At 42.9% G+C, this 288,358-nt stretch overlaps 1 protein-coding gene across 6 annotated transcripts; it reads left to right on the plus strand.

Annotated features, from left to right (window-relative positions):
* The first annotated feature begins 15,013 nt into the window (after positions 1-15,013).
* On the plus strand, positions 15,014-206,847 carry EBF2 (EBF transcription factor 2). Of its 6 annotated transcripts, none has more exons than XM_065879344.1 (16): positions 15,014-15,480; positions 17,934-18,090; positions 19,150-19,213; positions 19,492-19,547; positions 20,068-20,141; positions 26,240-26,308; positions 151,512-151,593; positions 166,599-166,716; positions 168,229-168,359; positions 169,275-169,401; positions 188,218-188,306; positions 189,865-189,930; positions 190,014-190,191; positions 192,474-192,659; positions 200,573-200,740; positions 206,247-206,847. In XM_065879344.1, exons 1-16 carry the CDS (start codon positions 15,350-15,352, stop codon positions 206,276-206,278), a joined length of 1,728 nt encoding a protein of 575 aa, XP_065735416.1. In that variant the 5' UTR covers positions 15,014-15,349; the 3' UTR covers positions 206,279-206,847. The 6 variants fall into 6 exon arrangements, with proteins under 6 accessions (XP_065735416.1, XP_065735414.1, XP_065735417.1 ...); XM_065879342.1 differs by having other exon boundaries at positions 15,350-15,480; positions 166,599-166,720; positions 168,215-168,359; positions 206,247-206,278; XM_065879345.1 differs by having other exon boundaries at positions 15,350-15,480; positions 200,639-200,740; positions 206,247-206,278.
* The last annotated feature ends 81,511 nt before the right edge of the window (positions 206,848-288,358 follow it).

Consider the following 288,358-nt stretch of genomic DNA (forward strand, 5'->3'; position numbering starts at 1 on the left):
AAACTAAAAGCTGGTTCTTTGAGAAGATGAACAAAATTGATAAACCCTTAGCCACACTCATCAAGAAAAAAAGGCAAAGGATGCAAATCAATAAAATTAGAAATGAAAAAGGAGAAATCACAACTGACACCGCAGAAATACAAATGATTAAAAGAGACTACTACAAACAACTATATGCCAATAAAATGGACAACCACAAAGAAATGAACAAATTCTCGGAAAGGTACAATTTTCCAAGACTGAACCAGGAAGAATTAGAAAATATAAACAGACCTATCACAAGTAATGAAATTGAAACTATACTTAAAAATCTTCCAATAAACGGAAGTCCAGGACAAGACGGCTTCACAGGCGAATTCTATCAAACATTTAGAGAATAGCCAACATCGATCTTTCTCAAACTCTTCCAAAAAATTGCAGAGGGAGAAACACTCCCAAATTCATTCTATGAAGTGACCATTACCCTGATACCAAAACTAGAAAAAGATATCACAAAAAAAGAAAATTATAGACCAATATCACTGATTAACAAAGATGCAAAAATCCTCAACAAAATACTAGCAAACAGAATCCAACAACACATTAAAAGGATCATACACCATGATCAAGTAGGATCTATCCCAGGGATGCAAGAATTCTTCAATATATGCAAATCAATCAATGTGATACACCACATTAACCAATTAAGAAATAAAAATCATATGATCATTTCAATAGATGCAGAAAAAGCTTTTGACAAAATTCAACACCCATTTATGATAAAAACTCTCCAGAAAATGGGCATAGAGGGAACCTACCTCAACATAATAAAGGCCATATATGACAAACCTACAGCAAACATCATACTCAATGGTGAAAAACTGAAAGCATTTCCACTAAGATCAGGAACAAGACAAGGATGTCTACTCTCACCACTCTTATTCAACATAGTTTTGGAAATCCTAGCCACAGCAATCAGAGAAGAAAAAGAAATACAAATTGGAAAAGAAGAAGTAAAACTGTCACTGTTTGAAGATGACATGATACTATACATAGAAAATCCTAAAGATGCCAGAAAACTACTAGAACTAATCAATGAATTTGGTAAGTTTACAGGATACAAAATTAATGCACAGAAGTCTCTGGCATTCGTATACAGCAACAACAAACTATCAGAAAGAGAAATTAAGGAAACAACCCCATTTACCATTGCAACAAAAAGAATAAGATACCTAGGAATAAACCTGCCTAAGGAGGCAAAATACTTGTGCTCAGAAAACTATAAAACACTGATGAAAGAAATCAAAGATGACATAAACAGATGGAGAAATATATCATGTTCTCGGATTGGAAGAATCAATATTGTGAAAATGACTACCCCAAAGCAATCTACAGATTCAATGCAATCCCTATCAAAGTACCAATGGCATTCTTCACAGAATTAGAACAAAAATTTTTACAATTTGTATGGAAACACAAAAGACCCCAAATAGCCACAGCAATCTTGAGAAAGAAAAACGGAGTTGGAGGAATCATGCTCTCCAACTTTAAACTACACCACAAAGCTACAGTAATCAAGACAATATGGTACTGGCACAAAAACATAAATATAGATCAATGGTACAGGAGAGAATGTCTAGAGATAAACCCAGGCACATATGGTCACTAATTTACAACAAAGGATGAAAGAACATACAATGGAGAAAAGACAGCCTCTTCAATAAGTGGTGCTGGGAAAACTGGACAGCTACATGTAAAAGAATGAAATTAGAACACTACTTAACACCATACACAAAATAAACTCCAAATGGATTAAAGACCTAAATGTAAAACCAGACACTATAAAACTCTTAGAGGAAAACATAGGAAAAACACTCTTAGACATAAACCACAGCAAGATCTTTTTTGACCCACCTCCTAGAGTAATGGAAATAAAAACAAAAATAAACAAATGGGACTTAAAAGCTTTTGCACAGCAAAGGAAACCATAAATAAGGCACAAAGACAGCCTTCAGAATGGGAGAAAATATTTGCAAATGAAACAACAGAGAAAGGATTAATCTCCAAAATATACAAACAGCTCTTGGAGCTCAATATAAACAAAAAACAAACGATCCAGTTAAAAAATGGGTGAAGACCTAAATAGACATTTAACCAAGGAAGACATACAGATGGCCAAGAGGCACATGAAAAGGTGCTCAACATCACTCATTATTAGAGAAATTCCAATCAAAACTACAATGAGGTATCACCTCACACCAGTTAGAATGGGCATCATCAGAAAATCTACAAACAACAAATGCTGGAGAGGGTGTGGAGAAAAGGGAACCCTCTTGCACTGTTGGTGGGAACGTAAATTGATACAGCCCCTATGGAGAACAGTATGGAGGTTCCTTAAAAAACTAAAAATAGAACTACCATATGACCCAGCAATCCCACTACTGGGCATATAACCTGAGAAAAGCATAATTCAAAAAGAGGCATGTACCACATTGTTCATGGCAGCATTATTTACAATAGCCAAGACTTGGAACCAACCTAAATGTCCATTGACAGATGAATGGATAAAGAAGGTGTGGCATATATATACAATGGAATCTTACTCAGCCATAAAAAGAAACGAAATTGACTTATCTGTAGTGAGGTGGATGGACCTAGAGATTGCCAGACAGAGTGAAGTAAGTCAGAAAGAGAAAAACAAATATCGTATACTAACGCATGTATATGGAATCTAAAAAGAAAAAAAGGTACTGATGAACCTAGTGGCAGGGCAGGAATAAAGATGTAGGCATAGAGAATGGACTTGAGGACACGGGGTGGGAGGGGGAAGCTGGGGTGAAGTGAGAGTAGCATCAACATATATACACTACTGAATGTAAAACAGTTAGCTAGTGGGAAGCAGCAGCATAGCACAGGGAGATCAGCTTGGTGCTTTGCGATGACCTAGAGGGATGGGATAGGGAGAATGGGAGGGAGGCTCAAAAGGGAGGGGATATGGGGACATATGTATGCATATGGCTGATTCACTTTGGTGTACAACAGAAACTAACACAGTATTGTGAAGCAATCATACTCCAATAAAGATCTATTAAAAAAAAAAGATAATGCATACAAAAAAACATTGTGCAATAATAAAAGATTTGTTAAAGGCACAGAGCAAAACAATATGTATATTATAAGCTCATTATTTTAAAGTAAACTATTATGTTTACATACAAAAAGGTATGGAGAACAAACTATTATGTATATAATACATGTTTTATTTTTTTTTAAAAAGAGAGATTAAAACACATGAATAGGAAAGCTAAAACTCTAATCAAAAGTGTAGTGGTATTTCTTTGTGATCTCAAGGTACAGAAAGACCTTAAATAAGACCCCAAAGCACAAAATGGATAGATTTGACTCTATAAAAATGAAGCATTTCTATTCAAAAAAGGACAATAGTGACAATAAGGACAAATGACAGATTCCGAGATAACATTTGTAACATCTAAAACTGATGATGGATTAACATCTCAACAAACAAGGTACTCCTGTAAATCATCAACACTAACAGTAGCAGCAGCAAGAAGTATTAGCAACAACAATCACCAAGGCTGAGAACCCAGTGGGAAAATGAGCAACTGGAGGGGGCCCAGATGGTTGAAAGGTATCTGAGGAGATGCTCACCACCACCAGCAATCAAAGAAATGCATATTAAAACAACAGTGAGATGTAACTTTATGTCCATCAGATTGGCCAAAATTAGAAAATCAGATAATACCAAGTTTTTGGTGTGCTGTTGACGTAAGCTGGGATAGTCATGAGGAATAAAAACAAACCAGAATACAAAATTCAAATATGCAAGTGGAAATGAGAAAAAAAATTATTTCAGATATAGAAAATGAAAATGATCAGAAAACTAGGTACAGCTCTATGGTTATACATTTTAAAATACAAATGATTTTTTATTTTCTATGAAAATTAAAATTACTCAAATATATTAACTGAGAGATAGAAACTTGAATAAATTAATAACCATCAAATAAATTATGTAACTTATCAAAAGCTCCATGCCTTATGGGCAAGTACTGTTAGTTTAGAAATATATAGATTCTATGCTATTTAAACTAATACTGAACATAAGAAAGAACAGAGATTATTTTTACATAGCTGGGTTTCACAAAACCTGACGTGCAAGAACTTTAAACTGTTCCAAACATCATAAGCAGAAGGGGACTTAATACAGGACATTTTGGAGCTTGCAAAATCACTGGAAGATTTGGAGAGGCAGACTCTAAGCAGGGCCTTAAGAATGTCTCACAGAACCCCAAAGCAGTTAACCTCCAGGACAGGAAGGCATAGGAAGTGGGAATAAATGATGGGTGTCAAGCAATCAAATACATCACACACAATTTTAAAGATAAAATTAACAAGGAAAAAAATTGCAGATCAACTGCTATCTTCCCTATTGGAATATAAATTCCACAAGGGTGTGGACTTGGCATTCCTTACCATGGTGTCTCCAGCAAGGCGAGTGTTTGATAAATTTGTAATGAATGAATAAATGATTGACCCTGTTGGGTTTATTATAGAAATACAAGGACAAGCCAACATTAGTAAATGTATTAATATAAGTAGTCACAATAATAAAAAGAAGAGAAAAGCTTTATGATAGTCCTACAAAGTGCTAAAAAGGTATTTGATATAGTTCAACATATATTTGTGATTGAAACTCTTAGTAACCTAAAAGAAAGACTTATTTTATAGTATCTGACACAATACTTAATTTAATAATGACATATTACAAAAATACCTGTAATAGTCAGGTACAAGACAAGGTTTCTCTCCAATACTTCTACCATTTGCCATTGTATTTGAGGACCTAGCCAATGCAACAAGACAAGTAAAATAAATCAGGTATATTTACCAGAAGGAAAGAGACCATGAATAGGTGATATAATTGTCTATTTGGAAAGTCTACTGAATCAGTTAAAAAACTAAACAACTTATAAGGAGTAAGTAAGATGACTGATTGCATAATAAATAAACAACTTCCTTAGATTTCAACACTAATCAGTTAGGAATTACAAATATATAAATATTTGTATTCAAAGATTACCTAGGAATAATTTGAACAATTTTTTTCCTAGACCTATATGAAGAATACTATAAAGTTGCACTGTAGGACGTAAAGGAAAACAATAAACTGAGGAGCATGTGATTTTCCTAGTTTCTAAATATATCATACATTTCCAGTTTCAGTTTAAAAATCTCAATGTTTATTAAAAAATATAGTGACATTTCACATTTTAGGGGAAATGATAGATTATGTAATAAGTGCTATTGGTACAGCTAACAATTTGGTGACAGAATTTTGATTTCCACCTCATAACATAACCAAAATAAATTCCAGATGGCATGTAGTTGATACATAAATAGCAAAGATGTTTTGAATAAAATAATGAGTGAATTAAATATTTAAATGTATCTATAACTAACCTTCTATTTAAATTAGTCTTCTAAGACTTTGGTGCTTACTGTTGAAAGTGGAACCAAGACCACAACAAACAAATCTACTTAGTGAGGGAAAAAATTTTAATGGAGAAAGAAATCATAAGAAAATATGTTAATATTTAAGTTATTTTAGAATGGGGAAGGATTACCTGAGAATGACACAAAAGGAGGATGTTACAATGGAAAAGATGGGTGGATTTAACTACATATGATTTAAAGACACTTTTTTATGGTGGGCTCTATTGATTGCCTAATCCCACTGCCATTTTCAATCCCCAGCTCTGAGGCCTATCACATAGGGGATGGAAAAGTGGGTACTTGCTTTCTCAGCTACCTATCTGACTATGGATATCCATTAACTTAATTATAGCAAAGGAGACATAAGGGATGTTTCAGGAAAAGCTTTTACTTAGTTATACAAAGGGACAGAATCTTCTGGTACCTCTGTTCCTGTTGCTTCCTGCCTTGAATTTGTGCTATGGTGTCTGCAGCTACATCAACAATCTCACCACCATGAGACACTGATGAACCTAGAGGCAGGGCAGGAATAGAGATGCAGATGTAGAGAATGGCCTTGTGGACATAGAGGGGGATGGGGAGGGTGGGACAAATTGAGAGAGTAGCGTTGACATATATACACTACCATGTGTAAAATAGATAGCTAGTGGGAAGCTGCTGTATAACACAGGGAGATCAGCTCAGTGCTTTGTGACCACCTAGAGGGGTGGGAAGGGGAGGGTGAGAGGGAGGCTCAGGAGGGAGGGGATATAGGTATACCTACAGTGGATTCACTTTGTTGTATGGCAGAAACTAACACAACATTGTAAAGCAATTATAATCCAATCAAGATGTAAAAAAACAAAAAACTCAGCATGCAAAGGACAAAGGGATGAAGAGCAAAAGAACCAGGTAGTTAATGGCATTAGTGAGTGGTACCCCTAACTTGGGGCCATCTACCCCCAGACTTCTTGTTATGTCAGATAATTAAGTGTCTTTATCATTTAAACCACTGTTATTTTGTTACTTAGAGATTAAAAAATTTTAAATACATCTATATCTGCCACCAAAAAATTACCATAAATAAAATGAAGGGCAAACAAAGATTGGGGAAATATTTGTAACATATATGATAACTTAAAATGTAATATCCTAATAAAATAAGAACTTGCAACTCCCCCAAAATGTACAATGGCCAAAAAAAAAGAAGAAGAAGAATGAAAAACAATTTCTCCTTACTGGAAATTCATAAACTACAAATAAATTTCAAATAAAAATATCAGGCCCTCCCTGGTGGCGCAGTGGTTACGAATCAGCCTGCCAATGCAGTGGACAACAGTTCAAGCGCTGGTCTGGGAAGATCCCACATGCTGCGGAGCAACTAAACCCAGGCGCCACAACTATTAAGGCTGAGCTCTAGAGCCTGCAAGCCAAAACTACTGAGCTCACACGTCACAACTACTGAAGCCTGTGTGCCTAGAGCCTGTGCTCTGCAACAAGAGAAGTCACCGCAATGAGAATCGTGCACACCTCAGTGAAGAGTAGGCCCTGCTCGCCGCAACTAGAGAAAGCCCGCGTGCAGCAACGAAGACCCAACACAGCCAAAAATAAATTAATTAACTAATTAAAAAAAATTTTTAAATATCAAAAGACATTTCCAATCCAACAAATTGACAAAATTTTAAAACAAGAAAATAACTGCCAAGATTGAGGAAAATTGAGGGTGGGGGCAGGGAGAGAGTAAATATTGTCTTTCCAGAGGACAATTTATCAATCTGTAACAAGGCTTAAGAAAAATGCATAGCCCTTGATTTTGCAAGTTTACTTCTAAGACTTTATCTCAAGGAAGGAATTATAGTATGTAAAAAGCAACAACTACAAAGATGTTCGTCACAGTGTTATTTATAGTGGTGAAAAATTAGAAATAACTTATTCAACAATAGCAATTGGTTAAACAATTTATAATGTCTCTTTTCTGGATAATGAAATAGAATGCCAATATTAAACGTTACTGTAGGAAAATATTCAGTGGTATGGAAAAATATGCTATGTTAAGTGAACAGAAAAGTTACAAATCAGCATATAGAAATAAGCAAGAAGGGTTGAGAGAAAACCCACTCAAATATTAACAACCGTCTTTTGTTAGTGTCATTAGGGGTGGTTATGTCTTCTGTTATTGTTTTGTTTGTTTCCATACATATTTTTCTGCACTGAACATGCAGTGCTTTTGCCTAAAAGTTGCAATTAAAAAGGAGCTTCTAGGAGGCTTTAGTCCTATGGAATATAAAATTTTGGAACCTCTCTCTTCCCCCGGGCCCCCAGCCTCCTTTTCTGCCACCTCCAGGCTCACTGCGTCTGGTTTCTTTCGCCCCTTGGTTTCCCTGCCCAGCTTTGCTGAACGCCGATTCTGGAAAGCGCTGCTCCGGGAGTTCAGCTCTGCGGACACGGAGATCGCACGCAGTGCCTGGAGAGCCGCGTGCCCCGTGGAGGGCGCAGCGCGGGGAGGAGCTCCCGGTTCCCCTGTGACCCACCAATCAACTGGTGTTTGCCGCATCAACGGGAGGACCTTTCCAGAACGCCTCGCGAGTTTCTTCAATTCTCTGGGGGTTTCCGCGATCCCAGCACGCCTGCCCACCTGCAGCGGCCCCAGAGCCAACCGCGCTCGCATTCTGGGTGCGATCAGTCCACTGCGGCGGGAAAAGGCAGCGCTGGGCCCCCATCGCAGACTCTTAGGAAGTCCCAGACCCTCCCCGGGAAAGCACCTCCATCGGGTGCCTTCCATGCCCTCTGTGGGCACCAAATAGGTTCCAAAGCACTTGCCTAGAGAAATTCCATGTTAAAAAAAAAAAAATACTGAGCTCACACTTAGGGAACCAGCCCTTGCAGGCCAAGGAGCTAAGACAAGCAAGTCAGAATTCTTGCTCAAGGAGCTCACAGGCGGGGTGGCGTGGGGTGGGGTGGTGGGAGGAAACCATCCCCATAGTGGACTCACAGGACCTAGAGACGTACAATAAGCCAACATCATCCTGCTCATTTTACAGAAGCAGATGGTGAAGGGAAACCGGCGTTTATTGTACACCTACTACGTGCCGGATATTTTCACCGAAGCTGTCTTCTTGTCCATAAGGCAAGTGAAGCCTTATGGACAAGAAGTTTCCAATCAGGAAACTGTGGCTCAAAGGAATAACACCCCCATTTTACCCATTAGGAAACTGAGGCTCCGACAAGTCAGATCAAATGCCCAAGACCTCATCAGTAAATGAGTGGCTCTAACCTGGGTCTGAGGACACCAAAGCCGGAAGGGTTTCTCCTTCACGCTGCCTCGCCCTGTAGGAACCACGGGTGCGCTCCAACTTGCCCCGCGTCAGAGCTGCAGAAAGTGCGGCAGTTGTGAGTGTTTTACGGCCTTTAGTCCAGCGCCCCCTGTAGGGCGCGACCGGCATTGCCCAAAATACTGCTCGAAGCGCTTCCGGGCCCTCGAGACTGTTCCCGTGCGGGACACCTCAAGCACCGCGACCCCTGCCTGGTCTCCTCCGAGAAGCCAGAGTAAGTGGAATTTCTGTCGCCCCTTCGAGTGTGGGACGGAGCCACACAGCCCGGCGAGCTAGCTGTTTTCCCAGCCGGTTCTGAGGTTTCCTGACCCTGGACCCTCCCACCCTGAAAAGCTTGTCCGGCTCCCTGGAGGTGCGGAGGTGGGTTCCCATCAGCCAGAAATGGAATTTCTAGGCCTTGGGCCGTGTTTGAGGAGATCCCAGAGCTAGAAGTCCAGTTTACACCGTTAAGGACAACGTGAAAGCATGCCTTTTACTCAAGTGCCTTTTCCCGATTTTCCCTCTTGTCGCCAAGGTGTGTGGTGTGCGTCGAGGTGACGGTGGAGTCTGTGTGCTGGAGGAGGAGGTAGCCAGGTGCCCAATGGAATGATATTCTAGCTGGTGCCATATCTGTAGCTGTACCCACTCCCGCCTCCCCCCACATAATCCAGGAGGGGGAGTTGGGAAGGCAAGTGTATTATGGAGAAGAAAGTTGGATCTGGAAGCCAAGACTGTGTTTCTGGGGCTTGGAGGGAGAGGCAACCTGTGCAAGGGAGGGTGGGACCCTATTGTCACCCCTCCCCTAGCCAAGGAGGGTGTCCTTGGGGTGGGGGGCACGATGCCCCTGCGCTCAGAGCGCGGGGCCGCGGAGCGCGCGTGTACGTGCGTGTACGTACGAAATGTGGCGCCGCCGGCCGCGGCGGAGTGTACGCTCGGCAAAAATGCGAATAATCAACACATCGTTCACACCTCCGCAGCGAGCGGGGAGGGAGCTGGCGGGTCTCGAGGGCTTTCCCTTGACGGCTGGCCGGGCGGGGACCACTAGGAAAAGAGGGGGGCACTTCGGAGGAGCTCGTCAGTTATCTTCCCCTCAACTGAGCTGAGAAACCGAAAAACGGCGGGGAGGAGTCACATTGAACTTTTTCTGTTTAAAGGCCTTAAATTGCTCGCTATTGTGTTGCCTTGGAAGTGGGACACCGGCAGGGGTCTTTGTTCCCTACTTATCAACTGAGATGCTACTTGTCATCTCCCATCCTCATTTCATTCAACTGTAAAATGGGGGCAAATAGGTCCCAGTTCAAGTGTGGCTGTCAAGTTTAAGGGTGAGAAAGTGCGTGGCACTGCCTGGACCCCAGGCAGTGTTGGGTAAACGTCCTGCCTCCGTTCGTTTGTGCCTTCCTCTCAGCCCTATTCTGCGTGGACACTTGCTCGATTGGGCCTCTTAGTGAGGGTCAATTCGCCCCTGGATCGCTGTGCCTTAACACCGCGGTGACGGAGATGCCACCGCCTTGGTGTGCAGCTTCCTGGAAGGAACTGCCACCGGCCGGTTTACCCCAGCACAGCCCAAACCCGGGGCTTGACGAGCACGCCGCCCAACGCACCCAGGAAATCAGGTCCCCAGGTGCGCGGGGAGGCCGCACCAACACTGCTCTCCCTACGGATCACCAGTCCCCCAACACACACACACACACACACACACCGAGGGCTCTGCTGCGATGTCCACGCTCCAAACGCCCAAACGCGGCCGCCGCTCCAAACATTTGTTCTCTTGACCTTCCCGCATCTCTGCCTCGGCTCCCTCGCTCGCTCGGTATTCCCGGAACAAGGAAATGGGAGGGGTGGATATTTCTGAGGGGGGAGAGGGAGTGGGAGAGAAAAGAAGAGGAAGAAAAAGAGGAGAGAGAGGAGGAAGAGATTTTCTGGAGTTGTCGGTTGTTAGGATAGAACCAACTCTGGCTCCCTCAGTCCATTTTGACCGGCCTGGGTGGCACATCGTGGGTCTAGAAAGTTTTTCGACGCCTCCGTATTTCTGTAGCTCTTCAGTATGTCAAATCCCCTTCAGTATGTAAAAGCAAATCAGGAAGAGAATCTAAATTCTTACTAAGTTGTCCTAAAAGGGCTCTGTTCGGTATGGATGGTGGAGTCCTCGTGAAATATTTGTAGTACATTTGTGAATACCGTAGTTTCTCCGCCCCCCCTCCACCGTCCCCGGAAATTCTCATTTATGGAGCATTCAAGTCCAATTTCAGTAAGACATTTGGAATGGAGTTAGTGGATTTGGATATTTCACTGATGTAAAGTTGAAATTTGAAGTGGGAGGGAGGAGAGTTGGATATTTAAAAAAATTGTTTCACGAAGCACTGAGCTAAATATTCGTCAGGGTTCTGAGATGGTGACAAAACTATTTCTACTCGGACAAATAAAAATCAAAGGTGCCAACTAAAACAAACAAATTTGAAAATTCACGTCCGAAGAGACTGCTACTTATTTCATTTATCAAACCCAGACCGACTGTCCCTGTGGATCTCATTCCCTGAGTACTAGTCAGGCTCTGTCCGTCGGGTTGCTTAGACCCAGGCGCCGCGTGTGTGGCTGGGGCTGGGGGTGCAGGTCGGGCTGTGGGAGGGAAGCGTTCTCACACCTCCGATTTCACCTCAGGGCCGTGCTGGACGAGAACTAGGCCCAAAGAGCAATTTTCTAAGAAAAAGCTCGAACCTCTGACCCGGAGGAGAGACGCGGCGCCCAGGAGACTGGACCGAGAGACTGGGGAAATGGGCCTTACAGCCAATCGGGAGGAAATTGAACATAGCGCACCGAGATGCAGATGTGAAACATGAACGGGGGAAAATACCCGGGGGTTCATTGGGAAGAGCGAACAAAGGAGGGGACAGGGTAAAAGACGGAATAACACCACCCCCGCCTCGGTTTTATGTAACTAGATGGTCAGGAAGCATTTTAATAATGTTCATCTCGGATTTTCTCGACCCCGGCCAGGGGCGGAACGAAGCTGGCGGGCCAGAGCCCGGGAGGCGCGCGCGGGCGCCTCACCCCCGCCGGGCCGGGCTTTCCCCGGGCCGCAGCTGCGCCTATCGGGCCCCCGTGCGGCTCAGGGCGGGTTTTGTGTGGCGTGTTCGAAAAGGTTTGTTCGGGGGTCGCCGGAGGCGAGAGAGAGGCGAGAGACTCTCCAGGCGCGAGACTCTCCAGGCGCAGCCACCGCCGCTCACTCCGTCACTAAACCGCGTTCCTCCAAGGCGCGCGTGGCCGACTGTGCGCCCACCCCTCCCGAATACCCACACGAAGCTAATTAAACCCAACTCGGGGGGCAGAGACGCTCCCTGCTCTGCCAAGGCCGAAGCGCCGCCTTGCGGGGCCCAAGGCTGCTCCCCCATTCCTGGCTCCCTCTACCCCCCTCCCGGCGCTAGCCAGGGAACTCCGTCCCAGCCTGGAGGGAACTTCGGCGTCCGCGGCTCGAAGCCCACAGGGCCCGCGGCATCTTGGCGGCCGTTCGCCCCGATCAACCAGTGCGGTAGTCGAGCCCGCGAGGAGCAGTGCGGCTCCCCGCTACACCCAGGTCATAGTTAATGGGCCACGGTGTTTTAAACTGCCACCCGGCAGAGCACCACGGCCTCTGAACTCCTCTCTGGGAGGTGGGGTGCGGTGGGTCTGGTCTGGGGCGGGCAGCAGGGACCCGGGAGAAAGAACCCATTCATTCGCTTCCTGAGGGGCATAAGTTTGGGTAGCAGCTGTTGCGGGAGAGGAGAGCCAGTGTCCTCGACCCCGGGTCTGCCCTTTAACCCCAGCCAACACGGGCCCGAGGGGAAGACGGTCCGGGCCAGGCCCGGGCCCACGGCTGCCTCGCGGCCCCTCGGGGCTGCGCCCCGTACCTCTCCTGGTACGAGATGCTGCAGGTCAGAGGCCCCCTGAAAAACAAAAATCGCCGGGCTCTTCGACACGTCTTGAGGGGTTCACGGGCTGTTCAACACTCTCCGCCAAGGAGCCCATTGGCTCCGCCGGGCACAGCCCGAGGATGAGGATGGGGGTAGGTGGTTACTTGAGGTTCAGAGAGATTTACAAAGAGAGTGGGGCCGGGGTAGAAGGCTCCGGGCGGTTAGTTTTTGCAGGGACTGAAATTACCGGTAAAATCTGCATACAATAGAGAATTGCCTAGCTGAAACAAGGTAGTAAGTTTTATCCTACCAATTTTTCTCCCACCCTCCTTCTTCCTTCTTTGGACAACTATCTTACTTGGCTTTTACAACAGTCCCGTTCCATATTCTTATGCCCGGTTGCCCTTATGGCTCCCTCTGCCCCTCTTGTCCAATAAGGCCAATCCAGAGCCCTGGAGTCGGGGTGCCACAGTCTACACAACCCAGAGGCGGGGACTTCACGGTCTCTACGCCCTCTACCCCCACCATCAACCTCCCCAATCCCAGGATCCGGGTTTGTGTAAAGAGGGTCAGGGCACCCTCTCCTCCTCCCCATCGGTTTTCAAGAGAATCTCCGCAGTAAAGACATGAGCTTCCTGAGCGCTATCCGTCCCCCGCAGTCAGGTCGCGGTTTGCCCCAGGGGTAGAGTGGAGGCGCGGATCCGTCCCTTTCTCAGGAGAGCGGCATTTCTGAAAGTGCGAGCTTCCTGTCTGCCCAGGCAAACGAGTTGCAAGGCGCTGTGTCCTCTAGCGGCAAACTCTCGCAGTTCATTTGTGAGCGCTCACCTACCCACCTATGGGATCTGGTCGGGAGTCAATTCACACTCAAATTTGAGTCCTAAGTGGGGGGGAAAGTCTCCTCAATGAAATCCAGGCTTTCGCCAAGGCCCTCTCGGTAATGAGGCCGGGAGGCTCGGGCACAGTCGCTCGAACTGCGGAACAGCTGATTTGTCTCCTCCACGGCAGATGGTCTTTGAGCACAGATTTGCATTCATTGTCTTCAAATCTGTTTTCGCGCTGGTGTTCTAGATTTCAGTAGCAGATCTATGCGCAGATCAGAATACAAAAGGAGAAGCAAGAAAATAACACCCAGCCAGGAGGAGTTTTAATAGGCACTGCGAGCTGCCCGGCGTAGTTAAAAAGCCGCCTAGAGTTTCAGCTGTTTAGCGGAGCTGCAGCCGTCTCCCGGCCATCATCAGCCCGCGGCCAGCACCGCGGCGACCGCGCGCCTTGGGCAAAGTTTCCGCGACTCCCCCGCTGCCTCCCAGCAGCTCCTCTGCTGGCTCCCCCGGGTTTCGGGAACTGGGCGGGGGGTAGGGGTACTGGGGACAGGAGGGGGCTCCCGGGACAAGGCAGGGCAGCTCTAGCACTCAGCCTGCCACGATCTGTCAGCAACCTCTCATCTGCATGGGTGCAACTCCCGCTCGCGTCCGCCCGGGCGTATTTTCCTTAGCTCTTTGACCGTTTCCCCCGACACTCTGTTTATTTGAATAGCACTTGAGCCTTGTTCGTCCCCACCCCCGCCTTCATTCATATATCCTTGTCTCTCAACTTGTAAACCGCACACAAAACCTGAGTGTCACCAAGTAACTCCAGGAGACTTGGGAGAGCCGTCCAGGGAAACTGGGCTGCTCTCGGGAACGTTTGCACCAAACATAAGTACATGCGGTCACACTCCGCTTCTTCACAAACCTGCACACAGAACCCAAGCCCCGGGAATGAATACGCCTCCCGCAGGCTACAAAAATCTGCATTTAGAGGCAGGATCCATGGAAGCCTCCCGCTCCCGCGACCAGACTGAGCCGGCGCGTACCAGCCGGCAGGGCCGGGCTACCCCGCTTCAGTGCAGGATTTGCGGGCCCTCATCTCACGCACGCACATGGGGTTCGGGCTAGGACCCAGGGCCCGCAGCTTTCTGTCCCCTTTCACCTCCCGGACTCCAGGCAACGCCGAGCGGGGCGCGCGCCGCCAGAGGACGTCGGCCGGGCCTGCCCAGCGCCGGCCAATCCCGAGCGTCCATGCAAATGAGGCTCCTTATCGGGCCGCGGCTCCGCCTTCCGCGGCCCGGGCCGTAGTAACCCATTCATGGGGCAGGCGAGCGGCTGTAGCCCGGCTCCGCAGCGCTCGCAGCCACCGCCTCCTCTCGGCTCCGGGTCTTCCCCTTCCTTTCACAACTGATCCTGTTGGGGATTTTTTTTTTTTTTTTTTTTTTCTAAATTGGAGCGGTGGGGAGGAGCGGGGGGGGGGGTGGGGGACCAGGAGGAAGGGGAGAGATTAGGCAGCCATCAATCTCCTCCTGTTTCTCCCAGAACAGGTGATGCTTCAAAATTGTGATCACTTTCTTGAGGCAGCGCTGCCACTGGAAGGATGCGAGAGACCTAGGGCGGAGGGCCTGAGGCGGCAGATCTGAACTTGAGGAGGATATAACCCAAACTTTAACTACATCAGTCCGCACCTCACGCGTGGAAGCAAAGGACGGGTTATCTTTTTAAATTTTTTTTTCACCAGAGAGACTCAAACTTCGGCACTTGATCCCTTTTCCTGGATTGCTTTGGAGGAGACGGTTTGGTGACAACGTTGGGAACAGTGAGGACAGCGTTGTAACTCATTTTTAAAGCGACAGTAGATCAGACTTTTTAAATGTTTGGGATCCAAGATACTTTAGGAAGAGGACCAGCTCTGAAAGAGAAATCGCTGGGCGCCGAGATGGATTCGGTCAGGTCCTGGGTCCGGAATGTCGGCGTGGTGGACGCCAATGTCGCTGCGCAGAGGTAACGAGACGGCTGCACAATGATTATGCTCGCAATCTCTCGCTTGTTGGCTCCCTCTCTCTCACTGTCTTTCTCTCTCTGTGTGTGTGTCACCCCCCTCGCTGCTCGCGCTCGCGCTCGCTCTCTCTCCCCCGCATCTGTCGCCCTGGCCTCGCGCGCTAGGGCTCGCCCTCCGGCAGGCAGATCGCTGCAGTTAGGGGAACACTTATCCCGCAGCCAACACTCGAGTTTCTGAACTGCCTGTATGCCCCACTCCTTCCCCACAGACTACTCTTTGGGCGGAAAAATAACAAAGTAGTATCTGATGCCTCTTAGCTCAGCCCCTAGTTCTGCGAGGCGGGCCCAGCCAGGAGCAGAGCGTGAGGACCGGAGCCGGCAGCGGCGGCCGCTGGAGGAGAGCCGGCTTCCCGGCGACTCCCGGGTTTCGCCCAGCTGCTTACGAGCGCCTCTCCTCCCGCATCTTGCCGGCCGATTCTTGGTGGCCGAGAGCCCAAGGCCAGATGGTTGGCTAGAGGAGCAGGAGAGGCCGGAGTGCCTGCCTGGGAAGGCAGAGCGGCCGGGTGCCCTGGGAGGGGGGCAGGCTGGAGGGTACGGGTGCAGAGAGAAAACAGTGGACTAGATGCACAGAGGCGGGGGTGAGGGTAGAGAAGAGACTAAAGAGAAAAGACGAAGGAGTAACAGTAGAAAGAGTCACGGAAGAAAGGAGACGCACCGCAAACGCAGGGATCACAAGCCTCTAGTTTTGCTGGTCCCTGAAGTTGACTTTGTTTGTCAGCATTCTCCTGCTGACGTAATAAACGCCTTGTCTAGGCTGCCACCCCATGAAGACATTCTGCTTCCCCTCCCTCACCACCACTATTGAGCTGAGGTTTGTGATCTCCACGACCTTGTCTGCGAGAGACAGCCCCCTTACCCCCAAGACTTCTACCCAGCACTATGCCTCTCTATCCACTCTCCTGGCCATGCCCCTCGCAGTCCCGACATCACGCAGAGAAATTACTCCTTTCCAGGCCAGGACTCTAGGTGTCCCGGGTAGAGCGAACCGGGCCGCCACCCTTGGAGGAGAGGAAGCAAAAGTCGCATCGCTCAGGAGACCGGGGCAGGCGGCGGCTCCCTCCCTCCTGCCCGAGCCCGGGGGGGGCGCCAGTGTCCTTCAGCAGATGGCACGCCGTGGCGGCGGCTTTCCGCGGCCGTCTGGGGGACTCGCTGGGCTGCAGGCTGAGGGAAACCAGGCAGCGCCGCAGACCGGTCTCCACGGCGCAGTTCCCTAGCCGAGCTCCTGAAAGACACCTCCCCTACTTTCCTCCTTTCCCAGATCAAGTAATTGTTAAAGTTGGAACAGGCTGTCCGTTGGGGGAGTCTAGTCAAAATTTTACACCCTTCAAAAGAGGGAGAGTGTTCGCGTCCTGGGGCAGGACGCCCCGCGACCCCAGCGTCCCGGAGCAACTCCGTCCGTCTGCTTGCTCGCCTGGACCCCGAGTCTCCCGTTAAATGTGATCTGGCGGCCAGTTTGTTCCCGGCCGCGACAGGTCGGCAGGAAGGTGTGTGCACATACTCAACACGCTTCAGGGCGCCTGTCGGGTCCTCCAACACGGCTTTCGCGGTCAGCGCGTTTGTCCGGCGCCGCCCAGAGATGCGGCTAGAGCGGGGAGACTCTCGGCCCCAGGCGAGGACGCGCTCTGCCTCAACTTTTCGGCTTCTAGGGGAGGGGTCCTCAGTATTATGTCGCCCGCGGTGGTCCTCGATCGCTAGTACTGGTCGAAGGGGATTCTGCCCTGCCACTGTCCCAGGCGCAACTTTTCGGAAGAGCGAGGGAAGCAGGAGGTGAGGCCTCTCCCTGTAGGACCGAGACTTGGCCTCTGGGCTTCCCATCCGCCCCCAGGGGGTTCTCTCCCACCGCCTCTCCGAGATAGCTTGGGGGGTGGTGCGTTGTGGGCAGCAGTGCCAGGACAGGTCACTCCAATGAAGATGAAGGAAAAGGGTCACTTGTTCAAAAATAACGAGGCGCTTAGTCCCCTACCCCTCGGGCCCAGCTCCGAATCCTGACCCGGTCGGCGGCGGGAAGAGGAAGAAGATTGGGGCAGCACAACGACAAGACCTGGACCGCCGTCTCGGGGGGGACCCTCCGGGCTTCGGCCTGTAGTCGCGATTCCTTGGTCTCCACTAAAGGCCGGACATTGAGCTACTGGGCATGAGATGCCCGGAGGCTGGAACGGCTGGCGGTGGCAAAGTCCAGAGTCGTGGGCCCTGCTACCCGACCCCCGTGGCCACTGTGACTCCTCTAAGGAGTCCCCGCTTCTTAATCCTAATAGAAAAAAGCACCCGAGGGGTTCAGAAGCCTGGACCGGGACATGGACCCTTGACCCTCTGAGATGTTGCGTGGGCGCGTTGGTGACTTCGTGTCTTTCTCTCCTTCCCCGTGTCTGGTGTCCCCCGTGTCTCTTCGTACGCAGCGGAGTAGCCCTGTCCCGGGCCCACTTTGAGAAGCAGCCTCCTTCCAACTTGAGGAAATCCAACTTCTTTCACTTCGTCCTGGCGCTCTACGACAGGCAGGGACAGCCGGTGGAGATAGAGCGCACCGCCTTCGTAGACTTTGTGGAGAACGACAAAGTAAGCGGAGGTCCCCCTCTTCCCCTCGCGGCCTAATAACTACCTCCTTGCAAAGCACTAAAGATCCCATCTGTCACTCCCGACACTTTTCCGCTCACATCAGCAGGGATGATAAATCGAGGCTTCTCACCCCTAGCCCTTAAATCAGTCGATTTCCCCGCAGCTTCTCCCGCCGGCAACTCTCCGCCCACACCTCCCGCTGCAGCGGTGCTTGTGGCTCTGCGCACCCGGCTTCCGGATCATTAGCAGAGCCTGGGCATGGACTGACGGCGGAGCAAAGTCCTTCCAACTAGAGCATAGTTTAAACGTATACTCAAAGCCGCCACTGCCCTTCTCCGGGTTATTTATTATTAATTATTATTATTTTGCACCTGCCAGCGCGGCAGGGTGGGTTACATAGGTACAAGGTTGAAACCCATAGCCCAGCCTTGCCCCTCCACCCCCAGCCTTCTCTTCCACTCTGGTTCCCAAGGCAGTGCCTGCCCCTGCCCAGGCCCCGGTACGGGCGCTGGATTTTATCTCAAACGAAGGTGATGTGGGAGGAAAGGAAAGTCTCTTGCTCTCTGGGCCTCCGTCTCTTCAGCTGCACCGTTCAAGCTTTGGAGCCGGCTCTTCCCAAGGTTCTTCTTGAACCCGGACCTGGGTCCCTGAGCTAGTGGCTCCAAGGCTGCGGTCCTGGTGGGACAGGGCCAAATGCTGCTCTTCCAAGTGACAGGTCCCTTCACCTTTCTGCAGGACAGGCAGAACCCGACAGGTTGGGTGGGGCCTGTTTAAAGGCAGCCTGGACATAGTGTCCGGTGGCCCCAGCTCCGGAGTCGCGCTTCTGAGGGCATTTTGAAGGGGGAGGGACAGACGGTTGGAGAGGGTCAAGTGACCGCCAGCCTTGGAAAGTTTTGGAGCTTGGACAGCGGCAGATGCTCCTGCCCTTTGACCCGGACCTGGGCAGGGGTCTGTTCAAAGCTGCCCGGTGACTGGGAGAAAGGCAGTGGGAAGTGGGTTAGGGAAGCCCCCTCTCTCTCCTTTTCGGGGTCTGGAAAGCAAGGGACTCTGTCTTTTCAGGAACAAGGCAACGAGAAGACCAACAATGGCACCCACTACAAGTTACAGCTCCTCTACAGCAATGGTGAGCGCCCTGAGTGCCCGCGGCGCCCGCTTGTTCCTCTTTTCAAGGAAGGCAGTTGACCTTGTCGCGGTCACCGGCAGGCGGGCTCCAGGCCTGGGGAGAGCAGGGCTGCGGGAGGCTCGCTCAGGGCCGGGGGCGGGGGCGGGGGCGGGCGGGTGGTGTTTGCCCCCAGGACGGCTCCGCCTGCGCTTGGGCCCGGGCCCCACGGCGGGACAGGTTTGGGATGCCCGGGCGGGGCTCCGCGGCCCTCACCTCGTGCCCTCCTGCCTCCCCGGCAGGTGTCCGCACGGAGCAGGACCTGTACGTAAGGCTCATCGACTCGGTCACCAAGCAGGTGAGCCCGGCTGTCCCCTCCTCTCGCGGGGGTGGGGGGTGGGGCCCTCCGTCCTGCCCCCTCCCCCCTCTGGCCTGTCTCTGACCTCCCCCTACCCTCCGCGATTTCCTGGGTCAGTCTTCACAGCCCCTCCACAGAAACCCACACTTTGTCTGCTCTGGAAAAATTAATGTTCCCTCTCACTCCCCAATTGTCCTGTCTTTCTGGCTGGGGAGACTCTGGAGATGGGAGTAGGTGAGCAAAGGGATGAAGAGGGGAAACAATTATTGGGAGATTCACTCCCCCCCCCCCCCAAATATTCCCTTTTGCAAGAAATATGTCCTCACCAGGGCAAACTTTTCTCTTACTATTTCGCTCGAGTTAACCAGGCCACAGCTCAGGTTCTGTGCTGCCAGCGGGCGCTCCCGAGGAAGAAGCGGGCAGAGAGAGGAAACCTGATTTTGTGCTCGCTCTTAAGTCCCCTTTTCTTTGTCCCTCCACTCCCTCGTATCTCCCCACCCTGCCCCCGCCTCCTTCGCAGCCCATAGCTTACGAGGGACAAAATAAGAATCCGGAAATGTGCCGAGTTCTCCTGACACACGAAGTGATGTGCAGGTAAGAGCCGTGTTTTCCTGCAGGCTTTGCCGGAGCGCGGGGCAGGTGAGCTGCGCCCGGCGCGCTGGCTCGCGTGCGTCTCGGGCGCTGACCTTCGCGAGCGCTGGCGCGCGGAGCGGGCGGCCTCGCTCGGGCTTGCCTCCTTAAAAGACAGATTCTAAGAGCAAATCGGTTGGGAGTCGAACAGGAAACCCAGAACCACTCAGGATTCCACCCCCAGGCGTCTCAGGAGTTTCCTGTGCTCCGTGGAAGGTCCGCTGTCCAGCGGTCGGCGGCAGTGCTGGGAGGGGCTGGGCAGCCGCGGGTCAAGTTTGGGATCGGAGGCTTTCCCTGAGTCGGTCGCGGTCCTAGGCCCGCCGGTCCGACCCGTTAGGGGTAGATGCACAGGAGGGGCCACTTGTGGAGTTACCGAGTCAAGGTCCTGGAACGACTGGCAGTCTGGGCGGGCGACCACCGCAGGGGATGGAACGGCCCGCTTTGGGGGCGCTACCCTTTGCCCCCTAGCTGAGGCACCTGTCTGTGCCGCAGAAGCGTTTTGTTCCTCCAGGGAAGTTGCTTTCCCTAGATTTCCCGAGCCACGGGAGTTTCTTAGGTCAGGAGGAACTACCGGCTAGAAAGACCAGTCGGGTTCACCACCTGTGGATGGGAGGAAGTGGGGGAGAGGACCCCAACCGGGGAGGTACGAGGTCTGGAGCAACAGCTGGATTCTGAGGGCCAAGTTGTGAAAGGTGCAGTCTAAGTCGAATTCCTACACCTTTTCCCATCTTCTCTTCTGAGACCAATCCATTTCGAGTCCTTTCTTCTGCTGGAGCAGAAGAAAATTAAAAAAAAAATTAACCCGTACATTTATTCATTCTTTCAATAAATGTTTATTGAGTGTCTGATATGTGCTGGTTATGGGGGAATCCCACAGCAAAGGAGAAAAGCTATAGAAAGGAAACTCTGGGAAGAGGTGGTTATTTTATTATAAAAATTTAAATGCTATTCTATGCACATTTTTCTTCCTCCAAAATCTCTGATTGGAGAGAAAGCCTCAATTCTTCCTAACTCCACTGTTGCTTCAGTGAATGTCTTCCAACTCCAGACTTTGGGTAATTGCAGGCAGTCTGATTTAGTTTGGACTGTTTTATGGGCAGCTCCCGGCAGCCCCGTCTCCCTCCTCATGGAGTCAGGAAGAAACCATAACAATCAGACATGTTTGTTTTGATTTTGACCAAGTATTAGAAAAACAAACTTTGCCAACTGCAAAGTTCAACTCTGCCAGTGGCCTCAGCTGAGGGGACTCGAGGCTTCCTCTCCTGAGTGCTGGGTGAGGTGTGGGACAATGGGGTAAGCAAATGGCTACTCCGTTATCCCAGGGCCCCTTGATAGGTACATTCAGAAAGAAAATACAATTCCAAGATGAACTTGCATGTAGTACCTAGGTTAAATAGAACACTTTTATTTGGTTGGCTAAGTGAAAGGCAGGTGGTTTTTTTTTTTTAATTCTTCTTTCTACTTTTAAATGTCTTTGTTTGGAGAGATTATCTTCTTAAAAGAAAAGAAAACAAAACCTAAATCTGGCCCATTGTCTGATGAATTATACCTATCACTTTAAATAATACTTGCATGCCCTATCCAGCTGTAGTTAAGGCTGACATTTTTATTTTTTAAGCCCAATCAAATCCTCCTCATTTTATGCTGTTTAAGTAGCAGCATCAATTTTTAAAGCCTCTAGTTTAGTCTGCATTAGTAATACAATATAAAAATTTAACGTACTGTAACTTTTCTGCATTTGAGACGTGGGAAGACGCTCTATTTTCTTCCCAAACTAGAATTTAAAACAAATATTAACTGTGGGTAAATAAATGATCCATGGGTTGGGTACTGTGTCTGTAGTGTGTGTGTGTGTGTGTGTGTGTGTGTGTGTGTGTGTTTTGGGGGATGAGCTGGGGTGATGGCAAGCATTGGATGCATCTAAAAGGGAAGTTCCCATTCAATCTGTCAGTCAGAGCTGGTTGACTTTTTTCAGGGAAAAAAGTTCCTTCTCTCACATTTTAAGAGTCAGTTATCACAGTCAGTGATTAAGGGATGAATCAGATGCTCTGTTTCTCAGTGGGTACTGCACACACTTAGTTTCATTTGCAAGGTGTTCTTGGGCATACCTGGGAATTTTCCTGAATGGTTTTGTGTTCTGTAATCTTTAGTAAAAAAAAAAAAAAAAAAAGCTCATAAACTGGTGTTTAGCTTTTAGGCGGCAACAAAATAAATCTCTTTTAGGTATAACTTTTCTCTCCCTTCCCCAATGGTCTCCTCTCCCCTCTTCCCTGCTTTAGTTCATTTTGCCATTTATTAGCAAGGAGACGTCTAGTTGTTATGTCGCTGCCAGCCACCCCTGTGCCCTCAATGCTCAGAGGGTTAAAAGATATTATAATTTGAACAGAAGTCGTCTCAAGGCCTACAGCTGGCTAATAACAGAGTTGTATTGAGCACAAGCAAACCCCACAGCTGTGACTTTTCGCCACAAGGCGCAGGCTAGACGGGGCCCTAATCAGATGGGCCAGCCGGGCAGTGAGGCCAGTGTCTTTATCGGCCAGATGGTGTGAATTTAGACACTTTTGTTATGCAATCGCAGGGAGGAGTTGGGGAGAAGAAAACAAAACAAAAGCCACCATGCTGTGCGCTTATTTGAGTTTGAAATTAGAGACAGATTTTTGAAAGTTGAGGGTTGAATTTTAAAAACGATTTTGGAGGGGAAAGGGCACACTGGCTTGTCTCGAGCAGGAGTTTGGCTGACTGGACACCCTGTGTCCAGGGCTGGGGCTTTTTTCCTTTGCATATCCCCCATCTTGATCCCTTTCTGAAAAGTGCAGGTAAGATTCAGGATTGGGAGAAAATTTCTCATATTTCCCACCTCCCATCCCCAACTGGCTAGCTTTTTTTCTCTTTCCCTCTCCAAAGACCACCACGAGGAGACAGGGAGGGTGGAAGAGGCCTGTAAGCAAACCGAGAGTATTTCAGGTAAAAGGCTCTCCAAATAAGGACCAGAATAAAATATGTCAAACTAAGCCAAACGAGGAACAGAGGAAGAGCTTTCATTTTCATTCATTAGGAAAAAAAAAAGAGTACTTCTGAGCCTCCCCGAGGTAGTTAGGGACACAACCTTAACCTAGTGCCAAATTCAGTTGCCTCTTCTCTTTGTTTGTTTCCCATCTTTTCCTATTTTTTCGTCTTGTTCAGTTTTTAAAAATACTTTCAGACTTGGAGAATGACTTGATAGAAAATAACCCTAAAAAGCCTTTTCATGAAAGTAGCTGAACCTGAAGTTGGTCACTCAGGCTTTGTCTCTATAGCAAAGGAAGGGAGATTTGAGCTTATTAACTGAGTAATTCAGGGACCCTGTTCTTCATGTCAACTCCCCACATCCTGATCCCAGAGCGACTGTTTGGGGAGTGTGGGTTCATGAATGTCTTCTACTCTCCATTTCCCTTTGCTTATGTTACTATTGCTGGCTTGAGGACGGAACGTCATTTAAGAAATGAAATAAAGAATAACTAGGACATCTTGATGAGACCTTTCTTTTTAAAATAGAAAGAAAGAAAGAAAAAAAGAATTAGCTTTGGCTAACCAAGAGAAATTTTACGAAGAGCTCAGATGGGGTGAATACAGTCCACTCCTATAATTTTTATTCCTTCACTATTATAGTCCGACAGCCAAGTGTCTGCTACATCTTTTCTGGGTGTTAAAGTTAGAGATTATACTTAAATATGTTACTGTTGGAAAATGGAAGATTGGGTCCTAAAGTTTCTCTGCATTTTTCTTGGAGTATCATTTCCTTCCCTGAGTTGATTCCCCACATTGTATTACACTGGCACCAGGCTTACATTTTTATCTGTTTTTCTTTTCCTCCAGAGAAAGTCCCCATGGAAAGCAGCTGAATTCAGCTGAGCAATTTTGCAAACTTACTCGGCCTCCTTAGAATCATTCCTTCTCAAGCTAAATAGATTGCCACATCCTGAGAGTGTTCTCTTGTAATTAAATTGTACTTAGAATCGCACACAGATTTGGGTTAGGTTGACAGGCTGGTGATGTCAAAGAGGAGTCTAGTTAGAAGGTGTTCAGATAACTAGCATGTATAGGGCTTTTTGAAATTGTCTTGCTAAGAAAAAAGGTTTGCCTGAGTTGCAAAGGTATTATTCTGCTGACTTAAGCAATAGAAACAGGAGAGCGGGGAGACAGGGATGGTGGCAGCAGGAGCAACGGGTGGGGTAGGGAGTTGGGAAGAGAGACAAAGGTTCTGGGAGAGCAGCCGGTCAGAATTTTTATTGGTGTTAATCTTGAGATGGAAATTTTAAAAGTTAAGACCTAATATAATTTCAAAGGCAAACTATTATTTCCGCGTCCCAGTGGCGAACTCTGGTATTTAAAAAACTTGAGACAATTTTTCTTTTACTTCTTACTAATTTGATTAAATGTCTTACAACCTCATCGTGCCCATTGGCTGAAAGGTTTTTTAAGCATCTCTCAAGGATTTTTAACTTTTTGAGAATGGTAGAATCGTTCACTGAATAATCCACACATCCCTGCATGAGAGAGATGGACTTAAAATTTTTTTAAAATATCTGTCTGTTTGTTGGTAATTCTGTAGAAGATCAGAGAGGGCAAGTGCACTGCGCAGAACCAGAAAGCAAATCTAAGACTGGGATGGTGTTAGGCCTTTGGGTCCCTGCTGCCACAGTGACTTTGTCTTTTCCCTAATCTGTCACCACTTTCGAATCGAAGGATGCTCAGGGAATCTCATAGCCTGTGCCCTTCTCAAACCTAAAAGAGACTCTGGAGATCATCTAGTCCAACACTTTAATTTTATAGATAAGCAAGGCAAATCCCAGCGGGGCGAAAGAGATTTGACTAAATCCATGCAACTGGTTAGTGACAAAGTTGGGTTAGACGCCAGAGCCCCGATTCCCACTTTACCGGTCCTTCTATCGTGCTGCATCGATCTTAAACTATACAGAAACTATCACGGGAAGGGTAACACTTACATAAATTTGGTTATTGCTAACATTTATGACACATATTCTCCAACTGGTGTGGATGATAATGCTTTTCTTATAAGCCATGTCAAGGCTACATCCTTCACCAGCTCCTATTCATGGTGGACCACATGCTTGGATGAGCCGAGAGGTATTTAGAAGTCTTGTGGTCCTGACAAGCAGCAGACAGGCAACACAGGGATGTGATTTTCCAGTGCTTCCAGCCACCCAGCCTCCCTTGCCCTTTTCGTATTTGTTCTCTTTAGGTCCTACGGAGTCCTTCCCATTCGTTGTATTTGCTCTAGGGCCCCTTCTTTCTCTCTTCCTCTCAGATGATTCCGTAAGCATTTCGCGGGTATCTACCTGAAACCCAGCACTTTGCCAGTGGAAGTCTTGGGACGCAGAGTTTGCAGGATGGGGCTTCCGTGCCGAGTCCCATTTCTGTTCTGGACTTGTTGAAAATTATTGGAGATATCACTTTACAGCTCCCTGCCTCATTTTTCCCCCTATTTGACAAGGCACACCATAGTTCCTGTCTTCTTTCTTCATCTTTAGAAAATAATGGAAATGAATGAATGAATAAATGGTTACAAAGTACACCGAGTTCTCTGAAGAAAGATGTTATATAACTAAGGTTTATAGTAATCCAGGCAGCTACTTGGGGCCTTTTGCATACATTTTCCTCTCCCCTCTTCCTTCAAGTATTTGTTAAGACACAAAGATCTAAAAATATATGATAATAAATACAATAATAAAATCATTCATCCCGGAGCTGGAGGTGACGTTCTGGATCTTAAAATCCAATTGTCCATCATTCGAATTATAAATATAGCTCTCAGAAAAGTTGTGATTTGCTGAGAATGACCCAGTTTATAAGTCGTAGAGGGAGAATTTGAACGAAGAGTCTGGGTTTCAAGTTTAGCGTTGCTGTTGAACATGGCCATACATTCATGCTCAAGCAACTGATAGTTGAGCAGTTCCCTAGGACGTACCCGTTTTTGTGAATGTTCTTACATTGTGTGCTCATTGTGTTTTCTTGATTTTAACGCATTTCTCTTACTCTTTTGGCCCCTCCCCAATCTACAGTCGATGTTGCGAAAAGAAAAGTTGTGGCAACCGAAATGAGACTCCTTCAGACCCTGTCATCATCGACAGGTAGGGGGAAAAAGTGATTTAAAAAAAAACTGTTTCTGGTTTCTTTCCTTTAGAATCTCAACTCTGAGTGTGGATCACTGGGCTTTGCCGTAAGGTTGGTTTCATTTTATCTTCAAGGCTTGGAGCTGGTCCAACATGTGTTTTCTTGTTTTGGTTGGCCTTTCTTGGAAGAAGTCAGAACCTTCCTTTTTGAACATATGTCTCTAAATCTATGATGGGATTATTTTCCAGGTGCACTGACTTCAGCCTAATAAGGCGTGTGTGGATGGTAAAAGATGGTAAAGGATGACATCTCTCCCATCTGGCAGGATAGGGTCTCAATCAGTTTCCTAGAAGAGGCAGTATATCCCAAGTTACGCAGTAACTTTCTTATCATTCTCCGTGATTGTGCTGTTGGGCTTGAAGGCTGTCAAATTAGATTATGGTTTAGAGGATGATGACAAGCTCTCTGTTGCACTGAGGGAGATTCCTTTCTACCATAGAGGGTTGCATTCTGGGTTCTATGTTTTGTTCAGAGTGGGAAAGATTCTTTGGGACAAGATGCTAATTCATTGAAATGTGATTTCGGCATCCTCAGCTGTATGTTTTTGTGATTGGAAACAGAACTTACAAACCAATGAAGGAATACCAATTTAACTTCCAGCAATCATGTAATTTTTAAGAAATCCCATATTCCCACCCCTAATTTTTTTCTCTTTCGTTAAAAAACGGAATAATTCCCTCTTGCTTCTTTCTCTGGGTTTTTGTGTTTCTAGACAGGTCCTGAAATGGATTGGAGAGACCACAGTCTCCAAAGTTGTTATTCCAATATTCCAATGAATTCTCAGTTGGGAGAATGGAACCTCTGGCATTCTTCCCAGAAAGCCAGCTTGCTTTCTTCGTGGAAAGTATAGCATAACCCTAGGAATGAAGAGGCTGGAATTCTGATCCTGTCCTAGCTTCTGACCTTGGACAAAGCACTCAACATCTCTGTTCAATAGTATCGTGAAGGGTATACCTGGAGGGTATGGCCTGTTGCTGTAGGTTTCAGAAGGTAGCTAAAATATCCATGACAGTTTTGCAGTATTCTCGGAGATCCTTGGAGGAGGATGATAGACAAATAGAGAATGTTTGCTGGATGTATATGCTGCCGGTCTTAGGGGGTTCAGGTGACATCAATTTAGGGAGCTCTGGAAATTTTTTAGTTTTTCTGAAAGCGCACAGAAGCTTAAAATTAATGAGTTGTAAGAACTCTTGGGGGCCAGCTGTCTTTCTCATTTGATTGGCGAAAAGACTGAACTCGGGAACGGTGACACGACTTGCCCGTCGTTGCACAGCTGGTTGGAGCAGAGCTGGCCCTAGAACACAGCTGTCCTTACTTCTGGCCTGTGATCCTCTCACTGCCACAAACTTTTCCTCCCAGCACTCTCTGTCCCAATTTATGTGATCACGCTTGACATGATTTCCCAACTTCCTAGGATGCACTTGGATCCTCTGGGGAATATGGAGCCCATGAGGGCAGCCTAGACACGGCTGCCGTCCTTTCCAGCGTGTCTACTGAGCTCACTAATCTTCATCTAGTCTTTTTTTTTTTTTTTTTTTTTTTAACTAACTTTAGCTCCTCTTTCAAGAGGGTACTCTAACCTCATGGTTGTTACATCTTTTCTTGTAATAAACAACCCATAAACCAGCTTTAGAAATGTTTACAAACCTGTAAATGCTAACCCGCACCTTATATCTCATAAGCACACATCCTAAAGGCTCTGCACCTAGTAGCAGTTCTTTCTCTCAGGAACTATGTAGAACCTGAACTCGGGGAGAGAGCCGAACATGCTATACATAATACACATGTTAATGTACGTAGGTTTTTGGCATCTATGGAGAGGAAAGATTTTCAGGTTGTGTGCCTTCATTGTTTGTGCTAGAATGCTTTAAATTCTTCTGGGAAGGTGGAAATTGTATTTTAGCTGCGTCTGAAGGAGCTTTATGTGACTGTGGCGTTTAGTTTTACTAGCCTGTGCACAATAAAACAGCCCAGCGATGTCTCTGCATCACTTGAAATATGTGTTACTTCCGAAATGTTGTGCATCTACACATGGAAACATACATACCAAAGGGTGCTGTAAATTGACCCGGATGAGATTTTTAGAGAACTCATCTTATTATAAACAGATGCGTTGGTTCGGCTTCCTCGTTGTAGGGATTTTGTTTGAAGACACTGCTTGTTTCTTCACCGGAATCTTGCTTCTTGCTCCTGTCTTTTGGGCATTCCTTTGCCTTCTTCCCTTCATTTGTGGAAAGGAAAGGGGATTGAAGGCAGGGTTCCATTTGCCGGAGGTGGGATGGGTGTCTTGTGTCATCCAGGGCTTGAGCGGTGTCTCTGGGTTCAACACCTGCCGGCTTAGAGATGTTGAGATGACCCATGAGCACCAAACGGGTGCTAAGTAGTCTGTTTTGGATTTCCTCTGAGTAAATATGTAACTCTCTTCTTTGCCCTTGTTCCTATAACGCCAACTAATTATCTCCTCCCCCTACTCGCTCCATCTAACCAGATGCAGTTAATTTACACTGTCTCTCTTTGAGTTTTCTCACGCAATAGGCATGTTCCACTCTGGCTCCAGGGAAGCCTGTTTATTCCCTTGGAATTGTGTATGTCCGGGGGAGGGGAAGGGGCGGATCAAAAGTGGTTCCCAAATATTCACCGCCAGGGATCCCTCTTATTTTTTCCTTTGGTGAGCCAGGTTCTGCAAGATTTTGCCTGCCAAGCTGCAATTAACAAGTAATAATCCAGCTGTAATTTCATTTTTATTAACTGAAGACATACAACAGAATGGGAAGGAAAAAAATCTCATTCCAGAAATGCCCTTGATCTCAGGACTTCCCTGGCGGTCAGGATGGTTAAGGCTCTGCGCTTCCACTGCAGGGGGCAGGGGTTCGATCCCTGGTCGGGGAACTGAACTAAGATCCCGCACGCCACACGCCGCAGCCAAAAAAGAGAGAAATAATTGAAAATTAAAAAAAAGAAATGCCCTTGACCTCATCAATGACCAGTCAGAGTTTCTGATCTGGGCCAGAACCACCAGTGTTACCACACTCACTTGATAGGCTGCCAGCTCAAACACGAAACAACTTGACTTTTCATTTAGCCCACGTGGCCATGTCTTGGGCAGACATTCCATCGCCAATAGGCTGTTTGAAATATGAAAAATAGCTTTCACAACCTCGTGGACCCTTAATTGAAAATCACTGGATTGTACAATAGGGCGTCCCATCAGAGACTGAGTTCTCCATTTCCTAAGACTTAGCCCCGGACTGGGAATATTTTTTCCCCGTCTAAATGACTCCCTGCCTTAATCTGTCTAGAAACATAAATTTAATTTTTATTTTCAATTGTCTTTTCGGCATGCTTTTGTGAATTCTTGGGCAGCCACACCCCTCTCCAAAAAGCCAGGCCAACACACAGCCCAGCAGGACTTGCTGCTGAACCAGGGGCCTCCAGCAGGGCCTTCCTTCTGTGTAGAAATGCGCGCCCAGGGCGGCAGTAGGGTTTATTCATTTTGAGTGTAAAAATTCAAAGTTCCTACCTGAAGAAAACTCAACAAAACAGAACAGAACAAAACCAACAATGAAAACATAATCCATACCGAGGTCTTCAGCCTACACCTTGTCCATAAAGACCTCTGTGTGGTAAATAAAAATAAAAGGGCTCAAACGGATTTACGTTTGTGGTTTCAGAAGGAAGCACTAATTCAGCCTTGTTTTTCATGGGCTGTGCTTTCTTTAGACTCTCTTTTCTCTCTGAAACTTCTTCTGAACAGCTACCGCATCTCTGGGCTCAGGAGACTTTGGTGGTCCGTGGGAAGAGGATTTTAGGGACAATCTCGCAGACTTGGGAGAAGGAAAACGAGTCTTCACCGTTCCTGTTCTTGCAGCCCCATGAAAAGTCAGATGGGAGGAGGGGACAAGAGTTCTTTCTGAATCTTTGTAGGCTGTCCCTGCCCATGTGCACACGAGTATGATATTTTCTGTCAAAGGGCAGCTTCCAACCTGTTTCTCACATGCAAAATATCCCAGACTTTTGTCTTCGGATCCTGGACTCCTATATTTATGAGCTCAGCTTCCAGAAGGACTGTTTTAAGTTTCTGTAATTTTTATTTTATTTTTCAAGAAGCCAAACAAGCATCAGAATGATCTTCATTCAGAAGGTTTACACAGAAATACCTGGTATTTATTTGCCCATGTGGCGTTTTCCTGATATTATCTCCCTTTTAAAAACAAATTTTTTTTCAATTGTGGTAATATATATATAATATAAATTGACTGTCTTAAACATTTTTAAGCGTACAGTTTAGAGGTATTAAGTACATTCACCTTGCTGTGCAACCATCACCAGCATCCGTTTACAGAACTCCTTTCATCCTCCCATATGGAAGCTCTCTCCCCCTCCCCCCAGTTCCTGGCAACCACCATGCTATTGATACTTTCTCTATGAATTTGACTCCTGTAGGTACCTCATATGATACTGTATTTGTCCTTCTTTGGTTTATTTCACAGCATGATATCCTTACGTTTCCTTAATGTTGCAATATGTGTCAAGATTGCCTTCATTTTTAAGGCAGAATAATATTCCATTGTCTGGTTGTACTACATTTTGTTCTGTTTGTCCGTCAATGGACACGTGGGTTGCTTCAACCTTTTGGCTACTGTGAAAAATATTGCTATGAATATGGATGTACAAATATCTCTGCCAGTCTCTGTTTTTCATTCTTTTGGGTACACACCCAGAAGTGGAACTGCTGGATCACATGGTAGTTCAGAGAACCATCATGCCACGTCCGTAGCAGTTACGCCATTTTACACTCCCACCAGCAGTGCGCAAAGGTTCCATTTTCGCCACATCCCAAATTACTTGTTATTTTCTTGCTTAGTTTAGTGGGTTGTTTTTTTTTTTTATAGTTGTCATCCTAATGAGTATGAGTTTTTTCTTTTTTTAGTGAAGCTTTCTCCTGCTACCATCTTGGAAGGCATCCTCACCTGCTCCTTTCCCCCCACTCTGGTCCAGGCTTCTCGTTTGCCCTCCCCCTGCCATCTGGCACATCCTCTTCCTGCTTCTCTCTGCCTCACCAGCTACCTTGTTCTACCAGAGAAGTGTTTGGTTCCTCTTTCGTCTGGACCACACTTCCTATTCCTCTCTCCGTGTATCGCTTAACTCCAGAAAGTGTTATTGGTGGAATGGGAGCTTTCAGAGAATAACCGTGGGTAGTGAAGGCCTTATGGACCTTCTGTGCATGCTAGAGGGTGTGACATTAATCCTGAACACCGGAGTTTTTCTTTTGCTTAATTTATCAGATGAACTCCGTATTGATCTCTTCTTGATTTGTGGTGTAGATTCTGCTTTTAACCCCACTGTCCCTTTCAGCACAGAAAAGGTATTTGGATAGTAGTGAACTGTAGGTCAGATTTATGTCCACAAAGCCCAGTGGATTCTTACCATCCTAGGCCACTCAGGCTGGTTTTCGGTCTGTGACCACTCCCTCCCTAGAAATGGACAAATCAGATATATCAGTAGTGATTCCTCCTGAACGAAGAATTCTGTCTCTGAGAAGGATGGATAAGAACAGTACTCCACATTTATCTAACATTTAACTGGCGCTTACGGTGTGCTGGCCACAGTGCTGAGCAATTTGTGCTCACTAATCTTCAACAGTTGAGGAAAGTCTTAATTTTACAGAGGAAGAAATGAGTCTTAAGGAGGTAGTTCACAAAGCCAGCTTCCGTGGTGAAATTGGAGTGTCGTCAGCGGGTGGAAGTTATGGAGAGAAAGGGTTTGGTGTAATAGAAGGAGAAGCTTCCCAGAATTTAGAGCTGTTGAGGAACAGGAAAACCTGGTGAGCATGGTTTGAAGACCTCCTGATGGGAACAATAGAGAGAGGATCGGTTCTCTGGGAAGTGGTGGGCATCGCTGGCCTCTGAAGTATCATTTAACTCTGAGATTTTGGAAGTCACGTGCAACGGTGTGACAGGTTTGACGGAATATCGGTCCCCAGAGAGACAACGTCATGTAGCGGGTATCAGGACACCTGCTTCTGACCCCAGATCGTTCACTAACTAGCTGTCTAATGTCATGGAGGTCATGAGCCGCCTCTCTGAGCCTCAGTTTCCCTATCTGTAAAATGAAGTGCTTTGGATTAATGGGTGAGCTTTACATTACCTTCCAGCTCTAAATTCTCTGCTTGTAGCAGAGGCCCAGGTTTGGGTGTCAGGCATGCTAATTCATCATCCTTGCTCACCAATAATTTACAGGAGCTATTCACATGTGCCTTCTCTGCACAGACTACTGGGCATAGGGGAGCCCAGTGCTGGGAAGAGTCTACAAAATCCTGGCCTTGGGCTTTTTTTTTTTTTTTTTTTTAGTGAAAATTCCATTCCCTCGGAGAGGTTTAGATGTTCTCACTAAAAAACTCAGATTATTTAACCAAAGTGAAAACATCGTTCTTTCATGTTCTCCTTCCTTCGTTTTCTAGTAAAACCTTTGCTTGCTTCTTGGCCATGTGGGGGGGGATACAGGTAGGAGAAGGGACTCTTCTAATTTCTGGTGCAGAAGAATGTCCCTTTGGGTTGAGACTCTTCATTGGATGACAACCTGAGGCAAGTGGGAAACAAGAAACAAAATTCCCTTTGAGAAAATCATTCTCCTCCTCCTAATTAAAGAACTGAAAAGTTGTGATCTTCATTTCTGTAATTGGTTTAATTTTTAAGAGTTATACTGTCTCCACTAGACTGACCAATCTTCCTAGACTTCAGAACTTTAGCATTTGACACAAGCTAGCCTAGTTGTCTATACATCGATTCACTCCGTCATTCATTCATTGAGTAATTTTTTCTGTTGTTCAGTTATTAAGCTAATATTCGTGAATCCCTGGCACTGAGAGGCCATCAGGGAATACCACAGGCATGGTTCTGCGCTCATGGAGCTGACAGTTTAAATAATCACACAGAGAAAAATACATTTGCAAACTGTGAAAGTGCTTTGAAGACTAGGTGAGTGAATGGTAGACAGGTTTCAACTTTCTAGTCCCATCATTTCTTTCTCTAAGAATCAACATGGAATCAAAATGTTTGTCCCATCAAACAGACCTCGAATATGCCCCCCGTCTCCCTCTGCACACATCAGTCCAGCCTGGAATCCCCACCGCCAACTCTCTGCCAATATAAATCTGATCCCCTTTTCAAGACCTTGTTTAGATTCTACCATTTGAAAGAAATCAATTCTTGTAGCCAAAGTCTTTTCATTGACACTGTCACATATACTCGCTCTCGTTAGGATGTATGGGTATTGTTATCTTTTTCCCTATGTGGGCTTGCCTTACATTTCCAACTATATTGTAATTCTTGGATGTCAGACAACATATGTCACTTAAGTCTTGACTCTAATATCATTGGCTCTGTGATGGTGTTAATAGTACTACCTCTTCCATTGAGTTGTTGGGTTAAATCATTACGTGTGTATGGTGCCCATACAGTGCATGACAGAATAGATGCTTTTAAAAAAGTCATAGCAATTATTCGCCTGTGTCTCTCAGTGTCTAACCAGTGGCTTGGATACCACAGACACTCAGTAAATATTAGTTGGCAGATTAATCTCTGACTGCCAAGCATCAGAGAGTTTGGATGACGGAGTCTTTTGCCAGTTTATACAGGACCTTTCTTGTAAGTACCTGTATTTGACAACTGCCTAGCAATCTTACCCCCCAGGGGCAGAATGGTACAAAACAACGCCAAGAAGAGAGAGCTAGGGTTGTAAGGCAGAATGAATCATTCAGGAAATATTTATCTAGGGCCTGTCGTGTCATGGACGTTGCAAGGTGCTCTTAGGGATAATAAGATTGAGTAGACACAAAGCTTTCCCATCAGAAGCTTACAGTTCAAATGGAAAAAACAAAAGATGTGCAGAAATAACTGTGATGGAATGTAGAATGTGAAAAGTGCCACAAAAGATGTAGAGATAAAAACTCTGGAAGAACTGAAAGTGGGAAGATGAATTTCATCTAGGCAGCGGTGTATGTGGTGAGAGCTGTAACGTGGACATAGGCAGGTGAGGTCAAAGGGCATTCTAGGAGAAGGAAAGCATGCAGGAAAAGGCATGTGGAAGGGAAAGAATTCCTTAAATCTGCTCATTATTTTAGAGGTGCACGTATATGTGTAAAGGGGGACAGTAGGAGAGGTTGGAAAGATTCTTTGGGCCCAGATTTCCGAAGACTTTATATGCCTTTACAAAAGTGTGTTGACATTGTTGTGTTGGCAGTGGGAAGATATCAAAGGATTCTGAGTAGTACAATTAGAAAATGGAGAACGAATGTAGGGTAACCTATTCGGAAGACGTTACGATAGTTCACAAATGCGTCTCTTTTCGTGGCTCTTTGGGAATATATGGGTTTACCTGCCAAAGCTTGGGCATTATTTCCATCACCCTATACCATCAGGGATTGGGAAGACGGGCACAGGCTTCAAATTTTGTGAAATAAAATGTCTCAGTTTCTGATTTTGTTTTCTTTCAACTTCTTCTGGACATGTGTGCCTTCTTCCACCAGAAGCATCTGGGAATCAGTTTTTTCCTTGCCAGATACCAGTCACGGAGGTGAAAGGCCCATTTTCTCACCTCTCCACACCCCACTTCCCCTCCCCCAGTACCCACCACTCCAAAGCTTTTGCTGGTGTTGCCACTCGTCCCCATGAGTATGCGTCCTTTGTTCACCGGAAAGCTCAGATCCTTTGCAAAGAACTGCTGTTGCACCATCTGGCAATCTGTGAATTTTTTAGTAGCCTGGATGTTTGTGAGAAAGCAGAAACTCGGAGGCCAGACCTGAACCATTTATAAGTAATTCTTTAGACAAGAGGGAGAAAGAACCAAAACCAGTTCACCTTTACTAGCATCCTCTCATTCAAAGTACTTGTGCAGGGCTTCCCTGGTGGCGCAGTGGTTGAGAGTCCGCCTGCCGAGGCAGGGGACACGGGTTCGTGCCCCGGTCTGGGAAGATCCCACATGCCGCGGAGCGGCTGGGCCCGTGAGCCCTGGCCGCTGAGCCTGCGCGTCCGGAGCCTGTGCTCCGCAACGGGAGAGGCCACAACAGTGAGAGGCCCGCATACCGCAAAAAAACAAACAAACAAAGTACTTGTGCAGGTCCCCTGGATCAATGCCCATTGAAACTCAGAGGGCCAGCTGGATGTAGGGGATTGTTCAGAACAGATAATGGTCCACTTCAACTTCCAGCTTCTTCCTCATAAAATTGTGTGATGTTGATTAAATGGCAGATTTGCCAGGAAGTAGGTGAGTCCAGAAGTGGAAGAAAAGTACTCTGAAATGGTGCTGTGGTAGAAATAAGAAATAGATATTTGTCTATAAGAAAGGTATCTGTTTCCAAAGTTGTCTGTCTGGCTTTCAGGGGAACAAAGGCCCCGGAACCTAGGAAAGATTGATAAGACTACATGCTCACCCAGAGAGAACTTTCTAGAACTTCCAGTTATTTTCTCTCCCTTTCTGTTTGAGCAAACAGGGCTGGATAAGTTCTTCTGGGTCTACTTTTGACCCAGCCAAGAGGCTACCAGACCAAATGGCTGGAAAATAGGACACATATCCCAAGGAGATGACAAGGTCGTTATCCGCAGATGATTTGCAGATTTAGGATTCTACCCACTAGGACTTGACTACATTATTTGTTGATTGAAATCTTGTAAAAGTTGTTCCTTTTGTGGCTCTGTTCTGTGCTGTACAGTGACCTAGAGTTGCATTGGAGGAGGTATTTGATCAGAGAGGAAAGTTGTTGAGTGACAAGATGCCCAAAGCATGTTAGGGAGCCAAGACCCAAGTCTATAGGGAGTCAGCATCTCATCAGTCTGGACCAGGTAATTAATTAAATGATTGTCCTCCAGAAAAGATCTGCTCTAATCTTAACCTTTCAGCCCCCTCAAGACCACCAAGGAGCCAGAGCTGGTGAGAAACACTGCAGCTGCTCCCGTGTAACAGGAGCTTTCGAGAAGGAAGTAAGGGAGAAATTCCTAGTCCCACTGAAATAATGGCAGGAATGGAAGACTTTGGAGGGGTGGAACCATTGGATTCAGGCCAACACTTTGGGGTTAACACCTCCATTTTTTTTAAGACCCATAAGATGCTGGGACTTTTAAAAAAGAGAACTTGCAAAATGGTGGAACGCTTAGGGTCACTGCCCCTCTGAATGCTGTTATACATAGCCCCTTCAATAAGACCTCTGAGGTGGGTCGCCATGGAGACCAAGAATGAGCCTATTTTTTTTGTTGTTGGCTTTGGGTCCAATTTGCACAATTGCACAGGATATTTTCATGATTGATTTAAAGCTAAGCACATGACTCATTATGGCTAGGTACTGGCTCTGTCATCCCATTTCAGATGAGAAAACCCACTTGAAGAGCAACTACTCCAGGGGCTGTGTAACAAGCAGGTCAAAGACTCAATTGGGATTAGAGACAGGATCTCTAGCTCCCAAGACAAAGCTGGGATGGTCTATGAAAGCTGAGGGAGCAGGCAGGAAAAGCTATGGCATTCACGTCGATACACTGCTGCTGTCCTGCAAAGCTTCTAACCAGACTGAGTTTCGGAGGACTCATCACCTTCCAAGCCAGGGGTGAGACTGATGGCATTTTAGTTGACTATAGTAGTCAGTTTGTATGTAGCCAGTTTCTTCTGTGCAAAAGGCTTTTTCTTACTCCAGAAGAGGTGAGGTTGTACGGAGGACATAGATTTATGACCCGTGGGTCGAGTGCCTGAAGTGACTATTATTCCTGTTGTATGATAATGACTGTAGAATAATCTCAGATCTGGGTTTGACTACCCTTTGGCCATTCATGCATTCACCCATTCACTCATTCCTCCCTCTCACTGAACCTGGAGTTGCCAGATTTAGCGCATAAAAATATAAAATGCCCAGTTAAATTTAAATAGCAGATAAACACGAATGAGTTTTCTTTTTAGTATAAATAAGTCCCAGTTAAATTTGAATCTCAGAAGAACAACAAATACTGAAAAGTATGAGCCTTTCTCATGCAATATACTTACACTGAAAAAGTATTTGTTGTTTGTCTGAAATTCAAAATCACTTGGGCATCCTGTATCTTATCCGGCAACGCTACCTGAATCCCAGTTTCTTATCTGAAGAATAGGGAAGGCAGGGCTGCCTTACGGTGCTGGGAAGGGGAGAGAGATGCGTGAAGGCGCTCGGAGCCCCAACTGGCCCCAGGGCCAACGAGCACGTGTACGGTCCCTCCTGGTAGTGTGTTTTCTGTCTCCACCTGGGGCTTATCACCTTTGCCCCACATGTCCGTGTGGAAGTTGATTCACACTTAGGAGATTCAGTTTGGAGGCTGAGAGGTGAGCAGGAAGCTTTACTGGGAACCAGCAGCATTTTGGGGGCCCCTCGTCTTTGCCAGTTTCTTCCCCGCAGCCCCGTGTTCTGTCTCTTCTCTCTCTTTTGTCACCTCTCGGTGCCTTGGGCTCATGTCCCGTCTAGTCCCTGTTTTATGGACTTGTCGCCTCCCCGGCATTGCTTTTGCTTCGAGTCCACCGTCCACCGTCTCCTGTTCATTCTCTGCCTTTCCTGAAAGCCTTTGTTTGGTCTTTCCCCGAGTCTCTGTCTTCAATGCTTCACACATGTGGGATTGTTTAGGCTCAAGTGATAAATTGCATGAAGTTAAAGGTAAAAGGGAAGCTCCTCTCTCCCGACTTGGTCTGGGCTGACGTTTGAACAAGAGCCAGACTTTCCTTCGGTTTAACGCGAGCGGTCCACTTGGTGCTTGCCCAAGTCAGCGTAGACTGGCTCATGCATTTTATCATCCAGATGTTGAGTCACAAGATGAAGTATAACCATCATGTAGACATCTATCTGGGTAATTTAGTGAACTTAAAAAAAAAATCTAACTTTGAGAATTTGATGTCATGTCAAGTCAGCCTGTGTAGAAAAAGGGGCAGCAGATTTAAAAATTCCTCTTCTGCTTCTCTCGTGCCCCACCCTTGTCCCCGTCTACCTCTTTCACCTTTGTTCACGTTCTTTTTCCTTTCTGCCTTCACCTGTAGGGTCTCCCTTGCTTTCTCCCTGCCTGCCTTGCGCTTTTTTGCGCCGCTTGTGGGATCTTATTTCCCCAACCAGGGATCAAACCCGAGCCCTCAGCAGTGAAAGCGTGGAGTCCTAACCACTGGACCGCCAGGGAAGTCCCTGCGTTGCTTTCTAGTGGTGGGTCTGAACTTGATTCCAGCGCTGGTGGTCAGAACTATTGCCGTGAGCAACTTGTCCCTAATGCCTTTCTTTCTCATCCTTCCTTCCCCCTTTTCCTTCCCTGATGAAGAGTAAAATGCTGGTTTTACTGTAGGTGTTCCGTTTATAACTGTGGCTTGGTGGTTTTCACTTCGAGTGGAGTCCACTGAGCTTGTAAATTGTGTTGGATCAGTGAGCCCATAATGAGACCTCCAAACCCAAACCACGCCAGTCTGCTGGGATTTTATTGTTCGTAAAGCTCCTTCCCTGGGGAGGGATAGAGTCATTAGGTGTGCACTGTGTTTAATATTTGGTCACGACAGGAAGCAATAATTTTCTATTTTTACGGTGGCTTTTGAGTTTTTAAAGCAATTGTCTAATTCCCATCACTGCGACTGGAAGCAAATAAACCAGACATTGACATAAGCCTATCCTGTGTATGGTTTGGGTTGAGGCCCATCTCCTTTAGCATCTTTCTCCTCCCTCTGCCTGAACTTCTGACCCCTGATGGCCGCCACCACCTACACATGGGCGTGACTCACGTGGAGCCCACCCCCTCCCCCCCCCACCCAGCTCTTCCTTGTCAGGTAGAAACATTCTTTCGCTAAAGAGGAAGTGGAGCTGTGGGCTTCTCTTTGAGAAGCCCTGCCCTGTCCTTTAAAACACTCCCCTCTTTAGATGAGAAAAGTGCTTGAAATTTTTCAAAACTGGCTCTTTGCTGAAAACGTTCTCCTCCTTTCTTAACCCCGATCAGGCAGGTGGTTTGAGTGTGACGCCTATTCTGAGAATTTCCAACCTAATGCAGCACCAAGGAAGCCCCAAGTCAAGGTGTAAGGTCTCCTTGCTTCGTGAGCATGGGGTGCTTTGGCTTAGGAACTTCTACCACAGAGCCCAGGTTCTGCAGTAAACCTAAGTACTGGCAGACTAGAGCAGAGAGAGCAAGTTGGTGAGTTTGCATGATTTCTATCCCTTGGGACAGTCCGACCTGTGATACTGGACTACTAGGTGGGAATTTCCAAGGGCATGGCCTCAGCTGCTCCCCAGCTGCTCTATAGTTAAGGCATCCACAGAGGCCTTAACTAGTAGTTACCCCATAGGTCATGGGGCCAATGGTCCACTGACTTTTGGATGGTAGCCTACCCTGACAGCAGGATTCTGTGATGTCAAGGGTTGAGCAGAAGGCCAGTTGTTTTGAGACCCATTCCGTCTGTAGACTATCTTGATCTCTTCAGCATTTTTTTTTTCCCCTAGTAGGAAACTAAAAATGAGGCGTCAGTGACATGCTTCTTGGGGAAGTCACAGCCTACCATTTTTTCGAGTTTTACAGAGCTTAGCGGGAACCAGCTGGGCGAAACTGTGTCAGAAAAAAAAAATTGTCATGTTGGATCTGACCTGCAAAACTGTGGAACTAGCTCTCAGCTGTTACTCAGATGTGATGACCTTGAGAAAAACTTCTGAAAGCTCCCTGGCATCTGAAGCCTAAACTTGTTGCACGTTAGAGAGTTCCAGGCGAGGTTTGGAAACCTTGGCCTAAAGGCAGACAACCCGACCCAGGGAGTAAATGAAAGAATCTCCTTTCCAAACTGAAAATTTTGCCCACCTCTCCTCTGAACTATTATGCCTGCAAAGGGGGAGGATGCCTAATACCTTCCCAGAATTTTGGAGTTCTAAACTGGGCCCCCCTCCGCCACTTTGTTTTTTAACCATGGATCCCATTGATGGTCCAGGGAATCCTATGGGTCTATAATACTGTTGGGGCTTATTGTCTACATTTAAAATGGAAGGAACTGCTAAATTTAGGTTGGGGGCAGTGAAAATAAAGATCTAATGTTTACCCATCCAAGTTCATGGACCTCTTCCACCTCTAGACACGTGGGAAGTGCCGCCAATGGCACAGTCCTTTCTTTTATCTCATCTCCACCCTCTCTGTTCCCTGTCTTGCCTCTTCACTTTCACCTCACCCTTGTTCTTTCCTCATTTTCTCTGTTTCCTCTCCTCTCATTTTGTGTCTGTCTTTTTTCTGTCCCTCCTTCCTCTCCTCTCCTGTATCCCTCCCTAAGTTACCGAGGACTTCGGCGGGAGCTGGCTGCCAGCGTGTTTGTCGGTAACTTCGTCTTAGCCGGTCTGTTGCTCTCAATGGCCCATTTGTTTGCTCCTGTGAAGAAGAAGAAAAAAATAACAAAAAACTTTTACAACCTATAAGTTCCGTTGTCTCCCTAGGGATCCTTCTTTGAATCTTTGCTGTAAGATTTTTTTTTTCCCCCTATGAAGTACCAAAGAAATAATTGCCTTATCGTTAACAAACAGAACCTGGCTCTTATCACCCCATACCCCAGAGCCTTTGGTGCAAAAGTTGGGCCGTGCCAAGTGCATGCATTAACCTGATACGCGAAACCCCTTTTCAAAGCTAGTCCTTGGAGGACGCTCATTGAGGGCGTTTTTGTCGGGAGGTGGCACGGTGAAAGCACTTCTTACAGTACTGGGTGCCAAAAGAGATTGGCTGGCGTTTACACCTCTGTTACAACAGAAAAGAGTGTATTTTTCTGGGAGGAACATTTTCAGATTGTTCTAATTGTCACTGGCAACGGGCAATCCTTGGAACTTGCGTCTTGCGGGGGGCCTCACTGGAGTTTTAAAGCATCCCTTGGCACAGAGACTTTTTGGTTCTGTGGTTGAGCTTGTAGCCTGTAAAACGCAAACGGATCATAAAAGCCCTAGGCCTGGCTGCCCACTTCGCCCTGTGAGAGGATGTGGCATAACCTAGAACCCCGGCTGCACTGACAGTGTGGATTCCGAGTTTGTTTTTGGAGCCGTGGAGATCTCCCATGAGAGCTCATTTGCATCTCCTAACAGTCTCTTAGCTTCGACCTGTTCATGCTCTGTGTTTTATAAAGAGTGGAGATCTTCCTTTGGAATCTGGATAAATGGTGGTATCTTCTTCTCCCTTAAATCCATGGTATCATTTTCAGAAAAGCTGAATGTGAAGCTGGCCTCTTTCTGTTCCAATCCAGCATGGGAGCGATATAACTTCGAGTGTCTTTTGGATCTTTAGACAAGGCAGAAGCGCAAGGGACCTGGGGAAATGCTCACTTTGGGGTCAACTCGAATTGCCATCCTTTAAAAGAAAAGTTTTCTCTATTGTGTCTTCTTTGTTCAAATAAAATAAAAAAATAATAAAACTGCACAACAAAACACCAAAAAGATATACAATGTTGCGTCGACATCAGATACTGACAGCAAGTCTCAAAAGATCCTTGGGGAAGCTTTTGTTTGGGGTGGGAGAAATCTTTCTCTTAAGCGTTTCCCAGCATTCTTTCAAGACATCTGGTTCTCTCATTTACTCTGCCTTCTGTGCTTTTTTTTTTTTTTAAGATAACTCTACTACTGTCATTATTTTTATTATTTTTACCCATTTAACTAAATGTGCTGAATGGTGATCCCACATGACAGCTTGTCTCAAACTTGTTTGACCTTCGGAAGTGATGACCTTAACCAATTTTTACTGGCAACTGTCGTGACTTTATTACTCAGGAGACAGTTTATTTTTGTTCCTTAAAGAGAGAGTGAACAAGAGAGAGTGAGCTTTTCCTAAGATCAAAGACAAGGAAAGAGTGAGGAGGTTATACCCACCCATCTCTGTGCTGGAGCAAAATTTTTCTCTTTCCTATCCTGTTTTATTATTATTCTCAGTGTCCTTATAAAAGCATAAATAAACAAGGTGGAATCTCACCCATGCCTCCTGCACCCACATTTCCTTCTTAAAGCATGTGGGAATCTCCTCTGTTTGCATTTGGAAATTGGGTTGCTGACGTTGAAGCATTGTCTGATGTAACCATCATATGATTTTCTTTTGACCAATATAAGTAGAGGCCAAATCGATTAAATACAAGGAAAAATAAAATGAAACAAAATGAAACAAAATAAAAGGAAGCAAACTGGGTTGATCAGTTCTCTGCTCGGGCTTGAGTAGACATAGGTCTGAGTGAGAAGAGTTAACTTTGCTGCCACCCGTCCCCCGCTGCCCTTAGCCTATATCACCAAAACCAAATCTATGTGGGCAGAATGGTAAAGAAGTCCCCAAGTGGAATGAGCACAGTAAATGAATTGCTCTTATCCTGGGGACAGGGTAGCGTGAGAAATACCAGAATAGAGCAGGACCGGCTGCTTCACCCGCCCAGCACCAAAGAGCGTATGTAGGTTTCTGGCATCATAAATCTCAAAGGCCTGCAAACCACTGTGAGAAAAGAACATTTACGCCATAGCATCCTACCTGGAAATGGAACAATTCCCTTCTAGGTTATTTATGGCAGTCGATTGGGGAAAATATTAGGGCTTTGAAGTAGAGCATTCCTTCTGGTGGGAAGAAAAAGGCTTCTTGAGGTAGTAGAGCCATAGAGGCCATTGTGATGTTGGGAAGGGGTCTTATCAAGTCCCCTATAGCTTAGGAGCAGCTGTCTGGTATCACCAGCATCCACCTATAGTCACTGCCCCCAGGGGTTCCTCTTTCTCGAAGGACTCAGCATGCAGGTGCCATTGGTCCAGCCTTTGCCACACATCAGGAAATTTCAGGACGGTTGTCCAAGGGCTCGACCAAAGCACCAGGAGTTTGTGAAGAAACCTCCATTGACACACTGGGCTAGGGTGGAAATCTCCTTTATAGATGTAGTTTAAAATTTGGATTACTAGAGCATCAGTAAGTACCACTGGTAATAAGAATGAGCGGCTTCGGGAATTCCCTGGCGGTCCAGTGCTTAGGACTTGGCGCTTTCACTGCCGAGGGCCTGGGTTCCATCCCTGATCGGGGAAGTAAGATCCCACAGGCTGTGCTGTACAGCCAAAAAAAAAAAAAGTTTGTTAAGAGGGTAGATCTCAGGTTAAGTGTTTCTTACCACAGTAGAAAAACTAAAAAAAAAAAAAAGAATGAGTAGCTTCTAGCAGTTGGGGCCTCTGATGTGTTCTCCATGTTGTTACCCCACCCCACTGCCATGGCTCTCATCCTGTCTCAACTTAAGGAAGTCAAGCAAGCCATGCTGTTGACTCAGCTGGCTAATCAAGCACTTGGTCAGCCCACAAACGTGGAGTGAGTCCTTAGTAGCACTCAGCACTGTGGTTATGCCATGGGGAAATAGGAGGACTTCTGGTTCAAGGTGGAAGGGCACGGGCTTGTAGCTGGGGAAAGGTGAGCATTTATACACTCCTGATTCTCTCAGCTTATGCATGCACCAAAGAACTCCTAAAATACGCTGGGTAGCTCCAGGGCTCAAACTTAGCAGTGGGCTCTAGAAGTCATGTTGATATTGTTGCTATATTATTATTATTTTTTCTTCTGTGGTCACTCTTATCTTCTCGGTCTGCCCATCACGGGACAGAGGTCACAGCCCCGTGACCTTTTCCTAGCGGAATGGACCTCTGAAGAAATCACATGGCCAAGTTTGTATCGGGGTCCACATTTGTTTCCTCCACTCTTTTAATCAGAATGCTCATTTAATTCTATTCCAGCACCTGTTCAGCAATCAACACCCTACGATTGGCATCTTACCCTGACATTTGCTATCTTTCCAATTAGTTTTTATATCAGTATAATTAGGCAGGGTTATTACAACGCATCAAGCAGGGTCATGGTTATTCCCAAGCCTTTAAGCGCTTTCCCAGATTTGTTTAGGGAAGCCACTAAGGGCAAATGGTTGATTAGGATCACTGTTTTTCTTCTTCATTCAGATCAGGAGAAAACTGTTTCCCCATGTGGCTCATGAAAGATCAGGGAAATATGTCAACCTATAAGAATTAGTATTATGTAGTTCATGACTTTTGGGTGAATTTACAGAGGATTATAAGTAAGGTACATAAGGTGGATGTATTGTGGCCGTTTTCTGTGCGGGGGCCAAGGCAAGACCGTCACTTTACTTGCTTTGGCTTATCAGTGGCAGGTACAAAGGGAAAGTTAAGGGAAACTGAAACCTTCAAAGTCAGCTTTTTAGTCTGGTGGGGGTCTGGCGAAGAGAGGGGAGGGGGACTGTTTTCTTCCTAATGGCACAAGGGGATAAAGAAAAGCAGTTTCGAAGTTCAGCCAGTATCTATACTAAACTTAAGCTTGGTGTTGTAATTTTTAACCCACGTTGGGAGTATCTGATGAACCAAAACCCCCAAATTTCTACTGAAAAAAAAGGCGAGGCTTTGCTGGATCCATTAGCGTATCTATCTATTGTATCCTTGACACTTGGAACATTGCCTAGATACTGTCTACAGGTGATCTATAAGTTATCCATAATATGGGTTGGAGGGAATTATTACCTGTCATTAAATGGAGTGTCCAGAATAGGAACTAATCTGTGATAAGTTAAGATTTAAAGTATATGCCATCTAATAATATATGATCATATTCTATATTATTATATTATAATGTATATATAGCACTTCTTCACATATGCCTAGGTCAGATTCAGAGAGTGTTCTCATAAGTGTATATATATAGGTCATACATTAATGTTTAGGTCAAATTCCATTACACCCAATACTAAGGTCCTGGAATTTGGAGAGTTGATCATGGCTGGAAACCGATGAGGACTTTGAAATCTCCTGAAAGAGTTTAGATTTTGGTGGGCCTGGACTTATTTGTAATGGTATCTGACTTCCCTGCTGAATTGGTAGGATGACGTGGCAATATCCAGATGCCGAGTCTGATACAGTTGTTGGAGAAACAATACCATGATTGATGGGGGATGTAATAATGCCAGGTTCCTCTGGGAGAGAATTTTACACTGTCTGATTTCATATCGACAAGGTTTTCTTTTACCTGTGATACAGAATTGTACGGAGTCATCTTGTTGTGGCTTGCCTTGATTTTTTAATAGCGGGTAGAAATGCGATTTAAAGTCCTGCGTATCAGAAAACCAGGGAATCTGAATTGTTGTAACCAGAGCACATCTATTTATAATTTGGGGGGGGGGCGTCTAGAATTTAAAAATTCCAAGTACCGAATGGAGATCCCTGAATTTTTTTGCCTTAAGAAGGAAAAAGGAGCAAGTAGCATGGGTGGGGAGCTGGCGGAGTGGGTAGATGATGATTACTCTCGGGGAGAGAGTCGTGTGTGACATGATAGACGCCGCCTCTCGCCATCTTGATATTTCTTCCTCAAAATGTTGACACAGAGTAGGCGCTCAGCAAATATTACTTAAAGGAATGAGGGAGCCTACTGTTAGGACAGCAGGAACCAAATGGTGCAAGTTCAGTGGGAAAAGCAGAGTGTGGGAAATCGCAATCTGGCCTCTGGAAGAAAAATAGGGAGGAATACAGCTGTTTTACCATTGGCTGTGATTGGAATGAAAAAAACGGATGGAGAAATTGCTGTCATCAGTTAATTCACATCTACTTTTTAACTGGAACTGTAGGTTTCAGTGTGAAGTTTTTGCTCAGCTGTCCTTTGGGTCGTGGCTTAAATGTCATCTCAGTGGACACTTCCTTCCCAATCCTGCAGTTCCTGGCCCTCTCTCCTGTTTGATTTTTCTCACTGCACTTTTTACCAATTAACATATTATATATTTTGCTCGTTTGTTTGTCAGTTGTCCATATTGCCCTCCCTGACTCCCACTACTAAGTCAGAAAGGCCAGAGGTTTTTGTCTTTCTGTTTAGTGGTTTATCCCTAACATCTGGAATAATGCCTAACACACAGTTGGTATCATGACTATTTGTTTCAGGAGTAATCAACAGAAGACCTGCATCTTGGAAAACTTTGCTTAATCTTTCACAGAGAAGGTCAGAGGTATTGGGGTCGCTTTGAGTATATACACCACATACTAAGCAAGAGACAGGGCCACTTCCTTTTACCTGGGTGCCTCACCTGTTTGAAATCTGCAAATACTACAAGTAGGGAAAATGTCTCAAAGGCAGAATATATGTATCCAGGTCCAGAATAAAAACTGTCACTATGTCCATTAGTGGAAAAGTTCAGAACCTCATCTCCCATGTGGGTTCACACTTCATCTTTGTCTGAATTGATTTCATCTCAGAAGGCAAACACAGAAATGAAAGGGCCTGTTGAATATACTGGATACATACTTCACACTCCTGGAAGAGAACAAGAGGGAGAATGAGAGCAAGGGCGCAAACTTAGTATGTATCAGGAATCGCTTAGATGCTTCTCAATTTGGGATTAAGGCACATTTCTCAGTCTGTTGCAAGTTATTTATTTTTTATTGCATTTCTCTTTGTGTAGTGTTCCTACAGACCATTATTTTTATATGAATAGAAATACACTTATCCTAATGTTTCCTATACTAGTAAGTAGGATATGAATTTACATACATGCCCTTACGTAAAACTGGCAGAGGCCACCTTCCCTAGAGAGTCCCTTTGACACATCTTCCCTGTGGCTTCCTTCCCTCCTTCCCCTGTGCCCCACCCTACACGCACACCCCCTTTGACTTTAAAAACAAAAATAAAATCTCGTTCCTTTAACCAAGACCTACGACGCAAGAACTCTAGGAAAATGATATGCCTGCAAAGAAGTGGGAGAAGTAGAAAAATAAACAGGGCATCATTTTTTCTTCTCTGTCTTGGAATGGGAGCAGACGGATTTGGCTCCCCGAGGTGATGAGGTTTCTTTCTTCGCTTCAGTTTTCTGAGCCTTTACTTCTTTCAAGGCTCCCTTTGTAAGTTACCACAGTGAGGTGGGAAAAGGTTACCTGCTCTGGAGAAGGAGCTCCGAGAGGGGGCGCTTGCCTAGGTATCAGTTTTCTATTGACATTATGCCCCTTTTGGCTACGCAAGCGTCCCAGAAATTTGATAACACGTTGGTTAAAAAAAAAAAAAGTCCAAATAAATGTTATACTCCCCTGAGAATACTGACAGAATGGCAAAACACACCTGGGAGGGTGCTGCAGAGTAGTAGCTATTTGTGGACTTGACTCTGCAAAGATGCAGTGAGGGTTCTTGGGCAGAGTCCTTTCTGTTGATGGTGCCATCCCATGGTCACTTCTGCGTCGTTGATTAAAGACCTTCTGGGATGTGGATTGCTGTTTGGACTGATGTGTGTCTGCCTTTGGCATCGTGCATGGGGACAAAATCAGACTGAGAGAGTATCTGGTCATTATTATTTATCCATCGGCAAACTTTAAGAGTTGAGGTGGGCAGAAAGAGAAGTGACCTGAAGACCTGGGTCTATTGGGAATACAGTGGGTGAGGACAGCATTTAGAGCCATTCAAAATGGAATTTAAAATGAGAAAACAAGGAGCTTGCTCGCAGCACAGAAAATAAGCAAGGAAAATATTTCTTCTACCGTTCCTCCTCCTTCTCTCTCTCTTCTCCTCCTCTTACCAGAACAAGTTGGTTGTTTCAGAAACACAGCCTAAAGAGAAGACACTGTAGCGTGTGTGAGAGCGAGATTAGCAAAATAATCAATATAAACAATATCACCAACGGTATGCAATTTCCTTGGGAACAACCCCTGGTTACCAGGATGCAATTTCAGTTGCTTTAATAAATGTAGTTTGCCTTTATCCCTAAATAGCTCCGCTGAGCAACTGCTGAGTACTTGTTTAGGGTGGGCAGCGGTGGGGAGAGGGTTAGTAACTTTTGCTACAAATTTGAAGGTGAAGCCTACCTTGGAGACATATATGTGTGTGTGTGTATATATATTTTATATTTTATATACACACATGCACATATATATATGTACATAAATACATGCACACACAGATGCATGAAACAAAGTCAACGTGCTTCTTTTATGCAGGTAGTACAGTGTTACGGACTTGCTGAGTGTGGGCAGGTAAGTGTCTACACATCAGTGCCTCTGAGCTCTGCATCCTGGGAAGGCGTGTTGAGGAGGGACCGTGAGAAACAGCACCCTCAGAGTCTGATGCCTCAGGGAATATTCTCCCGGGCGTCTCGCCCTTCCTGCGAGCAGGCATTCCGAGATGTCATAAATAAATAAATAACATTTGCCGTTGTTTAGAAATCAATTAATTTGTAAGTTGAAAGGTCAGGCAAAATATTTCGCGATTTCCGAGGCAGCTCTCAAGCTGCAGCGGGCGCCCGAGCAGTAGCTGTCAGGATGGGGCGCCCAGTTCAGCGCTCAGCTGCTCCGCGCCCAGAATTTTCTGCTGGGGGGACGGGTGACCGCTTGATTAGTCGCTACTGGGTTTTGTTCAAGGGAGAGCTCTGCATGGTTGCATTTTAACACCTTCTCCACGAAGCAGGAGGCCAGCACAGGGTGCTAAATTCCTGTCTGTGGCTGTCTGTGAAATAAATCTGTGTGTTGTGCCGTTCCAAGCTGTCAGCAGTGGTTCACCCTGATGGGCCCCTGAAAGGAGTTTCCTTTCTGTCTGTGGAACAGTGAGCAGCCACTAGGGAGCTGTCTTTAGCTCAGATTTCAGAGTTAGCTCATTAGACCAATAACAGCAGACACTCTCTTCAACATATTCACAAAGTTATATTATGAGAAGGGGAAAAATCGCCTGGGCCACCAGACAATGCTAATATTCGGTTTCCCCTGCCTCCTGGACCAGGCGAGATGGGAGATGGAAGGGCTCCATCACCTTGGGCACCCGCTCCCCACCGCCACGGCCGTGCAGGTTCCCCCCTCTGCCGCCCCCCCTCCCCCCGCGCCGCGCCACCTTTCCTTTCTGATGTGTGGCCTATCTCCGTGACAAGTTTATTTATCAAAGTTTCTTCCCTTCCTGGCTGGGTAGCATCTCTCATCCATTTTCTTGTTCCTTCTTAACAGGAGTCTCAGTCATTGGTATCTGAAGTGGAGGACGGCCAGGGAAATGATTATTCCATGTTCTGGCTTCTCTGGCTCGTTCTTTCAGTGCATGTTTTTCCTCTTGGCTCTAGGATGTCAGCAATCTCCTCAGATATTTATGTGAGATTCATGACACGAAGCCAGGAACGACATTTCTGAGTGGGGTGTTTCCCTGCAAAACAGTTTTGGCCCTATCCTCTCCTGAGCTGTTCAACTCTTCTCCAATAAACATTCCAGGATCGCTATACCTCTGTGCCTCGCCTGTTATTGGCACACAATTGCGAGGCTCTGCGAGATACCACACGGAGGCCGTTTGCAAAGACTCTCGGAAGCCTTTAATTTGGGGGCAGTATTTCTTAGAGAGTCACAGCTGGAGGACCCGAAACCTAGTCAACATCCAGCTGCCAGGCTTTTGCCGTGTTTGTGTTTCAGTAAACGATCTCCTCCTTGTGGATGATTATTTCTGTGTTAAGCGCTTTAAAATAATTGGAAAAGTAGAATTCTTTTTTGGATGATGGATGCTGAGTCCATGCTTGCTTTACTACTCCTGCAGTTATTTATCATTATGATGTGCGATCTGATTTGTGTCTGGTAATGCTCGTTTTACGGTTACACGTAGATCTGCCTTCAGAATTCCCTGGTGCCGCGCTCGTGTAGAACACGCTGAATATGTTCATACTTGGCTTTAGCACAAAGGCGATTCTCTTCTTTTCGAAAAATAAAAATCTTGGGTGAAGTATGTTCAGCCATTGTCAAGTAACTCAAGGGAAGGGAAAGAAGGAACAAAATAACTTTTTTCTTCTTTGAGGACAAATTCAAACTCCCACTTCATGTGCTGTTGTGTTTTTTTTTTTCTCCCCCTTTTCACTCATGGATAACTTAAAAATGGCTCAACTTGAAATTTTCCATGTGTCCAGGAAAGCTCCTGGGAGTTCTGAGGATATGTAGGCAGGAAACACTTCAGAATATATAAGCAATCCAAAATTTGTTTTTAGTTTGAGCATGCTGAATAGAATATCACAAACTCTGCAGCTTAACTACCTTTGCCTGCAATTTTACACACACACTGTGTGTTGTTTTTATTTTTGTTTTAGTTTAGTTTTGTCTTTGAGAGGTTGATAAACGGGCTTGAGAGTAGTTTGTTTATTCTGGGATGGACAGTTAACTATGTATTTCTATATAGAGTAGCTTTTTTTTTTTTTTTTCCTGTTTAGTTTCTAAGGGAACAGATGCCTGGGATATGAAAAGCAAAGGTGATAAAATGCTGCTAATTTAATTTCAGCATTAGAATTTCAGGCAAAAGGAAAAAATAAAACGTGAAGTGTAATTCTTATCCTAACTGCACTTTTTTTCTCTTTTAGTTTTTCTTTTTCTTTTTTCTTTTTTTTTCTTTTTTTTTTTTGGCTGAACCGCGTGGCTTGTGGGATCTTAGTTCCCCGACCGGGGATCGAACCCACACCCTCGGCAATGAAAACACCGATTCCTAACCACTGGACCGCCAGGAAATATCCCTCACTGCACTTTTCAATAGAGGCTTCCCTTCCCCCCCCAACTCTCCATTAATTACAGTTATCTCAGTGAGTATTGGGGTGGTTAACTGAGTAGACTGACGCACTGCATATCTTGGGCAGCACCCCAGTCTGTCTCTCTGTGGCACCAGCAGGGTGCCTTTTTGGTCTTGAACAGTGGCTTAAACATCAATTTAATGGGCCTGGAATATGACCCCACTGGGTCCTCCTCAACCAAGGCTTCTCAGGGTGATAAAGGCAGAGCGTGTTTTGCTGTGTTATTGGTCAGATGCAGAATAGGAAGCGTGTGGAGGGAAGTGCGGTAAACGAAGGAGAAAAGGTGTGAATACAGCCGTCGTGCACATTGTGGTTTTCCGTATTCTTCCTGAGGACAGGGCCTTAGAAGAGCGTCCCTGCCTCTACCCGTATGCTGTAAACACCGCTTTATAAAAATAGACCCACACCCATGTTTTACTCAAGTCCATCTTGTACGCAATTTGTGAAAACGAATATTGACCTCGAAGATGTCCCAGGCCCTGCTGGTCATGATGATTGCATTGGAATTGGGGACACGGTCTCCCAAGTGGATTCAAATATTAGCCCAAATGTAGGACATTTAAAACTATTTCACTTGGAAACTATGCAGCAATATCTTTCTTTTTTCAGGGAAAAACACTGAGATATCTGGTAAAATTATTTTTAAGGGAAACCTGTATGTGATACTTTTCAAGTTATACCAGGCTGGGCTGAGGTGTGGTATTGGGAGCTCCTTCTCCGTGGTGTGTGTGTGTGTGTGTGTGTGTGTGTGTGTGCATGCAAAAAGTTGCAATCATGTGGGAAAGTGATGGTTCTTTAGTGGGTCAAGATCTGAGTCTGATCCAAGAATCCAGGACAATCCCAGTCTTGCAGCCCAGCCTCTGCTCTATGGTTTGGAGGCCCAGTGCGAGCCTGGGACCTCCATGCTGGGATTTAAAAAGTCTCAATGTCTTCTCCATACTCTCAGCATGAGCCTTCCTGGCAGCCTCCACTTGTGCTTTTGTTTTCTAAAAGGGACTAATTTGGTATTTACTTCTTTGCATATCTGTTTTGTTGTTTGTTTTTACAAATTGACCCTGGATTAGATGATCTTCGATAAACAGCTCAAGTGAAGTACAGGAGAACAAATAGTAAATGACAATATTGGCAGGAAAACATGATGGGGCAAATTGCATCTCGAGTTTCCCAAAGGGAACTGATACTGAAGTACCAACCTCTCTCCCTGTTCACCCAGTCATTTAAAACATGGTAATGTGAAATGATCTGATCAGTGAAATGATCAGATCACAATGAAGCCATCTTCATTGAAGAAACGTGGTTCAAGAGAGCAAGGATAAACCACAGTTCTCTAAATTATACTTCATGTCTCATGGAGAATATTTCTTAAGGCTTCTGTATGTTAACTCGATCAATTTCTTTGCTTCTACTATGGCTTCCTTGAAAGACCTGCTCCTTCAGTAACAGAAAAAAATTTATTTAGCCTTTCTGCTGAGAAAGACTACGCTCTCATCTTGGACCACATGAAGGTGACAACATGAAGATGGTCAGAGGAGTGCTTTCTGATGGTAATTACATCAGATTGTGGGCTGCAAATTATGTGCTGAGTGGGTACTGCTGTGTTCATATTGCTGAGTCCCACGACCTCTAAAGGGAAAAAGAAATTACTCTGGTTCTGAAGAGACACAACTCAGAAGTTAAAATACTATTTCCAGTCTCTTAGAAGCAGAGGGACGAGGCCTTGGCGGGATGCCATGTCCTATTAAAGCCAACATCAGCCTTGCTTGGGGCTTCTGAGTTTTGTTCTGAGAACACCCGTCCTGGGCACTGGCAAAGAGATGGTGTCAAGAAAAGGTAAGTAACCGGGCAATGTAGTTTTCTCACCAGGAAGTATATTCAAGATTGTTGATTTAAAAATAGAATCATTGGGGATCACATAACAGAAAGAAAAACCCTCTATCCACGAAGATGTTCACCACATCATTTATTATCTAGAATTGCAAGGACCTGGGCAACCTAACTTGTTTCACAAAGAGGGGAATGACTAAGCAGAGGATAGCACAGCAGTTTGATGCACCAGTATATAGCCGTTACAAAGAATTATCTGTCTAGCCATGTGGGAAAATGTTCAGTGAAAAATATAGAATGTATATTGCAGGTACCCTGGTGCTCTGTAAAATGTGCCTGCAGAAATCAAGGAAAGTAAAAGAGTCAGTGGTTAAGGTGGTGTGATGATGGCTCTGGATCTGTTTTTTATGTTCTGCTTTGATTCTCCTTCCTGATGTAATTAAAACATTCCTAAGAAGGGTCGCCTAGACCAGCCCTTTGAAGACTTGACTCAGAGTATGTTTTAACTTTTTGTTCCCGCTCGGGATTCATCTAGGTTCAAGGATGCTTAGCTGTTTGTAAAAATGGGTTTTTATCCTGCAGGAAGGACTTTTTTCCCTTGTGCTGAGGAGGAATCAGGATGCCAATGGAGACACGCTACATGGAGGCCCTGACCATTTTAAAGTGGCCAGTTAAGTTGTGGCTACTTTGGGGAAGACTCGTACTTTGATGTCACTGCTTATCCAATGGTCCTGTTCCTAGTAACTTTTAAACTCTTCCCGTTAAAAACACACGTAGGATGCTCTCTCTCATAATAGAGTTGTTGCTGTAGACATCAATATAGAAAACACCTCTTACAAAAAATAGCCCAGCTGTTGTCTAAGTAACTCCTTAGCAACAGTCTGTAGGCTTTTCATGACCTGGTAGAAAACATGATAGATAAGGAAACCCTGCACTTCAATTTGATTTTTGCCATTAAGGTTGTGTTTCTGGGCAGATGGGTCTTCCTCTCTGTGCCTCAGTTATTTTCCTCGTGCCTCTTGTCTGCCTTGCAAGAATACCAGCAGCCCCATGGGATGGTTGTGTATGATCCCGTTGTTCTATAGGTAAATGAGGAAATTAAAGACAATTTCGTTTTCCTCTCTATAACCGGGCTCTGTATTCTGGTTGAGGTGGGCTCAGTTTGAGCTCTGACAGCTCTCAGCCCTGGTTATGAAGATCCCATTTGGAAAGTTGAGGGGCTCAAGTGCCTTTTAGGGGACAGTTGTGCTTAAAAAAATGATGGTTTTTATTTTGGTGGAGTAGTTTTTATAGCTAGCATTATATAAGGGACCACTTTGATTTTAGCTCTAAAGAGTTGAAGTAATTTGCACTTGGAGTACAATTTGAAAGTTAGGTATCGATACAAATCATGAAAAAAAATTCTACCTTATTCATTTTTCTTGCAAGAATTTTACCAAATGTATGCTGGTTTAGAGACACTGGAGTTAAAAAAAAAAAGCCATGTGTAAAGGATTTATAAATATCAAAGCCAATAGTAACAACAAACTCCACATGTTGGTTTTTTTAATCTTGAGTAGTTTTAATCCCCCTTCCCCCCCCCCCACATGTCCCTATTGTCCTAATGCCTTTGAACATGGAGAAAGTATTAATTCAACAATTAAATGCCACCTAGAAGCAAAAGTCCTCTGCACAGTGGAAGGAAAACGCCTAATGAGATGGAAAACAAAGAGGAGGGAGTTGCAGAGACAAAGAGCTCCAATACAAACTGGCCCTGGTCCCCTGAGAGTTCAAACTCTTGCTGGCAAGAGAGAACACTTTGGTTAATCCCTAATTGTTCTCTTGGTGCTTTGCCAGAGAGATGATTTTTTCAGGAGAAGATATAAGGGTTCAGATCAGAGGTTTCAAGAATTTGGTGGTGGGAGGGCCAATGTTTGCCTTCTCAGGACAGGGCTGGAAGCAAGCTGTCCATCACCTTCTCCTAGGGGGTCATGTCTGGGGTAGAGGCCAGGGAATCACTCACGCACCTGTACTGATGGCCCAGGGCCCTAAGACTTGCTTGTTATCCACCTGCAGGCTTCTCGCAGTGAGAGTTACCTCTCTGAACACCACCTATTGTTGCTTCTAAGAGGGCTTCAGATTTCAGCCTGAGCTTGCCCAGGGTCCGGAAGAGGTCCCCAATGCCCCTGCCTGCACCACTGTGCACCTCATAGAAATGACCCCAGCAGGCTTTACCCTCCTGAGGCTGGATCTGATTCTGGAAGTTCAAGTGCAGGAGATTGACCTCCCTGCTGCTTTAACCACATACAGTTGGCCCTCCAGGCCCTCCATATCTGCAGGTTCCACATCCTCAGGTTCCACCAAACACAGAGCAAAACTCTCCAAAGAAAAAAATTCTAGAAAGTTCCAAAAAGCCAAACTTGAATTTGTGGCACACCAGCAGCTATTTACACAGCGTTCACATTGTATTTACAACGATTTACATAGCATTTACATTGTATTAGGTATTACAGGTAATCTAGAGGTGCGCTGTAGGTTGTATGCAAATACTACACCATTTTATAGAAGGCACTTGAGCCTATGGGGATTTTGGTATCTGTGGCGGTCCTGGAAGCAATCCCCCTTGGATACTGGGGGATGACCGTACAAGTACTAATTGTAAATGACATTCATCGCCCTCTTTGGGGGAAAGGATTGGGAGTAGAGGGAAAAGACAGAGCTATCAGGGAAATTGCGAAAATTCTCACCCACAGAAAACCCACCGGCAGCAGTGATTGAATAGGGGTGGGGAAGAAGAGGTAGCAGGACTTTCAGCGCCTTTCTAAAAGAGCCTGGAAGTTTCTGGCCACTTCTGAGCACGTTTGCCCACAGGCTCAGTGCCCGAGGATAAGCCATACCACTTATGTATCGATTGCTCAGCACTCCAAACCTCCCAGCTCCATTTTTCTTCAAAGTTCTGAGAGACTCCCAGAGTGGGTGTAAAGGAAAAACCCAGAAGAGTCTTTTTTTTTTTTTTTTTTTTTTTTTTGCAGCACGTGGGCCTCTCACTGTTGCGGCCTCTCCCGTTGCGGAACACAGGCTCCGGACGCGCAGGCTCAGCGGCCATGGCTCACGGGCCCAGCCGCTCCGCAGCATGTGGGATCTTCCCGGACCGGGGCATGAACCCGTGACCCCTGCATCGGCAGGCGGACTCCCAACCACTGTGCCACTAGGGAAGCCCCGGGAGTCTTATGCATACAGACTAGGATCAGATTCCTACCTCCCCCCAAAACAATCGGGCATTTCTTTTGTTCTCTGGGCAAAATGAGGCCGGACCCAGGAAGAGACCCTCCCCAGATGAAAGCTGTCTGGGGAACTGTCCCGGGCAGGGCTTCTTCTAACCACCTGCTCTCCTGCCCAAGGCTGGCCCTCCTGTCGGCTTCAAGATGGAATCCAGAACCACAAGCAGCCACCCTCCAACTTTAGAAGACTCCACACCCAGGGGGAGAGGTGGAGCCAGGAAGAATTGGGCCCATTATTACCCTCATAATTTATTTCTCACTCAGCGCTCCAAAGTCTGCAAGGGAAAGAAGTATAATTCCCTCTGCATTTCAATCCTGCAATATTTACTCCAAGCTGGAGCCTCTGCCCGTTAATGTGCCCTCTGAGGAGCCCCACTGGCTTTGAGGCAAGTGCCGTGGGGAAATAGAGCACAGAAGGGAGAAGGAGGCAGAGGAGGGCTCAGACCCGGGCCTTCGCCAGAGAACTCGGGCTGTTATAATTTACACACCTTGCCTAATGCACAGCACATGTCTCGGCTACAAAAGGCGTTGGGTAGACGGGCCCTGTCTGCCTCGCAGTGGGCCTGCTGGGAGCGTGTCAGCAATACTCTTAACGATGACAAAGTAGTTCATCAATAATTTTTTCCCTAACACCCTTATCCAAGAACCAAACAACAAAATAAAATCCATCTCCCATCAAGCCCACCCCCCGCCCCCAGCAGACTTCTTGACGTGGCCTCAGGCAAGGAGGCCATAGGCTTGGAAGTGGGGTCCCAGCCAGCTTTCACGCAAGGAGGACCTGAATCCCTAATTTCCTTTTCCTGATCACCTCTCTCACCTCATCTGTGCTAAAGTTGGGTGGTACCGAGGTTCTTCTGGCTATTAATCCTTGGGAAGGGAAGCTCTCTTCTTTTTCATAGTCATGTAGTGAGTTCAGTTTATTTCAGGTCACTTTTATCTGTCATCCTTCCTATTTCTGGGGCCCTTATGTGAACAGCATCGTTAGGATCTGGAGGCTGCGTGGGGGACAGGGATGGGGGAGGGAAAACAGGTAGAGATGTTCTTTTTAAAAATGTAAACAAGTTTACTGTCTTTTGTACACATTTCCACGTGTAATGGAGAAAGATTATTTGAAAGTACAGATACTGTAAGAGAAAAAAAAGTCCACAGGTGAGGACTGACCACTAATAAACTTGGGTAAATATGCTTTCAGATATCTAGTCAGATCTCTTTCCATCAACCTGTTTTCCTTCTTCCCTCCTTCCTCCCTCTTTTCTTCTCAGTATATGAACATTTGTTGAAAGGTAGGAGCCAGTGTTAGAAGACCCCGACCTATGTCTCCCTTCCCTTCCCTTCCGGTCTTGGGTGAACAGCTTGGCAGGATTTCCCTGTGAGAGGCAACAAGCCACTGTCAGGCACAGTGCCTGGCACTCTGTATGCACTTAGGGCTCATTGAGTTGCATTTCATTACAATTTTTTAGGTACCCAAATTGCCATACGGTTGCTTTGCATGCCAGAAATCATATGCTAAAGAAAGCATTAAATCTGAAATTTATGTTAGCGGTCAGGGGCCCTCCCGGAGGTGGGTCTCACTTTGACTCCCGCCTGCCCGCTCTTATTTGAATTCACTGCTCACTTCGCACGGCGGCATGAGCATTGGCGGCCTATCCGTAATACGTGGATTTTTCTTTATTTATTGGATTAGCTCCTCCGCTGGCATTTTTATGGTATGTTGCGCCTGTTGATTGTTGTTGGCTAAAGAACAAACGCCTGGCTGATGTCCACGGGGACGAACAATTTGCACATTTATTTTATCCTTTTGTTGATATTTCAGTTCCAAAAGCTCAGGGTTAGTTTGCTTAACGAATGCGTTGTCCCCTGATCCCAGGTGTTTCCATATGACAGTGTTGTCTGAGCTTGACTCCCTGGTGTGACATTCAAGCCTGCTAGAATGTACACATCCTGATGAAATACTAACAATTCCACTTATTAGGGATTACGGAACCAAGGTACAGCCAGTTGATTCAAGGAACACGTGAATAGTGCATTTATTTATGTGTCAACAGAGGCTAGTTATTGAATTGGACTGTCTGATTTTTCTCATGCGATATGGCCTCAGCACTGGTGAGCATTGCTGGTGGTGCCGGTTTGCAGGCTGGAACTGCTGACACAGTAGCGACCACGACTCTCCATCTTCCCCAAGGCTTGGCACTCGATGCAAAATATGTCTGTGCTTCATAAATGCTACTTGATATCGATGACGGTGGCACAGGTAGCATTTATGTTGCTTTGTCAACGGGGCGAGCCAAAAATGTGAAGCCTGGTGGCAAATTATACACACCACCCCTTGTTTCTTTCCCTTGATGGCATAAAGCCGAACAGAAGACTGGGCCCATATCAACGCCTCAGTGGTAGCGTGATGGAGGGTAAGGACTCAAAAAAATGCTAGGTTCTCACTTGGCTGTAATTTAGGAGGCTCCAGGACTCCAAAAATATACTGGGACAATACCATTGTGATTTCTGCAATCTTCATGGTTCTGGTTATGAGTTTCTGGCTACTCAGGAGTTTTTGGCCAGGGTGGACAGACCCTCGGCTATTGCTGAAAGTTTTGAGGTCAAGAGCACAGGGGGAATGTCCGCTTCGAAGACTTTGTTTAGATGTCTTTGCCCAAATAGAGAAGGGTTTGAGCTGCAAAGTGGGGGATGGAGAAATTTGGTGGGAGGTGGGAAGTGACAAAAAAGGTGAAAGAACTGAGAATTGCTGAAGAATGGGATGGTCCATAAACTAGACAGAGAAGAACTGGGTGAAAAGACTGAACATGACAAGTAGGAGGAGGGGAGAGAGAGCAGGAACTCTCACGGAAGAGAAAATGCAAGCTCACGGGAGAAGGTTTGGGAAATGAGAGGCAAAGAACCAAAAAGGAGAGATGAACTCTAGAGTGAGAACACGAGAGAAAGCAGAAGATGCGGGGAGAAATGAAAGAGGAAATTAAAAACCCAGTTGGAGAGAGACCAAGACTGCAGAGGGAAGAGGAAGAAAGGGATGGAAAATGAATCTAGAAAAAAAAAAATTGGGAGTCCTCTTTGAGGGAGATAAATAGGGCATTAGTCAGATGAGACTAATGCATTTCTTAGCCGACTCCAGAAAGAAAGGGCTGAGAAATACAAATACATCTCTAATGAGTTTTTTAAAAAATAATTTTATTTATTTTGGGCTGCATTGGGTCTTTGTTGCTGCACACAGGCTTTCTCTACTTGAGGTGAGCAGGGTCTACTCTTCGTTGCAGTGCACGGGCTTCTCATTGTGGTGGCTTCTCTTGTTGCGGAGCACAGACTCTAGGTGCACGGGCTTCAGTAGTTGTGGCACATGGACTCAGTAATTGTGGCTTGCGGGCTCTAGAGCGCAGGCTCAGTAGCTGTGGCGCACGGGCTTAGTTGCTCCGCCGCATGTGAGATCTTCCAGGACCAGGGCTTGAACTCGTGTCCCCTGCATTGGCAGGCGGACTCCTAACCACTGCGCCACCAGGAAAACCCTCTAATGAATTTTTAAACCTATTATTTATTTGTATTTTTACTGGCACCAGAACCAGGGGAATGCAGATACCAAGTCATCATGGAAAGGTGTTTTGGGCAGAAGAAGAGAGACAAAAGTGATGGTTGGAATAGATTGTTTTTCATTTTCCATTTCAGAGACAATTTAATAACGATTTGGCTTTGACGCTTTATTTGTTTTGCTTTCTCTTCTCAAGGGCCTATTGGACCCCTGTCTATTTTGCTTGCTCGTTAGCATCGTTTGTTTACATCTAAGAGGGAACCTAATCTTTGACTTGAGTAACATCAACCTCATTTTCTCCAGGAGACCAAGTTTCTTTCTTTCTTCTCCAGCTCTTCTACAAGAAATTGGCTGCATATCAATCTTTCCTTTTCTTGAAAAGTGTTTTCTTCCCCTTCTGGTTACTCAGTGGTGCTGAGCGGACCCTCTATTTGTTTATGCAAAGAGATGGTGGTGACGAGTGTATTTCCTGTATTGTGAAATCGGAACTCATCTGTACTCTTGTAAAGAGATATCAATCTTTTGTGTAATGCCAGGTACTGCGCTTAATTGCCCTCTTGTAATGCGTTATCCCTGAGATGATAATTTGAGTTATTTCTTTGTTAACCTTTACACAGCCAATAACAAATTAAACATCATTATCTGAGTTTAAAATAGGCTGTAAATCTCGAAGCCCTGGTAATACTCAGACACTTACAACCAGGGAGTCATAAAATGACATTAAATGACACTCTGAAACACAACCCAGAAAGTACTATGAATAAATGGGAAGAAAGCAGAACGTCACCAAGAGGAGTTTATGTGGGATGATCCCTCTGTATTAGGATGCAGAAATTCTTCAAATTATGGCAATTATGCTCTGACATGACCGCTTAAAATATACTTCCTTTTTTTTTTTTTTTTTTTTTTGCGGTACGCGGGCCTCTCACTGTTGTGGCCTCTCCCGTTGCGGAGCACAGGCTCCGGACGCGCAGGCTCAGCGGCCATGGCTCACGGGCCCAGCTGCTCCGCGGCATGTGGGATCTTCCCAGACCGGGATACGAACCCGTGTCTCCTGCATTGGCAGGCGGACTCCCGACCACTGCGCCACCGGGGAAGCCCAAAATATACTTTCTTCATCTTTCTTCATGTTGCCTATGTCTCCTTCAAGACTGGACAATTCCTTCTTCGTGTATTGCTTGAAACAGTGCAAGGAAGCTTGAGTTCTGCTTCTGCTGTGGACTCAGCCTCACTCACTTCCCTGAACCTCCCATTTGGTCCCTGAATCCTCTCTTTTTTCTGCTACTGTTTGACATTGGCAGTCGTATCTCCCTCATGACACTGTGAGGCTCTGGCAAGTAGAATTAGGTCTCGCCCGATTTTGCATGGTAGGTGTCCTGTGGTCTTCCAGATGGAAGTTTCTAGCTTATGTCCAGTATTGCCAGTGATGGTGATGGCGGATGAGGAAGGTGAGGAAGGGATGGGGAAGACAGTATAAATACGTGTGCCCAGGGAGCTGCTTTTGGAACTGGTATTGCTGTTCTTCCTTTTAGATTTGTTTGTAAACTAGATCCATGGAATCACAGCACATTCAAACCGAAGCTTATGTGTCAGCTGAAGGCCAGAGAGAGAGAAGCAGTCTTCTCCAAAATAGTTTCAAAACTGTGGTTAGTGGTAAAGTAGGAGTGGACCTCAGGCTTCTGTCCCCCAGTTTGAATGCTCTTTCTACTATGCTCTAGGTTTCATGGAGATGGTTACAATTGGTCTGTTAAATTAAAATAATTTTTTAAAAAGTTTATTGAGGGGCTTCCCTGGTGGTGCAGTGGTTGAGAGTCTGCCTGCCGATGCAGGGGATGCGGGTTCGTGCCCCGGTCTGGGAAGATCCCACATGCCACGGAGCGGCTGGGCCCGTGAGCCATGGCCGCTGAGCCTGCGCGTCCGGAGCCTGTGCTCCGCGACGGGAGAGGCCACAACAGTGAGAGGGCCGCGTACCGCAAAACAACAACAAAAAGTTTATTGAAGTATAGTTGATTTACAATGTTAACTTCTGCTGTACAGCAAAGTGACTCTGTTATACATATATATTCTTTTTCATATTCTTTTCCATTATGGTTTATTGCAGGATATTGAATATAGTTCCCAATGCTATATGGTAGGACTTTGTTGTTTATCCATCTTATATATACTAGTTTGCATCTGCTTATCCCAAACTCCCAATCCTTCCCTCCTGCACCCTCCTTCCCTCTTGGTAACCACAAGTCTGTTCTCGATATCTGTGAGTCTGTTTCTGTTTCGTAGATAAGTTTGTGTCATAGTTTAGATTTCACATATAAGTGATATCATATGGTATTTATCTTTCTCTTTCTGGCTTACTTTGCTTAGTATCATAATCTCTAGGTCCATCCATGTTGCTGCAAATGGCATTATTTCATTTTTTAAAAAATGTCTGAGTAGTATTCCATTTATTTGTAAACAATACTATTCTTTAAAAAAATTTTATTTATTTATTTTTTGGCTATGTTGGGTCTTAGTTGTGGCACACGGGATCTTTCGTTGTGGTGCGTGGGCTTCTCTCTAGTTGTGGTGCACAGGCTCAGTAGTTGTGGCACGTGGGCTCGGTAGTTGCAGCATGCGGGCTTAGTTGCCTCTCAGCATGTAGGATCTTAGTTCCCCAACCAGGGATCAAACCCTTGTCCCCTGCATTGGAAGGCAGATTCTTAATCACTGGACCACCAGGGAAGTCCCCTCCAGTTTAATATATGTACCACATCTTCTTTAGCCTTCATCTGTCGTTGGACATTTAGGTTGTTTCCATGTCTTGGCTATTGTAAATAGTGCTGCTATGAACATAGGGGTGCATGTATCTTTTCGAATTATAGTTTTGCCTACATATATGCCCAGGAGTGGGATTGCTGGGTCATATGGCAACTCTATTTTTAGTTTTTTGAGGAACCTCCATATTGTTTTCCATAATTGCTGCACCAATTTACATTCCCACCAACAGCATAAGAGGGTTCCCATTTTTCCACACCCCCTCCAACATTTATTATTTGTAGACTTTTTAATGATGGCCATTCTGACCGGTGTGAGGTGATGCCTCATTGTAGTTTGATTTGCATTTCTCTAATCACTAGCTGTTGAGCATCTTTTCATGTGCCTCTTGGCCATCTGTATGTCTTCTTTGGAGAAGTGTCTATTTCGGTCTTCTGCCCATTTTTCGATTGGGTTGTTTGTTTGTTCATTTTTGGCCGCATCGGGTCTTCGTTGCTGTGCGCGGGCTTTCTCTACTTGGAGTGAGCGGGGGCTACTCTTCGTTGCAGTGCACGGGCTTCTCATTGTAGTGGCTTCTCTTGTTGTGGAGCACAGGCTCTAGGAGCGTGGGCTTCAGGAGTTGCAGCACGTGGGCTCAGTAGTTGTGGATCGTGGGATCTAGAGCACAGGCTCAGTAGTTGTGGCGCACGGGCTTAGTTGCTCTGTGACATGAGGGATCTTCCTGGACTAGGGATTGAACCCGTGTCCCCTGCACTGGCAGGCGGATTCTTAACCACTGTGCCAGCAGGGAAGTCCCTGTTTTTTTTGTTATTGAGTTGTATGAGCTCTTTTTATATTTTGGAAATTAACTCTTTTTTTTTTTTTTGGGGGGGTGGTACGTGGGCCTCTCACTGTTGTGGCCTCTCCCGTTGCGGAGCGCAGGCTCAGCAACCATGGCTCACGGGCCCAGACGCTCCGTGGCATGTGGGATCCTCCCGGACCGGGGCACGAACCCGTGACCCCTGCATCGGCAGGCGGACTCTCAACCACTGCGCCACCAGGGAAGCCCAATTAAGCCCTTTTTGGTCACATCATTTGCAAATATTTTCTCCTAGTCCATTAAATAATTTCTTAAACCACATGAAAAATGGTGATAATCAGAGAGAATGTAGCTGTGAGACCTGCTGATCTCAGAGGAATGAAACCACAGCATGAAATGGGACGTATTTTAGCATGGGATGGACAGGAGGGAGTGAGCTGTAGGTGCCCTCTCCAGGATCTCACGGAGACCCACCTCCACCCCCTCCATTGTGAACACAAAATCCTTGCTTACGTGATGCCTTTTGAAAACAGTTTTATAACAATCATTGGTCAGTGTACCTTTTCGACTTCTTCTTGAAGAAGTTTTATCCTGAAATTCAGCATTTTCCTACAACTCGTGGATTTAGTCAACATTTTTCGTACTCATTAACAAGTAGTTCTCATAGTATTCTACAGTTTTAAAAATCTCCACTTCATCTGTGGTTAAGTCCCTGATGTTCCTTGTTTCTGATGAAGTAGTGCATTTATGTCTCTTTGCCTCTCACTCCCTCACCCTCTCTTCCTATTCTTCTTGGCAGAAGTTCGTCTAAGTTATACTTAGATTATTTATTTAAATGTATTTGTCAGTTCTACTTGATTGGGTCTGCTTTTATCTCTGGTAAGTCCATCTTTTTCCTTTGTGGGGTTATTTAACTTTCAAGTTTCCTTGATTGAAATTTTAGCTTATTTATTTTTAGTTTTTCTTTTCTTTTTCACCAAAAAAAAAAAGCATTTGGGGCCATGCATTTTTCTCTATGTACAGTTTTGGATGTGAGCTGCCATACTTTTTTTTTTTTTCCCCTGTCATTCATTTATAAGTACTCAAACTGCATTTTTGATTTCTAAGTGAATTATTTTTGTTAACATCAAAGAGATTACCTTGAATTATTGCATTTTGATTAGAGAATGTGCTTTGGACCATTTCTACTTCTAGGGACCTAAAAAAAAACTTTATTAATGTTATTCACATCTTCTCCAACCTTGTTTATTTTTTAGTCTATTTTATCTGCCGAAGAGTAAAAGGGCTATGTTAAAATCGCTAGCTATAATGATCTTTCTGCAAAGTTATTCTTGGCATTCTAATATTTAAAGATTTATATATTTTGATGTAGTGCATTTACATTCATGATTACTATGTATTACTATCATATAAATGTTAACTTTTTATTATTATAAACTTATATATTTTTATTCAGTTTAGAACGTTTTGCTTTTAACTTTACTTTGTCTACTGTTAATTTTGTGACCTCTCCCTTGTTTTTGCTTACCTTTGCCTCATAATCCTTTGCAAGTCCTTTTATTTCTCATCTTTGAGTGTTCTTTTTTCTTAAACAGTTTTATTGAAGTAGAGTTGACATACTATAAAATTCTTCCATTTTCAGTGTTTAATTTATCATTTTAATAATGGAACATCAGAACATCCTTTTAAATAGCATGCAGCTGGATATATTTTTCATTCAATGTGAATATCTCATTCAGTCCCTTAAAAAATTTTTTTTAAGTTGAAGTATGTTTGATGTACAATATTATATAAGTTACAGGTGTACAACATAGTCATTCACAATTTTTAAATGTTATACTCCATTTATAGTTATTATAAAATATTGGCTATATTCCCTGTGTTATACAATATATCCTTGTAGCTTATTTTATACATAGTTTGTACCTCTTAATTACCTACCCCTATATTGCCCCTCCCTCCTTCCCTCTCCCCAGTGGTAACCACTAGTTTGTTCTCTGTATCTGTGAGTTTGTTTCTTTTTTTTATGTTCACTACTTTATTGTATTTGTAGATTCCACATATAAGTGATATATACAGTATTTGTCTTTCTCTATCTGGCTTATTTCACTTAGCATAGTAATACCCTCCAAGTCCATCCATGTTGTTGCAAATGGCAAAACTTCATTCTTTTTTTTAATGGCTGAGTAGTATTCCATTGTGTGTGTGTGTGTGTGTGTGTGTGTGTGTGTGTGTGTGTATATAAAATACCACATCTTCTTTATCCATTCATCTGGATGAAGCCTTAGGTTGCTTCCATGTCTTGGCAATTGTAAATAATGCTGCCATGAACATTGGGGTGCATATATCTTTTCATTATTCAATATCCCTTTAATAGGAGAGTTTAAGTTATTTACATTTATTTTTTTAATTAAAAATTTTTAAAATTTTATATTGGCGTATAGTTGATTAACAATGTTGTGTTAGTTTCAGGTGTAGCAAAGTGATTCAGTTACTGTTATAGCTGATAATTTTGGCCATAATCTGTCATCTTGTTCCTTTTCTATTTCCTTGCTCTTTCCTTTGTCTGTTCTCTTTTTGTACATAGAACTTGTTTTCTTTGCTTTTAATCTTGAATATTTCTGAATAAATGTATCTTTTAAAATTTTACTATTGGTTAAATTCTTTTCAAAAACCTTCTTAGCCTATATTTTTCTTACTATCAGCCATGAGTGAAATGCATCTTTCTATTTAATACAAGTAATTTAGCACAATTTTGCCTTTACATCATCCCTTTCATCCTCTTTCTCTTTATGCTATTTCTTAGTCTTTTAAAATGATAAATTTGGCTTTTATAACCAGATTAATGTAATTATATAAAAAGTTAAAATTACATAGCTTCCCTTTGAATAACTATTTTTAGCACTTATATTTAAGTTTTGTAGCAATATTTGTATTGATTATTAGGCTCACCTCTATTTTAATTGATCTCAGCGTTTCCACTAATTCCTTCATATTATAATATCTACACTTTTGAACTTTTAATTTTGCTTCAGTTTTCAGAAGTTGGATTACGTCCTCAATAATCTTCCCATGAAGGGTGCACAGGTGCTATATGTTTTGACACTTTGCATATCTAAGAGTCTTTTTCTGAGGTCTTCACTTTTAAAATATTGGCTGTAAAACTCTTGGGTCATACCCTTTTCCACTTAAAACTACTTAGACATTGCTTAGTGATTCTAGCATTTAATGTTGAAATGGGAAAGTCGGGTAATGCCTTGATTTTCATTGATTATTCCTGGAACACATAATGAGCTTTCAAAATCTACATACATTTCTTCAACTCAGAAAAAACATTCCTCTATTATGTTTTTTAATGCTTCGTCCATTGCATTTCTTTGTCCTTTCCCTCTGTTTTCTGGGAGAGCACCTCAAGCTTGTGGTCCACATCGTGGTTTAGTTTTCTCCTTGGCTGCTGTATGCAGAATGGACTGGAAGGTAGTTGGGGATGGAAGCAGTTGGGAGATCAATTAATGTGGCTCTTCTGACTCATCACGGAGGCGGCAGTAGAGTTAGAAAGAAGCAAATGAATTTGAGATACATTTTAGAAGGAAATGTCCATGTTGTTGTCAGCTTTCTTTCGTTTCGTTGTCTCTCTGGCTCTTGTAGTAAGAAGATAGCAGAGATGACATAGGGATCTGTTAGCTGGAGGCCATTTGGAACCAGAGGTTGGCTCACAGACTCTTGATGTGCCTATGTGGCATATTTATAGGGAAGAGGAGTCCTAATTGTTGAGCATCTATGAAAGCCTTTAAAATTTATATAGTAATGCCTTAATTGAGCCTCTTACCCTAGAGTGGTTGACAGTGCAGATGGAGACAATAAAACTAAGACGCTGGGTCATTCAATGACTTGCTTGAAGTCACCACTTTGAGATCGAATCATGACCTCATGTTCTGTTTTTTAATGCCATGGACTTTCTACTTAGCTAGTAACTATTCATGGCCTTGGGGATCTGAAGAGAATCTGGAATTGTCACTGGGGTGGGGTGAGGGGCAGTGAGAGGTAGTGGGTCAACTCAGCACCCAGGACCTGGCCCCCATGCTGCCACAATGACCAGAGCATCACCCCTTTTGCCTATCATATTCTTGTAATTTATAAGCATGAAATTGTTATCTAAAGAAATTCTGTTGCTAAACAATCGAGTTTGGAAAGCATTTCAGGATACCATGTCGCCTCTAGTCTTTGGGCTTGATGGGTCAGTGGCTTTAATACAAAAGATGCTCAAATCCTCTCCACACTCTTTTTTTTTTTTTAAAATATTGTGTGTGTGTGTGTTTTTTTTTTAATATATTTCTATTGTTGGCACACTATATATATTTAATTATTTATTTATTTATGGCTGTGTTGGGTCTTCATTTCTGTGCAAGGGCTTTCTCTAGTTGTGGCAAGCGGGGACCACTCTTCATTGCGGTGTGCGGGCCTCTCACTGTCACGGCCTCTCTTGTTGCGGAGCACAGGCTCCAGACGCACAGGCTCAGTAATTGTCGCTCACGGGCCCAGTTGCTCCGCAGCATGTGGGATCTTCCCAGACCAGGGTTCGAACCCGTGTCCCCTGCATTGGCAGGCAGATTCTCAACCACTGCGCCACCAGGGAAGCCCCTGTCCACACTCTTAATCTAGATTCTGTCCAAGTGTATCCCCACATGGCAGTGGCACGGCAGCTATGAGACCAGTTGTACAAGTCACAGTTCAGCTTCATTGAGCTGGGTGGTTTGGAAAAGACCTGGGCTTCGTTTACCACCAGTCTATACGCTGTCTTTCTCCATTCTTGCCTGTTTCTTTCACCTCATCTGCCCTTTGTTTCTTACTACATACGTGGCCCCCTTTCTTCTTATTTTTTCTTCCCTTTCTTGTATATTTTCCTCCCATGATTTCTGTTGGTATTTTCTGGCATCCTCCAACTTGACTTCCTTCCACTTTTCCTTTCCCAGACTTCTCTTCATAACCTTCCTCTCCCATCCTTTTCTTTTCCAAGCCTTTCCTTCACTTTCCTTCCTAGTCTGTCTTTTCTCCCTGTCCTGCTATTTTCCATTTTATTATAAAAATATTAAAATACATTGAAAGAATGTTACACTGATACCTCTATACTCACCATCCAGAGTTCATTATTATTATCATTTTTTTTTTTTTTTTTTTTGCGGTACGCGGGCCTCTCACTGTGGTGGCCTCTCCCATTGCGGAGCACAAGCTTCAGACACGCAGGCTCAGTGGCCATGGCTCACGGGCCCAGCCGCTCCGCGGCATGTGGGATCCTCCCGGACCGGGGCACGAACCCGTGTTCCCTGCATCGGCAGGCGGACTCTCAACCACTGCGCCACCAGGGAAGTCCCAGAGTTCATTATTAAACATTTTGTAAAACTTGCCTTATCACATATTTGTTTATCTCTCTATCCATCCAGCAATCTGTATATTTTTGGATGATCTCAAAGTAAATTTGAGGTTATCAGTCAACAGTAGATTCTCTCCAAGTACTTCAATAAGCCTATCCCTAACTAGAATTCAATATTTTTTTACTGTTCCTATTTTTCTCTTAAGGGAAAATGTACACAAAATAAACTCCACAGATCTTAAGTGTACTATTGGATGAGTTTTGACAGATAAGTACCCCTGGGTAATCCAAAGCCCTCTCAAGACAGAGAACCTTCCAATTACCTCAGACAGTTCCTTGGTGTCCCTTCTCAGTCAATTCTTGTCCCCACTCCTCCCTTGAGAGTCAACTTCTGGTGCGATAATTTACCACTATGGATGAGCCTATTCTAGAACTTCATACAAAAATGTACTGATTTCTGGAAGGCTTCTCTCACTCAGCAAAATATTTCTAAGATTTGTCCAGCTATCAATAGTTGTTCCTTCTTTATTGCCAAGTAGTATTCCATTGTACAAAGACACCACTAGCCTGTTTTGCCCTTTTCCTCCTGATGGTCGGTGCTCACCGTCATGAATAAAGCTGTTATGAATCCTCCCTTTTGTTTTTGCTGCCTTCCCGCCCGGTTACCTCCTCCCCCCTTTTGGGTTCCAGAGTACATTCAGGATGTGTGGGCACAAAGGAGAGAATAATTCCTGTCTCATGGGGTTATGGGAGGACAAAGTGAGATAATGTATAAAAATCTCTGAAATCTGTCCCAGGCACACTGTAGGCACTCAGTAAGTGCTAGTTATGATTATACAGGGTAGTCACAAAGGCTTCTCTTTACTTTTTTTTTTTTTTTTTTTTTTGCGGTACCCGGGCCTCTCACTGTTGTGGCCTCTCCCGCTGCAGAGCACAGGCTCCGGACGCGCAGGCCCAACGGCCATGACTCACGGGCCCAGCCGCTCCGCGGCACGCGGGATCCTCCCGGACCGGGGCACGAACCCGCGTCCCGCGCATCGGCAGGCGGACTCTCAACCACAGCGCCACCAGGGAAGCCCCAAAGGCTTCTCTTTGAAAGACTTTTTACGATTCGATTTCTACATCATTTTCTAGCTCTACTACTTTGCCAACTTATGTCACCTCTATCTGCTTTCATTTATCTCTCTAACATCTTTCCCTTTCCCCATGAGTTACCTAAGGATAAAAATATAAACCTTCCCAGTATTATAGAAAGGGGATGATGAAGAAAAATGATGGCAAAAGAGTTTGCAGGAGAAATAGCGTCTACTTTTTTTTTTTTTTTTTTCTTCACACTACTCGAGTTTTGTAAGAAATTGCTCCGAGATCCTTGGATGAGGAAACCTTATTCAAAAGCCAAGAGCTACAGTTTGAGGGATATCCTTTTCCCAGACCCATTAGCTGCCATTCAGCTAGGACTTAGTTTCCACTGGAGCATAAAGAAGTTTATTTTACCGTTTTAATTTGGTGCGGCTTTATTTACCCTGTTTGTGCTAACCCAAATTTGGCAGCCACGCTGTACTCCAAGTGCTAATTTAAGTGACATATTTCCGTTCTGCCTGGGAAGAGTACGCAGAAGAACTGAAAGACGTGTGTTTATAATTATAAGATACCCAGTCGGCTCAAACAACATCTCATAGCATATGGGAACTATGTGGGCTAGTTAGCAGAAGTCTATGCTGAAGCCTGATGCTGTTTGGCTGAGTTTTGTAAACTCAGAGTTGTTAAGCTGTGTCTAATAAAACATGGGTTGAGTCAATTTAATATTTCCAGGCGAGTCTACTGATGTGGTAAAGACAGCCCTTTCCCTTTTCTTTGCTTAAAAATGCAGAATATTTGACTTCAGTTCTGGGGATGGCAGATCTTGTTGAGGTAAGAAGGACTGGCTATTTTTTTCTAAGAACCTGGACAGGGAGGGCTTGGCCCCGAGCTGACTGAATTGAGCTTTTTCTTTTTCATTACAGGTTGACATGGAGGAGGGTTCTCAGATTACTCTCAACGTTGTATACCTTAAGCTTTCTGTTTAAAACTGTATACGATCTTGTAAAGTTTCTACTTACAGACCTTTTTGTTATTAATCTCATAATGCATATTTATTTCATCTTTCCCTTGATTGTATTATTTTTTTTTCCTTACTTAAAAGAAAATTGCAGTATAGCTGATTTACAATGTAGTGTTAGTTTCTGGTGTACAGCAAAGTGATTCAATGCATATTTAAACAGGATCTTTTTTTTTTTTTGCGGTACGCGGGCCTCTCACTGTTGTGGCCTCTCCCGTTGCGGAGCACAGGCTCCGGACGCGCAGGCTCAGCGGCCATGGCTCACGGGCCCAGCCGCTCCGCCGCACGTGGGATCTTCCCAGACCGGGGCACGAACCCGCGTCCCCTGCATCGGCTGGCGGACTCTCAACTACTGCGCCACCAGGGAAGCCCTAGACAGAATCTTTTAACCTCAGAGTAAAGATGTGCTGTTGTAGGAATGGGTCTAATGATTATACATGTATAGATGTGTGTGTGTGTGTGTGTGTGTGTGTGAGAGTGTGAGTGTGTGGACACCCGGAGCGCTGTGCTCTATGTGCGCATGTGTATTTACATACTGATTATGTAAAACTGGTTTGGGTGAGATGTTATGTATCCCTACTGTGTGCAGAGGAATGGAGATCTTGCTTCTTGACCTTCTGCTTCCTTTTCTATCTGCATTGGGGGCTGGGAAGAGGAGATGACAGGAGAGAGTCCTCAGGGGCTAAATTCCCAGGCTAATCCTAATGCAGCTTCAGGTTCTAGCAGTTGACCCCTAGGCCAAGTGAACTGGCAGAGAGGGAAACCATTAACCCTCAGTGGAAGGCTTCCTGGAAAGTGCGCCCCAGCTCATCACGTGGACTTACTGGTAAGCACAGGAACTGGGCAACCCACGCACCCTTTTATCCTGAAGCCAAGTCAACCGAGCTTGTGGAAAGGAGCCTCTCAGGCCCTTCTTCTCGTTATTTATACGGAACACACCTGGTCTTTCTGTTGCAGACTGGACCAGAAATACAGGGAGAGTTCTCTGCAAACACCTGCATTGTCATATGTCGGAATCACTTTTACTTCCAAGTGCCTCAGAGATGCGGGGCTGAGTGGCATAGTGCCTGTGCTCTCTGAAACCCCCTGGTCAGATGGATATTTCTTTAAAGAATCAGTTTTGTATGCCAAATAATGTGCTTTGCAAATCGTGTTGTTTGTTCATCTTCCTGAGTGGATCAGATGAGGTCTCGCTCTTCCACGAACTTGCTACAACATCGATCTTTAGAACCCAGATTTGAATGTGCTGGGAGCCAAACGGGGCTGCTCGTGTCACTTGGGAGGCAGTGAAATGTGCTTGAAGGTGGCACTGGCCCAGGCGTGTTTTTAAAATTAATTTTTATTAGAGTATAGTTGCTTTACAGTGTTGTGTTACTTTCTGCCGTGTGGCAAAGTGAATCGGGTATACGTATATCCCCTCTTTTGTAGATTTCCTTCCCGTTTAGGTCACCACAGAGCACTGAGTCGAGTTCCCTGTGCTATACAGTAGGTTCTCATTAGTTATCTATTTTATACATAGTAGTGTATATACATCAGTCCCAACCTCCCAGTTCATCCCACCCCCCTTCCCCCTTTGGTACCCATAAGTTTGTTCTCTACGTCTGTGTCTCTATTTCGGCTCTGCGAATAAGTTCATCTCTACCATTTTTCTAGATTTCATAGGCATCGTTTTCTCTGCCGACATTCCCAGCTGAGGGCAGCCCCTTCCTGCCACGCCACCACCCATACCTAACAAGTCACACTCCTTTGTTCCTATTCTGTCTGTAGAGCACCTTCACAGACATTATTTCTCTTACACCCGACACCAGCCCCCTGGGGTGGCTGCCGTTATCACCATTCTGTAGAAAACTGAGGCTCGAATTGCCTAAGGGATTTGCTCCCTTTGCGTGATGTCATCAGAGATTCCCCAGCAAGTGACAGAGCATGGTTGTCTGCATCTAAGTCCAGTGTTACTTTCTCTTCATCCCACCTGTCCCTCATAGTCAGGTCTCACCCGTTAATTTAATATAATTGGATCATATGATACTGTTATTTTAGTTTTCCTGGATTGGTCTTGCTTTGCAGAACCAGCGTGGTTTCTTGGAAAGAGCTGTGGATTTGGAGTTTGAAAAACTGAGTTGAAGTTCTTGCTTTTTCGCTCTTTAGTTATGCGATTTGGGACAAATCAATTTTGAGTCTCCATTTCCTCATCTGCAAAATGGGGATGGTAGTAGATGTCGTGTGAAGCATGGGGGATGATGTTTGAGAAAGAGTTCTGTAACACAGGGGCTATTTTGCAAAATACAAAATGTTATTATTCTAATTCTCTCTCCAACTAGATTGTACATTCCTTGCTGGACTATGTCACATTACTTTTCTATTTCTAGAACTTAGCATAGTGCCAGCTACATAGAAGTTACTCAGTATATATAAGCGGATTGATTCATTGATTGATTGAAAACTGAGATCATGCTTTCCATTCTTTTGTTTCTTTTCCCCACTGCGTTATATGTCTCCATTCAAATGGCGACACCCAAGAGATAATTTTTGCCAGATTGAAAAATGTTTCTTAATACATATATATGTCAACATTCATGTGTGTGTACAGGGGCTTTTAAAATTCATTTACATGTGTGCATGTGTGATCATGTAGAATATTTCTGCACATGTGTGGGGAGTTCACCATTAGTGGCGGGGGAGCGGGGAGGTGGTCACTAACAGCTGATGCACAGAGGCTAATGGAGCTTTTGCAAGATCGAAGCTTGTCTGCTGGTCTCTGGTTGTTGAGGCTCTGAGGGCACCTCTTTGATGTGTCCAGGGCTCTCGGAGTGTGGCAAAGGCCCCAGGGTGGCAGTGTGTGTCCCCACCCCCTATTTTCCCACCTACCCACACTCCCAACCTTCCATCCGATGGCTGACGAAATGGACCTACAGACAAGAAGTGCCAGGCTGGGAGGGGCAGGCAGTGCTGAGGTAGTAGGAACAACCCTCGAACACGACTGAGTTGTTCATGGAATGTACCTGTGAAAGAAGTCAGTGAAGTGTAAGATTCCCTGTAAAGTGAAAACCCTAGTAAGTTGGTGTCCTCAAGAGATTTTTTTTTAATTATTATTTTTTGTGTATTACTATAAAGTATATTTAAGAGGTTGATGATGTGTCTGTAGACACCCAGCTACTACCTGGATCCCAAGTTAGTGCTTGGAACCCCCTGGGAGGAGGGGCTTCTAGGAGTGTAGCAGAAGCTTTCTGGAGGGCCATTAAATGGGTGTGGGATTCTTGTGAAGTTTGGTTTAGGGAAGAGTCGTCTGCTGTAGAAGCACTGAACTTAGGGGTCAGGAGATCTGGGCTTTGGTTTGGCTGTGTTATCTGGATAGAATTGAACCTTTGTGAGACTCAGTTGGCTCAGCTGAAGAACTGAAGCAATGATCCTCATACACGATAGTTGAATGGCTCAGACGGGACACCAGGCATCAAAGTTCTTAGAAAACTCTGAAGTGTAGTGCAAATAAAAGGTGGTTTGATTGTTGGTTTTTGAAGGCTTGAATGACCTGTGGAGACAGCTGTGGCGGAGTGATTAAGAGAAGGACTCTTGGGACTTAAAGTGGGATGAACTCCCAGCTTTACTAACTGCCGACTGTATGACCTTGGGCAAGCTACTGAACCTCTCTGTGCCTCAGTTTCCTCATCTGTAAAGTGGGGGCAAATAATACACACAGTTGAATACACAATTAAGGTCTCAATCAATGTTTTATTTAATATAAAGCACTTATATATGATGTACATATCATATCTTATATAATTTAGATTATTATCCAGTGAATGTGACATCATTGATTTCTCTCTCCTTGCCCCCTTCCCACCTCTTTAGCCTTCTCCTCTTCTACTTTAATGAGAAAGATGAAAATTATTATGGATTTTAAAAAATTTGGGGGTAAAGTCCAGAGCCCGGGTTTTTGGGTTGAGGGTCCAAGAGAAGTGCCACAGAGCTGGTGGGGGTGAGGACAGGATGGCCAGGCAAGGGCCTGGGCTCCCCATTTTGGCTTTGGCAGAGCTTTTATCCACACTGGGCTTCTCTGTAAAATTTTATTTGACAGAAGAGTTCAGCTGCTTTAAATAGTTTGAGACCCACTGGCTTAGAGTCAACACAGATTCAGCTCCCGTCTCAGGAACTTTCTCCATCCGTGTCTATTACAGATCACGGAGCAGTGTTGGTGATCCTGATGAACCACAAAGTAACGTGCCTGCCAAAAACCAAAAACGCTAGTTTTTAAAAAATTTGTTTTTATTGATGTGCCCCCTTAAGAAAGCAGACTACTAATCCTACTTAAAAGGATTAAACAGTAAAGGTTGAAATAAAAATTAACTCTCAGATAACCAGAAGACCACCCCCTTAATTGGGATTTTCACACAGGTAAGCATCAATCAAAGAATAGGTATTGAGAAACTACTAAGTTTGGCACCATGGGGGATGTGACAAAAAGGGAGGCACTGTCCCTGTCTTTGGGGAGTTTATAATCTAGTTAGGGTAATCACTTTGGGGCACTTAACACTGATTCACGAGTGATATGATTTCACATTCAACCGTGCTCGTTTAAGTACTGTAGCCCAGAGAAGAGCGAGGTCAGCGTAGACTGCAGTAATAGAGGAAGGCTTCACGAAGGAACTGGGAGTTGAAATACATGTGAGATTTAAATAGGTGGAGGGCATTGCCGGTGGGGGGCTGCAGCACGACCAAGGCAAAGGAGCTGGACCCAGCCGGGTACGTATAAGCTGGTACGTACCAAGAGGATGCTTGAAAGCTTCAGAGACAACTGCCACGCTGCAACGTAAGCTTCAGGAGGGCAAGAATCATGGTGTTTTACACTCCAGTCTGTGTACCCAGCAGCCAGTAGTTGCTTAGCAAATACGTGTTGTATAAATGAATGCATATCTTAGGACTAGGCAACATTACTGTTAAGCTCATGAAACTTTGCCAACACCTCACTTTGTTTTTCAATAGCGAGAGTCCCATGACTTCCTTTCCCCCTTAACTGCTCTCCTGCTGGACCAAGAATAGCCTTTCCGTGAATGTCAGGGACTTGAGAATGACCTTTAGTGTATACCTTTACAGAGGAGGAAACCAAAACCCAGAGAGGTTAAGTGACTTACCCAGGGTCACACAGCTAGTCAGTGGTAGCACTACAGCGTCATCTTCTGTTCAGAAATCTGGCTTCTCCAGTGAGTGCCTGGCTTTCTCATTAGGGCCACGTTGACTCAGGAAACTTTTCCAGTCCCCTGGACCATGTATCCTGCCTTGCTCTCCAGGGGCCTACCTCCTGGGTTTACTGAGAGAGTAGGCTGAAATTTTATGTGTATATCATGCATCAAGAAATCTGCGGTGGCACCATATATTTTATATGCAGCCACTGGGTATTTCAGAGAAGATGGCGGCTAAATTCCCAGCCAATTTAAATGGTACGTCTCATACAGTGTTGGCAGAAAAGAGGGGGCCTGCCACGTGGAGCCCCGGGGCATGCTGAGAACTCATTGGCGGCCTGAATTGTATTGGTGAATTCCCATCTTGGTAACTTTCCTTTCCATGGCAGCCCATGCTTTGCTCAGTTCTGTTTTATCGCTTTTCAAATATCAAACAGTTCTCCCACTTAAGAGCAGAATCTACTGTCCCTGAGATCTGAAGGCAGAAGAAAGATACCTTGTCCTTTGCTTATTGTAGAGGCGTGGGGTTTTTTTGTTTTGTTTTGTCTTGGCAGAAGTCTCTTTTTTTGAGATGTTTCTCAGTTTCAGGGAGTGGGTGGATAATCTTTGAGAACACCCAGGACGGGTAGCTACAGATCTGAGCTTTGCAGATCTCATTCTGTAAAAATCTGACGGCCTCTACCCAAAGAAAGAACCCTGGGCTGTTCCCAAAATCTAGGCATCAAGGAACATTGGGCAAATGTCATTGCCTGGAAACTGGGCATGTGGGGTGCTGGGTATTCTGAGGTGCTAGCAGGCTTGATGGAGCTCATTGAGTTTTCCCAGGCTCTGTGCCTTGCTTGCTTGTAAATGTAAGCAAACCTGGATTTTGGAGTCGATTTACATACGCTTTTAATTATATGGCTAATGCAACTGTGTGTGAATCTGACACTCAAATTTAGTCGGCCAAGACTGTTCCAGCAAAACAGACTTTTTTTTTTTTTTTTTGCGCTGCTCTGTGAAATGCTTTAGCTGTTACAGTCTTCATAAATTTGAAGACCTAGCTCCTCCTCGATTTCACATTCCAGAAATATTTTTTGGGGGGATTCCAGTATACATCCAAGTACCTACATAAACCCACAAAGTAAACCCACACCTTTTGGTTAGCCCCACACCTCTCCTTGACCCTGGTACCCATTACCACGAGCTCTCAGAGGAGAGAACCCAGCATACGGCAGCGTGGCAAACGTGGAGGGGAAAAAAAATCCACCATTGAAAAAAGTGCTTCAATTTTACTCTGTATTTTTAAAGCAATCATTGAGCAGTTATCCTAAGGTATCTTTTAAACAACACCCCACCGACGTGGAAGGATAAAGTTCACAAAGCAAAGTTTTTGGTTTTTAAATTGACATTGATACCAAGGGGGGAAATCCTTTGTTATGTCTCCAGCCCTCGGGTCTCAGCTGATCCATATGCACCAGTGGGCACACCCAGAGAGCTTTCATAATTCATAAGCCCAGAGGCCCCTGATGAACAGGGACTACACACAGCCAAGAGCCGAGCACAGAGCCGGGAAGCTGGGGCTGAGGGGGTGACCTTGGAGACTGGAACTTGGGAGTCCTGATGTTTCCTTGCTTCCAGCTACTTAGGTAGTGCTGGGAACCCAAAGCCCAGTCCCCGAAAGGGGTGCCAGTGAGCGGCCAGGGGAGTGAAAGACATCTTCCCATTGGGGGCAGCACTGAGCTTGGATCTGGGGACATGTGTTTGATCAGTTTTCTTTTCAGTTATAAAATGAAATAGCAAAGCAAAATAAAAGTCTGGAAAATAGAAGGAAAAAAAAATCACTCTAAGTCCCCGCACTTGAGCATAATGATTTTCACTTCCGTGTGTTCCCTTCAGTCTTCTTTATGGGTGTATTTTTATGCCTGTTAGAGTGCAAGTGATTTTGTATTCTGTTATTTCAACTTTCGCATTGCGTGAAAAGCATTTTCCAGGCTCTGATATATTCTTTGTGCTTTTTCTAATGAGTAGATACTCTTCCACTGAGCAGAGGGACGTGACATAATATACTTAACCATTTCAGTGTGATTTTTGAGATCTAGAAGTTCTAAATTTTTTACTTCCAAAAATGCTGGGATGAACATTCGTGCCTGTAGAGAAGACGAGGGTGTGAGTCTTTGTTCTGCTACGTATTAGCTGGGTGATTTGTAGAGAGCCGTTGAACTACTTTGAGTCTCATTTTTTCACCATAGAATCAAGATTATTAGACCTATCTTACCTGTAAATATAAACCTTATAAATAGAAATGTATAAATGTAACATATTAATAATATATAAATATAATATATGGATATATACCAATACATTTATATACAATGTTTATATACATTATAATAACATGGTATAATATAAACACAAAAAATTTGGTGCACATGTCACCCTTGTATGTTTCTGTTGAATTTAAGGACCTGTTCCATATTCTGAAAACTGAAATAAGTTAAACCAATGTTGACTAAAAAAAAAAAGGAACAGGGGCTTCCCTGGTGGCGCAGTGGTTGAGAATCTGCCTGCCAGTGCAGGGGACACGGGTTCGAGCCCTGGTTTGGGAGGATCCCACATGCCGCGGAGCAGCTGGGCCCGTGAGCCACAACTGCTGAGTCTGTGCATCTGGAGCCTGCGCTCCGCAACAAGAGAGGCCGCGATAGTGAGAGGCCCACGCACCGCGATGAAGAGTGGCCCCCACTTGCTGCAACTAGAGAAAGCCCTCACACAGAAACGAAGACCCAACACAGTCAAAAATAAATATAAATAAATAAATACATTTAAAAACAAAACAAAACAAATCTAGAATTTGTAATTGGGCAACCTTCCCTTAAAAAAAAAAAAAAAGGAACAGAACACTTTTTCCCTCCATAGAGGTGGAGGTGAAAGGAGAGTGGCTGGTGAAATCTGACAGCACTAAGAGGTTACCATTCTCAAAAGGTTAGGAGCCACCGAACGGGCCTCTTGATGGTCTTGGAGGGCAGTGTAAACACAGATCAGAGAAATCCACACACAATCCCCCAGCCTCCTTTTAGGTGGTAGTTTCAGGCTCCTCCCCCACGGAGCCTGGCACTAAAACTCTTCTCCTGGCACTGATCTGAGTTTCACCTTGTACTTCTCATACCTACTTTTTGGTGGAGGGTCAGAGGTACTGCGGAAGGGGCCAGGAGTGAGAAGGATGGAGAGGATAAGGGTGAAGTTGTGGAGTCACCAGCTAACTGGGCGGGGGCTTTTGCTGTGGAGTCCAGCTGAAGAGGGCTCAGGCTCGCGGCCGCCCAGCCCTTGTTCTGGGAACGGGGAGAAAGTACAGCTCAGTGTGGGTGTTCTGGGCAGTTTTCTCGCCACTTACCATTTAGCAGATGTCTGAAGGACTAGCTCATGGAGTTGGCAGTAGAGTTCAGAGAGTGTAGAGGATGAAGAAGGACTTTAACTGTTTTTGAAGCATAAACGGGAACTTCAGCCCAGGTCTCTGAGAGCAGGAGCTAAAAATGCCCATTCGAATCCCAACTCTAATTGGGTCAGCTTGATATATTAATATGAGGGGCTGGAACTCCTGGGACCTCCCTCTGGGACCAGTGCAGCCAAGTGCTTTTTATTTATTTATTTTCCAAGCTTAGTCCAGGAGCACCGTGAGACTACCTGAAAGTGTTCTGGTCCATAGAAAACTGTATGAACCAATTGTGAGACTCCTAACTTGCATTTAGTTGCGAGATGATTTTGAAAATCTAGATCCTTTGATTTAAGGAAGGGAGTACTGGGTACCTATTCTGTATACTGTTTATTGAATGGATAACTATGCACATTTTTAAACCGGGAAGATGCAGATAGGTGCTCTCTGGTCACACTTAGTTTTGTTTTTCTCCCCACTTCCGTTGCCCTGTACATTTCATTTTGGAACCCAGACTCTTCGTTTTGCTTTGCAACAATCGACATGGATGACAGAGCATCGACTGGGCATCCGTGACGGTGTGAGGTGTGGGAGGGTGGCATGGAGGCTGGGAGCTCCCGCTGGCTAGGACATAGAAATAGGGAGATGGCCAAGTGCATGTGCAGAGGGAGTGGGGCAGGACAGCCGAGCACTGAGGCCACATGTGTGGCTGCTCACAGGACGGTGGCAGCCGGAAGTGAGGGTCAGCAGCGGGTATGAGGCAGAAGACTTGGGGGCATCACAGGGAGAGGGGAGGGCTCTGCCATGGGCAAGAGATGGAATGAGCAAGAAATGCTCTTGGAGTTTCAGGCAGAAGATGAGCCATTCCGGGGGCTGGGAGCCCCAAATAGTTGATATATAAATGAAGTTCTCCACTCTGGGACATTCTACCACTCAGCTGGACAAATCCTCCCAAGGACAAATCGCAGTTAACAAGGGGGTCCACAGATCGTCCCCCATGCAATGCTGTGGTTGCAGTTTTCTTGTGGTCCCCAAGGCACCCTTCCTCCCACGTCTTTCCTCCAAGACATTTGGCATCTTTCTCTCTCTCTTTTTTTTAGTGGTGGCCTCCCAGTGTCATTAAGCAGGTCAAAGGTCATTGGTCTAGAAATTGACCCACTTGACCCATTTCCTTTCTGCGCTGGACCTTGAGTCTGGACCCTGCTCCCCCAGGGACCATGTGGAGGGCTTGAAGCCGCGTCTTCAGTCCTTTCTTCCCATGAGGTGTATAATTCGATATTTATTACCTCTCTCCCCAACAAGGTCTATGGTGCCACTGGGATCCATTCGGTAAAGAATGCTGATCCCCTTTATGAATTTTTGATGGTGGAGGAGGAGTGTTTGAGGCCACTAGGGGACCTTGTGAAATGGAAATGTTTTTTCTTTTTGATCTCTCTCTCTCACTCTCTCTCTCACTCTCTCTCTCACTCTCTTTCTTTTCTTAATTTAAAGACGCATATACCAGTGTGGCAATGCCCGAACTTCCCTGAATGTAAGTGTGTAGTATCTTTGTAAGAAAGCAGAATCACAGCTCTTTAAAGCCAAAACCCCAAACACCCCCTTACATATCTATCTAACTGTTCATAAGAACCGTGGAAACTTGATTCAGGAAAAGAGATGTGCAGGCCAGAAAAACAAAAATTAAAAATAAAACAAAGCAACAAACAAGATACACTCTGGAGTGGGAGAGGATAAATGATGTCCCACCCACCACCCCACCCCTGGCCCCGTTGTTCCTTTTTTGGTGGTCTGAAGGGGTAGGACTCCAGGGACGGGGAGAGTCAGGATCTGTATTTCATTGCTGAGAATTTGACAGCTACAGTGCAAAGCAATACCGTCCTGCTTTTTATTAGCCTGTGTGAGTCCAGCACAGAATGAAGGGTTTTTTTTCCCCCTTTTCATTTTTCAGAGGTAGAAGTTTTTGCCAAACTATGAGATGATTTAACCACAATTTCCTTCCTGAATTTTTTTTTTTCCAGAGGGGGAGGGGTTGCTTGGGTGGGTGTTATTGTTTAATAAGATTTAAACAGGGTCTCTATTTTGTGGCCGGAACAGCCTTTCATGCCCTTTATCTGTACTGGGATTTCAGCTGGGTTTTTATTTTGGTGACATATGGCCCATCGTATAATAAAAAGAGACGAACCATTCAGATTTAATTTAAGCAGCTAAGGACGTCAGAAGGGCTGCGAGGGGAGCCTCTACCTGAGCTTTCATTTGTTTAAAAAAAAAAAATTGTGCAGAGAAGTTGAGAAGGTGACTTTTGGAATTAGTTTGGTTTGGAGGCATTAAGTCCCAGATCAAGAGAGAAGGTCAATTTGAAAGTTTGGGATATATGCCAGCTTTGCTCGCTCTTTTATTGGAGAATTGCCTGTGGGGCCTTTCAAAGTATCTGCCCTTCAGGGGTTCTGCTTTCCACCTGCTTCCCCCTTGAACAGGGAAATGGGCTTTTAAAAATATTACGCAGCATGCCACAGCCGTCTCCGGATCCAAATGCTGTGTGGCATGACACAAAGTGACTCGGGGGCCGGGGGCAGGGCTTGGGTCTGCAGCTGGCACATGGAGCCTGTCCGGCGCAGGGACTGCTCCTTAGCCGAGCACGCATTTCCCTCCGAGGACACAGCCCACCTGGCCTCCAAACGCCCCTGGCAGCTTTCCCCAAATCATTTACTCTCATTTCACTCCACTGTCATGGAGGAGACGCCTTCTGCATCTGTGGGATAGACAGCAAGTCACTGGTCATGGTTCTGTGGGATACGGGTGTGAAAATGACAGAGTGAGCGGAGAATTGTGCCATGCCACGGGAAACTCACCATGGCTCTCTCGGTGGATCCTTCATGGGTGTGTGTGTGTGTGTGTGTGTGTGTACAATCCCACAAAGACAGGTTCAGGACTGATATTCTGAGAACCCTCCACGGCACAAGAAGATCAAATGTGCCACAAGGTTTGAGCAGCCTGTTTTCCAGCCAGAAGCCACCGCAAGTTGTAGAGTGAAATCCCCCCCTGGCATCAGACCTGTTATTTGCACTCAGTGTCTAACAAGCGTCCTCGGCATCATCTTCTAAAAGCTTTCATTACTACATGAATTGTGCCCACCGTGCACCGAATCGCCCCTTTGTGCTGCTTCTAATTAACTGTAATGACAGCATTCGATGCCACTCCACGTGCAGAAGGGAGGTGCCTTGGTTGTGTATCTTTGGGCAAAACACGGCCAAGGGGCAGGGGGAGTTCAAGTTCATAGGTGCCTTCCGGTTCTGAACCTGCAGTATACCTTTCCCTTTGACCCATTTGGGCCTCAGGGGGCTGCTGCTCTCTTTCCTTCAGCTGCAAGTTACAGCTCGGCTCGGACCATTGCTGTGATGCCCTTTACCGCCATCATGGAATGACCCGAATGACCATCCAGGCCACTCTCCACGACAGCTGCCAATAGCATTTTTGATTTATTTGCAGCAACTTGGAGATCCCTGCTAACAGCCATCTTGATGGGAAACAGCACTGTTATTGCTTAGGGAGAAAGGCAGGCGTTTAGCAGTCATAAAAGGAAAGTTGCCTTCCACCAGACCAAACGCCGCCGCTCCCCTTGCATGTGGCCGTCTCGTTTTCCTCATGCAAGCCCCCCAAGGCGGGTCGGGGGCTACCCTGATTTCTTAAATCCTCTCCCTTCTGAACCTGGGGGTTTGAGGGATTCTTTTCCACTCCTCCTGGGGGAGGCTGAGTGTGTGGGGTGGCAGTTACAGTATTCAATGCATGTTTTCTGGAGCTTCCAGTGTGACGAGAGTCCAGTGACAGGAGCTCCTGACGGGCTCTGGGGCTGCCCAGCAGCCTGTGACCACAGTTGATCAGCTGGGGGCTCCTGATGCTTTCTCTCTACCTCTTCAAAGTGACAACGGGGTAAGACAAAACAGGACAGGAAAGCCCAAACCAAACCCAAAACCTAGCTGGAGGGGAAAATTAAAAAAAAAAAAAAAAAAAAAAAAATCCTAATTTTTTTCCCTAACTCGGGCATCACAGAGGTAGCATCCTCCCCACATGGCCTCCATTATCTTTAATCTCTATCCACGGTCTTCGTCTCACCTAATATTTCTGTAACCTGAAAAATGTCTTTGACGTGTGTCATGGAAGAAACTGTCAGCCAATAGCGTTTGTACTTCTGCACTTTGGGTAAAGAAGTAAAAACAGACTCAGATCGAAGTACCCTGTTCGTGCCAGAGGTCAGGAAGGACGGTCACTCCTTTGCGTGGGAACAAAGGCACAAGCAGCTTGGTGGAATTAGGTGCTCTCTCTATGCCCCTGACCTCCTTTCTGTTTCCTTCTCTTCCCTCGCCCTTCTACTTTCCTTCTTCTGTCGTGGTCCGAACATAGCTGGGGGCTAGAGAGAGAATTGAAGGCTTGTGGACCTGGCAAATCAATCATCACTCATGCTGCATTGATTGAGTGCCCTTCCTCATGCTCGGGTGCTGTACCAGACAATGTACAAAATCACACGCCCTGCCCCTTTCAACTGGGGGAGGAAGCTTGTGTTGGATTGCGGAATTAGCCAGGCTGAGATGCCAGGGCTCCATCCAGGAGTCAGTGAGATAGCCTCGTGGAAGGCCTTGGCATAGGTGATGTGTATAAGAATGATAGATCTGAGCCCGCACCCTCCCCTTTGCTGTCACCTCCGAGTGCCTCTCCCTCGCGCTGAGATGCCTGATGGTCAGAGATCGGTGCCAGGGAGTCAGGGCAGGCTCTGGGTTTGGAAATGCCTCTTTGCTGTATTCCCTAATCAGATCTCAGGCAGATAACAGCTCAGACCTGGGAACATGAGATTTTAATGTGAAATGAATAAGTACCCTGAGACTGAAGCTTGTCACTGCAGAGCATCTGGAATCACTTACAGCTGGGTAAATTCACTGGGAGCTGCAACTCAAGTGAACATGGGGTTTAAAAGGAGGCACACAGCGCGTTCCTTTTAATGTCTAAACAATCTGATGTTGACAAGCCTTTCACATTAACCCCAAAGTGGCAAAGTTTAAACCCTTTATTATCTGGTTCGGCCTGGCAAATCATTTAGAGGCTTACCGAGTCCGTATTTACAGGGAAAGGCCAACCTTCCTTTCCTTTTTTCTCTTTTTGTTTTTTTCAAAGCAAGCACCACTAATATATGCACAGTTATGTTTACTTGGAAGGCTTAAGAGACCTTCAGCATGAGACTCAAGCTAGGGAAAGTAAGTTGATTTTTTCATCTTTTTCAGGAAGCCCCTAATCTCTTTTTAGAATACAAAAGGCATGAACATTCCAAACCCTGGAAACTATATCAGGTTAACAAATAAGTAGAGAAGAAATACAGGAAATCATTTCCAAATATTATTAGTCTTCAGTAGAAATATATTGTATCTTGGCAGCTAACTCTAACTCTGTGTCATTTTCCTAAGGTTTTGCCCAGAACATTACGAATTATTCTAAAGATGGCGAATGGTAGTTTGCGTTCTGAAGGGGACTACAAAATATTATGAAAGTTAGAAAGCTTAACAGTTGAGCATTGCTTAATAACCATCTATGGGACCTGTTGCCAAATTGGCAAAATTTTAGGGATCTCCATTGTAACATGTGGAAAAACATGGAAAAAAAGCTGCAAGTGGTTTTTGAGAACTAGATTTAATAATAATTTAATAATTTTAACCACATGCTTTAAAAGCAATGAAGACATTTTAATTCATCTTTATAAAAAAGCATGATGCAACAGAGTTGCATTTTTAATTTTCATCTGAGGAGAGTTTTAATGTAATCAAATTTACTATTATTTTATTTGCAAGAAGACCCAAACCTTAGAACATGGTAACTCTGACTCATTCTGTGGAAGGAATCTCTGGATAATTTTGGCATTGGTTTGAATCCTATCGAAGAAGTTCATAAAGATTAACGTTGCAGCATAATTTTGACCACAGCTGTTCATCCTTTAGATGTAATTTTAACTTTCCTTTGGCAGCTGTGCAAAGTCAGATCTGAAATCACCAGTCATCAGCTCTCCCTAAACAGAATTTTCAGATTCTGTGATGACTTTCCACCTATTAATCCTCTTCAGTAATTGTGTACACAATGCCAGTTTTCACAACTCAGGATAAGTTTGAGTTACTGTAGAAGTGAAAAGAAAACTTTTTTTTTTTTTTTCTTTAAATGATGCTTGGAAATGTAAACACTCATTTAACCTAATCCTGCAGTTTGGGGTTAGGCAAGAAAAAGATGAAAGCATCTTAGAATCTTGTTTATATAAGAACTATATATAACACACACAAAATATATGTCTCGTTTACATAAAAATATAGAGCACAATTTATAAAATGAAATAAAAAGCAGACCGTGTATTTCAGATATTTCGTTTAATTAAGTCAGTGTGTATGATCTTATTAGTAATCTGAAGAGCATATTACTTAACTTATGAATGCTTGGATGTCTACTATAGCCCTGTCCCATTATTTAACCAGTAAAACATTTGCATCTGAATTTTATCATAACGAAGCAGTGGGAAAGGTATCTGATATTGCTTCCATGTTTGCCTCCATTACATTATGTGCCTGTGGCCTGTTTTCCTGGGACCTCACTGATTCTGTACCGACTCTACTTCAGCGAGAATGAAACCTCTAAGGCCCTTTCAGCTTTGCATGATGTAAACTGCTGTAAGTTTTGAAACATGTATCATTTCTTTCATTTTCCCCTGTAGCCCCCACTCTCAGAGTTGAGCAGAAGATGTGAATTTCAGTTCAGTGGTAATAGAAGCTTCTGAGACCATGACGTGAAGTTTCATTTTATTTTTTCTAACCTGGGCACATGGCGTTTAAGGAACAGGACTTAGAGCTGAGTCTGGGACTGCTGTCCCTGCGGCATGTCTCTGATTCATCTTTTTGCCTTGTGTGTCTGGTAGAAAACAACAACAGAAAGGTAACGCTTCCTTGAGAAATGGATGTCAGCTAGTAACGAGAGGGGCGGAGCGCCCAGTAGCGTGATTGTTCTGGATGAACTCTCAGGGATCTTTGGGGAATACTGGTGCCTTGACCCTGCTGGCCCTCAAAGTGCTGAGTGTGGAAAATGGGAAGTCTCCCTGGACCTCAAACGGCACAAGATGTCAGAAAAATGCAGTTCTTGGAAAACTGTATTTTTTGGCTGGGGTGGGAGCAGAGAGTGGAGGGGCGGAGAGGGAGAGTGGGAGCTCATAATATTTTACACTTCAAGTCCTACTTACTTTACTGTTAATATATTTGTGTACTGTCAGATACATATTTTTAAAATATTAATGAAACTGCATATTTAAAGATGCTCAGTTGAATAGCAAATTTTTAACTCAGTTGTTTGTTTAGTTCCCACGACATTCAAAGTTCAAACTAAGATCTTACTCAGTTTCTGGCTCTCGTCACTAGTTATTCTCCAAATCAGAGACCTTCCCAAACCGGCATAAGGGTGGAGGTTTTCACTTTGATAACTAGGATATTTCTCCAGCAATGTTCTCAGCTCGTATTAAGTATAATCAGATGCACTAGGCTTTGATCAAATTTCTTATGTACTTTTGTTTTCTGGTGATCGTCAGGCCTGCAGAATGAAGTCACCGGTTGCTCAAACCACGAGTCGGGTGCTAGACAGTCAGTGGGAGGTGATGGCCAGAGCACTTGGCGAGGAGTCCAGGGACCGGGTCCTGGCCTCGGTCCTACCCACTCCGTCTGGGAACTGTGCCAGTTTACCTGGGTGTTCAGTGAGCTCACCCGTAAAATCAGGGCCGGAAAACATGATCTCACCTGCCTCTCCCCGCTGTTAAGTTCTTATCTTTAGCAAGAATTTAGAATCTCTCAAATAGTGTCCATTTGGAAACTGTAATCAATAGACAGAGGTATGGCGCTCAGACCTCGCCCTCTTTGGAAAGGAACAGATTCCTGTGCATTTCCTAATGCAGCTGAGAAACTTCGACAAGCTTCAAGGGGGTAAAACGATCTAACTGTGAGGACAGATGTGAGGATGAAAATGGAGGGATTTGAGAGTTGTTGTTGTTGTTGTTTTTTTTAAAAAGTCTGCTTGAGGGCTTCCCTGGTGGCGCAGTGGTTGAGAGTCCGCCTGCCGATGCAGTGGACACGGGTTCGTGCCCCGGTCCGGGAAGATCCCACATGCCGCGGAGCGGCTGGGCCCGTGAGCCATGGCCACTGAGCCTGCGCGTCCGGAGCCTGTGCTCCTCAACGGGAGAGGCCACAACAGTGAGAGGCCCGCCTACAGCAAAAAAAAAAAAAAAAAAAAAAAAGTCTGCTTGAACGGAAATAGAGCTCCATTTTTTTTTTTTTTAAAGTTAAACTGGTTTCATCAATGATTTTACACACTGTTGGAAATACCACCTTCTCCTAAGTAAATTTTCAAAGGGAGGTCAAAACACTGCTTGACAGAAACGGGTTGCTGTGCAGTCAAGCCAGTCAAATGTGGTAAAAAAAACGAGGTTCAGCCCGTAAATATGGTCTGAATTAGAACAGCGTCAGAAGCACTGAAATCGCATAAATTATATTCTGTTTAGAGGACTGAAGTGGGGCAGGGGAAAGAAAGGTACTTAACGAAAGAGAATGGAATCAGCATTTAAAACTCCCTAAATACCTCTTTTAATGTTTACCTTTTTTTTTTTTTTTCTTTCGAGTCTGCCCAAGTTCATATTTACCTGAGAGACCCATTGGCACCGAAGGACGGCCTGGGTCTCACAGGTAAATAACAGACACTCTGCAGACCGCCTACTTGTGTTCCACGCTCTGGAAACGGCAGGCCTCTGGGTAAATGGTGTGCTTTGGAAACTCAAAGAAAAAAGGAACGTGAAGACGTGTCTTCGAGTTAGAGCACAGGGCGGAGCCCAGCAGAGGAGAGGAAAGCAGAAGCTCCCACCCTTGGAGCTGGGGGTCGGGGGGCAGATTTTGAAGCACAAGCCAAGCTCAGACATGATTTATGAAAAAGGTGATTTAACAAACAACACCCAAACGGCATTCTATTGCATATGGGATCCGTTTATTTAATTTATTTATTTATTTTTGCGGTACGCGGGCCTCTCACTGCTGTGGCCTCTCCCGTTGCGGAGCACAGGCTCCGGACGCGCAGGCTCAGCGGCCATGGCTCACGGGCCCAGCCGCTCCGCGGCATGTGGGATCTTCCCGGACCGGGGCACGAACCCGTGTTCCCTGCATCGGCAGGCGGACTCTCAACCACTGCGCCACCAGGGAAGCCCTGGATCCGTTTATTTTTATGGGAACATCTCTCCCAGTCGTTGTTTAAAACTCGCACACCTTATAGATCCTGTGATTCTGCATATCCCCGGCACGCTCGGAGCCCTGCCACACCACGCATCCTGCTGGTGGCCGCCCAGGTGGTGCAGCAGAAGGCTGGCCCTCCGCGCTGCATCCACGTCCTCCCTCGTGTGACCTTGAGCCTTGAGCAAATCACTTTTCCGCCCTGGCCTTCTTTTGGTCCATCTGTAAAATGCGGGGTGAGTTGCAGGGGTGGGTGGGGACAGAGGCGGTTTCCATAGTTTCTTTAATCTTTTCCAGCTCTGACATCCTAGGAAGTAATCCGTGAAATTCTGTGTCCAGATTGAAAATCTTATGCACCCATTAGAAATGATTCTGAGCTGCCTGCCTGGGTTCTAAAGTTTTATTCCACTCATGACAGATGTGGGCATCTGACCCTCCCAGGCTGTGCTCCCCCGACCCTGCAAATATCACCTAATCACCCCCAAAGGAATGCACTTGGGGAAAGTCAAGTCGGGGTGCGGTGTGTGTGCGTGGGAGCTCTTTTGACCTCAGACTGATGGAGAGCGACTGTCCCTCGCTCCAGCCTTGGTCGTGGGTGGACCGAGGGTGTATTTTTCGGCTTGTCTGCAGGCCCCGTGAAGGAAGGGCCCCAAGACCCATGACTCTCCCACTTCATTTGTGCAGCCAAGGTTTTTCCTTTGCACTCCCTTGTGTTCCCTTCCGAGGGAACAGCCGCTGCGTCCTCGCTGTTCAGTATCCTTGGCCCCTGTCAGCTGCAGCCACTCGGCCACCCCCTTGCAGAGCGCTAACCTTTTGATTTAACTTTATTTGCCACAGCAGGACTATCACCGAAAAGGGAACAATATGCCCTCGCCATCTGGCCCTGGCTGCCCGAGGCTCCCTGAACAGCCGAGGGCCCTCGGAGGGGCCCGCTGTGAGCAGTGACTGTGTTCCCACCAGCCTCGCTAGACGGGTGCCCTGTTTTTGTTTTTTTGCAAATCAACCTTTTAGAATCCACATACAGGCTACAGCCAGTGACTCAGAAGACCATAAATAATACAGCAGGCTTTGCTCAAGGAAAAAAACAAAGCAAAACAAAACCACAAAACCAAAAGAGGTGTATCTACATTATACTTAGCCGGTACCAAGTCGAAGATAAAGCTTGGTGGTTTTTTTTCCCCTGTGACCCTTAAGCAAGTGTGACAGGCATTAACCTATCAATATTAGTGAGTGATTTAAAATACCAACCAACATTGGCCTGCAATAATTTCTGTTGTAAATGACTCCTCCTGGGCCCCTCCTACCACTAATTTAGGGCTCATAAATCAGAACCCAGAGCGAGTTGCTCTTCACTCTCTCTTGCCCTGGGCGATTCTTGAAGTCTCTTTTCTAGTAGGGATCTGGAATCCATTCACATCGCATTTCCCTCCTTCTCCTGCTGCCATCTTCTCATGGGGCCTTAGAAGAGAGCTCATGTCTGCAAAATGAGGCAGAACCCCATGCCCCAGCGCTGCCTTGTTCTGGTGACAGGAGGCATCCGGCTTCCTTTTTCATCACTCTTTTTCTGGACACATGGCCCAGGAGTCAAGCTGGCTTCTAGTGGAGGGGATTCTTTCTAGATCCTTCCACATTAGCCAGCGGCACGGAAGGTCCACACCAAGGTGGAGGTTTTACTTTAGGTGAGGACAGTGAAAGGTGAAGGTGTGGAATCTGATGAGAGGTGGGGGGAGCCACAGAGATGGTCAGGAGATATAGGGAAACAATTTGCGATAGAAAGTTCTGGATGAGTACCAGCACAAGTACCAACCTGGCCTGAACCAGCAGGCCTCAGTTCTGCAGCCTGCGTGTGTAACTTGTGACCCGCATTCTGGCCCACAGGGGCAGCTCGGGTCCACACATGCAACCACATAAAATACCCACTTCAAGCAAGGTAATTTCGTTAGAGTTAAAAGATTTATTAGGGGAGCCCGAAGAGTGGGGAGGAGGTGTCGGGGAGGGACCGAGACCCATCTGGTTTGTTGTGGGTCTTTTTTTATTAGAAGGGAGAAAAAAAAATCGCTCTGTGGGTTCATATGTCTAAGGAGAGCTCAATTAAAGTTATTTGCTGGAGCTTAAAATATGCCCGCACCTGCTTCAGCGCCAGGCTCGGAGACCCACACGTGCTCCCAGAGGCGGAGCAGATGAAGGCTCCTGTCGGGCGGGGTGGAAGTGCCGGCAGAGCATTTCACTCACGCATTGGCACCAGCTCAGGATGGGAAAGTCAGAGACCAACCCGGAAGCAGCTTCCTGCTTTTTATCTGGAATCCAGGACCCTTGGCCTGTCCTGTCCAGGGATCCAAAGGGCTCTTCTCTTTCGAAAGCAGACCAGAAAGGCTGGAACCAGAAGAGGGAGTGATGTAGGTAGGACAGCATCCCCTTACCCACGTCACTCACCTCCTGTGTGGTCACTTCATTCTTGATAATGGGAAGAGCATAAAATCTGTTTCAAAGGCCTGTTGTGAGAATAATAAATAAAATGGCTCACATTCGTTGAGCATTTGCTACATATTAGGCACTGGGCTAAGCCTGTTTTACACGTCACCCCGTTGGATTTTTACTGCAACTTTAAGAAATAGGTAATGACGTCATCCACGTTTTATAGGTGAGGAAAATGGTGCCAGGAGAGCTGAAACTCCTGGCCCATGGTTACTCAGCAACCCAGATTTGTCCGACTCTGAAGCCTGAGCTTGTAACTAACCTGCTTCGAATGAGATTCATGGGTGAGAGAGACCTTCCAAGTAATATGGCGGTGACACACATTTACTATGTCCTGAGATGTTCTCGGGTTCTCATTTAAAACGTCCTTTGCCCTTTACAGTCTCAGTTTAGAAAGTGTCTTCCCAGGATGGTTGCTCCACACATGTTGATACTGTATTTCCTGCCAGCCATAAAAGAGACCCAGGCCCGGTGGGACACAGAGGGGTCCTTAGGCTCAGCTCCTACCCCTCAGAAGTACGGGGAGACCACCAGGGACAAGAGTCTCAACTGTCTTCTATTTTCTGAAACAGGTGATTGGTTTCAGAGCCTCCTTCCTGGCTCACACTGTTTGATGTATTTTTTTAAATCTCTGATTCCTAGGCTGCCCACCAGAAACGGAGCCAGTTCTAGACACCAGGGAAGCCATTCAAATATGGAATAGGGAGGAATTTGTCAACTTTCAGGGATGGATTTTTTTGTTCTTCAGACTTGGACCTACATCTTCTTAGACAATTCTTTATTCTCCAAGATTTGACTTTGGGATGTCTTCAGAGAAGGAGTCTCTGATACAGGGAGAATCCAGGGACCAGTGACCATAATCTCCATTGGAAAAGGATTTTTTGATCATGTGATTCACTGACCTTCTTAAGTAGCTCTCAGGCACCCTGTCTCACTAAATAGCCCACCAGTGTCCAGAAAAATTACCACCTGCAGCCTATAAATATATTTAAAAGCTTTTGTCCTGATTTTTTCAGTTAAGCTGCATACTGAGTGAGTACGTACAGTGTGTGCCAGGCACTGTGAGAGGTGTTTTACCTAGCTGCCTCATTTTAGCTTCACAATTACACTCCTATGTGGGAGGTCCTGTTATGACCCGTATTTTACATATGAGTGTATAAGACTTAGATTAAGAAATCGGCCCAAGTTAGTAAATAGGGAAGCAGGACTCAAACCCAGGCAGTCTGAGGCCAGAGCTGCAATCTGAACCCTTTGCTACCTCTCATGGCAAGTGGGTAATGATCCATTAAATGTATCCACCCACCCCCAGCACACATACACATACATCCCGATTCTCTACCCAAGAAAGAGCTCTGTTTTTCTGTTTTCACTTTCAAGACTTAACAACAGATTCCCAAGCTCTTACCTCTAGCCTCTGTCCTTAGCCATGATTTAATAAACATCTACTACCTTTTCCTTTCCAGCCTCCACCCAAAGTCAGCTCCCACCCAGTAACAAGCTGGGTGTACCATTCATTAGAGGTTTGATTTCCCAAATATATAGACTCATCTGCATTTTCCTGCATCATCCCTGAAGATGAATTCGTTGATTAGCCTCCCCACCATCTGTTGAAGCTAAATCCACTGCAGCTTATCCATGATCGCTTCTCCCATATGCTGTTGATATTGACTTAAGAAATTATATATATTCTGGTATGATGTCAGGGCAGGTCATCTACTGCCAGACCACGGAAAAAGATCTCTGGCCAACCATGTGCCAAGAAGGGTGCCAGGCTCTTTGTAGCACCATCTTGGTCTGGAAAACTCCTTTTTATCTTCTCGCGCACTGCAGCACGCTGATTGTCTAGGTTTGGCTCTCGTCACCCAAAAGGCAAGAAGGTTGAAGCCGCAGGAAGGAGTGTAGTAGGCTGGGTCTTTTCTCAGGCACACAGGGAGGAGGAGATGGGCCAAGGCAGCTTCTCTTCAGGATGCTGAGAAAGAACTCTGGTTTTTTCACAAAGACAGTTCTGAAACCTCCACCTCATACTTTATGTAACGGAATACAGCCCTCCTGTAGTTTGCAGCAAAACTCTCAGACTGCAGTTACCTTCTTGGAACTACTGTTCCCTTTCTTTTTGCCTAGACTGATGCTCTGTTGTTTGGTAAATGGGCGGGTGAGGGCAAAGTCCAGGAAGTGATTCCCTCGGGGTCCCAGAGTCTCCTAGAAACAGGCTTGGATTGGGAAGAGAGCGGAGGGAAAACAGTGCCTACGCTGGCTGCAGTGCTGCGCTTTGCTTTCTCCATCTGCTTGGGGCCAGGGGCAGTTGTCAGTCCCTTATGTCAAATATGCCTGTGCTTGTCTTGCCAGGCGTCTCATCAAACTCTCCAGAACTCATGTGCCCCCCTTCCCCCATTAGGAAGATGTGGCTGTTCCTCAGGCCTCAGGCTTTGAGCAAAAGCCCTCTTTTCCTTTGAGAAGGAGCCAGCCCGACCTGCAGTATGCTGGAATAGGTACCCACACCTGGGTTGCTAGGAGTTCCCCACCCTTATTTCCCTTCGGCTCCCCCTTCCTTGCACTGTTTCAACCTCCTCCCCAAAGGATCAGTTAGGGAAACACCTCCTCCGCAGTTAGTCACTCTTCAATGAGTCGTGCTGTGTCAGCTGCAGTCAGTGTAGCTGAGGGCAGGAAACACTTTGCTAAAGCCCTGCCAACGGCAATCTCACAGCCATGCTGCTCTTGGTCAGGGACAGACCTCTGGGTTTCCCTCTCATTTGATCCGATGTGTGCCATTCAAGTAAATGTCCTCCCATCTGCCAGCTGCAGAGCTGGGACAACGGGTGGAAGAGGTGACTTTAGAGCCCTACAATGAGTTTGTGGGTGGGATGGGGAAGGAGGTGGGTCCCCTTCGGCAGGGGACTTTTATTGAACCCTGTAGCCTTATAGCAGTCATCTGTCCTATGTTTTTAGTTATAAGACTCAAACTACCGACAGTTTGAGTTGGTACCATCTCTGATGTCTGTCATCTCCTGCTAAAAGTTGACGAATAGGATTTCTCCCCAGGTGCAGGCTCAGCTTCGAGGCATTCACTTCTCAGTCCATATATTATTTTTGGCAACTGAGGAAAATAAATAGAACTCTTGGTCTCCGAAGGCATTAGCATTTCCAGGCAACCTGGGGCGGGACTCAGCATTGCCTTTGCTGGGGAGTGATATGAGATGGAAGGCACACAGGCTCTGCATAGACGCAAAGCAATGGACGAGAAGGTCTGTTAGTGCGTGCTTTTAATGTTGCTGAACAAAGTATGTTACACTAAATCTTTATAGACTGAATACGTACTTTGAGTTCCAACAAAGTAAACCAAAGTAAACATCGCTCTTATGGGAAATAAAATTCCATGTGGTTAGGGGCAGGGCTGTGATTAATTCAGTGACAATGAAAAGACCATGGAAATATAGTAAGGTTATTGACTGTCTGTGAAACAATGTAATATCTGCCACACACACACACACACACACACACACACACACACACACATATTTTACATATATTTTACATATATATATGTGTATATATACAAAATTTAATTCCAAATGATGGGTGATAGGAGAGGAACCAGTGTTTCTCATCTTTAATTATAAATTAATGTACTGATGCTCTAGGTATCATATCTCAATCAATTATTAATACTGACCACTGACCTCACTACAGAAATCAGTAAGGAAAACAGTGAGAAAAGGCAGCATCGTAGAGCTAAGGACCAAGTTTCTGTAAGTGTCCGTGTGTGTGTGTGTGTGTGTGTGTGTGTGTGGACAACTCAGTCTACCTTTACAACCATTATCTACTGAACTGGAGATTTCTCAGAGCTCTCTTGGACTGCAGCCTTGCCCAAAGTGCATGCTTTCCTAATGTGCGTTTTAACGTTAAATGATTTTTAATATTCTACATATGGTTTCATGGTTTCCAGTCTCTTCTCTGGGAATGAACAAGGCTGTGGTATTATGATGAATAGTGGATTGTGTCCAGGACACCCACTTACTTCCCTGCATATCAAACATGTGCTGCTCCCATTAAACACGGGCCTGTCTCTGGAGATTACAGTTGTCCTATCTAATCCAGTCCTGTTTTGTTCCCTCAACCCAATTGAGAAGGATACATTGTTCTCATACATTCTTCTTTTAATTAAATGCAGTAGATATGTCACGTCCATGAAATAATCCAGGTCTGTTTTCACATCTGCGGACATTTTCTCCTCCTTTACTTCCATTTGGCTTCTTGGAAAGAAAACCAAATTTAAATGTATACTTGGATTAATTGATGGGTGGTATGCAATTTGCCAGGACAGTTTAGATAGGATCTTACTTTTTTTTGTTCCTAATTGCAACAAAATGTTCTCTGTCACTGCTCTTTGCAGACACTCACCAAAGCCCACATCATCCATGTCCAGCGATTGGTTTGAACACAATATTCTCATTCAAGTTGGTCCATCCAAGTTCACGTCTACCTTCACAGGTGCTGGGGTTTACAAGAGAACTTTGAGGTGTGGAGGTCTGCCTGTGTGTGCTTTAAGTTTTAATTGCTGGGAGTGATTTGCTAATTGACCCTATTGATACAAAGTACTGTCAGGACTTTTCCATGTACATAGCACTTGCTTCAACGTCAGCAAGGAAACCTGGTATCTCGTAAAATTCTCTATTCAATTATAATTTTAAAATACTGGAGTAAACTCCTAGCAATTCACAAGAGGCTAAACTACAGCCCCATTAGAGGGGTACTACAAGTAAACATTATTAATTATAAAAAAATTGCCTAAATTAGATTTTTTTCACACCTGCTTCTTGCTTAATTAGCTAGCAATCCACATATTCCATTCAGTTGAACTCTTACTATTTATTCAAGCATACTTGACATTAACATACTGTTTGATGTTTGATATCCTCAGTTTTAATTTAACCACATGACAACAAATGGTGTTTATGAAATACCAGTGAGCTGGAAAAATACCCTGTATTGGAGACGCACATGGGACTGAAGAGAGGATTTTTCTCTAGGAAGAGCTTGAAGGCCATAAGAAAATTAGAGTCTAAGTTTCTTTAATTTTCCTGTTTTCAATCGTATTCTCTACCATACCCCTTAAGAGAGCCTTGGAAGATCCTAAAAGACAACACGAGGCTGTGTATGTTGCAAAATATCCTTGATAACATTAACGAGAGAAGAAGTACTGTCTACATGTTGGTACTTGGGTAGGATCTTACAGAACTGCCCTCACATTAAATGGCCACACTCTGACCATTCTTTAGGGATTTAGGAAGACTGTAGGGACATGAAGATCTTACAGGTAAACTGGGCTGTCTGGTGTCAGGGAGAGTCATTTCCCTAAGTCTTGGCTAAGCCAAGGTGACCAGGCGATTTCTCCCATGGGGGGACGTGGAACTAAGCATTTCCACCCCCCGCCATACTGTTCTTACACCTGAGAGTCCAAAGTCATGCCCTTCAAAGTTATATAAACAACAGGAATGGGTTAGACAAGTTCAACATCGACCTGACAACAAAGACGTTGGACTAGTTATTCCGAGTCTCCCACGTCTAATTGGATTTAATCCTTGAACTTCTCCCCTGCTCCTCCAAAGAACCGTGTGACGGAGTCCTGGTTGTGATTCCTGTCAGCCATTTGTAACACGAATGCCTGGCAACCTAGTGATGAAACGCAACAAAAAACTCCCGGGGCCAAGAGACAAAAGAGAAAATCGTCTCCATAATGTATCGATTCTGACTAATGACATCACTTATTGTAGGGGATTCGGATTGATAGCCCCTGGCCTGTCTCCAGTGAGACACCATTTTACATCTGACTCTGATCAAACTGTCTGTAAATCATTTTTAACTTGGGTTCTGTAGATGTTGTGTTCACACCATGGAACTAGGGCTTGGGCTTGACATCATTATTCTTCATGGGGCTGTCTTTGTTTAAGAGGCACTTAAAGTTTTTGGCTGCTGGAGAATAGAGAAGCTTGTTAGCCGAGGAAAACATGTTGATGTCACACACTTGCAGATTTCTTTCTTGGGGTCAGGCTGTGTGGATTCCAGAAAGTATGTGGTATTTCCCGTGATGGATGGTGGCTTTGGGCTCGGATATGTCTGGATAACAGAAGTGGATCCAAAGGGGTTGCCGTCTCTTGGGACCGGCATATTCACATCAGGGCCAATACTTCTTGCTTCTGGAGGGGACTGTTATCCTGGGACTAACTTGATATCTGAGGCAGACCTCTTTGAAACTGGGTACCAGGAAACCAGGTGCATCAGAGGGTACCACCCCCAACACCCTGTCCTCATGTTGCTCGTAATCCTCAAGAACGTGGGTCTTGGATAGGATTTGGAATCAAAAATTCGACCACCCTCTCGTTTCTTTGTTTTACCCTTCATGTGTGGGGATATACTAACTCACAATACATGTTTGAACGGTGCAGGAGACAAATAGGATTTGTATTTGGTATTCAAGATGCACATCCCTCCCCACCCTCGTTTATTATTTGTGTTTAGATATGACTATTCCTTATGCCCAGGTCAGCTGGGAAATGGGTGGAAGTATTTTGGCTGTGCTGCATGGCATACGTGATCTTAGTTCCCCGACCAGGGATCGAACCCGTGCCCCCTGCAGTGGAAGCCAGGGAATTTCCTGGAAGGACATTTTAGAATTATGTAAAATATGGTTGGCTTATAAATTTTCTAAAGACAGTTTGGATAGACTGTAATCCACAGAAAGATAACAAAAAGTGAGCTTTTAACTTGATAGGAATAATGACGAATGTGTTTTCCATCTCGGGGAGAACACACACTACCATTTGGTTTACCCACTCTCAACTGTGGGCTCCCCTGGTGCGCAGAGCCCTTCCAAAAAGATTCATTCTTTTCCGTTCAGAATTTAGAGCAGTTTAGGAAAACCAGCAAAATGAGGAAGAGTCTCCATGTTGTTGTTTACTCAAAATGTCCCATAAATAACAAATTATAAAATTCATTTAAATTACTGCAGGGAAGTTGAATTCCTGTCTTTTAAGTTTACATTTTAAACTTTCTCTTTTGGAAAACTTCAAACACACATAAAAGTGGAGAGAATAATATAGTGAATTTTCATGTATCCTATCACCCAAGCTCTTTTCAACTTTCTTTTTGAATTCTAATTGTAACTTTCTGCTATTTCTCTTTTTCATCTGTACAACACAACATAGTATACATTTTTTGCCTCTTTTCCCACCATGTGCCATGCATATAATGAAATGAGTCTTTGGGTTTTTATATTGATTGATATAGATATTTATGAAGACACATATAACATTTAAAAAACATACGTGGCTATATATACACATATATATTTCTATTCCAATAGAATTATCCTCATCCACAGTTTTAAGAGTCTAAAGTTGAGGAATTGAAAGAGGTGGGGAAAGATACCTTTAAGTGGATTTAATTAATTACATATTATATTCTGGCTTTCTGAAGAATCTACCAGTGATTTTTCACTGGTATAAAGAATCCTGACCAACCCAACAACTCCAGCTCTCAGGAGATCTTTTTTTTTTTTTGCGGTGCGCGGGCCTCTCACCGCTGTGGCCTCTCCCGTTGCGGAGCACAGGCTCCGGATGTGCAGGCTCAGCAGCCATGGCTCACGGGCCCAGCCGCTCCGCGGCACGTGGGATCTTCCCAAGCCGGGATACGAACTCGTGTCCCCTGCATCGGCAGGCGGACTCTCAGCCACTGTGCCACCAGGGAAGCCCCTCAGGAGATCTTTTGATGATGCTTTTGGGAAAGAACAGTGTCGAAGAGTAAAGGCTCTTGAATATGCAAAATATTTTCAGAGGACCATTTCTTCTTTTACGGAGTCATCTAGTGTGAGAAACATCTACAGGTATCCTCCAGCAAAGCAGAAAATTTACAGTAAATTGAACCTTCCCAGTGGGGTTCATCTTGACTGTTATTGTGACAAATGATAGCCCCACAAATTTTAATCCCTCGTTCATTTATTGCACCAGTGTAACCTGATGACTATTTATTCTGGCCATCTATTTGTTTATTTGTATGTGAAGTTTGTTTTCAGAGGCAGTAATTTTGCTTTGCCTTCCATTGTTGGAAAATGGGCATTACTGCCTACTTTACAAGCTAGCTTTAGGGACCCTATGCCAAGCTGGGTGAAGAGAGCCACAGGTGGCCCGGGGTGTGGGATTGGTCCTTCCAGTTGGACTCCCACCTCTTTTAAAGTAGGCTGTCCATCTGATGACAGACTTTCCTTCACTCAGGAACTCAGATGAGGTCATGATACTGAGTATTCCTACATCGCGGAGCAAGGGCTGAATCTGCCCGTCATGGGCTGGAGGAACCTAGTGAGGGTGGATGGTCATAATCTTTGAGCTGCCAGTGACGTTCCGATCCTTCTACCGTAGATGCTTGAAGATCATTGCTTCAGGGTAACAGATGGGTTCAAGGGTAGCCCTGCCAGAAACCAGGAAACACAAGTAGGCTGGGATTTGGATCATTCATGTTTACTCTGCCTTACACTTGCCCTTGGGTACAGCCCTGAACTATTGGTTTCTTATCTGCAGAATGGAGCTTTATCACCTAATTATTGTTCCTGTTCTTGAGATGGACTGACCAGACACATAAATAATTTTTAAAAATCGGAGAAATGCTTTCAGGTCTTTGGTGTTATTTAAGTTATACTATTTGAGGGACTGTTGGCCTGGGTTGGATCAGGAAGATAACCCAACTCTGCTCTACTGGAAAAATGACTTTGCTCTTAAAATGTGAATGAAGTAAATCCACAACTTTTGGAGACACATCTACACCATAAAACTGTGTAAGAAGGCGCCTTCCCTTTGCCCTCCTGAGAAGTGATATTACTGCTATGCACGCTAGGGAAAGAAAGTGTCTGAGAACATTTCAGACTTTGTGGGATGGAACGTTCTCCTCTTGGACACAACATGTTTTAACTGCAACTTCAGAGAAGGAATGCAGCATAGGAGAACCTGGTATCAGGAGACAGGAGGCCAGATGGACAAAGAAACCTGGATGTAGCGGGATTTCAGGGAGGCAGCTCTGCAGTTTAGGGGCTGCAGTGGGAACAGATGGGAGGAGAGATGGTCAGGAGTGCTTGTGACGACGGACGATTTTCTTTCCTCACTTTTTTTTTTTGCGGTACGCGGGCCTCTCACTGTTGCAGCCTCTCCCGTTGCGGAGCACAGGCTCTGGACGCGCAGGCTCAGCGGCCATGGCTCACGGGCCCAGCCGCTCCGCGGCATGTGGGATCTTCCCGGACCGGGGCACGAACCCGCGTCCCCTGCATCGGCAGGCGGACTCTCAACCACTGCGCCACCAGAGAAGCCCTCTTTCCTCACTTCTTGATGACATTTGCTTCTGAGCGTCTGTCTTTTAACACTTCTATTTTGGATGCCATGTTTTAGACGGGGCTGCAGAGATGTAAATCTAGGTAATGAAACCCAGAGGGAGAGGAAGGGGGCAGAAGCTGCAGACAGAGATACTTGGAGTGATGGTGAAATGGCTGTGATGTGGAGGACCGAGCTGGCAGCTGAGCTCTGGGTTTAGGAAGAAAAAATTAAAAACAAACAAACAAAACCCCTCCCCAAACAACAGATTAGGATCAGTCCCTCTGTGGGAAGAAAAATGTTGGTTACCTTTTCATACCACAAGTCATTTGCTTGTAAGAACATATTTTAAGAATGAGTCGGCCCCTCCCCCCTCCCCCGCCCCCTCCCCTCAAGCCCCGGAGGCCAGAAAACCAACCCTACGTTGCTTCCCTCTTTGCAGAACAATCTTGCTTTAATTTTTAATTGATTTTTATTGGAGTATAGTTGCTTTACAATGTTGTGTTAGTTTCTGCTGTGAGCAAAGTTAATCAGCCATACGTCTACGTATATCCATTCTTTTTTAGGTTTCCTTCCCATTTCGGTCACCACAGAGCATTGAGTAGAGTGCCCTGTACTGTACAGTAGGTTCTCATTAGTTATCTATTTTATATGTAGTAGTGTGTATATGTCAGTCCCAACCTCCCAGTTCATCCCACCCCGCCTTCCCCCCTTGCTAACCGCAAGTCTGTTCCCTACATCTGTGACTCTGTTTCTTTGCAGAACAATCTTAACAAATGTAAGACCCCCTTGAGCCCAAGAACTCCTGAGTGGTCATTCCTCCACCATTCCTCGGCCTCAGCTTATCCTCCCACAGTGCCTTTCTCCTTGCCCTTTTACTGCCCTAAGTTGATGAGGCTCCCAAGGACCCAGTCCTCAGAGCAGTTTAGCAGGGGCTGAGGTTGATCATGCCACTGAGAGCAGGGTAAACAAAGCATCCAGGCTCGATTTTCTTTTCTTTTTCCTCTCGAAAAAGAGATGGAAAGAGGCTACTTCAGATTCTACTGAAGTCATAATAAAACCAGACCCACTGGGTCACCATATGCGGGGGGAAAAGTTCTCTTGGGCCTTAGTGTACACACTCAGGGAGTGAAACAAAGAAAAGGAAAGGAGCAGTCCTGTTGGCAACTGTTGTTAGGTAGTATAAACAATGGTCAGTCACTGGCATGGAGCGCAGGCTCAGATTCCAATAGCACTCGATGGGGAGCCTTCCTTAAAAAATTAGAAGAAGCTGGGCTGGAGCTGGTCCATGCTGGGAATGGCAGAAGAAGCAAAAACAAGAGTAAATGAATGGAAATTAAGCAGCAGGAAATGGGGATTTGGCACAAAGTTGGAATTTGAAACTGCAGAGAGGTGTCAGTGATAAGGTTGTATAGAGTTTCTGGCCAAAAAAAAAAAAAAAAGAGAGAGAGAGAGAGAGAGAGAAAGAAAGAGAGAGAGAGAGAGAGAGAGAAGGAATGCAGATGTGTTCATTGAATAAAGTGCAGATGGAGAAGGGCTAGGAAGGAAAAAAATATGCCCAGGAAATCATAGTGAGTAGAGGTACATTTCTGTTTCGCAAAGTTTTAAAAATTATTCTCCCCGCATGTCTGGTTAAAATTACAGGTTGGTTCAGATTGTTCCAATCTACGGGAGAGATTAAGGCAGCGTGTATTTACTTTTACCTTTTCCTGCTCTGGACCGACTGGACTGTTTCTGTTGGGAGGCTCCCGGTGGGGCTGGGCAGGCTGAATCCAGGTGTGAGTTGCTCTTTGGGGTCCGCTCAGGAACTCCATCCATCAGTTGCTCTTTAGTTAGAAATGAGTGGGACATCTCCGGAGAGCTCGGATCACTGTGCGGGTTAGTTGTCTGTCTGGGGAGCTCACAGGAGGTCTGACCCTCTCTAGCAGTCACCCTCTCGGTTGGCTGTGGTGGGGAGGCTGAGCATTTTGGTTCTGCCCCCGCTCCCCGTCTCACCCCCATCTGGAGGTGCTAGGTTGAACCTCTTTGTCTGAGTTACAGGACAGTCCTTGAGTTTAAACATTGTCTTATTTGGCTTAACGAACAAGAAGGTTGACATTGGCCATTGGCCTCTATACTGTACCCTCTCTCTTTCTTGTCCCTCCTTGGGCAGAAGTAAATAATGTGAAGGACCCAGTCAAATACTAGATCCATAGACAGTGGGGCTGGGAGGCAGTGGGCGTGGTGGAGGCAACCTGCGGGGGAGTGGAAACGTCTTCGATTCTGAACTAGGAAGGGGACACGGGCCAAAGTCACTTTGCCACCCTTAAATGTCAATTTCTCATTTTCCCAACAGGACTAACTGTAACTACCCAATGTATTTTAGAGCATTTGTTTGTTTGGTGAGAGGCTTGTGAGGAAATACGTATGAAAGGGTCTTGCAGAATATCCTGTGTTTTCTTACACAAAGTACCACCATCGTCATCATCTGCGGGGCGGAAAGGTCTGCTCTTAGAGGTGAAATCGCCGTTTTAGCGAAGAGGTAAGGTGTCACGAGGCAGAAGACAGTCTGGACACAAACATCCCACAGTCATCTTTCTTTCAAAGAGTGAAAGTGAATGCTTTTTGATGTGCCCTGTGGCCCCTCTGATTTGTGTTTTAAGAGCAGTAGAAGATGTAGCAATAAATATGGTCCTGGCCAAGATTTCCCATCTATCAATATGAATATTGGCAAATGCACAGCAGTGGGTAATATATCAATCTGGACTTCCCGCTTTCTTCCACTTGATGAGCAGTGTTTCCTTGGGGATATGCACAAATGTCATGTGTTTTATATCAATGCTGTTGACATAATAGTCTGGATTACATTCAATTCTGACTGTGTGTCATCTTGGGAAAGAATACTGTTTAAATGTTAGCATTTAAAAGTGAAAATTGGGTAAGAATTGTAGTGCGGGTGACCATGAAAACTTCCTTGTCTCAGCAGTGCCACCTGCCCCCCGTAGGGCTCCATCCTTGCCTTTCCAACTTCCTCTGATGTTCCCGGATCAGAAGTAATGGTCTCTCTTCCCCATCCATCTGCAGACCTACCTGTACATCCTACCATCTTGTACCTTGCTTTTTGGGAGGAGAAAATGTACATCAAGATTTCAGTTTCTGATCTATTCTCACTTATCTGTACAGAAGGTAGCACTTAACTGTGGCCAAAATGAGACCTTTTCTTTTTTTTTTTTTTTTTTTTTTTTTTGCGGTACGCCGGCCTCTCACTGTTGTGGCCCCTCCCGTTGCGGCTCCGGACGCGCAGGCTCAGCGGCCATGGCTCACGGGCCTAGCTGCTCCGTGGCATGTGGGATCTTCCCGGACCGGGGCACGAACCCATGTCCCCTGCATCGGCAGGCGGACTCCCAACCACTGCGCCACCAGGGAAGCCCCAAAATGAGACCTTTTAAAGGGCTGTAACCTGGATGGGAACAGTTAGGTGAAAGTACCCTTGAACATGGCTTGTGAATGCATTTTTGAGAGTATAAACAGTCGACTCTCCCAAGAGCTATCCTTTTTCCTTCCTTCATTTCCTTTATTTCTTCTCCTTTTAAAAACATCAATAGACTACCTAAAAATATAGAAAATGTATTAAAAATAACAATATTTAAAAATATTAAAAATAACAATATTTAAAAATATTTTTAGAAAAATCCATTTTCATTTTTATATATGTTCCTAAACACATGAATGTATGTATTTTACAGGTTGGCAAGTATTTATTAAATCTCTATTATGCCCTTAACTTTTTAAGACCCCTCCCCCAAATGCTTAGCATCTCATAATATAAATAATAATCCTACCCGTAAAATGTCTCCGGAACTTTTTCCTCCTCTCTATTCCCATGGCCTCCACCCTAATTTAGCCCCTTATCTCTCACCATGGCAAATATAGTGGTCTCACAGCCGGTTTCCTGTCTCCAGGCGCTTCTTCTGCCCCAGAATTTTTAACTTCCTAGAGCTCAAACTTGACGGCATCTGTACCTCTGCTTAAGGACCTGACAGCAGCTTCTGGTACCTGCAGGGGAAGACCATGCATCAGTCCTTGGTCTCCAGCTCGGCCAGGCTAGGATGGAGCCGAGGCTTTCTGATCCCAGTGATGCACGTGGTTTCTCCACTCTGCTGCAGCCTCAAGTTGTTCTCGAGGATGTGCACTTGGACCCCCTTCTCTGATCCTCCCAGCGTAGGGCAGTTCTTAGGGCACCTAGTTTACAGCTGTCTCACAAGCTGCCACGCTGTGTCTGCATCCTCAGAGCGGAGACCCCAGGTCCCAAAGCCTGCACAGCCGTCACCGTGATGAACAAATTAGGCACAGCTTCTACCTTTGCAGAGGCAGCAATCCATATGGGGAAGACAGATATGGTATAATTAAAAGTGCAATGAATATCAGTATCATTTAGAACTGCAGGATGCTATGGCAGCAAATAACCAGGGGACCCAAACCCGTGTAGGGAGCGGGAAAAGCTTCCTGTTGGGAGAGATGGGGACAGGAGGCCTGAAGATGTGTGGGAGCTCCCCCGCAGGAGAGGTGGGTGAAGCTGGTGGTGGGTGGGGACGAGAAGGGAGATTTGAGTAGGTCCTTGAATGGTGTGGGTGACATCTGGATGAGCAGAGAGGAAGAGGCAGCTGAAACCATGAATATATGTATATATTTCCAATTGACTCCCTTGATGAAGGCTGTGGATCTTTTTTCTTTAGTGCCTCTGAGCACAGGGCATTTGTGAGAACCAAGACCTGTTGGTTGCCCTTGGCTCTTGGGCTCCTTCTCCCTGGACCTGGGCTATCTCTGCACCTGGCAGAGAGCGACTGGGTGAAACAGGAACACTGCCTTCTTGGCCTGGGCGCTCAGGTGGGGCAGCCAAGATGCTGCTGGAAAGTTCCAGACCCAGGTGGCTGTGTTTCGCAGCAGGCAACCACCTAAGGCGGCCCTCTGGGACACTAGGGATGCTAGAATGGAGGCTCCAGGAAAGCAGTTTGGATTCCCATGTAGCCTGATATCACTCTTCCTCTGCCTGAACTATTTTGAGACACTCCTGCCATCCTTCTCTCTCCCACACATACCCTTAATATGACTAGAATATAGCTAGTTCGAGCTAACATATGTTCTTATAATTATGTTGCTAGCATGATAGATTATTTATTCTCAATTTTTTTTTTTGAGTCCCAGCTCTGGGTACCAAGACTTAAGGAGGCTGTTTAAATAAAGAGATACGAACACACCTTGACAGCAGCTTATGAAAAAAAAAAAAGGAAAAACCCCAGCCTTTAAGAGGTCTCAAATCTGCATCCCATCTGTTTAATATGTAACCTAATGTGCTACTGTGAAGCTCACTTTCCCACCGGGAAGCAGCTGAAGGGAGAGTCAGAGGCTCTGTCTGCTCAGCTGTCAATCCCTGACTGAAGAGAACAGGAACCCTGGTGCATCCAGCCCTGTGGGGCTGTGTCCCCCTGCCCAGGGACCCTCATTCACCTGGAGGAGTGCTCACTGAGTTGGGGTTTGGGGCAATAAGGACTGGCGTTGGAGGGGCCTCTCCAGTCCTTGGGGTCAGGCTTCTTCTATTTCTGATGGTAAATCTGAAGCCCAAAGCAATGTCTTGCTGGTGGTGCTACAGACCCAGTGGAGGGCAGCTCCCAGATCACTTGCTCTGACTTTGAATTAAGTGCCTTTTCTGCTCCATGGCAGGAAGCCGAAAGCCAATGGAAATGGGTTCTCCTAGCCAGTCTAGAAAGCAAGCAGAAGCCAGGAGTCAGCTACCCTGGTCTGCTTCCTATGACTTGTCTAGGGAAGGGAAGATGTCTCTTCTCTCCTGACTAAATTTTAGTAATCCGATTAAATCCAATTCGTACCTGTATTAGTACCTTAAGGAAAGCTATGTGTTCATTCATTCCTTCGATCATTCCTTCGATGAAGGTCTATTATATACAGAAGATGTAATAATCCAGTAGAATTCCTGCCCTCCAAAGCTTTCCGATACGGTGGATGGACAACCAAGTAAACAAGTCATTATGGTCCAGTTATTACGGTAAAGAAATACCACAGTGGTGTGTGCCAGGCAGTGAAGTGCACTAAGTCCTGTGGAGACAGAGCAGGGGACCATACCCCAGGCTGTGTTAGAGCTGGGGGGTGTCTGGGAAGGCGGCGCTGAGCTTCAGGTTCGTGATCTGCAGGTCAATTAGGTGGGCTCTGTGAAGTTTGTTTGCTTGTTTGTCTTCCCGTCTGAACATCTTTTTTTTTTTTTTTAAACATCTTTATTGGAGTATAATTGCTTTACAATGGTGTGTTAGTTTCTGCTTTATAACAAAGTGAATCAGCTATACATACGCATATATCCCCATATCCCCTCCCTCTTGCGTCTCCCTCCCACCCTCCCTATCCCACCCCTCTAGGTTGTCACAAAGCACCGAGCTGATCTCCCTGTGCCATGTGGCTGCTTCCCACTAGCTATTTTACATTTGGTAGTGTATATAAGTCCATGCCACTCTCTCACCCTCCCAGCTTACCCTTCCCCCTCCCTGTGTCCTCAAGTCCATTCTCTATGTCTGCGTCTTTATTCCTGTCCTGCCCCTAGCTGTCTGAACATCTTGAATAAGGTGTGAGGCTGTCCTGCGGAGGATGCAAGAGAAGCAATAAGACAGATCCCAGCCCTCCAGGGGCTTACAGCCTAATTGGGAAAAGAACTTCATACTCAACAGAACAAATAGGAAAAATTCCAAAGCATTCTGTAGGTCAGAGCTGTGTTATATGACATACATAATAAATACTAAAAAAAAAAAAAAAAAAAAAAAATCAGAAAAGGAAAAGAATAGAATGAGTTGGAGTAGGCAAAAAGAGCAGTGGGGGAGAAATGGACATTCATTTGGGTTTTAACTAAAGTGTAGGATTTGCCCAGATGAAGGGCAGGTTAGGAAGGATACTCTAGGCATGGGAGTTGGGGAAAATTAACAAAGTCTGCAAGGAGTGAACCTGGCATATTGGGGAAGAGTCAAAAGGCTGAAATGATTTGTAATAATTCTTAACGATTGCCCAGGTGGTTTGTAAATTCCAACATGGACTGGGTGAGCATATGCCCCCAGGTAGCCCCAGACGACTCTGGTTTACATGCCTGTTTTCCTGGTGTAATTATTAACAGAGGCCCCTTTGATCACTCTTCGAAGTGTTCCCATTAAAAATGACTAAACAGAAGTATCATTTTTTGACGAACCCTGAACGTTAATCTCAACCTTGCCTTTTTGTCTTAGGGTGCATGTTTGAAGCCATTGCTCCTTTCTGTGCCTTTGATGACCCAGGAAACGCCTGGTACTTTCGTTTCTTCCTAAGAACCTATGGAGCCCAAAGAAATCTTCAACCGCATTCTCCCTGTAGTAGAACATAGCAGTACATCCTTAGAAGCTGCAGAGAGGCAAAAACTCACTCCTTTCTGCTCCAGCTAAGTGTGTGTGTGTCCTCTCTCCTCCCAAGTGAATTTTCAGGCTTTCAAAGATCTGTCTTTGTCTAAAAGGGTTGGAGAACTGAGTTGGATGACTTGGAAAGTGTTTAAAAATTCTTTGGACAGAGGCATCATAGAAATACCAGGTGGCCATTGAGAAGTGAGGGGGTGGATTCCATCCAGTGGTGGCGCCATTTATCATGTTCAATCGGATGGATTCTGGAGCAGAGAATAAAGAGCTGTCCGTCGTGGGATTTGATCTTACTCTCACAGCTGGTAATCCCAGCCTGCATGGGCCTGGGCTCCAGCTCACGTAACCGCTACTCAGGCTCTCTCCCAGCCAGCAGGGAAGAGTCTAGCTGCTGGCACTGTCAATCCAACACCTTTTTATGAGTACTAAATTTGCAAAAATAATAAATGAAAATGAGGTTGTGTGCCATTTCAGCATGTGTTCTATATAATGAAATAAGATGGTGATATCAAATTACTGGCTAATTTAATTGACTGGAAAAATCAATTTCTAAAAATGACAAATAATTTCCAAATCAGATAAATTAGGGGAGCAACATCTATTTTTGGTTTTCATTTGGGGAGAAAGATATACAGCATGCTCAGAGAGATTTTTTTCTTTTGAAAATCTGTAAAAACTACTTTGTTCTAGGTTGGGGTATCAGCTCAGGGTAGGGGTGATGGGAGGAAGAAAAACCTCCTTTACTTTCATTTCATTTATGAGTTGCACTTATTTTTATTCTGATTCTTTATAACTATTTGTGTTAAAATTGTGGAGGATTGGCCTCCTTTGTTAACTGGCCTGTGATTTATGCATTTCTGATACAATTTGGAGCACCAAGGCATTAAAAAGATTGCCCGAAAGTTGCCCAAACCCTAAGATTGTGGTTCGATGCCTGAGGTGGATGATGAACAATTCCGGTGACATCTTTGAGCCTGGGTCAACAGTTTAACAGACTTTAACCCATTCCTCCCCTAAGAAGACCCAATCTTTTTGTTATTCATTTAGCTGTAATAACTCTTACTCCCAAGCGTTGATACTAAGATGTAGCAATGGATGAGGTGTTTTTTTTGTTTGTTTTTTAAATTAATTTAGTTATTTATTTTTGGCTGCGTTGGGTCTTCGTTGCTACGTGCGAGCTTTCTCCAGTTGCAGTGAGCGGGGGCTACTCTTCGTTGTGGTGCGCGGGCTTCTCGTTGCGGTGGCTTCTCTTGCTGTGGAGCACGGGCTCTAGGCACGCGGGCTTCAGTAGTTGTGGCTTGCGGGCTCTAGAGCACAGGCTTCAGTAGTTGTAGCGCACGGGCTTAGTTGCTCCACGGCATGTGGGATCTTCCCGGACCAGGGCTCAAACCCGTATCCCCTGCATTGGCAGGCAGATTCTTAACCACTGCACCACCAGGGAAGTCCCTGATAAGGTGTTCTTAATGGTGACTTTTGTCCCTCTTTGACCAAATGAGATGAGATGTTCAGGGCAGTGGTCAAACGTGGCTTGACTACCTGCCTCAGCCCTCAGGAGCCTTCTGGAACCCAAGAGCATGCAGAGTCTGAGGACCCACGTGTTGCAGATGCAACTTTATGCAAAGACTCTGCATGAGCTTTCCAGCCTTTCAGTGTAATTGAGAAATGAGACCAATTGTATTGTAATACATTTCTATTACTCTTTTTAATAAAAGTGTGCAAATATGATATGGGGTGGGTATTGGTGATGGCAGCCATCTTGTTTTAGCAAACTATGGAACTTGAGAGGCCATTGTATGAGCTTAATGGAAGAGAGGTCTTTGCAAAAGTAGAGGGACCTAGCTTTCCACTATTCATCAGTAATAAAAGGGGAAAGCAGCCAGCTTAGTGGGGTGGCTCATTTCAGATGCCCTGATAAAGGAGGCCGCCCCTTATCAAAGTTGGTCATCAGACGCTATTCGTTAATACATTTCTAGACTGAGAAGCCATGCCCTGTTGTCTTCCTCAAGTAAAGGCTCAGATTTGCTTGGCCTTTTGCTCATTGGTACAGTTTTTATTTCAAAAGGGGGTGAGGTTAATAGTTCTAGAAATAATGATTTAGCCCTTCACTGATTTTAAAACATGTCACCAAAAATGTCATCCTGTGTGGTACTGATGCATGCCCCTAGGCCAGCTCTAGGCAAAACTGTGAAGTAGGCCAGATTTATTTTCGACTTCCCTGACTGCTTCCGGATGTGGTCACTTTCCATCCTTTTCAGGACCAATCTCCCTTTTCTCCTTTTCCAACACTCCCAAGCTCCCATTCCCCTACTTCCCGTAATACCCTTTTAATGTCCTTGATTTTTTTCTTTTCTGCTAATGAAGGAATGATCCAGAAACCTCACTCACGCCTTAGTGTGAGTACTAGTGACTTCTTTTATTACCCTTGTTAGAGTACTTGCGTCTTATAAGGACATGAAGAAGGTCACCTTTAAACCCACGGAAGAGATCTCTGATAGCCACCTTTAGGCATTAGCAGGAGGAATATTTTATCAGGAGGTAGCTCTTACAATATTTTTATTTAGCCCAATCAGTATGGCTCCAAACTATGTGAGGATCCTTGTTAAACAGAAAAAGATAAAAGGAAATCATCAGATTCCCAACATGCTTATGGGGGTAATTTTAACAACCAGTAATTGAGAAATGGGGGAGGCAGCATAATATAGTTAATTGTACGACATGCTGGAACCAGATTGTCTGGCTTGAATTGCAGCTCCACTTCTTTCTAGCTGTGTGACCATAGGAAAGTTACTTGAGCTCTCTGTGCCTCTGTTTTCTCATCTATGAAGTAAGAACAATAATGGTAATGTCCCCCCCCCCTCCCCGGGGTGGTTGTGAGGATTAAATCAGTTCATGTATAGATGGTGTTGGAAAGTACTGGGCATGTTGTAAGCCCTCAATATATGATAACGATGATGATGTTGACGATATTGATGGCCAAAAACTTTTGGAAGTAGAAGGTATATCTGTGCAAGAAAGTATATCTGTGCAAGACCTATTTTTTAATTAGCCATGATATCTGGTGTGCGTTAGGATTCCGAGATCCCTTGCAGTAACCCGCCAGCTGCCCAGGAGTCTGCAACCATAGCTGGAGTCTGGGTTAAGGCACACCCTGGTTGGCCTCCTTTTGCAGAGGTAAGAAGAGGCCGAAGCAGTGAGCACCAATGCAGGATTAGATTTTGGAACTTCCCGAGTTCCCAGACTCGGGAGTTCCGTGAGATGCGTTCATCTTTCAGTTAAGGCTCTGTTTATTTCCCTTGTGTTCAGGGCTCAAGGAGGGAACTACTATTTCCTTCACTTTATGAGTCATGGTTCTGTTCTGTCATTTTGGGAAGGGCCTTAGGCCCTCAACAGTATTACCGCTGTACAATTATCTGGAGTGCAGGCACACAGCAAAGAGCATTTCCCTTTTAATGTAGTTATAAATGTCGCTTCAGTTTGAGATTTAGGAGTGCGAGCAGGAGCTTCGTTTCCTAGTCAAACAGGGTATAATTAGAGTGGGACTCTGGGCCCATCCCTCACAAGACATTGTAACTGGGGAAGGTAAAGCAATGTGCTGGTTTGCTTCCTCTGGATCAGAGGGGTATCCGGAAAAGGAGCGACTTTTCACCAATCATCTTCTAGGCTGTTCTATGTGCTTGCTTGTTCAAAGTCATAGAATTGGCTTGTTTACCCAGAGTAACAGTGCCTGCTCTCCAGAGAAATAACACGTCAAGAGTTTTCACTCGTCCACAGAACCCCTGAGCTGGGGCGAGTGTGTGTGGCGGGAGAGACACTGCACTCGTTGTCATTTTGGTTTCTTCAAGACAGGGCAAGGAGAAATCGAATCACTGAGAGAACCAGTTCCCTTAGGATTAACCTCTAGTCAGATTGTACCTCCAAAGTAGAGGAGGCTTGTAGAATGACTCCATGAATGAATGAAAGAATGAATGAATGCTTGGCCAGCTAAGCTCTTTGGAAGAAATTTCTGGCATCATTCATGCCCTTAAGAGATATTTATCATGCATCTTCCGTGGAACAGACTTTCTGCTCTATGGGTTGTGTTGGGTGTCACAGTCCCTGTTCTCCAGAGGGTCTTAGTTCAGCTAGAGGGAAAGACAAGGAAGCCAAAAATGACAGAAGAACGTGTAAGTGTTTATCAAAGGTCTGTGCCAAATTTATAGGAAGGGCGCCCACTACTGCCTTGGATAAAAGCAGAATCATGGATAATTTCCCAGAGTGGGTGATGCCCAGACTGGGTGAGGAGTGAAGCAGGGTTACTAGCATAGGGAAGGAGGGAACAGCATCCAGGGAGAAGGAACAACAGCATGTGCAAAAGAGAAGGCATATGTGCAAAACTTCCAGCAGGGCTCACGGTGAGGCTGGGGAGGGAGGGAGGTGTCAGTTATCAAGGCATTCTTAGGGCGAGTACGGACTCTGGTTTAAATGCAGTGGTGGTGTTGGGGGTGGTTGGAGAAGAATTTAAAAATTTGGGGTGTGTGTGATCTGATTGATTTGCCTTTGACTAGAGGTGGAGTGTGGAGCCAGGACTGCACATGGGGGAGAGAGCCCGGAGGCTGGGCAACCAACTAGGGGACTATCGGCTAATTTAAGCAAGAAGTGATGGAGGCTTGAACGAAGGCATAGCAGTAGGTACAGAGAGTAGGGGACAATCTTGAAAGCTACTGGTAGATGCAGAAGCAGCAGGATTTGATTGGATGTGAAAGTGAGTCAGAGGGAGAAGTCTGGGCTGCCATCTGTGTTTCTACCTTGGTTGACAGATTGGATATAGAGGTGGGTGTTGACCTGAGGATAGTTTGGGAGTAGTTACTGGTTTAGGTGATGGAGATGGGGTGGGTGGAGGGCACAGAAGGGTGAAAATGATACCAACTCTGTAGAAACCAGAAGAATAAATCTTTCCCATGAATGGCTATGGTCCCCCTCTCCACCATCCAGATGACTGTTTGGAAAACTGGGAGGTCTTTGGTACTTTTCCATTTTCCTTTCATTCACTTTTCTCTTAGCAGGCATATTTGTATATGATATAAGATACCATGCTAGGCCTTGGAGAATAAGGTACAGGCCCCATTCCCAAGGTGTTTACATACTGGTCTCGTTCGTATACACTCTCTTTGGCCTGTCCTGCATCTGACGCTCACATTCACTGTGTCTCACTCCCGGAAAGGGAATTTGTCCTTAGTTAGCTATTGCCTCATTCCAAATACACTGCTGATAAAGGCTTAGGAGATTTGGCCGTTCTAAATGGGTACACTTTGATAGGAGATTCTGGAAGTTGAAGAACTCCTTATCAGAAATGATTTAATCTCATGGTGGCATTTCCCCATCATACCAGACGGTGGAAGAGAAGCTTTTGGTCTGTGAGGACTTCCTGGTGCCTCGGCAGGTAAACCACAAAGATGACGGCTGCTCTGCTTTCACCTTGGCCCAACCTTCCAGTTCCAACCCCTTGTTCATTCTGAGACCACACTTCGGCATTCTTTATTAATAGTAAAAAGCTCTCCTGCATCTGGTATGAAAGAAAGATCATTTTAGGAGGTTTAGCAGTCCTGAATTCTTAGATAACCCCAGGAATATAAATTCCCTTTCCCCCAGTCAATTTAGTTACCCTCAAGCAGCATTAAAAATTTAACAGAGCTGGAATCAGAACCACCTTCCTTCCAACTCTCTGTATTTTTTTTCCCTATAATCTCAGTTATAGACCCATTATTCAGGGGCCCTCAAAGGAATGCATTATCAGAAATGAACTCCACTGGCTTTCACTGTACCCCTGAAGCTAAACACAGCTTAAGTTGAAAAAAGACATAAAGTAGGGGAAGAAAGAAATAGTTGATTCTTTATAAATTATACCACTCTCCCCATATCTTGAGTTTTGGGACAGGAGACCCTCAGAGTTGGGTGAACCTGGGCAGATTCTCTTTGTTCCTCTAACCAGGGGATGCAAGAAGATTCATTCAGGCCAAGAGCTTGAACAAAATGAGAATAAAATGCAGGAAAAGCACAGAAGAGGGTGGCAGGGTTCCCTTAGTCTAGCTGGCCCTGAAGTTAGCAACACACAGAATTATAGAGGGGAAGAAATGTTAGAAATTCCCTGGTCTGGACCACCACGTAAATATAGACTGAGGGAGTTATGGCCCCAAAGAAACTCAGGTGAAATAAGACATAGAAAGTTATTGGGTTCAGCTTTGGGGCCACGGCAGAAGAACACTGATAAACTGGGCCTGTGACAAAGAGAGAATTAGAATCATGCAGGCCCTGAAACTGGGTCATGGATCCATGGTCCAGGTCATGAGTCTGGAGAAGCTTGGAACAGAAGAGTCTGGGGCAGGAGGAGAGGGGGCAACAAAGCAATCTTCACATGTTTGAAGGATTATCACATGGAATAAGGACATGTATCAAACCCTTGGGTCTTAAAATCGAATCCAATATTTTGTTTTGCATTTGAGACACCTGAAGCCCAAAGAGTTAAACAACTTTCTTAAGAGCAGGCCTGAATACCTGCATCCTTTCCCACCAAACAGAGGCCTCGAGTCAGAATACCTCTAAGGCTCCGACTCCTTAGCTGGATATGCCACTGTGGTTAATCATTGAGCCTCCATCTATAGTTTTTGAAGGCCAACCATGTACAAAGTTCTGTGCCAGATGCTAAGGGGGATTCAAACAGCATACTTGGACCTCTGCCTGCAAAAATTCCTAGTCTCATCGGGGGACAGAAGACTGACACCCATGGGGAAATGCCCTAGCCAAGCAGGCAACACTAGAGGTCTAAAGAGAGATGGGGTCGTAGGTGTACTTAGGAGTTTAGAGCTGAGAAAGGTGACTTCATCCGAGTTACAAAGTTGTCTATAAACGTTAGGTTGTTAAGTTTCTTGCTAGTTCTGTCATCTACATCTTTTCCTCGTATTAGCTGTGGCTTCTTGGAGAGCTGGAACCCTGCTTATGCTTTTCTCTTATCCACACAGAGTACCCAATAGAAGCCGAGCAAATAAGAGTGATTAACATAACTTGAATAAAAAATTTTAAGGAGATGAATTTTTTATGGAGATGTCCTCTTTTTTAAGCTCATGTGTTCAGACAAGTGTTCTCCAAGGGCGAACGAGAGCCTGTTTGGGGTGTGGCTGGGGGCCACGAGTCTGGAGCACAGTGGGGCCCCGTTCTCCTCCAGGATTTTTTTTCCTCTGGCTGAAAGCTGATAAGGACATTTGTGATCCTTCAGGGTATCAAGACAGTCATGGGAATTCTCTGGTATCTTACTCTGCTCTAGTTCCAACAAAGAATGGGGGAGGAAGAGAAGAATGTTCTAGATCAAAAGAGGCCTCTTTCATAGTGTTTTGGTGTTTTGGCTGGAATTATACTGGGAAGACTGCATTTTTCTGGGACTGTCCAGCTTTCCCGCTCAACCCAGAGGGTCCTGTTTTAATAGGTGGAGGGTTATCCCCTAATCTACGAGCCAGGTGTCCAGGACTAATGCAGTCGCCATCTAGTTTTTTGAAGGCAACCAGGTACAAGATGCTGCACTAGCAAGATGGGAAACAGGAAGGAACAGAGAGCCAGGAGTTGGGAAAACTCACTTTTAAATAAGATGTTTCCACCAGGTGGCCTCTGGAGTCTAGTTTAACAATTTTATTCCATAGAAGAAACAAATATTTGGCTATTAGGCCAATTCAGCCCCTACCCAGTTGAGACAAGGTGCTCAAGCTTGAAGAGAAAAGAACCCTGTGAGGTTCCTCGTGAAGATCAACTCTAGTTTTCAGACAAGTTTCACGGAGAAAATTCCCGTGCTCAAGGAACGTACCCCTCCCCTGAGGTAGGACACACACAGTGCACCACGTACACATCTACAAAACGTCCTCCAACCCATTTGCGCCAAGTCCACATAGCAACCTTGACCAATAGAAGAGCACATACAGTAGTAATTAAGTTCTGTGGCCCCAAAAGGAAGCAACCCCTAGGCTGGAGGTGGTAGGCGGGGCAGGGACAGAGGGGCGGTCCAGCTTTCACAGCCGCTCTGGGCCTCAAAGCCCCAACCTCCTCCTTTAATTATCGAGGAAAGGAGATATGTGTAGAATCTCCAATTTAGGCTTAGGTCAAGTTAGAGAAGGCTTTCAGTTTCCAGCTACAGAGCGATTTTGCCATATATGTATCTCTGCAGGCGCCTGGGCAGGGGGCTTGGGCTTTGACTCTGCTCTGGGTGACCCTAGACAGCAGTTAATCTCCCTGGAGCCTCTCTAAAAGGGGGGCTAAGCCCCACAGGGATGGTGTGTCAGTTTACTAATGACTGTAAAAGGCTTCGGAAACCCCCAAGTACTGGAGGAATGCTGCTCCCAGCAAAGAAAAACAGTGTATTTCCAGGACACTGCAGCCTAAAGACTTTCTCTTTGCTGGGTGGAGGAATTTACAGCTTCTCTCAATCCTGAACCAGACTTAGGTGGACCGATTTTCAGACCATTTGAGCATCCAGGAACTTCTGGGTAACAAAGAGCTCGCCCCTGGAAGGGGGAGAAGAATTCAGATCAGGGGTTTTGGGGAGCATTGAGAATACAAGAAAGAAAGGAAAGGGAGGAGACAGTTCTAAAATCCTTCTACCATGTCAGAGCTGCTGCCCAAATCCCAGGGCGTTGGAAAGGGAGTTGCTGTAATTAATGAATATATTGATAAATATATTAATCCAACAGACATTTATGGAGGTTAATGTATGTATACATCTTACATAATATTCATTATATATGACATATGTTCTATATAATATTTATTTATATATATAATACGTCTACATATTTTTTTTCTCATATCAAGTACTAGGACACAGTAAATCCCTCAGAAGAATCCTCAACTTTCCCATGATCGAAGTGAGTGCACACCGACAGATACACCATGCCAGCCATTCGTAGTGTCAGATGGTATCATGTACATACACCCGAGTGAGGGCCCAGAGTGACTGCAAAGCAGTGAATCCACAAACAGACACTCTTCCAGGACCTGGTGGTCACCCCCTGGGCCCATGCAGACGGCTTTTTAGTTATCTGTTTTCCAGCATGAAAATGTTCTTTGTTACCAGTTTTCAAAGCTGCATAATATGAATGCCTCCAGAAAAATATCCTGCAAGTGAACCAAACATAAATTATACAACATCCTAAAAATGTTCAAGAAATTGAATGCTCGACAACGTAATAGGATTTATGCCCAGTCCGTCCATTTCCAGATTCCCTGGAAACACCCCCTTTCCTTGGAGGCCTCATTTACTCCACAAATTGAGGACTGACATGGAGCAATATTATACTGAGGGTGACTGAATTGTACATTCTTTACAAAAAAGGCGCCTGATTTTTGGCTACCATCTAACCACACTTCCATCCTCTAAGACACACACCAAAGTCAGCTGGGAAAAGGTTATATTAGAATACAGGTTGCTGGAGGTGGCTTTTACATGTTTAGTTTTCAGACTGGCAGCTATGCTTGAGACTCATTCTGCGTCCCCTGGTGGGGTTCATTGTTCCTCCTGAGTTTCCATCCTGGGCCCACCTCTGTCCTGCGTCCCGACACATCACCTCACAGTTTTCTCTCCAGCGTCCATCTCTTCCACTGGATCACGAGTTCCCTGAGGGCAGGAACATGCTTTTCTCTTTCCAGCCTCCAGCACAGTACTTAGCAAATAATCAATAAATATTTGTTGAATGAACAAGTCATCCATAATGTAGCCATGGTGTGGCCTAAAATGGACTAAAACCCCAGGCCATCTTGTGATTGGACATGGTTCACTTTGGAGACTCTCACAACACTTTAACAAGTTTATTGCAGTGTTGCAAAAAATAGTTTGGTGACAGTGGGGAGTTTAGTAAAGAAGGGGAGGAAGAGAGCAGGGCCAGCAGGCGATGCGGACATGGGTCTGGCCCTTCTGACAACAGCCAGTTGTCCAGGTCTGTAGCTGGATCCTTCTGGTCAACCTGGGTGTCTGTAATGGCTTCTGCATGGCATAAAGCGGAGACTAAGGGGTCATATGGTGGAGGAGTCATGGTTTCTGAGGCCCCTTCCTTTCCCAGGTTCCTTTGCTTCTTCTGTAGTGCTCTTGTCCCACCCCCGCCACCCAAAAAATGTCAGATGGGAAAGGTGAACATCAAGTATGGGGAGCAGCAGTGACATCGGGGACACCAGTTGTCATCCAGCTCAGTAGCAGTGGAAGCATGGGGGTGGGGAGGCCCCAGGACCAGAAAGGAGTGGCCTCTACCCCTACTATTTCTGCCACCTCACTCTTCACACCCTTGAGGTTTGGTGTCACACCCTATCAACTCACCAATGAAATAACGCTTGGAAAAAATATTTTAGAACTAGAGTGCTGTACAAAGTATCATTATAATTGTTATTAAATCTTGCCAGAGTGAAATCTTTCCTTTAGGACGCAGTTGCCTGACACATGGGAAAAATAATCCCCACTGTCAGCCTTGCAAATAGCTGGCAAACATTTACTAGTCTACCACGTGCAGGAGAAGGGGGAGGCGACGGTGGTCGGGGGTCTCTCTCTACGTACACGTGTTCCACATGCCTTCCCTCAAGAGGCACATGGAAAAACGCAGTGAATGAAATCATTCTTGCACTCACCTGGTTTAAATCATCACTTGCCTGGGTGAGGGGGCGGGGGCCTATTTTAGTGTCTTTGAGAAGTCAAGGTTTTCATTTCAGAGGGCTCACTAAATGATGACTTCTGCAAGCCTCAGTTTTCTTTTTTCGGAAAACCAGAGAATGGAGGGAAACGACCGTAGAGTTTCCTTTCCCCCCCTGGTAATCGATGGGTCTCTGCAGCTGCTAACGCTCGCGCATACCTGCGTGGGCGCTGCAGGCGTAAGGAGACTCGGAGAGAAATGCTCAGTGCCCAGGAGACAAGGGAGCAGCTCGGGGATGGCACCTGGAGTCCCAGCCCTGACTCTTCCACTTGCTGACTGCCTAGACGTACGCAAGTCACGTAAAACGTACAGTTGGTAGGTCCCACCTCAGAAGGTTGCTGTGAGGCTCAACAGAGGTATATGAAAAGCTAGTTCACAAAATACTCTTCAGACATGTCATTGCTAACCCTGGCTCTGCCACCAGCTTCAGAGGAATGTAGGGGCTGCCCCAAGTTTCCCCCCCTCCCCACCAAGGTCTTCTCCAGTTCTAATAGTCTATTCTTCTGTGACTATATTTCCAAGTATTTTGTGAAGCACCCTATTGACCAGCTGTGCATCTGAAATCATCAAAGATACATATATTTTGATTCGAAGGGGCTTAGGTGTCCTCTAGTCCAAACCTGCTAAGTCACACAGCAGTTCTGTTTACAGCATCCTTGACAATGGGTCAGTTATCATGATGGGGAAATCTTGCCCAACCTGGGAGCCGATTTTGATTTTGAGCTGTGTTAAACTTTGTCAAGTTTTTCTCATGTTGAGCCAGATCTGCTCCTTGGTAAATCCTACCCACTAGTCCTGCTTTCCATCTTCTGGAACCCTAATTGATCTGAAGTTATTCATACTAATTCTATCTCAAACTCTTCTCTTGTCTAGCTTAATAGTCTTCTCTCTGCTTCACAGATAAAGGACAAAGTGACTTGTCCCTGGTCACATCCCTGGGACATGTCAGAGGATGATGAGAACTTGTTGCCGGGGGTGTTCATCACTGCGGCTTACACTTCCCTGAGCCACAGAGAAATGGTCTTGCAACTGATGTAGGGAAGCCCCTGTGTCATTTTCCCAACAAACCACAATCCATTCCTTTGTTTTGGATTCCTTGGTTTAACTAAATGTTTTCATTACATTAATTGCAAAAGATTTTTCTGGTCAACCAAGACAAACTCACTAACACACACACACAGGGAATCAACATATAACCAAAGTGATGCATCAGGAAACTGGAGAAAGCTGTCCCACGTTAATGTTTTTACATTAAACTTGAAAGACTATTAGGAAAATAGATAACACACAGACACAGAAGAAAGATCTCTTAGTTTTAAAGTACTGCTCTCAACTTGAGTGGGTCCAGTGACATAAAATAAAGGAACTAGGGGGAAAAGATCACAGAACTGAAAACTGAGGAGTATTTGAGCTTTGTTTTGTTGGAATATGGACTATCACCCTTGGTCCCTCATTTTTTAATTTTTAGATATTTGTCTTAGGAGTGAACTCACCACGACAGGATGCACAGTAGTTATGTTTTGTGTGGAGCATCAGAGAAAAGACTGAGAATAAAGGTGGGGGCATCGTTCCAGTCCCTCAACTGCCATGGAGGGGTTGTCTGGTCCCTAAGAAGCTCGGCAGAAATGGAGTAGTCGTGACTTATTGATATCAACAGTCAGCTTTTCTCTTAGAGGTTTTGAGGTACCCTCAAAGGAGCCATGGAGATCACTGGGGACTCACTGCCTTCTTGCAATACCAACTGGATTTTGCAGTTAAGGAAACTGAGGCCCAGGCGATTGTCGTGACTCAGGTAATATCACGCAGAGAAGTATATAGAGCCAAGACTGGAGGTCTGGCCCTTGATTCTGAACTCAGTGCTCTCCCCGGTGCATCACTGAGCAGAGTAGATGACTTAATTCTTACTGTCCAGAAGATGGACACCCTGAAAACAATTGCCCCTTCCATCTTTCGGAAAGCAGGAAGAGTTATGCCTTTCGTTCAGCCACAAAGACAGTCTTATCGTTAGTTCCTTTATCAGAGCTCTAAGTCACAATTGCTTCGGATGAATTTCTCATATTTAGAGTTAGTATCTTACAAGGTTACTATATTTATCTTTCTATGTTTGCTGGAAATGAAGGAAAAATGTTAACAGCTGTACAACTAGAGGAAAAAAGGAAAGAAAGAAAAAGAAGAGAGAGAGGAAGGAAGGAAGGAAAAGAACAAACTAGGCTTTTTTTTTTTAAAGTAAGGGCGGAAACATTAACACAAAGGAACACTCTTACTAAGAGTAGGTGGAGAAAGGCATCTGAAAAATAATACCTCAAGATGCATTGAAACATTTTAGGGAATTAGGGAATTCTGATCTCCTGAAAAAAAAAAAGAAAATTAATATTAAAGACAAGCTGTGAGTTTCCATCTGGCCTTGCCGCTTTCGACTAACGCTTCCATGACGGAATTCATCTGTCCATCAACTGTCAAAAATTCTCCTGTCAGTAAATCCCACGATACCCGAGCAAGCCCACCCCGCTCAAAATATTCCATGCCACAAACTATTCCGAATTCTGAATTCTTTTTTTCAGATCTCTGTTCCATAAGACATAAAAGTTGTCGCTTCCTGGCACCCCTTTTTTCTCTCCCTTTCCCCCAAGTCTCTCTCACGCTCAACCTCTAGTGGGGGGGGGGGAATGAAGGAACTTGTGTGGAAAATTTAGGGAGCCCTCAGTCATTTGGAGATTGTGTTCCCACCCAGATCCTTCTGAGCTTTTGCACTAGAGTCTGACAACAGACAGCCCACATCTGTTTTAAAACACTGAGTGGTTGTGAAGTGTGAACTCCCCACTGTTTAATGTAACTACATGACTATTTAATGTACACTGTTGGTAGAGCAGCTCAGAATGCCAAACTGTTGTGACATGCCTGAAGGACATATATAAACATAATATACTGTAGGTTATTGTGACAAAAAACATCTATGCCACAAACAGGGGGATCTGTTTGTCCACCAGGACCACTGCATGAGAAAGGAAAAATGCTCGTGACATTCTTTCCCCTACCCCATCCCCACGTCAACTGTGAAATCGATACGGGGCTAATGAATCGATAAATCCAGAATGGGCATAACGTACCCGATTTAAATAGTTTCAGAATTTCAAAACCGCTTATCTTTTAAATGAATCTGAACCTATAATGCAGAAGGAATGCGGAGAGAGAGGACCGAGAGGAACTGCTGAAGATTTTGGCCTCTTCCTAGAGACTTTGTGAACTTTTATGGGTGTTAGGGCACATTGGGTAACATTTTGGTGGTACCTTTGGTGGATTTGGGGGCCATCATTCTCTGCAGATGTCATAGATGGAAAAACCATCTACAGCTGCTGCTAGCATTAATAAACGAAATAAGAGGGAAGACATTATGGCTTTGCAAATATATTTCATTTTTAATATGTTTCTCCCAAAGGTGAATTCTTGTACCTTCCGACATCTCATTAATCAATTGATCAGAATCTGTTATTTTACATCTCATTGCTACAATTCTAATTAACCTTTGCTAGTTAAATACTCACCCCAAATCAACTCCAATTGTAACCCCCTTTCCCTTTAATCCAAGCCTTTCAATAAAAGCTTTTCTCTTTCTCAGTCTTTAACTAGGACTTAAATGGAAAAGATCTAGACTGTGTAGTATCTATTGCTCTTCAGGGGATTTTGCAAACCTAGAATAAAATCTTTAGGTCTGAAAAACATATGAAGATTATGCTGTGAGTAGGCTTCCAGAGGGTGGACTCGGCTATTCTTGTGTGTACTTTTAGGAAAGTATTATTCTCTTTTTAATTCAAAGTTGCTGTTTCTCAGAAAATAACTATTTCCATGGAAAACAAAACAAAGCAGCCCGAAACAACAACCAAAAATATCCCTTTGTAAATGATACCGAGAAAGAGAAAGGGAGATTTGTTTTGAAAATAAATTTCAAACTGCTATTATTGTTGGTATTTAAGCTATGCTACTTTAATACAGACCAAGATTCTTCATCTATTATTTCTAGATTGAAAACACCCAGGCCAAGGTCCCGTAATTAGGAAAACTTGCTCCTGCCTCCGACTAGTGCGTTTCGGGCTTCCCGTTACTGTATCCCGTGGTCCGCGTGATTTTTCCTGATAACTTAGCAGTCACCGAGGGAATAAATCTGAGAAGGCCTTTGAAACAAAATTGTGAACGCTTTCCTGTTTGCCTTAGACCTGCAGCCTCAGTCCAGGCTGCAGATGGACTGTCCCAGGCACGGAGGACTTCTCTTATATTGAGGACTTTAAAGGGACGGTGTAGGGAAAGCAGCTCGAGAGAGGGGCCGAGGACGGAGAAATCCAGCAACACAGCAGCGAGGGGAAAAACCACTTTTGTAGAGCTGACAAATGGGGAGTGTGGGGATAAAGTCTTCCGAAGCCAATCGTCCCTTAACAATTCGGTGAATTAGTCGGTTTTTGCTTGGACACGCTCCCCTGTCGTCTTCTTCCCCACTCATCTGCCGCCTTTCATCACAGTGAAGAGCCCCATTACCGAGGAACACCTCACATTAGCTCCTAATGCGGGTAAGTTTCTGGTTACACGGCTGCAGATGCCGTGTAATGTCACCACCCTTCCACAGCCAGCGGACTTTTGACGGGCTTTTATTTTAATTTCCTTTATCCCGCTGGTTGCAACTTTGGAGACAGACGCAACCCTCGCCACGCAAACAGGGTTAGTGCCTCTTTAAGGAATATTTAAATTGCATTTCCTACTGTCAGTTAAGTCTCATCAATCATGTTTTTAATTAAAAAGAAGGACATCTACATCCCACTTTCGACTCAAAGTGCATAATGAAATCCTGGATTGGGGTAGCGCTGGAGAGTTTCCGCGTTGCTCAATGCATTCGGTGGAGAGGCAGGCAGGGGAGGTCAGGAACACTGGTGCATATGCAAGTGGCAAACAAATAACACTCCTGATAGGGCCGGGTGACATGTGTCAACCCTTGTCATCGAGAAACAAGAAAGGCAATGTGCCCAGACAAAGGGTAGGGTGGAATCTCTACACGCTGGCAGAACCTGACCCACGCGTGAGGCTTTGTGTAGCAGATGCCTCTCTCATTGTTCTGTGCCTCCCTCCCCAGTACCCCTGACAACAGCCATTGCCGCTGGCATTCCACCCTGACATCTGTTCAGCTTTATTGATGCGGCCCTGGAGGAATTCCCAGTGTAAACAGGGAATTCTCCAAGGGAACCCCATGTTGTAAAGGGATGAGCTGCATAATGCAAAGATTTAACCACTATTTAAAGGTGTGACACTTGATTGAAAGTGACTTGATTTTTTACCCCCTTTCCAATCCTACCTCCCTCTCCACCCTTAACTGTATTTGGCACACACGGACTGCAGCAACGCCCCCTCCCCCACCCCATCGCTTTGTTGTCCTGATGCTACCCATTAGAAAGGATGAAGGATGTGGGGGTGGGGGTGGCGCTGGGTACCATCATCCAAAAAAGCCACTTAAAAAAAATTCTGGGTTACAGTCAATTGAGTCTAGTTGTCGCGTTGGGAGCCTGCCCACTGCCCACCCACACTCCTGGCGAGAAGCAGCTTGAGAGTCGCTTGGTCCTGTGACTGAAACTAATGGGGTGGGCTTTGTGCTCCTTGCTAGAAGCAACTGTGGCCGTTTACAGTCCCTGGGCGGAGCCTAGTCAGCCCAGTCCTGGCAGTGCTGGAACTGAGGGGATTTGCCTTTGGAATTTTATGTTTTTGGCAATGGTGCCGTAGGATGTTAATACACGGTTTTTTAAAAGCAGACCTGTTAAGAAACACAATGCATCCATCTTCGCCCCAGCAGATGTACACGCAGTCTAAGGCCAGCTCTGCAATGCTGCAGCCTGGCTCAACTTCCTGGCTGATATTCAAGAACAGGGGGTGTCTTGAGAGCTCAAGTACTAACATTTTGTGGCTGAGGTTAAATATGCAGAGATCCGTCAATGGGGCCTAGGCAGCATGGCTGCGGCTGGTTAGGAGTGAACTTTACTTGTGATAATGCACGGACGGAGTGTGTTCCGTGAGGCCGTGGGTTGGATCTGGATTTTTCTGAGTCCACACGGCAACCCCCCCACTCCCCTCCGGTCGACTGGTGGATAGACAAACCCTGAAAATTGCAATGACCCCCTCCTGCACGGCTTCAAAACAAACGAGGGTCTGTGTTATCATAGTAAGGGCAAAAGAAAACGACAAAATTACCAGAGTGTGAGGTCCAAAGTCAGAAAAGGAAATCCATTTCTGTAAGGGCCTAAAGTGTTTGCTGACCTGTGTTTTCAGAGAAGAGATATCAAAAAGAGGGTTACTGTGTGTTTGTGTGTGTGTGTGTGTGTGAAATTAACCGTAATCAGCAGGCTGGCTCTTTACCTAGAGTTTTAGGACTTGCTTTCAGCTGGTCCTTTTCCTTCCCTAGATCATATGTGGCTTTCTAGTCAAGGAACCAACTTGCTATTTGGGAATATGTTTGTGCCCGCTGCTATAGATTGAATTTTTATTTAAAACAACAATAGGAACCCTCTAGAGATTTTTTTAATGCTAAAAATAATTTGTGTATTTTCTTCTGACTGAAACAATGCATGCTAACTTGAGAAAATTTAGAAAATATGGACCAGCAAAAGAGAATTAAATGAAAACTACCCATTAATTAGCCCACCACTCAGGAAGAACCATTAATCTCCTTGGTTACCCCTCTTCCAGTCTTGTCTCTGTTTGTATAGTTAAAAAAGAGTGAATATCCTGTTTTTTCTTTTGTAGTCTGTTTTTTTTCACTTATTAGACTATCTTCCCATATCATTAAATATTCTACAACAGACTTCACATAATTATGTAGTATTCTTTTGTATATCATAGTCAATTATTCATTTCAGGACAAACGTGGTTTCTGCCCTTACATTTATTATAAACAATGCTGCAAGGAACAACTTTTGTAGGTAAAGCTTTAGGTGTATCCGTGACTCTTTCTCTGGGACAAACCCTTAAAAAAGAATTGCTGGGTCAAAGGCTGTATGCATTTTTAAGATTTTTGATCCATATTGCCATATAGCTAGAAAGATTGGACCAACTTGTGTACTCCCACCAATAGTGGATCAGAGCACCCCAAAATGCAAGTCTTCTGGGCATATTCGTGTGTGTCCGCAAAATGTAGAACTATGTGTGGTGAAGTTACAGTCCCTTTTCCATAGATTCATGGCAGCATTTCTAATTAATATGTCCATTCCCGAATCTCCTCCCATCTGGCTGAAAAATAATAAGTACAAACAGCTAAGTGTTGATAGAAGGTCAGAATCTGGCAAAGTCCAACTTTCCTTCCTGTCCACTTTAAAGTGAAAAATAAGTTACCTTTGACATTGTTACCGGTCACAGATTTAAAGTGAACTGCAAATAAAATTCAGGCCCTGTTCCGAAAAGGACCCCTTAACACCCAGCACCTCCACCCAGGCCTGTTGGAAGGTGGCAGGTGAGAACAACATAACTCACAGCTATGCGGTGAATGCGCTTTCATTAGAACGTGGCTATTGATGGGCTGCCCCTTTAAGCGCCGTTTTCCTTCACTGACTCTGAACATACCTTTTGGGATTCAAGATAATTTTGCAACAGTGGATACAGACCTTCTTCATGTGTTATTGGTCTGGGAACAGCAACAGATTAAAAAAAAATATTACCAGGTCAAATAACAGCTGTTATTATTAAGTTCAGCTTTTATTATCAATTTGCCAGTAGAATCCGGCTGTAAAAAAAAAAGTCTGCATCTGAGCTTTTTACTAATCAGTACTCTCATTTTGCTAATATTCTAACGACTGTCAATTTACTTCAGTGCTGCCATTTGCAGAATTTTCCAATTAGCAGCAAACCTGTTCCACCTTCTCCTGTAATTATGGGGGACTCAGTTCAGATCAGCTGCGGCCAGACAGCATATGATGTAGTTGCCAAAATCTGTGCAATGTTGTTTTTAACCTTTGCATGTGCTGGCACAGTTTTAACATCTCTGTTTGTAGGCAGGAGGCTCCCACAGTAGTGGCATGTGTCAAAATATCAAAATTATTTTTAATAAACACACAATGAGGATGAAAACACAAATATGGACGTATTTGGTTTTCGGATCAATTGAACGTCTGTTCCAGATTTGGTAGCATTTCCCCTTCTCTACCCACTCCTTTTTTTTTTAAAACAAGAGTCTTTTGAAAAGAACAATTGAGGGTTGCTGAACTGAACCAATTTCTCCGTTTCCGTTGTCAGTGAAACAACAGTTATTAGAAAAACCCACATTTCAGAATGGAGGGGACCCCAGCAATCATGTGGGCTAACCCTCTCATTTTTAGAAATGAGGAAAGCTAAGGCTCAGAATGGAGAAGAGACTTACCCAAGGTCACACAGCTAGTTATGTGCAGAGCTGGGTCTAGAACCCAGGTCTTTTGCTTCCAGTCCAAGCTTCCTTCCTCTACAGCATTCATTTCCCCCCTTTTCTTGATGGCTTCTAAATGTGGCAGGAGACAGAACAGGAAAGCCTCACCCGGATCCCTCATTTCATAGAATGCCTTGCTAGCAACATCAAAACCAATCAAACTCTCTGAAACGCTGCCTAAAGAGCTGACATTGCAGTAATAACAATAGTGAGGCAATAACTATTATTGCTACATGAAAAAAATATATTTAATAATAAGCTCATTGATTTTTAACAGCATCTCTGTGTTGCCTAATTGATGGGAAGTTGTATGTTTGTGTAGCCGATGGGGGTTATGAATTAAATATGGCCGTCTTTCCTTGAGGGATGTATGTCAATGCAAGAAAGACGGAAGATCTACATTTCCCCCAAGCAAAACAGTGCCCTCGTAACAGGAGCAGGGAAGACTGAAGTGCGAACAAAAATAAAAACCATCCATCACTGTTTATTAAGTGCTGCTACTTGAAGGTAAAAGGGATATTGAACTGTTTTTAAATTGGAAGGAATGTAGCTGGACAAAATATTGATGGTAATATTAGCTGGGTGACAAATTTTATTCTTTTGTCCACATTCATCAAAGGAGCAATTTGGAGTAAATTATTTTCTCTATGCCCGTAAACCGATTTTCCTTCCCTTTTTATTTTTTAAGCACACATGTTTATTAAGGAACATGGTGTAGGAGGGATGATACCTTCTCGTTCAAGCTCTTCAAACCTTGTGTATGAGTCAAAGGGTCCACAGTTGCTTCAGACCAGGCCAGGCATGGGTCTCCAAGGTGCTTATATAAAATTTAATATGGGCTTAAAAATTGAGGCAGACTGAGTCTGTTCCCACAATTTAAAAGAAAAGGGGTGGGTCAGATTTGATTTCATTTTTAGCTGTGGTTTTCAAGTGGAAGTTCTGAAGCATTTATTTATTTTTCCAAATTTATAGTGTACCCCTTCAGTCCAATGTTCACTGGCTGCTGTTCAATGAAAACATCCAAGTTTCTATGGCAAAACGGGCTGAGGCAGGGAAATGAAAATTGAAAATGTCGGCTGACAATGGGGAGAATTTCAATAAAAATTTAGTTTGAAGTTTCCTTCGCTTCAACGCTATTCAGCTTCAAGTCGTTTTTGTTTGCATGAGGTCACGGAAGTGCTGAGGTGTTTCACAATAACCTTACCAGGCAGGCTGGCATACTCAGAAATGGATGGACCCAATCAAAGCCCTAGTGTTCTCAGAAACGCCTACTGTGTGTCCAGAGCCGGTCCAGGGTGTTGGCGTCTCTGTCTTCTCCAATTAGATTCTGGGAATCCAGGTCCTTCCAACTTCAAATGTGCCTTTAGCCAAAATGACATTCTCATTTCTTCTGACGAATCTCATCATCTCAACCAAAGTGCAGTTCATTGAACAACAGAAAGTGGTTTGTTTGTAAGTAAATTTATAAACTTAAAAACCCCTTGGACTAGGCTGCTCTAAAGCCAAGTGGATTTTCTTGGATGTCGCTTGACTTACAGAGCTGTCCCACTTCTCAGCTCAATGAGGGATGTTTTAAGGGAGCTGGCCAGAGTTAATCAATCAGTCAGTCAATCAACAAGATTTCAATGAGTCCCTTCCAGGCAGTGAGCCGTGGTAACATTGATGTAGCACTTCATGGTTCCCAGCACACCTCTGCATAGATTGTCTTACTTGCTTCTTATAGGTGGACATTAGTGAGGCTCAGAGCAATTCAGTGACTTCCCTAAAGTCACACAGCTGTGAAGTAATGGGCTCTAAACCAGCTCTCCCAGAACTTTTCTTCTATACTACTTGGGACAACTCAAGTCAGCAGTACAGTCGAGAAGTATACATGATCTTGGGTGAGCCTTGGGGATGTGAGCTGAGTAAAATCAAAAGCCTGTGTGTGCCTGTCTCAGCATGTGTCACATCCAAGCATTTCAGAAGTAATTGAAAATAATTCTAGTTTTCTTCTAGGCATCTTTCAAGGAGCAGTAAAATAAGTGAGGGGAATGCAATTCATAAGATTTTTGCACTGTTATTTTGTTCTCCATTCCTTCTCCCACCCTCGGCTGCCACGAAATCTGTATCCCCTCTCCTCATTCTTATCCTTAAGTTCTCACCCTCTCACTTTTCCCCCTTCTCTCTCCCTGTCTGTATCTTGCAAACCGTAGCCCTTTCTAACACAATTCCACATCACTCGTCTTCCCACTGGTTATCTGCATCTGGTTAAAGGCCTGCAATTTAGTGATAGGGTAGGGGGGCGGGGGTGGAGAAAGGAGTTGTAAAGGCTCCCCCAGCACCAGTACGACCTTCCTCATGCATGTGTGCATGTACGCCAAGGAGGGGGCAACCCTGTGGACCGAAGGATCAAGATTTATAAAGGAGATGACCTTTGTGTGTGCCCCGAAAGATGGGTAGAACTTAGGTCTCAAAAGCAGAAAATAAAAAGGTACCCGATAGAAGGGAATGAAGGGACAAAGGGAATAACTTTTAAAACAGAAACGTTCTCCGCCTTCAAAACACAATGATCACACAATAAACAGCCTTATTGAGTGTCTGCTCTCAATAAACATTGAATTCAGTGCTTTAAATCACCCGATAAAAATGCTTCAGAGGAAAAAAGAAATTGCAGTGATCACTTCTCCCCCTCATGGGAGTTGGATGAGTGCCGTGGTTAAACACGTCAACTCTGGAGCCAGAATTCCTGGGCTCGTATCCCTTCTACATCGTCCAATAGCTGTGTGACCTCGTGCAAGTGCCTTACCTCTTTACATCTCAGTTTCCCCATCTGTGTAAAAGGAGGATGTGAATGATACTCATCTCACAAGCATTCAGTGCATTCGTACGTTACGATTAAAGCAACGCATGGGTATAATACAGTTAACGCATTGTGAGCATGCAAGTGAATTGCTGCAGGTAGATCGCTGGTCAGCGCTCAGTAAACATTAGGTAGTTGTATTATTTGCAGTAGGACTCTGCACAGTTCTTTTTGAACTGATAACAACAATAACAACTACTACCACTTATGGAGTGTTCATATGGAGGCATCTCAATAAGAACCCTGTAGGGTAGGGGCCTCCCACGTAGAAGGTTCATCTTGGAAGGTAGGGAATATTTCCTGCTCAGTTTGTAGCTTTGCCAAGTCTGATCCACTTCTTGGTGGAAAAGGGATATCCTCTGGTTCATTTCCACCCTCCGTCTCCATGGTGGAATAGATTTCCATCTCCATGGACTGGAACAAATGAAAGGTTTCTGTGGGTTTCTTACTCTCTTTCGCAGTCAACACATGTTAAGACTTGAGCTCATAAAGACCAGGTTTCTAAGAGGTTCTTCTCTTCCTGAAGCGCATGGAAATTCGGCATGTGCATCGTAAATGCCAAACAGCCCCAAGAAAGCAGGGTAAATGTTTTAGGAATCCATGCTAGCTGTGCCTTCCCCCCCCGCCCCACCCCCACCCCCCGACTGAATTCACCCTAAAGAAAAACATTTAATTTACCGGATCCTCAGCCGTTTCTTTTCCCTACTAATTAGGGGAAACCCATTTTGACCGTTTCTGAAAGCTTGGCCACAGTTGTGTGGAGGAAAAGGGACAAGCCTTGTTTCCGTATACAATGGGCCTGATTCCTTGTATTTCTGTTTTCACTGAATGGAGTAAATACATTTCCTGAGGCCATACAGGCCAGGTTTTATTCCTGACAAGATTTTCTTATTAGTTATGTAACCCTTCTGGAGACGTAGGGAATTTCTCAGAGAAAAAAAAAAAAAAAAAAACAACCCACAGTACTTGACACACTTTAATTATAGCTGGACCATAATAATAACAAGATCATGTAAACTCTGTTTCAGAGTTAAGTTCCAACTGAGATGTAAAAATAAGTGTTGTAAGGCCATGGCAGCACAAATCATGGTGATGTTCCCTCTTCTCCCCCATCCCATCTTCTAACACTCAGAAGGAAGGTTAAATGTGCACCAAGAATAGGACAGCTCACCCAGGAGTTATCCACCCAGGCAAAAAAGTGCCCACGATTTGTACTGTTAGGTTCTTTTGTGTCTTTAAGCGTCTATGATGGAAGCTCTCTCTGGAGAGGAACCAATAGGAGATTATATATATATGTGTGTGTGTGTGTGTGTACATATATATAATTCTTTAAATAAATAATATATATAATTCAACAAATTATATATATATATATAAAATGCCTTAAAATAAATAAATAAAGTGTATATATTAATTTATTTATTTTAAGGAATTGGCTCATGCAGTTGGGTTGGCAAGTCCAAAACCCATAGGGTAGCCTGGCAGCCTACAGACTCAGGCAGGAATTGATGCTGTAATCATGGGGCAGAATTTCTGGGAAACGTCCATCTTAGCTCTTTAGAGGCCTCCAACCAATTGGATGAGACCCACCCACATTACGAGGATCGTCTTCTTTACTGAAAGTCGACTGATTATAGATGTGAAGCACATTCACAAAATACCCTCACAGTAACACCTGGATTAGTGTTTGATTGAATAACTGGGTACTCTAGCCCAGCCAAGTTGACATTCAAAACTCACCATCAAAGTCCTGAAACCCTCTTCTGTTTCCTGAATCCTGGGACTTCAAAACCCTCTTGCTGGTCCCAAGAGATCAAAGGGACTTTCTTCCTGATCCCAAGAGATTACCTGAACTGTTGGAGATCCTCTTCTCATACCTTTCAGGTAGTTTAGCGAATTTAGATTGCTTCAAAGGTGATGCATAGAACTTTCTAGGGTACCTCTCAAGTCTTGCTGCGAAATAATAAACTATTGCCTGGGTTGAAGGTGATAAAATCTCATAGGAAATAGCCTGGAAATGTGGACAGGACTCGGGCTTCTGGGAGTTGGCCTTCACTTCTTTACTAAGTAAAACACGTGGGAGGGATCAATGAGCCTCATGGAAACCGGGACCCACGCAGATTTTCTGAGGAAATGAAAACCCTCAGTAGGGTGTGCTCTGAATCAGAGAAGGTGATGCTGGAGAAAAAGTCCAAGTCGAGGGATAAAGACTGAGAGGCTCAGCTCACAGAGGCAGGAGTCCTCTCCACCTCTCCAGACTATTTCCTAAGAGACTTGATCACCATCCAATCCAAGCAGTCGTGTATTATTTCTTAGCGAGACTTGGGAAGAACATTAGAAAGACAGGAAAGGTGGGGGTGGGAGGAGAAAGTTCATGGGCCAGACAGGATGTTTCCTAAGTACCTTCCTTTTGCAACGGCATCTCCAGTGGGTGAGCCAGGCTGCCTTTGATTCAGTCCCAGAGAATTCACAGAAACCCTTCATTTCTCAACCAGGCCACCACAGGGAGAGGACGACAAGGTCCTCTTCACACGTCGTGGTGTGGTCTGTCGGTACCTGGGGACAGGGAGCCCTCACCTGGTGGTCCTGCCTCACAGCAGAGGGCCTGACACCTCTTCACCCCTCTGAGCTGACTGCACGTCTGAGTCCAGACTCCTGAGAACTCCTGTTGGGTTAGGGAGGGTTGAGGAACAGTTTGCAGCCATGTAAACTGGGTAAGTAAGAGAACCATTATGATCAACAATGCACACACACACACACACACACACACACACACTCAAACACACACACACACACCAACGGAGAGGAGAGCCTGGAAGAAACTGGCTGATACTTGCAGAAATCAGTTGCACTTGAGAAACATTTCTAATCAGTGTCTGTGAATCTCAAACCCAAATATAGAGATAATCATCCTTGACTTTTAAATGCATTCCCCACATAGGTTATAAGGGCTTTAAAAAAAATCTTCTTTTGTATCATGGAAATGAAAAGCTGAGTTCTCTCTCCCTTTCCCCAGATGGCCTATGAAGGGATTTGGGGCCCCAAGGCCCATCGTGACTCAGAGGCAGCTGCTCAGACCCAAGGCTCCCGCAGACCTCCAAAGGAGACTTGAGCAGAGGTTTGGCGGCCCCGAAGAGCTATTCTGTGTTTCTGGCAGTAAACACACACACACACACACACACACACACACACACACAGACACAGACACACACACACCAAAAGGCAACCGATGAAGTGTTGTCACAAGGACTAGCTGGAGTGATGTCACGGTGGGTCAAGGGCGAGTGGCTGCACCTGGGGATTAGAGACAAATGACAACGTGCACAGGGTGCCTTCTGCAAGGTCCCAAGTGCTCTGCTAGCACTGCACATGTCCACATGACACCCTGTACCAGGGCCCAGAGTCCTTGGTGGGGCCCAGGCCCTGACAATCCCCCAGCTTCCACCCTCAGCAGTCACTCTGCTGACCTTCCTTGGCTCTTTCTCTACACCCCTGCTCTCCTGCAAAGCCCATTCTTTTCCAGTTAAGCCTGAGAGAGATTCTGAAATTCACAGGTGGTTTAGGGATAAAATTTGTCATCACTTTTCACAATCGAGAGCGTTACAAGGAGAAGAGATATGTCCGAATTTCCAAAAGACGGAAATATTCTCAGAGGCTGAGGTGAAAATGCTACCAGCGCTCCACGTGACGGGGCCCCGTTTGGTCCTGTAATCACAACAGGAAAATGTCGGCATTACAGGGCTGCTGGAGAGCTACGAAAACAGGACTGGTTTTTGAAACCACTGTTAAGATTGTCCCCCCAAGGGCAAAGCAGGTGTTTCCAGAGCACCCCAGAAACAGGTCTGGGAAAAGCCTCAGCCCCGCATCGAAGGGCAAGTTCCTTATTTTCCATGCACCTGGTATTTTACCGAGCTCCAGTGGGCACCGTTGTAGTTGATACAGGTGCTTTTCTGACATCCAGCCTGTATGTTAAAGGAGTAGGATAGCTGGATTCATAACGTCTTGTGCCAAACTCTATATTGCAAGAGTCAGAACTCATGCTTAGACGTCTGATTAATCGAACCACGCAACTTCAGGATTAGTCATGCTAATGAAAGCCACTTGGCCCTGTTTTCTCTGTGAACAAAGCTGTCTGCGTTGGTTCATTTAATCGAGCATCTATCTAGCAATTATTGGTATTAAATTGATTTCGTGTATCGAAAGATGTTTCAGACACCAAACACAGAACTCCCAGTTTATTTTACTCGCGGAACACAGAACATGAATTCCTTCCCGAAGTCATCGGCTCTGGGTTTAACCCCTAAAGTGTAAGCATTGATCCCTTCTTCACTTGGTGACTTAATTACTAGACGTCGTGCCCTCCTTCCATGTAGTTTATTCTCAGGAGATAAACGGAACACTTTGGGGGGGAGGGCACCTGCGTGGGATCGTTTTTTTTTTTTTTACTGAGCAGAAGGACAGTTTGCTAAATGTGTTGTGGTTGTTCACCGGAAGACCGATGCTATGGTAGAAACAATACCGCTGTTTTACAGGAAAGTTCTAAAAGGTGTTTTAAGTTGTTTCCCAAAGCACCTCAGTAATTCTCCCAGCATCTCTCAGAGGTATTGCCCAATTTAACAGGGAAGACGTGAGGGAACGTGTACAAGGGGCGAGATAGGCAAGTGAAACACAGAGAGGTGAAAATATTGTCGGCAGTACAGACAGCGATTGAACACGTTCTCCTCCCTCTTCCGTTTTATCCTGTAGGTCAGACTGCATCGTATGTTACGTGATAGGTATTAACATAAACATGGGGGATTAATTTCATAGATCACATGGAACGGAGATGACATTTATCTTCACTTTTCAGTGAGTCATCTCATTCAGAGAAGGGTGAAGCCCAGGTTAAAAGAGTTAAGAACAGAATTGGTCCACGAACTACTTTATCTCTTGTTTTATTTGTTGTTGTTGTTTTTCTAAATTGTAATATAAAAGTCAAACTGCCTAGTTTTGTTCACCAAAAAAGGCACTATTATAATCTTGGCCAGCCCCAAGATAGAATATATTCCTAACAAAATCATAGAAGATTAGGACAAACTGTGAAGGACCATGAGTTAGACTTCACTGGGCCTTTCATTCTGACTTATATGGAACTTGAACTTGAAAAATGCCCCCCTCACCTCCAACTCAAGACCTTAGATAACAAAGCAGAGAGATGGGAACACATTTTGATCAGCTCAAAACCTGTATTATTAAAAAAATATTTGAAGCGGGCATGTCACACCAGGAGTGGTGAAATCTCCTTTTCTTTTCTTTTTTCTTTTTCTTAAAAAATAAAGAACTTTAGACGCGGACTAGATGCCTAGCTGTTTGTTCAGTGTGGCTTTGCTGTAACCACCTTGGCAAGCTGAGGGCTGGTGAGAGAAATGGGCCTGATTTCTCTGGCTCTGCTGTATTTCAAGGCAGGATTCTAACGGGAGGGGTGGAGGACTTTTAACTTCAATTCAGGTCAGATGAACAGCCAATACATTCCGACTCATGCATGGGACAAGATGACTTCCCTGGGATTGTGCTGGGCCAGAGGCTTTTCTGGGCCGCTTCTGGGGGTGGCTGTCCTGACCATGGGTTCGACAGGCAGAAGCTGGCATTGGGTTGCTGGTGTCCGAGTCAGCCACTACTGGGCTGCAGGAGCTGCCTTTCTCCCAGCCTGGCCGCGTGACCTTCTGTGCATCTTCCCCAGGGAGCTGTGGCCATCACTTTCCCATGCTCCTGGACCCAGTCCTGTGCACGCTGAGAAAGCTGAACAGGCTCTGTGGCCTCTGAGTGAAGGTCTGAGATGTTTTACTTCCAGGTCAGCTGTTTGACTCCCCAGAGGAAGTCTTTGGTTTTTTTTTTTTCCCGTTAATGGCTGTGTTCCGTTGTCCACTGAGTGGGGAGAGACCATGAACCCAACTCCAAAGTCTAGGGCAGGGAAGGCTCATTTGGGTAAAACCCAGTCTCAGGTTTTTGCGATTATCTGATATTGAGCATGTTGTTTTTCCAGGTCTTCCTTTCCCCTCACGATCTTAAAATTTTAGTCATTTATTTAATTCTCTGCCTCATCCTGAAAAGAACTTGCAGTGGTTGTTTTGGCTTATGAGAACTTCTTTCAAAGGCACTTTGGAGGGAGAGAAAGCCAATAGCACTGAAAGTTGCAACTGAGTTTTAGGGACTAGATGCAACGTTTATATTTTTCTGTGCTACCCTGTCTCGTGTGCGCATGTGTGTGCGTGTTGACGCAATAATGCCATCTGTTCTGGCAGAGGAAATGAGCAGTTGAGCTATTTTAAAGTTTAGGATCTTTGTAGATATCAAATACCCTCACAGTCGGTTTCTCAAGAACAGTTTTCTTTATTAGAGTCATCCTGATTATATGGTCTCAAGTGAATACGCTATGTACTGCAGCAGGCTTTAAGAATAGATCTCATTTAATGAAGGGTAGGAATAAGTATCAAAAATCAACTTCAATCTTTAGAAATGGTCTGGACTTGTACAACACCAAGTAACATAAAACCAGGTTTAAAAAAAAGATAAAGTCTCATCAGTTGGAACTTCTTTGGACAGCTGGAGTTTGGCGAGGCTCAGTCAAGGACTTTTGAACCCCGAAAATGAACTCAGGGTCTTGTTTTAAGCAAACTGGGGCTGACTTATGGGCGTCACATGAATCTGCCCCATTCACATCTAGCCTCCTTTTGAACCTGGGGTGAGAAATCCCAATAGCTCAAATGGGGCTTTATGCCTAGCCTCCATTTTTGAAATAAAGTGGTTCAGTTTCATGTCCTGTTTTGGTAATCCAGCGTACTGATCCTACGGTATGGAAGAGAGAGGTTAGAAATGTGGGATGGCCCAGGAAAAGTGCCCGGGGACCGCTTCTGTTCCCCGTGGAGAGGCTGGGGTCTAGATGGTTTCTGGCTCCATCATGAGACTTTTCGCCAGAGCCTTAGTTTTTTAAAAGAGAAAATGAAAGGAGAGATTCTGGTTCTCTACTCATGGGCAGAATGAAAACTGACTAGTTAGTGGTCTTTCTGAGATGACCAGAGTTAATACAAAATGCAGTTGTAGTCCAGACAATGAAGAAAAGGGGAACAAGTAAAAATCTCTTAAAGGCAGCTAAAAGAAACATTTCATTTTTTGGTACTAAGATTTGGAAACCTCCAAAAAGTTAGTCACATCCCACAGAGTGAATAGAGGACTTAGAATCAACAAAGTTTGAATGAAAAAAAAGGGAAATATTGTCTGATTCCTGGAACCTCACGTAGATTATATAGGGGTTGGGTTGAGATTAGACGAATGTAATCATAGTCTGCTCAACTAACAACACTCTGGAATATTATTAGCTTTATCTGAATGTCTTTTGTATCAAATTCTTGACCTGATTTTTGTCCCAGTTTCTCTTTTCTGTCAACTGGGTTTAGTTCTTCCTTTAAGGAAAAAAAAGTTAAAAAAATTCTAATGAAAGCCGGCTGACTCCACTATGAGTAATATAAGGAAATCTGTTTTGCTAAGGGAGCAACAGAATATTGAAATACCTGGTTTTATATTTTTTATGTGGGTTTGGCAAATGCAGTCCGAAAGTGGCTAATATGATATCCGACCCGGTGTTAATAGCCAATGATAATTCCATATGTACCACCTGCTACCTGTCAGGTTACACGTTCTTTCTTTTTCCCTTTTTTTGGCATGAAGGTTACATTAGCTGTGAATGTGGGTCTTCCTGGCTGGAGTGGAGGCGAGCCGTCATACTTTTCAGATGAAATGGAGCTTTGATGTAATTCTCATCTTGGTTTCTTTTCTGCAGTCACCCTTTCTTCCCAACTCAACTCTCCCCCGACCCTGCCGTAAACTTTGATGAAGCCCTTAAAAACCATAACACACCATCCTGAATTTGGAAACTGGGAAGGGAGAGAAGAGAAAGGGAAAGAGAGAGAATGAATCACAAGCACAAACTAGAATGATGTTCGTGGAGGAAAATCCTCCTGCCAAAAAAATTAATTTAGAGAAATTTCCTGGAATATATCTGTGAGGGGAAAAACCCACCAGCTGGAGATGTGGATCTGTGAGCTAATTGTTTGACACCTTTGTGTTTAAATGCCCCTAAGTAATTTCTCTTTTCCCCTAAGAACTTGTCAGGAATTTCTCGAAAGCTAACTATACATGGAGCACAATTGTTTCCCCTTTGCTCTCTCCCACTGGTACATAGTTATAAATTGACTGGGCAAAGCTGAAGAAAATACCCTCCAAACGCCAAAACCAAACCACTTGCCTGTCAATACAGGGATCTTGACCGGGCGACCTGTCTGCCTCTTTCCACCTCTAAGATGCTCCCCAGAGAGTCGGTAGGATGCTCGGTCCAACACATTACGGTAGGAAATGGGGAGACCCTTCCTTTCACTCTGAGTTTAACCATTAAACACTTTTTGGCTTTAGAAAAATAGACCCGCACATGTTCCCGACTACCGAGCAACCAGATTTCCTCTTATAACCACTCAAAATGGGGTATGGGGAGTCTGAAAGACAAGCACAATACATTAAAATGATTTTTCTTGAAAGGTGAAGAGATTATTAAAGATTTCCACTGCCATTCGTATATTTTTTGGAAAGGAAATAATTTTAGCCTCTTATTAATATTATTATTCCAGCTGTTGTTATGTTCCTTCTGAGTAACTCAGAAAGGCACAGAAAGCTCCCTTTCTTTTAGGCTTTTAAAAATCTTCCTGAACCATTTAATCTCTTCAGATGGGGACCAACGGCAAAGGCTATGGTTTGGATCAGAAGAACGGTCCAAATGTCTTATGTGTCCAAAGTATCCAAGTAATAACATTGCTTCGCTCAGAAAAATTGCAGCAGCTTTTTCCAGGTGCTTTCAAAATATTCTTCTCACTCTGGTTAGTCATTGCACTAGCCCCAGGAGGTAGCTGTTCTGGGTCCTCCTTCCAGATAAGGAGGAGAGGAGTCTAATAAATGCATCTCAGGGCAGAAGCAGAAGCAGCCCCTCCATTTAGCCCCCGGCATCTGCTCCTGGATGTGGCCACGGGCCTCTGAGGGATCAGTGCACTTTTAAACTTTCTTCTCAAGTCCCAAGCTAGCTTATGTCTTAGCTTTGTCAAAAAAAAAAAAAAAAAAGCAAAGAAATGTTGGCTGGCTAGTAAGGAAGAAGATACACTTGGTTTGGTAATGAACCTGGGAAAATTGTTTCCCATTCTTTTTCTATTTTTTAAAACATCTTTATCAGAGTATAATTGCTTTACACTGGTGTGTTAGTTTCGGATTTATAACAAAGTGAATCAGCTATACACATACATATATCCCCATATCTCCTCCCTCTTGCGTCTCCCTCCCACCCTCTCTATCCCACCCCTCTAGGTGGTCACAAAGCACTGAGCTGATCTCTCTGTGCTATGCAGCTGCTTCCCACTAGCTATCTATTTTACATTTGGTAGTGTATATATGTCCATGCCACTCTCTCACTTCATCCCAGCTTACCCTTCCCCCTCCCCGTGTCCTCAAGTCCATTCTCTATGTCTGTGTCTTTGTTCCTGTCCTGCCCCTAGGTTCTTCAGAACCTTTTTTTTTTTTTTAGATTCTATATATATGTGTTAGCATACAGTATTTGTTTTTCTCTTTCTGACTTACTTCACTCTGTATGACAGACTCTAGGTCCATCCACCTCACTACAAATAACTTAATTTCATTTCTTTTTATGGCTGAGTAATATTCCATTGTATATATGTGCCACATCTTCTTTATCTATTCATCTGTTGATGGACACTTACATTGCTTCCGTGTCCTGGCTATTGTAAATAGAGCTGCAAGGAACATTGTGGTACATGACTCTTTTTGAATTATGTTTTTCTCAGGGTACATGCCCAGTAGTGGGATTGCTGGGTCATATGGTAGTTCTGTTTTTAGTTTTTTAAGGAACCTCCATACTGTTTTCCATAGTGGCTGTATCAATTTACATTCCCACCAACAGTGGAAGAGGGTTCCCTTTTCTCCACACCCTCTCCAGAACTTATTGTTTGTAGATTTTTTTTGATGGCCATTCTGACTGGTGTGAGGTGATACCTCATTGTAGTTTTGATTTGCATTTCTCTAATGATTAGTGATGTTGAGCATCCTTTCATGTGTTTGTTGGCAATCTGTATATCTTCTTTGGAGAAATGTGTATTTAGGTCTTCTGCCCATTTTTGGATTGGGTTGTTTGTTTTTTTGAAATTGAGGTGCATGAGCTGCTTGTAAATTTTGGAGATTAATCCTTTGTCAGTTGCTTCATTTGCAAATATTTTCTCCCATTCTAAGGGTTGTCTTTTCGTCTTGTTTATGGCTTCCTTTGCTGTGCAAAAGCTTTTAAGTTTCATTAGGTCCCATTTGTTTCTTTTTGTTTTTATTTCCATTTCTCTAGGAGGTGGGTCAAAAAGGATCTTGCTGTGATTTATGTCATAGAGTATTCTGTCTATGTTTTCCTCAAAGAGTTTTATAGTGTCTGGCCTTATATTTAGGTCTTTAACCCATTTTGAGTTTATTTTTGTGTATGGTGTTAGGCAGTGTTCTAATTTCATTCTTTTACATGTAGCTGTCCAGTTTTCCCAGCACCACTTACTGAAGAGGCTGTCTTTTCTCCATAGTATATTCTTGCCTCCTTTATCAAAAATAAGGTGACCATATGTGCGTGGGTTTACCTCTGGGCTTTCCATCCTGTTTCACTGATCTATATTTCTGTTTTTTGTGCCAGTACCATACTGTTTTGATTACTGTAGCTTTGTTGTATAGTCTGAAGTCTGGGAGCCTGATTCCTCCGGCTCCATTTTTCTGTCTCAAGATTGCTTTGGCTATTCAGGGTCTTCTGTGTTTCCATACAAATTGTGAAATTTTTTGTTCTAGTTCTGTGAAAAATGCCCTTGGTAGTTTGATAGGGATTGCATTGATTCTGTAGATTGCTTTGGGTAGTAAAGTCACTTTCACAATATTGATTCTTCCAATCCAAGAACATGGTATATCTCTCCATCTGTTTGTATCATCGTTAATTTCTGTCATCAGTGTCTTATAGTTTTCTGCATACAGGTCTTTTGTCTCCTTAGGTCGGTTTATTCCTAGATATTTTATTCTTTTTGTTGCAATGGTAAATGGGAGTGTTTCCTTAACTTCTCTTTCACATTTTTCATCATTAGTGTATATTGTTTCCCATTCTTCAGAAGATGTTTCTATTGTGTATAGAGTCACTATAAAAAATGAAATTGCAATGATAGAAAGCCAAGCTCATTTCAGGTGGCTCCATCCTTTTGGCCTAACAATCTTTTGGCTGCTGATATTAGTGATTTCACTGAGTGGAAGGGCCGAGGACCTCTCTATTTTCTCTAAAATTCGATTTCTCTTTGAAGGTTTAATAACTTCCCTGCCAGAACACACATCTCCCACTTTGTCTTTCTAGAATCTCAATTTATGTGGCTATCTATTAAGCATACCTTGGCCTTCTAGATTCCCACCTTGCTTCGAATTTTCTAACTGGTCATCTACCCATACCCTGAGCTCTCCTGATCCTGGTTTATTTTAGGGGTCAAAATTAAGCTTCATGCTTGGTTGTAAAACTGTATGGTTTCACGTTTTCAAGTGCACAGATGCATACATTTCTTTGAGACTCAACTCTTCAGCATTAAAGAGGGACCCTTCATTGTAATCATTACCAAATGGATACAGTACTAATGGAACTTAATTGTTTCCACTAGATGGATCTCGGGTGTTTTTGGCAGCCAAAATGAAAATGATTCCAAATACCATCAAAGGGGCTTATAAGCACCCAGCATGCACAGAGTGTTTTGATATACAGTGGAGTGTTAATATCATTATCTCTCCTAATACAACATACGGTTACTTTAATCCTCTCCCGCCTCTGTGATCTTGGAAGAGCCGATGGATAGAAGGCAAAGAATAAAACACTATATACAAGGAGACAAAGGGAGAATTAGTCCCCATCCTCTGAATGTGATTTTTTTTGATTGTTTGAATGTTGGCTTCAAATATGTACCTTTATCAGTACTGACTTCTGCATCTTCCACGCTAGTTTGAGTTTGTATGCGACATCAAACATACCTTTTCACACATGTTCTTTCCAGATTTTTTTTAACACTTACTTAGCAGTTTATAGAAGGAAGTGAATGATCTCCTCAAGCTGCTTACAAATTAAAAAAAAATCTGTGCTTATTAATTATGCAGGATTAGTCTAATTATAATTCAGCAAATTAATTAGCGACAGAAGGTGTTCTGAAACATTGGAGTACATTTGCATGTTAAATGGAGAGGCTAGTCTGTAATATATGTAAATTTATGCATGGCTTCATAGTTTAATTTAAAAATTTGCAGCTGCATATGGTATGGGAGCAGGTGAAAAGTCAGTTTTAGTTTAATGATGCTAACAAACATTAGATGGTGTCCTGTCTTAGCAAGAGAATGCACTCATATCTGCTTATCTATAATTCTGTCATCAGAATATAATATTACATAGATGCTCAAACTCAAGGTCATTAGTGAATGGACCCATAGGTGCAATAGGTATAAAGCTGGAAACTGCAGAGAGAAGGCGAGAATAGGAGGAACCCCGACTCTGAGCTTGGTTTGCTACATTATCCAATATCGCATATGGAGTCAGTTGGCCTTAGTTTCGGGAAAGTAATGCTCCAGCCTGTGTAAAGAGGGGCATCTTTTTGTCTGACTGGTATCTATTCTGTCAGGTGTAAAATAGTTGCCCAACCCTGATTCCCTTTCCAAATATTCACATTTGCACTTCATTTCAATTTCCTAGAGCCGTGGGAAAGTTATTACCGAGTTATGAATTAATGGTAGGGTAGAGAGTTTTACACATTGGCCTCAACCATCTGGCAAAACAGTAAAACCAGCAGACCAGGCAGCAGCAAAGGGCTCTTGGTGTAATTGGTGTTCACTGCTCAGCCTAGCATAGATGAGCTTCACGGGGAGGGCAGAAAGGCGGGAGGGGGAGGGGAAGGCTGCAGAAGGGGAGAAGGGGCACTAAGGAAATAGGATAGTAAGGACCCATTAAGCTGATGGCTGGCTAATAACTTCATTTCTCTCCTTCACCCGAGTAGTCATGGAATCAGAAAGGGAAATAGATTCGTAAACTAATTCTGAAGTCTAACTGCAAGATGTTTTCTGAAGTCAGTCTGTAGCATGTTCAGTTTTGCTCAGTCTTTTTCTTTCTTGGTGAGAAGGGAGAGGAAAGGATAGGGCAAAGAAGAGGATTCGTGTTAAAAACAACAACAAAAAGAGGAAAAGATGGAACTGTGCGCGTTGCAAAGAGCCCTCCAAAGACATTTTATGAGAACAATTGGAATTACAAACATGCTCTTAGTGTTGTGTTTCATTCCAGTTCAAGCCCAAAGAGTTCAATTATTATTTTCCTTAGTGGTGTCAGATTTTCATCTGAGTGCAAAAACAAGGACTTTTCCTTAGAGGATTTTTTCCCTACAAGCTTCCTGGTGCCAAGTGATGGAATTCAGGAGAGTGAAGACATGTCTGAATACAGAAGAAAAAAAGAATCCCAACATATAACACCAGGTCCTCAGAAACTGTAGTGTGTCGCTAGTCAGAAATAAGTGGAGAATCAAAGTAGCCCCTGTTTTTGCACCTCGGGGGCTGTTTACAGTCAATTCCTTGCCACTTGAGCTTGGGAGACCCTCACTTCGGAAGAAATCATGAAATGGCTTGGAAATGAAATCTGTGGCTATGGAATCAGAATTACACAGTGGGGGAAGTCGCTCCCTTCTGGTACCTAAATGAGCACAGCAGATCCCACTCAGGAGTTGGTGTTTGGTAACGAAGGGTCTATTGCCAAACTGAAATGCCACTTCCAGGAGCTCGTAATTGGAGTGAATGCTGAACAGAAAATGATTCGATGGGGCCCACTGCCAGTGAGCGGGTGTACGAGGCTCTGAATTCTTTTGCCTGACCGTAGTTTACTGGAAACCGTGATGAGGATTTTTGACCTACCATCTTTTTGTTGTTCTTGTGCTTCTCCTACAATCTGTTGTAATGGATTAATTACATGGGTTTTTTTCTTTCCTTTTTTTTTTTTTTTAAGTACCTCTCCCTAAAAATTAAGGGAAGTTCTTCAAGTGGAGTATATACCAGTTCTGGAGAGATAAACAGTGCAGAGAGAACCGGGTTTGAATTTGTGGCAAGTCCCCTCTGGTATAGTTTTGTTTGGAAAATGGGCCATTTTAAAGTGTGGTGGGGGGAGAAGGGTCGATTCGGGGGAGGGGGGCGTAGCGAGTGGTGACATTATCAGGCATTTACCCAAAGACTTCGCATGGATAACTAATCCTCACTATCGGCCTACGAGGTCACGTTACAGAGGATGAAACTGAAGGTCCCTGTTGAAATATTAAACAACAACAATAATAATAACTACAAAAGCCTTGACATCATCTGGAAATGGCTTGATAGGGACACCACCCAGTGAGGTGCCACATGGACTGAAATTATCTGCCTTCAAAGGAATCCGCTTGCTGGTCTATTTAAAAATCTCCAGTGTAGAAGACTCCCCTCCGTCCCCTGGGTAATGCTTTCAAATTTTAGCTTTGGTGACTTATTCTCAGAAAAATTTTCCGAGACTTAACTCAACTTCTTATTGTTACACTTTTGACTTCCAGCTTTCTTTCCCTCCGTAGTCTTGATGGACGAATGACCTTGCATCTTCCTCATCCACTCAAGCAACCTTTTACACTCTTCCTGTAGAGACTACAGCCATGTGGGCCATGCCCTCTTGAGACCATGCGGGTTCTCGAGGTGTCTTGTTTTCCAAGTATCTGATAGACTTGCTTATCTTCCTCTGCAGAATCCAAATTCTGCCACAGGATTTCTAGAGAACACAGTCCCTGATAGGAATGATAGACATTGTTGCTGGTTTGCTTGTTTTGTTTTGTAACGTGAGGAGTGACCACATTCTTATTTACAGAGAGTAAGATGTAGACGGAGACACGATCCCCTGTGTAGATCCATGAGGCACTCACTGGTCTCCTGAAAAAGAGAGCTGCTTGGCAACATGTTCCATCTTTTCCTTCAGAAGAAACTTGGCCAAGCTCCCACCTTAACCATGTTTTCCTGAGTCAGACAAACCTGAGGTCTACTCTGGGCTCTTCTACTTACTAGCTGTTTGACTTTGGGCAAGTAATCTAACCTTTATGAGTCTTGATTATGTCCTCTGTAAAATGGAGATGTTATTTCTCCTACTCTCAGAGTTGGGGCGATTAAATGAAACCATACATGGCTAATAATATGAAGTCAATGAATAGGGGCTATTTATTTATTCTTATCATAATCATTATCATAATTAGACTTTGAGCCAAGGGGAGTTAGAGGGATTGAATGTAATCAGAAGTAAGAAAATATATTCCTTAAAAATTTTCTGGGGCTTCCCTGGTGGCGCAGTGGTTAAGAATCCGCCTGCCAATGCAGGGGACACGGGTTCGAGCCCTGGTCCGGGAAGATCCCACATGCCGCGGGGCAACTGGGCCCGTGAGCCACAACTACTGAGCCTGCGCGTCTGGAGCCTGCGCTCCACAACGAGAGGCCGCGACAGTGAGAGGCCCGCGCACCGCGATGAAGAGTGGGCCCTGCTCGCCGCAACTAGCGAAAGCCCTCGCATAGAAACGAAGACCCAACACAGCCAAAAATAAATAAATAAATAAAATTTAAAAAACAAAAGACCATATTGCACTGAATATTTAAAAAAAAAAAAAATTTTCTGTAAACTTAAATCTTTCTGATCTGAAATGGGCTTTCATTGGAATCATGCAGGTGAATAAGCTTCTGTGGTGATACAACCCTTTAGGAACGTCTGTAGAGAGGAAAGCTGCTGTACTTACTCTGTTTGTGTACTTATATTTACATATTAAGGAGTCATTTAAATAAGTGGATTGCATGGAAAATCAGCTTGTAAAAATGAGTATTTGATTTAAGCTTAAATAAACCAGTCAGTCAAAACTTTTAAATTATCTCCTCTTTCCATGGATCTTCTTGGGTCTTTGTACCAACTGCCATGTTACCAAGCAGATTGCAGGTAGCAAGCATTCTCAGATGTCCCATTGTCACGTTTTTTTGGGGGGGGGTGTAGAAAGAGCCAACTCGAAGTTTGACCTCCCACAGTCTCTTCTTTTTTGTGGACTTGAGTGAGAGTCTTCACAAGGCCTTAAGAGCTTCAGGGCCCTTTCTAATCTTGGGCTGCCACCTCAACAATCCACAGGTTGATCAAGGGCACGTCATCTTCTGGCCAAGGCCGGGGCCCACTGCTGTCCTTCTCCTGATTTGGGCTGCCTGAATTTGGATTTGTTGGAGGCTTTGGCGGGAGGAAAACGTGTTCTCTCTATTGTCAGAAGGTTCAAAGAGGATGTTACAATTAAGACCTAGATTAAAGCTAGAACGTTATCTTTGTGTTTTACACTGGTCTCAAGTGGAAACCGATCACTTAGGGGTTTTCCTACCGTCTCAAGCAGAGTGAGCTGCCATGAAGGCTATTCTTAAGAGTAAGAAAATGGCCCCATGGATGTGACCATCCAACACGGCTTCTCCCTCTGCCCGTAAAGACTGTGAGCTTGAAAGAATCCTGGGAGAAGAGAGGTAACTGCCCATTTCTTTCAAATATGATTTTATGATTCAGCCCATCCCAACATTTGGTAGTTCTCACAAATGATATGAGAGAGTGTTCTAAGAGAAAGGATTATTTTCTTTTCAGAAGTATGCACGAACAGTGGAAGGCAATGAGATTTTAATTTATTGGACTCTGGAAAAGGAGGTTTAGCAGTTAATCCAGATGAAATGTGTCTTCCTCAAAAATCAATAGACATAGACCTTTAAGCACCTACATGGTTTATCAACTCTATATATGGCTCAGCCTTTAGTGATCCAACCTGCATATGTGGCCGTTGTGGCAGAAAGAGAACCAGATACAGCATCCCCGTTCTTGGCCCTTGGAGAGTGTGGGGATGTTCCCATCTCCATGGTGTATAAGATGTGGCCATGTCATCACAGAAGCTGTTTCCAGGGTAGATGGAAGTAGAATTTTTTTTAAGGGAATAAGGAATGAAATTGCAAAGTGAAAGGTACTTTACATGTTATTTTGCATAGGGTAAGGCTCTGCATAATGGTAGCTGTTACTAGTGACAAGTTCACATTCTTTTGATATACACTCCTATCTAATTTTTTTCTTGAAAGAAGACTTTGTGCCTTCCACAGTGCTTTCCGAAAGATTTTTTGTATTATAATTTTTTAGAAGGCGCTAGATCTTGGGCTTCTAATTGGAGGTCAATTGAATGGCCTCTTCCACAATCCTGGAGAAATAGTAATGCTGCATTTCGTACTAGATCATTGGCTATAATCTCGAAGTCTGGCATGAATATAGATAGAGTAGTTACCCTTCCTGTGATTTAGAGATTGCCCACTGACCCCACCACTGGACCTGAGCTCTGCACCCTACTTATACATCTAGTTTGAGTCTCAGTTTTTATTTGGGGTGGGCTCAGGACATGTCTAGAGCCACCTAGGAGCTTTTTATTGTGTTCTTGAACAATGCCGAGTGTTCTAATATTCCAGAGATTAGGAGGAGAAGAGATTTCTTGGGTACTAGGTAATCCTCTGGGATCTTATTCAGACCCGTATTCAGGGGACTCCAGGCTCATCTCAGAAACTGAAGAAGCATTTTTCAAATAGTTTGCTTGTGTGCTCCATGAGGGCAAGATTTTGTCCATCTTGTTTGCCATTCTGCTGATCCTTTATGGCACATACTCCACACTTAATAATCGGCCAAATGAGTAAATGAATGAATTCATCAGGGGGTTTCAGTGGTAAGGATTTACTTCCACGCCAGCTATCTTTGACCTCATGTTTTCCTTTTGGGATACTACAGTCCTCTCTCTCCCTCGCCAAGGAACCAGAATCCTTCATGGGTTTTTTGGGGTTGTTTTTGATTTTTTTCAGACTATGTTTTCTGAAGTTTCTTTTTAAACAGTTATATCGAGGTATAGTTTACATGCTATAAAGTTCACCCATTCACAGCGTATCATTCAACGGCTTTTACTATACTGAGAGAGCTGTGCAACCATCACGACAATGTAATTGGTGCAGGAAACATAGAACGCCCGGTGGAGCTTGCTGCCGGAAAGACCCAGGTTCAGAATCCTTGTTTCTGCCACTGACGAGGGATGTGATCTTGGGCCAAATTTCTTAAATTCTTGGCGCCTTTGTTTTTCCTGGCTGTGAGAGGGTTCGTCACTCGTACAGTTGTGAGAAATAAATGAGGCGTTGGATATCAAGCACGTAGCTCAGAGTGTGGCATGGAGCTGACATTTGGCAAACCTTCTTTCCCGCGCTCGGTGACCCCTGTACCCTTCAGCTTCTGGACCACACAGGATGGTAAGCAGGGACAGAGATGGCTCTGATCTGTGATATTCCTGAGCTACCTTCTCCTGCTGCTGAAGCACAGAGAAAGGATCCTAAGAGAGTGGTGCCTCTCACTCAACAACCGGCCCATCAACCTCTGGGTCCCACCAGCTCTGGCCAAGGCATCAGCCAAGATGCCCCACTTTCCACCCATCAGCTGTCCTCGCTTATTCTTCTATCAGGGGGTTTGTTCTCTCTTTCAGAAACCCCCCGCACACACCCCCACTTGGACTTCAATAAGTCACAGACTTTTGTTTCCAGTGGTTTCTTCTTCCAATGTCACCATTTCTGGAGGGTCGTCAACTCTACACATTTTTCTTTGCAATCATAGAATAATAAGGTTGGAAGAAACCCTAGAGATAATCCAGTTAAACCCTCCTTTTAACAGTCAAAGAAACTGAGGCCTAGAGGAGCAAAGTAACTTGGTTACATAGTTAGTTGGCAGCAGTTCAAGACTAGTACACTGTCAGCATTTAATAGATATCAGTGCAGTGAAGGACTGCCTTTGGGTCTGTTCTGTTGCCTCACTTGACCCAGGAACCAGAGTGAAAGCTGAGGGCTTGAATTCAGATTTGGACCCCACTCTCTATTCCTCTTTCTCTAATAAAACAAGGATATACCTGTCGCCGTTAGCATTCACTCTTAAGGAATGAGATCAGAAGCCTTGTAGAGTGTACCATGCTAAGTGGTTAGAATATTTCTGGAGTCAACACTGTGTGGAGAAAGTGAAAATTACAACTTCCATCCTGATGAGTCTCTGCACATTTGGTCTGAACCTTGTAATTCATTTTGGTTTCCCGTTGCTGAGTGGAGAGAGCTGACATTTTCCAGGCTTCAGAGGGATCTAGACCCAGGAGATTTATTCCCTGCAAGTTACCCTATGGTTAATGGATGGGATGGTTAGTAGAGGGTTCTGTACCAAGCCCCTGAGCATAGAGGGTGGAGGGGCTGAAGGGGAGGAAAGTGGGAGACATCAGTAAAAGGAAGAGAAAAAAAATGGAGATGTCAGTAAGCCCCAGAATTCCTTTAAATTGATTTCTAGGTCCACATCTAAAATACACAGGTCATAATTTCTGGTGCTAGCCATTTAGAAGTAGCTACGCCTTCTTTTAGAAAGTACTATACAATGTAAGAGAATTTTCTTTCTCTCTCCCCCTCCTCCCTCCCTCCTACACCCCTCGCTTCCCCTTTGTGAACAGGATGTTATATCCTTAGTGTGCAGGGGGCTGGGTAGGTTCCAAACTCAGACCCCAGGCCCGCAAAAGAGTCAACACTGGGTGTTTTCTAGCCAAAGAACTGTTAAGGGTCGTAATTTAAAATGAATAAAGCCTTTCAGCGGGCCCCTTCTTCCCCTAAATCAATTTGATTTTATGTAAACATTTATCTCCTTTGCACTTTCATACCATTCATATAATAATGCCTTCATGAACATTAATGTTTTCAACAGATACGTTTTCGAGAAGGTGAGGGGGGTGGGTAGGTGAGGGTAAGTATAACACACAGAATGCTTTCTAAGGAGTCCAGTTGCGCTAAAACTTGCCCAAAACCAAGGAATTTGTGAGAAAAAGAAAATTTGGTTTTAGTAGGGGAAAAGATGTAAATCACTCATGGGGGAGGGGCGGGTGTTGGAGGGCAAAGGTGGTGTGAGGGCAGGGGTTATTGTTTGGAAAGAGACTCAAGTGAGGAAAAGGCCAGTTTTAAGTCTTTTGTGAGAGCATCTCCAGGCATTTTAAGTTGCTGTAGGTGACCCCGCTAGGAAGGCACAAGTGAAAGAATGCTTTGCCTTAAGAAAGAAAATGTTTGAATTTTGACCAATCTGTTCTTAAATACAAGCAGCTCTCCTTTCTAACGCGCTCCGGCTGCTCTGGACAGACGCCCCACTGCACTTTCGAAAGCAGGGGCAGGCTGTGAATGTGAACACTGCATAAAGCAGCAAGGAGTGCTTCTTCTGCCTTGTTATTCTCTGCCTGGTACCTCGGATAAAGGCCCTGGACACCTTCATGGCCCCGGAAGCAATGCTTAGCCCCCACCCCCACCCCCCAGTAAGGATGCAAAGAGAGAAGTGAAAAGCAGATGCTATAAAATTATGAAAAAAAAACATTTAGCTATTCTTTCCAAATTCACACCCAACCTTATTTATAGATAGGGGTCAGGAACACTTGGCCAAATATTTTTAGCAAATCTAGAGAAAATGCTCTGAAAGGGCAATTCCTCTTCTCTCCTCTTTCATCATTTACTGTTTATCTCCCCATCAGGTTTTCTTTTTTTAAGTGCTAAATACAATTAATTGGCGTGCTCTCTAATTCTTTCTTGTGATTGTTAAAGAAATAAAAATAAACAGAAGGCCACCACGACGGCATCTCACCAACCGTTGCTTTAAAATAGAATTTTTGGAAGCATTGTTGATTTCTACTTATTTTTGTTGGTAAATCCTGGGGAAAAAATGTATATCTTTTCCTTTAAAGTTCTAATTCAAGGCGTGGATGGTAGAGTTCTGAAGGGACTTTGGGACTGCGGTAAAATTTCGTTGTCATAGTAACAGAAAGGGAAATAGGCCTTGCTCACCTGGGACTTTAACGCTGCAAAAGCTGGATTTTTTTTTTTTTTTAAGGAAAAGGACTCTGCAAGTGAAATAAATGAAAAACTTATCGTATTTCGAAACAACATTCCAAACATTAAATAGGTAAATGGCTGAAAAGACCACTTCTGCCATTTTTCTTGGTTTCTGTACTCATCTGATCAAAGAAGCCCAATTTTAAAAGTGCACAAAAAAGGTTATCTAGGAGAATATTGGCTTAAAAATATGTCTTACAAATGATAACCTCAGACCATTATTCTGTGCCTTTGTATATTTCTGGATAATCTACAGAAGGTCTGAAAGGACATTCACACTTGTTATTAATCATAAAACCCCCAGCATATACCTGCACAGACTGACTGTCTTTGGACAGTAACATTATTTTCTGATTTTATATCCACCAGTTGAAAATATCAGGCCCCCTTTGTGTGTGACGGTTTACGTGTGAGGTATGTGTGCATGAAGATGTGTGTGGCCAGCGGAAAGCCACATACGTGACGAACCCTGGGATTCTGGGCTAAGTCATGCCACTTTTAACCCTCTGGAGCAAGCTAATTTTGTACAGCAGGAGTCACTGCTGCTTGTGAAGCCTTTTTATCTTCTTTTCTCTCTCTCTGTCTCTCTTTTTTGGAGAGAGCATGCCCTAGCCACTCGGGGGCGGGTGTACAAACCAGAGCCCAGTTTGTGAGCCACTTCGCAGCCGTCAACAGTGATGGAGCCAACTTGGGACCAAAAACATCCAAATTTGCGAACTGCAGTGGGTCAGCTACGTTCCTTCACAGGCAGGGCTGGCTGAAATTCCCCAGACCTGAAATCCAATCACTTTCCAATCAAATCTAATATAATGCAGATATATTCTCTCCTAAAACATGTTTACTTAAAAAGGTAACACCTTGCTTTCTCTTCACAGATTCTTTTTAAAATTTTTCCTCAAGTGCAATCAGAATTGTTTGAAAACAGCAGGAAACCCAAGGGACATGAGAAGGTTTCAGGTAAGGGGCCTGCCGTTCTTTCCTGGTAAATAAGTCATCCTGTTTTCTTTCTCCTTAGCACTCTTTTTTTCTTTTCCTTTCTTTTTTTTCTTTCCCCCCTTAGAAAACATTATTCGCGGATGCTGCTAACAACAAAAAAGATAACTGTAAATGACCGCCCTCTTCAGATAGTACTGAGGGTTTCTTCATTTTGTAGTGTTTAAGGCCTTCTGCCTGCATTGCCAGAGCCCCAGGGGAGGGGCACCAACCCAGGCTGGAGATTTGATTTTAAGCCCTCAGGCTGCCCTTCGCACACACAGCTGCCCACAAGCAGGAACAGCGTTCTTGATACTCAGCCACCTTGGGATTTTTCAAAGCAGCTTCTCTGTGCTTTCTGCAAGCAACAGCCTCTTCCTTTCCTTTGCCACCGATTAACTATTCAGTGGTCTCTCTCCGAGTGTCTGGGAGAGCAGCAGACCAAGCAGCCGTGGTCACTTTAAGATCTCAGCATGACAACAAGACCCACGGGACAGTAACCCAGCTGCCTGGGTTAAATCTGCCACCGGTTTCATCACCCCTGCCACTGATGTACTGGGGATACAAGCTAATAAAAACCCAGAGCGAGGCAAAGTGTGTCAGGTTGGAGATGCAAGGAAAGCAGCCCCTCTTGGCCCCCTTTCCTTCATCTTTGAAGGACCCACGTTTAATCCACCAAATGGCTTTCCTGCCACTCACGCCCAATTGAAATACCTCCCGCTCCTTTCCGCATAGAAAAATGGAAAACATGTTAAACAATATTATTCAGGCTTGAGACTTAAAAAAAAAAAAAAAATCCTGGCAGCAACGTGAGAGATGAGAGATGGGGATTATTAGCCGCACGTTTCAGGTGGGGAAAGTGAGGTTCTGGGAGTTTAAGTAACTCGCCTCTAATCACGGGAAGGAGGTGGTGCAACCCAGAGCCAGGAGGATGCGTCTGATCCAACTCTTTCCACTGGACCCTGGGTTTGCAGTGTGTACAGCTGCTAGGTTTATGCTTTGCTGTTGCCTTTTTCTAAATTCTGAATAATTTCTGAACAAGGGGCCGCACATATTCATCTTACACTGGGTCCCACAAATGATGTAGCTGCTCCTGCCTTTTGCTCAAAGAGCTTCTGTGGTTTAGCAGCAGAGTCATTAAAGAGTTAATAGGAGAGATGGGTACATGCAAGGCCTGTGAGCACGACCTTGAAAAACAAAAATTCCTGTAATGTTTTTTCACCGCATCATGGGTATCAAGCTATCTTGCTGTGACCGGGACAATTTTTTTTGTTTGCCGTGTAGCGCTAATACGAGCCTCGCCTGAACAAGTTAAACCACAGCTCTCCATCCTGCAGACTCTTCCCCTGCTGCATGATAAGAAGACAAATAGAAATGAAATGATTTTCATGGGGCGGGGGGGGGGGGGGGGTCAAGCAGGAACATTGTGCAAAACCAGAGTGAAATTCAAAAGAATTCCAAAGTGCCCAGATGACCAAAGCTTAGCTTTCACGTCTGGAAGAAACAAGAGGCAGGGAAAGAAGCTTAGATTCCTATCCCCCCTTATTCTCTATCATCCCTTCCAAAGAGTTTTAAATTTGAGAAGACACTTCTAAGGAGGCTTTAAATAGAACGCCTTGTCATTTTATGTATTTTATTTTATTTATCCCAAATTTTAGAAATGTATTCACTAAGCAGATGCATGTAATACTTCCTCTACTTCTCCGGTTATTTACTAAGTGAAATTTTTAATGTACCTGAATTTTCTAACAGGGTTAGAATAAATATCGTTCATCTCAGAATACGAGGAATTCCCATCCTATGTGAATGTACTTGACTTTTGCAAAGACGAGGGAAAAGATTTTTTTTTTAAGTTTGTGGATTCTAGGACTGTCTCATTTCTGGGGTAGGGCTAAAGTCAACTGGAAGAAATTTTTTTGCGTTTTTTTATTGAGATAAAATTCATATATTCATCATTTAGACCATTTTAAAGTGTGTGATCCAGTGGCTTTTAGTATATTTACAGTGTTGTGCAACAATTACCACCATATCATTCCAGAACATTTCCGTCATCCCAGAAGGAAACCCCATACTTCCCAATTCCCTTTTCTGTCCACCCACTGACAACCACTAATCTACTTTCCGTCTCTACAGATATGTCTATTCTGGACATTTCCTGTAAATGGAATGATACAATATGTGGCCTTTTGTGTCTGGTTTCTTTCACTTAGCATAATGTTTTCAAGGTCCATCCATATTGTAGCATGTGTCAGTATTTCTTTTTTTGGGGGTGAATAATATTTTTATGGCTGAATAATATTCCATTGTAAGAATATACCACATTTTGTTTATCTGTACATCAGTTGATGGACATTTGGGTTGTTTCTACTTTCTGGCTTTTATAAATCATGCTGTTCTGAACATTTATGTACAAGCTATTTTGTGAACATGTTTTTGATATCTTGAGTATATACCTAAGAGTAGAATTTCTGGGTCGTATGGTAACTCCAGATTTAACTTTTTGAGGAACTGCCAAGCTATTTTCCACAGTGGCTGCACCATTTTACATTCCCATCACTGATGTGTGAAGGTCCCAGTTTCTCCATATCTTTTCCACTACTTGTTATTTCCTGTTTAAAAAGAAGATATCCTCGCCATCCTGTAGGCGTGAAGTGGTATCTCATTATGGCTTTGATTTGTCTTTCCCTAATGGCTAATGATTTGAGCATCTTTTCATGTACTTTTTGGCCATTTGTGGATCTTCTCTGGAGAAATCTCTATTCAAATCTTTTGCCTATTCTCAAATTGGTTTACTTTTTTATTGTTGAGTTGTAAGAGGTCTTTATGTATTCGGAATACCAGGCTCTTATCGGATAAATGATTTGCAAATATTTTTCTCATTCTATCATTGGCTTTTCACTTTCTTCACAGTATCCTTTGATTCACAAAAGAATTGACAGTTTTTATACCGTACTCAGATTCTATGACAGGTATAGCCTTCCATGAAAAATCTTTTACATGGAGAAAGGCTTGACTATGTGCTGTAATGGTCAAGTGAAAAGTTTGGATCAAGTTCAAAGTATGAAACAAAACCAGAGATGGTAGGTAATCATGAGAGTGATCTAAAGGAATGGTAGCTTAGGAATTCCTAGAATATACGTATACATCATTCAGAATGACAAATGTGATCATTTTAAACCATGTGGACAAATAACTTCGATTCTCTACTTTTGTTATATGATCAAACGTAGATTTAATCTGAAGGTTTTTTTATTTGTTTTGTTTTGTTTTTGTGTGGAGATTTGATCTGAGCAGGATAAAAATACAAAATATTTCTAACCAAATCATGAATCCAGCCAAACTCTCTCTCCTCTCTCACCCCTTCTCTTTCCACTATCCCCCAAACATCGGTGGAACCTAAATTCTTTTTCCAGAAATGATCAAATGAGAACAAAATCATTGTATCAAACTTATTTTCCAATCTGAACCAAATCTCTCTTTCATTCAGTTCAAGTCCTAAGTAACATGGGCATATAAAATATTTATCGAAACGCAAGGGTTTTAACCCTTTTTTTTGGTGGGGGGTGCTCAGACCCCTTTGAGAATCTGGTATGAGCTGTAGTTTTGTCCCAGTAAAAAGCTACATTTCAACAAAATTTTGCTTAAAATTTCAGGGGTTCCGAGACCTCTTAAGACATCTCCGAGAATTCCACGGACCCTTGATCTAAAGAGATGAAATTTATCTAACATCCATTGGGCTCCCTCCATGTAACTTAACCCTTACAATGGGGACCTGTCCACTTAGGACTCACCCTTATGGTCTTCCCGTTCTCTTGGCTTTAAAGACCACCTGCTCCGGGATCCACATCCTCAGACCTCCCCCTTCCCTGGAGCTGCAGACACCCAGCTCTGCCTCCCTCCTGGGCATCTTCCCTTGGGTGCCTAGTGAGCGTGTGCTCACAGCAGAACTCAGTGCTTCCTCCCTGATCCGTACCTTCCTCCTAAGTATCTGTAAAATCCACCTCTCTCTCCTGAAACACTGCAATAGGCCCTTGCCTCTCCTCCTTCCTTGTCTAATGCATCCTCAGCACGGCTGCCAAAGTGATCTTTTAGAACATGTCACTCCTCTGCTTCAAGTAGGTTATAAATATCTCCTGTCCATGGACAAAAGCTCAGATTTTAGAAGGCATGGCTGAGAAGTAGCTTCATACCAGGCAGGGCTTCTGCCATGCGCCCCTCCTGACGCTTCCATACATTCCCCCACCCACCAGGCACACCTCACTGATTTCTATTCCACGGAATATCGCTTGGAACCTTCTCACATGTTCGCCCCTCTGCCTGGGAACCCTTCACTGCTCACCAGTCTGTGACTTCTGCTTATGCTTCAAGCCTACACCTGAGTGTCACCTCTTTAGTGAGGCATTTTCTGGCAGACCTATTGGCCAACATACTTCTCTACAGGCTTCTACTATGCCATTGATCACATTGTCTTCCAATTATTATTTGTCTAATAGCCTGTGTGCTACTTGAGGATAATCTGTATGTTTTATTTATTTTTGTATCTCTCCCCAATGCCAGTCACTCGTGGAGCTCAAAAAATTCATTATTAAATGAATTTTTTAAATGAATTTATTTATTTATTTATTTATCATTGCCGCGTGGGTCTTCGTTGCTGCTCGTGGGCTTTCTCTAGTTGCAGAGAGCAGGGGCTACTCTTTGTTGCGGTGCGCGGGCTTCCCATTGCGGTGGCTTCTCTTGTTGCCGAGCACGGGCTCTAGGTGCGCGGACTTCAGTAGTTGTGGCGCATGGGCTCAGTAGTTGTGGCTCGCGGGCTTAGTTGCTCCGTGGCATGTGGGATCTTCCCAGACCAGGGCTCCAACCCATGTCCCCTGCACTGGCAGTTGGATTCTTAACCACTGTGCCACCAGGGAAGCCCTATTAAATGAAGTTTTAAGAGAAAGAAAGGAAAAAGATAGGAAGGAAGGAAGGAAGGGAGGGAGGGAGGGAGAAAGGGAGGAAGGAAAATAAGAAAAAGGCCCCCAAAGTATCTGAATCCATGGACCATTAAGGCAGAAAATCACTTCTGCCCTTCTTGAAATGGAACAATTAGTTGAAACACGCAGATTAACAGCGCAGTGAAGGAAAGGAAAAGAAATTTATGTATAGTTTAAGCTGACAGGCCTGTTAAGACATAACGTACCCCGTTCTTTATTTCTCTGCATCGTGGGTGGAGAGCAGACAGTTGGAAAATCCAGGAGAAAATCAAGCCACTTTCTTGGAAGAGTCAGGCATGTTGTCATTACCCACATTCAAATCCTGAAACACAGCAGAAGTTGACAACAATCAGGGCTTTTGTTGCCAGTTCACTCTCATAGACAGGCTGGCTGGGTCTGCTCCAAGTCAGAGTGAAAACACAGATGCCCTCATTCATTGATTCATTCACCCACCAATACTATCGAGGAAATTCTGTGAGCCAGCCACTATCCTAGGTGCTGCAGATACACCAGCAAGCAAAACAGAGAACATTCCTCACCCTCGTGGGACTTACATCCTAGCGGGGAGACAAGGGAAGTGAGATAAATGAGTGATTTACGTAGCTTAGCTCTGCTTCTCTGAGGTCTTCAAGTGAACTGACTGGAAGCGCAGGGGCCCTGGTGCCAGTTGTCCTTGTATTGCCTGCTGGGACTCAGCGGTGTGGCCAAGTCCAGATGGTATGGGAGCCCAGTGCTACCTGCCATTGTAATAATAGCAAGTGTGGATGCTCTTCCCAATAGCTTTCAGAGTTTTCCACAGCATCAGCTATAATAGGACACGTGTCAGCAGATCACGTACTTGAGACTGGGAAGCTTAGAGGCCTTGCCAATTCCCCCAACCCGCCCTGCCTCAAAAGGACTCTGTTTTAAACAGACCTGACCACTGTAGAAGACTGCAGTATTTCCCGTCACATGGGCGGCACCAACTGCGACATTACTCTTTCTGGAGTTGGTAGCAGGTGCCTTGAATCTCCAACCCTAGAATCATTTTAAATGAATTCCTTCATTCCAACGTGTAGCTTTCTTGTTATTGGGATAAAGATTCTTCCTAGCATTTGCTGAACTTTTCTGGGGGTGTCTCAAGTTCACCCCTAATGATTCCCTTTTTAGATGAGGTCCACCAATCATTTTGTTATATAGCTATGTCAGGGAGAGAATGGAGATACATCAACAGTTCTTGCCATCTTTTGCTTCAAAAGATAAGAATTCAAGAGGTGTGGAGGGGTGCATACATTCTTTCAGGTGAAAGAAAAGTCATTTCCAGGGTCAGGTTGGGAGAGGCATCAGTGCTGAATTGATTCCTGTTTGATTATAGGGATCTGTGTACAACCCCAGGAGGGGCCTGCTAGAAGGGCCTTCTGAGGGGGTCCCGGAGGAGGTGAGGGAGGGGTTGGTGCTTTGCAAAGACACACCTAGCAGGTCTCGCAGACCTCTGAGGAAGAAAGCAGACATGCACGGTGGTGGGAAGACACCAAGATCTCCTCCATCAGAATGGAGAAACGAAGTGAGGCGTGTGAGGACGGACTGACGTCATCAGGGTAGTTGGATAATGTGGGAGGCCTACAGCCTGTTACTGCAACGTGCTGGATGCAACCACTGCACAAAAACAACGGAGAAGTTCACGTGGCTGGCAGGGCCTCTAGTCCACACAGCTGGGTGGCGGCTATTCATCTATTTGACTAAACGATGTGAGAGCAAAGGGCAGGGCTACTCATGCCTTGGAACAGGGCCAAGCTCCATCCAACAAACCCGTATGACTTCTTAAACCCCAGCTCTTATATAAAACGTTTTAATGGCATCACCATCTATTTTCTTTAAATAAAAAAAAAAAATGGTGACTCTTTCTCTCACACCCGTGAAGAGGGAAACGAGAGTTTAACTCCAAATGGTAAAAATTTAATACAGTTCCAGCTGCCTGCAGGTTTCTTCAGTTCAAGTCTCTCAGTTCAAGAGCCACCCCAGGGGCTCTGTGATCTCACCCACCGTGTGAAGGTTGCTGGGCTACTGAGCCCCACTTTTAAAGCACAGAATGAAAAGCACTTGACTCATGGCTTCTCTGATCAACAGGTGGGTCCATTATCTGGTGATAGCACAAACCAGCGAGTCCAAGTTAAGAAATAGTAATTATCTACTTGGAGTCAGAAGAAAACCTCTGAAGGTCTGAGGATCTTTTGCCCAGTCTAATGCTTTAAGCTTGGGAAAAGCTTTCTGTGGGTAACTTCAAGCTCTTGCCTGTTGGACAGTATACCCTTCTGCCCACCCCCATCACCCCCTACTTTTGGCATCTCACATGGGGACAAGAATCGGGGTTTAAGAATTTTGACCAACTCACACAGGAACTGTGTTTTGAATGACTTGTGGGAGAAAAGGAGAGACACAAAAGCAGGTAGTCGCCTATATAACCCTTGGGAAAGGATATGGCAGATTTCAGTGAGGTGGAAGCAAACCCTAAATGCTCCAACATTTTAAGAGACTCAGATTTGGGCACTAAAACCTACCCTTGAACATTTTCCAGGACCATCAGATGCAGAACTTCCTGGAAGGCAAAGCTTTCTTAGTTTTACAATAACAGTGCATAGATTCTTAAGCTGCTTATGGGGCCTACGTGCTCCTGGGTTTTGACGCATGACAGGTGATTCACGAGGTCCCTAGGGACAGAGTTTGGTGAAAGAGAATGGCCCAGCCAAATCAAGAACGGCATCGAATGTGTTAAGGCTCCGCTGTGAGCCTCAAAATGTTTGCTAGTGAAATACTGCCCTGGGCCATAACCATCCCTCTTGGCATACGTTTCAGATGGGACAAGCATTGCCCTCAATGGAATAAAGTGATGTAGGGTAGATGTAGCAAGCATCACTGGCCTTTGAGATGAAGAGAAATTTGGTTGTAAAGCAGGTTAATGACCTTTGGGCTTCCTGATAACCTAAAAGGCAGGATAAAAAAATTGCCACTTGATTTCTGTACATATTCAACTAGTTTTTGAAAAACAAGCCCTAAAAGGTGTCCACCCTAAGCCAAACTTGCCAAAATATGCCAGCAGACATGCCCTTTGGCATACGGCTCCACTTACGCCAGTTAGAATTTTTTTTTTTTATTGCCAGAATAATCATTTTGGTACCCTTGAGTTGTATAATAAAAGTTGATCAACTCTTCAAGGCCCTATCTCGAATCTCATTTCCTTGATGAAACTGTTACTGCCTTCAGTTCGGGTTAATTTCCTTACCTTTGGACTCCTAGAGGATACAGTGGCCACATAATTCAGCCCTCAATCATGTATTACCACATAGTAATATCTCCTAATTATGTGTAGTGTTTGTTCTGCTTTATCAGTTGCATGGTAAACGCCTTGAGGTAATGACAGTGTTTTCTGTAGGCTTCCATTGCGTGTGGCATGGTGCCTGGAAGATCACAAAATAACTCTGACTCACTGAAACACAGCGCTGTCTGGTGACTTACGAATGTATCTTCTCGGGACTTATGTCATTAATGCCACAGCCCCCTCCCTTGCTGTGAGCAACTCCAGAACGCCCCACATCTGTCTCAGCAGCAATCAGCTTTGCGTTCTCTCGTTTGCTACTTGATACTCAAGTGAACAGAAAATGTAACCTTGGGGAATATGAAACACCAGCGATTGCTAAGAATGCTGGGAATTCCTTAAAAAAAAAAAAGGATGACAAAATCCATACTTACGGGGTAGGTAGGTGTTTAAAGGTAATTTTGGAGACTCTGAAGTCTAGTAACAAAGAAAAATCCGGGCTTTCAACCTGGCTTGAAAATGTAATGTGTGCCAAGAATAAAGAGGTAGGGAGAAACAATTTGCAGTAGCCAATTTGCTTGTTCTTTGCCTGGGTTGAATTACGGAGGCTTAGGCTAATTGTTTCATCAGATTCCCCTTGTCGAATGTGAGAACTCACCAGTGTTTAAAAACATCAATGGAGTATTTCTTCTCACGATATGGTCTCCAAACCTGATTGCCCACCACAACCAGAAGTCTGTCTTGATTTTCTCCGTCCCTTTAGTGGTCTCTGTGTTTCTTTCCTCCTTCCACAGGTGGAAAATAAAATCCCACATAATAGTTACGCTTTGGGAAAGCTGAAATAACATATATAGCAACTGAACAGTTATAAGGGAAAAGCACATCATGAATTTCATTCCATTTCCAGATGTAAAATGTCATAAAGAATTTTTTTCCATACTTGGCAAAATAACAGGGATTTTCGAGGCCATTTTATTTAGCTTGGTGTACGCATGTTTGTAAGTAGGTATCGGAGTCTTCCACGTCGAGTGGGCTGTAAATGCTACCTGTTGTAACTTTACTGAGATTAAACTACCAAACGCCCCATCTTCAGTTAGAAGGTACACGATCCTCATTGAAATGGAGGGGAAATGTGTCTGACTAATGGTAGAATTGGGTGTGTTTTCAAAGCAACAACCCTGATCCATACAGGGAGGTTTCCAACCAACGTGATTATTCTCTAGCAAGTACAGACACCGGGATTCTCGCCTGTTTCAAAGAGCAGATGATTTAGTCATTCCACACCCTTTGCATTCTGACTTCTCTTTTCCTTTTACCCTCCTGTATGAGGCTTAGGGTCTTTGTAGGAACACCTGGGTATGAGCTGAGAAAGCCTGGCTGGCAGTAGTATCCAAGCTGGTCATTCCTCTGATTCAACTAAGTCATACAGCTAGAGCTTTGAGAAGGATGGATTTTTTTTTTTTTTAAAAGTGTGATGTTGCAAAGAGCCAGAGACATTTTGGAGAGAGGCGTAAAAATAACCCAGTGGTGGGAATAAATCAGGGTGGTAGAAGTCCTCCTGCCACAGGCTGTCATTCTGATGCCAAAGAAACAGCTCCTCTATTGGAAAATTAGTTGTACAGGCAGATGAACGGATGTGTCCACCGAAAGGGTAACTCCCACTGTGGCCTTTTATAGGCAGGAAAGAGCTCTTTACAACTCAGCTCCTGCTTTGTATAAATTATTAGAGTGGGGGACATGGGAGTGCTTTGGGGTAATGAGAAGGAAAATATAATTTGAGGAAGCCAATCCGTTTTCTTGAGTACTCTGAGCGGGCTGCTCACACAGTTGTAGCTTTTGTTCTTAAAACTTTCTTGTAGTTTTCAAGGGGACATACAAACTTTTTACTCACGTTTCGACTTCTGTATAATCAGCGAAAACTGCAGTTTAATTGGACGATTCAAAAGGGAACCTACGCTGTCACGCACCAATTGGTCTGCGTTTATTGATCTGGCCTCACCAAAAATTAGAGATCACGCTAAACAAAATGAGGAATGGCAAAGCGTGACAAACTACTTTCGCTTAAAAAAATGCAAGCAATTTCGATAGATCCTTACTTCTCCTTTCTTGACACCTTGAATGAAAGCTACCGTGTCATAAGTAATATTTGCGTGAATATGATTGGTTGTTGCTTTTGCGTTGAGTTGAAGCGTACCAGTCGAGGAGAGCTCTAGTCTACAATGGCTTAGTTTTCAGATCCGCAGACTCTCCTACTGGAGCTTTGAGCTGAAATACAGATACACCAACTTTGAGAAACAAATGAAAGCTGTCACCAGTGTCAACAGCAAAAGCTGGGGGTCCATCCCACACAAATTATGGACATCTGTATTCCTAACTGGCATCCTTTCGGGCTGTGCCAGCAGAGTGGCAGTGCCAAGAGAGTCTGACAGCTGTATAAAACACTAGGTATCAGGTTTAGGTGATAGGAGACACTGATGAGACAGAGAAGTCTTTTTGGATGGAATACTCTCCATATGTTTATTATAATACTCGAGATTTTTAGTTTCAGGTACCTCAAACTAAAATACTAATGGTATTTTGTCAATACCAAATTCGCTACTTCTAAAACAGATCAGTTTCTGATCTCAGGAGAACAAGTGGTATTGATGAGTCTGTGATCAGAAGATCATTGGCAAAGATGCCTACAAATAGTTAACAAGGTAATGGTAAGAAATGTTGACCTTGATTTGTTTAGCTAAGATGTAAAGATTTTTGAAGGTCAAAGGTGTCCTTGTGTAGTGTTTTGGAGTCTAACTGTGTCTGACCCTCTAACATTAAGCTGCTGTGGCCTGCAGTTTTGAAGAGTGAAGCAAACCAGGGGGAAAGAGAGAAGGGGGAGAGAACAGGAAATGGAGTGAGGTGTTTCAGGAAGTTGTCAGGGGCTGACTGATTGATTCCAGATGGAAAAGGTCAGCCTTCGTGACCCAGGAAATACTCACTGGGGGAAAGAAGTTGGCTTGTGGAAGGGGAAGGCCTGGGAGGGAGACGATGCTGGAATGCACAGTCTACTTCCTTCAGTCTTCAAACATTCAGAAACTTTAACTTCTCTGAATAGAATAATATCAGTGTTGTCGTCATGCATCAGAAAACAGTGAAGGAAGTTAAATCCAAAGCTTTGAACGCACCAAGTGTATCTTCACCTCCATAATGCAGTTCACTCTTCCAGAAGGAGAGTGAGTGTATGGAAAAGTCAATATTTGTGTGTGTCTCCATGTATAAGAAAAACAACCATTCCTAAAGAAAAGAACAACCACCAAACATGTCTGGTTTCACGTGGTGGAGTTTCAAATCCTTTACATTTTATAAATTCAGTTAAATTGGCAGGCTCTCTTAGATCCCTCAAAGTCTAAGATATTTGGAATATTAAAAACGGGAACTTGCCTCATATCTATATATATACAGGCACACGCACATACATTTGGACATAATTTAAAATCTTGTAATAAATTTTGCAGACACTGAAATAATTCAGGTTAATTCCCTTGCTGTCATGAGAGGCCAGCGCTAGCCAGCAAGAGATTAAAATTTATTTCCATTGTTAATAGAAAATAATGAAGTGCATCTGAACCACCAGGGTATGTCATTCGGGAAATGTTCTCTTTGGAACCAAGTCTCACTCCACCCAAATGGAGAATGATGAAATCAGCTGGCTCAAGAAAGCCCCATATTTTGTGGCAGGAATGCACGAGGAGCGTTCAAGTACAGTATAACAAGGAGCTTGTGGAATGAATTAACGTGGTCTCGGAGAGAACGCTCTTCACATCCACATAATCTTCACACAGGCTGAGGTTCCCCTCCTTGCGCCTAGCACAGCTCGTTAGCAGTTAAAGCCCGAAGCACCCTCTCGTTTTCGGTTTTTTCCAGGGATGACAGCTATGTCTTTTTTTTTTTTTTTTAACTTGTGTGTTGAAGGACGGGAACAGTGTTCCTGATCAAGGGACCAGCAAGTATTAAGCTGAGGAGTGGATGTGGTATTTTATGCATATAAACTAAGGCATACTCTTTCTTTGGTCTTACCTGACTAATGTGATGAAATCAGCATCCTTCCAGTTACAAAGCCAAAGACTAAGAGCGATTTTGGAGCCTACCTTCTTTGCCACCCCTGCATCTTAACAGCTACGTCTTTGAAAATCCATTCACGCACACAATTTATAAAAGTGATCCGATTCCTCTTTTTTTTTTACTCCGCTTTGTCCTATTATTTTCTGCGGGTAAGCAGAAACAGAGGTGATTGCTTTCAGCCTTCGTGTCCATCTTAACCCCAGGACTAGGAGACTCAGCCCCTCTCTCTCTTTGACTGTGATTCCATCCTGTGCTCTGCTGAGAGGCCCTGATAAGAGCTTGTGCCTCGTGCCCTTGCAGGGAGTGATGGATGTCTCTGTCTTACGGTTGCCACCGCAGGATAGGAACTTTCTGGAAGGCCTTTCCCCAGACTCTTAACATGGACACAATTGAAAACAGACCTGGAGCTAGACAGGCTGCATCCCTGACTTGTGAGCAATTACACTGATATAATTTTCTGAATGACAACGGAGTTTCCTTTAAATTCATTCTGGTGTCACAGCGAGGCGGGGACACCGAATCGGTAGTGCCTTCACAAGTGAGGAGCTGAAGTGTGGGAGAGAGACTAGCCAACCAGGAACACATTGTTCTGTGGTCTTAGAATCTCCAGGGCCTGACATAATAATACCCAATACATACCCGGAGCTCAGTGAATGCTTTTGAGTTGATAACTACAGCCATTTATGTCCATGTAAAAATTCCTGTGTGCCACTGTTATGCCATGGCACCAGGCTAGGTGAAATACTTTGTGGACCCATGATTTTAGGGGTTCTCCCAAACCCTTATTATATTACAATATATATAAAAATTCTTTTTAGAGATATCATCTGAAATCCTATTTAAGGTTAAAAAAATTCAGGAGAGTGTCGCCTTGGCAAGGGGTAGAGGGTACGGTGGACTGAAAAGGGGCACCAGATAACTTTCTGGGGAGATAGAAATGTTCTGTATTGTGATATGGTGTGGACTACCTAGTTGTATCCCTTGGTCAAATTCGGGCAGCTAAGATTTGTACATTTCAACACATGTACATTTCACTCTAACAAAAGGGGGTTCATTATATTTATTTTGTTTACTTGAAATAATTCATAGTAAAAAAAAACTTTAAGTGCTGTCCAGTGAATCTTCTTTCATGTTAAGAGGTAAGGCAGGGTCAAGTTTTGTCCCCACTTTGTTTAATAAGTAAGGAAGGGATGGCAGAAAAATTCCAAGTAGAGTATCAGTGAATTTAATTTGGGAGTGGACAGGAAGAGCCATTTTTAGACACAGCTCTTCATTATATATCTATTCAATGCCTTTCCTCGGGTCTATACATACACATGAATATGTATGTAACAAGTTCCTTTCTCAAAAAAAAAAATGCCATGTGTAACTAACAAGTAGACTGGTATCTAGGATGACTCACCTTCCTGGGTCAGTAAGTAGGTGGTGGATGTGCCCAAGTCAATGCATTTCTGCTGTGCTTTCCCACCGTTCCACCTGATCGCCACCTCTTTGAACTTCTCCTGCACCCTGATCTTCGGCACACACATAGCAGCCAATATGACCTCATTCTGTGTGCTACTTGTTTTGCTTGTTTGCCATGTTTCTCCAACCTGAAAGTAAGCTCTTTGAGGGTAGGGACTGTGCCTTGTAACTTCTGTGGTTACCGAGCCCCTGAGTCCCCCTTGCTGGAGCCTCCCCTCCAGAGCTTAGACTATGGGAGGGGCTCAATGAGTAATATCCTCTGTCCTATCGACTGGCCAAACAAGGCAGGGGCGAGGCAACTAGGATGGGAACTCATCCATAAATGCTTTACATTTATTTTCTCATTTTATCCTTATTTGATCTCATTCAGTCCTCAAGATAGGCATTGTTGTGTATGTTTTACAGATAAGAAAAGTGGACATCCGAAAAGGTTAAGTATAATTCGTCAAAGGTTCTAAGTTAGGAAGTAGCAGGCATGGAATTTGAGTTCCGTTTTGTTGGACTTTACATCATGCCCTTCCACTACTCCACACCCATCTCTTCCCTTTCGTCTGGTTAGATGCTAAATGTCCTACATTTTCAACACTGAATTCCGAAACCTTACCTTCTCACCCAAGGTCTGAGCATCTCCGCCGCTGCTCTCCAGCATGGGGGACACCAGGTACATCAGGACATCAGGCAGCATGTCCATACCCCAGCGTTACTTTGGCACACGTCAGATGTTCAAGAACCCATTCCCGAGAAATGAGAAATGACCTCCCAGCTGGTGTTTCCGTCTTAGCTTCCTGACCACACACAATCTGCTCCTTGACTGCAGCCCGAAGGGTCACCTGGGAATGATCATCCAAGTCCTTTGATAGAGATGAGTTTCCTAGAACCAGTCAGTCAGATTGCCAGCTTCCACACTTCGTCACCTGGGCATAGTTGGAGCACAAATACGTGACAGCACATGGGCGAAAGGCGGCCTCTTTTTCCATGACGCTCTGCTATTGTTACAGGAAAAGGCTAACCCGTTGAGATGCCAGGAGCATGGCTCATCCCAAAGTTCTGGTCCGTCTCTTGTTAGCCATGCGGAAGTCTGGCAAAAGAGTTTTGCAACTTTTAGGACTTTCTGAGAAATTAACTCAACCCCCCCCCCCCTTTATCCTTGAAATCTGCAGGTCGTGTTGTCAACAACGGTGAACGTGGATGGACACGTGCTGGCTGTTTCCGACAACATGTTTGTTCATAACAACTCAAAGCACGGGCGGAGAGCGAGAAGGCTGGACCCATCGGAAGGTAGGGCTCTCTGCTGTCCAGGCTGAGCCTGGCAGACAAATGATGTTCTCCACAAATTTCCTTGTTTGAGTTTCAAATTGATGTCTCTGAGTAGGAGTGGAGAAAGTACACAAGACCATGTGGATTTAAAAATGAAGCTGTAAACAGTGACTTCTGCCTGCTTTCATGTAAGCCCCACACATCTCCCAGCCAATGTTCAGGCCCCCGTGCCTCACCGGCCCTTTCATTCAGTTCTGTGGGTTTTTCTTTTTTTTCTGTTTTTGCTAGAGGGGCATTTCAGGCAAATGTAGGCCTATGACATCTTAGTTAAACAGGAACATTACCGTGCCAGACGTGTATGAATAAGTGTCAGATGTGCCCTTAAACAGATTGTGGGCAAAACAAAACAATGTGCAGAATGAAACTGACACTAATTGATTTTTGTTTGCTTGGACAAGAAGGAATCATGGTCTGCTCTGGGTAGTTTTCCAAGGGCGTTCAAGTAATTAGAAATACTGGTAACTGTTAAACTTCAAGTTGTCCAAGAAAATAAAGTATATCGAGGAAGATAACTGACAAACCTAAGTAAATCCCATCTACATTCTTTTTTCCCCACTCCTCAACTCATCAGTGTACAACTCAACTCTTGTAATATAGAATGAATGGCTAAATGGGGCTCCTATTTTAGTGTGATGTCTTGCTGTATACTGCCCACCAGACCCCACCCCATCTTGGCCCTTAAAATGTGTCTTGTGTCGTTTCAAACAGGAATTAATGAACTGAAAGAAAATGATTGAATCAGTAAAGAATTTGGAGTGGTGTTAATTCTCCCACAGTGGGCACTGAAAGGGGAGAAGAAAATCCCAGGGTTCAGAACTAGGAACCCATCCAGTTTCTTTTGACTGATTGGATGTGATTGACTAGCTGTTCAAAGGGGGTTCATGTTTTTGGAGTCCTGCCAAAGTTCTCCTCCACCTTTGACCCTGTCAACTTTGGAAATGGAGTGATGGATTGACTTTAGTTATGGCCTGAAAACCATATTGGGTTCCTGTTGGGATGTAAAGTCCAGAGGCCTTGAACATATGGAAGAAGGAGGGAAAATCCTTCCTACAAAGTTAGGAAAGTGATTAGAAATTGTCTCTTGATAGAGATGAAAAAAACCTTCAACTCTGATAGATTTTGCTTTCTCCTCTCTCTAGCACATTAACAGACCTTGTAGATCTTAACATCTCGGGACAGAGGAGGTGGGGAGAGAAAAGGGATTTACACATTTGTAGTGTGACCAACTTATAAAAATATGGTGAAAACAACAGAGTTTTAAAAGCACCTTTTGCACAATTAGCCATTTTCATATGTAGTGGTCAACTCATTAGGCTTTAATGACCTGGTGAAAACCAACAACAAGTTAGGGAATGATGGCAAGTCAGCAAAGCTCAACTTGAACTTCTGAGATGACCAAGAGCAGCCAGCCCCCAAACTCCAAACTTCAACCACCAAAGGGCAAACCTGATTCCTTCTTTCCTATCTTCTTAGCTACTCCATGCATCAAAGCCATTAGCCCGAGTGAAGGCTGGACCACCGGAGGAGCCATGGTCATCATCATTGGGGACAACTTCTTTGATGGCCTCCAAGTGGTGTTTGGGACTATGCTTGTATGGAGTGAGGTAGGCAAAGGCAACTCGCTTCCCTGATTTTCTTTGCCCCAAAGGTTGTTTTGATCTGGGGAAGCTAGTAATTCTGCAGTGCCAGCAACATGAACACACGCTATTGAGTACCTATTATAAGTGGGGCACCAGGATTAAAAGACATGGAAGCCACAATTTACTGCAGGCATGGATCCCTTAAAAAGATAAATATTCACTGCAGTACTGTTTATAATTCTGAAAAATTAGAAACTGGCTAATAGGAGAATGGTTCAATGATGAAGTGTCATCATTTATTTAAAAATTTTATTTGAAATATTTTTAATGATACAGGAAAAGGGAACACATGCTATAATGCTAAGTGAAAGAAAACCAGGACAACAGTATCTATGGATGTAAGATCTAATTATATAACACACAACCATAGAAAAGTACTGGAAACATGCCAAAGATTAATAACGGTTGTCTCTGGGTTATGCAATGTTAACATTTTTCTCTTTATTTTTCTGTAATTTCCAATTTTTCTACTGTGATAATGAGAAAAACAGCAAAACGAGTTACAAAAAGATATGTAACAGTGCTGAGTTTGTAATGGAAATCGCCAGATCAATTTGTGAGGTCATGGCAGTGTAGGAATGAGACAAGGGAATGATGACAGGGACGGGGGTTGAGGGGGGGCACCAGAGGTGAGAGGGACTTGAGCTGGGCTTATAGGAAGGGAAGCGTACACAGGTTGGGTTGAAAGGAAATTCCAGGGTGAGGGAGAGAAACACATGAGACACAGGGACAGGGCATTCAAAGCATCTGGGGGGTCATGAGTGCACCAGTTTGCCCTGGATGGGGGAGGGGGTAGCAGCAGGAGATGGTCTTGTGCTCAGTATCTCTCTGATAACTTGTATAATAGGTATTTTATTTCTCTGCCTGTTCATTCCTCAGCTAATAACTCCTCACGCCATCAGAGTGCAGACTCCTCCTCGGCACATTCCTGGAGTAGTAGAAGTGACATTATCTTATAAATCCAAACAGTTCTGCAAAGGAGCTCCAGGGAGGTTCATTTACACAGGTGGGTGAGAAAATGATTCCAAGGGAGACTGGCTCTTGGTTCACCTTTGCTCTAGTTCCTACTCTTTACACTTTATAATCATTCTAACTCTTCTAGGTCTTTCTGCTGGTGTGGGAAGTGTGGACTGGGTGACAGGCATTGAAAGGGGACATGTGAACCTGATTCTAAATTTGTATTTTATGTAAGCAATTTCTGCAGTCTGGGAGACGGTCATGGCACCTCATTTCAGGAGTCCATCCTTATGAATTTAATTCAGCTGGAACCATGCTAGAATAGATTTTTATCCAGGCAAATCAGATTAAAAAATTCAACAAAGTTGCTGGCTATAACTAAATTATCTTGAAAAGGATTCAAGAAAGTTGCCTAATGATGCTGCAGAGTGATTCAAATTATTTAAAAATTTTATGAAAGTAGAAATTATCTAATTGGTTCGATATTTGTTGAATGCCTACATTGTATCTACTACTTTTTTCCAGGTTAAAGGGACAACGACATAGAGAACACGGTCCCTATTTGGAAATTTAGAAACTATTGGAAGAGGCAATGGTGTATTGCACAGAACACCAGGAGAATTAGGGTGTTCAAAAATGCTTAGTATTTCCAGGGAATGGAATACGAGTTTCAGGAAGAGTGACTTTAATGTGGACTAGAGTAGTGGGATGAGGTTTCAGGGAGGAGATGAAACTGAAGACCGTTTTTAAGGATGGGGAGGATTTGGATAGGTAAAGAGAAAAAGGAAGAGACTTTCAACTACGGGACTCCTACGTGCAAAGGTGCAAAGGGTGACGTGTGCTTGTATCTGGAGGAGAGGAGGCTGGTTCAACAGCTGTGGGGATCCGTTTAGGTAGAACTTATACCAGAACTTAGCTGAGATGAGCCAGGCACGGCAGGGAAGGAAACCATAAAACAGCTCAAAAGTTCTGTATGGTGCCTAAAACAGGGTCACGTGATATTAAACAAGGTCACGTGACGAAAAGCCTGGGGGAATAGACGGAAAAAAAGACGTAAAGCAGGGTCACGTGAAGTAAAGCCTGGGGAACTGACGTAAAGTTCACGTTCATAGAGACAGAGAGTCGAATGGTGGTAACCAGAGCTGGGGGGGCGGGGGCAATTGTTGTTTAACGGGTACAGAGTTTTAGTTTCGCAAGAGGCAGAAGTTCTGGAGGTTGGCTGCGCAGCAAAGTGAATGTACTTAACGCTACCGAACTGCGCATTTACAGGTGGGTTAAAAGGGTAAATTTTGTTACGTGTATTTTACCGCAGTTTTAAAAAATGAAAAAAAGGCCTTGTATGGGAGTAGGACTTAATTTGGCAAGATTTAGGATGACACTGAAGGTTCCTATGTGAGGGAGAGTAACTCAAAGCTGTTATCTTAGGAAAAACGAATGCTGTTGATATATAAAGACTGAGTCAGGGGAACAGCTGAGGGCAGGGAGATCAACTAGAATATTGTTGTTTTGAAGAGAAGATAAGGGGAAAGAAAGAAATATAGAAATCAAGAAACTATATCAAACATATTATGAATTTCTAATAATATTATTTTATAGTGTATTCTTTCTCATTTGGACTTAACCTCCTGTTCTTGTTTAAGCGTAAATGTCGGGTTAGGTATCAGTTAGGAGTAGGTGGAAGAGGGTGATTTTTAGGTATATATTTAACATTTTGCCTTTGCGGTTTTCTCTCTGTGATAGGCACATCTTGGTTGAGTTACCTTTTTTTGTGGATCTATGGAAGACTCTATTGCAGTTGCAATAAAATATTTACTATTCTAGCTCCAAAGGGACATAGGTTTTGAATCATTTAAATGAGCATTTATTACATGCCTACCATGGGCTGGCACAGCTCTGGGCTCTGGGATATAGAAGTGGGCAAGATAAAGCCCCCCATCTTAATAAAGCTTGCATTCTAGAGGGGGAGACAGACAACAAGAACATACATGATATAATTTCAGATAGTGACAAGGACAGGATAGAGAATGAGGGAGGGTCTCTCTGAGGAAGGGGCATTGAGCAGAGACATGTATCGCAGGTGTGGAAATCTGTCTGCCTCCGTCCTTATCTTTTTGACCTCCTGTCCTCTCCATTCACATTTCCTCTGTCCCTGGACCTCCTCGGGGCTGGGTTTTCTGTTTGGTTCACCAGTGTTAGCTAGGATAGCACCTGGCAGTCAATGAATTGGGGGCAAGTGTCTCAGGTAGAGAACAGATGACAGCCTGAGAGGTGGGGATAAGCCTGATTTTAAAAAAAAGGAGCCCACATAACAGTAAAAATAATAGATGTTATGTTACATGTAAATCCAGAAATTTTAGAGATAATGAGACATCGAAGAGCATCTGGTCAAACTCCCTCTGTTGCAGGTGGGAAAACTGAAACCCAGGGAGAAATGACTTGCCCATTGAATTCAATGTGGAGTCAGAACAAGGACTCAGGGCTCTGGCCATCCTGTCTGGTGACTTCTGTTTAGCAATGCAGTGTCGGCAAATAGTTCTGTTTTCCTGATGTGCGGAGACGTCGTTGACTTATTCCCGAAGCAAATATCAGTTGGACGTGCGCATTCCGCTCAGCCCTGTGCTCTGTGCTGGGGACGCTGCAGACCAGTCAGGCCAGGGGGCACCTTCCTTCCTCAACGTTATGATATAGTGAAATAAACGTGAACTGCTCATCCTTTGGGGTCAGACTGGCTGGACGCACAGCTTGGCTGGCCTCTACATAGTTTTAAATCTTGCAGGAGTGACTTAACCTCTTAGTTTCCCCATCTAGAAAATGGGCTACCTACCTTCCAGACCTGTGATGATGACTAGCTAATACGGTGCATGGCAATAGTGGTGTGCCGGTAAAGGCTAACAGCCAGCTCTCCAGGGAAAAGGGGTGGGGGAGCATTGGTTTGTAGCATTTGCTGATTTCCATGGTGCAGGTACTCTCACCATGGCTGATTTCAAGCTACCAGTATGACATCAGCTAGCTCACAGCATTCCTGAAAATTTAACAACCTGCTCTCATGAGCTGGTACACACCAGGTCTAGAGCACCTCTGCACGTAAAGCATTTGAAATAGAGAGCAACTGTATCTTATTATTCAAAAGGTGTATATTATTAATATTATTATTGCTATTACTGTTATCATCACGGAGGCTGACTTGAACAAGGAATTACAAATGTGACGAGTTGTATAGGATGCTGGGGATATATGGCAGAGGAATCTTAAAATGATAGGGAAGGTTAAGGACAGTTCAAACACATGAAACAGTATGTGTGTGCAAAGGCCCTGTGGTAGGAAAGAACATGGGATATGTTTGATGGCAACCATGAACAGGGAAGAAAGAATGTTAAAGAGAGGTGGGGTTCAAGCTGGAAGAGAGGGTTGAGCCTGCTTGTTTGGCTCTATCCCAAGTGCCATGGGGAGCTGTTGGAATAGTTAAAGCTGGGAGTGCCATGATCAGATTTGCCTTTTAAAAGAGTATTCTGGCTGCAGCAGTGAGAATGGCTTGGAAGCTAGGGAGGTCGGTTGGAGGCCAGTGTGGTGGACCCGGCCAGAAATGATGGCAGCTTGGACTAGAGTGCTGGTGGTGGGGACAGGCAGAAGTGGATGAAATTTAGGAGGTAACATTGACGGGACTTGATGATTGATTGGATGGGGTGAAGGTTGGGGAAGGAAGGGGAGGGGACGACTCTCGGGCTTCAGGTTTGAAAAATTGGGTGGGTATAGCTTAGAAAAGTGATTTTTAAAAAGGTATAAAGTGCTAAGGGAGTTCAGAGGAAGGACAAAATACTTCCAGCTGGCGGAGAGGTGGGAAGATTTAATATTGTAAAGACGTCGATTAATGAATAAATTTAACACAGTGCCAATCAAAGTACCAACAGAATGTTTGGGGAAACTTTACAAAAGTTCACCTGTAAAAGTAAAGGTGCTAAAGTAGGACCCTGCATTTTGAAAAATGAGAGGGCCTTGCCCTACCAGACTTTGAAACCTATTTTAAGTTTCAATAATTAGAAGAATATGGGGTTTTGCAGGAACATATAGAAATGTCATGCAACAGAAGAGAACACTTAAAAATAAACAGTTTTTGTACACACGAATAGTATAAATACAGAAGTATTTGTTTGGGTGAGGAGACATCTCAAGTCAATGTGGAAAATATGGAATAGTTAACAAACGGTGTTGGGCCAACTAGTTAAGCTTTAAAAAAAAATGGTTAGATATCTAATTTCATATCATAAACTGAAACATATTTGAATTAAATATTTTTAATTAAAAATGTAGGCATTTCAAAAAATTACTATAATTGAGCCTTGCTTATCTTGATCCCAAAGACAGAAACCACCAAGCATAAATATGTGATTACATAAAAAGAAAATTTTTGCATGTCTAAGTTTCCCTCATTAAATCAAAAGGAAAAGGACAGACTGGGAACGTATTTGTTACCTATGACATATTATCTTACATATAAAAAGATTCATTCATTTGTTCAGCAAACTTCATTTTATGCCTACTCTTTGTCAGCCATTATGTTATACATTGTGGATAGCCAGGTGAAGATTAGATATCTTATAAATTAAGTTGAACCCCCCCCAAATTAAAAGCTAGCAAGGTACTGAGGGGGAAGGGAGGGTGGGATGAACTGGGAGATTGGGATTGACATATATACACTACTATGTATAGAATAGGTAACTAATGAGAACGTCCTGTACAGCACAGGGAACACTTCTCAGTGCTCTGTGGTGACCTAAATGGGAAGGGAATCCAAAAAAGAGGGGATACATGTATACGTATAGCTGATTCACTTTGCTGTACAGCAGAAACTAACACAACGTTGTGAAGCAACTATATGCCAATAAAGATTAATTTTAAAAAGCTAGCAAGGGGGCTTCCCTGGTGTCGCAGTGGTTGAGAGTCCGCCTGCCGATGCAGGGGACACGGGTTCGTGCCCCGGTCCGGGAAGATCCCACATGCCGCGGAGCGGCTGGGCCCGTGAGCCATGGCCGCTGAGCCTGCGCGTCCGGAGCCTGTGCTCCGCAACGGGAGAGGCCACAACAGTGAGAGGCGCGCGTACCGCAAAAAAAAAAAAAAAAAAAAAAGCTAGCAAGGAACATCAGGAGTTAATTCAGGAAGGAATATAATCAAGCAATAAACATGTTTTAAAAAATCCCAACCACATTAATAATCAAATAAAAGCAAATTAAGGCAACTACAGGAAGGTAGATGGCTCCAGGAGAGTACCCTAATGCTACTAGCCTTAAAAAAGTGTACGTACCCTTTAACCCAACAATTCTACTTTTAGGAATGTATACTTGGGAAGTAATTGAGTTTGCCTGAAGGTTGTTTATTGGAGCACTGTTTATAATCGTGAAAAATTAAAAGCATTCTTAGTGTCCATTAGGATGGACATTTAATTACATGAAATATGTTGGTGATTTTTTTTTAAAAAAGCTTAAAAACTGTATGTACAGTATGGTCCAATTATATATATATATATGAAAAAGAGTAGTTGCATTAAAAAACCCAAGGTATGAAAGCCTGCATACCAAGGTGTTAACAATGGTGGCTTTTGGATGTTGATATTATTTAATTTTTTTCATTTTCTTTACTTATATTTATTATTTTCTAACAAAATGAAGTAATTTTAAACTAAAAATTAAATGAAGAAAATATATAAGAAATTAGCATCACACCTTTAAATACTGAAACAACACACATCGGCAATCTTGATTCTTTAGGTACAAAGAAAGTATTTCCAGATGAAGCAGTGGAACTTCGTCGTTCTCGCCTTTGAGAAAGAAGGACCTTGGGAGGCAGTTAGGGGTGAGAAGAGTAGGGATGCAGGAGTATACGCTTTCGCAGTCAGAGAAGAAAACAGAAATACAAACACGGTCCAGGATAGCTCATGAGCCTGGTCACTCTCCCTAAACACTTCCACTTTGAGGTTCCTGGGCCAAATGTGACTCGGGTTGGTGGAGACAAGCAGCTGATGTTATCCAAAGAGGGGACCAGACACCACAGGAAATGGATGGGTGGTCTCTTTTCTGGTCCACTCAGCTAGCAGCTACTAACATGTAAAGCTAATTTACAACCCATTGGGAATCTTAGACCAACAGCTAGAAAGGCAGTGGCTTCCCCTGGTGACTGAAGATGGGGCTGGGGCCTCCTCCAGGGAGCCTGCAGGATCGTGGTGGCCTTCTCCCTGCGAGGCGTTCCAGCCAGCCTGGCCTCAGAGCCACACGTTGTGAGCCCCTTGGGAATCAAATCCTCCAGTCCCAACCGGTGCTACTACAGGAAGATGCTTCAGAGACCACTGAAGGCTGAGACACATCACTCAGCTCCGTGGTGAGGTGGAAAATATCACATTGATTCCAGAGGAAAGGGAAACCCTGAACCTAGAGGCTTTTAGTGGGGACGGAGTGAGATTCCGGGATGGGATGGAATCTAAGAGGAGGGGCAGCGGACTCAGCCACAAGACCTGTTTTTGGATGTGGGCTGTGTCATCCATGTCTTGTTTGTCCTTTCGTCAAGTCACCTAACCTCTCTGAGCCTCATTTTCTTCATATGTAAAGCTCTGGTGCTAATTATACTATGACCCATAGATGTTTCCCGAATTTGGCTGAGGATAAGAATCGGGCCCCGCTCCAGACATATCGAATTGTACTCTTCTGGGAGGGTCTGAGAATCTGTGTTTTAAACAAAGAAATGAGTTTGGGAAACCTGAGTCCTGCTCATCAGGCTGCTGCAGTGACTTCCTGGCTTGTAAAGTATTCGACAACATGGGGCAGTTCTTCTGAGACTGAGTCGTTACACCACAGACACAATAGTATTTACTCTCAGGTGGAATCTTCTAGGAAGAGACTCAAAAAGCAGGAGGTAGGAAGGCAGCCTCCAGAAAACCTCCCCTCCCTCAGCCGCCACCCCACCCCACACATCTTACGGTTCATGGTCCAACTGTTGATGGTTCCTGTATCCAAGGATGCACCACCACAATAAACCCAAGCCCGTGAGGTGGAACTTACCTGGTATAATTAGACAAAATGCAGTCATCAGCTTCCCACAGTTGTTGCTGCCAAGTACAGCATAAACAACACCAGGGCTCTGAAAAGCAACACGTCTTCTTCACACATGTGACTTTGCAGGTCTATTTTCCTCCGGCCACGATTTGCTAAAGCAGAGTCGAGAGATCCACACCAGAATCTAGCTCATCAGGAAAGGTCCCATTTCCTCTGTCTGGTCTGAGACCTAGAGACGGTACCAGCCGAGGCTTAGTGGGGAAGAGATCCCCTACACCCCTTGCAGACTTTTCTACAAAAAACTGGCAGTGCAGAAATATAATCCTGGTAGGGGCACCCAATGGGACCATGGTTACTGGTTGTTCAGTGTACTTCTTGTCTGTCTTGAGGATGCAGGGAGAGAAAGTCTGGAACAAGGCATTTGGGGGTAGAATTTCCACTGTCTACAATTGTAAAATCTGTACCATCCACAGAAACCAGTGAAAAACCATGATGCATGAGTGAATGGCAGGTCACTGAGGGCATGGGGGATGTGCACAGCTTTTCAGTATCTTCCTATGACCTTTTGCAGAGCCTGGGTTTCACCTTTGATTGCTGGTTAAGTTCGGACAGAACTTATAAGAAAAAAAAAATGATGCTAACATTTCAGCGATCACGTCTGTCGTCTGTTGAGCACGTAGGGCCAGGCTCTGTCTTTCGAGCTCATATAATCACCACCTTTTCCCACGTTAACGGTTCCATTCGTATCTCAGTTTTATACATGAGAATCCTGTCTGCCTAAGGTCACCAAGCTAGGTCCAAACATAGCAGTCTTATCCCAAAGTTGAGCTCTTAACCACTGAACTGTGCTACTTACCAAGAATGTATAGCTTCTTCGAAGAAATTACGCTAAGGCCATCATTTGGCTTCATCTGGAGTTTTACTTGGCAAATGCCAGTGGCCTTGGCTCTCTGGCTGTTACTCTGAGGAAGTGCACGGGAGACAGGCCTGGCCAGTGAGCATGGAGGGGGCTCAGAGGATGCCTTACCCGTGCCCTGGTGTTCCAGATTGCTAAATGGATATTTCTATTTCAGCGTGATATGTAGGCTTAGAGCCCATGAAGCGCTTTGAATTCCCTAGAAGTCATAGAAATTATCCTCTTCATGAATAACTGAAATTGCAGAAGGCCAAAAAAGTATGAACTCCACTTGGTTATTAAACTTGAGACAACTTAGCATTGGAATGGAAGTCAGGGACACGGAGTTTAGAGGCCTGAATTTGAGTCTGAACTTGCCAGCAAATCACCTAACTATTCTTCACCTTAGTTTTCTAACCTAAAACACAGGAAGATACCTGTCTTACTGGGAGGATGAAATTACATAGACATGCAAATGTATTTTGTATAGGAATATACAGACATGAGCAAAATTTACTGTTCCAAGTGTTTGGCTGTGGGATACAGAGCTCCTGGGATGAACTCTTGGTAGCTTCCTTCCTCACTGCTGTTTGATCAAGGACGGACTTTTTTTTGCATGCCTTCTCTTCTGTAAAAGGTGGCTTCTTCTTGAAAGACCCACCATATCATGCCTTTCATATCTGGGTCGAGATTAGAAATCAGGGTTTTTAGGTGACAGAGAAGGCCAAGGCAGCCCGAGAGCATGGGTGCTGTTTGCAAGTGGGTTGCAGGGGAAACAGGTTTTCAAAGGAGAGGCCGACAGGGCCCAGCTGGCCCAGGTGCAGGCTCAGGAGCTGCTTCCCAAGGTGTGCACTGAACTTAGAAGCTGACAAAACACCCTGGCTATGGAGAAACAAGTAGAAGCCAAAGGATCCACGTCAACTCCTTCACAGAACAATTCTTATGTTTTACTTTTTTTTTTTAACATCTTTATATTGGAGTATAATTGCTTTACAACGGTGTGTTAGTTTCTGCTGTATAACAAAGTGAATCAGCTATATGTATACATATATCCCCGTATCCCCTCCCTCTTGCGTCTCCCTCCCACCCTCCCTATCCCAGCCCTCTAGGTGGTCACAAAGCACCGAGCTGATCTCCCTGTGCCATGCGGCTGCTTCCCACCAGCTAGCTATTTTACATTTGGTAGTGTATATAAGTCCATGCCACTCTCTCACTTCGTCCCAGCTTCCCCTTCCCCCTCCCCGTGTCCTCAAGTCCTTTAGCACAAACAAATGCATTTGATTTCCCTGTTCATTATTTGGGCGAAAGCATTAATCAACAAGAAAATGGCCCAAACCAGGCAGCAGTTGGGAGGAGCAATGGGAGGCCTAGATGTTTCCACAGCCCTGCCGCCCACATCATACCCTGCACAGCTTCCTCCCCGAGGCTGGGCACGGGGCATGGGGTCCTGCTTCCACGGAGCCACACTGCACAGGTGTGCACGCTGGATGACAGCTGTTAATAGCTCACCCACTTCACATTTCTTCTTTTTTTTTCTTATAGCATTATCCTGAAAAAAAAAATCTCATTTAAGAAATGAATCTGATTTTTAGTTAAAAATACCCAATTCGGATATCATAAAGGGGCCCAAGTACCAGTTGTTCCTGGTTTGCACTAGAAACAGGTCGCATGAAGAGCCCTCCTGGTAGCCTGTAGCTTTACTGAAGTTAAAACTCCCACTGCCTGTAAAATTCAGATCCATCATTCGGCTGAGTCTGAGGAATGATGTCTCCGTTGGAGACCCCAGAATAGGGGGCTGTTGTTTCACTAGAGACATCACAGCCTCTTAATGGCCTGGTAGTCTCAGCTATAATATTCTAAATACACATTACAGAGAGCAGAGCATATTCATAACTGCTCCGTGGTGGCATTTAGATTTACCCTTGAAATTTATTTTTAATTTTTACAGTTGTCTCCTTAACCATGTATATTACTCCCTTCTTCAAACAATCTGTCTTGCTGCTGCAGTTTTTCTTGAAACCAAAGCGTAATTAAATATTAAATTAATATTTCATTTAAAATTAAATATCAAAGGCTTCCGTCTAATCTTTCTCTTGTGCACTGCTGTTCCTCACCTTGTGTTCTCATTCCTGTATCCACAAAGGCAGGTACCACCTCTTAATAATGTGTTCCTATATTATCTTTGTTCTTTTTTTTTTTTTTACATTGGTGACACTGAACCTTTGCTACATTGAAACAAATGGATGTAGGGAGAGATTTCAGTGTAGCAAAGGTTAAAGACAACTTAATCCAACAGCCCATGGCCTCAACTCCACCCATCTCCACTTCTCAAGGAAGAACTTCACTGCACCAATTAAGTAATAGTCTTAGAATCATATAATGCGAGAGCTTACAGGGGGTCTTAGAGGCCATTTAGCCCAACCTTTTGTTTTTGCGGAGACATAAACCAAAGTCCACCTGCCCTTGAAGGTGGTATGATTGGTCAGGGTTAGGAATTAAGGCATCCCAGGAAAAGGCCAGCTTTATCTCCACCACACCATCAAATGCTATGAAACTATTTAACTTGGGAGCATTATAATGCCAATGGCACATAGCCTTGAATCTTGGACACCTGAGGAGTATGGCAGAAGGTAGATGAATAGATGAGAAAATTGGAAGGATTGGGAGAGAAAGAGAGGAACGAAAATCATAGCACAAAGAAGGCAGACCTCACAGGAATCAATACGTTAAGATCAAAGCACTTTGAAGTCATAGACACTGAGGGAGGAGCGGAATGGAGACATCCTAAAGGTGGCATGAGGGCAGGAGCTAGTCTGTGTGCATGCAGATTCCTCCCCAGGCAAACAAGGCTGTTTTACTCCTTCCTGTCCTGTCAATAGAGAGTAACTGTCTTTGACCAGAGCTGTACAGAGAGGTGTTCCTCATGCATGTTTTCTCCTCAGTCTGCACATCAAAGTCCATCTTTTGATCTGGCAGTTGCGTTACATAGATTTTAGTTTTCTTGAGCAGGATTCTTTTTCCATTGCTTGCTTTATTCTTGGAGAAGGTTGGAATTTAGAGTTAGGACTGGAGAGATCCTCTAGTTCTGTGGCCTGAACCCCTTAGTGGCCCGTGGTCTCTGTGATAGGAGTGGAGATCCTTTGCTGCAGATAAATGCACATAGCTGCAGACACACAACTAGGCTCGGACTTCTAGACTTTTGTCGGCCTCTTGATGGCCATCCATGGACTCTGCGGTGTCCTAGGCTCCAACTGAAGACTTACTCGTGAGGAAAGCTGCAACCCAGGCCAACATCCCAGAGTGGCAGCCTGACAGAACACTCAGATCTCCCTCACCCCATCATCTTCTTGGGCTCCTCTCAAATTTCTGTAAAGGAACTCAATCGGCCCTTGATATTGCCATCTTTGCGATAAGTACTTCTGTTGGTCAGTGGCAGAAATGACCACCTACCTACAAAGTCAACACTGTCTTTGTTGAGGGTTGACCAGAACTCTAACCAAGAGTCCCCTTTCCATGTTAGCCAGTGTTCCCTCTATTTCTGGGAAACAGAAGTAGAGGCATAAGCTGGGGTAAGCATTATATTCTCTCTGTGACGCCTCTTAAGGAAAAACAATCATGTAGAATTTATCCATCTCACCAACGCTTTGGGAAAATTAATACTGAGCAACAGCCAGTTTTTTTTTTTTTAAATGAGTGGCTCCCAGTAGATATTTTTAGTTAAATACTATTTACTTATAAAAGGAACCCTTCACACATTGCTTATAGTTTATATCTAGTCGTTGGGTCCGAGATACGTAAGTAACCTCATATATTATCCCTGCAATCAAAATAAGAAATGACACGTGAGATCCAAGCTCTCAGGAGAAATATTATGAAGTCTCAAGGTATTGATGAAAGTTTTTCCAAGGCTGATCCAAAGGGGATTTAGATTCTGTGGCAGTTGAAATGTGTATTATTAAACTCCTTAAGCAAACCCGAATGACTCCCAGTGGAGGATTAAGACATTCTATGTATAGCAAAGGCGAAATTCTCATGTCTGAGTTTTCTCTATTGAATTCCCCCTTGATTAGCTTCTGTAATATTTAACTTCATGCCATGCCATAATTATTTAATAAAAGGTAAATATAAATTATATTTCAGTGGGGATATGACCTTTTACCTTCATGGTATGTTACTAAAGAAAGACATAGATAAATAGAGCCTATACATTGAAGCATATTTTTAATTTACTGTGTTTTTGCCTTGCCAGCATTTCTCTATGTCCCCGTCAGCCAAGGGGTTGGCAGGACTTCACACCATCCCCACACTCCATGTGGTAGCAGAGGCTGTAAATTCACACTGATGATGGCAGCTCATGATCTGGTTGGCCCTTAGAGACAGCCTTGATGCTGGTCTCGGGCACCTCATTAGCTAATTGAGGTTTACTTGGCTCACACCAGGCCTGAAAAGTCAAAGAACACCCAGGGAGAGGGGAGGGGGCAAGTTGGGACTCAAGGTGAGGCCGAACAACTGACCTGATGCAATGTGAGTTTGGAACCAGAGTACACGTTGTCCAGTGCAATCCTGATGTTTTGAAGGCTGAACCCTTGAGGGACTGACTGAGTTTTCCTCGTACAGTTTGGTGTTGAGTAAACGGTTTGGACTTCATGATTTTTACCTCACAATGGCACTTAAGTGGCGTGGTGTGTGTGTCTGCACAGGCACATCCGTGTGATTATTCCCTGTCCATATAGATATACGTGACGGTGTGTGTGTCACTGTCTTTCTCATCTTGGATACACACAGAACCCATCCACAGGTTATGCCTGTGAAGTTTGGCAGGAGCCTCCAGAAAACACTCAACATGAGAAATAGATGAGTATGTCTGTTTTGCTTATTCAGTTTAAAACGTGAATTGCTAACCCAGTGTGGTCAGGAGAGTCTGCTATTTCTGACTTAGGTGGGGAGCGAGGAGGGGAGGGAAGACAAGATGAACCAGACATCACCCTTGTGTCCTGGGGGTTTTCATCTAACAGGGACAACGGTGGGTACCACTGTGTGATAAAGTCTATGAGAGAGAAAGCCTTATGTGTGCCGATTAGAGCCCAGCTTTAGCAGATTCCTTTGTGAGCAGCAGTAAGGACCCAGGAATAAGGAGGTTAGTGGCGGCTACGGGTGGACCGCTAGCGCTCTAGTGAGAGGGAGCGAGAACCTGTTACCCGTGCCCATGGAAGAGAAGGACCAGGGACAGTCATGGAGACAGCGGGGACCGTGGGGAGGGTGGCTATATTCTCTGCCTTATGGGATATTCCCGTACTTTTTGCTCAGCACAGTGTGAGTATACCCATATTTAAAATTTCCATTTTCTGGGCTTCCCTGGTGGCGCAGTGGCTGAGAGTCCGCCTGCCGATGCAGAGGACGCGGGTTCGTGCCCTGGTCCGGGAAGATCCCACATGCCGCGGAGCGGCTGGGCCCGTGAGCCATGGCCGCTGAGCCTGTGCGTCCGGAGCCTGTGCTCCGCCACGGGAGAGGCCACGACAGTGAGAGGCCCATGTACCGCAAAAAAAAAAAAAACAAACAAAAAACAAAAAACAAAATTTCCGTTTTCTCCATGTAAGAAAATCATCATCTTAGGTAATGAAATGGTGCATATTTGAGAAAAGACGAGGCTATGATTGATTTAGACCATTTTTTCACTAAGTCTGCTCACCCCGCAGCGCTGGGACGCTGTTTGTGTTTGCTGATTGATACCAAATGGGGCTTCTCTCACCCTCAGTGTTCTGGGCAGGGCTGCACTCTCTGATCTGTCCTTTGCTAGAAGCCTGGGAGGGGTGGAAGGGGGTGCAGGGAGTAGGTGGGTGGAAGCAGAGGGTAGCATGGCCACTTTCAACACTCTGCCCTTGGCCAACTCCAGTCCAGTAGCGAAGGACAGAGGGGTAGCCTTTGGCCCCGGGGCTGCTGGCATATCTAGCGGGGACTTGGAATGACATCTCTGGTTCTACAGCAGAAAAGGTGAAGAGCACAGGCCTTGAAATTATAGAATCCAGGGTACAGATCCCACCTTTACTGCCTGGAGGTGCATTTAAAATGGGGATAAAATCCATGTCTTAGGGTTGTAATGAGGATTGAATGGGCTAATATATGTAAAAGGTGTTAGCATAATGCCTGTAACATAGTAAAACCTTCATTCTAACAGAGATCGTAACAATTTTCATTATTGAGTATTATAGTCACTAAAAATCCTACTATTAAAGAAAAAGTCTTCAGAAATTGCTGACATTATAGTGCTAAGTAGAGAAAAAAAAAAACAGTTTACGGAATGATTCCAATTATACACACAGCTATTCTTACATGTGTTTCTGGGTAAGATGGTAATCTGAGTACAAGTGTTTAATCGGCCCCCATCCCCAGGATATATTGGAGAATATTTTCAAGAAAACATAAAAATAAGGGAAATCTGGTATTCGTGCGTGAAGCTAGGCTGGTCTCATCAATATGCCAGAAATTTTGTGCCATTGTGCTGATGTGTGCAGATGGGGTTGTGTTGGAGGATGTGTGACATTCCGCTCGTGGGAAAAGAAGAGCTGGGCCAGGAAATAATGGGGGAAACCCTGACAAAACCTCCCAGATCCCTCCCCCAGTGAGAACAAGCGACACAGCAGAAACTAGATCTTGAATGGAAAGAGTACACTCAACAATTCCATGTCTAGAGAACTTGTCATTAATATGTGAGGAAAACAGAAAGACATTCTCTTATTTCAAGGGCCCCGACAGGATTCGGTTCTTATTCCTACTGAGGTAAGCTGACTGCTGGAGAACTGATCAGTGAGGAATGCAAGAAAGGAAAAGTTACGGTACCACAGGACCACTGGTCAGAAGAAAAAGCGATTAAACATATAGTATCTGAATTATTGTTAATATGATGACAAAGCTTAACATAAACATGAAAGTTAATGTCTTAAAGGGACAGATCATAGAAAATCTAATAATAGGAATATTAGCTGAAGAGGGTGAACCATCAACAAAAATGTAGAAGTACAGAGGATGAGGTGGGGATTAAGGGTAAGCAACAGTTTTTATATGTGGAGGGGCTCCATAGACTCAAACAATTAGGAAAAATAAAATACTTTTATAGAAAGCCAGAGGGACTATTTTAAATTAAAATAGGATGTGCATCTTCCTATCACTAGAGAAAAACATATACATTAAAAACCTATTAGACACACAAGGAACATGTGGAAGGATAAATTTATAGTAGCAATTATGTATAAAAGATGTTAAATAATATGATCAAAAAGATACATTAAATAATACATTGAAAGCATCTCCCGTGGAACACAGACAAGACTAATATGAATTCACAAAAAACTTAATAAATTTCAAAAGGCAGACGTTCTGCCGGCCACCTTTTTGAATCCAGTGCAATTAATTAGAATAAATAATTAAGAGTTTAATACTCAATCACCTAGAAATTTTAGGATATTCTCTTTGGAACTAAAGGAAGACAAAATTAGAAACAGGACTATTCAGAATGTTGTAACAAAGTTGGTGCGGGGTGAGGGACTGTGTGGAGAGTCATAAAGAGAAGAGTAGAAATTTTAAACAAATATTCTATTAGATTCTATGCTAAAACATTTAAAATCTTAATGAAATGCATGATTTCTTGATGGCTCATGGCTATTCAGGGTGAGTAGCATGAATACTACTGGGGTAGTAGTTGGGGTATCTTGAATGGGAGGAATCTATGGGTCATCCAGGTGGACATTTCCAGCCAATACTTGGATAAATAAGGCTGAATCTTGGGCAAGCTATCTGAACTGGAAGTAAAGATTTGTCATAGCATGTGGCCTGACATGGGAATCCTGGGGGCACTAATGAGGTTGCTGAGGAAGAATGTATAGGCAAGCAGAAGACTGCCTTGGCAACAAGAAGCATCAGACGGACAGAGGAAGCTGAGCAGTCCTCAAAGTAGGTTGCGATTGCCTAAGTGGAGCGGCAGGGGTGAAACAGGGCCGTGTGCATTCAGGAAAACCAGTGAGGGCTTCCCTGGTGGCGCAGTGGTTGAGAGTCCACCTGCCGATGCAGGGGACACGGGTTCGTGCCCCGGTCCGGGAAGATCCCACATGCCGCGGAGCGCCTGGGCCCGTGAGCCGTGGCCGCTGAGCCTGCGCGTCCGGAGCCCGTGCTCCGCCGCGGGAGGGGCCACAACAGTGAGAGGCCCGCGTACCGCAAAAAACAACGACAACAAAAACATGATAACTAATATCTATCTCAAATAGCCAACATCACGTTTGGTGCTGAAGTGTTAGTGTCATTCCCACTTTAAAGGAAAAAAAGTCATCCTCTCTTCAGACACTTTTTGGGAAGTTTTAGCCAATACAAGAATGGGATTCAGAGAACTAAACAGAATTAATATACTTATCAAAAGGAGACAAAATGATCATCACATATAGATGCTCTGAATGTACAAACCTAAGAATGAACAGAAAAAATAAGTACATCTGTTAAGGGTTTGGTTACAAAATAAGAGACAACTACTATTGGTTAAGATCTTTTACCTGCAAAGAACTGTGCTGGGGGCATGCTACACATTGTTTCGTTTAATTTTGACAGCAAACCCATGAGATGGATTTTAAACAGAAGTTCACAGAAGTTAATGGCGGAGCTGGAATTTAAACCCAAGATCTACTTGACTCTAAAGCTGATTCTCTTAATGACTCCAGTATATACCACCACACACTCTCCTCACACACACTGCCTGTGCAGACACATAACAATCAAAGTGTTTCTAGGTGCGAGTAAAACTCTTAGAAAATATGATGAGGGAGTAATCATATTCACAGTAAGATCAACAAAAAGTGAAATACATAGCAAAAAATGAAAACCAAAAATCTTATTACCTGTACGATGAACAGTACACATTTTACTGGTGGACCTAAAGAATTCGTATATGTACATGTATGTGTAAGCACCCCCCCCACCCCGTGTGTGTGTGTGTGTGTGTGTGTCTGTGTGTGAATGTGTGAATGTGTACTTGCCAGATCTTGGAGTTGGGATGGTCCTTCTACCTGTAATACCTAAGGACAGATTTGGACATAATGTTGTAACGTGGTGACAGAGTGTTAAAAGTATTAATATGTAAAGTGTTTTTACAAGTAAAAAAAAAAAGGCCTAATTCTCAATAGAAAAGAGTGCAGAAAGTATTATAAGCAGTTCATAAAAGAAAAAATTAAAATGATCAGCAAGTATAAGAAAAAAAAGTCAGCCTCACTGATGAATAAAGAAATGTAAGTTAAAATGACCACATGCCTTGCTGGAGGGAGTATAAATTTATATGTTCTTCTGAGGAGTGGTTTGACAGTATGTGTGAAAGGCCTTAAATATAAATCATAATTTTTTCTCTGGTAATTCTAATTCTTAGAATTTTCCAATTGAAAGAATTAAAGTTATGCACAAAGGATGATTTTTGCTCTGATTTTTATAATAGTGAGAAATTAGGACCACGTTAAATGCCAAACATTAGGAAGCCATTTAAATAAATTATAGACCATGTCATGGAAAAATATGCAGGAATTTTAAATAATGTTATAAAAGAATATTTAATAACCTGGGGGAAAATTTGATGTATTTTTAAATGGATAAAAAGTAGGTTATGGAATGGTGTGAATGGTATGCTCTGAATAATTTTAAGTATGTGTGTGTGTTTAAATCTTGGAGGATATAAGCAAAAATGTCAACCCAGATCATCTCTAAAATGGTGAGATTATGGATGATTTTATTTTTGCTTCTCTATTTAAAAATTTTAATAATTTCTTTAAATAAAAGGTGTTGCTTTGAGAGTTCAAATAAAAGAAACAAATATTTATAAAACATATATGCAAAAAGTAAGATTGGGCTTCCCTGGTGGCGCAGTGGTTGAGAGTCCGCCTGCCCATGCAGGGGACACGGGTTCGTGCCCCGGTCCGGGAAGATCCCACATGCCGCGGAGCGGCTGGGCCCGTGAGCCATGGCCACTGAGCCTGCGCGTCCGGAGCCTGTGCTCCGCAACGGGAGAGGCCACGACAGTGAGAGGCCCGCGTATCGAAAAAAAAAAAAAGTAAGATTAAAAAGGAAATACACCCTCCTGTGTTTACTGCTGCCTAATGGGAGTGCAGGTGATTATTGTTTTACCCTTTATATCTTTTTTCTTTACTTTGATCGTGTATTAATTTTAAAACCATAAAATATAAGCAACAAATATTTAAAAAGTAAAGGGGGAGAGGAAAGAAGGACAAAGGATAAAGGAATCAACCCCCAAAACTCTTTAGCACAGTAGAAATGCCAAAATAGGTCCTTCATTCATTCATTCCCTCACTCATTCATTTTACAAGTGCTGACACGAAGTGCCTATTATGTGCCAGGCTCTGTCTCCAACAATGAGAACACAGTGGCAAAACAGAATAAGTGTGAATTCTGCTCCTATGGAACTTGGCAGTATCTGGTGAAGCCTGACATGAAGTGAATGTATGTGTAACAAAACATAATTGAAAATTCTGAAAGTCTATTATGCATAAGAAGAGGGTTTTATGAGAATAAACTCACAGAAGGTTTATATATGTATGAACGTAAATATTTAAGAGCATGATTAAGAAAAAGTGATGTTTAGGAGAAGAATTACTAGATGATGAAGGTATACTGGGGAAGGAGGCAAAGAGGGAAGCAGGGAAAAGCATGTCAAGGTACTTTATCGTCTTCCTAAGAAACTGGGATGGGAAATGGTTGATTGTGTAATGTTTCTGATTATTTGTGAGTGAGCAGAGAATGATAAGTGTGTGTACTTAAGGCAGAAATGATAAAATAATTATAATAATCCTGAAATTTGGAGACCTTTCTATTACCCATGGCAGACTTAATTACAAGTTTTGCTTTATGGCCAGTTTATATACTCAAAAAGAAGACTTTTGTTTTTCAGCATTAAATGAACCCACCATAGACTATGGCTTTCAGAGACTGCAGAAAGTCATCCCAAGGCATCCTGGAGATCCTGAGAGATTAGCTAAGGTAAAATGCTTTGGAAAATGACACGTGAAAACCTTCCTGGAGAATTTCAGCAGACTTAGATAAATCTAGCGACTTAAGTCTCTTTAAAATTAACTTAGGCATTGAAATTTGGCTAAGCTGGAGATACAAGATGCACATAAAATATCTACTAACTGTGAAATATGTTATGGTCAATCTCTGAGGAAATATGAAATCTGAAAAGTTGGGCCTATGAAACAAACACACTACAATTATTCAGCTTATAAAACATTGCCAACTTTATGAAAATAAATAATTATATAATTGCTTAAAAGTATAAGTTCCCATTCCTTTGTATTTAAACGTAATTTTGTTTACCCGTAATTACAGGGACATAGTAATCCACAATCAAGTATTCACGGAAGGCCTAGTACGTACACAGATATTTAAGGAAGTGAAAAACACATCCATATATAATTTCTATGAAATGTATCTGTTTCAAATGAACTTGCTCACAAAAATTATATAGTGAATCTGGCCCATTATTTTAGCTTTCTTTATTTAAAAATACGTCAGGGCTTCCCTGGTGGCGCAGTGGTTGAGAGTCCGCCTGCCAATGCAGGGGACATGGGTTCGTGCCCCAGTCCGGGAAGATCCCACATGCCGCGGAGCGGCTGGGCCCGTGAGCCATGGCCGCTGAGCCTGCGCGTCCGGAGCCTATGCTCCGCAACGGGAGAGGCCACAACAGTGAGAGGCCCGCGTACTGCAAAAAAAAAAAAAAAAAAAAAAAAGTCAATTTATTAGGTATTAATTAATGAGAAATTACGAAATTTTAACATTTTTATTTACATTTTAAGCACATACATTATAAAATGCCATGTTCTCTTTTCTGTAGTGTGAGTGAAATTCAAGTACCGCAGTTGCTTCTGCATAGCACCTTTGTTTTCCTCTTGGAAAAGTCCCCAGCCCCACCATTAAATTAGATGATATCTAGAAAGTAGGTTAATAGCAATTTAAAAGGCTGTTTAAAACAGAAGGTGGAAAAGACAAAATGAGAGGAAAGGGATTACTGATTACTAATTCTCTCTGGTTAAAGTGAACAGGGGGAAACATTACTGAAAGAATTCATCTTTATTAGAGTAAAATTTTGCAGAAGGCATTGCCAAGATAATTTCAGTACTCTGGACAACTCCTTGGCAAGCAGCTAAACTCAGGTCAATCAATCATTTTGAGACTATTTGGTTAATTAGAATACCAGCTTTTTTTAATGGAATGGTCTGTAAGTAGTTTTTAATGGAACTCCCATGACGTTATTAATTTTAGCCAACTTTACCCTTAATTTGGTTGTGTTTTGTTTTGGTAGCCAAGCTATTTGTGGAGCCCTTTTATGGAGAAGTATTTCACATAGATATGCATTTATAGGGAGATTCATACGTGTGATCATATTCTACCTGTCAAACCAAATATAGGACCTCTTGGCTAGTTACTTACACTTTAGGGGGATGCCTGGACTTTCGATTTTTATATGTAATTTTCCTTTGTGTTGGCCATTTGGGGTTTTACCTTTGCTTATATCCCACCCTTTCTTTTCTTTCTCTAGGAAATGCTGTTGAAAAGAGCTGCAGATCTGGTGGAGGCGCTCTATGGGACACCACACAATAACCAGGTTAGGTGCTCCCATTTTGCACTCTCTTGAGTTCAACTCTTATTGCTCGATAAAAACATTCACCTCAACCTGCCACTTTGTAGGACATCATTTTGAAGCGTGCCGCAGACATTGCTGAAGCCCTGTACAGTGTCCCCAGGAATCCCAGCCAGATCCCAGCTCTCTCCAGCTCTCCAGCTCACAGTGGCATGATGGGCATCAATTCTTATGGCAGCCAGCTTGGGGTCAGCATCTCAGAGTCAACACAGGGAAATAATCAAGGTACTACCTTTCTCAGAGTCAAACGGCAAACATCTTATACATTTAAAAGGCTGGTTCTGCTGGAGTGGAAGGAGTTAAAGCTTGATTCTTATGCCATCAAAAGAGTGTGTCCCAGGGCTTCCCTGGTGGCGCGGTGGTTGAGAGTCCGCCTGCCGATGCAGGGGACGCGGGTTCGTGCCCCGGTCCGGGAAGATCCCACATGCCGCCGAGCGGCTGGGCCGGTGAGCCGTGGCCGCTGAGCCTGCGCATCCGGAGGCTGTGCTCCGCAACGGGAGAGGCCACAGCAGTGAGAGGCCTGCTGTACTGCAAAAACAAACAAACAAACAAACAAGAGTGTGTCCCAGATAAGCAATGCAATCATTGGATTATCTCAACATTAGGTGTATTGTTAGACTTTGAGCTCTTTAGGTACCTGGCAGAATCCTGTAACTGGAAACATTTAAGAATAAGATTAAGTATTGTGAATTTAGAAGAGTTTAGGCTTACTAAAACTAGATTTACAGGTATTGTTTGAATAAAATCTACACTTCTGCTCTTGTGATCATCAAACTGAATAATGGAAAGGAGCTGAGTTATTGCTATTCTTGTTAATTACACACAAATTCCTAGTGCCAAGGGTGAATGGCTTAGTTTGGTAACTTCTATTTGTGTATTATCTCATATATATATATATGCAAAGGTATACAAATATATAAATACAGCAACACAGTTAACAGTGCTTCTACGTGTAAAGCATATTGAGTAAAGGTTTTTGTCATTGAGGTTGATTTTATTAAGGTGCTAAATTTATCATAAATCATTTTTTAAAAGGAGTAAATGTTTCTGCTGATGTACCTCACCTTGGGATAGTTTTATTTCTAATTCTATCATCCATTGCAAGGGAATTCCTCAGTCTCATGCTCAGGGTGAGTTCTTCTTACAGAAATATGGGTGGGACATATTATTACCTTTTTTTTTTTTTCCCCTAAATTTGGGTCATTTCTTAAATAGCTTTAGAGACAGTTATCCTCTGTGGGTTATTTCAGGATCGATTAGGTGAGGTCTCGGTGCTGGGGTTTCAGAAGTACGGGGAGGACTCATCCCACTCCGGACTGGATCTCCATGCATTCGGTTGTGGGTGCTTCCAAGTCTTTGGTCAAAGAATAGCCCATTTATATATTTTTTTAATTTATTTTTTTAAATTGAAGTGTAGTTGATTTACAATGTTGCATTAATTTCTGCTGTACAGAAAAATGACTCAGTTACACACATATGTACATTCTTTTTTTATATTCTTTTCCATTATGGTTTATCCCAAGGGATTGGATATCGTTCCATGTGCTATACAGTAGGACCTTGTTGTTTATCCATTCTAAATGTAACAGTTTGCGTCTATTAGCCCCAAACTCCCAACCATCCCTTCCCCTACTTCCCCTCCACCTTGGTAACCGCAAGTCTGTTCTCTGTGTCTGTGAGTCTCTTTCTGTTTCCCAGATTGGTTCATTTGTGCCATATTTTAGATTCCACATATAAGTGATATCATATGGTATTTGTCTTTCTCTTTCCAACTTACTTCACTTAGTATGATAAGCTCTGGTGTTATCCATGTTGCTGCAAAGGGCATTATTTCGAAAGAACGGCCCATTTAGATGAACTTATCAATGCATTTTAAATGAAAATGTTCCCCACCCCACACAGCAGGGCATGGTAACAACTTCAGACTTCTATAGCTGTGATCTTCAGAGTGCTGGCGCCCCTTGAAACGTTAATCAGGATGGCTTTTCCCCATCACACCCAGAAAAGATGCTATATTATGTTAAATTTGGGAAACACTAGGTTAGCAAAGTTAAACCGGTTTATTCATTCTCCAGGCCCTTCATATACGAATCTTCAGTATGCTATGGTACGCACCATCTGCCAAGCTTTATTGGACCACAGAATGCTTTTCTCGGTGATACCCATCATCAGTATCTCAGAGGGCTCTAGCGTTACATGAAGTAGGATTTGGGAGATGTCACTGCCGTTAGTCATTCACTCCTTGGTGTGAGTTGGAGATGTTGACTGCCAATGGGAAAGAGGAGGAAGGGGGGAATTACAGGGATATGGTTTTGTGCGAGATGGGGAAGAGACAGAGGTATAAAAAGTTTGAAGACAAACTGCAGACTTTTCCACTACAGCCCACAGTCAACTTGGAATTCTATAGACTGGGGGCCATGTGGACCTATGCTGCCCTATTTGGTCTGTGCTCTGTGTGTGTGTGTGTGTACAGGTTCATTTATCTGCGCTTTCTCTCTGTTGTCCAGGATACATCCGCAACACAAGCAGCATCTCTCCGCGGGGCTACTCTTCCAGCTCTACCCCTCAGCAGTCTAACTACAGCACCTCCAGTAACAGTATGAACGGCTACAGCAACGTCCCTATGGCCAACCTGGGTGTCCCAGGATCTCCAGGATTTCTAAACGGCTCCCCCACAGGCTCCCCTTATGGAAGTAAGTGCCCTGTCCATCCCTCCAGCTCTCCCTGTCTGTCTCTCTATCCCTGGGTTTTACTCTTCAGCCTTTCGAGGGAGAGTAGCATTCCAGCATCTTACTGACTCACGGAGTGGTCCTTCCTGCCTTTTGTACTTGTGGACCTGGGCTCATCTGGTTACTCAAAGCTTTTCAAGGGAGAGAAAAGGAGTGAAACGATTCCCTTTTTACAGGGAAACAACAGATGTGGCTTGTGTAGACGAGAGCAAGGAATTACGATTCCAACTCAGTTAACCTTCCGTACACTCTCCATTAGGCACTTTCAGATGCAGTGTTCTATTTCCTCTTCACAAGAATTCTCTGAGGTCAGTGCAGGCAAGGGTGTAGGTGTCCAGCAGTTAGCTAGAATGGAGAAGGACAAGAATCTGGACACAGAGTTGATGACGCCAGGTTATTCTGTGTAACACACCATCTCCCTTTTCACTTTGTTACATGGCTCTCCCCTCCCTTATGTACCTCCAGAGAGACGGAACTTGACTGCCGGTGACAGTGTAATATATGGGGACAGAAGCTCTTAGTCCTAAGCTGTGGGCTAGCAGCAAGCTAGACGTTCTAGGAAGTTACGAAAACTCATTCAGGCGGCTTTGGGGGCTAAGCTGGGACCTTGCACAGTGAGCCCGGGAGCCTCAGAGAAGATGAGGCTACTTAGGGCATATTTCAGGCTGGGGGAGAAGCCACCGTGGAGAGTCTGAGTGACTGAGTGGAGGGTCCTTGAAATGCGGTACCTTGTTGCAAGGCTCTGCTGCCCAGAGCGGTTCCCTCGTGCCAGGAGCAGGGGGGAGTCAAGGCCATTTCTACCGCAGCTCGGGAAGTGGTGCCGAGGGTCTGGAGGCCACCGCTCTCAGCCTTTGGGCCTGTGGTTCCCTGGGGACACACATCCAGGAGTTACTTCTGGGTTATCTGTTCAATTCATCACACTCAACACTCATACTAAGTGTGGTGAAGATATAGTAGCCAAGCAGCAGGGGCTGGTTCTCCCAGGACAACTAAAATCTCGTTGCTGCAAAGACAGGAGTTCTTCATGGTGTCCTGTCAGATGGCCAATTAGATCAATGAGATCAGAGGGACCGAGGAAACCAAACTGTTACTTGCTTTATTTATTTACTTACTTACTTACTTGTTTTTAACCTTCTCTTGTTCCAAAAATGTTCTGGGGGAATATTAATAGATGGGCAGCATGAAAGTGTAAAATAGAAACTATAAGAAACATAAAAGAAAAAAATATGTATCAGAAAATGAGATGAAGCCAAGGGTTAGAATGGGTGCCGTCTGGTCTATTCAAGGGAGTCATTAATTTGGTTCGGAGGCTTATAAGATGGTAAAGCAAAGAGACAAACACTATTTGTTATTAAAATTGTATGTCCACACATTATTATTAGTAGCAATAGTTGTAGTAGTAGTAGCAGCCGCTCAAGAGAAACCTGATTTTTCTGTTGCTGAGACCTTGGAGAGATTTCTCCCATGCAACCTTGTGGAGAGGGTACCCTATGTGCAGAAGGGACCACATCTTCAATAGCTCCTGCAAGTGGTACAAGGACAAAAGAGCCATTGTGTAAATAATGTCACATGATAACGGTCACAACAGTAAGAGTAATTTACAGTCACATTCTACCTTACAGCTTAAAAAGCATGTTCACACATAGAGTCCAATCAGATCCTCACAACCATATAATATGGATATAATAATCACAATAATTTATTATGTATATAATTTATGTTTATATATTTATTAATATAATTTATTATACTAGTATCATCATCATTTTCCCTTCTAAGATATGAAGGGTTATTAAATGACTTACTCAAGGGTTCATTGCCGATAAACAGTAAAACTGTGGCTAGATCATATGTCATCAGATTCAGGATATCATGTTTTTAAATTATTCAGTAATATTAAAAATATTTCATGTCTTTATAACACATTATTAGGCTGAGCCGTATGAAACCACCTCTTCTTTATTTCCAAAATGTGTAATTTCATATGTTCGATCATACACAAATGGTTGAACCATGTGAAATCCTCATTTTTGTAGATCAAAAATGGTTAATATAACAATATAGTGTTTAGTGTGGTGATGGGTGAGGGAGAGAGAAAAAAAAGACAGGAAGGAGTGGGTGGGGTGTGGGTGGAGAGAAAGAGAGAGACAGAGAGAGAGAGTGAATGGATGAATGAAATTGCCCATCTGGTGTGGATGGCTTGATGTTTCTTACTAGATAATTCATTCGGTAGAAAGGGACCCTTCCCACTCCAGCAAGTGACAACTTCCTTCCACTACCCTTTCTTCATCAGTCAATCCCACTGCCACAAGAAAGACAGTAACACCCTGTCTTCAAGTCACCCATTAAAACAAGAGAGCATGCACAAAATAGAAAGAGGAAGATGCCCTGCCCAGAGGGAGTGGGAAACACAGCAGAGAATGTCCTCTTGTTTCCTACTGGGTCTGTGAGACCCCCTTGCACCTTCCTTTGCTGAGGAATGGTCTGAAGGAGTTGCAGACTGGGACTGGAATTCCAAACGGGGCATTCATTACAATAAAATCCCCTACTGCAAAAATACTGAATACCCTATGGAGTTCATTACAATAGCACGGGACCTGTATTTCTACCCAGCTAAGTCTCAAATTCTCTGGGAAATACAAAAAAATTGTTTTAAATAAAAAAAATTTTAAAGCTCAGGGGGATACCATTTCGTCAGTTCAGTTGCTTGTGTCTGGAAACACCCTTCTCTGATTTTTCATTTTATTTTTTAAACTAGTCTGATGTGGCTGGGCCATGCCACGGACCAATCACTTGCCAGAGACGTTAAAAAGAAATAAAATCAAACCTCTCAGTCAAGTTGACTTGCATGACGGCCAACGCAGAGTATCAAAAACCTGCATCTTTACTGTTTTTGCTCTCACACCACTTCAAAAATGGCCAAACAGATGTTTTTTCAATTCCACATACAAACTTCACTTCCTGGCGGTAGCGGTATGTGCCAAGTTCCAGCTCAGTGCAAGTTTTTATGGCTGAATTCTAAACCCCTGACAATAGGAGGTTATAATGAAACGCTGACAGACCCTTAGCGCCAACAAATGCAATGGCTCGATGCAAAGGAGGATGTGTGCCTGGTGAGTTCCAGCTGGGACGGTGCAAGCCAATCAATCCTTAGAAGAAGAAAAGTGGTTTTTCCTTAACTCCCCATGTTCACAGAGATTTCTGGGCTAGAAGTGCTTGCCTTTACTTTGGCCTCTATCCACAGAGAGAGGTGTCCAGAGAAATTTTCAATTTCAAGTATGTGTGATCAACTTTCCTAAAACAGTACACTCTGGTGTCCCCAAAGATGTTCTACTCAACAAGCCTGCAACACCCAAGGGACCACTTCTTCCAAAGTAGAATAGCCACCAAGCACATGCAAAGTTTGGAACAGGATCCATACAGACAGAATCCTTCTTCAGGGATTCCTGCTTCAGTTATATAGTCTTAGAGTCTGTCCCAGGCCTCAATATTTTCATGTTTTCAAAAATAAATATCAAGACATTTTCTGTTGTAGAGTGTTAAATGATTATGATAGAACATTTAGAACATGTGGAAATAGTTTTTAAAAGAAAGTACCCTCCCATCGTAAAAAAAAACACCTTGTTAATATTTAGGTGTATTTCTCTTGTCTCTTTCTTCAGAAAGGAAAAAAAAAATATCCTACGACACTTGTAACATTCTCACTGTAGACGCATTGAAAAGCACGCCTATGTAAGAAAGAAAAGAAAAATGACACTATTTCTAGGCAGAGATAACCATGGTTAACTTTTAAAGTATAGCCTTGCAGTTATGGATAGATACATTTTGAAAATTTCTGCTCTGATGCACAGCTAATGGGTTTCAGCCATAAGATCAATGAAAAAGAGAGCAGAAGAAAGATGGCAAAATCCTCAGTCACAGATATGAAGCTAGGCTCCATAAAATCCATCAGTGCAGGCCTGTGTCCTAAGAATGGAGAACAGACGTTAGGAGTGGCGTTTGCATTGCAAAGTTAACTACAGTCAACAAGCTTCTCCCAGGAATTTGTGAAAGAACAGGTAACAGACAACCTTGTTTACAGGCAGTAAAGCCTTAGATCAAAGAGGCACATCAACATCCAGGAAAGCTATTATGCCTATTGCTCAGGATTATATTCTTTTTTCCCAAAGAAGTAGAGATTTTCCGTTCGTTTAACAGCTTTTGCTGCTTTCTGCTACATCAGAAGTAATACATGTTCATTGTAGGAAATTTTGAAAATACAGACAAGTAAGAGAAAGAAATGTAAGAATCTTCACAATTCTGTCAGCCAGATATCGTCATTAAAAGTTTGGATGTATCACATCCTTCTAGACTTTTGCTTTTTGTATTTTTTAAAAAAAATAAAAGTGGGCTCATTGTCCATGTTATTATGCAATCTGCCTTACTCATCTGAGGAGGTGTATCTTTCCATGCCATTAAATATTCTTCTCCATTATTAGTTTTAATGTTTGCACAGTGGTCCTTTTTATGGACCTAATATAGTTTACCCTATTGCTGGTCACTTCACTTATTTCCCAGTTTTTCAAGACTATAAAAACGCCCTTGGATTTTTTTTTTTCACATTTATGATTATCTCCTTGGGATTAATTTCTAGAAATTAAATTACCGGGTTAAAAATATGCACATTTTCAAATACTTTGATACATATTACTGAAGTCCCTCCAGAGAGGTTAGTACTCCCCTTAGAAAAGGAATAGTATCTGTTTCCCCGCCCTCTTAAGTTTTCCTTAATCTTTATCAATTTGGCAAGTGGAAAATAACATCTCATTACTGTTTTAATTTACATATGATTACTAATCGGTTTGACCATTTATAGGTCTATAAAGGCCTTTTGGTCATTTTCATTTTTCCTTCTGTGACATTCCTTTTCACTTCCCGTGCCCATTTTTCTAGTGGGATGTTCTCTGATTAATTTATAAAAACTTATTAGCTACTGAGAATCTGAATATGTCTAAATAATTAGGACAGATATTTTTCCTAATTTGTCATTTGCCTTTTCTGTATGTGTTACAGAAATATTTTTGTCATGTCTTACGATGTTCTGTTTAGGTTTGGGGGTTGAAAGGATTAGGTGAATCACATAACTTCCTAATTTTTCTACTAGCTCCTTTATAATTTTGCTTTTACAAATAACTGTTTAATCCACTTAGATTTACTTTCGTGTTTAACACGAGGAAGCACTCTAAATTTTGTCTCCAAATGGCTAGCGTATTGTTCCCATGTGTTTATGTCCCCTCTAATTTGAAATGTCACCTTTATTAAGTTCTAATTCTCATGTATCCTCAGGTCTGTTTCTGGACTCTATTTTCGCCAAGGATTTGTCTGCCTATTTCTATGCTAGTATAACACTGATTTCATTTGTGTAGGCTTGTCATAAGTTTTAATATCTGTTAAGACAAACGCCTCGTTAAAAAAAATTTTTTTTAACAAAACTTTCTGGCTCTAACAGTGTGGTTGTTGTTTTAAACAGATAAATATTGAAGTTATGTTTGTTGACACACACAGATTAAAATTTCCTTTAGGCTTTTTATTATAGCCGCATTAAATTTTAAATTTGGATGTAATTTGACATTTTACAAAAATTCTGTTAAAAATATTTTAAATGGGCATGTTACAGCTCTGTGCTTATTCAGCTCTGTAACAATTCTTTTACACCACCTGGGGAAGCCTGAAGTGACTCCTTTCCCACTGAGAGGTGGTGGCCATGCTAAGGAGCATGCTTTTAGATCTGTTACTAAAAAAGAAGTATTTGTAGAAGTGAGTCATATGCTGAATGTACATGGAATTGAGTGTGTGTGTGTGTGTGTGTGTGTGTCTAACTCACATTATAAAAACCCTCCTCTATCATGGTGTATGAGGGGAGATTCTGCTATTGCAGACTCAGAAACCAAGGCGCCATTTTGGTGCTTGCATGGATCACATAGTATGGCAGAGATTTCATGGTGGTCAGAATCAGGGGCTCCTGATTCTCAGCGTTCCTTTGGCCTCTGATTCTGTGCCTTACAGAAAGAGGAGGGGACTCACCCACCCACCTGCTCACACACACACATTTCACTGACGCTAAAACCAAGGCTAGAAGAGGAGATTGACTTGGAACTATGAATAAGATCCATTCTCAGTGCTTAAACCTGTATCCTCTCCCATAACAACAGTGAATTAGCCAGATTTCTTCTTCATTTGCATCTTCAAGTATTACATGAGATTCCTTAAGGATTTTTTCCTCCTTTCCAATTTTTTCTCTTTTTTATTGACATATAGTTGAATTACAATGTTGTGTTAATTACTACTGTATAGCAAAGTGACTCCGTTATACATATATATACATTCTTTTTCATATTCTTTTCCATTATGGTTTATCACAGGATATTGAATGTAGTTCCCTGTGCTACACAGTAGGACCTTGTTTATTCAGTCTATATGTATCGATACCACCATTTGTTTCTTTTGATTCATATTACTTGTGGCAAGACCGAGATGTATTTGGATGCTTCCTTCTGCACTGCCCTTTAAATCAGGACCACTTCAGGATAAGAAGTTTTTAGATAAAGCTCTTTTTTTTTGGAAGTCTTTGGTTTGTCGTACGGCTGTAAAAGACATCATATTGGAGGTACGCTGTATGATTGCTTTATATAGGCAATTTGTGAACACAGCCCAAAGTCTATCTTTATATGGAGAGGGGGGAAATGGGGATGGAGTCTTCCACAGGGTATCAGAATACTGGACCTTCAATTCACCTCGTACTTGGTCTTTGAACCATAACTCGCACTCATGTTCTCACTTTCAGATTTACTTTGTGGAGTATCTGGACCACTGATGATATGAAGTAGAGGTCAGCACTCTTGGCCTTTGTCACGGCCTTTGCCATTACATTCCAGTAATTCTTTTACCAAGTCATGTGACTTGGGCGGTTCAGAATTGTGGACATTATGCTAAAATGAGCCCCTGAAACTTGACCTCATACTATAAAATGCTATCTCGAACAATTCTACCCTTGTGAACTCAAGTTTACCCCTTTCTCGAGCAAGTTGAACCTAGGAGGAGATTATCTTCTTGTATGATGTGACTTGGTGGAGTGTCTGACATTAAGACATGGGGCCCTTCGTTGTGTAAATAGCCTTTATTTTTCCTGGAAATCCACAACACTTAGTTTTTGGCTTCCTTTAAGTCAGTTTAATGTTAATATTGGTATTTTTTTCTACATATCACATCAGAGGAGGCTGACTTGCAGCTTTATTTCCCAGGAGCTCTGAAAGTAGAGGAAGAAGGAGGTAATCTCTTAAATGTTAATAAACTTTTACATTTAATGAGGAAGTGGCCCATAGAGATGGTGCACACAGAGAAGATGCCAACCCTACAGATCAAACCTCCGGTGCCCTGAGAATTGCCAGGGAAGCACACGGCTCCCAGACAGGACTACTTTTTAGGGTAAAAAAAGAGGTTTCTGATTTTTAGTAGACTGGATAATTTTTCAATTGTTGGTCTTAGCCTTCTCTTGTCGAGCTTCTACTTGTGGATTAAGACCTATCACAATTTCATCTCCTGCTGACACTTTACTGACTCTTCCAGGCAGAAAAGCACTCTGCCCGCTGTATCTCAGCGTCGTGGACACTCCTCCAACAGGACAATGACCCTATAAGTTTTTTTTGTTTATTCCTCCCACGGGACAGGGCAGGGACCTTGTCACATTCAACTTCTTTTTGAATCCCTGGAATCAGGAACAATGCCTGGAATAAATTCGTAATTTCTCAAGCAATGTGTAGAGGTTGTACGTACTGAAGAGAGAACTTAACTCCTAGATCTTTCTCTTTCTAAAAAAGGATTGTGCATTTGCTTTCCAGTCATGTCATCAAGTCCCACTGTTGGATCTTCCAGCACGTCCTCCATCCTCCCATTTTCCTCTTCAGTTTTTCCTGCTGTCAAACAGAAGAGTGCCTTCGCCCCCGTCATCAGGCCCCAAGGCTCCCCTTCACCTGCTTGCTCCAGTGGCAATGGAAATGGATTCAGAGGTAAGCAAAGTAGCACCGTGGGTATCGGCACGATACATGTGCCACAGGGTCCGCAAAGTAAGAGCAAACAGCTCAGCATCCTTCTGTATCTCTAGTCATTTACCTACAAGGAGATGCTTTGGTGTTTTCATCATGAGACCCGAATGACTTGTACAGCTGGGCTAGTTCTCTATCCAAGAGCAAGATGGGGGAATAACAGAGAAGTCGGACAACTCTGCAAGGACACAAATTAACTACGGTGGGGTCACGTATACCCTCTAGGAGCATCGGACTCCCCAGACCTCTGCTTTTCACAAGGCCATGTCACTATTTCCCAGAAGGTGCCTGGCCACCACAGCAGATGCTACATGGTGACTACTGCTTACCGAATCAGCTTGCCATCTGCAGTGCATTCCCAGTCCCATGGCACGAATGGACAAGATCCGTCAGGAGCCACGAGCAAGTTCTGAGAATTCTGGTTACATGCTGGTCAAATTGATAGCAGGTGCCTGATCAGGGGTGGGGTAGGGAAGAAAGAAAAAAAGACATACTGGATCTAAGAACAAACATTAATATCCCCCGTCAAACCCATTTTTGAGCAATGTCCTAAAATATAATATGACATGACATAGCACGAATGTGATGAGTACATGAGAATCTAATCATCTCATTGTGAATGGGAGGCAGCTGATGGCAAAAGAGCAAATTGGAAACTGCTGAATGCCAGGGAGCTTAACGACCCACATGATTTTTAGGCAGCTCCCTGCGTCTTGACATGAAAACATTCACGACAAGCAGTGTGGGATAAAACCAAAGAGGGCAGAGGTTTGCTTTGGTTAACCCCTCGTGGATCAAAGCCTCTGAGGTCAGCAGAGCCTCGAATGGGCTGTGCTGTCCCTGGAATGGCATCCGCCTAGTGGCTTTATGATTGCGCAGGGGTTCCCGAGCCTCTGGGGACACCCGTGAGGGTGCACTCGCCGGTTGTGGCCAAGCACAGCTCTGGGAGGTACGTCAGCTTCCTGACACATTCTACCATTAGAGCGATGGTACCTCCTTGAAGTCAAGTGACTTGACAGACAAACTGTGAAATAAGAGTTGAAAGCCCAGCCCTCAGAAGAGCCCCTAAAAATTCTTTTGCTTCTAACTAGACAAAGCAGCTGGGTCTACATGCCGCCCAGCATGGGAATAGTTGGAAACATCTGTATATTTGAATGAAAAAAAAATATATATATATGTATTTGCTTTTTATCCAGATGTCAGATCCAGAGAGAAACAGGCTCAGCCTGTAGCTAAGCGTCTCCACCTGCCGCACCTCCCAACAAAGGCCAGTGGTTTCTAGCCTGTCATTAGGGGACGTGCTCAGAACTTTTCCCACGATGGCTTCACCTCCAGACTGGGATAGGAAACAATTGCTGAACTTTTGCTGCATCTTCCCCTCCCCTATCTCCCCTTCAGCAGTATGACTCGCCTTTCCAAGTACTATGGTTTCAGTCATGTCCCTTAAACCTGGCAGGGTTGCAGCAACGTGGATGGACCTAGAGATTGTCATACTGAGTGAAGTAAGTCAGAAAGAGAAAGACAAATATTGTATGATAGGGCTTATATGTGGAATCTAAAGAATGGGTACAAAGGAACTCGTGCCTATCTACAAAACAGAAATAGAGTCACAGGTGTAGAAAACAAACTTATGGTTACTAGCGGGTAAGGGGAGGAGGGATAAATTGGGGGATTGGGATTGACATATACACACTCCTATATATAAAACAGATAACTAATAAGGACCTACTGTAGAGCCCAGGAACTCTGCTCAATACTCTGTAATGGCCTATATGGGAAAAGAACCTCGAAAAGAGTGGATACATGTCTATGTATAACTGATACACTCTGCTGTACAGCAGAAACTAACACAGCATTGTAAAGCAACTAAACTCCAAGAAAAAATTTTTAAAAACCTGGCGGGGGCCACACAGGTTTCGTTGGGGAACTGCAGAGTGAGAGGCCCAACAAAGACTAAGGGCAAAGGGCAAGCGCAGGTGCAGGAGGAGAACAGGAGGGGTACAGCCCTTCCTTCATTGCAGGCAACTCCTGCAAATATTTTCAGCTTCACTTGGAGGAAGAAAAGTGCAACTTGACTGCCCCTTGCCGCCCCTCCCCCAGCCCCTCTCTCACGCAGGGACTGAGTCAGGGGAGCAGAGCTGGTTGACTCAGACCCTTCTGGGTCTGTGCTGTCCAGGGAGACCCATCTGTGGGGCCTGTCCAGCTTGCAGCCCTCAGGGAGCTTTCACTGGCAGCCATGGCCTGGAATCCCCACCCTGCTAGCGGCTGCAGGCCCAAGGGCCCCCGTGGTGTCACCTGGTCAGGGTGCAGTTGTCCCAAAGAGCTGGGACGGTCTGTGTGGTCACAGCAAGGTTTCCTGGTGGAGGCGGCAGCAGCTGAAATAACCAGAAGAGCCCCTCTAGGGTCCTCAGCCACGCGAGCTTCTGGCACCACCAGTGACACAGCGTCTCAGCAGCACATTCTTAACTGTGTGTGCGGGAGTGACAACGGAGTTGGTTACACACAGACACAGGCCCTAGGCTCTAGTTCATTTCTGTAGAATCACTGAGAAGTCCTGAGCCTCTCTGAGGTCCTACAGCTCCTCCGAATTACCCTGGTGATTTTAACCTTGAGGAGAAGGCTGGGGGCCGGGATGGAGGAGGAAACGGTGGAGGGGAAGCAGACAACAACATTTAAATTAGGAGCTGGAGACTGAAAAACAAAGAACTGTGAAAATACAAAGTAGTGTGTGGAGAAATAGGAGAGGATTCCGAGGGGAACCTCAAAGGCTGCCAACCGTGGGAAGAACACGGAACTTGACTTCAACAGACACTGCAGGCTGTACCAGGGCATCCCTACCAGTCACTGTCATCGGAGAGCCTCAGTCTCCTAGCCCGTCAAACAGGAGAACTGATCCCTCTATCCCAAGGTGGTTGAGAAGCAACGTGTGCGAAGAAGTAGGAAAGGTGAAGGACATTTTATACATGGAGCTGACAGGGGATGCCTTCCAGAAGCCTTCACTCTGGTTCTTCCTCATTTTGGACCGGTGACTAAGCAGTTCAAGGTCCAGCATCACCAGGTGTCCCGTTGGTGCAGAGAGGGAGAGAGCCACGCTGACCTTGAATACGCTGCCTGCAATCACTGAGTGAAGGGATCCTGGGGTGACGGGGGCTGAGTGGTAGGACGCTCCATCCCTTTAGGGACAGTGGGAGGGTGTAAACGTGGCCTGAGGTGGAGGGTGATCACAGGCTGAGAGGGAGCTTCTTTCCGCTTGCTCTAAGCTGAGGTGGTATTAGTCACCCGCAGAGGGACTGTGCAGCCAGCACTCTCCGAGACTCGCTGACCGTGCCTTGATCCCACGTGCAAGATGCTGAACCAAGTGCCTTATAGGAATTACCTTGTTCCAGCCTCTCGTGTGACCCAAAGGCGAAGGTCATACTGGTATCACCATTTTTAGCTAAGGAGCTTGCCCAGGGCCACACAGCCAGTGACTGATGACTTGAACTCAGACATTCTGACCCCAGAGCCTGCACTCCGACAGCCCGCTGTCTGTCTGGGGACAGAAGTAGTACAGGTCTTCTCTTCACCGTTCGCCCGTACCAACCTTCCACCTGGACCGGAGAGGGATCATTACATTCCCATGAAATGTCAAAGGTAAAAAGAAACTGGACAAAGTGCAGTTAATAACTGCTGCTTTCTGTCTGTTGGCTACGGCTTCCACAAGCAAAAAGTCAGGGTCACCACGGAGCAGAGCACAGCCCACGCAGTGCCTGGTGTGAGACCAGGGAGAAGGAAAATCCATGAAATCTGTTCTTCAGTCGTGCAGTGGATCTTGTTCTCGGAGAGGCTCTGCCCTTCTAATAAGCTCCTTAGATAACTCTCTGAGGACGCAGGAAAAGGAAGGGGCTGATGAGTCTGAAGTGTAACAGACAAGTTAAAGTTGAAAACGTGAGCCCGAAACCTACTGCTGGGGAGCTATACATGCAGTGTTCATTTTCCCCACCTTCTACCTCATTTATCAGGCATTCACAGTTGATGAGTATAGATCGTCGAGATAATAGTATACACTGTGCCGGATTCGTTTTCCAGCTCCCTCCAGGAAAAAAAGAAAAAAAAAAAGAATAAAATAAAATACCTCCTACACTCTGGGATAATTACCAGGGTTGCTGTATCTCCAAATCATTGGGGAGTGTCCAGAATTGAACTGCCTTTATTGAAAAGTTACATCGATTCAATATATAGTAATACAGGCAAAAATAATTAAGGGTTTGCTCGCCGCTGTGTAAGACCTTAATCTGGATCTCACAAACATTCAATAAAGGCTGTATGGTCAGGGAAATAGATGGCTGACAATTTTGCCTGAGAAGACTGGCTGGCAAGGAGAGAAAAGGGAAGAGGAGAGGGATAGGGGAAGGGAGGGGTGGGGGAGAGAGGAGGGAAGGAGGGAGGGAGAGACAGAGAGACGTGTTGGAAGAAGCAGGAAGAATTTTGTCCATTTGCTTATCAGGTTAGTGAACACCGTTCAGCAAGATGCTTCTATGATGTTTGATAAGCCCTTTAGATGAGGCTTAGACAATAAAACTCAAAGGATCAAATTCTAGATGCAGTGTGAAGTTTGGACACAAGGAAACTATTCTGCCAGTTTCCAAGAATGTGAAAATTCGATGGGCTCATCACCCAAAAGCCAAGGCCAGAGGGTTGCGTTTTGCTGTGTGAGTTTTCCACATGGTGCTGATGCTGCTTTATTTCTCATATCGAGGGGAGACCTTGGACCTGGTGCCACCCAGACAGGCATTTGCAGTAGCCCCTTGACAGAGGGGCGCTGGACACTGCGCTTGGATTGGGGGTGAAGAGTAGAGATTGGGGTGACTCCCAACTTAGGAACTAAATTAAGTCTTTTGTTCCAGTGGATCAGCATCCCTTAGTGAATGGACATCACATACAGCAGTGAGCCCCAAAGGAAGATGAGCTAGTTAGGAAAAAAAAAAAACAACTCATCCAATTTCAGCTAGGATGGATAGAAACCTAGGATGGATAGAAAGTCCGATTTGTTATAAACGATGCCTAGTAAGTAACTCAATAGGCTTGGCACCTGGAGTATATTTTCCTCTTCCAACCATATAATCTAGAAATTATTTTAGTCTAAGAGTGAAAAATATATTAGACATATATTACAATTTAGTTTACATGTTTATGTCTCTTATGTCATGTATACAACCCATTAATGTAAAGCAAAACATAATTTCTGGCCTCCCAAGCAAAACTTCAACAAGCTTTGTTTATGTTTCAGTGATTCAGTAAGGCTCTGGTGCCTCTCATTGTCTGTCTGCTAGACCAGACCTGGAGAAAATAGGTTCCCATATCAGCTGAGGGCACCATCTCCCTGGACGGTACCAGACTGTCCATCCCAGGCCCCACCCCTCTCTCTGGTTTCTAGACCTTAATGTAAAGAATCTCTAAGTCTCATGCCTGTGCCACTCTTCCCTTGCAGCCATGACCGGACTTGTCGTGCCCCCAATGTAAAGAAGAGGAAGAACTGCTTTCTTATAGCACAAAACTGCTTACTCTGATGGACCAATAATGAAGAAAGCACTAGGAGCTCTCTGGGGAAAGTTGTGCCCCAAGTGAACATGATGGACAGATCTGGGTTTGCAAGGAGCTGCCTCTTACCTGGTCTCACGTTTCTTGTGTAGCTCTGATGGTAACTACACAAACTGACCCTCTTGGGAACAAGGACAAAAGATGTCATTGACGTAGTCAGTGCTAAGAGCAGAAATGCAATTCTTTGTTATGAACATTATGAGAACCACCTTCCTATGTTTGTAAAATATTTAAGAAAAAAAATTGGCAAACGATTCATGCTTAATATTTTGGATACTATTTGTTTTTCTTTGTAGGAAAAAAAAGTTGAAAGTTTCTATTTTCTATGAAGCCTTTCAGATACCAATTTAGTTTATGCAGAAAAAAAAATTGAACAAAACAGGGTACCAGCATGGAAGACTTTCTTAAAATGAAACCTGAATTGAATGATGAAATGTTGTTGTATGTGTGTTTGCTTATAGTTTAATCTCTTTAAAAAACAAACAAACAAAAAAAAACAAAAAAAGGGAAAAATTTTAAAATGTTTTACAATTATTTAAATAAATAAACGTGTAACTTATTGTAAGTAGAGGTAGAAATTAAGACCTTTTTGGAAGAGAGAGGAATTTCTCTTCCTGATGTAAAATGGAAGTGATGCAAACATGTAGTAACAAGTTTAAAAGGTGTGTGATTATTACTGCAGTTACTTACTAGACTCTTATCCCCCATCCCGCATTCCCCTCTTTTTCCATCATTTTACTGACCCACAGGCAAGAACATGTATCTTATATAGAACAACCCGATGCAGAAACGATGCAAGTCCATGCACGTACACAAATACTCAAACCCATCAATCCATTCCCAGCTCCGTCTGCTTTCTAAATAGTCTACATGTCCCTTTAGGTATTCACTCTTTGTGAATACATAATTTTTAAAATTTATATTAGCGTTCAACATTCTCCCCTGAGCAGTGCAGAAAATTCCCATGTTTTAGTGTGTCCCCGGCTTTGCATCCCAGGGAAAGACGGGTCTCACCTTAAAGACAGCCAAAGCCATGTGACTTTCCCAAACAAGTGGCCTCTGTGGAATCTCCCTTTCAGAGCCCCTCCCTCCCTCCTCTTTGGTCACGTGGTTCAGCACAGAGATTTAAGCCCCACAGAACTTCAGAAACTGGATTTGAAGACGGTGACTCTGTTTCTCGGACTCTTCATCGTCAATCTTAGAATGTTCGCATCCTTTCTTCTCGCTGCAGATCTCCCCTTTCATGGCATTAAACTCACTTGAAAAAAATATGTATTCAACTTGACACCGTTTCCAGGCAAGAATGTGATGGGGTGCAGAAGAGGCATGTTAAAAGCCCTAATCTCTCTACTGATCTTCAAAGAAATGGAAACCTAGATTCTTAGCAGGGTCAGAGAGTAGGGGCATCTGTGTTCCAAGCAACACATTTCCTCAGGCCTGCGACAGGCACTCGTAAGTTCTGGGACTAGCTCTTAGCAGGAGAAACCTTGCAGGAACTCCTAACATGGAGTAAAGTCTTGAAAGCCTCTGTGATCCTGGAGATGTATCCAGAATTATCTGGATTGCCAACAAGGATGTCATTTTTGTCCAGACCAGGGTTCTCCTTGCTGACTCATTGGCACCACAGCATAGTCTATATACAGACTTCAGTTTGGGCTTCTTGGTTGGGGTTCTATTAGAAATTGATGCAGCTCTGCTGGAAAAACATGTTTAGTGCATCTGAGCCAATTCTGGACAACTTCATAAATTCAGCCTCCCTTCCATTTGCTCACACCTATTCAACCCCCAATGGTCTTATTTGCCTTTAATCGATTCTAGAACTACCCAATATGACCCAAGGGTATTTCTACGCACATGATAATCCAAGGGTTTGGAAACCTGGCATACTCATAATTCCTGCTGACTGTCCCTATCCCTCCTAGTCAGGGCTTAAAGCACCAAAAAACAAAAAAAAAAAAACAGGGAAACACACAAGAGAACTTTCCCCAGTGAAAAATCTGACGGGAGAGGAAGAGTGTGGATGACAAACATCACCATCCAAAAGTGAAAGCAGAACAAAATTAAGCATGTTTAGACCTGGATTTGAGCCAATCCAACATAAGGAAATGTGTTTTTTTAAGTAGCATTGCTTTTAGAATCTGTGAAGTTTGCTCTTGCATGAAGATGAGTGCAGTACTGTCTTCAAAATGATTGTAGAATTTCTTGGTAGCTTTACACCGAAAAATGTGTGTAACTAAATACCAGACATCCTTGACCGTTCAGCTAGAACCTCAGCAGTGACATCTATTTAAGTGTACAAATGTGTGTAAGGATGATTTTTAGTGTACTAATAAATTAAAAACAAAGCTACTCTGTCCTCTTCAGTCATTGCTGTTAAATCATTCCGGTCCCAGGTTATTTTTGTGCCACTTGGAATAAGTATTTCTATAGGTAACTACAAATTCTAACCTATCTTTGTAAAAGGAGCTGTGTTAAGAATTTTCACTTAAAGGGACAATTTACTTCATTATTTATCTCATTTTTTGTTATATCATGGTATTTTCCCCCAGTTTTTCTTTGCACATTTCAATATGCATGGTTTAAAAACCATCCCCTTCTCTACCTTTTGTACAGTAAGGTCTCATTTTCAAACTGTATAGTTTCATTTTATCGTTTTGCTTTGTCAGTTATATACAGTATAAAGTCGCTATGCACAGAGCTTTTTGTAAAGACAGCTTTTTTGTTTACTGTTTTTAATGGTCTTACTTATGAAAGAATATCTTGTTTGTAAAATGAATATGTCTACTTCAGTTTTAAACTTTAAATTATCCTAACAAAAAATAAAATTTTTGTACTGTAAAAATAATTGGAACTTGGCCTTTTTTAAAAAAAAATTATTTATTTTATTTACTTTATTTTTGGCTGCATTATTGCTGCACACGGAATTTCTCTAGCTGCGGCGAGCGGGGCTACTCTTCGTTGTGGTGTGCGGGCTTCAGCAGTTGTGGCTCACAGGCTTAGTAGTTGTGGCTCACAGGCTCTAGAGCGCAGGCTCAGTAGTTGTGGCGCACGGGCTTGGTTGCTCCGCGGCATGTGGGATCTTCCCAGACAAGGGCTTGAACCCGTGTCCCCTGCATTGGCAGGCGGATTCTTAACCACTGCGCCACCAGGGAAGCCCGGCCTTTTTTTTTTTTTTTTTTTTTTTTGAAGTGGAAAAAATTGAGTTTGGGACTTATTCTTAAGTTTGGGGATTTCCTCATAGCTGCGAGTCCCCGAATTCTGGTTGAGGAAATCTTACTATTTATTATCTTTTGCTTACATGGAAAAGTGTTCTGAGGTGCTTACCTAGAAGAGGAAATTCGTATGACTTTAGGCCATTTTTCTGTATGTATTTATTTATGTATCCATCTGGTCAAATCCCTTCATAAAAACTCAATGATCCTACATCCAGTGTTGGACTTTTTGGGGCAGGTGGGTAGTCTACTTAGATTTGAAACTGCAAAACTGAACAAATGTTAAAGGCTGATCCGTCAGACACTGAGGCTGGACACAGACGTGATGCTTATTTTTAGATCATAGGAAGAGAACAAGACACATGCCTCTGGAAGGAAATAATTTATAGAAAATAGCTCACACAGGAAGATGGAAGCACTGTAGGAGCTCAGAGAAGACGGCGATCACAGAGAGCTGGACGTGGTCAGAGAAGGTTCCATGGGGGACACAGGGCTTGATGGGGCCTTCAAAGGATGGTAGAAATGTTGCAGTAGAGGTTGGCAGTGAGCACTGCAGAGGGGAAGGCCATGATGAAAAAGGCAAGTAAAGGGAAATTCACAAAGCACCTTTAGGAGAATGTGATTCTGAGCACGATTTTTCCACCAGACTATTCACAAGCACACTCATGATAGGACTATCTGATTTCTCTTACAAGGGTATAGAGATCTGCAAGGAACACATAAACTGTGCTCCTTGCATAAGTGGGTGAGACGCTATTTCTAAGCACTATTCTGAGAAAGCCAGCGTGGTTTTGCTTTTTTCCGTGTTGACCGGCTCTCTGCATAGACTGTGCCTCCCCTGGGTCTTTGCCTGGTGCCTTCTCAGCCTTCAGGCCACAGTTTAAGTAGCATCTACTCAGGGAGGACTTTGCTGACCTCCGATCGTGCAGATTTCCCACCTAGTCTCTTTAGCTGGCCTCTGTTTGTGTCCTTGTAATTTGTATTCATTTGTGGTCCAGTTTAACGTGAAGGCTCATAAGAACAGGGCCCTATGTGTCACAATCCTGGATGTGGAGCTCAGAGCCCAGCGCCTGAGATGCCTCACGAATACTTGTTAAATGAGCAAATGAGAGGCTGAATTCTGATCCCTAGAGGCGCCCTGCCTTGGCCTGTGGGAGAGGGAGCTGATCCGTCACAAATGATAGGAAACAGTATCACTTTGAGAATCCACTCTTTAGGGACTACCTTGTCAGTCAGCTAATCCAAAAAAAATGATGGAGTGTGTCTATAATATAAAGTGACTGGTTGTTTAATAAACATAGGAAACTCAAAATGAGAAGGAAGTGAGGAATAAGAAATGATCTGTGGCTGGTACTCTGTTGGGTAGGCCACTTTGTCCCTTGGCCCCGGAGCTTCTGTGGTTCTCCTGATGCTCAGATATCATTCCAGAACCAGAAATGGGGTCCTTTGGGGGAATGTCCATTCCATTCCTCTTCCAGATATGCCACTTGACTTGTCCACCGCAGACCTGAATCTCAAAGAGCTTATGGTGCCTTCACCGAACTGCAAGAAGTTCAGAGTGGCTGTAGGGCACTGAATGTGAGACTGTGATGAGACTGCAAACTTTAAGAACTAGGTGGGGACTAGGTCCTAAAGGACGTTGTTCATCATGCCAGAGAGTTTAGTCTTCATCCATAGGACTATGCTGTAGGTAATGGAAAACTATTAAAAGAACTTGAGTCAAGGAGTGACACGATCCACTTTATGCCATAGAAAAATTACAGTGTGGATTATGGACTGGAGCAAGTGGATATTGGAGGCGAGGAGACCAATTAGGCTAGGGATAAAAGACAGCTGACAAGGACCAGTGTGCTGGACCATCGCTACGACTGGTGTCATTCTGGCTGGTCAGTGTCTGTGCCATGCCAGTTGATAAATGTTTTAAAATTACTCTGCAGTTAGGAGACTATGGCCATAATCCAGACAAGAGAGAGTCATACCTGAACTAAGGCTGGGCAACAGAGGTGGAAAGTAGAGGAAAGATTTGAGAGAAAGCTTTGCAGTTTGACGGGACTTTATAACTGGTTAGATGTGAGAATGAAGGAGATGGGGTGACTAGGATAACTCCCAGTTTGCTAGTTAGGCTATTGGATTTTGTGGTAACATCAGCTGACGTAGGGAATAAAGAGAGAAACCTGTTGCAGGGAATTGAAAGATATGATGATTTTAAATTGGGGCATATCTGTTGCAGTTCCTCCTTTTCTTTCATGGTTACTTGATGATTGCTTTCTACAGTTTATTCAGGAAGGACTCAGGAGAATTATACTCCCTGGTTCACACATACAAAAACAAATGGCTACTCTATTTCTATTTGATTGGCTGTTTAGTTGGGTATAAAATTTTCCTGAGTTACACTCTCTTTCTTTGAGGACTTCATAGGAGTTTTTAAAAACTCTCTTCTAGTGTTGAATGTTTCTATGATGATATCTGAAGCATGCCTCTTTTTCTCATTCTCTTCTTTTATTGCTCACATATAAGCAAGGCAATCCTATAATTTGTTTTCTAAGTCAGGACACTTTTGAGAGTGAAAAGGCCACAATAATTATGCCTGGAAAACAGAAGTAAACTGGCACTTGGTCAGTCTACTTATAAATGACTTCGTATTTTTGTCTGCTTGCGCAAAGGAGTCTTTCTTTGTATTTGAAGTCCAGGAACTTTATTGGGATGTGTCTTAGTGTTGATTGTTCTGTTTAATTTTTCCCCCCTGGGGTGCAGCATTCCCTCTCAATGTGTAGATTCAAGTTTTCTTTTATTTCTGGAAGTTTTTCTTTAAATACAATACTAAAATATTTTCTCTGTTCCTTTTATTTTCGCTGTTCTTACTAGAGACACAAATTATGCATTTGCTGGATCTCTAGGGTCCACCATTCATCTCTATCACATTCTCTCCAGCCACTCTTGACTCTTAGGTCATTTGTATGCTTGCTTTTCTCACTCTTGTCCTCCTCTGTATCCTTTCTCATGTGGCCTTAATTTCTCAGATAGTTTTACTTTTCTCTTTCACTTTTTCATAAGCTGTGCCACCTTATATCCTATCATTTTCTATTGTGTTGCTTATTTTCTTTGAGCTATTGCATCTCTGCTCTGAGCTATTGTTTTATAGAGAAATCATTTTGTTATTTTATTATTATTATCATCATAAAGAACTTGATCAGAATTACCATCTGCTCCACGAAAATTGATTTTTTTCAGGTAAGTGTCTTTACCTATCATTTGTTTACTTTTTCTTTTTTCCCTTCATGGTCTATATATATAAATCATATTTAGATACCTCTTTGAGAATATTCATCTTTGTTTGAGGTGAGTTTTTCCTGGATCAGCTATTTGCCAGAAGTTTGAGAGCAGAGGGTCTAGGATCATGTACCAGGCCAGCAGGAATTCTAATTTCAGAGATGTGCATGTGTTTGTATATAAGAATAGTGGCAGGGTGGGGAGGTGGGGAGACTTCTTTTAGCTTTTACTTCTTCTTGGGGAAAATAAATCAGCATTTCCACAATTGCTCACAATACATACTACTCTTCCTCACCAACTGGCTGCTTCTTACACATCTGGCTTGTTTGGGCAATTCCCTCATCAGTTTTGCCTTCTGTGCTTCCTGCCTCTGTCAAATGGGGTCCAGAGATATGTCCACAGCCAGATTCTGTTTGTTCCAATTGTTTCAACAAGAGACTGTTGGTTTTGACCCTTATGATAGCCACATTTATCCCACCAGCTTTGACATTAGCATCTGAAGCATCCTTTCTCAGTCTCCACCCATTCCTGTTTTACTTTCACTGCCATTGCCATCCCTTCCTCATTAATTGTTTTGGGGTAACCAATTTTCCTAGTTTCATCAAAGATGAAATTCATGCCTCTCCTTCTCCTTTCCTTGTTTTCTTTTGAGTGATTCTGAGTGGGAATTGATGGAAAAGGTCTTATGATAGCATTTTCATCTGATGTCTTCATATTCTCTGCCTTGCATCTTGGTAATTCACGAAAAAGGGATTGCTGCACAGGGCTATGAACTCCTTCATTCTACCACCATTCTGCCTTTGACCTTGGAGATTACCCTTGATAACCAGCTCTTGGGGCCCAGCTCACTGGCTACATTCTTCACTTTCTCCATTGGACTCCGCCAAACACAAATAATAAGATACATGTAATTCCCCAAACGACTACTAAGATGATTGTCCAGCTGAAATTTGTCACAATGAATAAAACACAAAAAGGGACCCATAGCTTGACTCTTGGAAATATGATGAAATGGCACATACTCTGTCATGCCATCAGTGCTCTTGGTTATTCCCCCAAAGATGATCCCACTTTCAATAGTAAAACTCTATTTTCCATAAATCATATGCATAGAAGGCAGTATGATAAAATGGGAATGGCTAGAATTCAGAGATCTTGATTCAAATTCTACTATTCTTATCTATGTAATCTTGAGTAAATCACTACATTGTCTTATTCTTTTCAAATGTAAACCAAGAACTATACATCTATACGTATATATGTATAAACACATGGATATCATATGTATATTATACACACACCCATATATACACATAGAGTTGTTCTTTTCCTTGTTTTGCATTTGAGAAGACTGAGACCCAATGCAGCGATTTATTCAAGATTACATAACTAAGGACGTACACAGCTAAGGATCGATATCATTATGTTTGTATATATGTATCATTGTTATTATGATTAAAAGAAAACATGTATGTACATTAAAGGATGTAAGCTCCATGAGTGATAATTTTCTGGTTTTGGTCTGTTTACTACTCTATTCCCAGCACTTCAAATAGTACTGAGCAGGCAGCCCTCAATAAAAAATTAACAATTAAATGAATATGTAAAATGCCTACATGTGGTATAGAGGCTCAGTGAATTCAAAACCGCAGCTTCAGCACGGGCTTTCGAGTTCTACAGACTCAGGTTTGCATCCTAGCTCTCCCATTTGCCAGTAAAAGGATGGAATATGCACGGGAACTCAGCACTCTCTGGTTCATCACCTTTGAAAGAGCCAAACTATCGTGCCTGGTCCTGCCTTGGAATCACTTAACATCTTCCTCTCACACGGTTCCAGCTGCTTCTCAGACAGGAGCTAAGAAGGGAAGCAGTGAGAGCACAAGGCTCACTCCAGTCTGTTTTGGGGATAAAAGAGTGAAGAGCAATGAGACCATTATTTGGTCATGGATACCCTTTGAGCCAACAGTAAAAATTAGGGTAGAACAATAGGCCCCATGCCCGGGAAATAGTTCTCCAGCACTCTGCATCCTTGGGAGTGGTACACCCAAGAGAAGCCACAGTCCCAGTTCTTTTTAAGTGATAATAAAAAAAGAGTAAAGGATGTGTGTCCCAATCACCAGTCTATGTTTTCTTCCATTAAAAGTTAAGAAGAACTTTTTATCATAGACCAGAACATCTGGTGTGTCATGAATCTGACTTTTGAAGACAAAGCAAGCATTGTTTTCGATTCCAGATTTTCGCAAGTCCAAGAGTTTGAACCCATGAAAAATTGCTTTTAAGACGGGAATGAGACCAGAATGACTTATAATATCAAATCCAAATATCTACCATTTCTGCACTGAGCAAGGGCAGAAGAGTTGCATAAAGCTTTTAGTGCCTCAAAGATTGTGACTACATAAATTTGAAATATTAGTCATCAAATATTAATAACACTTGTTGTTAGCAATAATAATGATAATGACTAATACAGTGAAAATGCTAAACTTCCATTCTAGACGCTGTGGAGTGGCAAAAAGAGTGAGAGCACTGGAAATGAGCAGACCTGAGTTCAAATCCCACTTCCATCCCTTACTGTAACTGTATAACTACCAGGAAATTACCTTAAGGAGCTACAGCTTCTTCCTCTGTAAAAACAGTGATAAGAAGACCTTTACGCCAAGATTATTTTCCCACCAAGGTTGAGGTTTAAATTAAAAAACTGAATATAAAAGTGTCAGCTCTATACATTTTTCCTTCTTTCTCCTTAGCCTGGGGTAGAAATTAACATGTGTTTATCTGGAAAACCACCTTCACTCTTTCTGTACAACTCCTCCCTGGCAGCCCTGAAAGTGGGATTACTAATTAGTCAGTGTTTGTGGAAACACTTAGAAGATGAAAGTGCTGGGTGTGGAACAGCACCGTTTACATCACAATACATGAGTTGGCTGCTCCTTCAAGTGGATCTACTTACAGTGTGAGTCCTAACAAATGTGTTCCCTCATTCAAAAATCAATGTGGAAGTCTTTGGAAAAAGACGTGTGTCTGCCTGCCATGCTACAGCCAGTTCTGTGCAGTTGGCAGGCATTTCTGGAGATGCAATATTATAGATGATCCTCTAATAGCCTGGGTGATGAGAAACCAACGAAAAGAGGTCAAAAGTTTATTTAATTGAAATTTACAAATCACTCTATGTTCCCTTTGGTGACAATTTTTACCAACAAGAAGGATATCTGAGCCATTCTGGTTTCACATAGTTTCTTTGCCCTTGCAGATCTTGGAAAACAGTAATGGAAAAAGAAACTCAATTCTACATGAATAAAAGAAGTACCCCTCAAGCTAGGATTTATAAATCCCTGGGGGAGGAGTGTGATGGCCTATGGGAGGAGGCGGGAGTTGCAGATCTCTAAAACTAATCTCTACTATTTGGTTCATGTCTGCTTCTGGTCACAAGGAAAGAATGCAGCTGAACAGCATCACCCATTACTGGGAATTAATGGAGTTAATATTCCATTTATGGATTTCACAATGTTGGTTGTTTTTACTTTATGAATTATTTTTGTTTAAAACAGCGCCTACAAATTTAATCTTAAATTTTAGTTTAGCATAAGAAATGTAATATTAGATCTTACAGTTCTGTGTAAATTTTAATACAATTACCATCTAAATCATTTAAGAAACACTGTGACCTTTTAAAGATTTTCTTCTAAATACATTACTTGAATTTGAAAAGTACTGTACTATAGCAACAAGAAAGAGGAGGGAAGGGTTTGGTAAACTACAAATTGGGTCATCATTCCTCGAATAATCAAGACTTGGCTGAATGTTAATTCCTGTTTTCTGCAACTCAGCATTGATAACAGAAATCTCCATGTATTCTTCCAGTATTTCATTCTTGCTTCTGAATTATGTTCATATCCACAAATCCCAGCCAAGGACCTATTGAATAATTGTCCCCACATGTAACATTTTCCTGGTGATGTTTTCCTTTCTTTGGTTCTATGAAATACAGAAATGTGTTTCTAATTATTAGCAGAACCACCTGCTAACTGCACTGTATCCTCTCAATAATATGACTCACTTAGCGTATAGTTTGCTAGAACTCAGAGGCATCTTTGACACCACCCACGAAAAATTAGTTCCCAAAGTGACCTCACATAGCACAGGCTCACCTATAACCAAAGCGATCATATTTTGTAAGCCAAAAATCAGTACGCATGACTTGACAGCTACAAATGTGTCTAAAACTGGGTTGTCCTAGAAAATCCAGGACGTACAGAGTTCTATGGCATAAGCCACAGAATCACCTACTAAGTGATGCCCTGATGTTTTCATTGTCTTATTTTTGATAACTTAAAGCAACTGGTTCTTGTCTCCATAGTCTTTATGTTATGTGTGGGCTGAGACCCAAGGATACATCACTTTCTGGAGTTGAATGAGTGTGCAAGAGGTGAGAACAGAAACTGAACCAGCTCTTCTGGGAAACTTACCCTGGCTTTGCAGGAAAACCAAAAAGAAATTTCATCCAGTATAATAAGCCTTCTAAAAATCGACCCTTTCTGCAGGCTTCACAGGGTAGGCAAATTGAGTAGAGAAAATGGTGTGCCTGGAAGCCTGGGGAAATGTTCATGTATGGGGCTAGATTTCTATTCTATGTTGAATCATACTGTACTCGCTAAGGGTCCCAAGTTTGAGAGCCTACGCTAATTTGCATGGTGTATAGTTTCCAGTCTAGTTACCCTCTCTTTCCTTTTTAATTGTTTGCTCTGTTTTGTTTAAGTTGGAATGTCAGGAAGCAGAAGAAGAGATAAAGCAAAGAGAGGACATGATATGTATTTGATCTTTTTTTTTTAAGTGGAGGTATAATTGACACATAACATTATGTGAGTTTTGGTGTACAACAGAATGATTCAATATTTATATATATTGTGAAATGACCACCACAACCGTAAGTCTAGTTAACATCCATCACCTACATAGTTACGAAAATTTCTTTTTCTTGTGATGGGAACTTTTAAGATTTCCTCTCTCAGCAACTTTCAAATATGTAATAGGATACGGATTTGATCTTAAAACAAAGAACAGAAGAATTTTCTAGCATGGCGGTGTATAATGGCAAGGAACTGAGCACCACGCTGAAGAAAAGTTCAGCTCAGTAAATTCTCAGAGGTCTTAGGCACCAGTAAGAGAAGAGAAACAGAAAGTAACACCCGAATTCTGTCCTGTAGGACATATTTTGAGGTGGGAGTGAAGAGGGGCCTGTTCCTTTGTGAGAACATAGGAGATGTGACTGACGGCATCCATTCCTGGGAAATGACAGCAGAACATGGAGCCTCACCTTGGCAGTCCTCAGAGTGACAAAGGAGAAGGAGCCTGAGGCAGAGGCCGCAGCTGGAGGAGGCAAGGAAGAAGCAAGGAGATGCAAAGCCTTAGGCAAAAGGCTCCAGGTCCCTCCTGTAAGCACTGGTCCTTGCTGTCTAACAGAGGACTCTGTTGGTAATAGAAAGTCCAGAGGGAATCAGTCTGGGAAGGATGCTTTCTCCAACGCGCTCTAAACTAGTTTTCTAAAAGCCAAGAATTTCAACAGTTGTAACAAAGAAAGCTAGGTAAATATGCTAGTGCCCTTTTAGGGTGGCCTTTTCGGGCGTGCGTGGAAAAATACTAGGTGAAGTTGTATTCTCAGGTTCTAATCAAGCTTCCTGCCCTCAGGACCTTCACAAGGTATTTCTTTATCCTGACGAAGTCTAGTCATGTGCATGTGATGCTATATCGGGCTCTTTAAAGAACACAGAGCAGGCAATGTCTAATGTGGGCCGCTGGTCTGCAATGGGAGGACACAGAATCAGAAGGCCTCTTCAAATCTCAGTGTGTCTGTTGATTCGTTGTGTCAGCTCTTGGCCTCTGTAAGACTCCATTCTCTGTTCTGCCAAATGGGCTGAACCCTAATTACCTCGTGAGGTTGTGGTTAGAATCAAGCATGACGACTCCCGTGAATGCTCCCGGCACAGAGCAGAAGTCCATACCCATCAGTGGGATTCAGTGCTCTTGAGTGTGAATCAAGGAATTGGCCCTTATTAGAGAGTGACCGTTTTACAATTCTAATATACTGATAAGTCATAGATAATCAGTAGGCAGTTATGGAAAAGCCTTGCTAAACTTTGTTAGGTCAGAAGATCTGAAGAATTAGACTCGAGGTAGCTTTGGTCCCTTTTCCACTGATGACCTTGATGACAAAAAAGAGACATAGAAAGATAAATCCAAGGGAGAAAGTGTTGAAGACCCTGGGTGATGGAACTGTTCTAAAATTAGGTTTGATGATGGAGCAGAACTTTAGTAAATAAAGAGACTAAAACTAGTGAGTTGTACCCTGTGATGGTTATAGTTTTGAGTGTCAACTTGTGGGTGAAAATATCTATTTATTGAATCAAACACTAGTCTACTGCTGCTGTGAAGGTATTCTGTAAATGTGGTTAACACCTACAGTCAGTTGATTTGAAGTAAAGAGGATTACCCTTGATAATGTGAGTGGACCTCACGCAATCAGTTGAAAGGCCTGAAGAGCAAAAACAGGTTTTCAGGAAAAGAAATTCTGCTTTAAGACTGTCACATTGACTTCTGCCTGTTTCCAGGCTACTGGTCTACCCTACAGATTTCAGACTGGCCAGTCCCACAATTACATGAGCCAATTTCTTAAAACAAATTTCTCTCTCTGACATATATGTATATATTCTTTTTCTCTGGAGAACCCTAACACTACACTTAAAACCAACGAATTTCACTGTATGTAAATTATATCTCAATAAATTGTCTTTTAAAATGATATTCTTTAATGATCCCCTTTTTATAAAATTCTAGAAACTGCAAACTCACCTAACAGTGACAGCAAGCAGATCAGAAGATTATAAAGGACATAGGAGAACTTTGGAGGGGGCTGGGTGGATTCACTTGCTTGATTAGCGACGGTTTCATGGGGGTTTGCATATGTCAAAACTTTCAAAGACTATGCTTTCCTTTGTCGTCTTCTTTTTTTTCTTTTAAATTGGGGTATAGTTGTTTTACAATGTTGTGTTAGTTTCTACTGTACACCAGCATTCATTCTGGTGCTGTATAGTTAGTTTCCTTGTGCTATACAGCAGGTTCTCATTAGTTATCTACTTTATACATATTAGTTTATACATGTCAATCCCGATCTCCCAATTCATCCCACCCCCCTTCCCCTACCTTGGTGTCCATACGTTTGTTCTCTATGTCTGCGTCACTATTTCTGCCTTGCAAACAGGTTCCTCTGTACCATTTTTCTAGATTCCACATGTATGTGTTAGCGTACGGTATTTGTTTTTCTCTTTCTGACTTACTTCACTCTGTATGACAGTCTCTAGGTCTATCCACTTCTCTACAAATGACCCAATCTCATTCCTTTTTATGCCTGAGTAGTATTCCATTGTATATATGTACCACATCTTCTTTATCCATTTGTCTGTCAATGGGTATTTAGGTTGCTTCCATGACCTGACTGTTGTAAATAGTGCTGCAATGAACATTGTGGTACATGTCTCTTTTTGAATTATGGTTTTCTCAGGGTATATGCCCAGTAGTGGGATTGCTGGGTCATATGGTAATTCTACTTTTAGTTTTTAAGGAACCTTCATACTGTTCTCTATATCAAGTTACATTCCTACCACCAGTGCAAGAGGGTTCCCATTTCTCCACACCCTCTCCAGCATCTACTGTTTGTAGATTTTTTGATGATGGCCATTCTGACCACTGTGAGGTGATAACTCATTTTAGTTTTGATTTGCATTTCTCTAATAATTAGTGATGTGGAGCAGCTCTTCATGTGCCTCTTGGCCATCTGTATGTCTTCTTTGGAGAAATGTCTCTTTAGGTCTTCTGCCCATTTTTGGATTGGGTTGTTTGTTTTTTTTGATATTGAGCTGCATGAGCTGCTTGTAAATTTTGGAGATTAACCCTTTGTCTGGGATTCATTTGTAAATATTTTCTCCCATTCTGAGGGTTGTCTTTTCATCTTGTTTATGGTTTCCTTTGCTATGCAAAAGCTTTTAAGTTTCATTAGGTCCCATTTGTTTATTTTTGTTTTTATTTCCATTACTCTAGGAGGTGGGTCAAAAAAGATCTTGCTGTGACTTACAGTCAGAGTGTTCTTCCTATGTTTTCCTCTAAGAGTTTTTTAGAAAGACTATGCTTTAAATATGTGCAGTGTACTGTATGTCAATTATGCCTTCGCAAAGTGGTTTTAAAATAGAGACAAAAAGACACAAAGATAAATCCAAGAGAAAAAAAAGTCTAAGGCTTACAGCAGAGGGGGTCTATGTTGCCTCTTTTGTTTAGCTTCATCCTGCCCCCACCTTGGCGGCCTCAGGCTGTACAAAGAACACAGGGGGTGACAAGGAACACCCCACCCCCACCCTCGAGGATTCTAGAAGCATCCCATTCCTCTTCCAATTCAGGTGAAGATGACAGCCAAGATCTGCTCCTTGGAAACATGGTGAGCCCATCCATGGATTGGAGATAAAATACAAAAACTGTAAAAGTTCCGTCTGTTTTGATCGGAAAGAATGTTGACAACATGTCCTGGTGTCCTTGCTTTTGTCCACTAGGGAATAAATTTTTATCTTGGAACCCATGGTTTGTCCAAAAGGAGTGGACAACAGAGCGTCCATTCCCTTCACTACAGCACAAGCACAACTGGTCAGAGGACGCAGAGCTTCCAGAATCAACGGAGATGTAAAACTACAGGGTTGAGGAAACAGAAAGAGCTGTTTCCTTCTCCCTGAAAGGAAGAAGCAACAAGCATTCTGATCAGCACATGGGAGTGGACCAGCCTTCTGCTCTGACAGACCCTTGAGCAAGTGTGCTGGCAGAGGCTGAAGAAGAGCGTCGGGTATATCCCAGGATAGACAAGGCAGGAACGGTGAACACAGTAACCCAGGAAAAGAAATCTCGTCACGATCAGCACAGAGGACCACCTCCCGCCCCCAGCCAACCTTATGTACACTTGCTAATCATTTTGGCGAAGAGGAAGTAGGACTTAATAGGACTTAAGATCAGAAGCTGCAATAAGATATTTATAGCCATTGCCTATGGATCTGCTCAACTGTGTGGTTTTGACCATTCTCAGCTACACCTTTTTTGTCTACATGATGCCTGCAGTTTAACACCACTCAGTGTGTCTTTGTGGATACTACAGAACTATTCCAAGCAAGATTCTGCTACACAGAGTAAGCTGAGCAAGCTCCCAGGACAGCCTGGTGCTCTTTGGGCGGATCCTCGTCAAAGCCCGTTCCTCCGTCAGAGATACCCGGCAACTTGTGTACTACGCTCCTGGAATTCACAAGCCTGGGGATGATCTGAGCCTTCAGCCTAGCTGGGGGTGGTTTAACCTCCAGGCCCAGAGAAGCACGTTGAGTGTATGTGCGTAAAAGGAACAGCAGGGAAAGCAGGAAACAGAGAATGCCAGGGCAATAGGACAGAGAGGCCGCAGAGACACAAAATAAACTGTCAAAAGACTGAGATTCTGCGCTTCCCTGGTGGTGCAGTGGTTGAGAGTCCGCCTGCCGATCCTTCCGGGCCGGGGCACGATCCCACGTGCCGCGGAGCAGCTGGGCCCGTGAGCCATGGCCGCTGAGCCTGCGCGTCCGGAGCCTGTGCTCCGCAGCGGGAGGGGCCGCAACAGTGAGAGGCCCGCGTACCGCAAAAAAAAAAAAAAAAAAGACTGAGATTCATGTTCAAGTTACTTTGTTCATGAGCATTTTAAAAAATATTTTAACTTTTTATAAGAAGCATGAATTTCATACATATAATGTATATAATTTTCAGCTCTTCCCCCCTTTAATGTGATAAAATATAGATAACATAAATGTTACCATTTTAGCCATTTTTAAATGTACGATTCACTGGCATTAAGTATATTCACAGTATCGTGCAACCATCACCGCTCTCCATTTCCGGAACTTTGTCATCATTTCAAACAGAAACTCTATATTCATTAAGCAAAAATTTCCCAGTTCTTGAGCATTTTGATGGTAGAAAAATTACGTGGTTACTCTGAGCACATTTTATCAACTGTAAAATGGGCCCAAACAGCTAGCTCTTGGGCTTGTTGAAAGGATTTAAATGAGATGAGATGAAAATACATGTGAAAGTGATTTATAAACTGGAAGGCAAGTACCAATGTGCTGGGGACGCACAGGTGAAATGACGCTCCACATTTCCCAGAAGACCTCACTATCCACGAAGGGGCAGGTTTATAGACACACAGCTCCAGAATGGTCTATCAGGTAGGAGAGCATGAACCATGCATGGGCTGTGGGAACTGGCCAGGAAGGTCCAGCTCTGTCTAAGGAAAGGTATCACAGTGAGAACTGCTCCTGTTTTTGAGACTCACAGGCCTGTTTGAATTCATTAAAAGGCAATAGGTTTCAGATATTTTTAAGTTTTCACTTTAAGAAATCAGTACAAGGTTCTATATCTAGTGTCTAATACTCCCACCAAGCCTGAAATCGACTATTGCATCCCACATTTTAGAAGTGACTTAACTGAGGCTGAGAAAAGTTAGGGACCCTCGCCAGAAGTCTGACAGCCAGGCAGAGCCAGAATCCAACCCTGCCTCTAATTCCCCTGATTTCCCATCTGAATTTTAAGATAATATAAGCAAGATGTCATTTTTTTTGAATTTAAAAATCTTTTAAAATAAGATTATTGTTTCCCTGTACAAGATTCAAGCTGGGCCTTGGAAACAAAGAAGGAATTGGGAGAACTTGGAAAGGTTGGGGAAGGACATGGCCAAAATGGACAAAAGCTTGGGAGAGAAACAAGAAAACTTTTCCTGACAGGGAAAAAAATTAAAGAATTTGTTCACGAGATGGTAAGTTCTAATGAGACCAGGAACTGTATCTTATAACTTCACTCAGTGGCCTCCTCCTGTCCCGCTGAGGTTCCCAGTTGGGAACGTAGTATTTTCTGGTTGATCTATTGATCATTTCAGTCTGAAAAAGGACAAGCCAAGGGGGTGGAATTCATTACAACCACCAAGAACCATGTGTAAAAGAATCAGAGGGGAGTAGTAATGAAAAGAGGGTTTATGCTCCATGACAGCAGAACAAGAAAGTTCTAGAATGCTTTTGAAAAATAACTATCTTTTTCCATCTGAAATAGGTGTGAGACACTTGAACACACCAGCCAAGGATGTAAAACTTCTTGCTTTGCAGACCTCGAAAAGATGTTCAATTGCCCGAGTTTTGAATGAATGTAGTCGTGGGGTGACCTCTCCATGTGACTCACAGTCTGAATAAAGAAGGATGCCCCTGACTTCTGCCATAAGAAAAGGCTAATTCCAACATGACTTTGCAGGCTAACATGGCTTCTTCACCCATGGTCTTGCCAGCACCCAGAGAATGGCAGCAACATTGGCTCAGCCTCCAGGAAGATCGGTAAGAGATTTTTCAATATCTTTCGAGGCTTTGCAGGAGAGCAAATGTCAAGCCTATAATAGATGCTTTCTGACCCTCCTCATGCTGCATCTGGCTCTCCTAAGTATTGGTCCTATTACGTTTTTAAGAATAGCTCTGAAGTAATTTGTGTGCTGAACTGTCTACAGGATAAAAAAAAAAACCCACCTGAATAAATTCTACTTGTTCCTATCAGTCAGAGACCAAGAACTGCAGCAGCAGTTTCCTTGAAGCTAATTTTCAGCATTAGGGTTTATCAGAACCTAAATTCCATTCTAATAAACGATGAAACAGCAGCCACTCTTTCAGCCACTTATTTGGGCAACCAGGGACTTGGCAGACAAGTTATAAATTTCCATTGGTGACAACACACAGCTGTTGAGGTGCAAAGATCTGAGACTCTAATCAGACCAGGTTATATAAGTAGCACTGTCTCATTATCTCTGCTTGGGGGATAGGGTTCCCCGGGCAGCTGGAGCTATACGGGGTGTCGACAGAATAGCTAATGGGAAGTTGACACAGAGATATCAACTTAAACGAGAGGAAGTGGGTAACCTATGCCCCTTTCCAACCTTGAAGAAGAACACAGAGTGTTCACAACTCTTCCTGCATAAGGCTGTGACCATATCAAATATCACCTCTTTTCTGTATTTACGAGAAATGACATCCAGCACCTCCTGTTGGCATACATTCATCCTTCTCTACATCCCGCCGCCCCTACTGCAGGAACTTCATATTTTTCCCAACATTTGGAGGAAAGTTGTGATGTCCATTAAGCAAGAAATGCTCAGAGTGGGAAATTGTCTTGAGCGCCTAGCACAGTCAGTAGGTGGTGACTCTTCACTCTTAATATACTACAGTGAGCAGTGCCCTTTTAAATTCTGAGTTGCAGAACAGGGGATGGTATCTGAGACTTAATGAAAGTAACAATGATCACTGGCTAAAGTACATAAGGATTAGCAATTTACAAAATATTTTCACGTCCATTATCTACTTAGACTTTCCATTCGAGATTGGCTGGAAGAGGTGCTTATTACTCACCCTTTAAAGATGACGTTTTGGGGGGGCTCTATAGAGTAAACAAATAATACTCCTGTTCTTGCCCAAGTTCAGAACCTAGGGGAGCCAAGCAAGTGAAGAGGAAAACGTCAGCTTTGTTACTGATAGAAGGTATCTGGCAGCGTGACTGAGACATGCGATGAGTCTGTTAATATTCCCACAGGCACACACAACGCACGTCAGGATAGACCTTGAGGCAGCCCATTCAAGCACAGGTTTGAGTCTTCACAGCAGACTCACTTACTAAGAATCCGGGGTGAGGGGGAACAGCACGCATCTCTCGTGCTTACTGGCTTTTGGAAGACGTGCCCCATCCCACTGAGAAGCATCTACAGACAGCTGCCACTTAGTGATCAGGGAACTCCCTCCTCTTCTGGGGGACAAGGGGTCAGGAGAGCCAGTAGTGTTACCCATGGAAACATCAGGAGAGGAGGGGAAGCGATTTCTCCTAATGCACCCCACTCCTTTGTTCTCCTAGCGCACTGGGTGTAACCATCAACATGACGGTCATCCCAGGGGAGTCTGTTTTTCCTGAGGGAACTTTTTCTCTTAGCAATGCTGCTCCCGCTTGGGGAGGCCAGCCCCCCAACCTCAGCCACAGCGCCTTCAGCGAATCCTTCTGGGATCGCACATGGACAGTTTAGAATTTGCCCTCCGAAGACTGAATGGATGCAAAGAATACATTAATTTAACTAAGTACAAATTCACTCTGTTTTCCTCCCCTGGCCCCAGACCAAAACTGTTCAGCCACATTCTCTAATATAATGCTTTTCAGAGGTTTGACAATAGGGTTAAATAACAATATAAAGATAGTCAATTATATAAACAAGCAACACAGAGGGGACTGAGTTTGAATATAAACTCCCTCCCATTCGGAAATTCCAAGGAAGATACTGAAATCCAAAAATTAAATAATCCTCGTCTAAGGCAAGTCCAAAGAAGTTTCAGTCCAAAAGAATTAAAGTCCAAAATTAAATTTCCTCAACTTGTGGAGTTAAAAGTCCAAGAAATTAAATTCAAATTTTTAGTTTTTCCTGTGATTTGATATGCAAAGAAATTCGTGTCCAGATTTCATTTTCCAATTTCCAGTCCTGCCCAGTCTCAACCAGAGGGTCTTGGCCTTTAGCAGCTGCAGACCAGGCTGCCTTCCATGGGAATGGGTGTGGCTCCTTCATATCCTCTCAGGAGCCCCATGTTCAAGGAGTTAACAGAACACATAAGATGGAACCACAAGAAATCTCCAGTCACCAGAGAACTTATCTGAGCACAATTATCTAGTGTTTAGTGTTACCAGAGGCCCAGTAATATTTGGGGGAAAGGAGAAAATCTGTGGGTTAAGCCACAATTTGGGTCCTGAAATCTAAAATCATGGTCAGTGCTTATGTGCTTAAAGAAACTCAGAACCAAATAGGGGTGAATTTTGGAATGTGTGAATAAGCCATGTGAATCCAGCTAGATTTTGAATTCCTCCACGGTTCCCTCCCTCAGTGCCAAAAGAGATCAAAGCAACACAAAGTCATCTGGAACCTCTGATCTAGCCCTGCTTTACCTATGTCTAGCACAAGACCCCTTCGGGCTCTGCAGATCATGCGCTGTCTACATGATTTAAACTTTTCGCCTGCAGACTTGACTGTGAGCCACAGTCAAAGCTGCAAGCACAGTGCTGCCTGCCAGTGCCTGATACTTGTCAATGCCCTGCTGCAGCCGCCACACGTGAAACTGGGCTTCACTAAGACCCCAGCAGCCTGCTCGTGCAAGCCTGGCAGCTAGAGTCTGCTAAAGTCCACTTTTACTTAAAACGGTATAAAAATATCCATTTTCCCATGGACAAAGCCGCCAGGAGTGGGCTGACCACATCAATTTATTGTTTAAACTAGGACAGTTTTGAGAGTGAAAAGCAAGAGATGAATAAATACTATGAGAAAAAAGCATTAACTGTCCCGGGCAAATTGTGATGCATGGTTACTTGAGCCATGAGGTCCAATGTCACGCAAGGTGGAAAGCCCTATTTCTCCAGGGAAGCCCCTCCATGTAGGAACGTGAGGAGGGGGGAATAGTAGTCTCCCCCAAAGGAAACTAAGGCTCAGAGAGTTAAGGGATTTGCTTGGAGTTAACATGCTTAGAAGTGACACAACCAGAAATGCATCCAGGTCTTCTGGATGCAAAGTCATGGTTCTTCCAATATATCCCAATGCCTCATACCCCTTTGGTTCTGCCAACTTCCTGCCAGTCACATCTCTCTTGCAATTTGCAAACCTCTCCTCCCCTATTAATGATTTTTTTTTCTAGTACATGGGTAATAATGTTCACTGTAGAAAATTTGGAAGTAGTTGGAAAGCATAAAGAAAATAACCCCATTGTCATTTTGCCGTTGAGAAATAAGCCCTGTTATAATTTTCTCCAAATTTGTTTTCTCTTTGTGTGTGTATTGTGTGCATGTGTAATATTTTTGAGGTATTCCCAGTTTTTCTGTTCTTTCTTCCCACTATACTTCCCTTTTCCTTCTCTCTCTACTTCAAGCAGATAGAAGGCAACGTGCTTATTGCCTCAGGGGAGAAACGAGACAGGGCAAAACACAGAAAATAAGGACAATCTGGTTTCCAAAAGCCCAAGCCCATCAAGGATAGTACTCTAGTCACCTCTGAGGCAAGTAACAATTTTTCTCTCCTATCCAATATTTATACTTCATATTCTTTTTGTTGACATACTGTTGACTAAGAGTTCCAGAAAATATTAAAAAGTCGTGATGATAGCAAGCTCACATGTCTAGGTCTGACTTTAATATCCAGGTTTCCTCATTAAATATGATATTGGCCAATTTGACATAAATATTCTTTATCTGGTTAAGGAAGTCTTCTATTCTTTGTTGCTAAGAAGTTTCTTTTTACATTTTGTTTTAATAAAAATCAAGAATGATATTGAAAATTATCAAACGTATTTTGGGCATCTAGTAAGATAATCATGTGACTCTTTTGATTTATAAAGATGATGAATTATATCAATAGATCTCCTATCATTAAACCATTTTTGCCTTCTACATTCTGCTGTGTTCTTCATTTAAATAAGCAGCTGAATTTGATTTGTAGTCAAGTCAAAAGTAAGACTGGTTTATATATTTTTTTGTATTTATATTTTTAGCAGTACCAAGCTTGTGCTCTTGAGTAATATGTAGAATCATAAAATAAACTGGAATACTTTCATTATTTTTTAGCTTACATAAGAGGAGAGAATTATTTTTCTTGAAAAAAAATTAAAAATTGCCTCATAAAAACTTCCGGGCTTGGAGCTTTTGTTGGAGATAATTCTCTGACAGCTTTTTCTCTGTTATTCATAATTACTGATTAATTAAGGATTTTTATTTCATCTTGTGTCAGTTTTATTACTTTAAATTTTTCTACATGAATGACCATTATATTAAGAATTTCAAATTGATTAGCATAGAATTATGCATAATTCCTACTTTTTTGTGGCCTATTTTTTGGGGGGGTTAAACTTTTAGTAATTTGGTACTTTATTATTTTTCAAAGAACCAATTCTTGCGTTTATTACTAATTCTCCATTAAACTTTCAAAGTTTACTTTTATCATTTTTTTTCTTATCTTTCCTTTGGGGGAATAGTGTGGCGATGTTTTTTTTTTTAACTTCAGTGAAGTTTATTTACCTTTTTATTTATTAGAAATACGATTTAATGTTATTTAAATTCTCTCTGAATACAGATTTGACTCCAACCCACTGTTTTTAAATTGTCATTTTTCTCATCTGTGGAATCATAATAACTATTGTCTTCATTTGCTGAACCTACTTCTCCCAGTTTTAGCAGCAGCCTAGGTGAGGCACCATTAGCTCCCGCTGTGAGAGGTCCTGGAACAACCGTGGTTGGACTTTCCTGAGATTTCTTTGCCCATATTGCCACTCAATTCTTTGTGTTACATCAGGATCCTTTCAGTACATCTTTCTATTTTGCTTAATGTGATCAATTTTGTTTTTTGGTTTTTTGCTTAACCATGGAGCTAACAATATTCTTAATTTTGGTTTTGCATTTTTGACCCAAGTATTATTTCATGTGTACTTTTCTAATTTCTAAGCCATGGGGATTTTTACTACATAACCTAGTCATTAATTTCTTATTTATTTATTTTAAATTGAAATATAATTGACATACAATATTATGCTAGTTTCAGGTGTACTACATAGTGATCTGACATTTGTATACATTATGAAATGATCACCACAGTAAGTCCAGTAACCATCTGTCCCCATACAAAGTTATTAAAATATTATTAACCATATTTCATATGCTATACATCACTGTGGCTTATTTATTTTATAACTGGAGGTTTGTACCTCTTAATCCCCTTCACTTATTTTGCTCCCCTTCCCCTCTGGCAATCACCCATCTGTTCTCTGTATCTATGAGTCTGTGTCTGTTTGCTTTGTTTGTTCATTTGTTTTTTTTTTTAGGTTCCGCATATAAGTGAGATCATATGGTATATGTCTCTCTGTCTGATTTATTTCACTTAGCATAATACCCTCTAGATCCACCCATCTTGGGATTGCTTGATCACATGGTAATTCTACTTTTAGTTTTTTTAAGAAACCTCCATACTGTTCTCCACAGTGACTGCACCAATTTACATTCCCACCAACAGTGTATGAGGGTGCCCTTTTATTCTACTTCCTCACCAACAATTTGCTATTTGTGTTCTTTTTGATAATACCCATTCTTACCAATGTGAGATGACATCTCATTGTGGTTTTGATTTGCATTTCCCTGATGATTAGTGATGTTAAACATCTTTTCATGTGCTTGCTGGCCATCTGTATGTCCTCTTTGGAAAAATGTCTGTTCAGTGCTTCTGCCCATTTTTTAATTGGGTTTTATGGTTTTTTGATGTTAAGTTGTATGAGCTGTTTATATATATATTGGGTATTAATCACTTAACGGTCATAACATTTGCAAATATTTTCTCCCATTCAGTAGGCTGTCTTTTCATTTTGTTGATGGCTTCCTTTACTGTGCAAAGCTTTTAAGTTTAATTAGGTCCCTAGTTTATTTTTGCTTTTATTTCCTTTGCTTTAGGAGACAGATCCAAAAAAATATTAAGGGAAAATCTAGAGTAGCCTTTACTCCAGAGGTAATTTTGTCCTCCCATTAAGACATGACCTTTCTGGGGTCTTCTGAATGCCTAAGTGTTCAACGATGTCTCTCCACTTTGGCTGGCTGGAACTTGGACATCTCTCAGTTCTTGGGGAACTCTGACAATCGTTCAGCTTTACAGTTCCCATCAGTAGATTTTGTATGGCCTCATGGAATTGCGTCCTATATATGTATGGCTTACTATTCAGTATCAGACTCTAGGAGGCTCTTATGCAGACTTCTGGACATCTCTTTCTTTCTTTTCTCTCTCTCTCTCTCTCTCTCTCTCCACCCCCCCTTCCTATTGCTTCTTTGTCTTCAGTAGTTTGCCCCACAAACTTCAGTCTGTTTCCTCAACTCAGCCAGATGGCCATGCCCTGCTTGGGTTCCTCCTCCCTGTGCTGAGGTCCAGAAAGTGCCTCCAGGCAGGAAGCCACAGCAACTGTAGGGTTCACTATTTTTCTTTTCTTTCTCTCACTGTCACAGTTCTTCTCTGCTTGCTTCTAATGTTTGAAAGGAGTTATTTCATATATTGTGTCCAGTTTTCTTGTTTAAGGAGGAGGGATTAACCTGGTATTAGTTATCCATCGGGACTGAAACTTTTTAGAACTTTTAATTTTCAATCTGCAATTATATATATACATTTTTTCTTGTTATTTAAAAAATTTCAGCCTAACATTTTAGTCGGTTTCTTTTTCCTCTAATATATTGCTTCATTGACTCCAAGTTTTCATGAAGTTTTAAGATTATAATGAAGATGTATAAAATTTGTTTTTATTTCTTTTGAAAAACCTTTTTTCAAAACCATATGCTGTTTCTCTGACTCTTGGGCTCTCCACTCTTTATCTATACATTCACAGGAGATCCATGTGGTCATTTTCTATTTACTCATTCATGAGCAGGAAGGGATCCTTCCCAGTCTGTGTCTGCTGGGTAGAAGTGTGCATAGAGCATCTTTACTAATCTTCAGTATCCGTCTGGATGCTATTATTGTTCCTTTCCAGGTATTCATCTGGAATACCATTTCACGGTATTTTGCCATCTTTTGCTTAGTGTCAGTCTATTGGTCTGAGAGCAGATGTCTTGGTTACCATACATGAGAAGAATAGTTTTCCCTGCATAATCTAACGTATTTGTAGTTCTTACCTTGTATGAAACAATGCATAAAACACTGCAAGCCTCACATTACATTTCTTCTATGGGTTAAAGTTCAGTCTGTCTTTATTTTATTGAATTATTTTTAAGTTCATATGTGGTTTTTTTTTTTTCTTGAAGAGGTAGTATCTTAACATGGTTTAAAATTCAAGATAGTCAAAAGGTACAGTGAAAAATTTCCCTCAGACAACTGTCTCATAGTCACCCAATTTCCTTCTTTGGAGGATACCAATATTACTAATTTCTTGTGTATTTTCCCAGAGGTAGGCTATTTATCTATCTGTAATTTCTCTTTTTCTCTCTCTTTCTATATATTATATATATATAATCACACATATATATATATATAATCCCCCGCCAAAATTTTCTACAAACAGTAACACATGCTACACAATGTTTTGGACCTTGTGGGTTTTTAAAAAATATATAATTATACAGTGTGAAGATTACCATAACACACAAAGAGAAGCTTATTTTTAATCACTGTATCATATTCCATTTTTTAATGCAAATATTTTATTTGACCATTTCCCTATTCTTGACATTGACATTTTTATTTTTTGCTATTATTAATAATGTAATTAATATTTAATAAATTTGTTGTTTTGCACATATGTGAGAATATTTGTAGTATGTCTGAAGGATAAATTCCCAGAAGTGGGTGAATGAACATATGCTTTTGTAATTGCCAGATTACCTCCTATAGAGAGAAAGCCCGATTGCTCTAGTTTGCCAAGGGCATTGCCTCAATGTAGTTATTAGTAATAATACCTCTTGCTCTTAAGTATTGGGTTTAGATGATAAATGACACGGTTCCCCCATCTGTAGAGGTTGTGTCAATTTATACTCTCACCCCAAGCCTGGCTTTTAGTACCTGCTTCTATGTTGACATCGCTCACATCTGTATTTTCTCTTTTGAGGTTCAGAGAGATGCCAACTTGGATATTTCACAGAAAGCTCAATTCACCATGTCGAAAATAAACTTTTGAATCCCCCCCAAAAACTATCCTCCAATCCAAGTTTTTCACATCAGCAAATGGCAATAACATGCACTCATCTGTTCAAGCCAGAAAGCTGGGCTCCATACTTGATGCTTCCATTTTCTTCATTAGCTGAATAACCATAAGCAAGTCACTAGCCTCAATTTCCTCACTAGCAAAGCTAGGATCACGTTACCTGCCTCATAGTGGCGCTGTGGTGATTAAATGAGGTACCTTAGGGGAAAGGGAGAGGCCACAACAGTGAGAGGCCCGCGTACTGCAAAAACAAAACAAAACAAAACTACAAGTGACGTTTCGGGCTTCCCTGGTGGCACAGTGGTTGAGAATCTGCCTGCTAATGCAGGGGACACGGGTTCGAGCCCTGGTCTGGGAAGATCCCACGTGCCGCGGAGCAACTGGGCCCGTGAGCCACAACTACTGAGCCTGCGCATCTGGAGCCTGTGCTCCGCAACAAGAGAGGCTGCGATAGTGAGAGTCCCGTGCACCACGATGAAGAGTGGCCCCTGCTTGCCACAACTAGGGAAAGCCCTCGCACAGAAACGAAGACCCAACACAGCAAAAAATAATTAATTAATAGACTCCTACCCCCAACATCTTCTTAAAAAAAAAAAAAAAAAAAGAAGTGACGTCTCAGGGAAGGAACCCACAAAGCAGGCTGCCTATTGCCCACTGTACTCTCTTAGTTTCTGTTCACGACTTATTCCCCAAACTATGGAAATGGGAAATGTGTGGACGATGCGAACCAGAAGGGCTGCCTGCCGCCGCTGATGCAGAATCCCCACCAAGCCTCCTGCCCTCACCATGGCAATAAGCTACTTCCTCCCTCCTCTCCCTCACCTCCACCAGGTGAAAGGGAGCCCTGAGCCGGCAGCTTGACATGACTGAGAACAGGCATCTTTGGCCAGCCCTTCAGGATGGAGCCAGCCCTTCAGGATGGGCAGCGCTGAATGACTAAAGAGGGAGAACTGGCAGGGGTCAAAGGTCTTGCTGGCTCTTCCTGCTGTTCTCTTCACCTTCCACTGAGATCCAGCTAGATTCTGGGGCACTGTCCTCATGACCCCTGTGGCTCGAGTCTACTCACTTGTAAAAGAGGGAGAATGAATTGCCCTCTGACTTCCCTCTTCTGCCAGGTGGGATGCCCAAGAGAAAAGGGGCGCTCTGAGTTCTCAGAGTACCCCCATTCTACATGAATGTCTAATTAAGATGGAGGTGTGTACCTCTCCAGAAGTTAAAACGTATGTTCCGACCAAAGTTTTTATTCCAGGGAATTTATTTTTGAGAAAAGTCCGACAGAGGCTTAATAATCAAATGACAGTTAAGAATTTAACAGATCACTTCTGTTGTAAAGAATAAAATTACGTGAAAATCCAGGCCGTCTTGGAAAACATACACCATATGGTCACCATAGGTATAGGTGACGAGCTACCCAAGAAAGCATGTTATAGGCTTGCCAATTTGCCACCTAATTTTAATCAAACACTTGGGTGAGTTGAAGAGGAAAGCCTTTCCTGTGTAACGGTCATAATAAAAACAAGCAATACCTTGGGTAGCCCTCTGAAAATTTCAAAGTGCTTTCGCATAAATTATTTCATTTGATCCAATCCATATGTGTAAGAACGGTTGCACATACCAAGGCAGAAATGTCAGGACCCATAAAGTTCAAATTCTCTCCTACACAACTTGCTGGCCCAGACAGGCCCTGTTTTTCTCATGTGCGTGTTCTCAGTAAACAGAGGAGGGTGACCCAGGGCCGTGGGGGTGGGTGAAAGATCAGGGGGACAATCCCCCTCACACCGTCTGGGGAACTTCTCCAGTTTCAGGTCACCAGGCTGGTTTCCCAGGATCGAGCATCGGCTGCTCTCTCCTTGCTTCACCCGTTGCCTCAGCTCTCTAGAAAGCTGTGGTCAGGCCAACGGCCAGGACGCCATGAAGTTGTATAGGGACGTGGTGTTATTTCTTGGAGGTTGAAACTAAACCAGGAGAGCATCCAGGGGCCAGCCTGGATCAGGTAGGGAAGCAGAAATAAAGCACAGAAATAAATAACAGGACTAGTGGGAGCCATTGAGGGAGAGGACCAGAGTCACCACTAGAGAGACACAATGGGCTTCAGGCTTGGGAGGCGGGAGCACGGCTGCTTTATACAGAAAATAGGTGAGAAATTTGAAGGGTGAGGGGAAATAATTTGGGAGTGAGTTTGGACCAAGTTTAGGGAACTGAGGGAGCCATTCTAATGTGTCCTAGCTGAGTAGGGCATGACGGGCTGGCATGCTTATAAGCATAGGGCTTGGCGGGGGGGGGGGGCGGGGGGGGATACAACACAGTCCAAACCTGGTTAGGTGTACAATTTTTAGGTGGTGCAATTTGGAGGTCTATCCCCCAGGTTAATAGATTTAGGCATTATCAGGGTTGGAAAGACCTTACAGACATCTTGTCTCCTCCTCTCCAGGGCTGCAAACACCCTGTCCATGTCTGTACTATCTAAATGTATATCTCTAAGCAAGACTTCTCTCCTGAATGCCAGACCTATGTGTTGACATTTGACAGGATGGCTTGAAGTCTCCAAGGCAATTCAGATTTACATGCCAAAAAGGAATTCTTAGCTCTGCCACTCTTACCTGGTCCTGCTCTCTTTTTTTTTTTTTTTAATTTCAGTAATTGTAATTTCTAGAAACTGAAAGTCATCTTTGATGCCTCTCTTTCTCTGCCTCCAGAAAATTACTCATCATCAAGCCATGTCAATGTTACCTCAATACACGTCTGGAGCCTGTCTTCCTCTTTTCAGTTTCCCTTCCAGTCACCAAAACAAACCACTGTCATCCCTCCCATCTGTCTATTCCTATGAACTCTTGAGAACATTGCTGCTTCTACTCTGACTCCTTCCTATCTATCTCCCATAGATCAGCTTGGGTGAGTTTTTTCAAGTGTAAATAAGATCATATCTCTTTCCCTCTTAAAACCTTCAGTGGCTTCCCATTGCATTTAGGATCAAATCCAAAATCCTTAAAGTTGCTTACAAAGCATTGGAAATCTGTTAGTTTCCCCCATCTCCAGCTTCATCTTGTGTCATTTTCTCCTTCACTCCACAAGCTCCGCCTTGACAGGCTTACTTATGATTCTCAAATACCACAAGCTTTTTCTACCTCAGGGCCTTTGCACACATGATTTCCTCCAGTGCCTTAAAAACAATGTTCCCGCTCATCACCTGGTGAACTCCAACTTATACTTCATCAGCAAAATTGCCGCTTCCTCAGAGAAGCCTTCACTAAACCTCACAATCTAAATTATACCCCTATATCAATTAGGGTTCTTTGGTGCAAGCACAGAAACCAACAGGTTAATCTAGGAAGAAAGGAAACTAATTGCAACATGAGGTCATGCAGAGATTCAAAGGGAAAGCTGAAAAAATGGCTCCGGAAGGACAGGGACCAGGGATCCAGGGCTCCAAGTGACAAGAACTGATAGTGGGTCTATCAGTTTATGGTGCTTTCATGGCAGGGAATCAGATCCTATCTTTCCTTGTCTGTGTGTCCCTTGCATGTGATGGACACATGGATGAGTTTACGGTCCAGGGAGAGAATCGGTCCAGGGAGAGAATCTGACTGGCATACCATGTGCACAAGCCTGCTAGGGATGGGGTGTGGCGACAGGGAAACTTGACTGACAGCTCCACAAAAACTACACACAGTGAAGGAGAGTAATTCCCTTATTCAGCAATAAGGGCACTCTTATCAGAAGGAGGAGGAATGGATACTGAACGCAGAATCAGTGACTGCTCCCATTACATGTCCCCATTGCTCTACATGCTTTTCCTTTATAACGCTAGTCACCATTTGTAATTATCAACTGCAGCAGACACTGGGTAAGGGCTCATTTCTTCCTTGGATGATGTAGGAAAAATAATGCTACCCTGCCAGGCCTGTTCTCTAAAATCTCCCACAAGATCCTCAACTCTCTTTTCTGTCCACACAGCTGGGAACTGAGACATCCGGAATGAGGGGGCCACACCACAGAAGAGACTGGACCCCTGAGTAACCCGTTGGAAAGAGCTGACCAGGATGTGAACAAGAAATACAATATTACTGTATTAAGTCTCTGAGACTTTGGGGATTGTTTGTTATAGCAGCTAACAAGCATTACCCTGACCATTACAGATTTATTTTAGTGTTCATTGCTTACCATCTGTCTCCTCTATGAGATTATAAACTTCACAAAGTCATGGATGAGGTCTGTAACTTCGCATTTAACATAATAATATTCAATAAATATGTGTTGTATAAGTGAATTATTTTTTTTTATCCAAACCTTTCTCTCTCTAATTATTTTGTAGAAAGAAAATGAGGCTCTGAGAGGTAAAAAGACTTGAACCACATTATCTCTGCCTACATGACGGGCTAACCACTGGGCAGTGGGTTCATGGGTAAGTCTTAGGTCATTTCTTCAAGTTGCTGTCACAAAACTCCCTAGAACTTGTTTCAGCACATCATGGACACATTAGAAATGTGATTGAAATCTAACAGCAGGTTACCTGTGACACTGAAATTGCTTCAGTCATTTCTTTGTCCTTAAAATGCCATATAATTGCTAATGTAATTAGTAATGTATACAGAGGGGGCTGGTGCAATTACTGAGTCCCGAGATCAAGTAATTAATGTTCTGTCAACAAAACAGCAACTGTTTCATTAACAACCGCTTGGATTTGGAAACAAGCATAATCAGATGCAGAAAGATCAACCTAAACATTATCAACTCAGCTGACTTTTTAGTCACTGAAATGTCAGCCCCACAACAGTAAGCACAATGGAACTTTCAGACCATCTTTCTCCAGTTCGAACAAATATACAGTTGGATCGATAGATGGATGGATGGCTAGAGACAGACGATAATGATAGATAGAGAAAGAGATACTAAATTGACAAAACCAAATTGCCTCGTTTTTTTCATCCTCAAGAGCAATCAGAGATTCATGCTTAAATACCACAGGAAACTGAATTCTGAAAGTCAGGAAGGATACGTGGATTTTAACTTGGGCTATGCCTCTATGTTTTCCCAGGGCACCCTTATAGAAAGCATTTAATCTGACTGGAAGGCAATTTTCTCATCTTGAAACATGGAGTAACTCTCTAAACTTCGGCACTGCAACGTGAAAAGTGAGGGCAAGATGTGAATACCTAAGGAAAGGTCCGTTTGAGTGCATTAGCTTGTGCTCGATGATCAACAGTGCCCCCCGCCCCCGCAAATCTCCATGGTTTCCAAAAGCAAACCTATATCCTTGCCTGTGGGTTGGTGGGTCAGCACATCAACAGCCCCGCTCCAGGCTGGGTTCAGGGCTGTCTCATGTCTTTCTATTTTAGGACCCAGTATGAAGGAACAGTAGGAAGCTGGAGCGTGTCCTTCTTATGGTAAAGGAGAGGCACACAGGACCCAGACCACAATAGCACACCTCTGTTCAGTTGTGGAATTTTTGTATCTGGTCATATTTCCCTGGACAAACAAATCGTATGTCTAAGCCCACCAATGGTGTGAGGACATCTACTTCTTTCATGAGAAATGGAAGAGGAGAGGGAATATTTGTTCAACAATAACATCCAATGAGAAATCATTTTCCATTTCTCAGTTTGTATCATAAGTCATGAGTTCCCTGTTTTCGGGGAAAAGTGACCAACTGACCGTATCTGAGCAGAGGGGTGCTATTATGCTACTCATTTAAAAAACATTAAAAAAAATTCCACCACAATTGTCTGGACAAGATGGGATGGTATTTGGAACAACAGACAGAGCACTAAGCTAGGAGTCAACGGACCTCTGTCCTATTTCAGTTTTACTATTAGCTAATTATGATTTTCGGCAAATCACTTCGTAACTCTGGGCCTCGGTTTCTTCACTAGTAAAGTAAGAGGTCTTGACAAGGTGATGTTTAAAGTGCCTATGATCTCTAAAATCCTAATCTCTGGTGTCTTACCTTTTAGGGTAGATACCTGGTACTATTTGAGGTATAAAGCAACAGTCAACTAATACTTGTTTATTAGAGAACAGCTCAATGTAAAGGATGCAGATGTAAAAGGGAGCCTGCTCTGCTGGAGAAATGTATATGTTACCAGCTGTCGCCACACCTACCCCGGCATCAGTTGGGAGAATCATAGTCTCATTAACTGTCATATAAGTAAAGCCCGAGCCTCTCAAGATAGAGTTGCCCATGCAGAAAGTAGCTCACAGTGTATCAATCCAGAGCATCTGCCCTGGAGGCTTCTAACTCTGGACTCATTACTTGAAACTTCCTTTTCTCCTTCCATGGAATCATAACATGTAGATCAGAAGTTACAGAGACGTCTCAAGTGAGCTCAGTTTCAGAGTTCACTGAAGGACAGCAGTGAACTGGAGGACAGCAATGCTTTGGAGGACAGCATCCAAAGAAGATGTGGTCTGGAAGCACAGTCTATCTAAAATAAAACATCAAGTTGCTGTCTGTTAGCATCTAAATACATCACATATAAACACGTGGATGAATTTTTTGCTAAATTTTGAGGGTATGTGTAGGATGGTCTGGTTTGAAATCTAAGCCATGTAAAGTTTGTGACATTTACTTTGTGTGTGGGGGGGCCTTTGGAGGCACCTCAAAGGGAGGGACAGCTGTCCTCCAGAGCATCTGAAACTGAGTTCACTTGAGATGTCTCTGTAACTTCTGATCTACATGTTATGATTCCATGGAAAGAGAAAAGGAAGTTTCAAGTAATGAGTCCCGAGTTAGAAGCCTGCAAGGCAGATGCTCTGGATTGATACATTGTGAGCTACTTTCTGCATGGGCAACTCTATTTTGTGAGGCCCAGGTTTTGTTTATATGACAGTTAATGAGACTCTATGATTCTCCCAACTGATGCTGAGGTAGGTGGCGCAATGGAGGGCATGCCATTGCATGGGAAGCTGGAGAACAAATGTTGTCTGCAAACTTAATAATAAAGCAATCTCCTTCTCCGAAATAAAGAAATTAAAGTCCAGGGTTAACGCCTGAAAACATTTTGAAACATTCTTCACAACTACTTCAGAAAGCTGTAGCTCCATTACAGCAAGCTGCAAGTCCTTGGGAATCATGCACCCCTGTTTCAAATTTTCCTGTCAAAGAACTCCAACATGACTGGGGTGTTGAGAGTATGGTCTGAACACCTGTCACCATACATGCTTTTTTTGCAGGTATGATTTTAATCTTTACATATTTAAGCAAAATTTGCATTCATTTTTTTAAAGTATTAAAATCCGCCCCCCAAACCACTTTGAATAAAATTGAGGCAACATAAGTGCTCTGCTTCTCATGTCTTTATCATGTCCTAGCCTCACACACAATTTCATTGTGACTTGTAGTTTGACAAATCAGAATTTTTTTCAGAATTAACTTTTGATTGGTATATTGAGGTTTCTTGTACTTATTCTATAAAAGAATTTTGGGAGGTGTAAAATGAGACAACTGACGTAAGCAAAGCACCTGGCATTCTGAGGTGTAGCTGCTGTCATCCACACCGTCCCACTTTCCCACCTCCACGTCCGCTGCTAGCCCTGCTACCCATCACAGTGTTGGATTTCAAAGCTGGACAGCAGCTTTGTGCTCTCCAGTGTGGCTTGCATTTCTGTATCTGGTGGAAGGTACCAGGATTGCTCCCCAGGAAAGTCTCGGAGATCTTTCGGAGCTTTCAGAGCAAATGAGAGGCTCTAGAATTCCATCTTCTCCCCAAACCAGCTCCTGCCCATAAGAACTCTTTTACCACATCTCCTCCTCTGTGCACCACTCCCTGAAAACCCCTCGGGAAATAACCACCCAGGTGCAAGCTTATGTCTACAAGGTGGGAGATTGGGCCTTCTCCCATAAAGGAAGGTGGCTTCATCACCAAAGCCAACAGCAAAGGCAATCTTCATCGCTGAACTATTTTTACTCATACTTCTGACACCAAATGTGTCGCTTCCTTCCTGCCTGCCACCCCCCTTCCCCAACATCAAGCAATTCTGACACCAACAGGGTATCCTACAGTTCAGTTCAATTCAATTCTCACATGAACTACCTGGTGTTAGCACCAGACTCCACAGGTTTAAGGGCTCAGTCCCACAAGACTGCCCTCACTTAAGTTGCCAGTCTCAAATGGGGTGCCCTGATGATCCACACTTCTGTCTGACTTGGAAACAAATTTGGGGTTCACATAACCCCCCATCAGGTTTGATAATTTTCTAGAATGACTCACAGAACTCAGAAAGGCACTTCACCTACTATTATCAGCTTATTATAAAGGATACAACTCAGGAACAGCCAAATGGAAGAGATGCAAAGGGAAAGGTACTGGGGATGGGATGTGTGGAGGTTCCATGGCCTCTCCAGGTGCACCACCCTCCCAGCACCTCAATGTGTTCACCAACTCAGAACCTCTCTGAGCCCCATAGTTTAGAGGTTTAATGGAGGTCTCATTATGTAGGCACGATTGATGAAATCATTGACCACTGGTTATTAACACAATCTCCAATCCCTCCCCCCTCCCTGGAGGTTGGATGTGGGGCTGAAAGCTTAAATTTTCTAATCAAGGCTTGGTCTTTCTGGTGACCAGCTCCCACCTGAAGATATCTAGGGGCCTGAAAGAGTTGCCTCATTAGAACAAAAGAGGCTCTTATCAATCCTATCACTCAGGAAATTCCAAGGATTTTAGCGTGTTGGTGCCAGGAACTGAGAACAAACACCAAATATCTTTCTGTGATACCACAGTAGTCATCATCTGCTTCCAGTGAAACAGAAGGTAATGGTTCCTGATTCCTTTCCTCCATGCTTGTTGAGGGCTCAAGAGCAAGGAGGAATAACACTGACATCTCCCCGCCCCGCCGCGCCCTATACATTTCCAGACCTGTGATTAATATATATTTATGAAGCACATTAAGTAGACTATTTCTTCTAGGAGCCTCAATTTTATTCAAAGTAAATAAACATTTATCGGTGTCTATGTTGTGCTAGCAATGTGATAGGAAGGTGTTAGGAAGGTAATAAGGAATGAAACATAATTTCTGCCCTCAGAAAGCTCCAAGTTTTGTGGAGGAGACAATTAAGAAAATGTATCATTGCAACAGAGTGTCGCAATGTGGGAGAGCACTTCACTTGGCCTTGGCTGAGGGAAACTCCCAGGGAGGGCCTCCTGGAGAAAGGGATGCTCACACTGTGTGACTTACAGGGGAGCAGGAGAGAAAAGGGAGGGGGTTTACTTCTGAGCTCACATAAATGATAGACAATGCCGTGTAGAATCAAGCAATGTCAATGCTGGAAGGAGCCTTGTGCACCTTTTCTAAATCAAGACACTGTGTCTGCTTGTGTGTTGCTCAAGGTCACATAGCAGCAAACTTGACTTCAACTAAAAGATTTAAAGTTTGTACCCTTTGACCAATTTGACGCATTTCTCCCCCTCCCTTCCTCCCTCCACCCCCACGCCTGGTAACCACCAATCTACCTACTGTTTCTATGAGCTCTACATTTTTAGATTCCAATATAAGTGAGATCATAATGTATTCATCTTTCTCGGTCTGACTTATTTCACTTAGCATAACACCCTCAAGTTTCATCCATGTTGTCACAAACAGCAGGATTTCCTTCTTTTTAAAATTTATTTTTGGCTGCATTGGGTGTTCATTGCTGCACACGGGCTTTCTCCAGTTGCAGAGAGTGGGGGCTACTCTTCATTGCAGTACACAGGCTTCTCATTGTGGTGGCTTCTCTTTGCTGTGGAGCACAGGCTCTAGGCACACGGGCTTCAGTAGCTGTGACACGCGGGCTCAGTAGTTGTGGTGCACAGGCTTAGTTGCTCCGCAGCATGTGGGATCTTCCCGGACCAGGGATCAAACCAGTGTCCCCTGCATTGGTAGGCAGATTCTCAACCACTGCACCACCAGGTAAGCCCCCGGATTTCCTTCTTTTTTATGGCTGAATAATATTCTGCTATATATATGTATATATACCACTTTCCTTTAGCCATTCATCTGACAGACGCTTATTGTAATCATTTTGCAATATACATGTATATCAAATCATTACAGTGTACACCTTCAACTTACACAATGTTATGTGTTAATTCTATCTCAATAAAGCTGGAAAAAATTTAATTTAAAAATAAATTTAAAACTTTTTAAAGGTTCAAATGCAAAAATACATCACACTGCCATGAGAAAATAGAAATGAGCTACTTCCTCACCAACAAATCCTACCATACTTTTACTTAAAACGTGACTGTGCTTCAAGAGAGATTTTTGTCTTTCTGTCTGTCTGTTTTGGTCACGGGATCATTTTGGTTATCTCTAACTTTCCATTACAAGGGCACCTACGATTTACTGACATTTTATACTTTGTTTTCTATAAGTCCTTTAGCATGCTTTTCCTTACCAAAGACTTAGGAAGAAGAACCACTGGGGCAGGATCCATGACGACTGAGTGTGCTCCCACTGGGTCTCCACACATAGGATTGCTACCTCAATTCTACTTGATGTTGGGCAGGACACAAACTATAAAGAACCAAGTTATTCAACTAACGTCCAGTGAACAAGAACTCCAAATTCTAGGCACCATCCACACCAACAAACAGCACACAGTTTAGCAAGGGATCAGATTACAAACATGATAATATATTTATATACAATGTACACTGTGAAATCTAGAGGCTTGTGGTATGGGAGTTCAGAGGAGGATAAAACATTAATATGTCCCTGGCTAGTCCTGGCTAGACATTAAGCTTCAAGAGAGCAGGGACCTGTATCTATCTTATTTGCCATTCTATCTTCTGTCCCTGGCACATAGGAGGAACTCAATAAAGATTTCTTAAATGAATGAAGGAATGAATCAATGAACAAATATGTTTTACAAATGAGGAAAGAGAGGCCCAAGAAGGTAAGTGATTTGATTTGACTAACATCCCAGGGCTAGCTGGAGAAATCCATACCCAGGTCTCCAAACTCCTAATCCAATGCACGTTATAGTGGATTAACTACCAAAGGTTCGGTAAAACTGTCCAAGAATCTTGGGCTCACTGCTTCATAACCAGGGTGGATAAACTTATAATAACATACATCCTGGCACTGGACATGGCTGACTGTATAATTAGCTTATTTCCTACCCATATGGAGCAGCTCAGCCCCTGTGCCTCAGTGGGGAATTCCTCGTATGTTGCTAGGGGCGCCTTCTGGGATTACATCTTCAGAGGTGTGCCGGAGGAAGAGTGAGCTGTGCTGATAAATGAATCAGAGAGACAGGAGGAAAGCTGGCAGAGTCCCTGCAGGCGAGATGGATGGGGGCTGAATCGTGCTCACGGCTGCTCTGTTCCCTCGGCCTCTTCTCCCTCTGACCTCAAGTGGACCCAGTGGGAAAATAGTGCCTGCTTCTCCAGGACTTATTGCTTAGTCATAAATCTCCATCTCAGGGCTCTGAGTGTGGGGTGGGAGCGGGAAGCTAAACGGGTGGGGCATGGAGAGAGAGAGGAAGAGAGAACCAGCAGAAGGAATATGGCAAGAGGAAATAAAATAAGACAAAGATGTCTGGTAAAAGTTGAAGGGCCAGCAAAGCCTCTTTAACTCAGGTTTCATAAGTCGAGAAATATTTGATCACCCTTGTGAGTCAAACCTCTGAAAATCAATAGGGCTTGAGAGTTGCCTATATTGATCTGGAAGCCTGAGATGTATTGAAATATTCATGACTGGATGTATGTGTTCAGAGAAGGCACGGGGGAGGGGGCTGGTGCAGAGAGAGGGAGATGGATAGGTAGATTTCTAAGTAAAAGCCATTCGCATTTTCATTAAAAATAGATTAATTCTATTAGTCGGACTAAAACCTCATACTTAAAAGGAAATGAGCTTGTTTGTCAGACAAATAAGCCACTGGCAAACCCAGAAAAAAACATTTATTTATTGCTCTTTAATAGCAGAAGAGCCAGGGAGAGTTGATAAAATTAGCACGGTATCCCCGGGGGGATGCAAGGGGCTGCTTTGTTTGCAAAGGCAGTTTGGACACTGCTGCTTTGATCTTCACTTTGAGCATTTGAACAGGCATGTTAGTATCACTCATTCCACAAGAGAATTGGGATTCAAGTTTCCCCAACAATCTAAAAAGCAGTACATTAGAAGGGGGCTGTCTGCCCGTAGTCTCAGAGTCTCAATACCCTTGATACTAATTTGATGTGATGCATTTCACCAGATGTGTCTACCTGAACAATATCTGATGCCCAGGAGACTGTGGCCCTGCTTGAGAGTATTAGACTTGGATTTTTCCCCCTTCAAAAATGATTGGATGAAGGCATCCATAATTTAAAATCTGCATATAGATATGACATATGTTACAAATATTTGAGAAAATTCATGCAAGGAATTTAACAACAACAACATATGGGAAATCAGTTCCAAATAACAAGGCAGAATTAAAAATAATCTGTTACCTGTAGCTACCCTCCTCTTATATTCCAGTGCAACCTATGGAGATGGTGCCAAAACCCGGCTCTTGAGGGGGAAAAAAAGCTCAAATCCAACACGACATCACGCTGTGGAGCAAGCATTTGGGGACCTGAAGGGAATGTTGGATTCTGACCGGGATCGTCATTCCCACATTTTTCAGGTGTAAGGCTGGTCCAAAGGAAAAGTCAGCAGGCATGGAATGGGGTGGATGGGCATGTGGGTCTGCCACAATGTGACTTTGGGGAACCTAAGCCATTCTGAGCAGTTCGTGCCCAGTTTAGGGGGGACAGCTCGCGCTATGAGCCCTCTTGGCTTTGATGAAATTCAAACCCAAGCTTGTTAAAAACATCTACAACGTAGCCAGCCCTGGTTTCCCCAAGCAGCTATTTCAGAGATGAGGCGGACTGGACCTTTCAACCTTCCCCCAGCCTCTTCACACTCTCCCTTCTCTGACTCCCACAATAAGAAAAAGAAAGGGCTGCAGAGCTCCTGCCCTTCTCAGAGCTTCTGGGAGCGTCTTTTCTGAGGGGAGAAATCAAAAGTCTGCCAGAAAGTCAAGGATGGCTAAACTCCTGCTGTCTCTTCCACTGAACGCAGTTATCCATCACTGCTGCATCACCTTCCTCCGGTATTTACAAAATGCTTTATCATCTCCTCCTTCGTACTCCCCCCAGAGCATGTTAGCATTTTTATTGTTATTCCCATTTAATAGATGAAGGAAGAGGGTACAGAGACACTTTCCCAGGCTCTCACAGGAAGAGTCAGGATTAAGTTCAGATCCCTAAATCCCTCCTCCACTGCTAAACAAATGTGTTCTTCCCTCCCCACCACCCTGCCCCTCTCCCCAAACACAGAACAACCAGGAGGGTCCTGCTGCCTAGAGGCTTCCGGTGAGGTACCACTGTGGCTTTTAGAAGTAGACAGTTTGCTCCAGGAACACGTTCTCAGAGATGAACTTCCCGGGTGCGATCCTCTGTGATCTGTACCCGAGGGGCTGGTGACACCCCCTGTAGATTACAACTTCTCTTCTTACCCTCCCCTTGCCTTCCCGTACCGGCTTTAAGGCCATGGGCACCTTCCTCAGAAAGGATGGGGTGGGGCAGACAATGCTGAGTCCAACAACTAGATTGTGCATCTTGCCCATCACTCCACAAGTGAGAGGAGATTGAACGAAACCACTGTGTCTTCTAAACTCGGATGACAGGCTCCTCACCGTGGTCCCATTTTCCCTGTCTTCGGTCTGTATTTCTTCCAGTCCGTCCTCTGTGTTCCTGATGGACACATCCCTGCTCAACATAAAATCTTTCACTGATCTCTACTTCTTTTAGGTGGAGGGTTTTAACTGGGTACCAGGGGGCCCAGGACCATCCCTGAAGTTGAATGTAAAACATAAAAGTGTGTGTGTTGGGCTTCCCTGGTGGCGCAGTGGTTGAGAGCCCGCCTGCCGATGCAAGGGACGCGGGTTCGTGCCCCGGTCCGGGAGGATCCCACATGCCGGGGAGCGGCTGGGCCCGTGAGCCATGGCCGCTGAGCCTGCGCATCCGGAGCCTGTGTTCCGCAACGGGAGAGGCCACGGCACTGAGAGGCCCGCGTACCGCAAATTAAAAAAAAAAAAAAAAAAAGACGATAAATTCCACTATAGTTTGCATCTCAGGAAAGGTTAAGAATTATTCATATAAGCACAAAGTTCAAGCTCCTTGTCATGGCACTTAGGGTCCTTCGTGACTCTACCTTTCCTCGTCTTGTCTCATATCACACTCTCATGCTCTTCCTCTTCACTTCCGGGAACAAACCATGCGTCCTCCAGGCTGATGCATGAGCTGCTCCCTCTGCCTGAATGCCCTTCCCATCCTCCAGTTCCTCCTCCAGGGAACAGTTCGGAATGTCTCTCCTGCATCTCCCCTGCAGTCCCAAGGCACCCTTTGCTTCCCACTGTGGCAGCACTTGTCACCCTATATTGCAATTGCTTGTTTATCTGCCTGTCTCCCCACTGAATCACGTGCTCCTAGAAGGCAGGAACCGTATTTTTTTTCTTTCTGAATCCCAAGCACGTAACATATGCCCCCAAATAATTGATATTCAGCCTCTATGAGAAAACCCACAATAACATGGTAAGTGATGTCCAAAAAATCCTATTGTATAAAGTGCAGTCCCTCCCTAGTCCAAAGTTAATGAAATGACCATGTGGACTTTGTACATGGGACCAGTCTGAAATTCTAAAGGCATTCCAGGGGTCTGGCTATGCAATCCATGTCCTTTCTGGTGGGCTGTGGTTTGATGATTATTCTGCAATCTGGCTTAATTACTGATGGAGACGATTCTGGATCTGCAGACTAGAATTTCTAGGACAGTGGAAAGGATTCCAAGAACTCCCAGTTAGAGTCTGTATTGTTGCCCAATATATGGGTAGTGTGGGCTGGGAGAATACCGGGGATGTAAGCACCCACCCCCACCCCCAAGATGGGGTTCCATACCGTTTCTAGTGCTGCCTTATCCCCCTGCTTCCGTATCATCCATCTATGTCATACTCCAAGGTCAGAACTTCAGCTCCATTTGAGACTATGAGTGGGTCAGAGGACACGAGCTAATCACCAATCCCATAATAGCTAAACTTGCTCATGGTATGGAGTTATTTACTCTGTTTGCAGAAAGCATAAAGGATTAGTGGAAGCAATTCTCATTTTCCTAGGTCATATCCCCCTTGAAGAGAACATACAAGGACAGAGGAACAATCCCATTAGTTCCTGATTCTGAGCATGCCCCATGATCTCACTGGGACCTCAAGCTGGTGGGATGCACATTCTTGGTGATTCTAGCCCATAACGCCAGCCTCTTGCATCATGTCTCATTCCAAAGACCTTAGGCCTCTGGCTTCTAAGGATTCCTAAAGCAAGGATGATGTAGGTGTGGGGAAATTAGTTACCTCCCTTGTTTGCTGTATCAAGAACTTTAGGCACATTAGTTTACTTAATCCCTACAAAACTCTGTGAGTTAATGCCCATTTTGCAGATGATCAAATGGAGGCTCATAAACATTAAAGAATTTGTCCTGTGCCAAGAGCCAATGATCAGGATTTGCAGAGACCAGTGTGATGCCAAAGCCCATGATTTTCCACTAGGAGGGCAGAACGGCATAATGCTACGCATCCGGGGCTCTGGGGTTAAGCTGTGAGACCCACCATGTGTGCAGACTTGGCCATACTTCTGACCTGCTTGGTGACTCCACTTCCTGGGTAAAATGGGGGAAATATTAGCATTTACCTCAAATTACTATAGGGACGATTGCATTAATACATCGAAAGCCCTTGGAACTCCCTGTCAGGGCCTCATAAATGGGAGCCGCTGTGGTGATTGTGACATGTGCCCGGTAACTTAGTGACCACATTTTCCTAACAAAGCTTTGGACAAGCAGTCTGACAAGGAAAGATGAATTGAGGGGTTGGACAGGGTGACAGGCCAGAATATTAGACTCCATCATGGTCCAGAAAATGATAACCATACCTCCGTTTTAGGGACTACTGATTGGCCTTTTCCCGCCTCTTGTGGCCCATACCATATATTCACTTTTTAAGCTACAGAAGAGCATTAGGATAATAACTTGTAGAGGTTTTTTTTTTTCCTACAATAACCTCTAAGTCCCTCTCCTCATCAGCATGCTGGTAGACACATCTATTTAATATGTATTCTTTCTCTTTTTTCCCCTCAGTGCTTCTCCCCAACACTCAGACTGATTATCCTGTGTTTTCATTAAGAACATTTTCCATTTGCCAGTCCGCAAAACAATTCTCAATGTGATGGCCTCATTTCCTGCAGAGAGAAGTCTTTCCATTTGCAACCAATCACAAGGCTGGATTCACACAAGAATTAACTTCCACCCCTTATTCCTAAAACGTAAATGGGAAGGTGAAAAGCCAACCCCAGAGACAGCCCTCCTGCCCACTCCGGCATCTAAATTCCAGGGATTTTTTATAATGTCTTGCTGGTGAATTTTCCCTCTGTTTCTGTGCTATTCCTCTCATGCTCTAATTTGGTAAAAAAAAAAAAAAAATTTCTAGCGGCTTCATAAATGTCTCTTGAGAATCTTGCAAGGATAACATTAGAGGTCATGCCTGAGAAAGCATGGTGTGATGATTAATTTTATTAGGATGCATTATTTTGATATAGAGAGATCTAACTTACTTAACAGACTTATATTAAGAACCAACAAAGAGCCACAGACTAGATAGAAGATGAGTTAGCCTAGGTCCATGCCTTTGAGAAGCTCAGATCAAAAATCTGGGGAGTAAGTAGACATGTTCAATGTCCCCTGGAGAGAGACGAATGAGAGGTGGAAACTGCAAGCTGTAGGAGACAAAGGAGAGAGCCACTCATTGCACCAGGAAAAGAAGGAAAGCTGCTGTGACGCTGTGATGTAGAATAAGAAATATATATTTCGTCTTCCCCCCCTTTCTGGCTCGCAGCTCCTAACATCCTTGGGATTTCCTAAGCGATAAGAACAATGGAAGCATCTTTTGCTTTAGTCTTTTGTCTTTGCTTCTCAAAATAGTTCCAGAGCCATAAAGGTGAAAGGAGTGTGTTGTTACTGATAACAAATCCACTTCAACCACACCTGAGTTCACGGTGATGAGGTGACTCTTGGAAAGTCACTAAGGATGGGGGCTGCTTGCCAGGGGAGCCAACAGTGATTCAAGAGTTGGAACTTGCAGCCCCATCCTGGACCTCTAGGCAGGGAAGAAGCCCTGGAGATTGAGTTCAATCACCAATGGCCAAAGGTTTAATCAATTATGACTATGTAATGAAGTCTCCGTAAAAACCCAAAGAGACTGGTTCAGAGAGCTGTCAGGTTGGTGAACCACAACACATCCACGTGCCAGGAGGGTGATGTACCCCAAACTCCATGTGGACAAAAACTCCTGTGTTGGGGACCCTTCCAGATCTCACCCTGTGTATCTCTTCATCTGGCTGTTCATTCATATCCTTTAGCACTCTTTGTAATAAACTGGTTATCTAGTAAGTAAACTGGATTTCTGAGTTCTGTGCATCACTGTAGCTAATTAATCAAACCTGAGGAGAGGGTCTGGGAACCTCAGAGCTACAGCCAGTCAGTCAGAAGCACAGGTGAAATCCTGGACTTGTGATGACATCTGGAGTGAGGACAGTCTTGGACTTGAGCTCTTAACCTGTGGGATCTGACTCTGTCTCCAGGTAGACAGTATCAGAATTGAGTTAAATGTGTGGGACACTCAGTCAGTGTCTGCTGATTGGAGAATTGCTTGGTGGTGTGGGAAAAAAAAAACAAACCCAACACATCAGAGCTTCACAGAAGAGGCAACCTTCAATGAGCTGGGCTTGAAACAGGAGCAGGAATTTGCCCTGGTGGATGCAGGAACACTGAGGGAAGTTGAGGAGTGGAGAGGCAAACGTAGGAAATGAGAAAGTGTAATGACACCAAGCAGACGATATTACAACCTATATTTAGGTGAACAAGATGGTCGTGTTTTCTTGGGAATTACTATGGAGGATTCTGCACTGAGACAGACCCATAAACACTGAAGAATCATCTCTGTAAATGAGGGCAATGGGCAATGGACTAGATTTGTGTTACACAAGGGTTACATATACAGACTCCTTGTAATGGGAGAAGTTTTTCTGCAGACCCACAGTGTCGACAACATATTTTTATTATGTTTTACGTGAATATAAAATTAGGTATAACTTCTTATAAATATTAAACAACTATAAAGTCATATTCACCAAGTGAACAGACACAAAACTCAAAAGGCAATAAAATTCACTAATTTAAAATAATAAGTAATGTTCTTTGGCCGAAACTAAATTGCTATCTCCAACACAAAGAGAGTGTTGAAGGCTACAACCCACTTACTCTGGAGTTTGAGATGTCTATACTTCTGTGTGTTATGTGATGATGAAAGTCTCATATCACTTTTCTCTTTTTAAATTACTGGAAACTTTTACTCATTCAGTGTGCCATGATAGTATTTCATCTTAACTTTATGAAGTGCATAAATTCATCTATTAAACCTGGCTCTGTTCTTTTTCATTAGCCATCTATTTCAGTATGTCATTCCCATGATGTCAAATCAAAGTCTTAATTTATTAAAAAACTTTAGAACAAAAATCATAGTCTACCAAAGTGTCATTCAGTTGTAAAATATCATTGGAAAATAAGCCTTACGTTTATTACTGGTAAAGGATTTAGTGTGATTACAGAGAGGACCTGGCTTGGTTGCTGTCATTGTGACATTAGGACTTAACCTACTCCCAGCCAGATAAGACCAAGTGCAAGTTCCCTTTGGGTGGTCCCTTCAGCCCCTATCCTGCAAACATAAACACAGTCCTAGGATCACCTGGCTCCAGGTTTGCATTCAGATGCCCTGAATATTTTGCTAATATATTTATAACATCATCAAAATGAGAAGACAAAATTTTAAATCTAAATAAGTTATAGACTATTACATGTTTGTGGCCCCCAGGAGTCTGCTGAACCCAGTTTGAGTAAAGCTGGACCAGATGATCTTGAAGATCCTTTCCAACTCTGACGCTCCCCCATTATTCTAAAAGTCAGGAATGATAAACACCGACCTAGACAACTAGGGTGAGCCTTTCACCCTCGGGTTATCCGAATTTGTCTTCTTTGCTCCCCTCCTTGCCTTAATGCCCGTATCTTCCTCACTCCCAGGGATCTCAGAACTCTGTCCTCACTAAAACCTGCTCCTGAAAAAGAGAAGGATCTTGGCCCTTCCTTCATGTCTGCGTGTGGATTTAATCCACATCACTTCTTCCAAAGGTGACACACATTAAGCCCGAGTCTGCATTTTCAGGGTTTCTTTTTCACCTCTTTTATTTTTAAGCCCCTGTGCAGGCATTTTGAATATCAATAAATAAGTACTGGGGAAAATTGTTTGGTGGGGAAAGAAAGAGGCTCGGAGGCATACCAGGGAGGGGGTGAGCCCTGGGGACATTTCAAACCTGAACATCTGGTGCTTGAATCACATGAGTGATGACAGTGAGAGTCGCACAATTATAAACTGGGCAGATTTGAAAATTGATCCTGAATCAAACAACCACTAATTTTCCTGGTCCCCTCTGGCAATCATCTTTTCAAACTGTTCAGGGCTTTAAAATATGAAAATAATAAACTCCTGGCAACCTCCCTCCTTTTCTCTTCCCTCTCCACCAGCTTCCCACCCCCCTCCTTGTAGAAGCCCTCTGGTTGGCCATCTATATTCAAATTACACTTTTCAAGCTGTCCCCTCAGTAAGTTCAAGTAGAGTTGATTTCCAACCCCCCCTACTGCTGCTAAACTATAATTGCCTGCTGTATCTTTTGCCCCCTTTTTGAATAAGTGGTGTTAGATTTGCCACTTTGGCTAATCCTCAGGAATCTGACCTGTCATTATACAAAGTTCTAAAAATATCAGCTTGCACTTCACAGTTTCCGTTTTGGTTTCATGTAATTCCTCTTCACTGCTTTATTTGAACCTGCTAACCTGCTTTGAAGGGGGAAAAGTTGCTAGCTAGCATTGCCTGTCATCTGCTGTGTTTGCTTCCTTCTCGAAAGGCCTCAAATGAGAATGCTGGTCTCTTGGTAGCTGAATAAAAATGAGAAGAATGAAATGGAGGAAAAACATTGACACACACATTTCCCTTCGGTCTCTGTGATCACAGCAGAGCACACACCTCTCTTCCATCTCTCAACTAGGACACTCGGGAAAGGCGAGAGTAACAGAAAGAATCCAGCACCTACCTAAGTGCCAGGCACTGTGCCAATGGTGGAAACTGTGCAAAAGTTGGCCGGTGCAGAGAGATTCTTGGTAGGGTCGGGGGTAGGTGGGAATGGCAGAGTTGCAAATAAAAGTCTGAAACCATGCTGGGCAAACAGAAGGACAGCTCTTTACGTGAAAACAACAGTCTGCACAATTTGGCTGTCCATAGTGGGGATGAGGCACGCCCCTTCAGATTATGAGGCTGCTTCTGTGAGAGCAGATCAAAGCTGGGAAGGGGACGCACTGCGAGATCGAAGCTGGCCATCACCCTACCCACATATGTGGACTACCTATGGTTCTCTATAGCCTCTTTCTGGTCATAACTACAAAAGTGAAGAAATGGGGGCACTCCAGTCTGTCCTGAAGAAGCTCACTGAATGACTCCTAGCCTGGACTCTGCTTTTTCAAGAGCAATTGTCTTTGCCAGACAACTTCCCATGTGGATTAATCCACTGCACCTCCACTGGTCTCCACAGCAGTGTGGAAAGAGCTGTCCAAGGTGGGATCTGGCAGTATGCTGGCTCCCTAGGCCAGGTTAAACTCACTCTGCATGTTCTGGGCTGCATAATGGGCAAGACCACTGCGTCTCTCTGACCCACACCATGCCTGAAGACCCCACCACATCTCACAAGGTGTCACACTACCTAGCATCCAGGTATCCCAAGTTCTGACCTGAAGGCCTTGCTATGGCTGCCTCCTTCTCCAGGTCCATCCCTTCTCAGTGAACTTACCCACGATGGGTTGTCAACATGGTTGGAAGGGCCCAGTGTTTTTATCTTTTATATTCAGCTCAATAAATAATTTCTGGCTATCTCAACATGGACAAGCACTAGATAGGCTAAATATAAAAATATGATGAGTAATGGACATTTCAACCAATTTTACAGAAATAAAAAGGGTTATCAGAGAGTACTATTAGGGCTTCCCTGGTGGCACAGTGGTTGAGAGTCTGCCTGCTAATTCAGGGGACATGGGTTCAAGCCCTGGTCTGGGAGGATCCCACATGCCGCGGAGCAACTAGGCCCATGAGCCACAACTATTGAGCCTGCGCGTCTGGAGCCTGTGCTCCACAACAGGAGAGGCCGCGATAGTGAGAGGTCCGTGCACCGCGATGAAGAGTGGCCCCTGCTTGCCACAACTAGAGAAAGCCCTTGCACTAAAACAAAGACCCAACACAGCAAAAATAAATTAATTACTAAAACTCCTACCCCCAACATCTAAAACAAAACAAAAAAAAAGCGCTGGATATTTATTAAAAAAAAAAGAGAGAGTACTATTAAAAAGTACAAATTGGATCACCTAGATGAAATGGACAAATTCCTAGATATGCACAAGCTACCAAGACTGAATCATGAAGAACTAGAAAATTTAAACAAACCAATAATCAGTAAGACTGAATCAATAATAAAATACCTTCTAACAAAGTACCAGATGGCTTCACTGGTGAATCCTAATAAGAATTAAAAGAAGAATTAACATCAATCTTCCTCAAACTCATCCAAAAATTTGAAGAGCAAGAATCAACATCTACATTCATCCCATGAGGTCAGCATTACCCTCATACAAATGTCAAACAAAGGCACCACAAGAAAACTATAGACCAATATTCCCATAGATGAATACTGATACAAGAATATTCAACAAAATACTAGAAAAGAGAATTCAATAGCACCTTAAAAGGAACACAACCAGAACCGAGTGAGATTTATTCCTGGGATGCAAGGATGGTTCAACATATGAAAATCAATCAATGTAACATACCAACCAAATTAACAGACTGAAGGAAAAAAATGACTTGATCACCACAATTAATGCAGAAAAAAAATCTGACAAAATTCAACACCCTTTATGATAAAAATACTCAACACACTAAGAACATAAGCAAATTATGTCAACATAATAAAGATCATATATGAGAAGCCCACAGCTAATATCATACTCTGTGGTGAAAGTCTCAAATCTTTCCCTTTAAGATAAGAAACAAGACAAGGATGCCTACTTTTGCCACTTCTATTCACATAGTACTATAAGTCTTAGCCAGAGCAATTAGACAAGAAAAAGAAATTAAAAGCACCTAAGTTGGAAAGGAAGAAATAAAATTATCTGTTTTCAGATGACAGAATTTTATATGTAGAAAACTCTAAACACTATACACACACACACACACACAGTTATAACTAATAAATTCACCAAAGTTGCAGGATACAAAATCAACATACAAAAATCAGTTTCTGTACACTCACAATGAATAATCCAAAAAGAAAATTAAATTTCCAATAACATTAAAATAATAAAGTGCTCAGGAATAAACTTAACCAAGGAGGCAAAATACTTACATACTGAAAACTACAAAACATTGCTTAAAAAATTAAAGAAGACATTTTAAATATTTAAAATGGATAACCATCAAGGACCTGCTATACAGCACAGGGAACTCTGCTCTATATTATATAACAACCTAATTGGGAAAAGAATTTGAAAACGAATAGATACATATATATGTATAACTGAATCATTTTGTTGTACAACTGAAACTAACACAACATTGTTAATCAACTATACTCCAATATAAAATAAAAAGTTAAAAAAAATTAAAGAAGACACAAACAAATGGAAAGACCTCACATATTCATGGACTGGCAGTGTGGTTACTACTACCCAAACTGATCTCTAGATTTAATACAATCCCTATCAAAACCCCAGTGGCAATTTTTGCAGAAATAGAAAAATCCTTCCTAAAATTCACATCGGATTTCAAGGAACCCTGAATAGCCCAAACAGTCTTGAAAAAAAGAAGAGCAGAGTTGGAGGTCTCACACTTCCTGATTTCAAAACTTATTACAAATCTACAGTAATCAAAACAGTATGTTACTGGCATAAAGACAGACATATGGGCCAATGGGCCCATAAACCCTTGCATATATGCAAAAGAATGAAGTTGGAAGCTTATCCTACACCATACAACAAAATTAATCAAAATGGGTTAAAGACCTAATTGTAAGACCCAGTACCATAAAACTCCTGGAAGAAAACAAAGGTGAAAACTTCATAACATCAGATTTGGCAATGATTTCTTGGATATAACACCAAAAGCACGGGCAGCAAAAGAAAACTAGACAAATGGGACAATATTAAACTCCAAAAACTTCTCTGCAACAATGGGCACTATCAAATGGAAATGCAACCTAGAATGGGAGAAAATATTTGCAAACCATATATCTGATAAAATATATATACATTTACAATATATATATAACTCAGCAATGAAAAATTAAATAATTTGATTAAAAATGGACAAAGAACTTGAATAGACATTTCTCCACAGAAGACACACAAATAGCCAATAAGCAAAATGAAAAGATGCTCAACATCACTAATTAATAGTGAAATGCAAATCAAAAGCACAGTGATATACCACCTCTCACCCATTAAGATGGCTACTCCAGAAAAAAAAAAAACAGAAAATAAGTGTTGGAATGGATTTGGAAAAAATGGAATCTTTGTGCACTGATGGTGGAAATGTAAAAAGGTACGGTTGCTATTGAAAATGCTACAGCAATTCCTCAATTCATTAAACATAGAATTACCATATAATCCAGCAATTCAACTTCTGGTGTATACCAGAATTGAAAACAATTGAAAGCAGGGTCTTGAAGAAATATCTGTATACCTATGTTCATACTAGCATTATTAACAAAAGCAAAAGGTGGAAGCAACCCAGGTATCCATCCCTGGATGACTAGTTCAACAATATGAGCTATATACAAACAGTGGAATATTATTCTGCCTTTAAAAAGAAGGAAATTCGTACACATGCTACAACATGGATGAGCCCTGAGGATATTATGCTAAATGAATTAAGCCCATAACAAAATGACAAACACTGCATGATTCCACTTATATGAGGTCCCTAGAGTAGTCAACTTCATAGAGACAGAAAGTAGAATGGTGGTTGCCAAGGGCTGTAGGGAGAGGAAATGAAAGTTGTTTAACCGTACAGCGTTTCAGTTGAGAAGGTGAAAAGAGTTCTGGAGACGGATGGGGATGATGGTTGCACAGCAATGTGAATGTACTTAATGCCACTGAACTGTACACTTAAAATGGTAAATTTTATGCATATTTTATCGAAATTACAAAATTTTTAAGAAGTCTATACTCATAAAAATACAATAAGTAAGATATAAGCTGTGTCCTTGAGAAGCTTATGATAGAGGAGACAGATGAAAAACCAGAAAATTCCAATAAAATGGAGTAACAAGTTGTTAAGAGGGGATTTTTCCTAATGTCCTAGGATTGTGGACTAGGCCCCCTGGACAAAGTCAAAGGTACCAGGAATCCCAGACCTTAAAGAGATCCACAAGGAGATGGCCGTGGCTGGGACCAGACACTACCCCATGGAGCTAATCAAGAGGTGTCAGAAAAAAAAATACATGCAAACAAGAAAAAAAAAAAAAGAGGTGTCAGAACAACTCCCGTGGATTCTGTTGAGGAGAGGGAAGGAGCAGTAGTCAGCCTTGTGAGGAGGGTGGGGTTTGTGGAGAGAAGCTCTTCCCTCCCCTTTGGAGAAGAAAGAGGTGCTTGACCTCTTGTAGGCTAGACCTACCTGATCCTGAAGAGTCTCAGATGTGTATGCTGAGAGAGCTTGCAAAGCAAAGGAGTCCTGCCTCTTGCATCCCATCTGGGTATCTGGGACCTGCAGGTCCTCTCTGGAGCTGCCACATGGGCAGAACATGGAGAGAGCTGTATCTGCGATCTCTAAAGTGTAGAGCATATGGAAATGTATGAAGGGCTGCCTGCTTCTCATCCTGAAAATTTGAAGGAGGTCCCTTCAAGACACCTGAGCCATCAGAGTTTGAAGGCAATGTGATGTCACGTGCCCAGAAAGAACATGGAGAAAATTCTTCCTTCTCCCCATTCTCATAGAGACTTGGAGGGTGAGGAAAAGGGAGCCGTGGTACCTGTAGCTCCAGGTGAAGAAGCTGAGAGCTTAGCAGAGAGGCAGAAGTGATGGGCAGCCCAGGCTCTACTGAGCCAACCCAGAGGACAGGTGGGGCGTGCAATGCTAGCAGGGCTGACAGCCAACATGGGTGCCCCACAAGGGATGGCCTCAGCAATGGAGGGGGGCTGGGGTGAGCATCCCCCAGAAAAGAAATGCTGCCATCCACCTATTCCAAGAGCACAACTTCGGCAGAGGCATGCAGCAGGAGACTGAAGTAGATCAAAGCAGACCAAGGCGAGGGACACATCTGCACCACGGCCGACAGCAGGCTCTTTCAGAGCAGTCTGCTCCCTCTCTCCTCCTCCCTTGCCCCTGACGTCAGAGAAGACACACTTTGATGAGTGCAGAGGGGGTGAGTAAAGAGCAGCGCAACCCCGTTTCCGCCCTTGGTCCCTGAGCCACAAGCCTCACCTCTGTGTGTGTGAGGGGAGGGGGGGCGGGGATGGGAGGAGCTTTGGACCATATATGAGGAGGCTAAAGTTTTAAATGGAACCAGACTAAGTCTTCATAACTAAAAATGATTAGATCGTTGTGAGATTTTGAGACAAAATGCCAGTAACGGACCCATTTCCCAGTGAGAAGAGGCATGGACATTCAATACAGAATATTTGAGAGCAACGAGTGGGGAAGAGGTAACCTCATGTTATGTCTCTCCTCAAGGGAAGAATTTACTTGGTTGACCTAAGATAGTGTAACGCACAGTGTGCTGTAGGATGAAAACGAGGGTTACTTAGGATGCTTGCGGTGGCAAGAGAAGGGCCAGTGCTCAGACCCTGAGGTGTTTGGCTTAGGGCAGTCTGCATGGGTCTGTCAGAGCCCCTCTTCTTTTCCAACACCTGGCACCTTGTGCTTTGGGTCCCCTCGACAGAAAGGGTGCACCCCTCACTCTCTGTGCAAGAGCCTTTACTACCCCTAGTGCAGGGTTAGGCTGCCCACACCAACCACACTACTCATAGCACCTTAATCTTAAGCACTCTGCCAGCAGTATCACCCCCGTCTCTTGAATTTTCTCTGTGGCTCCTGGCCATGTCCCATGTCACACAGACATGATAACCCCTCCACACTCCCTTTTCCAGCTCAAGCAGCCTTTCTTAGTTATACTCACAAGTATGCACAACTCCTAATGCTTAGAGACGTAGGAGGAGCCCTCTTGAAGGTGTGCGTCCTGTCAAGCTCCTGGGTTATGCACACATACAGAGAAATATAGCATCATGTGATATGTGAACAAAGCACTTGCTGGGGCTGGGTAGGGAGAGAGAGCTCTTATCTGAATGAGATCTTGAAGGACAGTAGTCAACATAGGAGTTGTTGTCACAGTAGTAGAAACGACAATAATATTAATCTTAGTAGCTCACCTTTATGGAGAGCTTCAATGTGCCAGGCATGGCGCTAAGTATTTTCAATATAGCATTTCTTATTTCTCAGAACAATTAGCTCCCTAAAAGAGACAGGTAGCAAATAACTGCAGATTATTTATACAGATCCTCTTTCCCAGCCTAATGTTAAGTATTTTATTAACCTCTTTTTATTAATGAAGAAATTTGAATTTAGCGTGATTGAATAACTTGACCAAACATTACTCAGATAAAATAAGTGACTTGTCCTTGATCACGAGACATTAATGTATCATAGTATTTTGGCTGAAAGCAGGAAGTCACTTATAACCAAATATTTAAATTCTACCATGGAAACCCCAAATTAAAAACGTGAGTTGAGGAAGACATTTTCACTTATCTGCAAGAGCAAAAATCCTACAAAGTTTTCTAGAATGTTCTCTGGAAAAAGAATTTGCAGCCATTTGCTTCAGTTTCGAATGCACTTACAGGGGAAGGTCCATGTAATATGAATCTTCTGCATTACCTCTATGATAATTTTTAAAGCATTGGCAAATATTAAACCTTTTTACATTTCCAGAAATGCTCTGACTAGGAAAAAGCTAACAGACAAAAATGGACTTTACAAATTCCATCCTTTAATCATTACGTTCTAAAACTGAGAACTGGTATCACCGAAAAGAAAACAGGCATTATTGTTATAATCTAGCTTGTGTATAGGGAGTTTTAAAAGTTTCACACTCTTACACTTTGTTCTTTGGGCATTTTCATATCTCACAATCAAGATTTTTGTGCCAATTAAATAAAATTAAAATTCAGAATACCCGCCCTACCTATTTTATAGTGTGGTTTGGGAAATAATACTAATAATGGTTACAATGAACATCTGTTGAGTGCTTGCTATGTGCAATGTATATATCTTAAATTCATTTGTTACTCAAAAAAATCCTATGACATAGGTACATACGTCATAATAATATGGGTATTATTATCTCCATTTTACAAATAAAGAAAGCAGATTCTAAGAAGCTAACTTGAGCTAAGTAAGCAATGGAGACATCTGAATGCAGGCAGGTTGGCTGCCAAGCCCAGGTTCTTAACTATTAACCATAAAATATGATAGTATATTTTTTAAAAATCAAGAGTTTCTTGACCAGTTCTCAGGCAATCAAGGCACCAAGAAAATATCTCAAATATTAGTTTAAGTCCCTCTCTTTAACTATACCTGACAGGGTTAAAAATCACTGCAATCAAATATTGCATCTTTGGAACTTGGTAACCACGTCATGTGGGTTCCAAAGGCTCTCTGAAAAGTTAAAAGCATTGCACAAATGTTAGTATTACTAATTTTATTGGCTTGAAATACTGTTCTTTTTTAATAGTCCCTGAATAAGATGATATTGATACTCCAAATTCAGAACTGAGTTTAGATTGTCCAAATATCATTCAGTATAAGTTCTTTTGGAATGCCTTACATTATTTCTCCTTACCCTTCCAAAACTAAAATTCTTAGACTCTATGATGTAAGTCAGAGATCATGCTATGGTGGGGCGGGGGGAGGTTTTATAATTATTTTCTCCCAAAACTATAATTCTCTGCCAAATCACCTACCATTCAAGATTGAGGTCATTATGACTTTTGGCTCTTTCCTCAAACCCAATACATCCTCCAAGAATGAAGACTCACCATTGATGATATGCAAAGGAATGTGACAAATCTCCCAAGACCATTTCCAAAGATGAGTTCCAACAGAAGCATGGTCACTATTAAGATCAAGATGGCGTCAGCATACAGCTGGCTTCAGTGAGTAAGGACATTGAAGTCAGTGGTATTCATCCAAAATCTTCTGTTATTTCATTTCATGAAAAGAATTCATAGTATTTAACATACACACCTCACATATGTCCCCACATAGCCCCGTTAGTAATTCAGAGTCATGCCACCTTCTTGTACCAAACTTCTTGGCAAACGATCAACAGTATGCTATACTCAGAGTCAGAGCAGCAGGCTGACCTGGTGAACTCCCACCCTCCCCCAGCTCCTCGACATCTAATATCCTGAGCTACAGGACAGCTAATGGTGCTTGTGTTAGAAACAGCCAGGACAAAGGTCAGCTAGTGAAGAATGTCCCTAGGACCCCACTTAGCCAGCTCAGTGCACTGATGCAGAAGGGTGTGATGATGAGAACGTAAGACCACAACTGTTTGAGCCCTGTTATCTGAGCCAATGTAAACACCCAGCCACAAATACTTCCCCTTCCTCCTCCAGGATCCAAATGTCAATTGCTTCCAGCTTCAAAGTTCTGAATTTCTACCACACCTCCCTTTGATTCAAGCCTGCTTGGAAAGTGAACAACATGCCTGACTCCATCTGTGTGGCAAAACTGAGTCTCTCTAGCTGAGTTGTTAGGAGGTACTAGGCGTGCCCCAAACCTGGATCCCTGCCATTATAACGCACCCTAGAGAAAATTTTGGCCATCTATCAAATGACCACACAAACAACAGGTCAGCCTCTGAAAAGGCCATCCTCTAGGTGGGCAGGACCCAGGACAGATCAGACCTAGTCCCGGGGTCTGACTAGGTGGGCTCCAAGGCACACGAAAGATGCCACTCTGCTGAACTTAGGGGTTGCTCACATAAGGGCTTTACCTAGGAACTGTGACAAAGACAAAAAAGAATACCAGCTTTTCCCTGTTCCCTTCCCAGCCTCACATTCGTTAGGCCAAATAATATTGAACAGTGTTGTATTTCCATCCTTTTTCATTAGTAAACGTATCCCCAGACCTTTAACTTAAAAGTAGTTGATCTAATGATCCATTATAACCAGCTTGCTTAATAGTCCTCACCCTCTGAGTGCTTTTTACATTGGTACGGATGTTCCAGAAAATGTTTTGGCCATCTTTTCTCTTTGGCATTTTAAGGACTTTATATCACTCCTTTTGTTACCAGTGCTGTAAAGCTTCAGTCCAGCACTTGAGTTTGTTTTCTGTGCAAGGTATCTCCCTTTCCCTACCCTGCTCCAGAGGAGGTACCCTGTTCCCAGGCTCTGCCAGTGAGGACACCCATGATGCTTTTCACGTGGGTGCTAGGTTTGGACGGTTCCTCCTAGCTGTTTAACAGATTGTTAAAGGATGGAGGAGGGACAAAGCTGGAGGTGAAAGTGGAGGCAGAGCCCTTTAAATTAATGAAACTGGGCTGACTCATGACCCTTCTGGGTGGCACCTTCCAAGTCAAGACTGAATGCTTCACCTTGTGCACCTCTCCTCCACCCAAGTACAGCCTGTCTCCAGCCCTATCCTTCTTTCCACTGTTCTAATTCTTGTTCCCATAACAGGCTTTTTTTTTTTTTTTTTTTGGTTCCAGCTCTCAGGCCATATTTTCATGATACGTAATTCCCCTTGGGTTCATAGGTTGGAATTTGACCTCTGGATTCAGAGGGCTCTGGTTCCTGGCAAGTACGAGAACGCTTCTTGTGAGAGCAACTTAGTGAAAAATCATGGTGTTGTGGCTGACCATTCCCAGAATTCCTGCTGATCTGCATGTTAACTCCATGGGTTCTCCTTTTCAGAAGTGAGAAACTGCCTGACCCCAGCCACTTTTATAGGCAAATGGAAAGTAGCACAAGAGGAAAGGATTTAGCTTTTAGAGTCTGTTGGGCTGGGGTCCCAATTCTGTTTTAATCACCAATCAGCTGTGTGCCACTGGGAGCATGATTTCGATTTCCTCATCCATGTGCCATTGGGAACATGGTCTTCATTTCCTCATCCATAAAGTGGGATTAATCACAGCCTCTTCAAGAGCTGCTCTGGAGGAAGAGTGGGATGATGGACATACGATATTGGGCTTGTTTACTTTTCTTCAATGTTAACATGCTTTTTCTCTGGTAGCATGTGGATCATCCCATATGCTACCCCTTTGTCTAGAATGTTCTCAGCTTGCTCCCAACTCAGAACCCACTCTTGTGCTGACTTTTAGTCACCTTTCAGGCTTCAGTTTCTATATTGCTTTTTCAAAGAAGCCTCTCCTCCCCCACTCACCAGACTAAGTCAGGTATCCCTTGTTCTATTCCTAGAGTAATCTACATATTCTGTATTTTACTCAGATTTCCTTAATTTTTACCTTATGCCCTTTTTCTGTCCGAGGATCCCATCTGGGAAACCATATTACATTTGGTCGTCGTACTTCCTTAGGCTCCTCTAGACTGTGATGGTTTCTCAGACGTTCCTTGCTATTCATGACCTTGACAGTTTTGAGGAGTACTGGTTAGCTATTTTAAAAACTATTCCTTAATCTGAGTGTGCCTGATGTTTTAATCATGGCTAGACTGGGGTTATGGGTTTGGGGGAGGAATTCTCATCACATCTTCTCAAGGGTACATGCTATCGATATGGCTTATCGCTCTTGAGGGTGACCCTGATCACCTGGCTGCAGTAGTCTGTGTCAGATTTTTCCATTGTAAAGCTGTTTTCCCCCTTTCCATACTTTACTCTTTGGGACGAAGTCACCACGTGTAGCCCACACTTAAGGACTGAGGAGCTATGTTCCACCTCCTTGAGAGGTGAATTTCTACATAAATTATTTGGAAATCTTTTGCATGAGAGAATTCTCTCTTCTCCTCCATTTATTAATTTATTCAATCATTTATTTATATCCGTATGAACTCATGAATATTTATCTTATGCTTTATGTTATAATCTAATACTATATTATTTATTTTGTTGCTCAGATTGCTCCAGTTTTGGCCCAAGAGAACCCTTTCAGGTTGGCTGCTGTGTTCTTTTGACATGTCCTTATCCTTTTGTGTGTGTGTGTGTGTGTGTGTGCGTGCATTTCATTATTTATTGGCACTACTACATACTTCAGGCTACATATTCCCTGCCTAAGTCCTAGAATCAGCCATTTCTCCAAAGATCTCTAATTCTTCTTGCTTGAGAAGGTATTAGATACCATGGTCTGTGTGCCAAATGTGTTCATTGCTTATAGAGCAAGGAAATATACATGTGTACACTAATCCATGTATATACATATAGCTATAAATATTTCTATCTTTATAGATAGCCACTCCTACCTATATGAACTAACATGAGTTTGCACTGATGTCTCCAACCCGAATTCAGTACCACATGGCTCATTCTAGTCTCTTCTCCTTCCTTGCTTATCTGAACCTTCCAACAGTGAGAACCTGGATCACACTACCTGCCATTCATTCACTTAATTGTTCAATTCTAGTGTACAATGTACAGTGGTTTCAGAATTATTAACCCATACCCTTGTGGGAAACAACTTTACCAAACAGATGACGGTGTTTATGTGCTGTTCCTTACTTTTACAGTCCCCACTCACTTCCAAAGTTACTCAGGTCAGCACCTCCCCACCCAACTTCCCTCAGTGAGGTTATTTTATACATTTATAATATAGTTAGACCCTTTTGTCCTAACTTGCATTCGATCCTAGGACACCTTGACCTCCTAAGTAATTTTTCTAAATTTGCATACATTAAGGTTCACTGTTTGTACTGTAAAGCTCTATGGGTTTTAACAAATGCATACTGCCACATGTTCACCATTACAGTATCACGTCGGATAGTTTCACATCCCCCCGTGCTTTGCCTATTCAGCCTTCCCCCTTCCCCAAGTCACTGGCAACCACTGATGTGCTTACCCTCTCTCTACTTTTGTTTTTTCTAGAATATCGTATCAATGAAATAATACAATAGTTAACCTTTTCATACCAGGTTCTTTCACTTAGCACTATGTTATTCTGTAATCGTTTGTTCATCATTGAGGGCCATCTAGGTATCAGCTAATGCTCTTGCCAGACTGACCACACATTCACAGTTTGCCTCGGGTAATCCATGTTTACACCTGTTATCCTTGTATCCAATCCATCTTAGTATTTTAGTGCAAAACAAGTGTCCCAGGTTGGAAAATAAATTATACTGTCACCCTAGTTCTAGGTTATGGGAATATGTCAATGAACAACACAAAGTCTCCACCCTGAGGAACTTATATTCTAATGGGTGGAGACAAACAGTAAATAAGATAATGTCATATAATATTATAAAGGGAAAAGGAAAATATTTACAGAACTAAATAATCTGGGGGATAACTTACGTAGTGTGGTCAGAGAAAACATCTTCGACAATGGTATAGTTGAATCAAGACCTTGCAAAGAGCCAGGGAAAGAACCTCCCAGGCAGAGGGAACAGCAAATGCAAAGGATCTCAGGCAGAAAAAACCTGCCATGTTTAAGGACTAGAAAAGAACTGGGGGAGAATGGAATAAGATGAAGTTGGTGAAATAAGCCATGTTAAGAGGAGCTACGTTACATGCTTTTTTCTGAAGGCACTGGGAAGTGATGATGGGTCTTAAGCCAGGGAATAACATGATGTGATTCATATTCTAAAAGATCACTTTGTCTGCCATGTGAAGAAGGGACTGGAGTGAAGCAGGCACGGAATCCTGAACACCAGTGAGAATTTGCTGTGGTAAAGGCAAGAGGTGATGGTGGCTGAGACTTCAGTGGTGGCAGTGGGAATGGAGAAAAGTGGATGGATTGGACATTGGGGTTAAGGAAAAGTGAGGAAATATTCGTAGACTTTTAGCTTAGCAACTGGCTGGTAGAATCATTTACCGAGGTAAGGTAAGGGAATAATTGAGAAGGGACAGTTTGGTGGGCAACAGTTCATGGTTCGTTTGAGTTGTCTATTACATGTCCATATCAAGTGGATATGATGTCAAGTAGGCAATTAGACCTATGAGTTTGGAGCTTAAAAGAGGATTCAGAGCTGAGGATTAGCTTTGAGATCCTCACGGTACATTATTTAAAGCTATGGGACTGAATAAGATTTCATAAGGAGAGACTACTAGAAGAAATGGAGATTCAGGAACAAGCCCTGGGAACTCCAATATTTATTAGTCAGATCACAGAGGAGCAGCCAGGAAAACAGGAGGAAAACCAGGAGTTTGGTTTCATCAAAACGAAGAGAGAGGAGAAATTGCTTCAAGATGGCGGAGAAGAAGGACTTGCTCTCACTCCCTCTTGTGAGAGCACTGGAATCACAACTAACTGCTGAACAATCATCGACAGGAAGACACTGGAACTCACCAAAAAAGATACCCCACAACCAAAGACAAAGGAGAAGCCGCAATGAGATGGCAGGAGGGGCGCAATCACAATAAAATCAAATCCCATAACCGCTGGGTGGGTGACTCACAAACTGGAGAACACTTATACCACAGAAGTCCATCCACTGGAGTGAAGGTGCTGAGCCCCACGTCAGGCTTCCCAACCTGGGGGTCCAGCAACTGGAGGAGGAATTCTGAGAGAATTAGACTTTGAAGGCTAGCGGGATTTGATTGCAGGACTCTGATAGGACTGGGGCAAACAGAGACTCCACTCTTGGAGGGCACACACAAAGTAGTGTGTGCACTGGGACCCAGGGGAAGGAGCAGTGACCCCATAGGAGACTAAACCAGACCTACCTGCTAGTGTTGGAGGGTCTCCTGCAGAGGTGGGGGGTAGCTATGGCTCACCACAGGGACAAGGACACTGGTAGCAGAAGTTCTGGGAAGTACTCCTTGGCGTGAGCCCTCCCGGAGTCCACCATTAGCCCCAAAAAAGAGCCTCTATGCTCCAGTGCTGGGTTGCCTTAGGCCAAACAACCAACAGGAAGGGAACCTAGCCCCACCCATCAGCAGACAAGCAGATTAAAGTTTTACTGAGCTCTGTCCACCTGAGCAACACCCAGCTCTCCCCACCACCAGTCCCTCCCATCAGGAAACTAGCACAAGCCTCTTTGATAGCCTCATCCACCAGAGGGCAGACAGCAGAAGCAAGAAGAACTACAATCCTGCAGCCTGTGAAACAAAAACCACATTCACAGACAAAATGAAAAGGCAGAGGGCTATGTACCAGATGAGTGAACAAGATAAAACCCCAGAAAAACAACCAAATGAAGTGGAGATAGGCAACCTTCCAGAAAAAGAATTCAGAATAATGATAGGGAAGATGATCCAGGACCTCGGAAAAAGAATGGAGGCAAAGATCGAGAAGATGCAAGAAATGTTTAACAAAGACCTAGAAGAATTAAAGAACAAACACTTAGAAGAATTAAAGAACAAACAAACAGAGATGAACAATACAATAACTGAAATGAAAAATACACTGGAAGGAATCAACAGCAGAATAACTGAGGCAGAAGAATGGATAAGTGACCTGGAAGACAGAATGGTGGAATTCACTGCCATGGAACAGAATACGGAAAAAAGAATGAAAAGAAATGAAGACAGCCTAAGGGACTTCTGGGACAACATTAAATGCACCAACATTTGCATGATAGGGGCCCCAGAAGGAGAAGAGAGAAAGAACCTGAGAAAATATTTGAAGAGATTATAGTAGAAAACTTCCCTAACATGGGAAAGGAAATAGCCACCCAAGTCCAGGAAGCACAGAGTCCCAGGCAGGATAAACACAAGGAGAAACAGGCTGAGACTCATAGCAATCAAATTGACAAAAATTAAAGACAAAGAAAAATTACTAAAAGTGACAAGGGAAAAATGACAAATAACATTCAAGGGAACTCCCATAAGGTTAACAGCTGATTTCTGAGCACAAACTCTACAAGCTAGCAGTGAGTGGAACGATATATTGAAAGTCATGAAAGGGAAGAACCTACAACCAATAGTACTCTACCCAGCAAGGATCTCATTCAGATTTGACAGAGAAATCAAAAGCTTTACAGACAAGCAAAAGCTAAGAAAATTCAGCACCACCATACCAGCTCTAAAACAAATGCTAAAGGAACTCCTCTAAGTGGGAAACACAAGAGAAGAGAAGGACCTATGAAAACAAACACAAAACAATTAAGAAAATGGTAATAGGAACATGTATATTGATAATTACCTTAAATTAAATGTGAATGGATTAAATGCTCCACCAAAAGACACAGTCTTGCTGAATGAATACAAAAATGAGACCCATATATATGTTGTCTACAAGAGACCCACTTCAGAGCTACGGACACAAACAGACTGAAGGTGAGGGGATAGAAGAAGATATTCCATCCAAATGGAAATCAAAAGAAAGCTGGAGTAGCAATACTCATTTCAGATAAAATAGACTTTAAAATAAAGAATATTACAAGAGACAAGGAAGGACACTACATAATGATAAGGGGATCAATCCAAGAATATATAACATTTATAAATATATATGCACCCAACATAGGAGCACCTCAGTACATAAGGCAAATTCTAACAGTCATAAAAGAGGAAATCAACAATAACACAATAATAGCAGGGGACTATAACACCTCACTTACACCAATGGACAGATCATCCAGACAGAAAATTAATAAGGAAACACAAGCTTTAAATGACACAACAGACCAGACAGATTTAAGTGATATTAAATTTATAGGACATTCCATTCGAAAACATCAGATTACACTTTCTTCTCAAGTGCACACAGAACATTCTCCAAGACAGATCACATCTTGCATCACAAATCAAGCCTTGGTAAATTTAAGAAAACTGAAATCATATCAAGCATCTTTTCCGACCACAATGCTATGAGATGAGAAATCAATTACAGGGGAAAAAGCGAAAAAACCACAGACACGTGGAGGCTAAACAATACTTACTAAATAAGAGATCACTGAAGAAATCAAAGAGGAAATTAAAAAATACCAAGAGACAAATAACAATGAGAACATGACCATCCAAAACCTATGGGAGGCAGCAAAAGCAGTTCTAAGAGGGAATTTTGTAGGAATACAATCCCACCTTAAGAAACAAGAAAAATCTCAAATAAACAATCTAACCTTAAACCTAAAGGAACTAGAGAAAGAAGAACAAACAAAACCCAAAGTTAGCAGAAGGAAAGAAATCATAAAGATCAGAGCAGAAATAAATGAAATAGAAACAAAGAAAGCAATAGCAAAGATCAATTCAACTAAAAGCTGGTTCTTTGAGAAGATAAACAAAATTGACAAACCTTTAGTCAGACTCATCAAGAAAAAGAGGGAGAGGACTCAAATCAGTAAAATTAGAAATGCAAAAGGAGAATTTACAACAGACACTGCAGAAATACAAAGCATCATAAGAGACTACTACAAGCAACCCTATGCCAATAAAATGGACAACCTGGAAGAAAAAGGACAAATTCTTAGAAAGGTATAACCTTCCAAGACTGAACCAGGAAGAAATAGAAAATATGAACAGACCCATCACAAGTAATGAAATTGAAACTGCGATTAAACATCTTCCAACAAACAAAAGTCCAGGACCAGATGGCTTCACAGGTGAATTCTATCAAACATTTAGAGAAGAGCTAACACCCATCCTTCTCAAACTCTTCCAAAAAATTGCAGAGGAAGGAACACTCCCAAACTCATTCTATGAGGCCACCATCACCCTGATACCAAAACCAGACAAAGATACTACAAAAAAGAAAATTACAGACCAATATCACTGATGAATATAGATGCAAAAATCCCCAACAAAATACTAGCAAACAGAATCCAACAACACATTAAAAGGATCATACACCATGATTAAATGGGATTTATCCCAGGGATGCAAGGATTCTTCAATATACACAAATCAATCAATGTGATACATCATATCAACAAACTGAAGAATAAAAACCATGTGATCACCTCAATAGATGCAGAAAAAGCTTTTTATAAAATTCAATACCCATTTATGATAAGAGCTCTCCAGAAACTGGGCATAGAGGGAACCTACCTCAACATAATAAAGGCCATATATGACAAACCCACAGCCAACATCATTCTCAATGGTGAAAAACTGAAAGCATTTCCTCTAAGATTAGGAACAAGACAAGGCTGTCCACTCTGACCACTATCATTCAACACAGTTTTGGAAGTGCTAGCCATAGCAATCAGAGAAGAAAAAGAAATAAAAGGAATACAAATTGGAAAAGAAGTAAAACTTTCACTGTTTGCAGCTGACCTGACACTATACATAGATAATCTTAAAGATGCCACCATAAAACTACTAGAGGTAATTAATGAATTTGGTAAAGTTGCAGGATACAAAATTAATGCACAGAAATCTCTTGCACTCCTATACACTAATAACAAAAGATTAGAAAGAGAAATGAAGGAAACAATCCCATTCAGCATTGCAACAAAAAGAATAAAATACATAGGAATAAACCTACCTAAGGAGGTAAAAGACCCGTACGCAGAAAACTATAAGACACTGATGAAAGAAATCAAACATGACACAAAAAGATGGAGAGACATGCCATGTTCTTGGATTGGAAGAATCAATATTGTGAAAATGACTGTACTACTTGAAGCAATCTACAGATTCAATGCAATCCCTAACAAATTACCAATGACATTTTTTACAGAACTAGAACAAAACGTCTTAAAATTTGTATGGAGACACAAAAGACCCTGAATAGCCAAAGCAATCTTGAGAAAGAAAAATGGAGCTGGAGGAATCAGACTCCCTGACTTCAGACTATACTACAAAGCTACAGTAGTGAAGACAATATGTTACTGGCACAAAAACAGAAATATAGATCAGTGGAACAGGATAGAAAGCCCAAAGATAAACCCACACACCTGAGGGCAACTAATCTATGACAAAGGAGGCAAGAACATACAATGGAAAAAAGACAGTCTCTTCAATATGTGGTGTTGGGAAAACTGAACAGCTACTTGTAAAAGAATGAAATTAGAACACTCCCTAACACCATACACAAAAATAAACTCAGAATGGATTAAAGACCTAAATGTAAGACCGGGCACTATAAAACTCTTAGAGGAAAACATAGGAAGAACACTCTTTGACATAAATCACAGTAAGATTTTTTTTGACCACCTCTTAGAGTAATGGAAATAAAAACAAAAATAAACAAATGGGACCTAATGAAACTTAAAAGCTTTTGCACAGCAAAGGAAACTATACACAAGACAAAAAGACAGCCCTCAGAATGGGAGAAAATATTTGCAAAGGAATCAACGGACAAAGGATTAATCTCCAAAATCTATAAACAGCTCATGCAGCTCAATATTAAAAAAACAAACAACCCAATCAAGAAATGGGCAGAAGACCTAAATAGATATTTCTCCAAAGAAGACATACAGATGGCCCAGAGGCACATGAAGAGCTGCTCAACATCACTAATTATTAGAGAAATGCAAATCAAAACTACAATGAGGTATCACTTCACATCAGTTAGAATGGGCATCATCAGAAAATCTACAAACAACAAATGCTAGAGAGGGTGTGGAGAGAAGGGAACCCTCTTGCACTGCTGGTGGGAATGTACATTGATACAACCAGTATGGAGAACAGTATGGAGGTTCCTTAAAAAACTAAAAATAGAATTACCATATGATCCAGCAATCCCACTACTGGGCATGTACCCTGAGAAAACCATAATTCAAAAAGACACATGCATCCCAATGTTCACTGCAGCACTATTTACAATAGCCAGGTCATGGAAGCAACCTAAATGCCCATTGACAGACGAATGGATAAAGAAGACATGGTACATATATACAATGGAATATTACTCAGCCATAAAAGGAACAAAATTGGGTCATTTGTAGAGACGTGGATGGACTGAGAGACTGTCATACAGAGTGAAGTAAGTCATAAAGAGAAAAACAAATATCGTATATTACACATATATGTGGAATCTAGAAAAATGGTACAGAGGACCTGTTTTCAAGGCAGAATTAGAGACACAAACGTATGGACACCAAGGAGGGAAAGTGGTGGGCGTGTGGTGGTGTTATGAATTGGGAGATTGGGATTGACATATATACACTAATATGTACAAAATAGATAACTAATAAGAACCTGCTGTATAAAAAAATAAATAAAATTTAAAAAAATAGACTAAGAGAGAAAAGTGATTTTTAGAAAGATAGGTAGTTAAATCTCTTGAATGTTGTCAAGTAAAATATGGTGAAAGGCTAATGGATTTGGCAACATGGAGGTCATGAGGGTCTTTGAGAAGAGCTATGGAGATGGAAGACAGAATGAAATGTGTTGAAGGTGAACTTGCAAAGTAACTATAGGTGATTAAGTTTGTTTAATTAGACCATAAATTCCATGATGGTGTAGACCATTAGGTTTTGGTGTTTGCTCTATTTCCAGTGCCTGTGAATACTTTACATTTAAATATCTCCACATCCTCATGAGTTTTTCCAATCCTTACTGGGTAAGCTATTTACAATAAGGATATAAGCTAACAGCTGCTCTGAAAAAAGAAGTTAACTGTTAGAATGACCTACAAAGAACGCCTATTTTCGTTATGCTACTTTTGTTTTCGTTTCTTTTGCAACTGTCACTTACATAGAAGAAAACTGGCAGTCACCCCCAAAATTATATTCTTCATGATCACCAGTGCTCCATTTATGGAGGCATAGAAAATCATGGGTGTTCCTACTGTATTACATTGGAGCATTCCCATTTAAGAGGGAACTGGCTATTCAAAAATAATACATTGAGAGCAATAATCCTGATTTAAATTCCCAAATCATATCAGCAAAACCAAGAAGTAAAAGAGAAGGAGGAATTTATATGCTAAATTCCTCATCTAAAGTGGGAGGAGACAAGTGATAATATTTCACTTTTGACTTTAACAATTAAGGAAATATAAAATAAAATATACTTTTAGGTTGAATTTCAGGCCTGCTAACTGTTGTTGCCAAATGTTTCCTGGGCTAAGGAAGGTAAGACAAAGCAGAGCTTTAAGACGAAGAAAAGAACCAAGCCAGGCTGACATCTCCAATTTCACTGCAGAGCAGGAGTTCTAGGCCTCCAATGTAAGACATGTTTTTGGACGGCCTAGGGACAATTATTTCAAGGCCACTAAATGGAGAATAATCCCAAAGAAAAAGAATGAGAGAAATATCCACCCATTCAAGATGAGCCTAAATATATAAATTCCAAAAAAGTCCACAAAATGTAGGAAAAAAGTCAACAAAATCAACTATCAGAATATGAATTTACAACAGATGGAAATAAATAACAGAAAAATCTGAAATAGACTTCAAAGTAAGTATGTTTAGGGTTTTCAAAGAGATAAATGAAGAAATAATATCTACGAATAAGGATAAAATTATGAAATGTAAGTGGATATTTTTTAAAAATGAAATAATTAAGTTGAAAACTACGGTTGTCAAATAAATTCAATAATGGGATAATCTCTTGACTAGATATAGCTAAATGAAGACTCAGTGAATTGGAATAAAGTATAAAAATGTTTTCTCCAAATACACATAGAGAAATAGAGAAACTTTAAGAAAGAAAGAACTGTTGAAAGATAGATAATATATTGAGAATTTTCAACTTCCATTAACTAGGAGCTCTGTAAGGAGAAATGAGAGGTATAGATGGAGAAGCAATATTCAACACAACAATCGCTGAGAGTTTTCCAGCAATGAAGAAAGACATGGGTCCCTGGATTATAAGTATTCACCAATACTGAGCAAAATAAAATAAACCCAGCAAAACTGGAGAGTCCAAAAATAAAATTTCTAAGAATATAAATGTCAAAAGTGAACCTTTAAAACTTTTAGAAAAAAAATGTAGATGATTGTCTTTCTGGCCTTGTGGTAGGGTAGGATTTCTTAAATAATACACTAAAAGCACCAACTTTAAAAAGAAAAGATTGATAGGTTCAACTACATTAAGATTGTTAAAACTTCTGCTCAGAAAAAGAGACTTCAAAAAAGTGAAAAATCAAACTATGAACTGGTAGAAAATACTCATACAACCAACAAAATATTACAATTGAGAATATATTTTAAAATTTCTACAAGTTGATAAGAAACAAACAAACAACTCACTAGGGGGAAAAAGATTTTCTGAATTCCATCAAAAAGGAAATCATATGGTTAGTTAAAAAGTAAAGAGATATCCGACCCCACTAGTAATCAGGGAAATGCAAATTAAGACAAACTGAGATGCCATTTTTTACTAATTTGATCTTTAAAAATTAAAGAAATCTGATTATATTGAGTTTTGGAAAGCGTATCAATGGCATCCCCATCTGTAATTTTGGGGAGTGTAAATTGATAGTTATTTTAAAAATCAATTTGACATTATCGTGTAAAATTGAACATCCTTATACCCTGCAACTCAGCAATTCTACCCCCAGATATATATCCAAGAAAAAACTTTAGTATATGCGTCTCAAGAATTTGTACAAAAATGTCATAGCAGCACGATTCATAATATCAAAAAATTAAAGCATCCTAAATGTCCATTGACGGGGAAAGTTAAATTGTATAAATTTATACCATGGAATATTTCACAGCAAGAAAATGAAAAAACTACAACCACATACAATGGCCTGGATGAATCTTAAAATATTACATGAAAAAAACAAGTTCCAGAAAATTATATCTAGTAAGATACCCTTTTTATAAAATTTAAAACCAAGCTACATCAAATAATATGTTGTAAAGGCCTAGATAAATAGATGACAAAACATGTATTAAAGCAAGGGAAAAGTAAACACAAAATTCATATTAGGGATTATTTCTGGGAGGGAGGGAGACGGAGGGATGGGATAGGGAAAGAGCCCATTAAAAGATGTATGTTTTTTGTAATAATTTAGTTTTTCATTCTTAAAGATTCCTCAAATGTTAGATATTAAATACAATATATCTATATCAACTATATCTATATATCTGTTTCCGAACTGATATTGACATATACTGATATTTACCTTTATAGAGATGGAAAAGACAGAAAGATAGATAGATAGGTAGATAGCTAGACAAAAATATATAGTACTTAGTGGTCATGAACCATGAATGACGATCACTCCAAATCTCTATCCCAGAGATCCAAAAGGAGAAAAAAAAAAAAAAAAAAAAAAAGAGTAGAAAGCTTCCAGAGAAAAGTGAGGAGGAAATAAGACATTTCCAGTCACACAGAGACTCAAACTGTTCTCATCTCTCAACCCATGTTGAAGGAACCACCAAAGAGCGACAAGTGACCCTAGAGAAATGAAGTGAGTTATAAAGGACAGTGGTGAGCCGAGAAATTGATGAAGTATGTTTATAAATTTAATAAAACAGTTGACTTAATTAATTTTTAATATTTTTTAAAGGTGAACCTAAAACTGCAGAGAGTTAATAACAAAGGAGACGGTGGGGAAGGTGTGCAGAGTGGATAACTCCAGCAATCTAAAAACTTTTGGCTAAGGATTCCTGAAGAGTTTTCATTAGAAGACGAATAGGTATACATATTTAAAAGAATAAGTACTAAAAGGTTATATACAAAAATTATAACTCCAAGTCAGAAAGGAGTTGGGGCAAGAGGAAGAGAATATATAATGGCCAAAAAAAAAGGTTATAAAGAAAGGTTAGTAATGTATAAATAGGGCATAACTACATCTATAACAGAGATTTTAAAAATCATGAGAACATTATGAACGACTTTAACCAATAAATTGTGAAACAGATGAAATGAAAATTTTCTAGAAAAGTCTAAATTCTCAAAATTATCTCAAGAAGAAATTAAAAAAAAACCTGTTAATATCTTTTAAAGTAATTTAACCAGTAAACTGTTTCTTCCACCTCACAAAATATTACCAGTCTTAATAGTTTTACTGCCTAGTTTTTCTAGTTTGAAGGAATAGGTATTCCCTATCTTACATATTGGGTTGGCCAAAAACCCAATAAATAGTTTCATCGGGGAAGGTAATCCAACTCATTTTTTAAGATTAATATAAAATTGACCCAAACTGGGCAAAAATAAAAGAACATATAACACAATCTCATTTACGAGCACAGATACAAAAATTTTGAACTATTAGCAAGTCAAATCCAAGTACATATTATTCCAAGAACATAAGGATGATTCAGTATTAGAAAATCCACTTATATATTCCTGCCACATAAATTAACAGATTAAAGAAAGAAAACCAAAAACAAGGAAAGAATGAAAAAAAGAAAAGGAAAGAAGGAGAAAAAAGAAGGCAAACCATATGATCTTAGCAATAAATGCAGAAAAAGCACTCAACAACATTCATGATTTAAACAAAAACTAAAAACTCTCCGAGTTTTAAAACTAAGGATAGAAGGAAACTTTCTTAAGCTGATAAAGACATCTATCCCAAACCTAAAGCAAATATTATTTATATTAATGTCAAGAGCAAGACAATAATTCTCAATATCAGTCTTACTCTTAATATTCTATTAGAGAATCTAACAAATACAATAGGACAAGAAAAAAAGAGTTTAATAATCGCAAAGGGAGATACATCACTGACGTTATTTCTACAAAGACATAATTCTCCACATAGAACATCTAATCTACAAATAATCAAGATTCGCCATGAACACTAGGTAAAAGACGAACATATAAAAATCACAGCAGACAGGATAACAGCACTAGGAAGTGTTTCTGGCCTCCCCTTGTGAATGCATATGCCATAGAAGCTAGGAGGAGATTCATGAATCAAGGTAGTTAACATTAAAAACAAACAAACAAGGACAAAAACAAAGCAAACCAAAAAACCCTTCTGGGCAACAGTATGTAATTGGGTCCTGGTAGTAGGAGAATAAGCAATTAACATAAAAAAAGAGCTGGGTACCACAGGTAGGATTAGGGAAAGGGTTTTTTCAGCTTCTCTCTTTTTTTTTTTTTTTTTCTCTCCAGCATTAGTCTCTTCACTTCTGCAAGGCAGAATGTCATATATGATGTCATATATAACAACAAATAGAGCAGCATCAGTCAAGCACCAGCTCCAGCAATGAGGGGAGAGATTAAAATCAAGGTAGTGCATCTGCCTGTCAGGAGTGGAGTGCAGCTAACAACTAGGGCTTGTTGTACATTAGAATTAGATCTCCCAAACTGATTCATCCTGAATGACTGAACTTTTTTTTTTTTTTTTTTTTTGCGGTATGCGGGCCTCTCACTGTTGTGGCCTCTCCCTTTGCGGAGCACAGGCTCCGGACGCGCAGGCTCAGCGGCCATGGCTCACGGGCCCAGCTGCTCCGTGGCACGTGGGATCTTCCCGGTCCGGGGCACAAACCCGCGTCCCCTGCATCAGCAGGCGGACTCTCAACCACTGCGCCACCAGGGAAGCCCATGACTGAACTTTTGTACTCTTTAACCAACATTTCCCTGTTTCCCTGCTTCTCAGTCCCTGCCAAACACCATTCTACTCTCTGCTTTTGAATTTGACTTTTGTAGATTCCACGTATAAGTGCGATCATGCAGTATTTGTCCTTCTGCATCTGGCTTACTTTGTTTAACATAATGTCCTCCAGGTTCATCCACGTTGTAGCAAATAGAAGGATTTCCTTCTTTTCTAAGGCTGAAAAATATTCCACTGAAATCTGCTGAGAGGGTTGATCCTAAGTGTTCTCCCCACACACCCAGACCCCAAAATCGAAACTATGCAAGGTGATGGATGTGTTAATTAACTTGATTGTGGTAATCATCTCACATTGTGTGTGTGTGTGTATATATATATATATATATATATATCAAAACATCACGTTGTATACTTTAAATATATACAATCTGTATTTGTCAATTACACTTCAATAAAGCTGAAAACCAGAAACAACTAAGGTTTGTCTCTGAGCTTTCTTGCCCCATACTCATTCCCATCTCAGCAGCTAGGTGATTACAGTTCCTGAAAAGGCTGAGCAGGGCAGAGATAGAGACAACACAGAGCTGAAGCATTTTCTCAGCAGGAAGGGCACAGGCTGGGACCTGAGCTTTAATCACAAACCAAGGTGGTTGAATCAGAGCCTTCAGGAGGCTGGGAGGTGGCTAGATGACAATAACATGCCATCTTCACAACCTTTATAAAAAGGAGCGCAGCAGCTCCAACCAGTTAAAACAAGAGAAAGTGGTGGGACAGAGCAAGAGCTTAAAGGCATTAATTATCATCAGTGGGATAAGGGCGGCCGTTCACAACACAAAAGAGGAACATGAAAGAGAGACTATTCAACGCCGGAGGAGGAAGAAGTCATAAAGGAAAATTATCTAGACATGTTAGGTATGAAAATAAAATGGAAAGAGTTCAATTGATATCGTGAATAGCAAAAGGCTTATCATTTTAAGGAGACTGTATTAAAGAACTCTCCTAGAAGACACCAAGAATGTATTAAGAAAACAAAAAATTATATATAAAAGATACTTAGAAACGCCGGAAGAAGAGAAAAAAAAGTTGAGAGGAAGCAATTAAATGACTGTGAATTTTCCATATTTCAAAAAATATAACTTCAGGTTAAGAAGAAGTGCAGAATAAATATAAAAACACCCCACACTAAGCACCCACATCTTAAACTATAAAATTTTAAAACATCAAACCAAAGGGTTATTTACAAAAGCTTCCAGAACAAAGAAGTAGATCACCTACAGAGGAACAAGAATCAGTTTGACATCAGACTTCTTAATTGTAGCACTAGAGGCAGATGGCAAAGGAGAAATATTTTCAAAATGTTAAAATTATTTTGAAGCTTAGAATTTTATATCTACAGAAACCCTCATTAAAGTATAAACATGTAATAAAGATATTTTTATGCATAAAGGGTTTTGCTACAAATATATTTTTGGAAACTCTCTAAGAGAAAATATTCCAGCAAAAAAAGAAGTTCAAGAAGATAGTGTAATATAAATGAAGGACTGACTGAAATAGATTTACCATATATCTGTTACGATCCAGAATTAAAATTCTAGATAATGCCAACAAAGTTAAGAGGGGGATGTTGAAGGAATGAAAGAAAAAAAGTATAAACAAGTTTACATATAAGCACAGATGCACAAATTCTAAAGAAAATATTAGCTACCTAAACCCACAAGCGTGCCTCTATTCAAGGGAGTTCATCCTAAGACATAAGGGTGATTTAACATTAGAAAGTCTATCAATGTAACTTACCACATTAAAAGTAGATACAGAGAAAGTACTTTATAAGGCTAAATTAAAATATTTATTTTTTATTTTTTAAAAAGCCTCTTAGAGGATTGAGAATAAAAAGGACTTCCTTAACTTGATAAAGATTTTATGCCAAAACCCTAAGCAAACATCAAACTCAATGGAGATTCGTAGGAACATATTCCCTTTAAGACTAGGAAGAAAACAAGCATTTTCTTCATTACTACTACTTTTAACATAGCACTGAATGTAAAAGGTGGAAGATTAGAAAGGGAAAAATTAAAACTTCTATTCTTTTCCTTTGATATGATCATCTATATCAAAAACCTAATAGGAGCTATTAGAACTAACAAGAGAATTCAGCCAGAGTTACAATATTCCTCTATGACACCAATAATGAAACGGTATCATTCATAGTAACAACAAATTTTATAAAGTATCTAGAATGCACACAACTTTTAGAGAGAAAAATTTACAACTCACAGGATAAAACGGAAGATTTCAATAAAATAGAAAGACAACACACTCATGGATGAGATAGCATTCCATGATATAAAGATTTTAATCTGACCAAATCAGTCTATATACTCAATGCAAGGCCATTAAAATTCCAGCAGGACTCTTTTTTAGAAGCTCAACAAACATTTAAAAACTTATATGGAAGAATGAAAGTTCTTGAATAGCTAAATTTTGAAAAATATAAAGGGTCATGAGGGAATTTACTTTATCAGATAGGAAGGCAAATAGATATAAGTAGAAAATAAAGAGCTCAAAATTTTACTCTTTTATACATGTTTTTGATTTATCAAAGAGGTGATACCACAAACTGATATTGAAAGGATGGATTATTTAATCAATGAAAGATGTTAGAAAACGGGTTTACAATATGGAGGAATCCTACCTCATTCTGTTTGCAAAAATATATTCCAAATGGATTAAAGATCAAAATGTGAAATGCGAAACTATAAAGTTAATAAAGAACAGCTTGGAGTAAATTTTACCTAAGGGTGGGGGAAAGCACCTTAAATGGGACCCCCAAACCACAAACTTTAAGGTGAAATTTTGATGACTTTGTATTAAAATTAAAGAATTCTGTTTAAGTGAAGTACACCATGCATACAGTTAATTGCTGGGTGACAACTGGGAGAAGATATGTATATATTCAAAATCCAAAAGATCAATATCTAGAATAAAAAAGGACTCCTAAAAATCAGGAAAAAAAGAATAGCAAAACCAACAGACAAATATTTGTAGACGATATATAATACTTAAGAATGCTGAGAAGTAAGCGCCTTGTGTCTTACAGGAGAGTTCACCAAATTGGCCAGTTACAAAATAAATAGACAATATGTCAGCAATATTCTGTTAGAAAATATAATGAATTAAAATTCCATCCATGTGTGGAGAACAGTATGGAGGCTCCTTAAAAAACTACAAATAGAAGTACCATATGACCCAGCGATCCCACTACTGGGCATATACCCTGAGAAAACCATAATTCAAAAAGAGTCATGTACCAAAATGTTCATTGCAGCTCTATTTACAATAGCCTGGAGATGGAAACAACCTAAGTGTCCATCATCGGATGAATGGATAAAGAAGATGTGGCACATATATACAATGGAATATTACTCAGCCATAAAAAGAAATGAAATTGAGCTATTAGTAATGAGGTGGATAGACCTAGAGTCTGTCATACAGAGTGAAGTAAGTCAGAAAGAGAGAGACAAATACCGTATGCTAACACATATATGTGGAATTTAAGAAAAAAAAAATGTCATGAAGAACCTAGCGGTAAGACAGGAATAAAGACACAGACCTACTAGAGAATGGACTTGAGGATATAGGGAGTGGGGAAGGGTAAGGTGTGACAAAGTGAGAGAGTGGCATGGACATATATACACTACCAAACGTAAAATAGATAGCTAGTGGGAAGCATAGCACAGGGAGATCAGCTTGGTGGTTTGTGACCACCTAGAGGGGTGGGATAGAGAGGGTGGGAGGGAGGGAGACACAAGAGGGAAGAGATATGGGAACATATGTATATATATAACTGATTCATTTTGTTGTAAAGCAGAAACTAACACATCATTGTAAAGCAACTATACTCCAATAAAGATGTTAAAAAAAAATTCCATCCATGATATCAACAATAAAACGAGATTCCTATACATAAATGTAATAAGAAAATTGCTTGATGCATAAAGAAAACTTAACTGACGAAAGAACAGTTGGAATAAAATCATGTTTCTCATTGGGTAGATAGGATTTTGCAAGTTGTCAGTTCACCATTATTTAATTTAAGAATCTTATTGAGACACCAATCAAATCCTAAAAGGACTTTTTTGGGACTTGAGTAAATCCTTTAAAAAGTTTATCTGGAAAAGTAAATAGATAAGAAGGGCCAATAAATCTTCTAAAAATAAGAAGGGTGAAATTACATTAGTAAATGTTCATACACATTATAATTCTACAATAATAAAAAGTGTCCTCTCGGAATATACAGATAAATGAAATAAAATAGAAAGTCGAGAGCCGAAAATGGTGTAAGAATTCAATATATGATAAACGTAGTGTTTCAAATTGTTCAAAGAAAGTGATTATTCAATAATAGTACTAGGAGGGTTACCTAATTATTGGAGGGAAAATAAAGTCATAATCCTATCTCTCAACGTCTTCAGTGTAAACTATGAATTGACTGAAAGATTAAAATATTAAAAATGAAATAAAAGAATAAGCAAAAGCACATTAACCTGTATATATGTAAAGGCAGTATTCATAAAGGAAAATAACGACATTCTGACAACATGAATGGAAGCAGTCTATATGTAAAAAATCAACATAAATAAAGTTCACAGGCATACAAAAACTGGTAAATTGTTATTGTAATATATGACAAAAGATTCACATTTTTAATAAATAAATAGCTCTTACAAACATCAGTACAATAAAAATACAAGGGATATAGACTGTCAAGTGAAAAAAGAAGAAATTAAAAGGGCTTACAAAAGAGAATTCCCTGGCGGTCCAGTGGTTAGGACTCAGCACTTTCACTGCTGTTGCCCAGGTTCAATCCCTGGTCGGGGAACTGAGATTCTGCAAGCCACGTGGCAGAGCCAAAAAAAAGTGGGGGGGGGGGGCTTATATAAGGTAGGAGAAAACTGAACAAACATTCTCAGATAAATGTAAATTAAACAATGAAGTATAACTTTTTACCTATAGAACTGGTGAAAAGAGTAGGGGTAAATAGAAATTTTCACAGTGTTGATGAGGGTATAAATTTCTTAAAAAACAAAACAAAAAACCTTCTGGTAATATGTGTTTAAAAATCGTAAGACTGTACACACTCTTTGACCCAGTAATTCCATGGCTAGAATTTACCAAACTATTGATATAATGAGAGAGATGCTAAAGCTTTGGCTACAGGGCTGTTTATCAGAGAGTCATGTGTAATTATGAAATGTTCAAAACAAGCTAAATGTCCAACAATAACAAACTGACCCATGATATGAGGATATGATAGAAGATGTACAACCATCAAAAGTTATGTTCTGTTAAGAATGCTTAATTACATAGAAAATACTCTAAGCATATTAAGCGAAAGAAACCTATTACCCCATAGTTAGGAAAAAGAACCCGTAAGAATATATACCAATATGTTAACAGATTTATACTACGGAAGGAAGCTTATAGGTGCTTTTAATTTCACCTTTGGGCTTCTCTTTGTGCTTCACCTCTGTGCTTCTCTTGTGCAAATTTTCTAGAATGAACACATATTTGTTTTGCAATCAGAAATGTGTAATAAATGTTAGTTTTATAAATTACATTGGAGCAATGGAAATATAAGTGTATTTTCTGCTTCCATCAATGTATTCACATTTAAATAGATTCAGGGGAAATGTAGTATCAGGAAGCATTACTAATTTATTATGTAGTGAACCTGGAGAAGTATAAGCATTTTACCTGGCTATTTTTATTGTCTATTCTACTAATTGGCACAGAAGTTCCACGTGGGACCAACAGCCACAAACTCCAAGCTATGGATTAATTAGCCCAAACTTTGAAAGTCCTTCGGACAAGCTGATTTCTTGGCCTCTTCCTTCAACACATGCTTCATTCAGTGTTGGCACATTCGGTATAGTTATTAAGGATTTCCTGAAGGGTATTGTGTAAAAGCAACTGGAGAAGAGTTATTCTCAACTACTTTATCCATTCATTCATTCTTGCCTTCAGTTATTCATGCATCTCTATTCTATTGTTTCATTTTATAATAATTTATTAAGCATTATTATATGTCATATGATGGGCTTGGAACATGGAAAGACTGAAAATACAAGTGAAACACAATCTCTACCCTCTTAACACTTTAACTCTCGTAGGTGTAATAAAACATATATGTGAATAGCTACAACACGAGTTAAGAAGGAATGTTATATGATCAGTACATATAATGAGATTGATCTGTCCTCAGAGGTATAGGTCTTTCTGTCTGGGTAATCGGAAAAACAATTCTAATTGTATAAAATGCTATTTGAGTTGAGTCTTAAAGCACGGATGGGATTTTCACCGGTAGGCTGGAGAAGGAGTACACTCCAGATGGAAGGAATGGCTCAGTAGGTGGGACTGTCTGACGCATGCCCAGGAGATGAATAGCAGATGTTTGGTAAAAGGGAAGGATGTGAGATCATTTTGGAAAGCTAGTAGTGGCCAGATTGTGGAGGATCTTAAATTCCAGGATAGACTGATACAGATTTGGTCAACAGTGACGAACTCCTGAAGGTTTTTGAACAAGGAAGTCATGTCATGATTAAACTGTGTTTTAGGAAGTTTACTCCGGTATCTGTACACAGCTGGGATTTCAAACTCAACATGCTTAAAATTGTATGTAGAATTCTTTTTCTTCTTCCTCCTCTTGTACATCCTCTTCTTTCTCCATTCTCTATCTCAGTTAACAACCATCATCTCTGCAGTAGCCAAAATAATGTTACGGGTCATCCTTGTACTTACCACCTACCCACCAATAACATCCAATAAATCACCAGACTTATTGGATGGGCAGACTTACTGATCTAAAAGCTGACAGGACTAGAGTTCTAGAATGAGGGTAAGGTGTGAAGATGTAGATTTAAATTTCCATATAGAAATGATAGTTTAGGTTAGGGGATTATATATGATATTAGCCTGGGAATGAATATACGGAAAGAAGAGAAGATGGCCAAGAACTAGATTTACTTAGCAGGCGGAAGCAAAATCCTAAAGGGGTCAGAGAAGAACTAACTGGAGAAACAAAAGAACTAGGTTGTGTAGTGCTGGACTGAGAGAAGAGCATCAAGAAAAGGGAAACAAGCAACAGTGTGAAATACTCCCCAAAAGTTCAAGGAGAACAAGGAAATAATAAAAAAAAAAGTTCATTCAATGTGCGATTAGGAGGGCATTGACTGTCACCCACCAAGACAGCAGTTTCTCTACAGCAACAGCTGCAGAAGTCATGCTGGAGGGGACAAAATGATGAATATGAGGAAGCAGAAGAGCCACATGTCTGTGAAGCTGGTGGTGTTCTTTCTAATACAACTCTTTAAAAAATTATGGCTTTCCTATGAATTTGACTGGAATTCATTCAATGCTCCCAAAGCTTACATCTGTAAATTTTGAGAGTCCTCTCTGTATTTTGGGCCATTGTTGGGTTGCTTTGGGGACAAGGCTCTCGCGGCTCTTAAACGTCCTTTGTCAAGGTGAGAGGGTCTTCTAGGCACCACTTTAAATTGTCCTGAGCTCTTACAAAACTATCTTATAGCCACACCAATAGTTTGATCTTTACCCAATTTCCTACTTCAAGACTCCTTGCTGGGAAAGACTGAGAATAAGAAATCGTTTTATTTTCTAAGTTAGTTTTATTTCCAAGTTAGTTTTCTTTTCCATTACTGAGCCTAATTTTCCATTACACGTCCTAATTTCTCCTTGAAAGCCAAGCAGTTCCTTCCTCAGTTCATTTATCACTCCATGTATCTTATGTATAGCTAAACATTGGCATTGATACTTTCAACATTCTGTCTGGAAATCTCCTTGTTCACACCTACAAGTTAATTAACTACATTCCTAGCTTCTAAATTGCTACAGGTATGAAATTTGCCAGTCTTTCCACCATTACCTAACGTGAGTCTTTCTCCAGCCTCCGAAAGAACTTTCCTATGACCGTTCAGTCTCCATTATCTGTTCCTTTCTACATTCTTCCTGCCTCCATCTGCCATCTGGTCCCCAAGCTACTGGCACATGTTTAAGATTTTTTTTACACAGCACCCACCTCCAGGTAGCAATTTCTCTTTCATTTAGCCTTTGCTGTATTACAAAGCACCCCCAAAAGTTCATGGCGTAAAACAATGATGATTTATTCCTTCTCACAATTGCATGGTTTGTCTGAGCATCTCCTCTTCGGTTTAGTCTGGGATTATTCATAAGGCTTGATTCAGCTGGAGGGTTGACTGGACTGGGAGGTTCAAAATGTCCTCACTCACATGTGTGGAAGTTGGCTCTGGTACTTGCAAACATCATTTCTGCCACATTCTCTTGGTCTGAGTAAGTCACAAGACCAGGCTTTATTCAAGGGACTGAGAAAAAGGCTCTGTCTCTGGATGTGAGGAATGGCAAAATCACACTGCAAAGGGGTAGGCATATTAGGATGAGAGGAAGACAGTCAACCACATTTTTGAAAAACAATTTTGAATTCTGATAAAGTCCTATTTATTTATTTTTATCCCTGGTGAATGCTTTTTGTGTTATGTCAAAAATACTTTTCCTGTCCCCAGGCCAAAAGATTTTTTTTAATAAAAGTTTTGTAGGTTTCAGTTTTATGTTCAGGTCTATGAACTATCTTGAATTAATTTTTGTGTACTGTGTGAAGAAGAGACCAGAGTTCAATTTTTTCATGTGGGTATCCAATTGATCCAACACAATTTGTTGAAAAGACTATCCTTTCCTCATTCAATTAACCTGGCAACTTTGTCAGAAATCAATTACCTGTACATGTATGGACCTATTTCTGGACTCTCTACTCATTTCCATTGATCGATTTATCTGTCCTCCTGCCAATACCACACTGTCTTGATTAGTGTAGCTTTATAGTAGGTCTTAAAATCAGGTAGAGTAAATCTTCCAACTTTTTTTTTTCAGGTTTTTTTTTGGCATATTTAGATCCTTTACATGTCCATATAAAATTTAGATTTATATTGCCTACTTCTACATAAAAATACTGTTAAGACTTCATTGGAAGTGTGCTAAATCTGTATGATCAATTTTGAAAGAACTGAAATTGTAACAAAACTGAATCTTCCAGTTTACAAATGTGGTATATCTCCCCATTAATTTAGGTTTCTTTTTCTTTCTCTCTGCAAATTTTTTGTTTCGTTTTGTTTTCAGGAGGGAGGTCTTGCACCCTCTGCATTAAATTTATTCCTAAGTATTTTATGTTTTCTTCCATGCTATTGAAAGTGATTTTTAAAATATTTCATCTTCCACTTGTTTGTTACTCATATATGAAAAAGACAATTAATTTTTGCATATTCATTTGTATCCTGAGAATGCACTAAACTCACTTATTAATTATATTCAATTTATGTAGCTTTTTTAGAATTTTCTATGCAAATACAGTTTATTTTCTTCATAGACAAATAAATACAGTTTTATCTCTTCTGTTCTAAAGTGCATGCTCTTTATTTCAATTTCATGTCTTAGCACATTGGCTATGACCTCCAGAACAATTTTGAACAGAAGTAGTGAGATCATACATCCTGCCTATGTTTCCAATCTGAGGGGAAAAAAACCTTCAATACAGCATCAAGTATGTGATAGCTATAGGCTTTTCATAGATTTCATAGGTGCCCTTGATCAGGTTGAGAAAATTTCTTTCCCTCTCCAGTTTTCTGAGAGTATTTATCATGAATGGGTGCTCTTCTATATCAACTTAAATTATTACATATTTTTGTCCTATATTCTGCTAATGTGGTAAATTGTACATCAATAGATTTTTTAAAAGCTGAACCAAAGTAACATTTGTGAGGTAATTCCCACTGTTTCATATTGCCTTATCATTTTTATATATTGATGGATTAGATTTGCTAACATTTTTTTTAGGACTTGTCCATCAATGGTCATGGAGCACACTGGCCTGCAATTTTCTTTCTTGCATCTTGTTTGGATTTGATATTAAGATAATCCTGGACTCAATAAATAAGTTGAAAATTATTCTCTCCATCTCTATTTTTGGAAAGAGTTTGAATAGGATTGATATTAGTTTTCTCAAATGTTTATAGAATTTACCAATGAAACCATCTGTCCCTGAAGCGTCTTTGTGTAAAATTCTGGTTCTAAGGAATTTATAAATTTCATCTAAGTCATCACAATTTTTGACACACAGTTGTATATAGTATCCCTTTATTTTGAAATCTGAGGGTCTGTAAAGCTATCCCATTTAAAAAATTCCTGGTATTTTTCTCTTTTTTTCTTCATCAGTGTAGCTAAAAGTTTATCAGTTTTTTCAAAACTGCAACTTCGGTTTTGTTTATTTACTCTATTATTTTTTCCCATTATATTTATATCTGTTTTCATCTTAATTACTTTTTTCTACTCATTTTGAATTTAATTTGCTCTTTTTTATCCAATTACTCATGGCAGAGGCTTAGGTAATTGATTTTATCTCATTCATTTCTAATATGAGTATGTATTCAAGCTATTTATTTCCCTTAAGAATTATTTTAGTTGCAGTCACACATTTTGATATGTTTTCATTATTATTCAGTTCAAAATATTTTCCAAATTCTCTTTTAATTTTTTCTTTTAAAAATGGGCTTTAAGAATTTATGAAGGGACTTCCCTGGTGGCGCAGTGGTTATGAATCTGCCTGCCACTGCAGGGCACACGGGTTCAAGCCCTGGTCCAGGAAGATCCCACATGCCACGGAGCAACTAAGCCTGTGCACCACAACTACTGAGCCTGCACTCTACAGCCTGTGAGCCACAACGGCTGAGCCTGCAAGCCACAACTACTGAAGCCCGTGTGCCTAGAGCCCATGCTCCACAACAAGAGAAGCTCCCGCACCACACTGAAGAGTAGCCCCCGCTCACCACAATTAGAGAAAGCCCACGTGCAGCAACAAAGACCCAACGCAGCCAGAAGTAAATAAACAAATAAATAAATGTTTTTTTAAAAAAAAGAATTTATGAAATGAAATGCTTCATTTCAAAATTTTGATGAATTTTCTAGGTAGTTTAT

This window comes from Phocoena phocoena, chromosome 6, assembly GCF_963924675.1.
Source record: "Phocoena phocoena chromosome 6, mPhoPho1.1, whole genome shotgun sequence".
NCBI lineage: Eukaryota > Metazoa > Chordata > Mammalia > Artiodactyla > Phocoenidae > Phocoena > Phocoena phocoena.

Coding starts and splice junctions, on each gene's coding strand:
- EBF2 (XM_065879342.1), top strand. CDS start 15,350: ATGTTTGGGATCCAAGATACTTTAGGAAGAGGACCAGCTCTGAAAGAG. Junction 169,402..188,217: donor AGGGAGGTTCATTTACACAG/GTGGGTGAGAAA, acceptor TTTGTTTTTCAG/CATTAAATGAACCCACCATA. Junction 188,307..189,864: donor ATCCTGAGAGATTAGCTAAG/GTAAAATGCTTT, acceptor TTCTTTCTCTAG/GAAATGCTGTTGAAAAGAGC.